Raw genomic sequence first — 288,358 nt, forward strand, 5'->3', positions numbered from 1 at the left:
TAATCCATAAGCATTTCACTACAAAAATTTAATAAAATAGAAAACAAGGTAGTAATAGTGGAAATGAAAGACCAAAAAAAGTGTAAGACATGCAGAAGACTACTGCAAACCAGTATAAATAAGTTTTTCCTTATTAGTAATTATTGTGATGTAGATTAATTTAATACTACAAACAAAAGACAGAGACTGTCATAATGAATCAAAAATGATCCAAATATATACTATTTTTGAGAGACTCGCACTAGATCCAATCACACATATAGTTTGAAAGTGACAGGTAAAGGATATCCTATGCAAATAGTAAGTAAAGACAACTGGCATGGCTATCTTAATATCATACAAAATAAATTTAAAGTTAAAATATATTATAAACTGATAAAGGGCTTAGTTTGTGAAGAAGAGTACCAATTATAAATATATATATCCAGGAAAAGAGCCCTAAGATGGATGATGCAAGCTTTGACCAACTTAAAGGGAGAAATGAACACTTTTAATTATTAGTGACTTCAATATCTCCCCTTGATAATAGGCAGGAAAACAAAAGAGTACAAACAGATTAAATATCAATAAGATCAACATTGTAAAACAACTGGACCATATATACATAATATTATATATATGTTTATATATATATATATATATATTAAATGAGCCACCTAATAACAGCTGAATACACATTCTTGTCAACTGCACATAAAACTTCTTATAAAATAAACTATATATAAACCACAAAACGAGTCTCAACAAGAATAGTTATACAATCAAAATTTCTTCTCCAACAACGAGATAAAACTAGAAATCAATAATAGCATTAAAATGGATAAGCACACACATGAAAATTAAACAGCACTCTCTTAAGAGTCAAAGAAGAAATTACAGGTGTAATAGAAAATATTTGGTTCAAAATAAAGAAATCAAAGTGTAAAACTTTTTGAAAATAGCATAGGTAATTTTGGGTGTGGCAAAAATGATCTATGAGGGGGAAAAAAAGAGTTGGACTTCCCTGAACTATAACCTTTTGCTCTATCAAAGTCACAAACAGAAGGAAAATACCAGCCTTGGACTAGGGAAAACATTTGCAAAATACATATCTGATAAACAACTAGTATTCAAAATATGAAAATACTCTTTTTTGTTGTTTATTCTTAATTTAAATCCAATTAAATGACATATAATCTATTATTAGCTTCATAAGTAGAGGTCAGTGATTCATCAGTTTTATTAATTAATTAATACCAAGTGCTCATTACACCACATCTCTCCTTCATGTCCATCACCCAGTTGTCCTATCAACCACTCCTCCATTCCAGCAACTGTTTCTTTCCTATGATTAAGAGTCTCTTATGGATTGCCTCCCTTTCTGATTTCATCTTGTTTTATTTTTCCCTCCCTTCTTCTGTGATACTCTGTTTTGTTTCTAAAACTACACATATGTGGGATAATATGAAATCTCATGTGAGATCTCAAATGTGAGATCATATGATAATTGCCTTTCTCTGATTGACTTACTTCACTTTGTGTAATTCCCTCTAGTTCCAACCAGATTGTTGCAAATGACAAGATATAATTTTTTTGATGGCTGAGTATTATTCCATTGTGTATATAAACCACATCTTTTTTAACCATTCATCTATTGGTGGGCATCTGGGATCTTTCTATAGTTTCGCTATTATGGATATTACTTCTATAAATATTGGGGTGCAGGTTCCCCTTTGGATCACTACCTTTGTATCTCTGGGGTAAACCCTTAGTTATGCAATTGGTGGGTCATAAGGTAGCTCTATTTTCAACTTTATGAGGAACCTCCCTACCCAAAACATGCAAATCCTGTTAAAACTCAACAATAAGAAAACAAATAGCCCAAATAACAAATGGGCAAAAGAACTGAACAGACATTACACCAAAGAAGATGTAAAGATGGTAAATAAACATATGAAAAAATACTCAACATCATAAGAAATTAAGGAATTACAAATTAAAGCAACAATGAGATATTATTATACACCTATTAGATTGTTTAAAACCTAGACAATGATGCAGAGCAACAGGAGCTCATTCATTTTAGTGGGGATGGAAATGATAGTCACTTTGATAGACAGTTTACTGGTTTGGTGCAAAACTAAATATAGTCTTAAACATATGACCTTGAAATTAACCTTCTAGCTATTTAGCCAATTGAGTTGAATTAAATTATTCAGTATAATATTGTAATGCTGGATAGATGACATAATAAATTTGCCAATACAAAAAGAACAGTACTATACAACGAAGAAAAATTATTTTAATTAATAATGATGTATCAGTAACTGTTCATTAATTGTAAAAATATGTTAATAGTAAAACTCTTTATGTGTGGTGTGTGATGTGGTGTGTGTGTGTGTGTGTGTGTAGGGTACATGATAATCTTTGTATTTCTTGGTTTATTTTTATGTAAATCTAAAATTTTCTAGAATATAAAGTCTACTAATTCTTTAAAAAGACTAAAACAAAAAAGAAGTGTTCTGTATATCAACTTCTTTCTATAAACTCTTGATCAAATTTTTTTTCAAACTTCACATATTTTGTCAGTATGAATAAAGGAGAATAACATGTCTGATATATATGAATGGTCCAGTTGTACTAATAAATCCTAAAAAATACAACTCTGATCCAGATAATGAAACAAATTTAAAGTGTATTTTTAGCATTTTTCTTCATGACAAAGAATATTTTAAACAAAATGATCATTTATGAAATTAATCAAGTTTGATAAGAAAATTGGGACATGTAAGAGTCACCAGATCAGAAAGAAAGAAAATTTACACTAATTAAAAAACAAAACTAAGCAAAAAATCTGTTAGCTGGAACAAAGTGAAGGAGAGTGAGTGACATGAGACAGTTGGGAATATAAATAAGGATCAATTAATACAAGACATAACAAAACATGTGTTAAAGCCTGAGTTGTGTACCCTTAAAATCTATCTATTTGTAGAAGACTTAAGCCTTAATACCTCAGGATATAATTGTATTTGAAGAAAAGGACTTTAAAAAGGTCAGTACATTAAAATGAGGCTATTGTGTCAGGTTCTAATTCAATATGACTGGTGTCCTTATAAGATAAGAAAGAGACACACCAAGGGCACCTGCACATTGAGGGGCAATTGTGTCAAGAGGCAGCAAGGGGGGAAGCCATCTGCAAGTCAAAGAAAGAGGCTTCAGAGGAAACTAAGTCAGCTGGCATCTTGATCTTGGACCAAATAGATTTCTGCTGTTTAAGTCACTGAGTCTATGGAATTTTGTTACGGCAGACCTAGCAAACTAACACAATGGGCTAGGAAGTAGTGTGAGTATTTGTTTATTTCAAAGTGAGATGGAAAAGTTTTTATGTAGGAGTATGAGATGATATAATTCACTTAAAAGATTTATTGGGTATCCAAGTGTAGAGATTAGAGAATGGTATTATAAGAATATAGAAATCAATAAGAAACTAATGAAATTGGTAAATTAAGCAATGAAGAAGTCTGAATTTGGAATTTATCAGGAACATGGATTCAAAATATATTTTAATAATAGATCCTCAGAAGTATCTATCTACATATCACAGAGAAAGTGGAAGAAATGCAAATAGATATAAGTTTATATTGGTAATGGACATACTATACTCCAGGTATTGATTAAAAATATACCAGTTCTAAATGTATTTTTTATTTTCAAAATAGTTCTAAAAAACTTCAAAAGTCAGTTAAATTTATATACCTACATTTTGAATAGCAAAAAAGTAATATGGGTATTTGATTTTGTTTTTTATTTGCTTTATTTTGTTACTGTTTTGTGTTAGGTTTGTGAAGGCCACATTTTTTTTTTTCTCTATATGAAATTCAGAATCACTAACTGAAGGAAAAATAAGAAAGATTCCTTCAAAGTTAGAGATATTTTTTATTCTTCAGAAAGAATGTCTCAACCAGCCACCTACACTTCCATCCTAGGTATTTGATTATTAAAGCTGGGGAAAGTTATTTATCAGTGCTAATGATATATATCAACTAATGACATATATCCCAATTTATGAAATTTATGAAAGATTTATTTAATTGTTTTTGACAGAGGAAGTGTTAGCCATGGTACTTGTACCTAAATTCAAAATCCACAGATGAGAGGAGAGTAGGGTTGTATAAAGAGATCAATAATTAAGAGTTGGAATCATGGTAGGTATTTAGAGCATATCAAAAATACAAAACTATTAGGCTAGAATCAAGATATATGCATCTATGTATATATACACACATACATATTTAAAATCAAGAATTTCCTCTTCTTTATACCATTTCTACATTTTTGTGTATTATTATTTTATAATGTTGGATGTTTATAAATTCATGTAATGGAATACTTCAAAGAATAATGGAATATGTTGAAGTGTACAGAATAACGAAGTCAATAATTACTTTATTTTAGAATAGATATATATGGCCTCAGCAATCAAACAACAAAAAGAAAAAGTTTATGAATCACCAATGATTAAGATAAACTCTCACTCTTCATAGATGACATGATACCCTATGTGGCAAACCCAAAAGATTCCACCCTAAAATTGCTAGAACTCATATAGGAAGTCAGCAAAGTGAAGGATATAAAATCAATGCACAGAAACCAGTTGCATTTCTATACACTAAAAAGGAGACAGAAGAAAGAAAAATTAAGGAGTCAATCCCATTTACAATTACATCCAAAACTATAGGTTTAGGTGCTCGCTTCGGCAGCATATATACAAAACCAAAGGTTTAGGAATAAACCTAACCAAAGAGGCAAAGAATCTGTACTAATAAAACTGTAGAACACTCATGAAAGAAATTAGGAAGACACAAAGAAATGGAAAAACATTCATTCCATGCACATGGATTGGAAGAACAAATATTATTAAAACGTCTATGTTACCTAGAGCAATCTATACATTCAATACAATTCTTATCAAAATACCACCAACTTTTTTCACAGAGCTGGAAGAAATAATCCTAAAATTTGTATGGAACCAGAAAAGATCCTGAATTGCCAGAAGAATGTTGAAAAAGAAAACCAAGGCTGGTGGCATCACAATGCAGTTCTTCAAGTTCTATTACAAAGCTATAATCATCAAGAGACAGAATGGTACTGTCACAAAAATAGACACATTAAAAAAAAGGGGGGGGGGGAGTTGGGGGTGACTCAGTCCATTAAGCATCTGCCTTTGGCTCAGGTTATGATCTCAGGGTCCTGGGATTGAGCCCCATGTTGGCCTCCCTGCTCAGTGGGGAGTCTGCTTCTCCCTCTCCCTCTGCCTCCTCCCCCCTGCTCATGGTCTTCCTTTCTCTCTCTCAAATAAATAAATAAAATTTAAAAAAAAAAAGGCAGACTCATAAGACTCATAGGTCAATGGAACAGAATAGAGAACCCAGAAATGCACCCTCAAACCTTATGTCAATTAATCTTTAACAAAATAGGAAAGAAAAAAAGGCTCTTCAACAAATGGTGTTGAGAAAATTGGACAGTCACATATAGAAAAAATGAAACTTGATTATTTCCTTACATCATACACAAAAAAAGACTCATAATGAATGAAATACCTCAATGTGAGACAGAAATCCATCAAAATCCTAAAGGAGAACAACACAGGCAGCAACATCTGTGACCTTGGCCATAACAACATCTTGCTAGACACATCTCCAAAGGCAAGAGAAACAAAGGCAGACATGAACTATTGGGACTTCATCAAGATAAAAAGCTTTTGTACAGCACAGGAACAGTCAACAAAACTAAAAGAAGTCTGACAGAATATGAGAAAATATATGCAAATATCTTATCAGATAAAGGGCTAGTATCCAAAATCTATAAAGAACTTAGCAAACTCAACACCCAAAGAACAAATAATCTAATGAAGAAATGGGCAGAGTGGGACACCTGGGTGGCTCAGTGGGTTAAAGCCTCTGCCTTCAGCCGAAGGGCTCAGGTCATGATCTCAGGGTCTTGGGATCAAGCCCCGCATCAGGCTTTCTGCTGGGCGGGGAGCCTGCTTCCTCCTCTCTCTCTCCCTGCCTCTCTGACTACTTGTGATCTTTGTCTGTCAAATAAATAAATTTAAAAAAGAAAGAAAGAAAGAAAGAAAGAAAGAAAGAAAGAAAGAAAGAAAGAAAGAAAGAAAGAAAGAAAGAAAGAAATGGGCAGAGTTCTCCAAAAACATAAAATGGCCAATAGACCATGAAAAATGCTCAACTTCACTCAGCATTAAGGCAATATAGATCAAAACCATAATGAGATACCAACTCACACCAGTCAGAATGACTAAAATTAACAAGTCAGGAAATGACAGATTTTGCTGAAGATGTGGAGAAAGGGAAACCTTCCTATACTGTTGGTGGGAATGCAAGCTGGTGTAGCCACTCTGGAAAACAGCATGGAAGTTCCTAAAAAAGTTGAAACTAGAGCCACTGTACCACCCAGCAATTGCCCTATGAGAGATTTACCACAAAGATACAAATGTAGTGATCCAAAAGGACACCTACACCCCCATATTTATAGCAGCAATGTCCACAATACCCAAACTATGGAAAGAGCCCAGATGCCCATCAACAGATGAATGGATAAAGAAGATACAGTTTATATACACAACGGAATATTCCTCAGCCACCAAAACAAGTGAAATCTTGCCATTTGCAATGACGTGGATGAACTAGAGGGTATTATGCTAAGGAAAATAAGTCAATCAGAGAAAGATAATTATCATATGATCTCACTCATATGTGGAATTTAAGAAACAAAATAGTATCATAGAGGAAGGGAGGGAAAAATAAATCAAAATGAAATCAGAAAGGGAGATTAAACTGTAAGAGCCTCTTAGTCATAGGAAACAAACCGAGGGTTGTGGGGATTCAAAGTGCTTGGCTAGTGAAGATTCAATAAGCACATGCCTCCCTGGATGAAACCAGTTGAAAAGGAAAGAAGGAGTGTCCAGAAAACTGGGCCTCCTTTAGAGCTTCTGGGCTGAAAACAGCCGGATCCTTATTGTGGCTCAATGCACTCATTGAGAGACTAAATGCTTGACTTAGGAGGAACATTTATCTTTGGAGGTCATGGTCTCCATGCGCTGTCTGTCTGCATGCTTCTCAGAAGCACACTTGTTCTATTCACACGATACTCCCTATGACACTGTCTTGATTATTACAGCTTCACGCTCCTTCTTGCTTTTCTTAGTCCCTAGTGGTATTGATAACATTCACAATAAAGGTGGAGGGAGAATCTGCCTCTAGAGCCTCTGGTCCCCAAGCCTTTCCTTTCTCTTTCTATTGTGTCTGGAGTAATCATCTCATTCACTGCCTCAGGGTTTGCTGGCCAAAACTGACAGAGGGTTGCTGGAGGGTAGGGCGTTGAGGGATGGAATAACGGGGTGATGGACATTAAGGAGGGTACATGACGTAATAAGCACTGGATAATATGTAAGACCGATGAATCACTGAATTCCACTTTGAAACTAATAATACACTATCTGTTAATTAACTGAATTTTATTTTTTTAAAGGTAAACCAATAAAAGTTAAGAAAAAGAATAGATTTATATACATGGCACTAAAGATGTTCAGAGAATCATGTCAACAAATATAAAATGTAAAATATGTGAGAGCATTAATAATAAGAAAAGAAATAATTACCTAAATAATCATAAGAATGGTAATAGGTAAAACACAATAAAGATCCATTTTGCTAAAAATAACAGTGGTTTGTCTTTTTGATCCTTATGCTTTCTCTTCTTTCCTTAGATTTGCTCACAGTAGATGTGGTGGAAACTGGATGTAAAACCGAAGATGAGGGGTGCCAGAGTGACACATTCGTTAAGCCTCTGCCTTCGTCTCAGGTCATGATCCCAGGGTCCTGGGATAGGACCCTGAAATGAGCTCCCTGCTCAGTGGGGAGCCCACTCTCCCTGCCTGTGTTCCCCCTTTTGCTGCGTCTCTCTCTATCAAGTAAATAAATAAAATCTTAAAAAACAACAACAACAACAACAACAGAAGATGAGTAGAGGGTAAAGGACACATTGCTTGGGAGGATCAATCGTAGTAAGATGCTGATATTTTCTGGAGTATGGATACCTAATTTCACTTTTATTCTTGTGGGTACTTTTTGTCTTTTAGCAGTCCTTGATTATAAATATCTGACATCACCTTCTCCAACACTGAAAATTGACTCTTCAGTTCATTGCTTATGAAGTCCTCATCAAATTTGGTTTCTTTGGATGCAATTCAAAAGATTCTTTCTTTTAGTGTCATTTTCTATGTTAAAAGCCTTAGCAAGGATATCCAGACATCAGCTCTGCCCCACAGGATACATCTGATACTTCTACTCTTTATAAGCAGAAGAACAGGATGCCCCTGCCTCTTCCTCCGGCCAGCTATCTGATACTGAATTTTCCTAAATCAGTGCCAGGCACTTGTCCCTACCTTACAATCTCCAGAAAACTATGACATATTATTGTAAAATACCCTGTCAACTTTTTTTTTTTTGTTTTTCACCTGATATAGGAATGGAGCAAAGGAAAAACCAAACACTAACACTAACCTATGCTCATTATACTGTCTCCACAAACATGTTCATCTCAGAAAAATTTAATATATATAGGTGAAAGATCATGATGCCAAGGGATGTAGTTTCTTGATATTTAAGCCAACCTCATAGCATTTCCAAAGCACTCATTTTAAAAGTGTAGAGTACATGATACGTACTACTGTCACTATCAACTTTGAGGCATCAAAATTCCCATTTTAATCATATATCAATACTCTCCTGACCTCAAAGACTAAAGTGCTCATCACAGAAAGAGAAGATACAGAGAGAGTGAAGGATTTATTTATATGAGCAATATGATGACACTTGGACTTCAAGCATTATTATTTATGACTCTTGATAATTCATGGAAAGAAAAAGATGAAGAAAGGCCATTAACATCAGTTTGCTACTTCTTAACCTCCAACACAAAGAAAGCCAACATAGTAGAATACAGAACCAAAGAATGGAGAGAAACTGGTGGAGCTCTAAATTCAACCATGCCTGAATGGCACCTTTCACCTCTGGAACTCATACCATATATAAGTTCATAAACTTCCTTTTTTATTTAAGCCATCATAGATATGTGTCTTGTAGACACATAGAATAAAAAGCTCCTATGGTCCAGATAATGTACTAAAATTCAGAGCAGTTAGAAGACCTTTCTTATGAAAAGAGAAAAAATCTCACACAAGAATGTGAGACTTAAAGGGATGAAATTGACTTCCTTCCAGCCCTGTCACTTCCAAAAGCAGTATTTTATTGTCAGTGACACAATATGCTTCTATATGTACAAGGGGTAATGTTACATTTATATCCTAAATACCTAATGATACTGGTTCTAAAGAGTACTGTCTAATTACTGTAAAGACATCTCAAATCAGAAATCTAAAAAGTAAATAAAACTGTCAGATGGCAATTATCTGTTCTAGGTCTTGTTTGGGCTTGAGAACTGGTAAAATTGAACCGAAAGGACAAAAAAATAAAAAATAAAAACTATATTTACAATGAACATTTAGAAAGATTTAATATTTTTGTATTTTAATAAAAAACAGAAAAATAATTTTAATGGAAATTTTGAAAAGAAAATCTTTTAGACTCTAAATGAAAATCTATCAAAATTAATATACATACAAGAGGGGATGATGAGAATGATTGTACCACCTGGCTAATAATTCTAATAGTCAAAAAAAGTGAAAAAGCTGCAAAAACTTTCCCCAAAGAATGCAAAATAGAGTAAGTTTATGGGTATTAAGATAAAGAAACAATATTTATATTTATTTAATGACAGAGTTTGGTAGTTTAACAATTGAATTATATTTGTCAGTTATGTGGGACCATTAAAATATTGTAATTTTAAATATTTGATATTCAAAATTACTTAAACAACTTTGTCTTTCATCACAATTGTGTATTTTCTTGCTCTAGAACTTATTAAATAAAGGAAAAGGAATATAGCAAAACTTTTTATATACTTTTAAGGAAATCTTAGACTCACAAATGTTATGCATTGCTCTTTTAGAAATTTCTAATGACTAAACATCTTCCTCCCAAACACCACTAAGGATAGACCCTGTCACTCAGCAGTAATTAAACAATCATTTCGTGCCAATGCTCATAAATTTACATAAAATTTTATTAGAAAATAGCTATGCGTAGGAGAGTTCTATGTGGTTTTGTTGTTGTTGTTTTGCAAGTGTTTTTTTTTTAAATATTTCTTACTTATTTACTTATTTGACACAGAGAGAGAGAGAGAGAGAGAGACAGATCACAAACAGGGAAAGAGGGGGCAGCAGAGAGAGAGAGAGAGAAAGGAAGAGCAGTCTCCCCGCTGAACAGGAACCCCAACATGTAACTCCATCTCAGAACCCCCAGTTCATGACCTGAACTGAAGGCAAGTGTTTAACTGACTGAGCCACCCAGGCACCCTGTGTTGGGGTATTATAAGGAAAATTTTATTGCCTTATACGTAGGCTTTGAGAAAATCATTCTATTGGATAATAATAGCTTTCCTTTAGTTTTCTAAATGGAAATGTACTTTTTCTCAGTAAATTCAAGTGTAGTTTCTTGAAAATAATCAAAATAGTATAGGGAGGAAGAGAGAGACAGAGAGACAAAGAGAGAGACACAGAGAGAGAAGCCAAATGGAGTCAAACACACATTTCTTACACCAAATCTTTCTTTTGTTTCATCCCACACTTATTAGTATTTCTAAACACCTTGTCTCAACATATCATTGGTGTATATTCAAAGGATGAATTATTTGTAATATTTCTGCTCTATAATTTTTCAGAGTGTTGGTCAGATAAATCACACATGCATGAATCAATTAAGAAACAATGAAAGTCACTATATGAATAAATTCCAAACTGAAGTCTTCTTTTGAAGGCAATTAGATAATTTATCATTATATTCACACAGGGACTCAGTAATGCCTATTATATAACTGAGTCCATAGACTTAATGAATGTTTTTTTATATGAGGTCTTTAATGTAAAATATTGTATAACTGAAAATTGGGCTGCTTAATGTCATTTTAATTACAAATAGATACAAATTGCTACTATATGAGAAAATGTAGAAAAAAATCTAACAAAAATGTCTTGTTTGCTCCATTGCCTGGCATTAAAAGGAAATACCTATATAAAGCACACAGCATGAGTATTAGACATTCTATTATATCATCTGTGTCATTAAAAGTATTTTTTATTTTCTTAACTAAATTACTTTTGTCCCCTTATGATCGCCACTTTAATACTAATGCTGTTCTGCTATTCCCCACAGAAAATTTAATTCATTTGTCATGTATGTATCATTTTAATTTAGCATTTATCATTCTATCATAGTGTTTAAAGGTCTATGCTTTCAATAATAAATATGTTGAGGGTACTTCTGTCCTATAAACCCACCCTAATTGTATCTACTTGTGAAGTAATTTTTTCTGGAAAGTGGTTATCCAAAGAAAATCAACTTTTAATAAGTAAAATAAGTATGAAAGTAAAACACAGTGACAAGGCTGTTAAATTATCATTTTTAATGTTTAAGTAAAATTTCTTTTTATTTATTTATTTATTGCTACATGTTCCCAAGTCAGAACTTGATTCATTTTTTAAAGTATTTGCCCGCCTCAGCCTTAATCGCTTTCTATGTTATATAGACCTTCCATGTTTGGCCTCCTGCCTATTTCTTCACTTCAGACAAAATTGTTTTCTTTGTTTCTTTCTACCCTAAAGACTTGTTATACACAGGTCCCATTTATTCAAGTTCTGCTCATTGCATCTCACAGCCTAAGTAAACTTCCTCATGAAAACTCTGCCTGGCAGGCCTTCTGGACCACCACTCCCTGATGCCACAGTTACCATAAAAGCAAGTGCATGATGGCTCTGCTCATGGTTCTGTCACTGTGACCTCGAATGTTCCAGGTACTCACATGTGTGCGGACTTATCTGAGAGGACAGTCATGGTTGGTTGTAGCTCAGGCCATAAGCTGTTTCTTTTCTTTCTTTTTTTTTTTTAAAGATTTTATTTATTTGTCAGAGAGAGAGCGAGTACAGGCGGACAGAATGGCAGGCAGAGGCAGAGGGAGAAGCAGGCTCCGTGCCGAGCAAGGAGCCGGATGCGGGACTCGATCCCAGGACGCTGGGATCATGACCTGAGCCGAAGGCAGCTGCGTAACCAACTGAGCCACCCAGGCGTCCCCATAAGCTGTTTCTAATCTCCCAAGAGGCACCTGCTTAGAGCACCTCCACTACACCTCTCTCTCTAAAATTTCCCCAGTCTCTGCAAATATTGTCAACATCCATCCTGATAATGAGGTCAAAGTTTTGGGAATTACATTTGGCTCCTCACATTTTTTCACTCTTCTTTCCTGTCTAGTTTTTTAGCAAATAGTATCAATTTAATGATTATTTAGATACAAAGTGTATCTAAAATCCAAATCATCATCATCTCTTATAAGTTCAAGAGATTTCTAAATGGTCTCTGAACTTCCTATAGATTATTCACCCTAAAAGATATGGTTATTTTCTTTTATTCTTTTCAAAATAGTGTTTGATTAGGTAGTTATACCTACTTGGATTAAAAATGTTTCATAATTAAATTAGGCAAAAATTGTCCCAGGACTAATCTGTTTCCTCACCACCTTGGGAGACTACCAGTAGCAGCAAACACCAGCAGTTTTCTTTGTGATTGAGATATTTTGAACATATGCGAGCAAAAAATACATATATATTGCCATAGTATATGTAATGTTTAGCACCATTTTTAAAAATTTAATGTTACATAGCAAAGAAAGTTTCATGTCAGAATTAATAAACTGTTTAATATGTTCTATTTCAGCAGAACATCCCATTAAGTGGATATAAAATAATTTATTAAATGAGGTCCTGATGAATGAGAATTTAAATTCTTTCAATCTATGTTATTACAAGTCATGTTTCAGTCTTGTATATATCAATTTCTACAGGTGATGATATTTAGAGAAGGGACCCTAAAAGTCTGATGCAGAACTGGAAGATATATATTTTTTAATTTCAGTAGATGTTGCTAAATCCAGAAAGTTGTGGCAATTTATAATTTCATTAGCAAAGTACGTTTGGTTGCATCTTTGACTTCTAAGTACAGGAAGAATAGTATAAAGGCTTGTAGGTAAAGGACATTTGTCCATAGGCATGTTTATGCTACCTTCTACGTTTATTTAACACTATAGTGGTCTTTTTCAAGCCAGCAGTTTCAGAATCACCCAGGGATGATGCCTTCCCCAAAGAATTGAAAATCGATGAGTTGCCCATTAATTATATGTCTCTTGGCTCAAAAACATAACTTGCCAAGTCTAGTCATTTCTCACTGGTTTTAACTAAGAAGTCCTGAGACTACGAAGTAGAGAGTGTTGGAAGCAGCACTTAAAAGGTTTTGCTATGGAATGAGACAGGAAAGACTGTGATAGGATACATGCAAGATGAAATTGTGATGGAAGAGAACATTATAAGAAGAAGGAGGTGTAGAGAGAAAAGTAAAACTGAGCATATACACAGAAAGAAGTTGTGCTATGATGTAGGCCTCGCATGCTGGATCACAGTCAGTCTCGGATCAGAGCAGCTTTGGAAATCCAGACCCTGTGTGTATATTTCTTTTTGTTTTTGTTGTTGTTGTTTGTTTTTTCTTAATACCTGTTTTAGAATTAAAATAATTTCATAATATATCTGTCCATTACCTTATTTAACTGACAAAATTAAAAAAAAATAAAATCTAGACTTTAGTGGCTTGTCAAGATATAGCTATTCTATTTGCAGTCAGCTATATACCAACATGAATTTTTAAATTATTATTATTTAATAAATTGTCACATTGTGATCATGTTTGCTTTTTTATCTATTCCTTTCTATTTTATTTTTTCTTATAAAATTGTGTGATGTTTTAATTCTGGTCTCTATTTCCTTAGCAGTTTTTTTCCTGAGATCTATAACCATGAACTCTCAACTTAATTTCCTATGCAACTCTGTCCATCAACCTTCTGCTTTTGTAGTTTGGAACTTCATTAGTTTTATTTGTTAAAGGGTTTGAGTTTTTAGTATTTCCTCCCCTTTGTTTTCACTGATCTCTGGGAAGAAAAGCAGGATGCGTTCCTCCATCACTATTTTCAACACCACCTTATTCTCACCTTAGGTCCTATGATTTTGGTTTTTCCTATTCCTAAAGCACACATCTCCCAGCTACTTCTCAAACATGCAGATCCATCAAATGCCACTTCTCTGGGAGATGATTTCCTGATAACACTTTTCCTTGTCTCAGAATGCCTGCTTACTCTCTAAACCATCATGTCTACTCATTTCTTTCCTAGTACTTTTCAGTTCAATGTATTTCCTTGTTTCTAGATTTTGTAGTAATAGAAGAATAGAATGGAATCTCCATTCAACCAAAAATTAAAAACATCAATGTGTATATTAACTTGATAATAATGTTTGATATTGGGATTCAAGGAAGATTCCACTTCATCTTTTGGAGACCCCAACTTCAGGCATAGACAAAAAGCATGTGGTGGAATAAATGGGAGGTTATGTGTGTGTGTCTGTACGTGTGTATGTATAAAATTTTTACCTTAGGGCTTATTAACATGAATTAATGCTGCTGCCCCTCCGAACAATTTGTTACTTAAACTGTAACCCCTGGAGGATTTTACTAGTTGCCAAGCACATTTAGACATGGCCTTAAGAAATACATATACTGACAACAGGTCTTTGGGGAGAAAGACAATGTAAGACCCTGAAGCCAGGCAGCCCGAACGCCCGGTCAGCTCAGGGTGGAACAAAAACCGCCTGCTTTTCTTTTTCCTGATGGCTCCTCTCTCTTCCCAGAAGCACCTGTTGTTAGTTAGATGAGCCCTTTGAATGTTCTTGTTTAACTATAAACTTTATCCTCCTCCTTGCTTGTCTGCAAGACGGGATTAAGTTTGACCTTCATCAGTCCTTCTGTTGGCTATTGTTTCTATCCAATAAAAGTGAGACTGTGGAGTTGCTTGTGGCAGCAGTCTTTTTCGAATGTTGTCCCCTGCTCCCAGTGTTTTGCAGCTGACTTGTCTGTGCCTAATTCTTCTCTCGTCGACGACTGGAAGCGGTAAATTAATATCAATTATATCTTTGGAAATGAAGTAGAGAATCTAGTAAATGCAAGATACCAGCAACAGAATAATAGGTTGGGAAGAAAAAGAGTGGAAGAAAATAATATTTCTCTGACTACATTAGTGGATACTGTTAAGGGTTGAATTGTGTCCTCTCAAAATGATATACTGAAATTCTAGCCTCCAGGCCTTAGAATCTGACCTTATTTGGAAATAGAGTCTTCGCAGATGTAGTCAAATTAAGATGAGGTCATTAGATTGGCCCTAATTCAGTATGGCTGGAGTCCTTATAAACATGAGAAATTTGGGGGCGCTTGGGTGGCTCAGTGGATTAAGCCTCTGTCTTTGGCTCAAGTCATGATTCCAGGGTCTGGGATCGAGCCCCACATCGGTCTCTGCTCAGCAGGGAGCCTGCTTCCTCCTCTCTCTCTGCCTGCCTCTCTGCCTACTTGTGATCTCTCTCTGTCAAATAAATAAATAAAATCTTTAAAAAATAAAAATAAAAAATAAACATGAGAAATTTGGACACAGTCTATAACATCCACAGAGGGAAGATTATGTGAAGAGACTTCAAGATACTGTCATGCAAAGACTGGATTTATGCTGCCACAAACCAAAGAAGTCTGAGACTACCAGAAACTAAGCAGAGGTGAGGAATGATTCCCCTATGGGTTTCCAAGGGAGAAAGGGTCTGACTTCTAGCCAAGCTGTAAGATAATAAATTTCTAAGCCACCTAATTTGTATTGCTTTGTTATGCTGGCTCTAAGAAATGAATACTAATGCCAAGAAAAATTGAATAAAAAATTAATTCATCTAACTCCAAATACACATCACCAGATCATACCAAATATTAAGTAACTACTTGGAACTTTCAAAAAAAAAAAAAATCACCAGCAATCAGAGCCAAATTGCTTTCTCAGAAACAGATACACTCTGAAACAGAATTACCTTCATTAATATGTAGTGATACATATTTCATAATTCTTTTATGTAATTAGAAGATATATACAACTGTATATATAATTAATTATATATATAATTGTATATATATAATATATACAACTGTATATATATAAATATATAGTACTGTATGTATTTTTTTAATACTGTATGTATTTTAATTTAATTTTTTATTTTTTATAAACATATATTTTTATCCCCAGGGGTACAGGTCTGTGAATCGCCAGGTTTACACACTTCACACACTCACCAATGGACATACCCTCCCCAATGTCCATAATCCCACCCCCCTTCTCCCAAACCCCCTCCCCCTAGCAACCCTCAGTTTGTTTTGTGAGATTAAGTGTCACTTATGGTTTGTCTCCCTCCCAATCCCATCTTGTTTCATTGATTCTTCTCCTACCCACTTAAGCCCCCATGTTGCATCACCACTTCCTCATATCAGGGAGATCATATGATAGTTGTCTTTCTCTGCTTGACTTATTTCACTAAGCATGATACGCTCTAGTTCCATCCATGTTGTCGCAAATGGCAAGATTTCATTTCTTTTGATGGCTGCATAGTATTCCATTGTGTATATATACCACATCTTCTTGATCCATTCATCTGTTGATGGACATCTAGGTTCTTTCCATAGTTTGGCTATTGTGGACATTGCTGCTATAAACATTCGGGTGCACGTGCCCCTTTGGATCACTACGTTTGTATCTTTAGGGTAAATACCCAGTAGTGCAATTGCTGGGTCATAGGGCAGTTCTATCTTCAACATTTTGAGGAACCTCCATGCTGTTTTCCAGAGTGGCTGCACCAGCTTGCATTCCCACCAACAGTGTAGGAGGGTTCCCCTTTCTCCGCATCCTCGCCAGCATCTGTCATTTCCTGACTTATTGATTTTAGCCATTCTGACTGGTGTGAGGTTGTCTCTCATTGTGGTTTTGATTTGTATTTCCCTGATGCCGAGTGATATGGAGCACTTTTTCATGTGTCTGTTGGCCATCTGGATGTCTTCTTTGCAGAAATGTCTGTTCATGTCCTCTGCCCATTTCTTGATTGGATTATGTGTTCTTTGGGTGTTGAGTTTGCTAAGTTCTTTATAGATTTTGGACATTAGTCCTTTATCTGATATGTCGTTTGCAAATATCTTCTCCCATTCTGTCAGTTGTCTTTTGATTTTGTTAACTGTTTACTTTGCTGTGCAAAAGCTTTTGATCTTGATGAAATCCCAATAGTTCATTTTTTCCCTTTCTTCCCTTGCCTTTGGCGATGTTCCTAGGAAGATGTTGCTGTGGCTGAGGTCGAAGACGTTGCTGCCTGTGTTCTCCTCAAGGATTTTGATGGATTCCTTTCTCACATTGAGGTCCTTCATCCATTTTGAGTCTATTTTTGTGTGTGGTGTAAGGAAATGGTCCAATTTCATTTTTCTGCATGTGGCTATCCAATTTTCCCAACACCATTTATTGAAGAGGCTGTCTTTTTTCCACTGGACATTCTTTTCTGCTTTGTCAAAGATTAGTTGACCATAGAGTTGAGGGTCTATTTATGGGCTCTCCATTCTGTTCCATGATCTATGTGTCTGTTTTTGTGTCAGTACCATGCTGTCTTGATGATGACAGCTTTGTAATAGTTCTTGAAGTCTGGAATTATGATGCCACCAACTTTGGCTTTCCTTTTCAATATCCCTTTGGCTATTCGAGGTCTTTTCTGGTTCCATATAAATTTTAGAATTATTTGTTCCATTTCTTTGAAAAAGATGGATGGTACTTTGATAGGAATTGCATTAAATGTGTAGATTGCTTTAGGTAGCATAGACATTTTCACAATATTTATTCTTCCAATCCAGGAGCATGGAACATTTTTCCATTTCTTTGTGTCTTCCTCAATTTCTTTCATGAGTACTTTATAGTTTTCTGAGTATAGATTTTGTGCCTCTTTGGTTAGGCTTATTCCTAGGCATCTTATGGTTTGGGGTGCAATTGTAATTGGGATTGACTCCTTAATTTCTCTTTCTTCTGTCTTGTTGTTGGCGTAGATAAATGCAACTGATTTCTGTGCATTGATTTTATATCCTGACACTTTACTGAATTCCTGTACAAGTTCTAGCAGTTTTGGAGTGGAGTCTTTTGGGTTTTCCACATATAGTATTATATCATCTGCAAAGAGTGATAATTTGATTTTTTCTTTGCCGATTTGGATACCTTTAATTTCCTTTTGTTGTCTGATTGCTGAGGCTAGGACTTCTAGTACTATGTTGAATAGCAGTGGTGATAATGGACATCCCTGCCGTGTTCCTGACCTTGGCGGAAAAGCTTTCAGTTTTTCTCCATTGAGAATGATATTTGCAGTGGGTTTCTCATAGATGGCTTTGATGATATTGAGGTATGTGCCCTCTATCCCTACACTTTGAAGAGTTTTGATCAGGAAGGGATGCTGGACTTTGTCAAATGCTTTTTCAGCATCTATTGAGGGTATCATGTGGTTCTTATTCTTTCTTTTATTGATGTGTTGTATCACATTGATTGATTTGCGGATGTTGAACCAACCTTGCAGCCCTGGAATAAATCCCACTTGGTCATGGTGAATAATCCTTTTAATGTACTGTTGAATCCTATTGGCTAGTATTTTGGTGAGAATTTTCGCATCTGTGTTCATCAAGTATATTGGTCTATAGCTCTCTTTTTTGATGGGATCCTTGTCTGGTTTTGGGATCAAAGTGATACTGGCCTCATAAAATGAGTTTGGAAGTTTTCCTTCCATTTTTATTTTTTGGAACAGTTTCAGGAGAATAGGAATTAGTTCTTCTTTAAATGTTTGGTAGAATTCCCCTGGAAAGCCATTTGGCCCTGGGCTTTTGTTTGTTTGGAGACTTAATGACTGTTTCAATCTCCTTACTGGTTATGGGTCTGTTCAGGCTTTCTATTTCTTCCTGGTTCAGTTGTGGTAGTTTATATGTTTCTAGGAATGCATCCATTTCTTCCAGATTGTGAAATTTGTTGGCGTAGAGTTGCTCATAGTATGTTCTTATAATAGTTTGTATTTCTTTGGTGTTAGTTGTGATCTCTGCTCTTTCATTCATGATTTTATTTATTTGGGTCCTTTCTCTTTTCTTTTTGATAAGTCTGGCCAGGGGTTTATCAATTTTATTAATTCTTTCAAAGAACCAGCTCCTAGTTTCGTTGATTTGCTCTATTGTTTTTTTGGTTTCTATTTCATTGATTTCTGCTCTGATCTTTATGATTTCTCTTCTCCTGCTGGGCTTAGGGTTTCTTTCTTGTTCTTTCTCCAGCTCCTTTAGGTGGAGGGTTAGGTTGTGTACCTGAGACCTTTCTTGTTTCTTCAAAAGGCTTGTACCACTATATATTTTCCTTTCAGGACTGCCTTTGTTGTGTCCCACAGATTTTGAACCGTTGTATTTTCATTATCATTTGTTTCCATGATTTTTTTCAATTCTTCTTTAATTTCCCGGTTGACCCATTCATTCTTTAGAAGGATGCTGTTTAGTCTCCATGTATTTGGGTTCTTTCCAAACTTCCTCTTGTGGTTGAGTTCTAGCTTCAGAGCACTGTGGTCTGAAAATATGCAGGGAATGATCCCAATCTTTTGATACTGGTTGAGTCCTGATTTAGGACCGAGGATGTGATCTATTCTGGAGAATGTTCCAAGTGCACTAGAGAAGAATATGTATTCTGTTGCTTTGGGATGAAATGTTCTGAATATATCTGTGATGTCCATCTGGTCCAGTGTGTTGTCTAAGGTCTTTATTTACTTGTTGATCTTTTGCTTGGATGATCTGTCCATTTCAGTGAGGGGAGTGTTAAAGTCCCCTACTATTATTGTATTATTGTTGATGTGTTTCTTTGATTTTGTTATTAATTGGTGTATATAGTTGGCTGCTCCCACGTTGGGGGCATAGATATTTAATGTATTAGATCTTCTTGTTGGACAGACCCTTTGAGAATGATATAGTGTTCTTCCTCATCTCTTATTATAGTCTTTGGCTTAAAATCTAATTGATCTGATATAAGGATTGCCACTTCTGCTTTCTTCTGATGTCCATTTGCATGGTAAATACTTTTCCACCCCTCACTTTAAATCTGGAGGTGTCTTCAGGCTTAAAATGAGTTTCTTGGAAGCAACATATAGATGGGTTTTGTTTCTTTATTCATTCTGATACCCTGTGTCTTTTGATTGGAGCATTTAGCCCATTAACATTCAGGGTAACTATTGAAAGATATGAATTTAGTGCCATTGTATTGCCTGTAAGGTGACTGTTACTCTATATTGTTTCTGTTCCTTACTGATCTACCACTTGTAGGCTCTCTCTTTGCTCAGAGGACTCCTTTCAATATTTCCTGTAGAGCGGGTTTGGTGTTTGCAAATTCTTTCAGTTTTGTTTGTCCTGGAAGCTTTTTATCTCTCCTTCTATTTTTAATGATAGACTAGCTGGATATAGTATTCTTGGCTGCATGTTTTTCTCGTTTAGTGCTTTGAAAATATCATGCCAGTTCTTTCTGGCCTGCCAGGTCTCTATGGATAAGTCAGCTGCCAATCTAATATTTTTACCATTGTATGTTACAGATCTCTTTTCCCGGGCTGCTTTCAGGATTTTCTCTTTGTCACTTAGACTTGAGTGTTTTACTATTAGGTGACGGGGTGTGGGCCTATTCTTATTGATTTTGAGGGGCGTTCTCTGAACCTCCTGAATTCTGATGCTCGTTCCCTTTGCCATATTGGGGAAATTCTCCTCAATAATTCTCTCCATTATACCTTCTGCTCCCCTCTCTCTTTCTTCTTCTTCTGGAATCCCAATTATTCTAATGTTGTTTCGTCTTATGGTGTCACTTATCTCTCGAATTCTCCCCTCATGGTCCAGTAGCTGTTTGTCCCTCTTTTGCTCAGCTTCTTTATTCTCTGTCATTTGGTCTTCTATATCACTAATTCTTTCTTCTGCCTCATTTATCCTAACAATGAGAGCCTCCATTTTTGATTACACCTCTTTAATAGCTTTTTTGATTTCAACTTGGTTAGATTTTAGTTCTTTTATTTCTCCAGAAAGGGTTTTATATCTCCCGAGAGGGTTTCTCTAATATCTTCCATGCCTTTTTCTAGCCCAGCTAGAACCTTGAGAATTGTCATTCTGAACTCTAGATCTGACATATTACCAATGTCTGTATTGATTAGGTCCCTAGCCTTCGGTACTGCCTCTTGTTCTTTTTTTTTGTGGTGAATTTTCCTGCCTTGTCATTTTGTCCAGATAAGAGTATATGAAGGAGCAAATAAAATACTAAAAGGGTGGCAAAAACCCCAGGAAAATATGCTTTAATCAAATCAGAAGAGATCCTAAATCGTGAGGGGGGAGAAAGGGGATAAAAAGAGGTTCAAGTGATGCCTGGGTGTCTCAGTTGGTTGGACGACTGCCTTCGGCTCAGGTCACGATCCTGGAGTCCCGGGATCCAGTCCCGCATTGGGCTCTCGGCTCCATGGTGATTCTGCTTCTCTCTCTGACCTTCCCCTCGCTCATGCTCTGTCTCACTTTCTCTCTCTCAAATAAATAAATAAGTATTAAAAAAAAAAGAGGTTCAAAAAGAAAGAAAAAAAAGAAAATAATTAAAAAAAGAAAACGAATAAAGAAAAATATTATAAAGAAAAAAAATATATATTAGATAAGCTAGTTAAAAAACGTTAAAAAAGAAATGGGTAAAAGTTAAAAAAAATTTTAGCAGAAGAAGAGAAAAAAAAATGAAAAAAAAAAGTTAAATTAACTGCAAGACTAAAAAAATTACAGGGAGAAAGTCATGAGTTCTGTGCTTTGCTTTCTCCTCCTCTGGAATTCTGCTCTCCTTGGTATTGAAACCGCACTCCTTGGTAGGTGAACTTGGTCTTGGCTGGATTTCTTGTTGATCTTCTGGGGGAGGGGCCTGGTGTAGTGATTCTCAAGTGTCTTTGCCCCAGGCGGAATTGCACCGCCCTTACCAGGCGCCAGGCTGAGTAGTCCGCTCGGGTTTGCTTTCAGGAGCTTTTGTTCCCTGAGCGCTTTCTGTAGAGTTCCGGAGGACGGGAATACAAATGGCGGCCTCCTGGTCTCCAGCCCGGAGGAGCCAAGAGCCCGGGGCCCCACTCCTCAGTGCGCCCTCAGAGAACAGCACCCAGTTACTCCCGTCTGCCTGACCTCCGGCCGCGCTCTGAGCTCACAGAGCCTGCGACCAGTTCAAGGTAACCCCCGAGCTGGGAGCTTACTGTCGCCTGTCTCTGTAGCCGGCTTTCCCGTTCCAATACCCGCAATCTCTGCGACACTCAGACACCCCCGATCCTTCTGTGTTTCTGCGGGACCTGAGGTCATGCTGACCCCGTGTGGGCTCGCCACAGTTTAGCCTCTGGAGCAATGTCCCTCAGCGGAACAGACTTTTAAAAGTCCCGATTTTGTGCTCCATTGCTCCGCCGCTTGCCAGGAGCCGGCCCTTCCCCCCGGGGTCTATCTTCCCGTCGCTTTGGATTCACTTCTCCGCCAGTCCTACCTTTCAGAAAGTGGTTGTTTTCTGTTTCCAGAATTACTGTTCTTATTCTCTTCGATCTGCCGATGGATTTGCAGTTGTTTGCAATCTTTAGATAAGCTATCTAGCTGATCTCCTGCTAGCTGAAGTAGACTCAGCCTGCTACTTCTCCACCATCTTGACTCCTACCCCCTACTGTATGTATTTATCCCCACCCCCACTTCCATCTGATGCTCAGAATTACCAAAAGACTTAAGAAATGCTGTGTTTTTTTTTTTTTTTTTACATTTCACCCTGGTTTTGTTACCATCAAGATTATTTATGTTTCTGATTTCAGAATGACTATGCATCTAGAGCATTACATTTCATGAAGTAAAACTAAATATTCACATTTGCTATTTTATTTCAAGAATTTTAACAATAACAATATATCAACCACAAAATAAAAAAGAATTTTGGAAGAATAAAATAAGCACTTAATTTTGTCAATTTGATAATCATTAGAAATAAGTGAGGATAGTTTACAGTAACTGCCAATCTGGTTGTTAAATATAGAATATCCTATGTAAAACTAATGAAAAACATTTCTAAATATCATTGTTCTTTAAATTTAATCTAAAAAGTGGAGCTTCTCTGATTAAGTACTTGGCAATAGAATAGGAGAATAACTCTTTCAACTTCACCTCTTATCAAAACATCTCCAAAAGGAAATCAGTATTTTGATAGTAATATTAGGTATTTATAAGCAATAATGTTGAATCTTTAAATAAAATCTTCTTTGTAAGTTGCTGATAGCATTATTGATTCATAGGAAAGTCAAAATTATACACAGCAATTAAGTAGTTTAAAAACAAAACAAATATTTCTTAAAAATCATAAGCTTTTCTTACACCATACACAAAGACAAAAGTAAATGGATAAAAGACCTCAATGTGAGGCAGGAATCTATCAAAATACTAGAGAAGGACATAGGCAGTAACCTCTTCAACATTGGCCACAGCAACTTCTTGTCTCCAAAGGCAAAGGAAACAAAAGTGAAAATGAACTTTTGGGACTTCATCAAGACCAAAAGCTTCTGCACAGCAAAGGAAACAGTCAACAAAACAAACAGGCAACCCACAGAATGGGGGGAGATATTTGCAAATGACACTAAAGACAAAGGGCTGATATCCAAGATCTATAAAGAACTCAAACTCAACACACATAAAGCAGATAATCATGTCAAAAAATGGGCAGAAGACATGAATATATACTTCTCCAAAGAAGACATACAAACGGCTAATAGACACATGAAAAAATGTTCATCATCATTAGCCATCAGGGAGATTCAAATCAAAACCACACTGAGATACCACCTTACACCAGTTAGAATGGCCAAAATCAACAAGACAGCAAACAAGTGTTGGAGAGGATGTGGAAAAAGGGGAACCCTCTTACACTGTTGGTGGGAATGCAAGTTGGTGCAGCCACTTTGGAAAACAATGTGGAATTCCTTAAGAAATTAAAAATAGAGATACTCTATGACCCTTGCAATTGCACTACTGGTATTTACCCCAAAGATACTGATGTAGTGGAAAGAAGGGCCATCTGTACTCCATGTTCATAGCAGCAATGGCCACAGTTGCCAAACTGTGGAAAGAACTAAGATGCCCTTCAATGGATGAATGGATAAAGAAGATATGGTCCATATATACAATGGAGTATTATGCCTCCATCGGAAAGGATGAATACCCAACTTTGTAACGACATGGATGGGACTCGAGGAGATAATGTTGAGTGAAATAAACCTTGCAGAGAGAGTCAATTATCATATGGATTCACTTACTTTTGGAGCATAAGGAATAACACGGAAGACATTGGAAGATGGGGAGGAGAAGTGAGTTGGGGGAAATTGGAGGGGAAGACAAACCATGAGAGACTGTGGATTCTGAGAAACAAACTGAAAGTTTTGGAGGGGAGGGAGGTTGGAGGGGGGGTTGGGTGAGTCCAGTGGTGGGTATTAAGGAGGGCATGTATTGCATGGAGCACTGAGTGTGGGTCATGCACAATAAATTTTGGATCACTGAAAAAAATTTAATTTAATTTAATTTAAAAATTATAAGCTTCTTATTTAGATTTATTAGCTTTATAAAATAATCATATTCCAAGTTTTCCTTTTTAAAAGTTTCCATGAGGGGCACCTGGGTGGCTCACTGTGTTAAGCCTCTACCTTTGGATCAGATCATGTTCTCAGGGTCCTGGGATCAAGTCCCACATCGGGCTTTCTGCTCAGTGGGGAGCCTGCTTCCCTCTCTCTCTCTCTGCCTGCCTCTCTGCCTACTTGTGATCTCTGTCTGTCAAATAAATAAATAAAATCTTTAAAAAATAAATTAATTCTGGGGCGCCTGGGTGGCTCAGTAGGTTAAAGCCTCTGCCTTCGGCTCGGGTCATGATCCCGGGGTCCTGGGATCAAGTCCCGCATCGGGCTCTCTGCTCAGCGGGGAGCCTGCTTCCTCCTCTCTCTCTGCCTGCCTCTCTGCCTACTTGTGATCTCTGTCTGTCAAATAAATAAATAAAATCTTAAAAAAAAATAAAAAAATAAAAATAAATTAATTCTAAAAAAACAAAAGTTTCCATGAAAATGTTCATCACAGTGATTCAATCTATCAGTCCAAACATTCCTAGAACAATAGGAATAAGTTTATGCTCTAAGAAAAAACAAAATTTGTATATTTCATCTAAGTCTTAATACTGGGTGAGAATTAAAGATCTCAATGGAGATGCCAATGCATTTTGATACCAAACCCAATTAGATTGAATTTTACTTTAATTTAAAATATACCTCCTTTCTTTTCCATTATTCACTCTTCCTTTATTTACCACCTTACACACCTATGGCACAAATTTCAGTCCTTAAATATTACTGTGACAACTTTGGTTTTTAGGAAAGCAAACATGGAGATTGACCATGAAAGCCTGAATTACATGACATACGGTTGTTCTTGATTTACTAAACGTCTTGGAACATGGTTGTGAAAAAATAAACAGGAGTTTGTTTGTTTGTTTGTTTGTTTTCAAGAAGTCTATGTTTAAACAAAACAGATGAACATAGGGTGCAAAAACAGAGGCAAATCAGTAAACAGACTCTTAACTACAGAGAACAAACTGAGGGTTACTGGAGGGGAGGTGAGCAGGGGAGTGGGTTAAATGGGTGATGGGTATTAAGGAGGACGGTTGTTGCCGTGAGCACTGGGTGCTATATGTAAGTGTTGAATCACTAAATTCTACACCTGAAATGAATGATGCACCTATGTTAATGAACTGGGATTTATTAGATTTTTTTTTTTTTTTTTTTTTTTGACAGAGAGAGATCACAAGTAGGCAGAGAGAGGCAGGCAGAGAGAGGAAGGGAAGCAGGCTCCCTGCTGAGCAGAGAGCCTGATTCGGGACTCAATCCCAGGACCCTGAGATCATGAACTGAGCCAAAGGCAGTGGCTTAGCCCACTGAGCCACCCAGGTGCCCAAAGAACTGGGATTTAAATAAAAAGTTGAGAAAGATAAAAAAACAAACAATGAAACAAAAAAATCTTATGTTTTATTGCAATAAAGACAAAATACAAAAGTAGGAAAAAAATAAATCTATTCAACTTCATTGATAATAGCAAAAATACAAGACTTTGCTTTGGTAATTGATGTCACTACAATAATCTTTTGTTATTTATCAAATGTGTTTGCCAGTCTATTTGTCTATCCATTCATCAACCCATCTATCTACTCCTGTCTATATTCATATAGAATATTATTATGATTTTGAAAGAGTATTAGTTTAGCATAGATGGTCTTTGTTTAACACTGACTTTCAATCAAAAGTCAATTAGTTTCTCTTCTTGGGTCCAATGGCATAATCTCACTCTTAAAATTCAAATACATGGATATGGCAAATTTAGTTTAAAATTAACTGTATACAGGGGCGCCTGGGTGGCTCAGTGGGTTAAAGCCTCTGCCTTCGGCTGAGGTCATGATCACAGGGTCCTGGGATCGAGCCCTGCATCGGGCTCTCTGCTCAGCAGGGAGCCTGCTTCCTCCTCTCTCTCTGCTTGCCTCTCTGCCTACCTGTGATCTCTGTCTGTCAAATAAAAATATAAAATCTTTAAAAAAAATAAATAAAATAAAATAAAATTAAATTAACTGTATACAGATCTTAATATGTGAGATCATTTTATTTTTACTGTAAATATTACTATATTTACTAATTTTGTTCTAAATTTCATAGACAAAATGATCTGAATTTGACAGATATTTTCATAATAAATTTCTGTTAATTCTTCTGCATTTTCCTTATTACTCAGTAACTTTTCCTCACAAATGTTTATATTTTCTTAAAAAGTGGGTTTCCTCCCATCCAGACTCCTAATAGTGACTATTTATTCAAGAATTGGAAATGGTTATCATGATCTATATTAATAAGTATATGCCATATAGATGGATAAGACAATTTTGCTGATATTATTACATGATTATTAGTCAACAAATGTGAGTTGATAAAGAAATTAATGCTGTGATAGAAAAGTTTTTTGGAAAAAAATATGAAAAATTGCAATTAAAAAAGAGCAGTGGAAAAATTCAGACACAAGCAACAGAAAGAGACAAATGATGCATTAAAGTGTATCTGTAACTTCTAATTTTTTGAAATATGTATTTTATGTCTTATTCATATATTAATGTATCAGTTTCTAAATAAATTCTATACATTTAGAAAAATGACATGGTCAGACATGAATACACTTTTTAACTCATGATAGACTTAATTCTTATTTCTATGTCAAATAAAGTAGCAAAGTTAAGTGCAATTTTGAATTCCTTAAAGTGTAAATAATTGCACACAGGATATATAAAAATTGAGTGGTATAAATACATTAACAAAGATTATATTCACTATTTGCTGGTGGTAAGTTAATAAAATGTAATGAACATCAACAAAATAATGAAATGCAATGATTGGAGTAAAGCAAGTAAAGCAAATGCCATGGCATTCTGTTACATTAATAGAAAAACATGGCCAGTACTCCAGTAGCTATTCAAATATGGTGATGCGACATGGGGGCTTAAGTGGGTAGGAGAAGAATAAATGAAACAAGATGGGATTGGGAGGGAGACAAACCATAAGTGACTCTTAATCTCACAAAACAAACTGAGGGCTGCTGGGGGGAGGGGGGTTGGGAGAAGGGGGTGGGATTATGGACATTGGGGAGGGTATGTGCTTTGGTGAGTGCTGTGAAGTGTGTAAACCTGGTGATTCACAGACCTGTACCCCTGGGGATAAAAATATATGTTTATATTTGCAAAAAATAAATAAATAAATAAATAAATAAATAAATAAATAAATATCTTCATTGTCAAAAAAAAAAAAAGAAAGAAAGAACACTAATTAGTGTCCTTTCATCTCAGCTTTAAAAACTCTTAACCATTTTTTGTAAAGCAGGTCTACAGGTGATGAGTCCTTTAGCTTTTTGTTTTTATCTGGGAATATCTTCATCTCACTTTCTGAAAAACAACCCAGATGAATAAATATTCTTAGAGGTTTTTTTGTTTTTGTTTTGTTTTTGTTTTCTTTCTGTACTTTTAATATATTGTCCCATTCTCTGCAAGCATGTAAGATTTCTGCTGAGAAATATGCTGATAGCCTTGGGCAGGGGCTGTAGGGAGGGGGCTCTTGTGAGTGATAAGCTTCTTTTTTTCTTGCTGCTTTTCAGATTCTCTCTGCATTTGATTTTTGACAGTTTTGTTATAATGTGCTTGGAGGAAATCTTTTTACATAGAATTTATTTGGAGGCCTATGAGCTTTATAAATTTGGATGGGCAAATCTCTCCTAAGATTTGGGGAGTTCTCAGCCATTATTCTTTAAATAAGCTTTCTTTCCCACCTCATCCTGTTTTCCTTCTGGGATGCCAATAATATGTAGATTGTTTCTCTTGATAGTACTCCATAGTTCATGTAGGCTTTCTGCATTATTTTCATTCTTTTTCCTTTGCTATTCTCTGGATAATTTCAAAGCTGTCTTTTCTCATGGATCCTTTTACCTGCTTGATCCATCTGATCCTGATGCTTTCTACTGCATTTTTTTCTCCCCACTCATATTCTTCAGCTTCATAATTTCTTTTGGGTTCTTTTTATATGATTTCTATATCTTTGTTAAGCATCTCATTTTGTTTTTGTATTGTTTTCTTGATTTTGTTGCATTGTCTTTGTGTTTTCTTATAGCTCATTGAGCTTCCTCAAAACAACTATTTTGAATTCTTTATCAGGTAAAGTGAAAATCAGCATGTCTTTAGGGGTCAGTTAATAGAGGATATTATAATCTTTTGGTGGCATCATTTTTCTTTGATTTTTCGTGTTCCCTGAAGACCTGGGTAGTCGTCTTCCCCTTTGAAGTAGGAGTTGCCTCCTCCAGTCTACTGACTGACTTTGGAAACAGAGAATTCCCTTCCATCAGCTTTGCTAGAGATTCTGAGGTTTTCTCAGACCTTCTATGGCTATACTTGTTCCATTCTTCTTGCTAGCTCTCTCCTGTGGCAGAATTCTTAAGATTGTGTTTTTCCTCTTGATCCTTCTAAGTTATCAGTCCTAGGGCTTTCTCTCTCTTTGACGTTTCTAAGGATAGTGCTAAGTGATCAATTTTGCAGTCTGTCCTTGGTCAGTAGATTTCGTCTAGTTTCCTAGTTTCCTGTGTGTTCTCATTAGCCATCTGGCGAAGCTCTCTCTCACTGCCACTGGAATGCACACAGTGCACAGGGTAATGGCAGATGCATAGGTGTGACAAGCAGAATGCTGCTGGTATCTATGGGCCAATCAGGGGTATCCACAGGTGAGAAATTCCGGCAGTGGGCTGGCCTACTGATGAGTTTGATTCAGTTAGAATTGGTTAGAATTAGCATTCTTTTGATAACTTCCAAGCCCTGGCTGCTCTTCTCTCAGCGGCTAACTGCCCCCCAGTCCAGTAGCTCATGACTGGGTACTCTGGAAGGGGCTAGAGAAAGAGACCTCGGGCTACCTCTCCCACAGCTTGAGAAACTGGGCACTCACTCATGTGCTTTCATTTTTCTCCATGCAAGACATCAAGACCAAAAAGGGCTTTCTTGGCACTGAGCTGTGCCATTGTGAAACATGGGTAATGGGAGTTTTCCTATTACATTCTCTAAGGTTAGATTTTTTTGCTCCAAAGAGGTGCTGGACCTTTTCTGACAAAATCCTGAACTTCCACGAAAGCTTTTTCATCTATGGGTGATTTCCTAAATCAGTGTTTTTCAGGGGATCCTAGACAATGGTTGAGAGGGGCTGGAGCCAGTTCACAGTCCACGTCATGTTCTGCAGCTGGGACCACAATCTTTATGCTTATTATCTGATGCACAAGTGGATAACACTCCTCCTGGATCCCTTACAGTTTGTTGCAGGATCCCAGTTTCCATAGAGGCAATTTTTTTCCATGGTGAGATGGTAAACTGTGTTCAGTACTGAGGTAGGGATGCCTTATTTGGGTATCTCGCTACTGTCACTGCCGATTGAAACTTTTTTGAAAGTTATATTGCTATTTCTTATATGTGTATTTTAGTTGAAAATGCCTAATTCATATAGAAAAGCAAATATGAATATATTAAACATCTAAGGATCTTCCCAGAAAAATAAGCATACTGATCTGTTTTTATTTCATGACTTGTATAAAGACAATGTAAATTTTACAAGATTATTCACTTTCTCTCCCTTTAATATCAACTATTTGATTTAGACTACTTCTAATGCTTTATTTCCTCTTTCTTACCCAATAGAAGCCATTAGTCTATAAAAATTTATTTTGAAATGATTTTCTAGTCTATATAACAAACACATAATTTTATATGAGGACACAAAATGACAATATCTGATTTTCTATTTTTAATCAAGTGCTTAGGAAGAAAATAAGGAATATTTTAAGTAAACTAAAATGGAATTTGTTTTTTACCATGTCTCATAAATGCCAAACAATGAAATGATTTAGTTTTAAAAGTTATTATGTCCCAATTGATCTTCCAGACAATGGACTTATTATCTAATTATGAAGATAAGCACATTTATCAAAAGTTAGAACCATCTGTCTCAATTCTGTTTAATTTCATTATATATTCATCATTTAGACAGTTAGCTTATGACATAAGCCTCTACCAACGAGTAATTTTATACTGATTATCACTTGAGAATGTGCACAGGCAGACATCAGTCAAATCTTGTTAGTCTACTTTGAAATTAAAATTCTACAAGTAATAGGCTGCTGACTAGCCAGTCATCACTAATAAATGTGTGGAAATCTCTGGCATTCCCCAAAAGAAACCTAAATCTATCAGTGTGTTTCTGTCAGCAAGTCATATAAACTTAGAATTCATAAATTCGTCTTGAATTGAGACTCATGTACATAATATATTCAAATATATTTAGGCCTATGTATATATATTCAAAATTCTTATTTGTAGATAGGGAGAAATCAAGAAAGAATAATTATAATTTAAAGAATCTTTGACTAAAATATTTGTAACATTCATAAGAGTTCATATTTATGGAGAATTTAACAACAATTTTCATTAGTGACTTGGATCAGAATATCAGGTTAGATACTGAATACAATTTCCTTTCCTTATATGTGTAATGTTTATTAACATGAATGAGTAAAAATATGGGAAATTATTTACTTAAAATATTTTTAAAGTATGTAAGTACCTCTTGTGTATCTGGAGAGAAGATGAAAAATACCTGATGTTCTATTACAGGAATACTAAAAGTCATTAGAAAAATATCTTAAGTTATCTCATAAATAAGATGTCACCAAGATGACAAATAGGTTGTTCCTGACATGGCTCCCCCTCACAGGAAAAACAACTAACAATTATTTAAGAATGACACTTCCCCTTCTCACACACACCTCAGAAACCAAGACAGATGCACTGCAAAGGTGCTACTACAGCACTGCAGAGCTGCCAGGCCACATTGGCCACATTGCTCTCTCCCAGGCCAGGACAGTACCAGTGGAGAAGTCTACCTTGAGCCTCAAGATCTTCTAGTGGGAAAAGAAAACCTTGGGAGACATTCAGTCTTCCCTAGCATTGGGGCCACATTGTGGGCAGCCCTTATTCTAATCTTATGCTATGGGGATTGCAGGGGAATCTATAGGGCTCAACCACTAGAAATTAAACTGTGATTGAAAAGCGGTGGGGGGCTTGAAACAACAAGAACACAGGTCTTGTCGGACCAAGTTCATACCTGTGGAACCAACTAGTAATTCCAACCAAAGATTTTGCTTAATCTGTAGGACCAAATCAGGGACACACTCTGGCCAGGGAACCCAGTGGGGTATAGATCTGCATGATGCAGATTATCAAATAAGAAGTTGTTCCCACTGTGAAACCCAGTTTGCCTGTGCTAAGGCAACAAGCTGAATCACAACACCACCCACTGTGGAATGATTTTCAGACCCATCTGGTCAGAAGAACTGAAGACAACTTCTGGAAACTGGCATACAGCCGCACATGACCTGAAACACAGGTGAACTCAGCTGATCACTCACAGAGCAAAGTCCTTATAGAGAGTGGATCATTCCCACGCTACACACAGGCAGGGGGATTAATTCATAGCCCATACAGAGGAAAGCTCCCCACCAGTGCCTCTAGGAGATCCTACTTAGGAAAATGATAGTAGCCTGGAATGGTTGCTCCTCTTCCACAAAGCTAAAAAGCTACAACATACCGTTCTACTATAGAGAGTGCTTCTAACCTTAGACCGGAAGGGCTGGCAAAAACTCCTGGAAGCCGCAGGCTCAGGAGCACTGAAGCCAAGAGGCCCGCAAGCAGAAGTGATGGTTGGTGGGGAGCTGCCTTCCCCCTTTGCTTCTGCCTCTCTTCCCACTTGTGCTCTCTCCTTCTCTCTCTCTCTCAAGTAAATACATGATTTTTTTAAACTAAATTGTGTCAATCTCATGATACAATTTAAACAGATAAGGAGTTGCTTCTTATAGATGAGCAGAGAAAGTGTTTTCTTGAGATAGAATCTATTCTTGGTGAAGATGCTGTGAAGAATGTTGAAATGACAACAAGGAATTTAGAATATTATGTAAACTTAGTAGATAAAGCAGCAGCAGAGTTCATGAGAATTGACTTTAATTTTGAAAGAAGTTCTACTATGAGGAAAATGTTACCAAACAGCAGCATGGAATGTTACAGAGAAGTTGTTTGTGAAGACAAGAATTGATGTAACAAATTTTATTGTCTTATTTTAAGTAATTGCTACAGCATACAAACCTTCATCAACCACCACCCTGATCAGTCAGTAGCTATCAGCACTGAAACAAGACCCTCCACCAGCAAAATGATTGTAACTTGGTAAAAGTTCAGAGGATGTTAATATATTTTTTAGCAATAAAGAATTTTTAATTTTTTAAAGATTTATTTATTTATTTTGGAGCAAGCAATGTGAGTGGGAGTAGAGATGGGTGGGGGAGAGAATCCTCAAGTAGATTCCCCACAGAACATGGAGCCCAACATGGAGCTTGATCCCAGGACCCCAAGATCATGACATGACCAAAATTAAGAGCTGCTGACTTAACCAACTTTATTGTCTCAGAAACAAAATACTTTTTAAGAGATTTTATTTATTTATTTGAGAGAATGAGAGAGAACATGAGCAGAAGCAGGGGCAGAGTGAAAGGGAGAAGCAAATTGTCTACCAACCAGAGAGCCTGATGTGGGGCTCTATCCCAAGACCCCAGGATCATGACCTGAGCTGAAAGCAGACAGTTAACTTACTGAGCCATCCATGTGCTTCAGCAATAAAGTGTTTTTAATTAAGGTATGTATACTGTTTTTTCAGGTATAATGCTGTGTTACACTTAATAGACCACAATACTGTATAAACATAACTTTTATATCCCCTAAGAAACCAAAAACCCATTTGACTAACTTTATTGTGATACTTGATTTTAGTCTGGAACTGAATCTGCAGTATATCCAAGATATGCCTGTAGCCAAAGGGAACAGAAACACTAACTTGGAAAGATATCTGTACACGGTGTGTATAGCAGCATTATTTATAATAGCCAAAACATGGAAGCAAAACAACTTAAGGGTCCATCAGTGGGTTGATGAATACAGATGATGTGGTGTGTGTGTTTGTGTGTGTGTGTGTGCGTGTGCATGTCTGTGTGTATATTATTCAGTGTGGAATATTATTCAGCCAAAGAAGTGAGGAAATTCTGTCATTTGTGACAACAATGAAGGACTTATGCTAAATGAAATCAGTAAGAAAGAGAAGGACAAATACTGTATGATTTCACTTATATGTGAAATCTTAAAACACATACACATACACAAACTTATAGCAAAAGAAATCAGACTTGTGGTTACCAGAGGCAGAGGGTGGGGGGAAGGTAAATTGGAGGAAGGTGTTAAAGATACAAACTCCTAGTTACAAGATAAATAAGTACTAGAATGTAATAATCAATATAATGGCTATAGCTAACGCTCCTGTGTGTTATACAGGAAAGTTGTTATAGAGGAAATACTCTATATTTATAAATACTATATATATTTTACAGGAAAGATATGCAGGGAAGTTTTTAAGTGAATAAACCCTAAGATCTTCCATCACAAGGAAAATTTATTTCCTTTTTTTTTTCTTTTTATTGTATCTATATTGATAAATGGATGTTTGTTGAAACTACTGTGGTAACTATTTCACAATATATGTAAATCAAACCAAACTGCTGTATGCTTTGAACTTATATAATAATACATGTCAATTATTTCTCAGTAAAATTGGAAAAAAAGGAAAGATATCTAAACAACTAAACATAAATCTAAGAAAAAAAATGTATCTTCTGTCTGGCACAACTTTTTGCCTATCATTATGACCACAAATAACAAAAATAATAGGCTCAAAAATTGTCAAAAGGAAAAATTATTCCCTCCAATCAAATGAAATGTAATGGTTATATTTAGTTATATTCATATATTATACAATATTTATAAATGAGAAGTGAAATGTGATAAAAATATTTTTACAAGGGCACCTGGGTGGCTCAGTGGGTTAGGCCGCTGCCTTCAGCTCAGGTCATGATCTCAGGGTCCTGGGATTGAGTCCCGCATCGGGCTCTCTGCTCAGCAGGGAGCCTGCTTCCTCCTCTCTCTCTGCCTGCCTGCCTGCCTACTTGTGATCTCTGTCAGATAAATAAATAAATAATCTAAAATTTTTTTTTACATACAACCTATTTTAATTCAATGGCAACATATATTAAATGGCTAAGAGAAATTGTGACTCTAATCAAAGGTAAGTTTTACATACTATATGGGAATCTAATTTTCTCAACTTACATCTCTCTGAGAAGTTTACTGTCAAAATAATTGCAATCTCATCCAAGAGGTTTGGTAGGAAGCCAAAGCCAGTGACAGTGGGGGAAATTTGGACCAGGCAGCCAGGGACCTAAAATAACTAGAGTTAACCCATTGAATATGTAGCAAGCAGTGTGTTATTTGGAATCCAAAGGGGTGTGATATACTTAGAATTGATATTAGCCAATTTCAGTATTAAAAAAGAAACAGTGTATTAGCTGGGACAGCATTATAAGCAAAAGTAAACTGTGAATAAAGTCAAATATAACAGTCACTCCTCTCAATCCTTCTTTTTAGAATAGGTTTTCAGCCAGCAGCTGATTTATTATTAGATACAAGGTTAAATTTCTCCAATAGAAAAATATAGGTGAAGATACTCTTATTGGAATTCTGACTACATAGACGGTAGTTTCAAAACCATAATGATACTATAAGCCTTACTAAGATAACAAAAAATATAAATTGTACTTTGAAAATTGTTAATCATTTCACATGGTATATACATAAGCAAGGCTAACTTCAAACACTATTAAATCACCATTTAAGTATAAGAGCAATTAGAAACTACGTTCACATGACATGGTGGCTCAAGACTGATTCTCAAGACTGATAAGAAGATCTGGGCTGCTGTTTCATGTTAAAGTCTTTGGAATAGAATGGGGAAATGTGTTATCTGAGACCAAAGGTTCTACATTTTTAGTATGTATCAGAATATTTGGAAAGTTGTAATAAATGCATACTTCTGCATCTTTTCCAAAAGAATTTAAGCAAACATTCTGAAATAGGCAGTAAGTGGTTCACACTCTGAGATTTACTGTTGTAGGTAAAGATCAAAATGACTGTTTAAAGGTACTTCCTCACAGAATTTTGACTTCCTAGTCAGATTACAAGCAAAATTACAAAGGTGGCAACATGATTTAGAGAGGTACTAAAGGCAGCAATGAGCATGCTTAGTCTTAAGGTTTTACATCCTGAATTAAACAGACACAGGGAAAAAGTTTTCTACTTTTTCTGTTGTTTAAACAACCTGAGTCATTAAATCAGAAGAGCTAATTACCCTAACTCATAGATATACTAGGCTATCCAAAGAATCAAAATAACTTCAGGAAGAAAGGAAGACACAATTAAATCAAAGTTCAGAAAAACATACACAGACATACAAACCAGTAAGTAATCTGCCCTCAGAAATGCTTAATTATTTGAAAATTGTGCATTCTTTATTTATCCTTAACTGTTGAAGGCAAGAAAATGTGTATACATTCCAGAATAATATTACCCACCGTACAGCCCTAATGTGATTAATTAAGAAGTTGAAGCTTTAGAAATTGTTGAATGAATGATCTTTTCCAGATTCTTGGGTATGTGAGATCTCTCCCACATCTTATTGAATCTATAAATCTCCTTAACAGAGAGGCTATAACACCACTGATTGTAGAAAATTTGAATTGCCATTTCAAAGGAAAAAAAAATTCTTAATTTTGAGGCGTTTTAGTGATATGAAAGATTATGTATTGTCTTTAAAGGTGCTTTAAACAATCTAAATTATAAGGTCGTAGATGCTGGAACAGCAACTTCCTAGCTTTTCCTACGAGATCAAATCAGTCTGTTTGGAGCCTCTCTCAGCACTACATCTCCATCAGCAATTAGGTAAGCTACAAAGAGCTTTTACTAATTTAAAGCTACAAAGAGCTTTTACTAATTTAATATCCGTGCACATAAAGAGATTTTATATTTAATTGTTTCACAATTTATCTTAAACTATATACATTTAATGTATAATTTTACTCCATCTTAAGGAGAAATTACACTCCTTTACACTGCTTTAATACTGATCCAAATTATTCAGTGTTACTTTAGATACTCTCCTACCATCTCAAATGAAATTTAAAGTGGACAATAGTAAACATTCTAAGGATAACCTCAAATTCTCACTTAAAAAATAAAAATGACAATTTTCAGCATACTTACTTTTTTAAAAAATTTGAATCCATAATAAAGATTTTAATTCTTTTTCTGCTTTTGCAAACAAGAGAACTACAACATATGCGAAGAGAAAGATTTTCAGTTGTTAAACTGAAAGTGTTATCTCTAGGAATTGAATACATCAACCCATTGTCTTTCTCTGTGTTTTGCAGAAGTCGCAGTCAGTTTTACTGTTTCTCTTTTGAAAAATAATGTCTCTCTTTTCTCCTCAAACTGTTGCAAGATGTTTTATTTTAGTCTTTGGTTTTCAGTAGTTTTTCTATTATCAGCACATGGTATATACTGCTCTGGGAATTGCAAGTCTTCTTAAAGATGTAGATTAATTTATTTTTCAATATTGAAAAATTCTCAGCCATTATTTATTCAAATAATACTTCTGTCTTATTTAAGCCCATCTTCTGAGACTTAAAATGTACATATGTAAACCTTTGCCATAGACATACTTCACCACCATGCTTCTGCCTGTTTTTTATAATTTCTTTTTTCTGTGTTTTATTCTTATTTCTTTTTCTGATTTCTTTTCTCTAGTTGATTCTTCTCTCTTTAGGTGTTTGAAATTAATGCTAAACATAGCCATTGAGCTATTTTTGTGTTTTTTTTCAGCATTCCTAAAATTTTTCATGAGTTCTTTATTATTGTTTCCTGTTTTCCATTAAAACTCTCATTAGCTTCTCTAATAAAATTATCAATCTTTTTAATGATTTATTTATTTATTTATTTATTTATTTATTTGACAGAGAGACATCACAAGTAGGCAGAGAGGCAGGCAGAGAGAGAGAGAGGAGGAAGCAGGCTCCCCGCTGAGCAGAGAGCCCGATGCGGGACTCCATCCCAGGACCCTGAGATCTCAGGGTCTGATCTCATGACCTGAGCTGAAGGCAGCGGCCCACTGAGCCACCCAGGTGCCCCCAAAATTATCAATCTTTTATTTCAATTCCTTATCATAATATACATAGTCATTTGAAAGTATATGGCTGATGAATCTAGTTAGTTTGTTCACTGTATTTTTTTCTCCCTATTTTCTGTACTTTCTACTTAATATTGGTTATATTGTTCTGTCTTTTTTTATGTCTAGCTGATTTTGACAGGTTCCTATGAACTCCAAGTTAAAAATTACAGTTAAACTTCTAGTTTTGCTTTAATATGTAAAGAACTTGGAACTCATTACTTTCATCATTACCAAAAGAATATGTGAGCAAAATAAAAATTAACAATTTTTCTTGTTCCTTATCTCAGAAAACTGAAATTGCAGGACAAGCCACCTGTATGAAATCTGGATAGGTAGGCAAATTGAAATACTTATTGCCAAGGTCCTACCTAGAACAGAAAGTCTACCAACTAAAGTAATAAATTAGTGGGGATACTTCACTGGTCATTCTGACTAACTGCTAAGGCTGATTGTGGACTACATTGAGTGAGAAACTACTGAGACCTGCCATCTTCGAGGGACTCTCATTTTCATGGATTTAATCTTCAAAAACTCCACAAATTTCTCACTGTAAATAGCCAGAAATGATATCTCAGTGACTCTGGCAAAGGATGGGTAAAAGTGCCCAGAGAGTTTTCATTAAAATAGCTTATATTCCAAGGTGAAATACTTAGCCAGAGCCTTGTCACTTGTAAGCTAAGAACATTTCACTGAGTCCAGCATTCTCTAGCCTTCCTTTCTCATCTGAGTGGGTAGAAGAGTATGTGTGAAGATAATAGCCCAGAGGCAAGCCTGAAATACTGAGATTAAATTATAAGATATAGAACATTTCTCTTCCCACACATCTTACACCTGTTGGTGTGGTTATCAACAAGGCACCACTGTAAATAACTGTGGGTTATTACTGAAAAAGCAGGAAGAAACAATATTTGAGAAAAAAAGGTTCTTATGGAATCCCAAAGACAACAGAAGGGATGAAAATCAAGGACACTGGAGGGTTTGAAGTTTCTGACACAAACAGTTACAATAATCAATAAACACTGCCAACTCCTAGAAAGATTTACATAAAATACCATTTTAAGATCTTTAACCTCACTTCTTATTACCTGATACATTATCTATGGCCTTCAAAGTTATAAAACAAAATTATGAAAAAAAGAAAAAAATTACAGAGGATGTTATATCAGAAAAAGTATTCTGAAAAGACAAAGCAAGCATCAAAATCATACTCCTAATAAGACACAGATCATCAGACAGGAAATATAAAGTATCTATGATTAGTATGTTGAAAGTTCTCAGTTAAAAAAGAAGAGCATGTAAGAACAGACAGAAATTGCAAGTAGAAGGATAGAAACTCTGAAGTAGAAGGATGGAAATTCTAAGATAAAAATCAAAAGAAAAAAAATTCAAAAATGTCTTTGATGGGGGCACCTGGGTAGCTCAGTTGGTTAAGAGTCTGCCTTCAGCACAGGTCATGATCCTGATCTAAAAAGGATCACCTGAAGAAAACAGAGAAAAAAGAATATTATAAGGATAAAGCAAACAGAAGAAAATAAAGAGAAATTAAAATAGAAGTCAAAGAAATTGAATACAGGAAAACAATAATGTCAAAAAATGAAAAGTGGATTATTCAGAAAGGTCAAAAAAATGATAAACCTCTAGCCAGGTTAACCAATTAGAATAGAAGACAGAAATCACTAACATCAGCAATGAAAGAGGAGTCATCATTCCTAAGCCCGTGAACATTAAAAGGATAATAAAGGAATACTGTGAAAAGCTCTATGCCCATAAATTTGATAATAGATGAAACAGTCTCATATCTTCAAAGGCATAAACTACAAAATTGAATCCAAGGAGAAATAAATTATCTGAAAAAGCCTGTATCTGTTAAAGAATTTGAATTTATAATTAACCACCTTTCAAAAAAGATTTTAAAAGGTCCAAGTGGTCTCACTAGTGAATTCTACCAAAATTATTGAATGAAGAAATGTTATTGTTTTCCACAATCTCTTCCAGAAAATAAAGGATAAGGAAACAGTTTTAAACTCATTCTTTAAGGCAAGCATTACCCTAATACTAATAATATACAAAGATAATATAAGTAAGGAAACCTATAGATGAATATTTCTCATAATCAGTGGTGGAAAAATGTCAACAAAACATTAACAAATTGAACAAACAATGTATAAAAATAGCTATTCACGATAAAAAAGGGGAGTTTATTGCAGGTGAACAAGACTGATATAACATTGTAAAATCAATCACACTGCATAAGCATCGCAAAGTAGAAAAATAATATGATCATCTCAATTGATGCAGAAAATAATTTGGTAAAATACAACATGCATTCACGACAAAAATTCAGAAACTAAAAATAGTTTGGAATATCCTCAACTTGTTAAAGGACATCTACAAAAAAATATGATGAAAAAACTAGATGATTTCTCTTCCAGACTAGGTAAAATGTTGACTCAGAACTCCAAACCAACATTAAGAAAAGTAAATATATATTATTTTGATTGGAAAGGAGGAATAAAATTGTCACTGTTTGAAGATGATATTATTATATTTGTAGAAAACCCTAAAGGGTCAACAATAGAACTCCCTGAATTATTAGATGAGTATAGCTAGGTCTCAGGGTATAAATGTAAATTGTTATATATATAATTATATGTAATAGTTATTTACACTATATACATATAAATTATACATATGTAAATTGTTTGCCTATACACCATCAATAAACAACAGTAATTTAAAAATAAAAGATAAAAAAATATTACGTACAGGGGCACCTTGGTGGCTCAGTGGGTTAAAGCCTCTGCCTTCAGCTCAGGTCATAATCCTGGGATCCTGGGATCCAGTCCCACATTGGGCTTTCTGCTCAGTGGGGAGCCTGCTTCCTCCTCTCTCTCTGCCTGCCTCTCTGCCTACTTGTGATCTCTGTCTGTCAAATAAATAAATAAAATCTTTAAAAAAATCGTATACATTAGCATCAAAAATAAAATTTGTAAATAATATTCTAGCAAAATATGTATAGGATCTATATGAGGAAAACTACAAAATCCTGAGGAGATAAATTACAGAAAATATAAGTGAATGGAGAGCTATTTTGTGGTCATGGACAAAAAAGATGTCAATTCTTTCCAATTTGTTCAATAGATCCAATGCATATAAAATAACAGACATGAAGATCAATGGAAAACAATAGAGAGCCTAGACAGAGACCTAAACAAATATACTCACCTGATCTTTGAAAAATGAGGACAGATAACTCCATTGAGGAGGAATAGACTTTTTAAGAAAGAGTGGTGGAAAATGTGGGTGTCAATATTCATACACAAAAGAGAAATAAAATCAAACCCTAGAGACAGACCTTACACCATACACAAAAAAATAATTCAAAATGGATCATGGACCAATGTAAAACCCTAAATTATAAATTTTCTAGAGGAAAGCTTACAAAAATCTAGTTCACCTCTGGTTTTGTCTTGAGTTATTACATACAACATCAAAAGCATCATTGATAAAAGAAAGAAAAAATGAAATGGGGCTTGATTTAAATTAAAAACTTTTGTTACACAAAAATACTGTTGGAAAGTGAAAACCCAATTCACAGACTGGGAGGAAATATTTACAAAACACATATCTAATTCAAAATATACAGAAGACACTTAAAGCTTAACAACGGGAAAACACACAGCCTAATTAAAAAAATTGGCAAAAGATCTGAACAGATGTCTCACAAAAGAGGATATAGAGATGGGAATAAACATGAAATGATGTCCCACATAATCTATCATTAAAGGATTGCAAATTAAAATAACAATGAATATCACTATACATGTTGTAGAATAGCTAGAACTAAAAAAAAAAAAAAATCTGACAGTAACAACTTTTGGCAAAGATGCACAGCATCAGAAACAATCATTCATTTTTTATTAGAATGCAAAATGGTATAGCCATTTTGGAACAGTACTAGTTTCTAGTAAAGGTAAACATAGTTATAGCTTATGATCTAGCAATCATGATCTAAAATACTGATTTCACTGATTTGAAAACCCATATCCACACAAAAACCTGCATGTGAATTTTTATAACATATATATTCATATGGCCCCAAAATAGATGCAGCCAAAAATGTCCTCCAACTGTTGAATGAATGAATAAGTTGTGATATATACATACAATGTAATAGTATTTAACAATACAACAAAATGAGTCATCCAGCAACAAAAAGTCATGAAAGACACAAATGTATATGCTTAGTGAAAGAACCCAGTCTGAAAAGGCAGCATTCTCTATGAATCAGCTATATGACATTCAAGAAAAGTTGAAACTATAGTGATGATAAAAAGATTAGTTGCTTGAAGTTTGGAGGAGTTGGGGGGAAGGTTTACTGGTTGAAGCACAGGGAATTTGGGGGAGTAGCAAAACAATTCTGTATGATAGTATACTTATGGATACATGATAATATTTCTTTGTCAAAACCCATGAACGAAGAAAAACATGCATATGTATTAAACTGTTGTGTACACACATCCATAAGTACTTCTGTATATAGCTGCACATGCACACACACACATTAAGCTAAACACGAGATCACACTGATGTCTCAAACTCTATTACCAGATAGATCATTCCAGAATCCTCCCCTTGCTTATCTGTAATTCTACATCCCAACATTGAGAAACCTAACTCTAATCATCTGCCACTCATTAACTTCAATGTTCATATATATATATATATATATATATATATATATATATATATGCAGCAGTATCAGAATCCTAGCATTATTACACCCATGGGAAACAACTTTATAAACTAAGGAATGTGCTCATCCAGTTTCTTTTGCCTTAGTCTTACATTACTAACATAGGAATTTCAATGTTACAACTTCCCCTCTCAACTTCTTCATGGAGATTGTTTCATACACATATAATATAATTCAATTGTTTTGTCATGAACTACGTTTGTACACATGAAGATTCTCTTCTCTGTAAAATAAATAAGTCTTTATGAAAATGAAGATATTGGTTGCATAAGGGAATTCTTACCTTCTGTTGTCACCTTCGAATATCAGTTTTAATCATTTAAAATATATAAGTGTAATGAAAGTTTCTGGAAAGATACCCTAGTAGAATTCCTTTGTAGGTCATTGGTTTTATAATAAATGCATAATTTGAGCCTGATGTAAAAATGCAAATTAATTTATTTTTATTAAAAACAGTGATGGTAATATCTTAGGTTCACTTGACAACACAATTTTTAAACAAATTTAGTGATCTAATGTTATAAATAAAAACAAATCAAATTTTATTCTGTAATTAAAACTTACTCCAGTGAAGATGTAATTCTTCATAAAAATGAGAAAACTATCTCATTTCCCCAATTTTTCTGAGAGCAACATTTAAAACATTTTAAAACAGAATCATCTTCAGAATAAGCTTCCACAATTTCATAAATTATAAGCTTAAAGAATATACTTCTATAAGAAAGTCAGTAATTTCATGTAAATTAATGAAACTTAAATTTTCATTTAAAGTATCAATTCCAAGGCATTTGATTTAAACACATTGTTCACAGTTTTTTTCCTACAAATTAAAGATTCTAAAGTGAATGCATTAATGGACTAAAACTCATATTACTTAAACATTTTTACATCAGAATCTAATGATTTGAAGAGATGATATTTTAACGATGCTCAATTATTTTTCCTTCATGTTGAGCCTCATGACATATAATCAATTTTTTCTGTGTACCCTAAAAAATTAATAATATTCTCTAGTTCCCTCAATAATTCTGTTAATCTCTAAGAGGAAAACACAGAATCAGATATTTAATATATATATTAAAATATATATTTAATGTATATAATATATATTATATATTTACATATATGTGCAGTTACTAAAATTTCTGACACACTAAGATCCTTATTCAGATGTTCCTTGTCATAGCTTTTCATGGATGCTAAAAATACATTATTTCTGGAATTTATTAAGTTTATGATTTAATTTTTCTAAAAAAAACCTCTACCTTTCTTAAATAAGGAGTGGACGGAAGGGGTGAGGAAGGAAGGAAGAAAGAGATGAAGGCAGGAGGGAAGGAATGAGGGAAGGAAGGAAGGAAGGAAAGAAGGAGAAAGGGAAGGAGGGAAGGTAGGAAGAAGAGAAGGAGAGAGGGAGGCAAGGGAGGGAGAAGGAAGTCCCATCACCATGGCTTGTCCTTTGGGATGTTCTCATTTACCATTTACTCCTTAGATATAACTGAAGCAGAACTGTATGGTATAAATTACTAGGAGGCATATATAACTTTTGCATACTGTTTCCTGTTAATAAAAATTTGGTAATCTAACAGTTATTTTTGGCTTTTTCTACAGAAACTCATGTTTTCTTAGGAAACAGATTTTTCTCTGCAACTCTGTAGGCTTGTAGAAACTTTGCTTCCAGTCTGTTCCATGTATCAGTGACCGCTCTCCATGTTCTTTTATATGAATCATTTTTGCATTTACCTATGTCTTTTCCCACTACTTCGGACACCTTTGTGTGGTCCTCCCACACGGACCCTGATCCTGACCATGTGACATTCTTTGGCCAATGAGGAATTAGCAAGTGTATTACAGAGGCTTGGCAAACGCATACATACACATTGGACTTGATTTTTTGGCATGTATGTTTTTAGAATACAGTTTTGATGAAGAAAGGAGACTCGGACTAGACTTTTCAATGATGAGAGGCCATATGGATAAAGATCCTGGGGTGGGTGCGGAGGAAGAGGACTTTTTGGATATTCTAGTTTCAGCCAGCTTTATGCAGCAATATGAGTGATTTCTCTTTCCCTTGAAGAAAAATAGCTCAGATAATCCCAGACAACCAATAGAATCATGAGTAATAATAAATCATTGTTATTTTCTAAGTTAGTTTCTTAGGTTTGGAGTGGCTTGTAACACAGGAAATAAATGCTGTACTTCTCTTCCTTTGTCATATTAAAGACCTTAGCTTGAGGACCTCTGAAATAATGTGGTTGGAAAAAGGTGAGTGAGAGACATCATCCTAATCTCCCATTTTTTGGATCCTGGTGAGTTGGACTTTCCAAATCTTTGAGTCCTTTGATCTCTAGATTCTATCCTCTTTCGTCTCTCTTTGCAAATTGCTGCATTATGGATTTTGCTTGTGTGCAAAAGTTTACTAAATACCATCCTTGGTTGTGTCTTGCGTCTCCCTCGGAGCTCGAGTGGTTGAATTATCTTTCTAGTTCTTGTAAGTAAGTTTTTCCACTTGCAATTTCTGCTTCTTTTTTTTTTTTTTTCCCTGCTCTTAAATAACTATGCCAGTAGAACATATTTTATATTATTGATGGGCAGTTTCCATTCCAACATGTTCATCTGCTCTAACTAAAAGACCCAAAATACACTAACTCAATAAAATGGAATTTTACTTTTCTGATAATAGAATGTGTCTGTTCCGTGTTAGCATTCAGAAAGATAGTTTCCCCTTGTTTTCTCGTTTCTGATGGTTCGTTTTATTTGTTCATTGTTTTATGGTCAGCTCATAAAGCAATATCATTATCTGCATTATTGAAGCTAGTTCACATTCACAATTGTACCACAGCTTAAGGACAGAAGGAGGCCTCGCAGAAGTCATGGCTTATCCCTAAGTATCTGCTCTTGGAAGTTCTACATACCACTTTTGTTTGTCTTCCACTGGAGATAACATGGCCACTTGGCTTTATGAAAAACTCTCTCCTTAATCAAACTTTAGTAAGGTTACTTGAATCTCTTTCTCAGTCTAAGCCTTGCTCTTGGCCTCTGTCTAGTCTTCAAGCGAGTCTTCGCAAAAATCTTGCTAAGTCAGTTTAGTGAGGAAACACGGCCCCCATATTTAAACACCTTTGATATCCAAAATCAGGTTTTTCATCCCCTACTTTTTTTTTTTTAATCCCCCACTTTTGATATCAAAGTCCTTGGCCTGTCTTTACCAAGAATCCTGTTAGGTCAGTTTAGCAATAATCTTCCTTCCTTTGATGTCTTCTCAGTAACTTTCCCTCTACTGACCCCCTCATCCTGTCTCTTGGTTATAAATCCCCACTTGTCCTCATATTTGGAGTTGAGTTTGATCTTTCTTCCCTACTGTAATGTTCTTACTGCAGTAGCCTTGAATAATGTCCTCCTTATCTATTTCAATAAATTTCGGAATAATTTTTCTTTAACAGTTTCACATAACTGAAGGGGAGATTCTAAAATATAATAACCATGTGACTGGTACTTCTAGTTATATGAGTGATGGGGAGAAATAATTTTGGTGGAGAGATGGATGTCTCTGCTACATGAGGAATGGATGCAATAAAAATTCGTACTGGCCCAAATGTCACAATATTAGCATAAGTGTCGAAATGAAATAGGAATATTTCTACCCTACTGCAAGTATTTACTTCTCATTTTGGAGAAATTATAAGCAAATCACTTTGTTTAAAGTAGTTTACTAGAATTCCATGGAATCTATTTACAAGTTTTGCTTTACAAAATAATTATTATATAAAACTTATACTAAGTTATATACAATGTAAAAAAGACATGGGGAAAATAAAGTGATACCCTTTTGAAGTACAAATATGTATTAAATAAGTTATTAAGTTGGTCACAGATCTATTGGTTTTCCACAATTATATATATATATATATATATATATATATATATATATATATATGTATATATATAGAGAGAGTTTATATATATACATAGCGAGAGACAGAGAAAGAGTTTATATATAAATAGAGTTTATCTATATATAAAGAGAAATTATATATATTTATATAGAGTTTATAGATATATATAGAGAGAGTTTATATATATATATATATATATATATATATACACACACACACATATAAAGAGAGAGATTATATATAGAGAGAGGGAGAGAGAAGGAAAGAGAAAGAGGTAAACATTTTAAAATTGGTAAATATTTAAGTAACTTTAAAGGATAAATGGAGATGAGAACTTTAATATGAAGAAAACTGCATATGGCTGTTAAAGCAATATTACAAGTTTAATTCATATTCAAATATTTTATCTTTAATAACTCCAAAACTAAGAGAAACTGACTTGAACAGATGTTATCTTAGTATGATTCCATTTTTTAAAGAACACCATGTTGAGCTACCACCAGCTTAAAACTGAAGGAGAAGAATAATGAGTGAGGTTTATTAAGTCCCAGAAGATGCTCAAAGCTGATTTATCATGTGGCTTGCCTTGGCACTTCAAATAAGATGGTTAAAATAAATGTTTCATGCTAGTGGAAAACACCAAAAAGCAAACAATATAGTATTCCTTTGCCTGAATACAAAGGAGTCTCTTTCTGAATTCAGTTCTAGGTCAAAATAGGGGAAACCGATATACATTATAAAATAAAACTAAAAACTTTCATTCACAATTTCTGTGACAATTATGACGTTGTGTGTTATATTAATTAAAAATGTAGGGGCACCTGGGTGACTCAGGGGGTTAAAGCCTCTGCCTTTGACTCAGGTCATGATCCCAGGGTCCTGGGATCGAGGCCTGCATCAGGCTCTCTGCTCAGCTGGAAGCCTGCTTCCCTTCCTCTCTCTCTGCCTGCCTCTCTGCCTACTTGTGATCTCTGTCTGTCAAATAAATAAATAAATAAATCTTTTTTAAAAAAATGTATTTTATACTTTTAAGAATTTTTTTTTTTTTTTAACCTGCAGTCATTCAGAGTCCTTGCCTTGCTACGGACTCCCCTCCTGAAATCCCTATAATGGTAATACAACCACTGAAAATAAATGCATTTTACATTGGCTGAAAGCACAGGTCTTGAAGTAGGATCACCTTGTTTGCATTTCAGCTCTCTCATTTTTAGGTGTGTGACCTTGGACAAGGTACTTAATCTTGCTCTTCCTTAGTTTCTTCATCTGTAAGTGGGGATCATAGCATTTACATCATAGATTGTTGTCATAAAGATATACGTTTGAAATCTATTATCTGTCTACCTATCTATTTATCATCTATCTATCATTTATGTAGAACAGTGTCTGGTATGTAGTAATACCTGTTAGCTAGTTTTATTTATTTAGCACATATATTTTGCAATTCTCTTCTTTGTCAGGGCATTAGGATGGGTGGTGAGTGTACCACAGTGTACAAACATAAAGCCCCTTCACTCATGGAGCTTTGGGGCTAGTGGAGAAGCTTAACACCAAACAAGTAATTGAAAGGATGTTGCTGTGGAATGCTATGGTCCTATATTGTTGGGGGTGGAGGTGGACATAGGGTGGGGAAGGTGAATAAGCTCGTCTTGTGTTAAGTCCAGAGAAAGCCTCTTTGATAAAGGACTTCATAATTTGAAAGCTAATCGAGTGGCCAAGTGAAATGGAAAAGAAAATTATTCTCTTAGGAGTAAAATATAAGTAAAGAGAGATCACATTTTATAAAGAGCAAAAGAATATGCTCCTTAACAGCTGAAACAAAAAAGTAAGCATGTATGAGCTCAGAATGACGCTGGGAGAGAAGCATGCCAGCTGTTTAGCCAACAAAAAACATCATATTTCATGTTGTCATTCTCATTGCATCATTTTGTCGGAGGGCAGATCAAATTCGTAGATCTGTGGCACCATGGGGGAGCATGTTTTAAGAGTGTCCCAATTTGTAACGAATCTGTGATGTGACCTCGGGTAAACCATCAACTTCTTTAAATATTTGCATTTAGAGCACACAAATGAGAAAGTTAGTTAAAAACGCCTTTTAGGTTAACCCCAAAGAAACAGATAACAGTAGTTACCTCTGACTGGGTAGGAAAAGAGAAGTTTAATAATCTTTTCTCCCCATCTGCCTTTCAGAAACTTTTGATATTTGTAACATGTACATGTATTACCTACTCAAGATAAATAGGCATATAATTTTAAAACATTCACAAACTAATTTCTACTATGTGTAAAACTTGAACCACTTTTACCTATCCCTAAGAAACAGCCATTTTTTTAACAAGCAAATTTTATTGCTTTTGGGAAAATACTCAATTTCCCTTCAAGCAGCCTTTCTCATTTCTCTTCGTCCCTTTCTCCCTTTTTCTAATATCAACATTCTTCCAGGTCTAGATAACATCCGAGTTGTAGAAATACTACTATATTGATAAACAATTTTATAACTTTATATCTTTTTATTTTCATGGTTTATAAGTATTTCCTTGTCAAGATTTGTGAATATTTTTGTGTATGCTTATGTGTTTGTTTATCTAGGAGCATCATTAACATTTCTTTCTTTTTTTTTTAATTAAGAAATATTTTAATGTGATTGAAAAAGTACTGTTCTTTTTAAAAAAATTCTGCTAGTATATGATGGCTTGTGTGATTTTATAGTAATATACTCTATTCTTATTTTAAAAAATCTCCTATCTGTCATGGCTCATCTTTTTATTTTATTTTATTTTATTTTATTTATTTTTTTAAATTTTTTATTTTTTATAAACATATATTTTTATCCCCAGGGGTACAGGTCTGTGAATCACCAGGTTTACATACTTCACAGCACTCACCAAAGCACACACCCTCCCAAATGTCCATAATCCCACCCTCTTCTCCCAAACCCCCTCCCCCCAGCAACCCTCAGTTTGTTTTGTGAGATTAAGAGTCACTTATGGTTTGTCTCCCTCCCAATCCCATCTTGTTTCATTGATTCTTCTTCTACCCACTTAAGCCCCCATGTTGCATCACCACTTCCTCATATCAGGGAGATCATATGATAGTTGTCTTTCTCTGCTTATTTCGCTAAGCATGATACGCTCTAGTTCCATCCATGTTGCAAATGGCAAGATTTCATTTATTTTGATGGCTGCATAGTATTCCATTGTGTATATACACCACATCTTCTTGATCTATTCATCTGTTGATGGACATCTAGGTTCTTTCCATAGTTTGGCTATTGTGGACATTGCTGCTATAAACATTCGGGTGCACATGCTCCTTTGGATCGCTACGTTTGTATCTTTAGGGTAAATACCCAGTAGTGCAATTGCTGGGTGCATCGTTAACATTTCTAAAGGAACTAGAAAAACAGATTTAAGATTTACTGTTTTATCCGATAATGTCATAGGTAGTATTTTAGATTTCAGAGTAAATATATTACTGTCTCCTATCTGTTCTCAAATTCCTTAAACATTACAGGTGTTATATTTACCTCTTAACTCATTGTCATGTAGAAAAAAATTATATACCTTTAATTTTTTCTTGGGAATATCTCATTAAAAAGATTTTTTACATATTAATCTGAAAGTTAATAATTATCTTCATGAAACTTTATATTATCATTAAAATTTACATTAATAAAAAGGAGTATTACAAAATTTGATTTAATATCTTTAATAATATGAAATAATATATTCATTGTAGAGTTAAGGTAAGCATTAATCTTAAACATTTATCACACATTGTTAATATCAAAATAGATTTATGAATACTAAGTGACATTTACTACTGAAAGTGAGATTAAAATCACCTATTCAAAATCAAAACCCTATTTTTAATGAATCCAGTTGCCAGACCATATTGTTAAGTTTGAAGTATGTTATTAATTCATCTCTTTAATACATCGGCAGATATAGAAACTTTCTGAAATTTAATTTCCAATTATAAATCATGAATATACCTACTGAAAAACAAGAACCCAAATAAGAAATAACTTGTATTTGAATAGACGTCCTGTGTTAGTTGGACCTCTCTTCATCACTGATGTGATTCAGGACACCAGCAATAGTGCTGGCCGAATGGAATCAGCTTCATCCCAAGGTGAGAAGAAGGAACAAGAAACTCTACTGCTATTGGCTTTCAGAGTTGGAACCATAATGATTGCTGCTTTCTCTACAGCATTACTGTACAGACACTAAAGAAATTAAGTTGAGGGGTACCTGGGTGCTCAGGTCATGATCCTAGGGTCTTGGGGATAGAGCCCCACATTGAGCTCCCTGAGGGAGAGGGAAAAGAGCTTGCTTCTCCCTCTCCCTCTGGCTGCATCTCTTCCTGCTTGTCCCCTCTATCTCTCTGCGTCAAATAAATAAATAAAATCTTAAAAAAAAAAAGAAATTTAGTTGAAATAGTTTTATCAATATCCTAATAAATTGATATATATAAAACAAAATTATGCACACTGAGCTTTCTGTCTTCAATTTGGAGTTGTGACTTGAGACAAATTCAACTTATCCCTTTTGGTCCAGTCCCTCCTCTGCAAAATGAATGCAATAACCACAAACCCAAGGAGTTATTCGATGAAGTGGAGGTGAAAGAGCTTTGTACACTCCACAGTAATTACAAAAATGCATGTTACCATCCCAAACCAAAATGCTCTCTGCAGGTAGTCCGAGTTTGGTGTCAGATCTCTTTTGTATTTATCCTTCTCTAAACAAAATCTATTTTTTAAAAAAATGGTCCTTCCGTGTAGCTGAACTTAATCTTGGATTTTCACTTCTGTTCTTCCCTACTCAGTACTGCCAATCATTAACACTTTCTCGGCCCTCGGCCCTGGTACACCTGGGCCTGTACAGTGGTATCAGGGCAGGAGGGCCTCCAAGGCAGGAGGAGGGGCAACAAAGGGAATCCCAAGAGCGTGTTGGTTCACAAGGGACAAAGGGAGTTTACCTTGCCACAGTCCTGTTAAAAACAAAACAAACAAAAAAACCAAAACAAAACAAACAGAGATACAGACAGAGATAGATAAAGACAGAGAGGGAGACAGAGAGAGAGAGAATAAAATCATGCTCTGAGGCTTCTTCAGGAAAAAGTCTTAAGGAACACCAGGCACTGATAGTCTCCTGAGATGAATTTGAGACACTTCATAGCTGCCTGGAGGAACAGCCCTGAAGACAATGGAACTGTGGCTTCTGGCTGCTGCAGCCTTGGGCTTTGGCAAAAATTGGTCTTGGGGTTCTGCTCCAGAATCTCCTTCCTGTCCCCAGCCTTTGGTTGCCTGAAAGGTTAGAGATTTGCAGCGTATACATGCACAATTCACTTTTTAGGCTAGCCTTTGGCATTCCTGCCCTGCACAAACTTTGGGCCAGAGCCTGTTTCCCACACCTGGCTAGAACCTGGGGAGGGGCACTGCTGTCATGGTGACCTTGAGTGTGATAGAGGGGATTCATCAGGATGGGGATTTGTTTGCTAAGTGACGTGAGGCAGACTTCTTACAGTGGAGTCTGAGACAAGGACCCTAGGGAACAAGGGCTTGTAGATGTTTCTTCCCCCAGAACATCCTGCTGGTGGTAGAACATCTGAGATCCTGAGATATCAGGCTTCCTCCCCGGGGGAGAGAGAAAGGGGGTGGAATCCAGATTAAGTCTTATCATGGATTGAATTGTGTTCCTCACAAAAATTTATGTTGAAGTTGTACCCTAACTCCTAGTACCTTTGGAAACAAGGTCATTGCAGATGTAATCAGCTAAGATGCAATCATGCTAGAGTAGGGTGGTCTACAAATCCACTATGACTTGTGTTCTTTGAAGAGAACATAATGTGAAGAGACAGAGATACAGGGAGAAGACAGTCACTTTTGTGAAGATGTCTGCCACAAGACAAGGAAATCTTGCAAAGAAGTGTCCAGAGGCTTCCGAGGAAGCATGGCTGTGCCAACAACTGATTTCATAGTCCTAGCCTGTGGAACTATAACAGAAAAATGTCTGTCATTTTGAGTGACCCAGTTTGTGATACTTTATACAGGTACTCCTTTCTATTTCACATTACAGTGTTTTTCCCCCTCTTAGCACTGATCATGTATAATTATATTCTTTTCATCTTTTTTCCAGTCTTTCACATTAATCTGTGACATTTCTCAGGGGAAGTTCCATGCTTATTTTGGGAGTATTTTAACTCCTTTCTACCATAGTACCTCACATTTTATTAAGTAAATTTTTAAAATTTTTTGTGTAATTTTTTTCAACTAAATGAATACATTTGAAATTTAAGTAACTTATATATGAAGTTTGTATCTCATGAAAGGTAATTTTTGAAATATAATTAGAAAAAATTAATACATGATGCCCTGCTTTATATTACTATTTTTTAAAATAAGCATTTACAAAAATCTACTATTTATTATTTAACTGAAAAAAAGTTTCTTATATTTTATAAAAGATTAGACTATTTTAATCACAAATCAATTTTTCCTCATCCTGTTGAAATACAATATACATACCATAAAATTAGCTCGTTTTGCATGTACAACTTCGTTTTTTTTTTTTTTTTTTTTATACTCTCAGAGCTTTGGAACTATCTTCACTGTCTAATTTTAGAACATTTACACCATTTCCAAAAGATATCTCACACCTGTTAGCAGTCATTTTCCATTTCCTATATCTCAGTTCCTGGTTACCACTTCTGTACTTTAAAAAAATTTATCTATTCTGTATATTTCATACAAATAAAATTTTGTGTGTCCTTTTTTATCTGGTTTCTTTCACTTAGCATAAGGTTTTCAACGTTTATACATATTGTAGCATATATTGGTACTTTATTCCTTTTTATTGATAATATTACATTGAATGCATATCCACTGTCTGTTGACCTATGCACTTATTAATAGATATATGAATTATAGCTACTTTTAGCTTTATTAATAATGCTACTCTGGACATCCATGCATAAGGAGATATATATTTTTTTTCCCCCAATTTTCTTGAGTACATTCCTAGAAAAGAATTTGATGGTTATTAGGTAACTTATGTTTAACCTTTTGAGGAACTGTCAAACTATTTTCCAAAGCAGCTATACCATTTTACTTTTCTACCAGTAATGTATGGGAGTTCAAAATTCTCTACATCCTAGTGAGCACTTGTTATTGTACACTTGACTGTATCTAACTCATAAAGTGTTCTATCATTGTGGTTTTAATTTGAATTTCCTTAACGACTAATGATGTTGAACATTTTTCTTCTGCTTATTGACCACTTTTATATCTCTTTTAGAAACAATATTCAAATTCTTTTTCATTGTTTTAATGGAATCATACATTTACATTGTTTAGTTGAAAGAGTTCTTTATATACTTTGAATATATTCTGATGGCCCCTTATCAGATACGAAGTTTGCAAATTTTTTTCTCATATTGTTGTTGCATCTTCATTTGATTGATAGTGTCTGTTATGAACTGAATATTTGTGTTCTCCTAAAATTCATATGTTGAATTCAATCCCAACATGATGGTATTGGGAAGTGGGGCCTTTGGGAAGTAATTAGGTCGAGAGTAGAGCCTTCATGAATAAGATCAATGCCTTTCTAAGAAAAATTCAAAGCAATATCTTATTCTCTTTCTATCATGTGAGTCATAAGAAGTTCCTCTGTAAACTATGAGGAGAGCATTCACCAAGAATTAATCCTTGCCAGCACCCTGATTTCAGAATTCTAGCCTTCAGAAACCACCCAGTCTATGGAAATTTGTTATAGTAGATCAAATTGACTAACATAGTGTCAGCTGATTCATATTTAATTTTGATGATGATTAGTTTATCTTTTTTTCTCTTTTGATGCTGCTTCTTTTGCATTTATATGCAAGAAACCATTGCCTCATTCAAGTTCAGAAAGATTTATAACTATGTTTTCTTCAAATAGTTTTAAGCCTTTAACTTCTACATTTAGATTTTTCTGAGTTGATTTTTGAATATGGTGTGAGGAAGGAGTCAAATTTTTTTTCCATATCAATATTCATTTTTTCCAATAGTCAGTCTTGCAATCCAATTTACAGTTTTTGAGAACTGAATATCTAATGAAAAAAAAACTGTATTTGCATTTATGCTTCTTTCACTGGAAACAATCTTAAATATGCATAAACATGTTATATATATACAAATCATAAATTTATGTTATATTCTTTTCCTATAATTGAATTTAGAGAACGAGCATCCATAGTAAAATTCTAAGCAAAACAAAAAGGATTCTGGAAACAAAACTCCATGGAGATCAATCTTATACAATTTAAAATCTGAATGCAAATTTTTCTGAGGTTCTTTCTAATGAAATATGTACCAATTGTTTTTAAGAAATAGAGGAGAGGCAAAACAAGGATGTAATGTTGATGTTGTGATTAAAAATTACTTTGTAAAAATTATATAAAACACTGATCTACTAAGAACAACATCAGTTAAAGGCTTTTAAGAATTGGAAGTACATAATATAATTATTTTTCTGACTTATTTTGTTTTCATAATTTCAATGCCTTTGAAACATAAGTGTATCATTATTTTCATTAAATTCACATATGTAGAAGGCATACAACTAAAAAAAAAAGTATTTCAACAACACTTCTCAAATGATTACACTGGGGGAACACCTGGGTGGCTCAGTGGGTTAAGCTGTAGTCTTCAGCTCAGGTCATGATCCTAGGGTCCTGGGGTGGAATCCCACATCAGGCTTCTTGCTCAGCTGGGGAGTCTGCTTCTCCCTCTGACTGCTGCTCCTCCTCATTTTGCATTCTCTCTCTGGCAAATAAATAAAATCTAAAAAAATTTTTTTAAAAATTACACTGGGATAGAAACAATATCTGATTTACAAATTTGGAATTGAAGTTGAAACAAATAAATCAAAGCATATCAACAACACATTCCAGAGTGAAGAATAAAAGAGAGTGTTGTAAGTATAGTTTTTAGGGTGGATAAGCATAACTTGGTTGCTGAACTACTTAATGATTTGATTGTTTACCAAACCTTAAATATTCCATAGACTATCTCTGGGCTTTTCCAGGCATCTTAAAGAAAAAAAAAGATTCCAAATATACCTGGTGCTGTATGTGATGCTTTCTAGATTTTCCCTTAATCAACTTGGCATTTAACATCTGTATGCTTTAAAAGAGAAACTGAGAACTAAATTTTTATAAGAATTAACATAATACAATTGAATGAATACTAGCTAGTTCTTAGATAATTTAAATCTTCAAAACTGCTGTGCTTTAGAAAATAGTGTATTATAAATAATAGCAATATGAAACAACACCTTTAGGAATGTTTATGTGCATGAAATGCATTTAAATTGCTACTCACTTTCCTCCTCTTAACTTCTTATTGTCCTCCAAATATACCAAATATATGATAAACATTATCTCCAGAATATCAATTATACTAAAAAAAAAAATCTCTAGGTTGAATGGTTATTTAGTTAATCTTTCAATTCATTATCAACTTTGGTAATATCTAGGTTATGTTATTTCAATCTCTTGTTCAATGAAAAATGATAGAGTCTGGCTAACAATAATTATTTTGATAGGGATTGAAGATGTATTTGTCGAAGTAAAATACATCCTCGCAAAAGCTCATTTTTGATAAGGGGCTGTGATATAAGCTTTATTCAACAAAAGCCCCAATTTGACTATGTGAGGCATTCCCTAGTGGAAGAGCAGATTAATCCCATTAAATCTTTTAGGAAACTAAAATGATTTTAAGCTATTTCATAGAGTAATTTGTCCTTACTTAAGATACATGCTTTTTATACACATTAAAATTCTTAATCTCTAGTATTATTAAAAAATATGTCATTCTTCACTTGTGCTTCTGTTGCAAAATTTCTTTTCTTCAAAGCCTGCAGTTCTTGGTCACTCTGCTTTGAAGAATAAAGAGGTAGACCAGAGGAAGATTGGTGGGCAGCAAAGCAAAGTTTATTAAGCAATAGTGAAGTTTATTGAGATATAGTACACAGCTAACAAAAAGGGAAGGGATCCGAAAGAGTTGCCATGGGTGTTACTAAGTCTAGAAATCTTTATGGGCTTGTTGGCAGGCTGTTTTCATCTGATTAACCTTCATGTTCATCTACCTATCAGGTAGTTGTTCACATGGCAAACAGTGAAGGGCTCCTTCCATCGTGGTATAGAATTGTTTTCTTTTTAAGGGTAGTTTCCTCTTAGAATGAGGGTCCCTTGCCCCTGCCTGCCTTTCTTCCAACCATCTTCCATTACTGTGTTATCCCCTCCTCATACAATTGTGAATTAAAATTATATAATATAAATGGAAAGTAATAGTAATGTTAACAGTATCTATCTCTGTGCTACATAATTTACATTTACTGATACAAAATTCAGAATTTTGAAATCTAAATTTAAAGAAAATTATACCTTAAAAGCATTTCAAGAAAATATAGGAAAGTATTTGGTGAATCATCATTTAGTCTTAATAAAATAAGAAAATATACTAATTATATGTTATAAACAATAAAACCACAATAAACTGAAATATTTGTGGGTTTTTTTTTTTAAGATTTTATTTATTTGAGAGGGAGAGAGAGAAAGAGTGAGTATGAGCAGGGGGGAGAGGCAGAGGGAGAAGGAGAAACAGACTTCCTGCTGAGCAGGGAACCTTATGAGGGACTCAATCCCAGGACCCTGAGATCCTGATCTGAGCAGAAGGCAGACACTTAACTGATTGAGCCACCCAAGCTCCCCTTTAGGCTGAAATATTTGTATCAAATGGAATATGTAGAACAGGCTCTATTGTAATCAATTCCAAAGTCCTACTAAAATCTTTATACAAATATAACACAGAAAATTAAAAAAAAAATCTAATACAACTGACAGTCTAAGACTGATAAAGACAATGAATCTATGGATAATTTTCACAAGCTATAAAATTCAAAGACAAGGACTAAAACAGAGACTCTGGCTACCAATGTTAACATTCACTGAACAAGCATGAAGTGGTATGGCACAGTAACAGAATAAAATATTCGGTCAGTCATAAGAGTGTACACCAAACAGAATAAAGAATAAAGAAGCCATCTTTCTCCAACATGGGTTCTATATTTTTATTTGAAAAGTGTAGTACTTTTTAAGTTAATATGATTATTGTTATAGTTGGCTTTAGGCTTACCATTTTGTTTGTTTTCCATTTTTTCTGTTATTTTGTTCCTAGGTTATTCTTTCCTTTTTTCTTCTAGTTTAATTTTTTTAGGTAGTACTGCACTTTTATTCTATTGAATTTTAAGCTATACCTATTTGCTTATTTTTAGTGCTTGATCTAAGTATTATAATTGCATCATTAATCTATCAAGTTTGTTTTGAGTTAATATTTTATTACCTCACATAAAATGTAAGAACCGGTTAATGGTACGATTCAGTTTACTGCCCCATCTTTTGTGTAGTTGTCACATATATTATATTCACATATATATAATAAATATAACACCATAAAGATATTTTACATTTCCCATGTCCATTATCACTCTTCATTTCACCCAGAAGAGCTAAGTTTCCCATGGGATTATCTTCCTTCAGCCTGAAACTCTCCCTTTGGCTTATATTACAATATACAGATGAATTTTTACAGTTAAGAGTTATATGAAAATGTTTTACTTTGTCCTTATTTTTGAAATACGATTTCTCAGGATATAAAACACAGGGTTGCTCTGTCATTCTTTCAGTTTAGCACTTTGAATATTTCGGTTTATTGACTTCTAGTTCCCATTATTCTGATTAAAATTCAGTATCATTAATACAGTTATTTCTGTGTAGGTAAATGACTTTTTTTAATTTTTCATTCTCTGCTTTCTGGTACTATGAGGGATTTTAATTCTTTCTCATTCATTCATTTTACTTTGTTTTGTCTTCGACAGTTTGGCGATAAGCTTAGGTATGCTTTTTGTATGTTTAACTCAGCTTGAAATGGAAATTTAAACTTCTCTATCTACAGTTCCTTTCTTAAGTTTTCAACTTCACCTTTCAGCTGCTCTGGCAACCCCAAATTTCAATATCTTGTTACCACTGCAAGAAACCCAGGGCGTTTTGTTTGAGTTTCCACCTTACTTCTCTGACATCTGTGGTACAGAGAGTGCTCTCAAGTAAGAATTATTAAATATTCAACCTCAGTTCTCTTCTTTCATGGTACACTTCTCTAGTTTATGAGTTTTTCTGTTGTTGTTTTTGTTTTTTTGTTTTTTTAATTTTTAATTAATTTTTTATTTTTTATAAACATATATTTTTATCCCCAGGGGTACAGGTCTGTGAATCACCAGGTTGACACACTTCACAGCACTCACCAAAGCACATACCCTCCCCAATGTCCATAACCCCACCCCCCTTCTCCCAACCCCCTCCCCCCAGCAACCCTCAGTTTGTTTTGTGAGATTAAGAGTCATTTATGGTTTGTCTCCCTCCCAATCCCATCTTGTTTCATTGATTCTTCTTCTACCCACTTAAGCCCCCATGTTGCATCACCACTTCCTCATATCAGGGAGATCATATGATAGTTGTCTTTCTCTGCTTGACTTATTTCTTATAAATGTCAACAATGGTTGCTTTCTAAAATGTCTCCTATTGTTTACAAGTGTTTTATAGAGCGTGGTCTGATACAATCTACCTATATATTATCAGAGACAGAGATAATGATTTATTTTGAAATGGCCAGATAATATTCCTTCCTCTTACATATTTTTTTTAAATCAAATTAAATTGTAAATTATTAAGAAGCAATCTCATAAGATAAAGTACATGGACTTAAAGTATCTTTTTTTTTTCAAGTATGTCAGTCACTTAGGAGCAATTTATTTTGGAATGGCAGCTCTTTGGCTTTTTGTTGTTGTTGTTTGTTTGTTTAATTAAATCAGCATATCAAATACCCAATAATACAATGTTGCAGAATGCTTATTAATCTATGTAAATTGAAGTGTAAGCTATGAATAGCAGCTCACCTACTAATGAAAAATCTGAGGAAAGAATGCACCCAGTATAAGAGAGTAACACTCTTTTTGCCTGAGTGACCTCACCCATGACCAGTAACCAAAGTCAGGTACTAGAGACTTAAAATCAGGCTCACATTTTGTTTTTTCCTTTGGAATTTATACCAGTTTAGCACAATTTATTTTTAGCTCAGTAAATACAAATCTAGGCATTTGAAAACCATCATATCTAAAACTTAATTCATCATCTTTTCCCCCAAATTTCTTACTCTTATATTTATATATATATTTGTTCTGTGTACTGTAGTACTCATATAATACACTATCATCTTTTATGTCTTCCCTGGCTTCTACAAATAGCTTCCTTCTTGGTTTCTCTGCTTCCAGATTTGATTCTTTCTAAACTTTGATCTGCATAATGTTCAGAACTTATTTTTAAATCATAATTTTAATATATTATCTTACTTAAACAAACAACAACAAAAACAACAAAGATATACCACGCAGAGATATGCTTTACTTTGTAAAAAGGAAAAAAAACAAGTTTCTCTATAGTATTTTTAATTATTACTATAATTTATTATTATTTACCCTTATATTTAAATTCACTATGAAAATATGTGAATTTTATATGAAAATTGATAAAAATTAAACAAATCAGCTTCACTGACAAGGAGTTAGAAAAATAAAAAATAAGAACAACAACAAATATGTTCAAAACCAAGTATTTTGCTGAAATAACACATAGGCACTTCACTAAAATTGAATAGTTAAGTTCTATTTGAATGAGTGTTCATTTTGAATACAATATTGCATAGACCATTTTAATCATGTGCCATATGTTATGTAATTACATAAATGTTGGTATATGCTGTGAATATGCTGCAAATTAGCAACATTTCTTGTTTCTGGAGAGAAAATGAGAAATTAATTTGACAAATGTCAAGTTCAGTTCATGTCAAGATGCTTTTTGTGTCATGATCCATCATGAGAGATTAAACAGATATATCCTACTAAATAGATCAATTTTGGGGCAGCAGCTGTGGCTCACTTTCGTTCATTTGGCAGATTCATTCCACCTGACTTCAGAGAAATTTCCGAAATGATGTATTCACTGTCTGAAAATGTTTTTATTTCTTTTGCCCGATTCAGTTAGAGGTGGTAAAGGAAAAGGATATTACATTGTTTCATGTATCATCAGTTGAAAACAGCTACTATAGTAGCTTTGTTCATACACCAATAATTAGAAAATAAATATAAATTAAAATGGCATATATCTGAAGTTTATGTTAACATAAAGTGTAATATCCATAAGTGTCATTAATTGTTCTGAATTAAATATAACTTTATAAGATTTTAAAAACTCACAGTCAGTATGGATATCGACAGTGTGCATTGTTTTCCATAGTATTCTAAACTACACTTATTAACATTGATTTCAAGGGGGGAGGCGCAGGAAACAGATTGTCATACTTCATAGTCAAGAGGCATTTAAAGTGTCTTTTTTTTTTATTATGTTATGTTAGTCACCATATAGAACGCCATTAGCTCTTGATGTAGTGTTCCAAGATTCATGTTTCCATATAACACCCAGTATTCCGTGCAATACGTGCCCTCCTTAATACCCATCACCAAGCCAACCCATCCCCCCACCTCCCTCCCCTCTAAAACCCTCAACTTGTTTCTCAGAGTCCACAGTTTCTCATGCTTTGTCTTCCCCTCTGATTTCTACCCCACTTCATTTTTTCCTTTCTTCTAAAGTCCTCCATGCTATGAGGCATTAAGTGTCTTGTTTTTCCTTGTTGAAAAAAAAAAATGTGTAACCAATTTTATCATAATTTTACACTTTCTCTCCATAGCTGTGTATTTGTCACAGTTCTCTGTTATAAAATTATTTCTTATGGAAAACATAGTTTAATACATTTTGGCCCAAAGCATACTTTTGAATAGTAAGTTTAATTTATGTCTTGGAAAAATATAGATATGGACTTAAATAAGTGCTTTTCCTTTCTTACTTAAACATTTGCATATTTTTGTTAGTATAATGTTCATCAAAGCTTTTAAGAACTTAGTTGTCTGGTCTGTGAGATAATGTGCAACAGCCTGAGAAACAAACCGTAAACTGGCTTCAATATCTGCATGTGTGGCAAGCATTGTATTAGTCATTTTACATAGATTATCATCCCTAATATTCATAATAGACTCTTTAATCCTCATATGCACATCAAAAATATATATCATAAGACATTAAATGATCAAATGATCCAGTTACATATTCAGCAAGCAGCAGTTGGAGCTCAGTGCAAGGCCTCTATTCAATAATTAGTGTTCTTAATCTCTGTGAGAAAATTGAGCTAATAGGAATCACCTCAGATTTTCTACTTGTGACCAGAGTGAGGGTTATATGTAATGATCTTCTAATATCCAGAACAACAAAATCTTCTCTTTGTTCCAAATGGAGATAATTTTTCATCCTTTTGTTATATACCATTGAAACATTTAACTGACATATGAACTTCAGACATCTAAAATCACATGTATAATTGTCTTTAATTGTTTATTTGAGGGCTATAATGTGGAAGTTTTACCCAAAGTTAATCTTTAAATAAAAATTAAGGTACTATTATTATTACTGCGAATCAGCATAAATTCAGGTCATATTTATACTAAATCCTTTATTCCAAATCATTTCAAAAACTCTAAAGACCAAATAATCCTCGCAGGGGATTAGCCTACATTTTAAAGCTCCAGTGATCCAGATAATCTCTTTGGAGAATTCATCCCACTCTTTGGTGCTCCAAAGACAACATAACATTTTCCTTAAAGAATAACATTATTACAGAAAAATAAAAAAAAAATAGAGAAACATCATATCCATTTATAAACATATATTTTAAGGTGGTACTTTAATAATTTCAGAAATAGAGGAGGGGAAATATGGCAGAGAAGTAGGAGACCCTGTTTCAACCAGTCCCTTAAAGTGAGCTAATTATCTACCAGAACACTCTGAACACCCATGAAACCAGCCTGAGTTGTAGGATTATACACTTCTGGATCTCTAGAGGACCAGAAGATGCCAGTGGACACGTAAAATGTACTGGGAACAATTGTACTGATATCAGAGGATAAACAGAAGAAGGAGGGAGCCACCAGAAACAAACCATTGGAGAGTAATACCTCAATATGAAAGTGCTCTGGGATTGGGGACCAGCATTGCCTTGGAGTCCAGTTAAAAGCACTGAAAAAGAGCAAAAGATCTTAAAAGGCAACTGGTGGAATCAGGCAGTCATGGGTATGGGCCTAAGCCTACAGACCAAGGATGGCCACCCTCGGTGACCACCCATGCCAGAGAGAGTGCAGCAGTAGAGCCTCTAGTTCCTTGTCCCAGACCCACAGGGTTATATGGCTTATATCACTGCTGGGACCAGGGCTCATTCCTCCTGGCACACGTGAAGGAGTCTCATGGGTGCTCCCTAGAACCACAGCCTTTTGCACTCTGTGCTCACTGGGCAACTGGTGCCTGAACCATGCTCCTCACCCATGCCTGAGAGTGTTCCTTGCTAGCCAGTGGTCTCTAGGAACTGCAGAGAGTCTGAACACTCCCAGCCTGAACTTGAAGGAACTACCCCAGAGAGCAGTCCAGACAAAGGCAGCCACTGGAAGTGGGCTCCCTGGACCAAGATTGCTCATGGTTTTGGCATGGGGTGGGGGTGGGGGGGCAGTGTGCAGGGACAGGCGGGCACTTTGGGCAACCCCTGAGACAATGGCTGGGGATGTGCACTGCCTATGGGAGTTTGCGCAGCTCAGAGGAGTTTGCAGAGGGAGAGTCTGTGTGTTCTGGACAACCCAGAGGGGAGCAGACAGAGGCTTCTCTCTGAGATGGAGGTCTGGGTGCAGTTTGCTTTCCACTAAACCTCCAAAACTGCAAAAAGATGTCAAACAACAAAAATATTCAGAGAAGAAAAGCCTGAAAAACCAGTTTCAACAGACCCCAGCCCCCTGATGGGGGCAAGAGGATTCAACCCAAGGAAGACTGCCTGAAAAACAACATGGCAGGCCTCTCCCCAAGAAAGCCAGCCAAAAGAATGAGAGGACAACCACCACAGGGTCCCCATAAAACTGTAGAACCTCAGTATCAGGGAAAACAATATATTAAGCTCCTGGTATTGCCCTAAAACCTGTATATTTCATAAATACAACTTTATTTTTAATTTTCTTTTTCTCACTATTCTTGTTCTTTCTAATTTTTTAACCTACTTACCATTACAACTAGAGGTTTAATATAACATATTCCATAATAACCTTTTAACTTGAACTTTTTTCATACATACCTGTGTTTTTCTTTTGCTTTTCTAATTTTTTAATATATATATAGATATAAACTTCAAGGTAATCCTCTCCCTAATCAATACTACCCCTATATATAAACCAGTTTTAAGATCCTTTTTTCTCTGGAAAGTTAAGTCCTTTAATAAAGATATCAAGAAACACCCAGGAAGAATCAAAATAGTCTTCATCACCCACATTCAGGATTTATAACCACCATCCCATCTTTTTCTTCTGTCAGTGTTTCTGTGTATTTGTTTTTGTTCTGGTATTATATATAAAGCTTAGACTTGGGGTTCATTTGGCTGGGTTCTTTTTTTTTTTTTTTTTCTTTTCCCCTTGTCATTTACTTTTTTCAGTTTTTTGTTTGTCCATTTTTGTTTGTATACCTTATAAATCTTAACTTTGGGGCCCATTCTGGCTGGGGCTTCTCTCTCTCTCTCTCTTTCTCTTTTTTTTTTTTCTGTCTTTGTTTTTCACTTTTTTTTTTTTTTTAAAGATTTTACTTATTTATTTGACAGAGAGAGATTACAAGTAGGCAGAGAGAGAGAGGAGGAAGCAGGCTCCCCGCTGAGCAGAGACCCCCGATGTGGGACTCGATCCCAGGACCCTGAGATCATGACCTGAGCCGAAGGCAGCGGCTTAACCCACTGAGCCACCCAGGTGCCCCTGTTTTTCTCTTTCTCTCTCTCTCTCTCTCTCTCTCTTTTTTTTCCCCTTTCTTTTGGTGGTGATTTCTAATTGCTCAGAAGCATTTCAGGGTGCACCTTGCCTGGATCACAGTTGACATATTCAGCTACATATCCCCTCAACTACCTCCCACCAAAATGACTAGGAGGAGGAACACCCAACAGAAGAAAAATTCAAGAGACTTTGTCCTCTCCATCAGAGCTATTGGATATGGACATAAACAGTATGTCGGAAAGGGAATTCAGGGTAATGATTATCAAGGCAAATGGCTAGGGTGGAGCAAACCATTAGTGGCAACATGGAATCAATTAGAGCAAAAAGTGAAAGCCATCCAGGAAGAAATTTAAAATGCTGTCAATGAGATCCAATCTAATCTAAATACTTTAACAGGTAGGGTAACCAAGGCAGAAGATAGAACTAGTGATCCAGAGGACAAACTGATAGAGAAGGAGGATCAGGAAAATGCCTGGAACAAACAGTTCAGAAGCCATAAAAATATAATTAGGGAAATAAATGACATCATGAAACATTCCAATGTCAGAATTTTTGGGATCCCTGAGGGGCAGGAGAGAGAAAGAAGACTAGAAGATATAGTTGAACAAATTCTCCATTAAAATTTTCCCAATGTGGGGACTGGAACCAGCGCTTGTGTTCTAGAGGCAGAAAGATCACCCCCCAAGATCAACAAATCTATACGACCTCAAGACACTTGGTTGTGAGACTGATGAATCATACTTTTAGACAAGAGTTTTTGAGAGCAGCTGGAAGAAGAGATTCCTTAGGTACAGAGGAAGGTCTTTCAGAATAACATCAGACCTGTCCACAGAAACCTGGCAAGCCAGAAAGGGCTAGCAAGACATATTTAGGGTACTAAATGAGAAGACCATGCAGCCAAGAATACTTTATCCAACAAGGCTGACATTCAAAATGTATGGAGAGATAAAGACCTTCCAAGACTTGCAAGGTTTAAAAGGGCATGTGACCACCAAGCCGGCACTACAAGAAATATTAAGGGGGGGAGGGTTCTATAAAAGAAGAAAGAACCCAAGAGTGTCATAGAACAGAAATTTACAGAAACAATATATAGAAACTAAGACTTCACAGGCAAGATGATGCTAGTAAAAACAAACATATCTTTCAATAATCACTCTAAACATGAATGGTCTCAATGTTCCCATGAAGTGGCACAGGGTTGCAAACTAAATAAAACGACAGGACTTGTCCATATGTTGTCTACAGAAGACCAATTTGAAACCTAAGAATACATCCAGATTGAAAGTGAAGGGATGTGATCACCAAAACAGCATGGTAGTGGCACAAAAACAGACACATAGACCAGTGGAACACAGTAGATAGCCCAGATATGAAGCTTCACTTTATGGTCTAATAATCTTTCACAAAGCAGGAAAAAATACACTTTGGAGAAAAGACAGTCTCTTCAATAAAGGGTGCTAGGGAAATTGGACAGCTAAGTGTAGAAGAATGAAACTCGACCATTCTCTTACACCATATACAAAGATAAACTCAAAAGTGAGAAAATAACTCACTGTGAAGCAGGAATAAATCAAAATCCTAGAAGAGAACATAGGCAGTAACGTCTTTGACATCAGCCACAGCAACTTCTTTCAAGACATGTCTCCAAAGGCAAAGGAAACAAAAGCAAAAATGAACTTTTGGGACTTCATCAAGATCAAAAGCTTCTGCACAGCAAAGGAACCAGTCAATAGAACAAAGAGGCAACCAACAGAATGGGAGAAGATATTTGCAAATGACATTACAGACAAAGGGCTGATATCCAAGATCTGTAAAGAGCTCCTCAAACTCAACTCACATAAAACAGATAAGTCAAAAAATGGGCAGAAGACATGAACAGACACTTCTCCAAAGAAGATATGCAAATGGCTAACAGACACATGAAAAAATGTTCATCAGCATTAGCCATCTGGGAGATTCAAATCAAAACCACATTGAGAGACCATCTTATACCACTTAGAATGGCCAAAATCAACAAGATAGTAAACAGCAAGTGTGGGACAGGATGTGGAGAAAGGGGAGCCCTCTTAGACTGTTGGTGGGAATGTAAGTTGGAAGCCACTTTGGAAAACAGTGTGGAGGTTCCTTAATAAATTAAAAATAGAGATACCCTATGACCCTGCAATTGCACTACTAGGTATTTAGTCCAAAGATACAGATGTAGTAAAAGAAGAGCCACCTGTATCCCAATGTTTATAGCAGCAATGGTCACAGTAATCAAAGTGTGGAAAGAACCAAAATACCCTTCAACGGATGAATGGATAAAGAAGATATGGTCCATATATACAATGGAGTACTAAACCTCCATCAGAAAGGATGAATACCCAGCTTTTATATCAACATGGTTGGGACTGGAGGAGATTATACTGAGTGAAATAAGTCAAGCAGAGAGAGTCAAATATCGTATGGTTTCACTTACTTGTGGAGCATAAGGAATAACACAGAGGACATTCGGAGATGAAGAGAAGTGAGTTGGGGGAAATTGGAAGGGGAGACAAACCATGAGAGACTGTGGATTCTGAGAAACAAACTGAGGGTTTTGGAGAGGGGGTGGGGTGAGCTTGCTGGTGGGTATTATGGAGGGCACATGTTGCATGGAGCACTGGATATGGTGCATAAACAATGAATTTTGAAACACTGAGAAAAAAAAATTAAATTTAAAAAAACTTTAAAAAATAAATAATTTGAGAAATAAACTGACTTTGTTGCAAATATGTTTACTGTTTTGATTTGTACATTTATACAAAAGCCAATGTATTCACCACTTTAATGCAAGTATGGCAATCCTGGAAGTCATTGTATACTACTCACTGTAAAATAATCACAGGAGACTGTCCAATAAAATCATGAAAATAAAAATCTTCAGATTGACAGTGATTTTTGTTTTTCCTAGAAAATAAGCCACAGAGTGGAGGCATACATAATGGTATGCCAAAAAGAACATCTGATTTTATTTTTCTTCCTTCTCCCATACAAGGCTAGAGAATCTATCTCTTTGAATATTTTAAAGTCTTAATAATATAGCTAAAAATAAGTCATTACCCTCAGAGTTCTTCCCAGTTTCTAAAAACTGGATGTTGTACAATATATGGATAGTTTAGAGATAGGGTTACAGAGAGTATGGCCCAACATCAGAATATTCCCTATATATTTACCCACCAGTAAGTGAAGTAAAAATATTTAAAATGCTGGGACATCTGGCTGGCTCAGTTGGTTAAGTGTCTGCCTTCGGCTCAGGTCATGATCCTAGTGTCCTGGAACTAAGCCCTGCATTGGGCTCTTTTCTCAGTGAGGATCTTGCTTCTCCCTCTGCCTGCTGTCCCTCCTGCTTGTACTCTCTCTCTCTCTCTCTCTCTGACAAATAAATAAATAAAATTGTAAAAAAAAAAAAGATTTAAATGCTGATAATATGGTGGTATGGAAAATATAGTATGAATAACATCTACAAATTATTTGCTTTCTATTAAAAAAAACTTTAGCATTATTAAAATTATGTTAAAAATGTAGATTACTAGATGGTTGTTTCTACATGGGTTAGCTTAAATAAATAATAATGCTGTTCTGTCAAAAAGCATTAAGTAAAATGTGAAATTTAACTTGTTATGTTGGATCTCCTGGGAAGCAAGGAGATAAAGATGTATAAATGTACTGGCAAATACACATTTGAGAGTGTAAAAGATATTAAACTGAGCATAATGAAAGGTTGAGCTTTGATGCAAACACCATCTCATGGACCATTCTGGACCTAAAATAACTTTCAGAGTTGTCCCACCTTAAGGCAAGGGATCTGGGCCTCTGTACCACATATGTACCTGTCATTGTATGCAAGCAGCATCATGAAGGGAAAAACATGATCTTGGCAAGGCAAATCTTTTCAACCAAGAACAATTCTCATGGAAGTTTTGTTTATAGCACAAAACCAACAACACTAACCTCAGATGAAAGAATAAGCATTTCAGTATAAAAAAGGATCTGGTTTGGGCATGAACATATCCACTATGACCTTTCCTTGGAGTAGTCAAACTCATTTTATTGAGTTGAGGGAACTGTTTCCAGGATACTGGTGAGGCTCTTTCTGGGAAAACTGCAAAAAGATACATAGGAGAAACTATCACAGCTAATCTCAAAATGGCAATTAATACCTGTCACCTTTCAGCTTCATTCATTGGAAGTTCCTCTAATCTGGGCTAGCACCTCTGTGGGTATTAGTTAGCTAGAGCTATGGTAACAAATTGCTATAAACTGGTGACTTAAAATAACAGAAATTTATCATCTCATAGTTGTAGAGGCTGCAAGTCTGAAATGAAGGTGTGGGCAGGGCCAGGCTGCCTATAAATGTTCTAGGCAAAAATTCTCCCTTGTTTCTTCCAGATTCTGGTGGTTCCTGGAATTCTGGAGTAAACCCTAAGCAAGCTCTCAGAAAGTGGTGCTAGCTAAGACCCTGTAGGCAGAAAAATAAATCCATATGCTGAATAGCCTCATTCACAGTCAAGATAAATCATTACCCATTCCGTGTGGAAAGAATCAATATAAGCACTTTATCACAAAGTGTCTCCTAGAACATTTTGAGAGATGGTGTCATATTGAAGTCTCAGCATTTGTATTGGCCCATGTTGAGGGAAAGTAGTACACAATGGAGTCTCAGTAATTAGATTACCCTTGAGTAAGAGTCCATGTTCTTGGGCTCAAAAATATTCTCCATCCTTGTCACCATGGCTACTCTGTTTATGAGCACACTGCTATTTGTATTGGGGGACTATCTGATACCAGCTTTTGACAAGACATTGTGCCTACTTGCATCTCTTCTATGTTGGATGCTATATGGTGGATGTGTGATACAAGTTCATGCTTTCTGTAATTTTTTATATGTCCTGTATGTCTTCCCTGTGGACCTTCAAGCCACCATTCAATCTTTCTCTTTTAGGCCATTGATTAACGTGCTAAGCTATTTACCAATGGCTCTGAATCAGATTATAGTCTTACTTTAGGTCACTTCTCTTTCTATATATTCACTGGTTGGAGCTAGGCTGACCTGGAAGATATTTTTTTTTTCTCCTCACAGGTCTTTCAGACATACAAATGAATTTTGAGATTTTATAATAGCAGCCCATTTTTTTAAAAAGTCTATATAATAAATTAACTGATATATGAATCAAAACTATTCTTTTTCTTCATCTGTCAACTGGTCAGAAAGAACTGCCACATGTGGTTTAACTGTGAGCTGAGAGAGGACCCTTGGCAAAACTGTGGTAGATGACATGGGGTACTGGACCACTTGCTAACTGAAGATACAATATTCCATGGATTTTTAATGCTTCTACATCTTTTCCTGAGAATGACCAGAATACAAGATCATGACCACTCTTGACTTGGGCCATTTCTCAAGATTGTGTTTACAATGAAGAACCTTGAAGGTTGAAGTAATATTTCTCCCAGAACAAAGGTGAAGCTTGCTTTCAAAAGACTGTTTAAAAAGAGCATTTTTAAGAGTGTTAACTTCAGTGTTTTTCAGCTGTGATGGTGCACAGTGTGTGCAATAATCCCCTCCTTTCTCCATCATTCTTCCTGGACTTGGGGGATAAGAGGAGTCAATGGTAACAAGAATCTCATGCTTCTTACTATTCCATGAAGGAAAAACTCCTTTCCTACATGTCAGGAGTTTTGTTCTTCTGTCTATATCAATGAAACAGTAACAAGTTAACATATTAGATTGCAAGTAGTATAAAATCCTAGCCCCTGTCATTTGTTCATCGCATTTGCCCTCTTTCTCTGCTTATGATAAATCCTGAATGTACTGCTTTTATCCCATGTTAGATAGTCGGTGGGTGCAACTAAGCATACCATTTTTGGTCTACATTATGACTCTTTCAGTAGACATTCTGTCTACATGGTTACTTCATTTCCCACAGTGAGGTGTTCTGTCTTGGTCTGGAGGCAGTTGCATACTAGGTCATGATAATCAAATAGCATTTGTATCTTTGGCATAAGTAATTCAGACTTGTCCCAAACTTAAATGAGTAATGAAGTAATGGGTATATGGTGTGTGTGTTGTGGGTTGGGGGAGAAGACGGGGAGGGTTGGGTATCAGTCTGTGTCTGCACAAATGCACTGTTGAATCTTCATTTAGAAAAAAAATTGCTTATGAAAGGCACACCTTGAAGAATTTGAAACTACAAAGTCTTAAGAGTTGTGTTGATTAGCATTCCCAAAAGCTCCCAAGGCTATCCTGATTCATGAGGCTAAATACAAACTAGCGAGTTGTGGAATCAATGAATCTTAAAAGAAGAAATTTCAATAGATACTCTCCAGGGGTTCTCTGATTAATATCTATATCTTACTTCAAACACTTGAAAAGTAGAAACCTGTCTGAATTCATGTTATAATAAATAAAAATTTCCTCAACACAAACTCTTGTGATTTCATCAAGTAAAGAAGTTTGCTAACTATCTCTACAGTGTTGATTTCTGGAAGTTATATTTCTTTTCTTTTTTCGTAGTCATGTATCTACATTTACTTAAAATTTGTACTTTCAGTAGGAAGTGCTACACTTTTTGTTTCTAACTAATTTTCTATTTATAATTTTAAGTATAGATGACAAATAGTAAAGTTTAGACTAGTACTCCTGGAAGAAGGGAATTACAACACTAACAAGACAGTAAGAAAGACATAAAGTGAAAAATAAACAGAGAGTACATGATGCATGCTTCCAATTAAATAAAATTCTAGAAAATGTGAATATATATATATATATAGCAAGAGAAGGCAGATTAATGGTGGCTTGAAAATGCAGAAGGGAGTTGGGAAAAATTAAAGGAGGGAGGGAATTTTGGGGAGATGATAGATACACTTCATGTTTTGATCATATGGATGATTTCAGAGCTATCCACATCTACATCTATATTTGCATATTACTATTCAATATGTGCAGTTTATTTTTCACAATTTACCTCATTACTGATGTTTAAAAACACACCAAAAAAGCAGAGGTTTTTTGCAAAAAAAAAAAAAAAAAAATTGTAGACTTTTTTTTGCAAAAAAAAAAAAAAAAAATGCAGCCTTAAAAGTTCTTTTCTACCTAAAGACCATTTTTTTTTTCTTTCCCTCCATAAATCAAGTGATGACAAGATAGTCAAAGATAAATGATTTCTTAACATTGAAGTTGAAGAAGTACCAATCACTGTGCAGGTAAGTCCAGCTTCATTTCAGATGCCTAACAGAAGAATTAATGGTACTACAACTCAGGACGGTGTACAGATACAGAACAGTGGAAACACTGACAAGTAAAACTAAAAAAATTAGCAATGTAAAACCTGAAGTTCAATAAAAAAACAATTAATCAGTCATATTAAACTGATCCATCTAAAGTGAGTTTTGAATAAGGTTTTACATGTAAGTTAGATTTGCAAAATGATAAAGTACATATACAGAAAAGATTGATTTTTTTTCCCTCAAAATGTGTTGTTCATTGCATGTCAGGCAGTCTTTTAGGCATTGGAGATAGCAAGGAAAAAAATCAAAAACAAAAACAAAACTTTATGACTATAGAATTTAAATACTAACACCATTTTGGTTATAGTTCATCTAACAGAGATATATTTCATTAATAAGTGCACTTGATAGCTCTTAAATATTTTCCTTTTTGCTTCCATATGTAATTTTTAAATTAGAAATGAATATGAGTACTTAAGGTATAATTCATCACTATTAGGTCATTCTTAATATCGCTTTTGTTATGGAGTGACTCAGTTCATAAAGAAAATAGGTTGTGATATCACTGTGTGTTATTTGAGGGAGATCTCACTTAGAGTCCTACAGTTCTCTAGATCACCAAAAGGACTGATTTTGTAATTATTTGTATGTTCACATGTGCCTAACCTTTCATACCAATGTAGTGTTTTTTATATTACAATGAAAAGTAATTTTGGATTATCTGATTGCTTTGTCCTCCATAATGCTTGCATTCTAAAATGTTAATTATGTCTTAACAATATAATTAAACAATACAATTAAAACATAGTCAGAGGACCTGAATAGACACCTTTCCAAAGAAGATATACAGATGGTTAATAGACACAGGAAAAATGCTCAACATCACTCATCATTAGGGAAATACAAATCAAAACTACCTTGAGATATCATCTCATGCCAGATGGAATGACTAATATCAAAAAAAACAAAAAATAGCAAGTGTTAGGGAGGATATGGAGAAAAGGGAAAATTTATGCACTATGGGTGAAATGTAAATTGGTACAGCCAGTAGTATGGAGGTTTCTAAAAAATTTTAAAAAATATATAATGGCCAACAGACACATGAAAAAGTGCTCCATATCACTTGGCATCAGGGAAATACAAATCAAAACCACAATGAGATATCACCTCACACCAGTCAAAATGGCTAAAATCAACAAGTCAGGAAATGACAGATGCTGGCGAAGATGCGGAGAAAGGGGAACCCTCCTACACTGTTGGTGGGAATGCAAACTGGTGCAGCCACTCTGGAAAACAGCATGGAGGTTCCTCAAAATGTTGAAAATAGAACTGCCCTATGACCCAGCAATTACACTACTGGGTATTTACCCTAAAGATACAAACGTAGTGATCCAAAGGGGCATGTGCACCCGAATGTTTATAGCAGCAATGTCCACAATAGCCAAACTATGGAAAGAACCTAGATGTCCATCAACAGATGAATGGATCAAGAAGATGTTGTATATATACACAATGGAATACTATGCAGCCATCAAAAGAAAGGAAATCTTGCCATTTGCGACAACATGGATGGAACTAGAGCGTATCATGCTTAGCGAAATAAGTCAAGCAGAGAAAGACAACTATCATATGATCTCCCTGATATGAGGAAGTGGTGATGCAACATGGGGGCTTAAGTGGGTACGAGAAGAATCAATGAAACAAGATGGGATTAGGAGGGAGACAAACCATAAGTGACTCTTAATCTCACAAAACAAACTGAGGGTTGCTGGGGGGAGGGGGTTTGGGAGAAGGGGGTGGGATTATGGACATTGGGGAGGGTGTGTGCTTTGGTGAGTGCTGTGAAGTGTGTCAACCTGGTGATTCACAGACCTGTACCCCTGGGGATAAAAATATATGTTTATAAAAAATAAAAAATTTAAATATATATGTATAATCATACAGTCCAGGAGGCACTTGAGTACTGGAATCAGTTAAGCAACCAACTGTTGGTTTCCACTCAGCTCATAATCTCAGGGTTTTGAGATCAAGCCCCATACTGGGCTCTGTCCTCAGAGTGGAGTCTGCTTAAGATTCTTTTCCCCTGGGTGCCTGGGTGGCTCAGTTGGTTACGTGTCTGCCTTAGCTCAGGTCATGATCCTGGTGCCCCACGATTGAGCCCCACATTAGGGCTCCCTGCTCAGTACGGAGTCTGCTTCTCCCTCTGCCCTTCACCTAGCTCTTGCTGTCTCACCCAGCTCATGCCCACTGGCTCTTGCTCTCTCAAATAAATAGTTGGAATCTTAAAAAAAAATAATAATAATAATTCTCTTTCCCTCTCCCTCTGCCTTTCCCTCTTGCTCACTCTCTCCAATAAATAAATCTAAAAAAGAAAGACAGAAAGAGAAGAAAGGAAAGGAAAGGAAAAGATAGGAAAAGAAATAAAAAGAAAAAGAAAGAAACAAGAAACCAAAAAAAAAAAAAAAGAAGAAGAAGAAGAAAAGAAAAGAAATACCATACAATCCAGTAACTTCTCATCTGGATATTTACACAAATAAAACAAAAAGACTAGTTTGAAGACATACATGCACCCCACTGTTTAATGCAGCATTATTTCTGATTGCCAAGTATGGAAGCAACTAAGTGTTTATCCGTAGATGAATGGATTAAAGAGATGTGGTGTTATACCTACATCTATATCTAACTTGCCATTCATGAAAACATGGATGGGCCTCAGGGTATTATATAAAGTGAAATTAGTCAGACAAACAAGAGAAAATATCATATAATTCCATTTACATGATGAAATAAATATATATCTTAATCATTGGATGATCTTTCCTTAGGTTTATATTTTATATAATCTTTAGCAAAAAGTTTAAAACAAAAAGATAAAGCAAAATTAACAACATCCTAACATGAACATATTGACTTTTATAGATATATTGCTTTTATACCTGTATGATATATTGTATTTTCTACAACTAAGTGACAAGTGTGTATATTATTTTGATCTCTATTTCCACGGATACATGTCTACCTAATAGTTTCCTTTCCTCATCATTTTCATATATATTTCCCAAGAAACACTGTAACAGAGCACACAATATTTTATTTCTATATACCATTTTAACAAATACTTTAAAAAATAAAGTAGCACTTATAACTAAGGAGGAAACTTTTTACCTGCTATCCTATAACTTACTAGCATTTCAGATCTCACTTTTCTCTTGTGTTATGCTTGAAACAGAGTAAAGGAATGCCTCTTGCAGTCGTTTACTCCATCTATATTGAAAAGGTAAAGAGAAACTGTCTCTGTGATCAATTTTCAGATTTTCTGAATAAGCATTTCCTTATGATTTTATTCTACAAAAATGAATTTAATTTTCACTGCAATACACTTTGGGAATTAAATATTAAGTTTGCCTAAAAATACTTATAAGGATGGTGGTTCTAAATATTAGTTTATTGTCTTTTATCCTAGATTAGCCACTTATAATAGACTGTGGGTTATAATTGTGAATACTATTAATATCCCCACATTATACAGAGTTCTATATGAAAAATCTTAACAGGTTTGGCTTGGTTACCAGCAAATAAGTGCAAGAAAATTTTACTTCTCTTTTTAAGACTAGTTGATAACAATGTCTGTTTTCTTATAAAATACCCAGTTGTTTTAAATGGAAAAATAACCACCAAATTTTTGTATTCTACTTTTGCAATATGACTTTGCAACATCTTATACAAAGTAGTGAAGTCTACTGTTCGACCCTGTGAATTTAGTCTTGATCATGTAATTGCTTTAGTCAATGGGACAATAAGGAAATATTATGGGACAGTAAAATGTATACACATAGTAAGTGTTGGCTTATCCATTGGAGTTTATACACTTGCTGCTCCTTAAACTCTCCCACCATTATGTAAACTAGGCCCGATACGTTGCTGGAAGATGTGAAATTAGGTGTCTCCAGTTGAGGTACCAAACAATAGTTGAGTTAAGCTCAAACCAGAAGAATGCAGTCAACCTGAAACAAAATTAAACACCTACAAATTCATAGGCTACAAAGTGATTATTCTAAGATATTATATTTTGGAATGTTTTCTTAGGCATTAAATGCTAACTGAATCAATCATTTAAGTGGAATAATTTTAAAACTGCACCCAGGAGCATCTGTGTGGCTCAGTTCATTACGTGTCTGCCTTGGACTCAGGTCCTGATCCGAGGGTCTTGGGATCAAGCCCTGCATGGGTCTCCCTGCTCAGTAGGAAGTCTGCTTGTCCCACTCCTCCTCTCCTGCCCCCTACTCATGCTTGTTATCTCTCTGTGTTTGAAATGAATTTTAAAAATATTTTTTAAATAATAAATAAATAAATAAATAAACAAACAAATACATCTGCACTCAAATTCTGCAATCACCTTTTAAATAGTGAATTTACCCAGATTTCTTCCTTACTATCTATTATAACAAGATGTGACTATAATCAGACAAAAATACAAAATATACAGAAACATTACAAGATTGGGAAATCAAGGAAAACCAAAAATTTTAAGTTAGAAAGACAGCATTGATTTCCATTCAAAGTGGGGAACTGAACCTATCTTCAGTATGTTTGCTTTTTCATTTACCTAAGTTCACTTAAAATTGAGTAGAGAAATAAAATGCATAACCTAAATGACAAATAGAAAGGAAAGTTTATAAGACTCTTGACTCATAGTCTATAGAGAAGTTAGCAAAACTAAGGAATAAATACAAAGTATCTATAGAGGGAATGCCAATAAGATTATGCCAACCTGTCACAGAACCAAGGACAGGTGCAGATACAGAAAGCATCATGAAATGTGAATGGTTGAAGGAAAGCATCATAAAGAAAATAGAAGAACTGGTCAAAATTATCTAAAGATTTATGTCCCCAAATGTCTTTCCTTGTCCAGTTTACTGTTGTAAATAAACTCCAATCTTGCAGGTAACAGTTTTATTCTATGTAGAATTTGAAGTAAAATTGGTACATACCCTGAAATAAAAGCACAGAAGAAGACAAGGGAAAAACATATCTTCTAGAGATATGAGGAATTAATGAAAGTTTTCTTAGTTAAGAGGTTCTTATGTTATCGAAAGGGGAAGACCCAAAATTTGTTGATGAATTATTGTTACAAATAACATACTCATGATCGTAGAGTTTCCAGTGACTGGTTTTAATGCTTCTTAAAGAAATACTTAAAAGGAATGCCAAATATTTAATGAAAGTATAGAGTACAAACCTAAAACAAAGTAAAAAAAATATGTAGAACAAAAAGTAAAAGAAAAAGAAGTAAAACAAAACAAAAGGGGCATCTGGGTGGCTCAGTCAGTTAGGCATCTGCCTTCCGATCAGGTCATGATCTCAGGGTCCTGGGATTGAGCCCAGAATCTGGCTCCCTGCTCAGTGGGGAGTCTGCTTCTCTCTCCCTTTGTGCCCCTTCCCACTGCTCATCTGCTCTACGCACTCTTATCTCTCTCCGTCTCTCTCTCAAATTAATAAGATCTTAAAAAATAAAACAAACACAGGAAATTGAAGAGAGATAAAACTTTAGTGATAGCTGTAATATTCTCATTACATATATGGTATTGAATCCATTTTAAAAAGACGTAATTTGTGGTGCCTGGGGGCTCAGTGGGTTAAACCTGATCATGGCTTGGGCCATGATCTCAGGGTTCTGGGATCTAGTCCTGCTTTAGGCTCTCTGCTCAGCAAAGAGCCTGCTTCCCCCACTCTCTCGCTCTTTCTCTCTGCCTGCCTCTCTACCTACATGTGATCTGTCTGCCAAATAAATAAATAAAATTCTAAAAAAATAAAAAAGATATAATGTAACAATCACAGAGTTGAGAGTGCTATTTGTAAACCTCAAAAGCACAATGATTTAGAAAAAAAATTGCTAAGGTTATGTCCCAGAGTAAAAAGCCTAAAACAATAAAAACAGTAAAAAATTTGATGTTCAAAGTGTTTCAACATATGATTAATTGATATTTCAAAAAATAAAATCTATAAAATTTGTGGTTAAGAAATTTTCAAAGAAAAAAATACAAAAAAGCAATTCCCCAAAATAAAATATATCCCTTTTTTAAAAAGTTGGAAACAAAGCCCATCAGAATAATGTCAGACCTGTCCACAGAGACCTGGCAAGCCAGAAAAGGCTGGCAAGATATATTCAGGGCACTAAATGAGAAGAACATACAGCCAAGAATACTTTATCCAGAAAGACTGATATTCAAAATGGATGGAGAGATAACGAGTTTCCAATACTGGCAAGGCTTAAAAGACTATGCAACCACCAAGCAGACACTGCAGGAAATATTAAGGGGGGTTTTATAAAAGAGGAAAAATCCTAAGAATAGCATTGAACAGAAATATAGAGACAGTCTACAGAAAGAAAGACTTCCAAGGTAACTCGATGTCAATAAAAACGTATCTATCAATAATCACTCTTAATGTGAATGGCCTAAATGCGCCCATAAAATGGCACAGGGTTGCAGATTGGATAAAACGAGAGGACCAATCCATATGTTGTGTACAAGAGACCCATTTTGAACCTAAAGATACACCCAGACTGAAAGTGAAGGGATGGAGAAGCATCTTTCATGCCAATGGGCCTCGAAAGAAGGCTGGGGTAGCGATTCTCATATCAGATAAATTAGATTTTAAACTAAAGAATATAGTCAGAGATACAGAAGGACACTACATAATCCTTAAAGGGACTATCCACCAATATGATCTAGCAATTGTAAATATCTATGCCCCCAATATGGGAGCAGCCAATTACTTAAGAAAACTGTTAAACAAGATAAAGAGTCATATTGATATGAATACACTAATCGTAGGAGATCTTAACATGCCTCTCTCAGAAATAGATCATCGAAGCAGAAATTCAATAAAGAAACAAGAGCATTGAATGACACATTGGACCAGATGGACCTCATGGATATATACAGAACATTCCACCCTAAAACAACAGAATACTCATTCTTCTCAAGTGCACATGGAACCTTCTCCAGAATAGACCACATACTGGGTCACAAATCAGGACTCAACCGATACCAAAAGACTGAGATTATTCCCTGTATATTCTCAGATCACAATGCTTTGAAACTGGAGCTCAATCACAAGGAAAAGTTCAGAAGGAACTCAAACACCTGGAAGCTAAAGGCCACCTTGCTTAAGAATGCTTGGATCAACCAGGAGATCAAAGAAGAACTGAAACAACTCATGGAAACCAATGAGAATGAAGACACTTTGGTCCAAAACCCATGGGATACAGCAAAAGCGGTCCTAAGGGGGAAATACATAGCCATCCAAGCCTCCCTCAAAAAAATTGAAAAATCCAGAATACACCAGCTGTCTCTACACCTTAAAGAACTGGAGAATCAACAACAAATCAAACCAACTCCACACATAAGAAGGGAAATCATCAAGGTTAGAGCTGAGATCAATGAGATAGAAACCAGAGATACAGTAGAACATATCAATGAAACTAGAAGCTGGTTTTTTGAAAGAATCAATAAGATCAAAATCAAAAGTTTCTGCACAGCAAAGGAAATGGTCAACAAAACAAAGAGGCAACCCACGGAATGGGAGAAGATATTTGCAAATGACAGTACAGACAAAAGGTTGATATCCCGGACCTATAATGAACTCCTCAAACTCAACACACTTGAGACAAACATATCAAAAAAATGGGCAGAAGATATGAACAGACACTTCTCCAATCAAGACATACAAATGGCTATCAGACACATGAAAAAATGGTCATCGTCACTAGCCCTCAGGGAGTTTCAAATTAAAACCACAGAATACTAACTTACACCAGTTAGAATGGCCAAATTTAACAAAACAGGAAACAACATGTGTTGAAAAGGATGTGGAGAAAGGGGAACCCTCTTGCACTGTTGGTGGGAATGCAAGTTGGTGCAGCCTCTTTGGAGAACAGTGTGGATATTCCTCAAATTAAAAATAGAACTCCCTATGACCCTGCAATTGCACTCCTGGGTACTTACCCCAAAGATACAGATGTCATGAAAAGAAGGGCCATCTGTACCCCAATGTTTATAGCAGCAATGGCCACGGTCGCCAAACTATGAAAAGAACCAAGATGCCCTTCAATGGACGAATGGATAAGGAAGATGTGTTCCATATACACTATGGAGTATTATGCCTCCATCAGAAAGGACGGATACCCAACTTTTGTAGCAACATGGATGGGACTGGAAGAGATTATGCTGAGTGAAATAAGTCAAGCAGAGAGAGTCAATTATCATATGGTTTCACTTATTTGTGGAGCACAACAAGTATCATGGAGGACATGAGGAGTTAGAGAGGAGAAGGGAGTTGGGGTAAATTGGAAGGGGAGGTGAATCATGAGAGACAATGGACTCTGAAAAACAATCTGAGGGGTTTGAAGTGGCGGGGGGGTGGGAGGCTGGGGTACAAGGTGGTGGGTATTATAGAGGGCACGGATTGCATGGAGCACTGGGTGTGGTGAAAAAATAATGAATACTGTTTTTCTGAAAATAAATAAATTAATCTAAAAAAAAGTTGGAAACATCAAAATTCTGCATAAAAAATTGAGATGGGTGGGGCACCTGGGTGGCTCAGTGGGTTAAACCTCTGCCTTCAGCTCAGGTCAAGGTCTCAGGGTCCTGGGAAGGAGCCCCACATCCTGCTCTCTGCTCAGCAGGGAACCTGCTTCCTCATCTCTCTCTGTCTGCCTCTCTGACTATTTTTAATCTCTATCTATCAAATAAATAAATAAAATCTTTAAAAAAAATTGAGATGGGGAAATCCCATGCCAAGTCAGTTCTTAATATATTATTAGAATCTTATTGTCAGATAAAAAATTCAAAACCTACAAAAGCAAAGATTATAGATAACATGCAAAACATACAAGGTTTTAAGGTACATATCATGACATATCAGACTTCTCTATATAGTAAACAACAATGAAATATTGTCTTCAAACTTTTGTATAAAAAATCATTTCCAAATCAAAATTTTGTAATTAGATAAACAGTCTCTCAAATATTATATTTATGACACTTTAGACATGAAAGAATAAAAGAAATAGATCTTTCTTTGCTTAAAGTTCTCATCCTTTATAGAAAGTTTCAAAATATTTTAATACCAAAATAATTACTAATTAAATAGTAAGCTGTCCATATTCTTTCAAAATAATATTTTGTGACAGTTATTGAGGGATTTGGATAAAATCGATTGATCATATGTTAATAATAGCTGAAGCTGAGCATGGTTTTCAATACACCAATATATTCCAGATACTAGTTAATATGCCATAAATATACATATATCCAGTTTTATAAATATTCAGATTTTCCACAATAAAAAAGACTTTCTTTTTTTTCTTTCTTCCCATCTATCTAATCTATCCATCTCTCTTTGTATCTAATTGTGTATAACATAAAATATATAGTAGTGAATAAAGTTAAAATATAAACTTTTAGAGAAGCATAAAACAGAAAATATAATTTCACTGACAATGACAAGGTTTAGAAGTGGTGGCATGTAAGTTAGATTTGAAGGTTAAATTGAAAGTGCAAAGAAAAGCACAACAAGACATGACAGTAGAATTAGAATTTAGAGAAATGGTTAAAACCAAAATTATTTGAGTGGGACAGAAGACGTAAGATTCAGTAATTAACACTCCTTCCCTCAATCAAATTATGAAATAATTAAGAAATAAGACAAAGAAGATGTCAGGAGCCAACATATCTCCTTTAACACATATCAGGTGAGATCCATATAGTGCTTTTGTGAAATTTGCTTCTGTATCTTCCGTCTCTAGAAGTGTTGCACATAGTAGATGCTCAATGAATATTTAATGTGTGAAAATGACAATATTAATAAAATGAAGGATGAAGAACAGCTGGATTTGAAGCTACAACTTCTGGTATTCCTAATATTAAAACTCAGGATTATATAGACTTACTGATCAAAATAGAGACCACAGTGAACTGCAGTTAAATTTTAAGATGTGTGGGAGCAAAAGAGAAAACACATGTGTATAACCTAATCCCCACAGAAGAAAGAAACTGTTGGGCTATATACAGTGAGTTTCTCATCCAAATGTATCAGGATAATTCATTACTTCACCCCGAGGATATGTCTGAGGAGTATAGATAACAGGCAGGAGATATAAATTATTCATTATCTCTCCACATGGAAGAAAATATCAGGTTAACACTACATACTTCTGCTTTAGTTGATAAAAGTAAAATACTATGGCTACATATGTAGGTTCTTGCATGGTGGAGGAAGTTTGGCAATACTGGATTGGATCCATTTCCAGAGGACATTAAGGTTGATGCTATAATTTTATGCTTTGTTTATAATTTTATGCTTTGTTTAGGTAGGAAATAAGATGTTTCTCATAAATTTCTGAAAAATGCCAACTCGTGATCATTTTTATGACATTAATTCTATTTACAGTAACCTTTCAATTTCCAAACCTAAAGGCCTCTTACAGTTTTGTTTACATTTTTATTATTTACATTTTTTCTAAAGCAATGAAATTTAGGGACTTTTTGTTGCCATTATTATTATTGTCATTATCATTTTGCTTACATTTTTTTTCTAAAGCAGTGAAATTCAGTGACTTTTTGTTGTTTTGGGGTTTTTTCGCTTACATTTTTTCTAAAGTAGTGAAGTTCAGTGACTTTTTTTGGCCCCATTCCTTCACAACATCACAATTTGGAGACCATGTGCTATTGATTCTGCATATGAAATATATTCCCATGTTGTTCTTTGTCTTTCCACACTGAAGACTGCAATCTCTAGTCAGCCCACCATTCATGCTTTCTTGTACTAATAAAATGGTCTCTTTGCCTACATTTACTTTATTTTAGACTCTCCTCCTGTGACTTCTCTGCCTTGTTTTCATTTATATTTTTAAAACTCAATTCTAATCATGTAACTTTTCTGACTTAAACTTGTAAATAGTCCCCATTGACTTCCAAATTATGTCCTAATTTCCTGTCATTAAATTATGTGCATGTTATTAAACTTATATTTTCAGATTCACTTTCTGCTACTATTCCCTCTACATACTAAAATATGAGTTGTATTTGTCCTATAACTGTACAAATTGTGTATTTTTGTTCTCTCCTCTTTCTGATTAAAAAATAAAACTTTGTTTAAACAAGTACTACTATATTTTGCTAGGTAAAGGTAAAAGAAATACTGAGCTTGAGAAACAGTTCTGTGGCTGAGAGATTATGCCATTTCATGTTATCACCTGAGACCAGATTGCTTTAACCATTCTTAATCAAAAATACTTTGAAACCATATATTTTGAAATAATCTTTGCAAAGAATTCTCCTTTCATTTGATCAGAACTATAATAATGCATTTACAATAAAGCTTCTTTCCTATTTCTTGTTAGAGACAATTACCCTGTGAAAGACAGTTTCCAAAAAGCAATCATTAAATAAATCACCCAGATGATACTGATTGGTATAAAAAAATCGAATGAACAGATAATAAAAGCAGAAGAATGATGAATGAAAAAGTAGATAAAGATGAGGTTATCTCATTAAAAAACAAAACAAAAACAAAACAAAAAATCCAGATGAAAGATCAATGAAGAAACATGTTGCATGAGATGCTGTACCATTTCAGCCAGGGCCTAAAATTCATCTGGGGAAATATTGAGAAGAAATAAAATATGTTTAATAACTACACAGTCTATTCAGCTTAAGAGTATTTGGAAGGCCATGTAAAAACCTGCAAAAGAAATTATGAGAGTTATGAATTATAAGAAAAGATAATTTTGTGTGACCTTTTGCTATGTGGAAAATACCAAAAATTATATACAACTTTTAAGAAACATGTTTTACTTTTTCCATTTATGCAAGTAATTTAAAAATAGCAATATAGAATATAAATAAATAAATCTGAAATTGGATAATAGGGAAAAAATGTGCTTAATTTCTCATTTTATTAATTATGTATTCTTGGCTATTTAAGAAGTTTCCCTGTCAGCAGCACCTGGGTGGCTCCGTGGTTTAAGTGTCTGCCTTTGGCTCAGGTCACAGTCCTGGGGTGCTGGGATCAAGACCTGTGTCGGGCTCCTTGCTTGGCGGTTGGCAGGGAGCCTGCTTCTCCCTTTCCTTCTGCTTGCTACTCCCCCTGCTTTTGTTCTCTTTCTTTCTCTCTGTCAAATAAATAAATAAAATCTTTAAAAATAATAAAAAAAAGAAGTTTCCCTTCTTTTTTTCCCACAAAAAATTGTCCGCCTATGATTAAAAAAAAATAATAATAAAAAGTTTATGTCGGCTCGGAACAAGATATCTTGTTAAAAAACAAGAATTTCAAGTAATTTTTGAAGTGATAAGAATGTAAGGGGATTAACTGAAAGAATCCCTCGACTTCTATAGATTTTGATTATTTTCTATTTCTCAATTATACTTTTTGATTTTATATGAGCCATTACCACTATTCAGTATTAGACTTCATTCGAAGGCCTCGAAACAGAATGATTGGAAAAATGCAAAAAATAAACAAACCAACCAACCTCAAATTCCCCCCAAAACAAATGTTATGGTTGACCTACTAGTACATAATAGCACCAAACAAAATAAATAAATAAAATTGATTTCACATAATAGTTTGAGTAAGCATCAGGTTATATTTAATGAAGTAGGGCTCATCAGACCTTCTGTTTCTTAAGCCCTATGTCTCTATTGCATTTTACACATTCCTTAGGTTACTAGACAAGCTTAAGTATGTAATAAGTTTCAAATATCACAGACCTGTACCATCCACTGTGGTAGCCACAAGTCCCACTTGGTTAATGATCACTTGGAAGATGGCTACTTTGAATTAGCTGTATTGTAAGTCTTAAATACACACAGGATTTTAATGAATTAGTATCAAAAAATGAACATACACTGGAATTAAATTTAAAAATAAATGCAAAATAACTCATTAATATTTTATATTTGTTACTTTTTTAAAAAATTAGTATTCTCCAGAGAAACAGGGGTAATGGTGTGTGTGTGTGTATGGGTGGGGGGTGTGTACATATACTTAGAGAAAAAAGAGAGAGGATGATTTATTTTAAGGAATTAGATAACACAATAATGGGGGTTGGGTAGTACAAAATCTTCAAGCTTGGCAATCAGGTTGGAGATTCAGGGAAGAGTTTATATTACAATTAAAGTCCACAGGCCATCTGCTGGCAGAATCCCAGAGATTAGTCTAGTTCTATTCAGACCTTAAAGTGACTGGACGAGAATCACATCATACAGAAAAATATGTTTATTCCAAGTCTACTGGTTTAAATTCCATTCCCATCTTCAGGCGCCTGGGTGGCTCAGTGGGTTAAAGCCTCTGCCTTCGCTCAGGTCATGATGTCAGGGTCCTCGGATTGAGCCCCACATCGGGCTCTCTCCTCAGCAGGGAGCCTGCTTCCCCACCCCCCGTCTGCCTCTCTGCCTACTTGTGATCTCAAATTAAAAAAAAAAAAAAAAAGGTTTAAAATAAATAAATAAATAAATTCTATTCCCATCTAATATGTGTTTCTCGCAGAAACACACGTTTCTCACAGAAACATCCAGAATAATGTTTAAGAAAATATCTGGGCACTGTGGTACCAAGTTGACATAAAATTAACCACCCATGTGTTCTATATTTTGTACATATTAGGTATAACAAAAGAGCTTATTGTAATTTATTTCACTGTCTCCTTGTACATCATTTAGTGTATCAGAAAATTAAAAATTACATAAGTGGCATGCACTATTTTCTACTGGATAATGTTACTATAGACAGGATTAGATATAGAATTATCATCAGGAATACAAGAAATTATGTAAGCAATTGATAATAATACTTGCCGGCAGCATTTAAAATTTTATTCTATAAAATCTTCTGTTTGCTAACAGATACTACTACTAAAATGAAAAAAATGCCCTTACTATTCTATGTAATTTAAATAATTACATTTTGATAATTTTTGCAAATTGACAGGAAAATAGTTCTTAGGACTGAATTTTTTGATTCAGTAGTGAGTGAAAATTCAGCTGAGTAAATAAATTTTATTATAAAATCTAAGAAAATTTTCCTAGGTCTTGCACACTAAATAATGAGTTTCAAACACTACATACTGATGATTGCTAAAAATATTATTATTTTTTAGGTTGTGCCAAATGATTGTAACACTTGATTCTAAAAATCAACCAATGTGTTTTAAAATTGTGAAAATATATGTGTGTATATGTGTATGTATATCTATATCTATCTATCTCACATTACAAAAAGAAAGACACATAGTGTGAATATTATTTTTTTCATTTTGGCATTCATTTTCCATGTGGGGTTGCATATTTTCCAAGCATTTTATTCGTTTCTTATCCCTAACATTATGATGGTGGGGCCAGAATGCTGTTGATGATATGGTATTTTGTATGCAAGATTTCACTTTAGAGTAAAATGAATTTTAAATGCATAACAAAGACTTCATCCTATAATGATTGAATATAACAGTCTGAGAATAAAGAAAAACTGGGCTAATTAAATCAATTTGCAAGACTCAATTAAAAATAATACCTTTGAGAAGGAGAAATGAAACATGTACATTGAGTTAGACTTTACCTTTGTGAAAACAAATTAAGTTTTCAGTAATAAATACATCAGTTCCTTGAAAGTTTTATGTCTTCTATATTAATTACTCTTTAAAATGCAGTAAAAATTAAGTAGACACAACATCAAAGCTAGAAGTAAGGAGAGATTCATTTAAATAATGGAGTATTAAATGGTTTACTATTGTGCTTTATGAGGAACAGCATAAATAGAATGTTTTACTATAGAGTCTTATTGTGGAACTTAAGAGATGTTCTCTTTTTCATACATTTCAGACAATTTTCATAATACTTTAACTGCTATTTTCAAGTTTTATTAATATATAACATATCTTAATTATAATATCAATCATAAAATGTATTGATTAAAATGTAAACATATATAATGTATATAGAAATCATTTTTATTTTCAATCTGAGACAACTATGGTCATTATCAATGCTCCATCATAATGCTAAAGGAAGAAATTTGAAGTTTTTAAAACTTCATGATCATCATCATCACATAGGTCTCTAACTGGTCGGACCGATTTTCCTTTTTGAAGCATTTTGAAGAATAAAATTTACAGGTTTTCAAAAATAACAAATTTATAAAATTATTAAGGCTAGTCTTTTTATAGAACTTGGGGTTTTAGACCTGTGGTGGACAGACCCTAGAGTAGTCTTCCTTCTGCTTTCTCTTTCTTTGTTTTTTTCTTTCTTTCTTTCTTTCTTTCTTTCTTTCTTTCTTTCTTTCTTTCTTTCTTCCTTCCTTTCTTCCTTTCTTCCTTTCTTCTTTCTTTCTTCTTCCTTCCTTCCTTCCTTCCATCTTTCTTTTCTCTTTTTAGAGTGATTTCTCTTGATCCTGCCTGCCACTAGTGTTCATATTCACGTATAATGATACCCTTCCCTTGAGTGTGTGCAGGACCTGTAACTTGTTTCCAGCCAACACAGAATATGACAGAAATGATGGGAAGTAGGATGTAATTTTATTACATTATGTAAGATTCCATATTCTTAGCAGACTCTAGAGGTTCTCTCTCCTTAGCTGGTATTGAATAGGCAAGCAGTTTGGATGATCCATTTGGCAAGGATCTTAGGACAATCTCCTGGAGCTGAGATAGACTTTTAGCTAACACTGAGCAGAAAGCTAGCCCCTCAAGTCCTAAAGACATAAATAATTCAGCTAATAACTTCAGGAAGTGCATTGTTGTCCATGTGAATTTCCAAATGAGAAGATATCCCAGATGACACCCTGGTTATAGCCTTGTGACTTCTCACCCAGAGAATCCAGATAAGTAGAACTCAGATCTGACACCTACAAACTGTGAGATAAAAATGGTCATTGTTTCAAAGCACTATGTTCTTTGGAATTTGCTAAGAAGCAACATATAACCAATACAGATTTTGGTACCTGGAAGTGGGATGCTGCTGTAACAGATACCTAAAAATGTGAGAGTGACTTTAGAAGGAGGTACTGGGTAGAGGCTAGAGAAATTTTGAGGAACATAATAGAGAAATCCTAAATTGCTTTGAATAGAATATCACTATAGATCTGGACTTTAAGTATGTCGACAGTGACAGTGCAAGACATGTGAGGTAAATTATTGGGAACTGGAAAAGAAGAATCCTTGTTATGTAGTGACAGAAAGTTTAACAAAGCTAAGAGATAAATGAAAAACAGAAATTTAACTGATAATCTTAGACATACAATGAAGGAATTTCCAAGTATTGAATTCTTACTGTTTTTTTCTTACTGGTTATTGTTAAAGTGCTAGAGAAGAGAGGTGAATCCAAGGAGACATTTTAAATAAGAAGGAAACAAGAGTTTATATCTTTGAAAATTCTCAACATTCCCAGGTAGCAAAGGATGCTAACATTGAGACAGGTCTTCCAAATACTGTTTAAAAAGTGTGTTCTAGAGAAAGAAAAAAAAAAAAAAAAAAAAACAAGGAGTGACTGTACAAACTTTTAATAAAACTTTGAGAAAATCAAAGGAACAAGGATTCAGCCATGCAAAGCATCCTTTGAAAAGACTAATGTTGTGCTTCATACACTTTCTAAACAAATCTAGAGTTTAAAGGTATTGTCCTTCAGGCATTCCAGTAGTATCTTCTGGTAGTAAGGAGCTTATTTTGAAAAGATCTGTATCTGTGGCTGGTAGAAGAACCCTAGAGAAATCCACTCAAAGTCTACAGAGTTTTTGGAGGAATTTATTTCTTGCCAATTTGGACTGAAAGAAGCAAGAAGATCAAAAGAAAGGAGACTGCCAGAGTCCCAAAAGTCTGCAAACAAGAAGCCGGCTTTGGCAACACATGCTACCTCACATGGAAAAGGGAGAATGACTCAGGAGACAGAAACAAGTACCCAGGGAGGGAACTAAGGGTCATGGAAAATTCTTCCCAGGCATTGAAACCTAATGAAGGACGTAGCCAACATTTGTCCAGCTGTATTTTAAAACTGCTAAAGTACTGACTCCTTTGTACCTTCCATTTAGGGATAGGGATATTTATAGCTGTTTTCCTATGCCTGCTTCACTACTGTATGTTGTCTGAATGGGGCAGAGAGAGACAACTAGTTACTTCAGTTTTACAGATCAATGAATCATGAGAAATACACCTAAAGGAACTCATCCAAAGATAGACTTAATTTAGATCCTGTATTTTGATTTGAGCAGATGCTGTAATCAAATTATGAGTTTTGATGATTTGGGATGTGGGATAGTTAAGTGTATTTTTCATTTGGAATGGACAAGAATCCGTGGGATCTCAAGGGTAGACTGTGACAGACTCCTGTGGTCGCCCGTAATTTCTGCCTGCTAGTGTTTACACAGTTTTATAACCCCACCACCACTGCTACCAGTCCTTGGGCATGGGTGTGACCTGTGACTTGCTTCTAATAAATAAAATATGGCAAAGCTGGTGAAATAGTACTCCTGTGATTATGTTACATTATATAATACCCTATATTTCTAGCCTACTGACTCTAGAGGTCTTTACTTAGCTGCCCTGGAAGAAGTAAGCAGCCATGCTGTATGACCCACCTGACAAGCATCTAATGACTGTTTTCTCTCAATAGTCAACAAGAAACTAGAGCCCCCAGTCCTATAGATGCAAGGAAATAAATTCTACCAACCCAATCAACTTTTCCTTAGTCAGGTTTCCAGATAAGAACAAATTCCGGTAGATACTTTGATTGCAGACATGTAAGATTCTGAGCAGAATATTTAGCTAAATTCTGCCACTGCTGACCCACAAACATAGTGAGATAATAAATGTGTGTTGTTTTAAGCCACTTAGTTTGTGCAATTTGTTATACACAAATAGATAACCAAAACAGGTCCAAAAAGGAATTTGATGAAAATCAGTTCCCACCATTTTACCAAACTCTGGCTTTGTCCGTTTTTTGTTTTTTTTTTTTTTTTTTTTTTTTTTTCCTATTTATCCATTTCCCTATAAAGAAAATCAGTGTATTTCATGTATCTCATGTTGTTGTTGTTGTTGTTGTTTTGGGGGTTAAGGCATTTTAAGTGCTTACCATAACTCACATAACTTTTCAGTTTCAAAAATAGAGTAGTGAGAGTAATGGTAATAGTAGTTGTATTCCTGCAAAGCACTGCTGTGCTAGATGGGTTCAAGTCTGAGTTTTGTGTTACAGGATTATCTCCATTTAAAAAAAAAAATATATCTATATAGAGCTCCTGAAACTCAACACCCCAAAAAATAAATAACCCAGGTAAGAAATTGGCAGAAGATACGAATAGATACTTTTTCAAAGAAAATAATTAGATAGCAGAGACACACAAAAAAGTACTCACCATCACTCATCGTCAGGGAAATACAAATCAAAACTACAAGGAGATGCTACCTCACACCTCTCAGAATGGCTGAAATTAATGAGTCAGGAAATGACAGATGTTGGTGAGGATGTGGAGAAAAGGGGACCCTCTTCACTGTTAGTGGGAATGCAAACTGGTTAAGCCACTCTGGAAGTCAGTATGGAAGTTCCTCAAAAAGTTAAAAATAAAACTACCCTTTGACCTAGTAAATTGCACTATTAGGTATTTACCCAAAGATACAAAAATACTGATTTGAAGCAGCACTGGCACCCTGATGTTTACAGCAGCATTATCAATGTTATACAAACTAGGGAAAGACCCCAGATGTCCATCCAGTGATGAATGGATAAAGAAAATGTGGTGTATATATCAATGGAATATTACTCAGCCATCAAAAAGAATTAATTCTTGGCATTTGCAATAATGTGAATGGAGATAGAGGGTATTATGTTAAGTGAAATAAGTTAGTATATAGAGGATAAATACCATATAACTTCACTCATATGTGGAATTTTAGAAACAAAACAGATGAGCATAGGGGGAAAAGAGAGAGAGAGAAGCAAACCATAAAAGAGACTCTTGACTATAAAGAACAAACTGAGGGCTGCTGGAGAGGAGATGTGTGGGGAAATAGGCTAAATGGGTAATGAATATTAAGGTGGGAACTTGTAATGAGCACTGAGTATTATATGTAAGTGATAAATCACTGAATTCTAATCCTGAAACTAAGAATACACTATTTGTTAGCCAACTAGAATTTAAATAAATACTTGAAACATTAAAAAAAAAAAAAACTTTGCTTAAAAATGTTTTAGAAGAAAAGAATGCATCAGTGGAAAAAGTCTGTGGAATTATGATTTATACATTAGAAACCATTAGTGAAAAGATTAATAAAGCTGACAATATATTAAACATCACATGAAATAAAATATTTGAGGCGAACAACAAAACTATCAAATGTTGGGGGCACACTGTTGGATATGGTACATCTGTGGTACTGATGTTCTTGTTAACAACTGCCAGTGCATTCTCTAGTCACACACTGATCTATATTTAAATCAATTTATGGTCTATAAGTCAATTTCTATATTTGGTTCCATTTAGCTTTCCTTATTCTCAGTAACTGGAGTCATGCTGATTCTGACCTCAGATATAACATCATCCAATCTTTAGAACACTCAATCTAATAAACTTTATTTGTATGAGCACAGGGTTGGAACTTATTTTCTGGCTTTGGGTGCTGTGTGTGCATGTGTACCTCCAAAACAAAGTCACTTTATTCTAATTTAGAGAGATAACAGACGTTCATGTATGAATATAAAAATTAAATCTATATCCATCTAAGTGAGATAATTAGGGAAAAGCCCAATTTTCAACTATATGCTATTTGTCCTTTATTTTGTTTGTAGGCAACAAACACAGTGGAGATAGAAAAACAATCTAAAATGTCTCCTACTGATATTGGGTCAGAATTGATGCATTTCTACATGAAATAGCATTTAGGTAGTAAGGTGTTAAAATATAGTAAATATATTCAGACAAATTTCCTTTGCTTGGCAAAATAATGAATTAGTATAAGAAATGATAAACAAAAATAGAGAAATAAGGTGAAAAGCAAGTTACTAGAGAAAATATACAGATATCGATTTCAAATTATTTCAAAATAAATTATTGAAATGCTTAGACATTTTATCTACATCAGATTATGAATTTGAGATAAACACTGGGGATCAAACTGGAGTTTATTATATTGCAAAATGTTCAAGTCCTACTTCCTCAGTTTCATTCATCCTGTGTGTGTGTGTTTGTGTGTGTGTGTGTGTGTGTGTTTGTGTATGTGTGTGTGTGGATAAAGTTTCATGACCAAGCTTCATTAATCATCACAGTATTTAGTTTACATTTTCTTCATTGTAATTTCAAAGATAAGACTTTTAACTCCATTTTTTAAAAGGCAAATTTTGTGGAAATAAAAGTAGAGGGGAAGTAATAGATAATGCCTATATTTATAGATATGCATTTCTAATTTATGAGAATTTTAACTGTCTCATTCCACCAATTATGGCAATTTACTTAATGACAGTGATGACCTTCCCTTGTCAGAATATTAATTCCTTCATCTGCATTACAACTAAAAAGGTAAAATGAATTCATTGTCCATTTATTTGCTTCAATAAAGCTTTCTCAGTTTTAAAAATAATTTTCTACCTTTTTTCTTTAATTGCCATCTAACAAAATTGATAAAAATGTTCATTTGCATCAACTTTAATAACATTATTCTAACATAATTGTGTGTGTATGTTTATGTGTACATATCTATGTTGGATATTTGAAGAATACTCGTTTAGAAAAAATAATTGATTTGCCTTTTCCTTCACCTAAGTTTTTATATTCAAAGAATGGTAAAATATGAAATTTATGTAAATTATGAAAATTGTGATCATATTCTATGAATTTCAATGATAATTGAGAAATGTTTTTAATACTTAACACTGAACAACAATTAAGGAAATCTATTAAATATATCTGAATTTCACTTGTAGACTGAATTTATTTTCTGATAAGTTATCATAAAAAAGAAACTTACATTGGGGAGGGTATGTGCTATGGTGAGTGCTATGAAGTGTGTAAACCTGGCAATTCACAGACCTGTACCCCTGGGGCTAATAATACATTATATGTTTATAAAAAAAATAAATTAAAAAATACTTACCAAATAAAAACATATGATTATTAGTTACTTTTAAAACTGTCTAATAATCATTTGAAATAAGACTTAGGCTCACTTTACTAATTAGAGCTTCTAAGAATTTAATATTGAATATTAAGTACCTTAACAATAACCTACAACCTTTGGACCAAATTAAAATAATTTATTAATTGACCAAAGAGGTAGTATCTTTGAAAATAAAATTTATCATTTAAAGAGAAGTAAGTTTGTATACCCTCAAGTTTTATTTGTTGATGTTATAGGTAACATTAATAACTTGTATTGCCTATGAACACCAACCATAGTCACATAGAAATGTGGTGGGATTATGGACATTGGGGAGGGTATGTGCTTTGGTGAGTGCTGTGAAATGTGTAAACCTGGTGATTCACAGACCTGTACCCCTGGGGATAAAAATATATGTTTATAAAAAATTAAAAATTAAAAAAAAATAAAATAAAAATTAAAAAAAAAAAAAGAAATGTAGAACTGAAAGGAAAAACACATATTAGACTCAACCACATGAAGTTGCTAACATTATTATTTTAATGTCTAAGAAAGGTCACTCCATACTGTTTAACTTATTGTACTAATCAAACAATAAATTAGAAATACTAAATTTCAAGTACTGGTAGACCCAGATTAATGAAAGAACAACAAAAGTTGTTTTTTTCTTTTTCTTCCAAAATAAGCTTAAGAGAGAAGGATGCTCAGTATTGAGCCTTTAATTCAATATGTCTCAAGTGGGTTAGTAAATAGGTATCAGAGTAAATTCTAAAAACTCTTTGTAGTTTTTCTCTTGGACTCCATCCTAACAGCATCTCCTGTCAGAAACCATCTTCTATCGAGCCAACAATTCTTTTATATCTTGCAAGTCTACAAGCCAATAACATCATAATATTTAGTATATAAAAAACACTAAGAGTTGTCTCTTATAGTTGCCAAAGAGTTGTCTCGCAAATTTAAAAAAATCCTGTGATTAAGTTATATGTGTATTTCTGTTGTACTTTTGATTTTCATAGATACTAAACAAATATTTTCCCTAAGGCTATGTCATTAAATAATAACATATTTCCATTAAAAACTCACACTGATGCTGTCCTTTTCATTTTTATTCAGAATAATGTTGAGTTAAGCACATGTGAGACTTAGGTTTACTCTTTAGTTACTTGTACAGTTTTTATCCTATTTTACATAATTATTTTAGTTTAATAGTAACTGCCTTTTGAAAATTTGACATGATGGAAATTATGTCATTAAATATTTAATCTGTTTGAAACAGATGATGAAAATTAACTTAGTAATTATTCATTGGCTGACATATTCCATAGAGACAAAACTTTCTCACCTCTAATAAGAAAAAGAGCACTATAATCAAGTTCACTCAAATCCATGATTGGGTTTTTTTTTTTTAAGATTTTATTTATTTATCTGACAGACAGAGATCACAAGTAGGCAGAGAGGCAAGCAGAGAGAGAGGGGGGAAGCAGGCTCCCCACTGATCAGGAAACCAATGTGGGGCTCAATCCCAGGACCCTGAGATCATGACCTGAGCCGAAGGCAGAGGCTTTAACCCACTGAGCCACCCAGGCGCCTCTCAAATTCATGTTTTATTGCAGTTAACCAAATACTAAGGTGAGGTCCTTGTCAATCTGAAAGTAAAACGTAGAACGTAAGGAACTTTATAAGGAAAGAAAGATGGAGAGAGCTATGTCAAAATGTTTCAAGACTCACTAAAATAAAACAATAATAAAGTACATTGTATAAAAAGACTCTTGATAGATTATGTATTTTCAGTTCGTCACAAAGCTATGATTATACTTTACACTTGATCCTAAGCTTGCTATCTATATGGTGGCTATATTAGAGATACCAGTGGTAATAGGAAAATAAGCAAAAGATAAAAACTCTCAAATTTCCTCTTTCTCTAACTTCATGTAGCCATAAAAAAAAAGGAACTAATTCATGATTTCCTTTTATCTTTCTTTGCTCATGATATTATTAGAACTATAACAATTGAGGCTGCCTTAAGATAATTCAAGGAGAACTCTACATGAGGCTTAATAATGCTTATAAGATTGTAACAAACAATTTAAAATTATTTGAATACATATTTTTACAATCTGTGAGTTGATTTTCTCAAAATTATCCTTTTAAGTGTTGTCTTTACTAATTTATTTCTTTGGAAGACTTAGGTCTCCTTTGACATGCTTTATACGTTTCTAGTTTACTCTTTCTTTGGCTCAAAAAATATATTAGAAGGTAGTTTTTCAATCTCTTTAATTTAAACAGCATTAACTAGATTGTTCTGGATCTTTTTTTGTGAATGGCCACATGAAAAATTGGGACCAGTGAGATATGAGAAGAGCCTATGGTCTTCTACAAAAGATACTCTTTTCAGATGAAAAGTGCAAAAACCTTTACTCTTAGGCTTTCCCCTTTCTCCTGCCTGGAATACACATGCAGGTGGATAAAAATCAATTTCTAAAAAAATGGTCTGATTCATTGATTGGCTTTTACAGATCTATATTGTCTATCACCAAAATCCTTGCTAGTAAGGAAATAAACTCTTTACTGGTCTAGACTCCTCTAGATGCACTTCCTATTTAATTTAATTCAATTCAATAAAATGTTGACAGTAAAATGGTGCTATAATATTTTATTTTTTATTTTTAAAGATTTATTTATTTGAGAGTGAGAGAGTGCAGGGGGAGGGACAGAGGATGAAAATTTCCGGCAGACTCCCCAATGAGCATGGAGGCCAAGGCGTGGCTCAATCCCAGGATCCTGAGATCATGACCTGAACAGAAATCAAGATTCTTATGCTTAACCAACTGAACCACCAGACATCCCTTTATTTTTTTATTTTTTTTAAGTTTTTATTTAAATTCCAGTGTAATATTAGTTTCAAAGATACGATGTAGTGATTCTACACTTACATACAATACCTGGTGTTTACTACAAGCACACTCTTTAATCTCCCTCCTCTATTTAACCCATCCCCCCATCCTCCTGCCCTCTGGTAACAAACAGTTTGTTCTTTTAAAAAGTGTTTGACATCTTTTAGTATATTTGTTACATCTCAGTGTTATCTGCATGTTCCCTTTTTTCCCCAATAGTGAACATTTCTACAAATAGTACATCTAGTCTTCTCATAGATAAGTCCTCTTCTTCTAGTAAACTGCTTCAATAACCCTTCTTCAGAGAGGCATTATGAAAAAGGCACTTTAAAAAAAAAATTACCTTTTATTTTGTATAGTCTTTATTGATATATTCTCTATAGTATTTTTTGTTAACTTTCAGTTAAAATATAATAATTTTAATTTTTTTGCTTGCTTACTGTATGTCTCCATTAGAAAGTATGTCTCCATTAGTTTCTCTATTAGGATATGGCAGACAAACATCCTCTTGTTCCTTTTGATTCCTTACTGCTTAGAACAGTTTATAGTACATAGCAGGTATTTAATAAATGTATAATAAATAAGTGGATAAAATCCATTTGGAGGTTAAGAATGATTTTGACCTAATAATAGAATTCAGTGATTCTTGATTTAATAAAGAATATTTGGCACATTTTGCAATTCATGATGAAGGAAAGCTAGCAAAACCACATCAGCCAATCCCATGTTCCACTGAAATAGTGTTGGAAGAAGAACAAAAGAGGCAAAGAACACTGTAACTCTTCATATTGATCAACATTCTGTTAGATACCTGAAGGAAGTTTTACTAATCATAATTTAGGAAGAGCTATAAATCAAAATATTGAGACCCCTTTAGTGTATAGTTTTTATGTTTTAATATATTTATTTATTTATTTATTTATTTATTTTTATTATGTTATGTTAGTCACCATACAGTGTATAGCTTTAAAAACAACAAACAAAAAAAACCAAACATGCTAGCCAGAAGGAAAAACCACCTTTCTATTGCATTAGAGATTTTTAACTCATGAATAATTCTATTTCATAACTAGATTATCCAATAAACTGCCCATTTCTGTCCTTCTTATAACAACTATTTATGATTGGGTACAGAAGTGATTGATGGATAAAACCTTACCTTGATGGTGTGATTCTGGTGGTTAAAAGAAAGTAATCTTGGAAATGATGTGCGAGTGAAGATTGTGTTGAAGGGAAAAACTGGCTTATATAACGTTGTTACACAAAAACTTCTTAAATCAGATGACTGGACAGCAGGTAGAGATTCAGTGTGACTCAAAAGATCTGTTATAAATAAAGCACAAAAGAAAAGAAAGCTGGAGAAGAATCTCTACACAATAACCAACACATTACCTCTGTATCTGAAATTGTACCCTGTGGACAGTAAGGGCCAACAGGGAGAATAAATCTGTGTATATCTTTTTTAATTCGGTTGGTAGTTGAGATTTCCTTGATATTTAAAAGTATTCTCAAGTTACAAAGAATTATGTACATTAAAAACACCATAAATAATTAGAAAAAAGTTAGCAATGCAAAAGAGAAACAGTGCAGAAAATATAATTTGAAAACATATTTTGTTCACTTTGGAAAGCTGTAGAAATCATTTGTATTACTATGTTATTAAAGTTGGAAAATTCTGTATGCTGTAAAAGAAATAATCAAACAGGAAATGTAAAGTGGCCTTAGACTAAAGAAGAGCAAATCAGGGCATCATGAAAATATAACAAAGTAAGATTTCCTGTCCATACTATGCCCATGATTGGAAGATGTTTCTTTGTCTGTGATCTCCCTGACTAATCTCTCCAATCTATCTTGAAAGCACCCCCTATGGTGGACCTTAAGCCTGGTGTCAGTTTATGCAGTGAATATCTGCTAGAAGATTGCATTCTCCTACTAGTACCCTTTCATCTCCTTTGTCTTCCTATCAGTTCAATTATTTTTGTTTAATTGTGCTGCTAATTAAAAGTATTATTTTTGTGACATCAAAATTATATTAAGTTATAAACAAAAATTGTAAGCAAGAAATGCAGTGGTGTTGGATTAAGTGTGTTTTCCAATCCAGTTTATCCCTGCAAATACCATATGCTATATGCCAAAATAATAAACTATTTATAATTATTATAAAGAGAAAAATTCATCAGAGACTTGAAATTCTGCCACTAACTTGCTCTGTAACTTGTAAGTCTGAAAATACTTCTGGTCATCACTTATCCTAGTTATAAAATACCGACATACTAGATTATCTTAATGTTCCATGCCAGTAGTATCATTTTGTATAATGATAGTTTCTGTTCCTGAAAATTCTTTTTTTCCTATTTGAACTTTTTTGAATGTATTAGATTACTGAAAAATCAGTAGTTATAGATTTTTAGCAAAGAGAGCTCAGCGAAATGCTGGTGATTAATACCATAAACAACTCAATTTCTAGTAAATACATAGTATATTGCAGATGTACAAATTCATTTTTAGATAACCTTTTAAAATACAGAAATTTAAGTCAGTTATAATCACTATTCATTAAGCCTTTAAACTGCAAATTTAAGGACAATTATTATTTTTCCCCCATTACTGGTGAAAGCCCACATCTGGATTTTAAATACTCTTTTTTTTTCTCTAAAAGCCCAAGGCTATAATTTATAATATTGCACTTGTGAATAACCTACATGAATTACAAAAGCATATCATCCTTAATTCTTTATCATTTCACAGTTAATCACTGATGCCTTGATCTTATGTGATAGAGGATGAAATTGAAATGGATATAAACTTTGGGATAAAAAAACACACAGACTAGTATTCTACAAACATATAATAATATCCACTTAATCCATCCAATGTATTATGTGGTGGGCATATAAAAGTAAACTAATGTCACTAACTTCAAGTTCATATTATAGTCAGTCAGAGACACAAGCAAACTAACTCTGGTCTCTTTTCTTTCTTTTTTTTTTTTTTGTTATAGTTTTTTGAGTGTATATAAAAATGACTTCAGTATATCGTATTTATCATATTTTACTATTAATATGTTTTTGAATAAAATTTACAAAAAGATTCAAAGGTTTCATTACAAATGGTATATGATAGCAACTTCTATTTATTTAATATTTATGATAGCAAATAAATGTGTGTGCTTGTTTCATATATGACTTAATTCTTATAACTATTTGACTTCTTTATTAATAGGTGAGGAAACAGGATAAAAAAGAATATTCAACTTACCCAAAAATACAGTATAAGTAAGTTATATTCAGAATTTGAATTCCAATGTTTTCTGCCTTCAATATTATTGACATTATACTATACCACTTCTCCATATAGTCTTTGTTTAACTAACAGAAAATAGAAAATTGTATGTGATACAAGATCTTAATATAATTTGTCTGCACATTTCCATGTTTGCTTTAATCTTGAAACACATATAAAATGCAGAGTATGAGTAGAATTATTGTCAACATACTGTGAAAAAATTGTCTTAAGGTCATGAATTGTCTCAAGGTTATGAATTCCACACATGAATATTTGCAAATAAATGCTCATTAATTATAGCATTTTGTAAAGAGTTAAAAAGAACATGCTTTTTTGTGTTTAACACAAACTTGAATTTGGGGCCAATATTAGGAAAACAGAAACATTTTTAGAAAAGTTATATATAAACAAATGACCAAATATTCCTAAATGGATAGTGGGAATGCAAGTTGATGCAGCCTCTTTAGAAAACAGTGTGGAGATTCCTCAAGAAATTAAACATAGAACTTCCTTATAACCCTGCCATTGCACTCCTGAGTATTTACCCCAAAGATACAGATGTCGTGAAAAGAAGGGCCATCTGTACCCCAATGTTCATAGCAACAATGACCACGGTCGCCAAACTGTGGAAAGAACCAAGATGCCCTTCAATGAACGAATGGATAATGAAGATGTGGTCCATATACACTGTGGAGTAATATGCCTCCATCATAAAGGATGAATACCCAACTTTTGTAGCAACATGCACAGGACTGGAACAGATTATGCTGAGTGAAATAAGTCAAGCAGAGAGAGTGAATTATCATATGGTTTCACTTATTTGTGGAGCATAACAAATAATATGGAGGACATGGGGAGTTGGAGAGGAGAAGGGAGTTGAGGGAAATTGGAAGGGGAGATAAACCATGAGAGACTATGGACTCTGAAAAACAACCTGAGAGTTTTGAAGGGGTTGGGGGGTGGGAGGTGGGGGGAGCCAGGTGGTGGGTATTAAGGAGGGCATGTATTGCATGGAGCACTGGGTATGGTGCAAAAACAATGAATACTGTTATGCTGAAAAGAAATTTAAAAAATGAATTTTTGAAATCAGGTTAGTAAATAACCATAAAAAATAAGTTAAAAACAAAACACCAATAGGTACCAAAAGGAATGCCACCTATTAAAAACAGATTCTGAAATAATCAAATACAGATAGAGCAAAAGGTTTCTAATAATGTTGAGGAAAAAATATGCATATGTAAGTCCATTAGAATTGAGTAAAATGCAAAGAATAAATGAGAGAAAGAGCTTACAAGTGGGGGACTGGAAGACAGAGGAAGAAGCAGCTCCCTGCTGACCAAGGAGCCCAATGTGGGTTTTAATGCCAGGATCCTGGGATCATGACCTGTGCTGAAGGCAGTTGTTTAACCAACTGAACTACCCAGGTGTCCTTTGTAATTGATGTTTAGTTTAAACAACTGCATTCAGGATGTAAAGAACATTAAGTAATTTTAGTAAGCATTGAACACCATCACTCTCTACTTGAGACTTGGGAAAAAATTTCAGACTACTTTGAAAAATAAAATGTCTTAAGGGAAATAGAGGACAAGCAGGTAAATATTTAAGGTATATGACATTTTAACAAATGTAGTTATTCAGTTTTCTAAAATTCACTTTATTTATAAATACTGAAGAGAGAGAAGAGAGAAACTGAGGGGGGAAATGCCATTTTTAATAGAGATTACCACAATACAACATTTAAGTTATGGTATATACCTGCCTAATACCTTAAAACATGAGCTAGACTAAGAGTGCTGATATACAACTGCTTAGATATGTAAGAAAGTTCACATAAGTGTTTATTGGCAGTACCCTCAGCAATAGTAACATTGTCAAATTAAGATAGAGAATAAATTCAGGATATGAAAAACTTGACTAAAAGAATGAGTGTAATAAATACAATGATGCTGACCTGAATTAGTATAGTGGCCGTGCAAATCAGAGATGGTGGGATTTAGAAGCAATTTAGGAATCAAATAGCACCATAATTTATAGATGTGAAGAATGAAGAAAACGATGGGATTAAGGATAATATACAATTTTCTAGCATAGCAAAATTAGATTAGAAGTAATAACATTCTTTGGACAGGCTACTTTAGATTAACAGTTGATTGTTGACATTGTATAGAGGTAGAAGTGGTAAGTTTTTTGTTTGTTTTTTGGGGGGAAAATATGGAGTTTGAGGCATATATGGAATATTCAAGTAAATATTCAAATAGTATCATTGTTTGTTATCAGAATAATGAATCAGAATTGTTTTCCAAAATATATCTTAGAATTTTTAAAGAAAAAAGAATGTGAAGTGACAAAGAAATGTAGCTACAAGGAGCAAAAAATGCAAAAAAGTACATTATTGTGTTGATTCTTTAAATTATAAAAGACTCAAGTGTTTAAAACATATAGATTTCTCAAAATGTTTTATAATGATTAAAGATAAATTAATATCAACATTTTATTGCTCTATAAAATTGCAGCCTATAGAGAAAGTAATTTAATCAGTTAGTGCACAGGGGTTTTTGCAGTGAATCAGTTGTTCAACTGTATATCACAATAGTATTTCTTTATTTGTGATAATATTTTGTAACAAATACAAAGTTTAATGATGTGAAATATTTCATCTAAAAAATGTTTGACTGATAAAAGCATATTTCTTAATCTGAATAGCCTACATCACAAAGTACCAATGGTTTATAAAATTGATCTGAATTAGAATTTTTGTTCAAATGGAGACTTGGTAAAAGTAGATTTCATCAATAATTTTGTTTACAACCTCTCTCTTTCAAGAAAATGAGTTTTGCCCCAATTTATCAGGTTTTATATAATTACTTTGAATTCAATTATATAATATTTTTCAAATTTTCTCAGAAATTAGAAACTAATTTTAAAATCACTGTCAAAGACAGTATTTTAAAAATTCAGTCCTTTGTTTCAGGCAAGATCTTAAATCAGAAATGTAAAAAAATCAAAGAAATGTTTATTTTCTTATTAACTTTAAAAAGTAATCAAAGTTATTAAAAGTTAACAAATGACATGAGAAAGGGAAAAAAAAGTTTTATCTGGAAATTTCAGGTTTTGAGATATCTTTATTCTGGCTCTCTTATATGTTAACTTCAGAGTTTAATCAGTATTTATGACAATATTAGATCAGATGAAATATGTAAAAAGCTTTCAACTTAATAATTAGAATAATATCCAACAAAAATATACATGATTAATATAGAGTTCACAAACTAGTAGTAATATTGGAAAGTAAACATATAGGATATATTTAATTAATTAATAATAAACCTAATGCATCAAAAGTTCATATATATTTTAAATGATCTTTGTCAAATGTGCCTGGAATAAGGCCATTGCATAAATTACTGGCAAGTGTATAAATTGATGTGAATACTATGAGGAAAAATACAACTGTATATATTTCCACAGAAATAGGAGTCAAAATATAACACCAATGAACAAGTGGGACTTGAAATTAACAACACCTTATCATTTATATTAGCATACAAAAAATGAACCACTTAATGTATTAATCTAACAAAATATGAACATAATCTATCTGAGAAAAACTACAAAACTGTGATGAATGAAATCAAAGAACTAAATAGAGAGAAAGTCTACATTCATTGATAATAAGACTCAGTATTGTCAAGATGTTAGTTCTTCCCAACATGATTTATAAATTCAAAGCAGTCTCAGTCAAAATCTCAAATATTATTTTGTGGATAACAACAAACAAATTCTAAAGTTTATATGAAGAGACAAAATATCCAGAATAGACCACAAAAGACCTGGGGAAGATAAATGAAGTTGGAGAACTGGCACTCTCTGACAAGTAGATTCACAGAAGAGACTAGAGAGCCCAGGAATAAACCACATAAATGCAGTCAACTAATACCTGACAAAAGAACAAAGGCAATACAATGGCACATAGACTTTTCAACAAATGTTATTGGAACAACTGAACATCCACATGCACAAAAGTGAATTTTGACACAGATCTCACATACTTTATACATACCTTATAAAAATTAACTCAAAAGGATCCCAGACCTAAATATTAAATGCAAAAATTATAAAACTCCTAAAAAATAAAATGGGAAAAAATGTAGATGACCTTGGTGATAGCGATAACTCTTTAAAGTCTCTTTTAACAAAATAAATTAAAGATATTACCAGAAAGTTTACAGAAAAGTAAATACAGGAAATTCTTAACAAATGAAAAGACTCACCGCCTCAGATATAAAACAAAAAAAAGAAATGAAAATCAAATTACACGGAAATATGTTTTTTCTCCTATTGGATTGGCATCAACAAATGTGTGAAGAATCTCTTTTGCATTGTTTGTGGGACTACAGATTGGTAAAACCTCTCACGAGAGAGATTTGCCAATTTATCTATAAAGATTATGAATTGGTCTAACTCTGTATTTCTAATAGTTTTTTTCTACAGATATACGTGCATAACTGTAAACATCCAGTAATAAATCATGATCCTACTATAAAAGAATAAGAAATCTTTTTATATATTTATAGATCTATATATTATGCTATCCTATGGCACAATTGCCAGGGTCTAATATTAAATAGTAAAAGAAGGATCCAGAGTATCTGTTCTAGAGACATACATTATCTCTGGGAATGTACTCAAATAGCTGATAACATTGTTTTCTTCTAGATTAGAGTTTTGGGTAATTTCTTTTGTTGGGAAGGGATTCTTATTTAATCCTCTCTTTCGTTTATTTTGATTTTCAAATTATGCAAATTTTTTCAAAATAATTGAAGAGAATAAAAATTGAAAAAAAATAATTTCCAGCATTTACTTCCCTATAATATAAAATGCCGCTATTGAGGTCATTCTCATATAAAACAAAATTTTGTACAAGGGAGAACTTTTTTATTATTCAAGATTAGTATACAAAACATTTGTGGGGTAAAGAAGACTTGAAATTATGCAACTATGCTTCAGTTATAGTTGCTTGTTTTCAGAAATTTATGTCTTTTATGAGTCATATGAATTATTTTTAAAATAAAGGATAAATTATAGAGCAATGGCTAAATGCATAGGTTTTAAAATCAGAGAGCTTAGTTATTGAATTCATTTTGTAGCTTCTGGGTATTATTTTTTTCTCACTGTTAAAATGCAGGTAAAAATTTATCAATAAATCACAAAAATTAGAAGATACAGTTTATATAAAAGTATTCGGTATGACACTGTACATAATTATACAGTCAGTCAGCTTAAGTCAATTTATACTGTGATAACAAATGATCCACAGACTTGTTAACTTACAACTAAACTCATGTCCATCATGGGTTTTCTTTTAATTTTCAAAACAATCTTGTAGGAACAGCTCCTATCTGGGATATTCAGGCCTCAAAGCAGAGCAAAAGGACAAATATGAAAACCACACAATGGCTTCTATAGTGTTTTCATGAAAGTTTATACTCACACTTTATTGGCCAAAGCAAATCACATGGTATTCCTTCTAGGGAAAGTTTGGTAGGAGACAGAACATGAGAGAAAGCTGTAGGGAATATTTTGACAGCAGTAAAGCTTACCACATATAAGCAAAAAAATAATTATTTTGACTCTTTGGTATATTTTTGACCATTATATGTAGTCTAAATTAATAATCTATATATACTTAATTTTAAGTATTTTAGTTCTCTATCTCAACTCTTTCTAGAAGAAATAGGAAATATAAAATAAAAACAAATATAATCGTAAAAATTTTGAAAGTAAAAAACCTTATGCTTACTCAAACTTTGTAAATGCCCCTGTTGCATAATTTGCAGCCTTATTAAAACTCCTACACATAAAAAAAAACTTACCTGTCAAAATCATGAATTTTAAGAGAATATAAATTATAAGTTATGCCTCTAGTGTTAGCAAAACATTTACGATTTAATATGCAGGAAATAATGAAAAGAAGAGGTAGTCAACTGGCACAGCTATGCAACATGTAGGTAGAATTCTGGCCACTGAGAATTATAATTTTTTTTTAATGAATTGAGACTAATAGAATATTGAATGGGTTAAGGAAATAAATAAAGATCCAGAAATTAACTTTCTTTTTTGTTTAAGCCTTAATTAAAGTTGTACAGTGCCAACTTTTTGTGCTCTAAGGACCCTTGGAATACTCTTCTGGTTCTTCCCTTACTATATAAGTCTTTATAATGATACCCTAAGACACCCCAAATAGAGAAAATATGTTTTGATTCTGTTTATGGAGAAAGATAAATTGCTTCTGGTACTATTTTCATCTGTTTATGTTTATTTCCCATCCTGACTTATTAAGACCTCTCTCAGGGTTTCTAATTTTATTTCTTTCAATTAGGCCAAATAGTATATCAAACATACCTTATGTATAATCTCTAACACCCCAACAGATCTGATTTATTTTTCATGAACTAATGCATTTGTTTATGTTGTATTATGCAATTTTAAAATGAATGCATATGATACCATTCATTAAAAAGCATATCATAGCAGGACAAAAAACCTATCGTACATTACCTTTTTTTTTTTTTTTTTTTTAACTTATTTGACAGAGAGAGAGAGAGAGAGAGATCACAAGTTGACAGAGAGGCAGGGGGAGGCAGGCTCTCTGCTGAGCAGAAAGCCCGATGTAGGGCTCGATCCCAGGACCCTGAGATCATGACCTGAGCCGAAAGTAGAGGCTTAACCCACTGAGCCACCCAGGCTCCCCTGTGCATTACTTTTAAATACGATTTGTGTTTTGTTTAGATTTTCCTCATTTGTTTTGCATAAGCTGGGATACACACAACCTCAAATAATATATAACCTAACTTAAAATGCCCCCAAAATGTACTGGATCATGACATGGTAAGATAGCTCCAGAAATTTTGCTCTTTACTTCCATGGGTAACATGGTTCTGTTCCTCAATCTTAACTGGAAGCACAAATGTTTGCCAATTTTTCTTGGCAGACCACTGCTTTGGACTCATTGGTTAAGGTAACATGATCATTATAAACGAATGATTGCCTAGATGAATGGAATTAGTTGTACACCAATCAGAGCCACCCCAAGAGCTGAATGCATACTTATCTTTAACTAAATGCGTGGGCAGAGTAAGCACAAAGTTCACAAGTATTAGGTTTCTTTAGAAAATGAGGAACGGAGAAGACTGCAGAGCCCCCATCTTATAATAATGAGTCTAACATGTTTTAAAATATTTATCTTATTTACTTAAAACTTTTAGTCTGATTTTTGTTTTAAATGTTTATGTGGTAAGAGTGAGTTGTATTATAAGAAATATATTAATCCAAGGTACATTTTAATTGGCCTATATTTTGTTGTTCAAATTCCTGGTGAAAATAATATTCTAAAAGAGGATTCCCTCCACCTCTCAGTCTGTACCAGAAGAATGCTCATCTTGACTGTGTTAATCTCACAAAACAAACTGAGGGTTGCTGGGGGGAGGGGGTTTGGGAGAAAGGGGTGGGATTATGGACATTGGGGAGGGTATGTGCTTGGGTGAGTGCTGTGAAGTGTGTAAACCTTGTGATTCACAGACCTGTACCCCTGGGGATAAAAATATATGTTTATAAAAAATAAAAAATTAATTTTAAAAAAAGATTATTAAGAAAAAAAAAAGAAGAATGCTCATCTTTGGAAATAGTGTCAGAGTTAGTCTTCAATAAAAGAACAGTATAAACATGTATATAGCACTAAGATTAGACAAGTTGCAATTTCTGCCATGACAGTGATACAGACTCTGTAGAACTATTTTCATTTGTGTTTCATTAAAAAAACAAACAAACAAAAAACAAACAAACAAACAAACAAAAAAACCACTGACAACTGTCTAGAGCAGTTATACCACTTCTCACATCACATAGATTGTATAATGTAAAAATAAGTCAAAATAATATACTTTGCTTTTTTTTCAGTACTAGACATACTTGGGCTATTTTTACATTACTAATTACCAAGGAAATGCTATCAAAATGACAATGAGATATTACTTTATGCCTGTCAAAATGGCTAGTATCAAAAGACAAGAAATAACAAGTGTTGGTGAGGATATGAAGAAAAACATATACTTGTGCACTATTGATAGGAATGTAAATTGATGCAGCTACAGTCGAAAACCATTTGGAGTTTCCTTAAAAATAAAAATAAAAATAGAAATACCACATGATCCAGTAATTCCACTACTGGGATTTTACTCAAATAAAGTGAAAACACAAATTTAAAAAAAGATATACGCACCCTTATGTTTGTTGCAGCAATACTTACAATAGCCAAGATATGGAAGCAACCTGAGTGTCCATTGAAAGGTAAATGGATGGAGAAAACATACGCACACACAAATGGGGTACTAACCATAAAAAATAAAGAAACCTTGCCATTTGTGTCAACATGGACATTCCTAGAGGGGTTTGTGTGAAGGGAAATAGGGCAGACAGAATAAAAACAAATACCATATCATTTATGGGGAATCTAAATAACAAAACAAAACAGAAATAGACCCATAAATACAGGAAATAAACAATTGGTTGTTAAAGAGAGGGAGATAGAAGGTTGGGTAAAATGGATGAAGAGGAGTTGAAGGCACAGGCTTCTAGTTATTGAATGAACAAGTTATGGGAATAACAGGTACAACATCAGGAATATAATCAATGGTATCATAATGACATTGTATGGTGATAGACAACAACTACACTTATGGTGAGCATAGCATAATGTATAGACTTTGTGAAATCATTATGCCATAAACCTGAAGTTAATGCAACACTGTGTGTCAATATACTTCAATTAAAAAAAAAATGCCCAAATGGTCATTAGGTCAATAATTTTTCTTCTTTACATCAGCCCTCTTCTTGATTATTGATACAGCAAATATTCATTAAAAATGTTTAGAAAAATAGAATAAAGACATGGAAAGGAAAGTATAATCAAACAGAATCACTAAACCTTGACAAAATCACCTATTGTATTTTGGTGTGTTTTTTCCTGTTATCCAAATATATGCAATGTATTTGAATTGTTTCCTTTAACCTGGTATAGCAACAGAAATGTAACTAGGCATTCCTTTTGTCTTTGGAATTTGTTTAATTAATTACATCCATATGTATGAAATAAGATATTTAAGATATTTTAGTCTTAAGTTGACACTTTTTGTATAATAATTGTTTTTACATAACATTGCTAGCTATGTCTCTGATTATCTCTGTAAAGTAAATTATTAAATATAGAATTATTTATCATATATGTGACTCATTTTTTAATTAAAACTTCATCTTTTAGAATATTTTAGGTTCACAGTGAAATTAAGAGGAAGATAGGGAGATTTCCCATATACCTTCTACTCCACACATACACAGCCTCTGTCACTATCAATATCCCCCACCACAGTGTTACATCTGATATTTCTGTAATCTTGAATAAATATTTTTTGGAAATCTCAATCATTCAAACTTTGAGAAAGAGAGAGAGCATGTGTGTGTGTGTAAGGTGATATGATTATTACCCTGAAATAAAATAATTAGAATTTTAACATATGTTAGGATATGTAGAATAATTGAAGCACATCAAAATAAATCTCATGTTTCAGGGACAATTTAAGATTTCTCTTTTTAGGGCTTCTTTCACATGATGATGAGTCATTGTTTGTTTAGGGTGGGAGTTGGCATGGCAGGAAATAGTAAAAACACATAAAAAAAATAGAGCTTGACCAGTTTAGAATGTGTATTTTAAAAACATCTTTTATTTCTTTTTAGAATGTAATCTGTAGTACCTACTAATGTTGCAGCCAGCGCGACGAATTGACCAGGGTAACTGTGAGGGCTAAGAGAATGATGAAAAAAGGTTAAGAGACAAAGAGATGGGGGCAGGAGGGACACTGAAGATGATGTCCAACAGTGCCAATTTTATTCCATGTCTTACAAGCATTTATAAGGCAGACCAGAATAGGAGGAGCATTACATCAGTACATAGTCAGATGACCGCAAGTTCCTGTAACAAGTTTACATTCACTACAAGCAAACCTTGTGATACCAGGCAGTTTCAGCTAAAGCCATTAGCAATACAATCAACCAGGGAGTGGGTTATGGGAGGTACAGAACAACAAGGACTAACTAAGAATTCATGATCCTGGCCACATTGTTCCCTACTGTAGGGATAGTGTGTGGGAAGTCACGTAGGCGAGCGCATGACACATAGCACAGACCCTTTTCTCAGTGCACTCAACTTTCCCATCCTTAACCTTGTCAAAGTGTCCAGACTTTGAAGGAGACACAAGTCAGGGCCTGGTTTGGTCTTTGACTCCAACCATGCCGTGGCCTCCAACATTCTAAAGCTTACATTTTAGATAGTTTTAATTTGAAATATCATTGAGATAAAAATCTTATCAGTTACAAATGTGTATCATCATGTTTCAATATGTTTATAGATATGAAATGATCCACATAAGTCCAATTACCATTTTTTCAACATAAGAAGTTATTATATTATTGACTATATTCTTTATGCTAGACATTATATCCCTATGACTTATTTATTCTATGGGTAGAAGTTTGTACTTCTTAATGCCCATTTCTTGATATTTATCAGAAGACCAGGGAAACACCAGTTTGAAAAGATATATATATATATATATATATATATATATATATACCGTGTTCATTGCAACATTAACTATGATAGTAGAATTTAATGTTAATATTCATAGTATCTCAACATTTTCAAAAGGTCACTGAATATACTCCTAGAGATACTGTGGAAATCATGACAACTCACCTCACCATTAACCAACCTCACAATTGTGAATATTAACCAGTTAACTACAAAAAGAAATATTATTGACAAGTTTTACTCTGATCAATGTTTTGTCTACAAATTGGTGAGACTGTTTTAAGAGTTTACTGCAGTTATGTTCCTTTTTTTTTCTTTTTTAAATATTGTGCTATTTTTTAAAAGATTTTATTTATGTATTTGACAGACAGAGATCACAAGTAGGCAGAGAGGCAGGCAGAGAGAGAGGTGGAAGCGGACTCCCCACAGAGCAGAGAGCCCAATATGAGGCACGATCCCAGGACCCTGGGATCATGACCTGAGACAAAGGCAGAGGCTTTACCCCACTGAGTCACCCAGGCACCCTGATGTTCAAGTTCATGTAACAGTAATCTATTTTGTGACATGATCAATTGTCAATTTAGAGAATGTGAAGAGACCCAGCAAGACTTCAAACATTATTTTCATGAGAGTTGCATTGCTTTATTTCATTGGCCCATATACTTCTATTTAGCAAGTCCATCAAAATTATGTTGGAAACAGACACAAAAGTAATGTATATTTAAAAACATTTATGGCAACACATAATGAAAGTGTCCCAGGCCTGGTGGCCACTGTGTATACACACAGTAAAAAAGAGAACATGGGTAAAGATATAGCAAGAGAGTTGACATATTGTCAGCTCATTACAGTTTTAACCATAATGACACTCATTCAAATTTTATCCATAATCATAAACATAGTTATTTTCTCCTCCTTTAGAAGAAAATTGTGTTAGGAAAAAAAAAAAGTAATAGTAAAAGGAAAGGATAAGCAAATGAATCTCTTATGAAAGGCATCAAAGAACACTGGAAAACAAGAACACCCTTATTTTCTCTATGTTTCACTTTTATGGTTTATTTAAAGTTGTATAACCTAGGAATTGTTTCCAAAAGGAAATGCAGTAGAATCATTTTCTCAGATGAAAAATAAGATAAAAAAAGTCACAAGTAAGTAGCCTTGTATCTGAGTGAGTTATCCCCCCACCCCCGCCAAGATTAATGCAATAAGAAAGGGTAAGGGCATTTTGAAGTGATGTTAATTTTATGTGTCAGTTTGGCTAGGCCACAGTACCCATGTATTTATTCAAACATTGGGCCAGATGAAGTTGTGAAGGTATTTTTTAGGTAAGATTAATATTTAAATCAGTATACTGATTACCTCCATAATGTGGATGGCCCTCACCCTATCAGTTGAAGGCTTGGTAGAAAAAAGAACACTCCTGTGGTCCCTGATGTCAGAGGAGTAGGACACCTTAGTTTTGTCTGATGCCAGTAATTCAGCTATATAGCTATCAAATCATTCTCAACACCTGCAAACTCAACTGGAAATCTAAGAAAAGAAATGCTTCAATTCTACAAATAGTAAAGTGACCACTTTCTGCAAGGTAGGAGATATAGAGAAGTGAATCTGAGGTGATATATAGGAAAACAAAGGGGGGGAGCTCTGTAAGCTAGCTACTAGAAATAATACAGCAGTGGAGTACAAAATGAGAACTTTCAGAAGTCTGCTCCATTGAGGGATGTCCCTGACTGAAAGATGCTCAGGTGGTGAAGTGGGGTGGAATCCTAGGTAGGACAGTATGGTCTCAGAATCTCCAGTGTCACAGAAAGAATGGAGGGGCTTGAGTACAGAATTCCCAGGCACTGAAATGGGAAAGCTGGCTGCAATCAATGAGCCCAGGAGTGGGCTTCCAGCTCCATGTTGCCATAAACCATGAACCAGGGCATGACCAAGTGACTCCTCTCTGAGCAGGGACCCAGCAAGCAGCAGAATCATGGCAAGACTCACATCCTTCCCCCAAGAGGAGCAGCACGGGTTTGTATCACGGGAATCTGAAGGTCTGGAGACTTAAAGCATGATCATGTGCCTGATACAGAAATATTCAGAGTGGGTTCCCCAGCTTTTGGCTCTGGGGTTAGAGATTAGGAGGCCACCCTTTTTTATTCTCATCTTTGAAAGCAACACAGATAGCCTTCAGGGAACAACAACAACAACAAAAAGCAACACATAGAGCAATCAGAGCAGATTATGTAGCCTGGGTCCCTGGCAAGGGTGGTGCAATTCCACTTGGGCAAAGACAGCTGAGAATCAGAGCAACAGGCCCTCTCTGAGAAGATCAGCAAGAACATCTGGCTGAGACCATGTTTACTGATCACACAGCTCTGTAAAACTCCACCGCTAGGACAAAATAGTATGTAGAATTAGTGTTTGTTTTTGTTTGTTTGTTTTCTCATGGTTTTTAAGGCTTTCAATTTTAATTTTTATTTTTATTTTTCCTTTTCAACCAATTTCTTATTTTATCAACCTTTTTTTAAGTCATTTTTTTAAAAAACTTCCTTTTAAAAGTTACATTCTTTGTTAAAAGTTACATCCTTTCTTTGTATTTTCTTTTATTTTTGTATATATATGTTTTTCTTTCTTTACGATTTTGGGATGCAGTTTCTTCTAACAGAGGAAAATACACCCAGAACCTAGTGTATTGCTCTGTTCTGTTCACCTAATTATATTCTCTTTTTTAAGTCTATTTAATTTTCAAGTTTATAGTTTCATTCTATCCTTTCAATGTATTTAATTTTATTTTTGAACATATATGTTTTTTTCTTTCTTTATAATTTTGGGAAATAGCTTCTTCTAAAAAATGCACTCAGACCAAAATGCACCCAGGAATTAATGTATTGCTCTGTTCTGTTCATCTGTCTGATTTTATTCTCCTTCTTTTTTTTTTTTTTTCATTTTTTTTCCAGTTTCATGTTTCTTCTGATTTGTTTAGTGTATATTTCTTAGTGTAATTTTAGAATTCTGTTTTCTTGTCCATCTATCCTTCTCTTGAGAGAATGATAAGATGGAAAAGATTCACCTTGAAGAAAAAGAGAACAAGAGACAATACTGACTGCCAGGGACCTAATAAGTAGGGATTATGGATTATAAGTAGATGTCAGAACTAAAGTTTCAGAATGATAATTATAAAGATACTAGCTGAGCGTGGGGGAAAAAATAACAAACATAGAAGACACTAGAGAATCCCTACCTGGAGAAGTAGAAGAAATCAAATCAAATCAAGTTAAAATAAGAAAGGCTGTTACTAACTGCTAGCATCAATGAGGCAGAGGAGAGAATTAGTGATAGAGAAGACAAAGCTATGGAGAATAAAGAAACTAAGAAAAAGGGATAAATAGTAGATCATAGTAGAAGAATTCAAGAGATAAGTGAGACCATAAAGTAAAACAATTTTAGAATAACTGGGGTCTCAGAGGAAGAAGAAAGATATATTGGAGCAAATTATAGCTGAGTACTTCCCTAATCTGGGGAAAGAAACAGGCATTCAAGTCCAAGAAACACAAAGAAACCCCCTCAAAATCAACACAAATAAATCAACTCCCTGACATATAATAGTGAAGCTTGCTAATATCAGAGACAAAGAGAAAATCCTGAAAGCAGCTCAGGACAAGAGGTCATTAACCTACAAGAGTAGAAATGTTAGATTCACAGCAGACCTATCCACAGAGACCTGGCAGGCCAGAAAGAATTGTCAGGATGCTAAATGAAAAAAAAAAAAAAAAAAAAACCAAATGCAACCAAGAATATTTTATTTAGCAAGGCTGTCATTCAAAATAGAAGGAGAGACAAAAACTTCCAAGACAAACAGAAACTGAAGGAATTTGTGGTCACTAAAGTAGCCCTGAAAGAAATATTAAAGAAGATTCTTTAAGTGACAAGAGAGCCCAGAAGTAATATAGACCAGAAAGGAACAAAGACAATATACAGAAACAGTGACTTTATAGGTAATACAATGGGACTAAATTCATATATCTCAATAGTACTCTGGATGTAAATGGACTAAATGTTTCAGTGAAAAGACACAGGGTATCAGATTGGATAAAAAAGCAAGACCCATCAATATCTTGTTTGCAAAAGATCCATTTTAGAACCAAAGACACATCCATATTGGAAATGAGGACGTGGAAAACAATTTGTCATGATAATGGATATCAAAAGAAAGCTGGAGTAGCAATGCTTATATTACACAAATTATATTTTAAACCAAAGACTATAACAAGACAGTATTTGATAATTAAAGGGTCTATACAACAAAACTATCTAACAACTATCAATATTTATGCTCCTAACATGGGAGCAGCAAATTATATAAACCAATTAGCAACAACAGTAAAGAAACACATTAGTCATAATACACTAATAGTAGGGGACTTTAACACCCCACTCACTGCAATGATAGATTATCTAAGCAGAAGATCAACACAGAAACAAGGGCTATGAATGACACACTGGACCAAATGGACCTCTCAGATATATTCAGAACATTCCCTCCTAAAGCAACAGAATACACACTCTTCTCAAGTACACATGGAACATTCTCCAGAATAGATCATATACTGGGTCACTAATCAGGTCTCAATTGTAACCAAAAGATGGGATCATTCCCTGCAAATTTTCAGACCACAATCCTTTGAAACTTGAACTCAATCACAAGAGATATTGAAATATGGAAACAACTCAAATGCATGGAGGTTAAAGAGCATCTTACTAAAGAATGAATGGGTCAAGAAAGAAATTAAAAAAGAATTTAAAAAATTCATGGAAACAAATGAAAATGAAAATGACTGTTCAAAACCTTTGGGATGCAGCAAAGATGGTCTTAAAGAGAGAACTAAATAGCAATACTTGCCTTTCACAAGACACAAGAAAGGTCTCAAATACATAAGCTAACTCTACACCTAAAAGACCTGGAGAATAAACAGCAGATAAAACCTTAACCCAGGAGGAGAAGAGAATTAATAAGGATAGAGCATAAATCAATGAAATAGAAATCAAAAGAACAGTAGAACAGGTCAGCAAAATTGGAAAGAATTAATAAGATTGATAATGCCAGAATTATCAAAAGAGAGAGAGGAAAGTACCTAAATAAATAAAATCATGAATGGAAGAGGAGAGATCACAATCAACACTGAAGAAATACAGTTATAAGAAGATACTATGATCAACCATATGCCAACAAATTGGGCAATCTGGAAGAAATGGATGCATACTTAGAGACATTTAAACTACCAAAACTGAAACAGGAATAAATAAAAAACCTGAACAGAACCATAACTAGGAAGGAAATTGTAGCAGTAATCAAAAATCTCCCAAACAATAAGAATCCAGTGCTGGATGGCTTCTCAGGAGAATTCTACCAAACATCTAAAGTAGAATTAATACTCATTCTTCTGAAGCTGTTCCAAAATATAGAAATTGAAGGAAATCTTTCCAACTTTTAAAATTAGGCCAACATTACCTTGATTCCAAAACCAAAGACCCAAATAAAATGGAGGATAACAGACCAATATCCCTGATGAACATGGTTTCAAAAATGCTCACCAAGATACCACTCAGCAGGATTCAACAGTGCATTAAAAGGATTATTCACCATGACCAAGTGGGATTTATTCGTGGGATGCAAGGGTGGTTCAACATCTGCAAATCAATCACTGCAATACAAAATATTAATAAATGAAAGGTCAAGGGTACCTGGGTGGCTCAATTGGTTAAGCAAGTGCCTTTGGTTCAGGTCATGATCTCAGAGTCTTGGGATTGAGACCCAAATCAGGCTCCCTGTTCCACAGGGGGTCATTTCTCCCTCTGACCTTCTCCCCTCTCCTGCTCCCCCTCCCTCTTTCTCTCTCTCAAATACATAAATAAATAAATATCTTTAAAAAAATAAATAAAAGAAAGAACAAGAACCATATAGTCCTCTCAGTAGATGCAGAGAAAGCATTTGACAAAGTATAGCATCCTTTCTTGATTAAAACTCTTCACAGTATAGGTATAGAGAGAACAAACCTTAATCTCATTAAAGCCATCTGCAAAAAGCATAAATCAAATATCATTCTGAGCAGGGAAAAACTGAGCTTTTCCCCTAAGGTCAGGAACACAACAAGGATGTCCACTCTAGCAACTATTTTTCAAAACAGTACTAGAATTACTAGCCTCAGCAATCAGACAAAAATAAATAAATGAATAAATAAATAAATAAATAAAAGGCATCCAAATTAGCAAAGAAGTCAAACTCTCACTCTTCTCAGATGATATGATACTTTATGTGGAAAACCCATCAAAATCTAACCCAAATTTGTCAGAACTCATACAGAAATTCAGAAAAGTGGCAGGATATAAAATCGATACACAGAAATCAGTTGCATTTCTATTCACTAACAGTGAGACAGAAGAAAAAGAAATTAAGGAGTCAACCCCATTTACAATTACATCTAAAATCACAAGATATTTAGGAATAAACCTAAGCAAAGAGGCAAAGGATTTTTACTCAGAAAACTATAAAACACTCATGAAAGAAAGGAAAGACAAGGAAATGGAAAAATGGTCCATGCCCATGGATTAGAAGAGCAGATATTGTTAAAGTGTGTATACTACCTACAGCGGTCTATAATTCAATGTAATCCCCATCAAAATACTATCAACTTTTTTTTTTAACAGAAATGAAACAAATAATCCTAAAATTTATATGGAACCAGAAAAGACCCGAAGTTGTCATAGGAAGGTTGAAAAAGAAAACCAAAGCTGGTGTCATCACAATTCCCAACTGTAAGCTCCATTACAAAGCTGTAATCATCAAGATAGTATGGTACTGGAACAAAAATAAGCACATAGGTCAATGGAATACTAAAGAACCCAGGAAGGGACCCTTAACTCTATGGTCAATTAATACTTAACAAAACAGGAAAGAGAGTCTAATGGAAAAAATACAGTCTCTTCAACAAATTGGGAAAATTGGACAGTCACATGCAGAAGAAGGAAAATGAACCATTTCCTTATATCACACACAAAAACAGAATCCACATGGATCAAGGACTTCAATGTGAGACAGGAATCCATCAAAATCCGTGAGGAGAACACAGGCAGCAACCTCTTTGACCTCAGCCACAGTTTCTTCCCAGAAACATCATCAGAGGCAAGGGAAACACAGGGGAAAATGAACTATTGGGACTTCATCAAGATCAAAAGCTTTTGCACAGCAAAGGAAACAGTCAACAAAACCAAAAGACAACTGACAGAATGGGAGAAGATATTGGCAAAAGACATATCAGATATAAGGCTAGCATCCAAAAATCTATAAAGAACATATCAAACTCAACAGCCAAAGAACAAAAAATCCAATTATGAAATGGGCAGAAGACAGGAAAAGAGATTTCTGGAATGAAGACATCCAAGTGGCCAACAGACACATGAAAAAGTGCTCAACATCCCTCAACATCAGGGATGTACAAATCAAAACCACAATGGGATACCACCTCACACCAGCCAGAAAGGCTAAAATTAACAAGTCAGAAAATAACAGATTTTGGCTAGGATGCATAGAAAGGGAACCCTTCATACAGTGTTGGTGGGAATGCAAGGTGGTGCAGTCATTCTGGAAAACAGCATGGATTTTCCTCAAAAAGTTGAAAACAGAGCTACCCTATGACCCAGAAATCACACTACGGGGTATTTACCCTGAAGATACAAATGCAGTTATCTGAAGGGGCATGTACACCTGAATGTTTATAGCAGCAATGTCTACAATAGCCAAATGATGGAAAGAACCTTGATGTCCATCAACAGATGAATGGATAAAGAAGATGTGGTATAAATATACAATAGAATACTATGCAGCCATCAAAAGAAATGAAATCTTGACATTTGCAATGATGTGGAATGAGAGGATATTATGCTGAGTGAAGTAAGTCAATCAGAGAAAGACAATTATCATATGATCTCTGACACGAGGAACTTGAGAGGCAGGGTGGGGAGTTGTGGGGGTTAGGGAAGGAAAAAATGAAACAAGATGGTATTGGGAGGGAGACAATTCATTAGAGACTCTTAATCTCACAATACAAACAGGGTTTCTGGGGGGTGGGGGCTAGGGATAGGGTGGTTGGGTTATGGACATGAGGAAGGGTATGGGCTATAGTGAGTACTGTGAAATATGTAAGCCTGATGATTCACAGACCTGTACCCCTTGGGCAAATAATACATTATATGTTAATAAAAATAATTTTTAAAAAATCCTAGAGGAGAACATAGGCAGCAACCTCTGTGACCTTGGCCACAGCAATTTCTGGCTAGACACGTATCCAAAAGCAAGGGAAAGAAAGCCAAAAATGAACTATTGGGACTTCATCAAGATAAAAAGCTTTTGCACAACAAAGGAAATAGTTGACAAAACCAAAAACAATCAAGAGAATGGGAAAAGATATCTGCAAACATCTTATCAAATAAATGGCTATATACAAAATTTATAAAGAACTTCTCAAACTTGACACCCAAAGAACAAATATTCTAATCAAGAGATTATGCTGAGTGAAATAAGTCAAGCAGAGAGAGTCAATTATCATATGGTTTCACTTATTTGTGGAGCATAACAAAGAGCATGGAGGACAAGGGGAGTTAGAGAGGAGAAGGGAGTTGAGGGAAATTGGAAGGGGAGGTGAATTACGAGAGACTATGGACTCTGAAAAACAATCTGATGGTTTTGAAGGGGCGGGGGGTGGGAGGATGGGGGAACCAGGTGGTGGGTATTATAGAGGGCACGGACTGCATGGAGCACTGGGTGTGGTGCAAAAACAATGAATACTGTTATGTTGAAAACAAATTTAAAAATTTTTTTTAAATTTTAAAAATATACTTCAAATATGAAAAACAGAAAAACACTAAAAACAAAACAAAACAAAACAAAAGAAAACAAAGAAATGGGCAGAAGACATGCCCAGACTTTTTTCTCCAAAGAAGACATACAAATGGCTGACTCACATGTGAAAAAATGTTTCACATCATGTGGCATCAGGGAAATACAAATCAAAACCACAATAAGATAACTCTTCACACCAGTCAGAATGGTTAAAATAAACAAGTTGGGAAACAACAGATGATGGTGAGTATGTGGAGAAAGGTGAACCCTCTAACATTGTTGGTGGGAATGCAAGCTGGTGAAACCATTCTAGAAAACAGTGTGGAGGTTCCTCAAAAAACTGATAATAGAGCTATCATTTGACCTGACATTGCACTACTATTTACCCCAAAGATAAAAATGTAGTGATCCAAAGGGACACCTGCACCCCAATGTTTATAGCAGTAGTATCTATAATAGCCAAACTATGGAAAGAGCCCAGATGCCCATCAGCAGATGAAATGGATAAAGAAGAAGTGGTGTATATATACACATTGCAATACTACTCAGCCATCAGAAAAATGAAATCTTGTCAATTGTAATGATGTGGATGGAACTAGAGGGTATTATACTAAGCAAAATAAGTCAATCAGAGAAAGATAATTATCGTATGATCTTACCCATAAGTGGAATTTAAGAAAAAAAATAGATAATCATAGATGAAGGGAGGGAAAAATAAAACAGGAGTAAATCAGAGAGGGACAAATCTTAAGAGACTCTTAATCATAGGAAAGAGACCAAGGTTTACTGGAGGGGAGGGGACTCAAGGAATGGGGTAACTGGATAATGGACATTAAGGAGGGCACATGATGTAAGGAACACTGGGTATTATAAAAGACTGATGAATCACTGACCTCTATCACTGAATCTAATAATACTCTATATGTTCATTAATTGAATTTAAATTAAAAAAATAGTTTTTAAAAAGTTCCTTAAGGAAAGACATAAAAAAACCCTATAAACCAAATGGAAAAACAAGAACAAAACATCAATCTAGTAAGTAAAATGTTTCTCTGAGCTCTTAGAGGTCTTCTAGAAAATTAATTGAATCCAAGGAGTGAGACTTGGGAACCTCTTATTTAGTTGGTCAGTCAGAAGTACAGATAACAGTGTGGCTTTGCCACTACCATCTATAGTGGAGAGGGTCGTCCTGTAGGAAGAAACCCTAAACTTTTGGCACCTGATGCTATCTGGCCAGATGTTGTAAAAATTGAGAAAGTTGAGTTGAATCCTTGGACCAACTGTTGAGGTCCATGAATTGTTTTTGGTGTTGGAGTGACCACCCTTCATTGAATCAAAAAGTCACTCAGACATAGCAACTTAATAAATTATATTATTAGTGATTATAATAAATAGGTATGTTAAAAATAGATGTTTTCTCTGGGGGAAAAAAAAATGACCTCCCCAAAAATAAATAGTACTAGCAGACTGCCTTTGGATGTGAGCTAAAATATCAATTCTTCCCTAAGTCTCTAGCCGACCAAATTATCCTGCAGATATTAGGCTGATCAGCCTCCAGAGTCACCTGAGTCAATTTCTTAACCTCTCTTTCCTTTTCTCTCTACAGAAACATATACACACATATCCTATCTGTTCTCTTTCTCTGGGGAACCCTGAGTAATATAACAAGGATGCTAGGAAAGTAATCATTTATTCTTAAAACAATCCAAATTACATATTTTAAATGGTAGTTCTGCAGGTACTTGAGAGTTTAATAAGCAAGTGTCATGGAGTCCCAGGCTGACTCATACTGACAGATTGTCATTCTTCCCTCAACATCCTTGTATCATGGGTAAATCCTTTTGAATAGTTAATTGAGGTGGGTCACATTAATCCTGGATATAGATAGCCCTAATTTCCAAGCTGGTACTATTTTTAAATGAATAGCTGTGGGGTTATTCATTCACAGTAAGTGGTTGTCATGTGTGTGGAGAAGGAAATCCAGTGGACAGAATTTCATGTTTTATATCTCTTGGTTTTTGGTTTACTGTATTTCTTTAACTACTAGAGTATAATTGTTGTAATTATGGTACACTCATCTCTCTAGTTCAAGACTAACCTTAAGGCCTAGATCGGTTGCTGGGAAAAATTAAATACTTGGCAAGTATATGTGAAATGAATAAAAGAGTAAAATGATATGAGATTTTTTTAATGTATCATCTGGCAAGATTCATATAGAAATACTATTCCAAGCTACTGTTAGTATAATTTTAAACAATAAAAAATTGAGTAAGAGCAAATGTAATTTAAAAATTAAATTTGAAAACTGTTCTAGCCCATCAAAATCTAACAATGTCTTTCATAATTTTTACTCCAAACTACCTTTTATTTGACTTTACAAATATTATAATGTGGTATTCATTACATTTATAATTAAGTTTATTTCAGTGATCAATTGATCATTTTACTCAGCTAGAATAGGATTTCCGAAATTCTAGAACCTTTAAAGTTTTTTTTTTTTTTAAAGATTTTATTTATTTGACAGAGATCACAAGTAGGCAGAGAGTCAGGCAGAGAGAGGGGGGGGGGAGCAGGCTCCCTGCTGAGCAGAGAGCCTGATTCGGGGCTCGATCCCAGGACCCTGGGATCATGAGCTGAGCCAAAGGCAGCTGCTTAACCAACTGAGCCACCCAGGTGCCCCGAACCTTTAAATATATTCCTAGTGTGTAGCAGAGAGTCTGACACATAATAGATAACTTTAAGTGACTGAATTCAGATAACTTTAAGTAACTGAATAAATAAAATAAGGCTTTTTATATATTTTAATAGGTACTTCTCAAAATGGTTGAAATTATTGTATATATGGATGTTTAGTTACTATGTTAGTTATTAATTTATTTAATTTTAAGTATTTATATATACCTTAAATTTTAAGAAAAAGTGAACACTACTTCTAAGATATCTGTTGTGTGTTAAACAGCATACTGTGAATTACACATACACATATACTATAATCATTTTAATATTCCAGTTTTACAGCTATAGAAAATAAATTTAAATTTATCTAGAATATATACAGAAGATAGCTTTGTGGTATTATACATTTCTGCAGTCAAATGCTCTACTGAGCTATACCCCCTGTAATATTACACATTTCTGTATGCAGGAGAGAAACAATGTTTATTGGGTCAACTTTGAACAAGAAGGATATCATTACAATTATCCTGACACAGTCTGAAGATATATTCAAATCATTTTTTTTCATTTTTTTTTAGAATTATAAAAATAATCTGAAATGTCAGGCTAATATTCTGACAGTTCCTAATAGCATTTATAGCTTACATTAAAAGTCATATTTTGAGATACATGTTAGGGGAAAATCAGGTAATTTTAAAATATTCCCCAAAATGTTATATTAACATTTTTATTGTATTTTTTATTATCTCCAAAAACATATGTTTCCAAGATTGCCCATTCAATTTTAGGATTATCATTTAAAATACCTTTTCATATGTTAAGTCATATACCAACCATTACTGATAGTTTTACTTCTGTTTTACAAAGTTACACAGAAAACAAATCCAAACATTTGTACTGAAAAAACATAATATATTTGAAAATAAATATCTTCTCCATGTTAAATAGATCATTATCAATATTAGTTATCCAGCACTTTGACAAACTCATCTAAAGCTAGCGATATTAAAATAATGCATAATTTAAAAATACTTACATTTGTAATTATTGTATAATATTTAATTGAGGGTTTCATATTACAAAATTTAAAAATTACTGAATAATTAACATAAAAAATCAAAAAGCAGGAACACTGAAACTGATACAAAAATAAAAAGAAAATGTCCTAATCTTTTAGTAGAAATTTAGATATGGTAGAAGTAGATCTGATTCTCTAACTCATGAATAAAGGAATAGCAAATCCAAAATTTGGATATATGACTCCTATGAACTGAATCTGGCCTCCAAATTAATATGTTGAAACTCTAGGCATTGTTGTTTAAATATGGTGCTTTGAGGAGTAATTAGCTCATGAGTATTGAGCTTAATGATGGCATTAGTGCTTTTATAAAGAAAGACATAAGAAAGCTTTCTTCCTCTCTTAATCTGTCTTCACCATGAAGGGATACAATAAGGAGATGGTGGTCTGCAAACAAGGAGACCTCTCACTACACTGAATCTTCTGGCACCCTGACCTTGGACTTCTCAGTATCTGGAACTCTCATAAATAAATTTCTGCTGTTTCAGTCACTTGGGCTACGTAACTTGTTTTAATAGCCTAAACTAAGAGAAATTGGTACCAAGAAGTGGAGTGTTGCTATAACAAGTAAGTAAAATTGTGGAAGTGGCTTTGGAACTGAGCGATGGGTAGAAGCTGGAAAAGTTTTAATGTGCTTGCTAGAAAACGCTAAGATTGTCATCAAGGGACTTTTAATGGAGATACTGGTGAACTCTCAGAAAGAAAAGAGGAGAGGTGTAGAGTAAATTTCCATCCTCTCTGAGAACCCTTAAATAAACCTATACAGAATATTGGTAGAAGGACAGAATTTAAGGGCAATTTGGATAATGTCTCAGAATGAAATGAGGAACAGGTTACTGAACTATGGAGAAAAGCCAGTCCTCGCTATAAAATGGCAAAGAACTTGCCTGTATTTATGTTCATGTTTGAGTGTCTCGTAGAAGGTAGAATTTGTGAGTGATAAAATTGAATATTTAGCTAAGGATGTTTCTAAATAAAGTTTTGAAGGAGCAGGTTGGCTCTTCCTGAGTACTTATAGTAAAATGAGAGAAGAGAGAAATAAATTGAAGAAGGAATTTTTAAGTAAAGAGAAACCAGGACCTAAAGATTTGGAAAGCTCTCAGTTTATCTATATTGCAAGAAATGAGAGAGCATGTTCTGAAAAGACCACTAAAGGTGTGGTCAAGCAAAGAGTTGATAAGGAGATTAGTATGGACTTAATTTTTTAATAAGCAACATAAAACGGAAAATTGTCAGTTTGAATGGAAAGAGAAGGCAAGATGGAATTAGAAAGGCTATTGGATAAATACCCAGTAGTGCAATTGCTGGGTCATAGGGCAGTTCTATTTTCAACATTTTGAGGAACCTCCATGCTGTTTTCCAGAGTGGTTGCACCAGCTTGCATTCCCACCAACAGTGTAGGAGGGTTCCCCTTTCTCCGCATCCTCGCCAGCATCTGTCATTTCCTGACTTGTTGATTTTAGCTATTGTGACTGGTGTGAGGTGATATCTCATTGTGGTTTTGATTTGTATTTCCCTGATGCCGAGTGATATGAAGCACTTTTTCATGTGTCTGTTGGCCATCTGGATGTCTTCTTTGCAGAAATGTCTGTTCATGTCCTCTGCCCATTTCTTGATTGGATTATTTGCTCTTTGGGTGTTGAGTTTGCTAAGTTCTTTATAGATTCTGGACACTAGTCCTTTATCTGATATGTCGTTTGCAAATATCTTCTCCCATTCTGTCAGTTGTCTTTTGATTTTGTTAACTGTTTCCTTTGCTAAACGTAGTGATCCAAAGGGGCACGTGCACCCAAATGTTTATAGCAGCAATGTCCACAATAGCCAAACTATGGAAAGAACCTAGATGTCCATCAGCAGATGAATGGATCAAGAAGATGTGGTATATATACACAATGGAATACTATGCAGCCATCAAAAGAAATGAAATCTTGCCATTTGCGACAACATGGATGAAACTAGAGTGTACAATGCTTAGCGAAATAAGTCAAGCAGAGAAAAACAACTATCATATGATCTCCCTGAATGAGGAAGTGGTGATGCAACATGGGGGCTTAAGTGGGTAGGAGAAGAATAAATGAAACAAGATGGGATTGGGAGAGAGACAAACCATAAGTGACTCTTGATCTCACAAAACAAACTGAGGGTTGCTGGGGGGAGGGGGTTTTGGAGAAGGGGGTGGGATTATGGACATTGGGGAGGGTATGTGCTTTGGTGAGTGCTGTGAAGTGTGTAAACCTGGTGATTCACAGACCTGTACCCCTGGGGATAAAAATATATGTTTATAAAAAATAAAAAATTTAAAAAAATTAAAATTTAAAAAATAAATAAAATAAAAAAAAGAAAGGCTATTAGACTTCTTTAATTCTCTAGGAAAGAATGATAAATCTATTTGTCTGTGAACTTATATTATTCTTTAAGAAAAGGGAAGAATGGACCACAGAGTGATTCGGAAGTTATTAGGGACACTGCCTGGATTTCAACAGAGCAGATGGTCTCCAACAGAAGCCAGTGGGGTTGGGCTGTCTGGAGTCCTGGGGGTGTGATCCTCTGCCAGGCATCGGCAAGAACATCTCAATAGGTTTGGCAGGCAGAGCATAGACTAAAGAGATTTATTATTGAACCCTAACGATCATGAAGTTTGCCTTGCTACGTTTTGAACTTGTTTAGGACTCACCATCAGTTTCTTCCTTTGGATTTCTCTCTTTTGGAATGGGAATTCTATGTCTATTCCACCATTTTATTTTGGAGCCACATAACTTTTTTGGTTTCATGGGTTCACAGCCAAAGAGGAACTCTGTCTTCGGATGAATCTTATATCCATCCTCACCCATATCTGATTTAGATGACATTTAGATGAAACTTTAGATTTTAGACTTTAGAACTGATGCTGTAATGAATTAAGACTTTTGGATATGTTAAGATGAAATAATTATATTTGGAATTTGAGAAGGATGTGAATTTGGGTTGGGAGGATGGGCTAGAACATAATGGGCTAAATTTTCATGTCCCTCCAAAATGTATATGTTGAAACCCTAATCACTAATGCAATGATATTTGGAAGTGGGGCCTTTGGAAGGTAATTAGAAGAAGTGGAGCCCATGTGATGAGATTAAGTACCATTATAACAAAACAGAGTAGAGCTTGCTTCTTCTTACTCTCTCTCTATCATGTAGGATATAAGCAAGAAAAACATTCTTATGGAATCAGCCAGCACCTTGAGCTTAGACTCCGCAGGCTCCAAAACTGAGAGAAATAAATGTACATTTTTAATCTATCCAGTCTATAGTATCTTTTTTTTAAAAAAAATATTTTATTTATTTATTTAACAGAATGAGAGAGAGATCACAAGTAGGCAGAGAGGTAGACAGAGACAGAGATGAAGCAGGCCCCCCGCAGAGCAGAGAGCCTGATGCGGGGCTCAATCCCAGGACTCTGAGATCACAACCTGAGCTGAAGGCAGAAGCTTTAACCCACTGAGCCACCCAGGCACCCCAGTGTATAGTATCTTCTTATAGCATCCTGAGCTGACTCAGACAATGAGGGAAAATGTGGCAATTGTTAAATATCATCATTCATTAATGCATAAAATACCAAAAATAGTATAAAAATGTTAATGACAAGAGCTTCTATTTTATGCATTACCACAAATTAGAAGAGATAAGATTTATTAGAAACCATGCATTACATGAACACACATGTCTAGGCATAGCTCTGTAAGATACTTTAAAAATGGAGGCAATAAATGATTTCATAGGAGAAACAAGAGAAAGCAGAAGTAAACTTTTTTTAATGAAATATTTGAAATATAACTTTGGAATTATTTCATAAACACGAAATATTTTCATGAAACTATGTTTCAGATTACAGCTAATTACTAGATTTTTTATGTGCATTATTTTGTTGTTGTTATGGACATTATTAAGAGAACATTAAAAATAGGAAATCTCTATTAAACTTCATTTTTGATGGGTTTATTTCAGTAGCACACCGAGAATGGAAAGAAGTGATGAAGTTGTTATCCCTGTCACAAATCAAATAAAAATTTGCCTCAAAATGTAAAAATATTTGTCTTAAAAGAAAAATAATTGTTTTTAATTTAAGAAAGGTTTTAAGAAGGGCATGTGATGTGATGAGCACAACTGATGAATCATTGAACACTACATATGAAATTAATGAAGTATATGTTGGCTAGTTGAATTTAAATTAAAAAAATGAAATAAGTTAAAAGAAGAAAGGCTTGAAGAATTTCTTTTTTTCTCAACAGGAAAGATTCATAAGTTATTTCCATTACAAAGGAAAGAGATGCATAGTCTTATATATAATGTAAGCATACATTCTTTTAGCAACCACTGTAAAGTCTGTAGCAACTTTGAATCCTACAAATCTTTAGTGAGTATCATTTCAAGTGTAAGCCATACTTAAGTATGTTCATAAATTAAAACAGTGCAATTCCAACTAAAATTTTAAGTAACAAAATTCTGACTAAAATTTTAAACTAGTTTCTAATGAAATGATATTCTTGCTCCAATAAAAACATAAATCTGAATAAAAAGTATTGAAAGAAATAGCACCTTTTGTTATAAAACAACAGATATCTTGATGTCTGGTAAATTAGCTTTTTGGGGATCATGCACAAATATTAATATGTTAGAATGAAAATGTAAAACAAACTTACAACTGTTAGGCATCTTTATATTTGTTTTCCTTTTTAAAGTTAAAAAGTAACTAATTTAATTCTGATACTTTGGGGCACATATACATTTAACATATACAAATGAACATGCAAGTTTCTGAGATTTTTCTCCAAAGTTTTCAAAAACATTAAAATATAAATTATTTCACTTCTTATTAGGTAATCAAATAAAATGTTTGAGTCTTATCTGTGTAATAGGCCACCACATTAATTTACAGGCCTGAAACCAAGTGGAATATTTAAGCATAAAAACTGTAATGTTATCAATTGTTCAGTTTGGTGGACTAATATAGCGCTCTCTCTGTTTTATCATTTATTCATTTGCCTCGTCTATGTACTTCCCTGCCTTGTCCTCTGTAATTTGTCAATCTCTTGCTCTCTATCTGATCACTGTCACTGACTCAAAAACATGTGTTACTATTGGCAATCTTAAAAATTAATGAAAATCAAATAAAATACAAATAAAACTGCTTTGAACCTATCTTCCTCCATTTTTTTCTGTTCTCCTTAGCAACTACAGTTATCTTTTGTGTTGTTTATTCTGGGTGACTATTTCAGCACACTTTACCTATTCTTCAAACAATCAAATCTTTCTTTTGTCTTTCTGAGATCACCAATACTCTTGCTTGATGTGAAATTCCACCATCAAATTGATATATCCATTTGATGGTAATCAGAAATGTAAAGCCCTCTGATATGACAATCTGGGTCAACTGACCAGAAATACCAATGGAAAACCAAGCTGATGGGGTATCTGTGTGTCTCAGATGGTTAAGCATCTGCCTTTGGTTCAGGTCATGGTCCCAGCATCCTGGGATTAAGTCCTACATTGGGCTCCTTGCTCTGTGGGGAGTCTGCTTTTCCCTCTCCTTCTACTGTTCCCTCTGCTTGTGCTCTCTCACTCTCTCTGTCAACAAAATAAATGCAATCTTAAGAAAAAAGAAAAAAAAAGGAAATGCAAGTTGAGATTGAAAGTTATCAAGAAAGGGTGCTGGAAATAATTAAAAAGTGGTGAATATTAGCCAAGGCTTTAGGAACAACTAACTACAGTAGTGGGGGCTACTGTTTGTCTAACTTGCCCTCTTCTTGTTGGTTTCCTCCAAATTGTGGTCAAAATCAATTTATAAACCTGGGGAAACTTTGCCTCAGTTGTGTAATTTAGTATAAGAAACAAGTGTATCTTTGTGGTACATAGCATGGGCTTTAGGGGGTACTGGTGATGCCCACTCCAGTCATTTTTACCAACTTATACATCTATATGCCATCCACTGTTATGTGTTAGCTGATGATAACTCAGAACTGTCTTTTCTGGAGAATGGCCATTTACCAAATGGGAGGCACCATTATCACCAGACTATACCCCCCATACACATACCAGGGCATCTCTCAGTTGATGAATGACTATCATGGGGTACATAAGACCAGTCATGTGTTCTAAAGGTAGGCCTAATTCCTTGGTGTAATTTGTAATCCTGATTAGTCCCATGGAATCAGTTTGAATGAACATCTCTAGCTGAGACCACATTTTTGCTTTGTTTCTTATCTTACCCTTCTGTGCTTTTTTTTCATTGGTATTTTTAGCTCTCAACACCCAATGTGGGGCTTGTACTCACAACCCTCAGATAAAGTGGCATCTCCTCTGACTGAGCCAGCCCAAGCACTCTGTGTTTTCTTTATTCAATTTCCCCTAATGGTACTCCTCCAACATGTTCCATAAGTAAGAATCCTGGTCTCAGCCTCTCCTTTAGAGAACCATACCTGAGACATTGTTAATAATGATGTGAGCCTGTAAACACTAAAGTCTTGTTTGCAGCATATTACAAGGAAAATTTGTAGTTGATTTTATTACTGTGAATAATGAGGTCTATTTTGAATAATGCTTGTTAAAGTATTGTCTCTCCCCAAGATTAGTGTTTTTATAATCTCACTTTATTACCATAGAAAAGCTGTCAGTTTGTGAAAAAATTAACCATAAAAAAATTGAGGTTAAATAAAGGCAAATAGCTTACTATGGATGTTAATGAATACTGCTGATTAAATATTGATAGGAATATCTTAAATTGTGATGGCATTTGTAAATGAAAAGAGGAAACACCACCAAAATACATTTCACTCATCATCCATCATAGGACCTGCCGGGTCCTGACAGAGTTTTGTAAGCTTGGCTGAAAATTAATTAGAAATAGAAAAGAAAACATAATAAAATAAAATTATTTGACATTTTATTTAGATGAAACATTAAATAGAAAAAGAAAACTTAACACTTAGGGTGAGAAAGCTTGAGATGTTCTAACTGCCAAAGTACACCTGCAACTTGACCCCAATTAGGTAATTTAGCCTATTCTGACCTACGCCATCACATCTACAAAATATCAAAGTGACTTTCCACTGTACTACTTTGGGACCAATTCTGTGAAATTTATTATTTGTATTCTACTTTAAAAATTGATTTTTACCCCTGGGGATAAAAATATATGTTTATAAAAAATAAAAATTATATTAAAAAACAACAAAAAAAATTGATTTTATACTATGTGAGACAAAATGGAAAACTGAATTAAACTTTTATAATTGGACTATTCTTGATAGGCACAATAAAAAAATCATATGAACACATAAGAAATATGGGGTAAAATATTATACCTGACACTATTTAGTTAGGTGTTAATTTTCAGAAAGATACCCAAGTACCATTCAATTCTTCCAGGAACTGGAAGAAATAATAAAATGAATCATAATAAATTTTATCTCTCTTTTTTTACACCCAAGACTCACAGTTCTCCAAGAAATCTTAATTAATATATTTGTTGAGATATTCTTTTCTTATGAATGTAATGATGACTGTCAATGTATAAAATGTGACAACCATAGTCATAGCAAATAATCAGAAGACAAGAAAATTCAATTTGGGAAAAAAATTAGTTATTTTAGTCACTCTCCACTTGTCACAACCGGCAATACTTTACCAGAAAAAATATTAGTATACTGCACAGATATAATTAATACTAATGAAAATTCAAAGAAGCCAGACAATATGAATGGATTTTGTACACAAAGAAAGCAAGCAAGCTTGTAAAAATTCCAAAGAAGAAAAAAGTCAAGGCTTGTGGATTTTATAGCAATAATTATTTTACTGAGCTTTTTAAATGTCTGTGTCAACGGTTCAGACATGTGCTTTGTAATTTTAAATGGAGTTGGCTCTTAAACGTAAGATCTGCCATTTAGGTGTAAAACAATAATATTGGGATATCAGAGTAAGTAATTATCTGCTCAAAAGCTTTAGAAAAGTCTTCCAGTTATTCTGTCAGCTTGTGGTAACAACAGAAAGCCACTAGGGAGAAGGCTAAATTCTAAACCCTGTCCTTTTACTGTCTAGGAGGTACTATTGTCAAGGTCTTATTTTTGCTGATTTCTTTTTTTTAACCAGTAAGTTTGAGATAACTTTTCCCCTAAGATCTGTGTAGATGAAATGTCATCACTGTCTTTTCCCCAAGCCCGTCTTTCAAAACAGCATTACCCTGGCAGTCGTAAGAACATGATCAGACAGGGGTGCCTGGGTGGCTCAGTGGGTTAAAGCCTCTGCTTTCAGTTCAGGTCCTGATCCCAGAGTCCTGGGATCAAGCCCCACATTGGGCTCTCTGCTTGGCAGGGAGCCTGTTTCCTTCTCTCTGCCTGCCTCTCTGCCTACTTGTCATCTCTGTCTGTCAAATAAATAAATACACAAAATCTTAAAAAAAAAAAAAAAAAAAGAACATGATCAGACAAACTGATTGGCACAAGGGTTCCCTCTTACTTATTTTAAGGAGAGAAAAAAAAAAAGAAAAAGTCTACCTGAGGTCAAGGTGATGGAGAACATCAGTGGAAATAACAATCGTATGTAAATCAGGAAGTATATTTGCTAAAAATCAATAAAAAAATAAGCACTCTCACATTTCATGGATTATGAAATTATGCCTGGCATTCTAATACTCTATAAAGAAGGAGAGATGGTGAAGACTCAGTTAACACAGTAACAATTTAAGTGTATTACAAGATGCCTTGTTCAATGTATCAGATTTGATCTCAAGGCCCCTTTTCAGACAGAATTTGAAATCCTTTCATGCGGTGTGTAACGTGTGGAGTTCATTTTAGTTGGTAAGTGGAAAAGCCAAAATCTTCCCCTCACCAGTGTGTGGTGTTGGTTCTACCTCCATTCCTCCAAATCTTAGTCTCCTCACCAGCAAACTGAAACTTTTAATACTATCCTATTTCCTAGTGGTTTTTGTAAGGTAAAAATAAAGGCCTATTAATGTAAAAGTATGTAACTCTGTAATGTAAAATATGTTTGATGAACATCACTCAGCGATGTAAACTATAAGGATATCTTATAACATGAACCAGTTTATTCCCACAGTTTAATGACTTTTGCGGGCTTATGTTTGCATCATTTTGCTCCCTGCAGTTTTCATTAATCTATTTTATTGGATTTCTTTCCGTGTGAGTCCACAAAGTTTTTTTTTAAATTATTTTTAACTGTTGAAGAATATGGCAAAAATACACTATACTTAGAAAACTCTCATACTATTGCAATGTTGAAATGAGCATCCCATTACTAAATGAATCACTTTGAATTTAATAAATTATCTTTACTGAATGATGGGAGCACTGGGTGGCTCAACTGGTTAAGGGTCTGATTTTGGCTCAGGTCATAATCTTAGAGTCCTGGGATAGAGCATGTGTCTGCTCTGCATTCAGCAGGGAGTCTGCTTGTCCCTCTCCCTCTCCCTCTGCCTTTCATCCTGCTCATGCTCTCTCAAATAGACAAATAAAATCTTAAATAAATAAACAAATAAATAAAAAATAAAATTACCAAATAATATGGCCATACCAATTTAGAGACCCTTCAACAGCACATGCACATCTATTTTCCACATTTTTTGCCAAAAATTTAGACAATCAAAATTTCAAATGTTTTATAATTTGATATGTGAAAATGGTCCAATTAAAAATTATATATAAATTACCTGCAGAATACTGTATATATCATAAGAATTTAATGAATTATTACAAAGTAAACAAACGTCAGTATGGAGATAAAATGTTGTCACAACACAGTAGGTTCCCAAGAATGGTTTCTTCCAAATGCCAGTGTTTCCTTGTCCCACAAATTAAATTTTATACTGACATTTTACACCACGTATTAGTCTCCAGCAAGTTTGAATACATCACCTAATAATTCTAAATATTAAACTATAAGTTATTTGGTATTACCCCATCAAATAAACTTGACATCTTTGTTGAAAATCATTTGAGCATATAAATGTGAGTATTCTATACTCTATTTTATTTGATTAAATACATGTCTGTCCTTATACCAGTACCAAATTGTCTTGATTATTCTAGAGTTATACTAAATCTTACAATCATACAGTATATATCCATTAACAATGTCCTCTGCTTTAAGATCATTTGGGCTACCCTAAGTCCTTTGTCTTTCCAAGTAAACTTTGAAATAAAATTGTCGATTTCCTCAGAACGGTTGATAGGATTTCTAAAACAACTTTCTATGAATTGTCAAGGAATGTGATAAGATTTGCACTGACTCTCTCAATCAATTTTGAGGGACTCGCCTTCTACAAAACATTGCCTCTCCCAATCCATAAGAATGATACTATCTATGCAGCTAAGACCTTAAATTTCCATTTGCAATATTTTATAGTTTTTCAAGTTATGTATTGAACAATTTTCAATATCTACATAGAATGATAATTTCTACCACTAAAATATAATATATATATTTTTCCAAAGACTGATAAAAGAAATTTTGAATATTCGTATATTAGGGCCTATATAAGGAAAGTCCAATGAATTCCATAATGTAGAAATCATTTAGACCATGACTTAATTTAAGAGCTTCTGTTCATGTTATGAGAGGAAAGGGATTATTCACCAAGGGATTGCAAAAGGCTATTAGTATACACCAGCAGAAATTAGCAGAACCTGGGACTGAATTTTGAAAAGGATATAACAGGTAGAGTGTCACAGTATACAACTGTTTTTGAGAGTTTATTTGTTTAAGGACACTCTAAGAATTCAGGATTTAATAACCTGGTAATGTTATCTTGTTTCAACTCTAATTTGTTACTGGAATAGTTATTTGAAACTTGGGGGAAAGATACAAATAAAATGGAGATTCTGGAAATTCCTTTATAGATAAAAAGAAGCGTTTGAAAATGCCCAGGAAGGTGGACATGTTAAGTTGTAAAGCCAGAAAATCCACAAAGTAACTATGTTTTCAGAAAGAGGAAAAATGATTCTCTTTTTACTAGAGTAATAAGGAATTTGCTAATGAAAGAAGGAACAATGTTATTGAAAATTGTGTTGGTGGCAGTCCTCTGTGGGTCAGGATTGATTATAGAGGATGCTGCCATGAACTTGACTCCCAAGTACTAAAGATACAGAGTCCTGTTAGTCTCACTTGACACAAGGATTTGTATCAGTGATTAATAGATCATAGTCTCTAGGGATGAGATGGATAGGAAGCCATTAAGTACGTTGATTAACTTTTATAACCAACATACAAAGAGTGGGTAAGTAGGGGCTGATGCCCATTATAGCAATGAAAAAGTATCTGTAACTTATTTTCCAGGCACAATCAAATTCTCAAATATAAAAACAAAAAAGAAGTCCCCTTACTTCCAGGAAAGACTGACAAGTCATTATAGTCAGTGATATTAGGAGTGTTTTTCAAACTACTTAATCAATTAATGACAAGCATATAGTCAGAGTAAAAAGTAACAAGTAAACACCAGGATGGATTATAAGCCAGTATAATCAATCAATGACAACTTTCTTCAGTAACCATCGCAGTCAACTGATACAGCCTCACATTTTGCACATCAGCCAGTGTGGTAGACACTCCAGTGAATGCAATTCTAAGACTGAATATCAACATCCACCCGTTTTAAACCAACACTAAACACATATTCTGTAGACAACATAAATTATCATTTTTAGACTGATATTAGCTATCCCTGTGTTTTTTAAAATAATGTAATCCCAAACAAACTCTTTCCCCAACACTTATACAGGATCATGAGTATGCTTTGCTCAATAAGTTCACATCTGACCAGCTCTCTTTTATTTAAGTAAGCTATAAATCCAACCTCATCATTTTACCTATTGAGATATGTTCTTATCCTTTGACAGTTCTGGTTGTTCCCTCAATATCATATTGGACAAGACCATTGTTTGGAATCATTCCATGGTACCCACACATAAACAGAAACTAGACACATTGTCCTACCCCTGTATTCAAATTCTTTTTATTCTTTCAGTTTGCTGCCACCTGATTTGGTCTCAAAGGTAATCTAAGCTCTGGATATTTTCACTGAGTTTTTAGTTTTGAATCAGGTTTTTTTTTTAAAAATTGTTTTATGTTAGACATTGTCACTAACAGATTTTAAAATTTGATTTGTGTTAAAGTGATTTTTTTGTTGTTGTTGGGAGGTGCACCATGTATAAATGATTACACCTGGGTCTTGGTGTGAAATTTTGTTTTTGTACATGTAGCATTTGGTAAAATTTTTGCTATTAGCCTGCTTAGTCTAATATTGTTTGCATTGGTTTTGCTTTCGTGTCTGTGCGTGTGAGATTATTTGTACAAAAACATACATTCTGTGCTTTAGTTTTATCTTGATTTTTTCCTGAATATTTTTTTTATCTTTTTTTCTTTATTTTTTTATTTTTATTTTTTATTTTATTTATTTATTTGACAGAGAGAGATCACAAGTAGGCAGAGAGGCAGGCAGAGAGAGAGGAGGAAGCAGGCTCCCCGCTGAGCAGAGAGCCGGATGCGGGACTCGATTCCAGGACCCGGAGATCATGACCTGAGCCGAAGGCAGCAGCTCAACCCACTGAGCCACCCAGGCGCCCCGATTTTTTCCTGAATATTTTGATTTTTTTCTTTCTTGAATGCTTACACTCCACAGAGAACAGATAAAATTAAATTATTAAATCTGCAATCCAATCTGTCTCTGAAGACTAACAGCTGAAAGTAGACTAGATCAACTAATAATTCATGCAAAGGTAATTGGTCAAGTTTGGCTTTGAGTCTCTAAAATACTATCATGAAACATTTCTGTTTGACAAATTTTGCAAGGAAATGGTTTTATTTAGTTCAGATTTCAGAATCAGTATTTGCTAGGTCAATGATCATACTTTCCCTTTAAAGCCTCTTTGGTGAGCAGTTCCAAAAGAACATACATAAACATCAATTTTTAGCAGATTCTTTGACCTCTTTCCTTTTTGTTATGGATTTATCTATTTGAAATCTCTAACCTACTCTGGTGGAAATCTTTCTTTCTAGATGCATTTTTAATATAATGAAAACTCTTAACACTTATCTTAGAAAATGGCAAAGTTATATTTTTATCTGAATAACAATGGTCATTTTGGGGAAATGCTGATATGTCAAAATTAATGCTTTTAAGAATTGTAAAAATCATATCCCAAATTTGGTAGTATCTAAAAATTCTAATACTCTAGTGAATACGAGTAGTGAAAATGTACATCATTGCCGTGTTCCTGATTCCATGAGGAAAACATTGAATCTTTCATTATTCAATAGAAAATTAGCTTTTTCTTAAGGAAATGGTATATTTATGTTTTTAATGAATTTATAAGGACTAAATAAATAACAATTTCTGATTATAAAACTGATGAGTATGATCTAAAGTATTAGGCCCATATATAGTTGCTTTATGAAAATTATAAATTGAAACTAATACCAGGACACCACAAGAGAACATCTGGTTACAAATAAAGCCATTTTCTAAATATTTGATAAGCATGATTATCCTCAAACTATCTTATCCTTAAATAAGTGTATAAATAATATATTTGTTCCAGGGGAACTTTATAGTTCAAGAAGATGTCATTACTACAATTTCAGGAAGGTTTATTGAAATGGTGTTTTTCTTAAGCCTAATAAAAATGAGTTTCTTAGTATATCAACGTATATAAAAATGTTAAGTATTTTGGAAATGCACTATTTCTTTTTACTATCTCCAAATTTCCTTTATATATTTTTAATACCTTACCACTCTTTATATATTTGGTTTCATTAAGGCAGTTCAAAACCCAGTACAGTTTTCCTTTGCAGGCTGACCATATATATCTACCCATGTGGGTAACATATTTTATTCTGTTATAAACTATGATGCAATCAGATTGTATATACTCAGAAATGTACAACCTTAAGCTTCATAGACCATGTAAATAATATTGTGAGAGGAAAAGAAATGAATTCACAAGATTTTTTTTAATTTAATTTTTTCAGTGTTCCAATATTTATTGTTTATGCACCACGCCCAGCACTCCTCATTTTTCCCATGATTTATTCAAAGATGAATATGTCAAAACAGCTTTTTAAAAATATGTATATAATGAAATAATCCGTCAAAAATAGAGCCACATGTTTTGTATCTTTGCCTGGTTCATGGTGTTAGGGAGTAAACATTGACTCTTTCATTATTAATTATGGAGTTCGTGGTAGGGTATTATCATAGGTGCTCTTTTTCAAATTAAGTAAGTTTTCCTCCATTTCTAGTTCACTGAGAATGTTTATCATGAGCAGTTATGGCATTTTGACATTTTTTCTTATCATTTTATTTTTTTTTCTTTAGCCTCTTCATATGTCGAATTACATTAAAAAAAATTTTTTTTTTAAATTAGGCTCCATGCCCAGTAGATCTCACAACACTGAGAACAAGACCTAAGCTGATATCAAGAGTCAGACACTTAACCAACTAAGCCACCCAGGCACCCTTGTATTAATTAACTTTAGATGTTTAACCAGCTTCACATATCTCACATGTGATAATAGTGTACCACTGTTTTTTTATACATTGTTGGAATTAGTATGTTAATATTTGGTTGAGAACTTTTGTATACAAGCTCAGGAGAAATACTAACCTGTAGTCAGTCTGTATTTCTTTCTTTCTCTTCCCTTTCCTTCCTTTTTATTTTTTTTTTTTTGTATTATCTTTTATTTCTTATCAGGGTAATATTAGTCTGATAAAACAGGTTGAGAATCTATTTTTGGAAAAGAATATGCAATATTCTTCTTTAAATGGTAGAATTCTTCAGTGAGAGCTTTTTAGTTATTTATTCAATTTTCTTAATGGTTATAAGTCTGTTCAGATTTTCCATTTCATTTTTATTTAGTTTTGGTAGTTTCCTATTGTTGTTTCCTATTATTATTCCTATTATTTCCTATTATTGTTATAGTTACTATAACAAAGTATCACAAACTTAATTTACTTAAAAAAAAAACAAAAAACAAAAAACACAATTTGCTATCCTACAGTCTTAGAGGCCAGATGAGATGACCTAAAATCAAGATATTATCAGGATTGCATTCTTGCTGGATACTCTACAAGAGTGAATCATTTTTCTTATTTTTTTCAGCTTCTAGAGGTATCCTCTATTTCTTGGCTAATGGACTCTTCCTCTTTCTTTAATGGCACCAATATGGTGTCTTCAAATCTCTCTACCACCTGTTTCTATTGTTACGTTGTCTTTTCTGAATTTGACACTACTGTCTCCCTCTTTTTTTTTCTTTTTTCTTTTTTTAAGATCTTATTCATTCATTTGAAGGAAACCTGGATGACTCAGTTGCTTAAGCATCTGCGTTCCACTCAGATCATGATCCCATGGTCATAGGATCCAGTCCCATACCGGGCTCCTTGCTCAGCGGAACAAGGAACCTGCTTCTCCCTCTGCCTGCTGTTCCCCCTACTTGCACTCTCTCTTTCTCTCTGACAAATGAATCAAGATTTTATATTTGTCAGAGAGAGAGAGAGAGAGAGCACAATGAGAAGGAGGCACAGAAGAGGGAGAGGGAGAAGCAGACTTCCTGCTGAGCAGGGAGCCTGACGAGGAGATTATCCCAGGACCTGGAGATCATGACCTCATCTGAAGTCAGATGCTGAACCAACTGAGCCACGCAGGAGCCTCATCCCCCCAACCTCTTATAAGGGCTCTTTGATTCACTGTGCTAAATAGGATGTTTCGGGATAACCTGCCCGTCTCAAGATGCTTAAATTAACATCTTCAAAAGTTTCCTTTTTGCCATGTAAAATTAGGCATTTACAAACATAAGGGATCAGAAGGTACGTGCATTAGTAGAGGGGATTATTCTGTCCATCACAGGTAGTTTGCGATTTTCAAGGAATTTATCCATTATTTCTCAATTGTTGATTTTATAAACATAAAGTTGTTCATAATATCTCCTTATTACATTTTTAATGCCTTCAGTATCTAAAGTGAAATTACTGTTTTGTTTTTTTTTCCCTGATACTGGTGATTTGTGTCTTGTCTTTTTATTTTTGCCAGTCTAGCTGAAAATTTATTAATTTTAATATTTCTTTCAAAGAACCAGCTTTTTTGTGTCCCTGATTTGTTCTGCTCTTTATGATTTGTTTCCTCTTAATTGCTTTGAGTTTAGTTTTTGGTTTTGGGGTGTGTGTGTGTGTGTGTGTGTGTGTGTATTTTGAAGTGGAGCTTTACATATTGATTTGAATCTTTTCCTCTTTTTGACTGTAAACATTTAGTGCTATAAATTTTCCTTTCACCATTACTTTTATTGTTTCCCACATATTTTGATATGTTGTATTTTTATTTTTATTTATTTGTGCTCTTTATGAGACAATTTCTTGAGTTATTTATAAGTGGGTTGCTTAATTTCTATATATTTGGAGTATCTTATTATATTTCTTTTATTAATTTCTAATGTGATTCCATTATTGTCATAGAAATTATACACTGTAGGATTTTATTCAACTGTTAAAGTTTGTTTTATAACTCAGGATATAAACTGTTTTGTTAGAAGGTAAACCTAAAAAGACTCTAAAGCCTGCAAGATTGGTGGTGATAATGGTCCAGTAGTCCAGATCATTTTAAGACATCCTTTCCAAGAATTAAAAAAAAAAAAGTTTATTAGAGCTTGCATTTTTAACTTTAGGTAAGTGGCACAGAATTTGGATGACATAAACAGATCTTGGGTACAGTACATATCACACACTTGGAAATTCCATTCTGGCTCATTTACCAGGCAACTCAGAAGGCTGTCAATTTTGGGCTAACCTTGTATCTGATGATTCTTCAAAGGATTCAAGCTATAACATAAATAGTCCTACTCGGATTTCTTAATGGTGTTATAGATTTTCTCTGTGGATAAGAATACCACTATGGAGAATAGTAATAGGAGAGCTTAAGTCTAGACTTAAAGTATTTTGGAACAAGGTCATACTTTGTACAGTAGGCAAATATTCACCTCAAAAAACAGATCCTGGAATGTCACTACACTATAGTAGGAAATAAGCATTAGACCATGAACTATGATGGAATTATGTGACCAGAACTGCAATCTTAATGTGAGTCTTATGAAACCCACATACAATTATTTGAAACAGAAATCCATTGTACAACAGAATCTGGTCCCAGTACATACCAAAGGAACTATAGACATAAATTCCTAGGTAGTGGTGAATAACTTGGATGGTTGGCCAAAGTTCTATAAGGGACAAGATAGGTGTGAAGACTGAGAGTTTCAAAATAGAAATGAGCTGGAGACATGAAAATGGAGCCAAACTCTGCATATCTTTGTATCTTATGCCAATAGTCATGAGACAGTATTCACTAATGAGGAGACATCCATAACCAAATAGAAAAATCAACAAACTCTGTCCTTGCAGACACCAGGACCTGCACAATGATTTGATATAAATAATGGTCATGAGGCCATTAGCATAGATGTTATTGTACCAGTGCTGATTTATCTACTGCTGTGGCTTAATTTCTGACCTGTTAGCAAACAGACTATGCTAAGCCACAGCCAAGATTATGCTATCGTGATAGTGCCATATCTTCACCCATGATCATGTCAAGTGAACTGTCAGTACTATTGTACTAATATGGCTTAAATGCCTAGCCCAAGGATCCCAATCACTCTCCCAAACAGGTCTGGCCTTTCTAGGCTGTAGTGTGTTTGTACAGTGTAATTGTGATGTTTAACTGAAAGTGACGTGCATATCTGCTGCTGATCTTGTTTTCAAGAATTTTGCCCATAAACAAAACTTTGGTACACGGGGTGTATTTGCTAATTTTCTTTTCTTTTCTTTTTTTTTTTTTTTTTTTTTTTTTGCACAACACTTGCGAATGCCATTATAAGGTAGCTTTCCTTTACTTTCAGTTATATAAAGTCTTAGCTGATACAGATGGCTTATTATAATTTTAAGTCATAATGATAACCCCTATCTTATACAACAGCAATATCTAATTAATAAGTGTAATTAATATATCCTAGCTCACAATAACAATTTCAAATGAAAATAGTTGCAAAGAATAAAATGGATAAAATGCCAGTATCTACTTGAATTATGGTCTATAAAATTTTATCAGACTTTAATGTATGTGTGCATATATGTGTCTGTGTTTGTATTTGCACATTTACAGGCTTTAATTCTATCCAAACTAACCTGTAATCTCCATGATCTTTGTCAAGTAACATATTTTATGTAACTTGGTAGATTATCTTCACATTTGGGAAAGACTATTTGAAGAAAAGACATTTTTTTTAAAGAGTTACATTACCAATTAACAAAATTAATATTTAATCAGAATTAGCATAATGATAGGAAATAGTAGGTCTATATAACTTTATAGTTTAAAAGAAATAGATCCTCTATCAATGTCAAAATTTACTATTCCTACACTGTATTATTCCCTATAACAATGACATTTAATCAATGGAAAATATGATTTGTTCATTGTTTTCTGACAGTTGTCTTTCAATGTGAAGAATAATAAAATCTACATTCTTACTTCATACCATTGGGAAAAAAATGTGTAATAGCTGGATTTGAGAACTTGGTATTATTAAAAACAAAACAAACTATGCAATTGCAGTCAGATGTGCAATGAAAATATTTTATCAGCTGAGTTAGGCCTTCATGAGAAAGACAGAAAATGAAGATATCATTAAAGATAGATGACGGTTGGATGGACAAATAGATGGATGCACAGACATATTTATGGGTATATGTTTATAGACATAGAGAGATATAGTGGCACTTTTGATACCGTATATTATGTGTGTTCCTAAAAAATTCTGAGCTCCAAAAATCATACATTAAAATTATAGAGTTTAAGAGAAACAATATGTACAACTCAAATGCTATGCAGTTTTGTATCGAAAGTACAGTTGTTCCCTCTTATCCATAAGAGATATATTCTAAGACCTCCACTAGATGCCTGAAACACAGATAGTACTATACGTTACATATATACTATAGTTTTTCTTAGACATACCTACCTGTGATAAAGTTTAATTTCTAAATTTGGCACAGTAAGAGATTGACAATAATGACTAATAATAAAATAGAACAGTTATAGCAATGTATTGTAATAGGAGGTGAATGTGGTCTCTCTCAAAATATTTTACTATACTGTACCCACCCTTCTTGTAATGTGAGACAGTAAAATGCCTATGTGAGAGATGAAGTGAGGTAAATGATGCAGGCATTATGACAGTACAATTAGGCTACCATTGACCTTCTGAAGATTCTTCAAAAGGAAGATCATCTGCTTGTGGACCAGAGTGGCACAAAACTCATCAGTGGAAAGTGAAACCACAGATGAGAGGGGACGACTCTACCAACGAGACACTAATACTTCCATAACGAAGGAAGTACTCAGCATTGAGAAGATAATTTGGACCATCCCCATGGCTGAAAACTGCCTCAACAGATATTGAGAATAAACAAAACAATACAACGGAAATTCTGGCAGTCCTTTAACTCAAACAGGGCAGATTCCTGGACAAGGCAGATGGAGCTAGCCTCTGGACAGTTGGGGCCATCATTAAGATGGGCAAGGTTGGGTGTAATTTCACATGTATCTAAAGCTTTCTAAGCTTTATTTAAACATCTCTGAAGAAGGATTTCTGGATGTGGTCCTGTGACTGCAATTTTCTTAAAATATAGCCCAAATAATCCTCACTGCTAGTGCAGAAGTCAAGATGTTTTGTTGTTTTTGGTGGTGTTGTTATTTCTTTCCTGAAGAAGAATATAATATGATTACTGTTACTATTCAGAAAACATTACCCATGAAAAAACCACATATGAAAAAAAACATGTGCTTTGCTTATAATCACATACTTTCCATAATTTCTAGTCACCTACAAGTTAATCTACATTACAGAAATACTATATTAGAAAAGACTGGGAAAAACAGACAAAGACAGAATATACATACATACATACATATATATATGTATATATTTGTTACTTTACCTGATATATACTTGTATATATATGTAATATATATAAAATATATACTTGTATCACTAGATAGATAGAGGATAGACAGATATAGATAGATAGAGATATAAGAGTCCCTGTAAGGAACAGATGGAACAACAAAATTGGACAATTGAGGATAACATAATTAAAAGACTATTTTTAAATGTGTAGGAAATTTTGGGGAAAGAATAAGGGAGGGGACAGCAGGACAGCTACTAAGAGCTCTTACCCCCAGAACCCTGAATGAGAACAATATGCAAAGAAGGCAATCTGATGGAATGGTGGAATTTTGACAGTGGGAGTATATGGGAGTATACCAAGCCTGTTACTTGCCAGAGAGGACATAGTGAAATATATAACTCACCTCACTCTTCCCACCTTGTGATCAACAGCCTGTAGCACACCAGTGACTGACTGAAGTGGTCCATTTGCCTTACCCGCATGGGTTGGGGAGCCAAGTGTTGAAAGATGGAGAAGGCATCATACCTATGGAGAAAATATCTCTGGTGTGTGTGTGCGTGTGTGTGTGTGTGTGTGTGTGTTATAAGCTTCTTTAAGGGTTCAAGTCAAAATTGTAATAGTGATTACTACTGAGTCTGAGAAAGAGGGCACACTTGTAAAAGAAGTCTTTCAAATGTTGCCTTCCAAACTATGGTGTTACACAATTTAAATTTCTATGAGAAATTAAATTTTTACAAACTTTTAGTATGTATATTCTTCTTAAAAACAATCATAGTGCTACTGAATAGTTTTACATATTCTCAGTGTTGAAGCTTAGAGTCCTCTAATTCATAAAATTAAAGAACAAGGCATGCTTATTCTCGAGTGTTCAGTAAAATGCCTTTAAATAGGATATGGCAAAGTTTTATACACACGATCTAAACTGTGTTTTCCAATATTGTTCCACTCTTTTTAAGAGGAGCTTACTGTTTTTGTATGGTTTTAAAACTCTTCGCTTGAGTGAAAAGGAAATCTATGATTTTACTACTTATATTTTCAGGAGCATATGTACATTGAGGAAACTCTTTCAGTAGAAATGGAAGCTATAAAAATCTGTGCTACATCAAAGAATTACATTACTGACATCTGCCAGACCCTGACTTTCCCAGCTTTCTGAAACAATTATTGTTCAAAGCACATTATTTCCAGTAGTGACATCAACAAAGAAAAAAAATGCATCTTTTTGATAGAATCTTTGTGTTTCATTACTTTTCCCAAAGCAAAAACAGTAATGCTACCCCACTATTATTCTGCAAACTTCTTTTTATCACATTATGACAAGTCCATTTGTTCCAAAGATGTTTACCCAGTAACACAAAGGGACTTTTTTTTTCTCACCACATTATCAAATCATGCCAACTTTTAAACTATTTAATTTAAGGCTACTGCAGGAGACAGACATTTATATCCTGAAGAATGGAAATTGTGTTTGTATATAGCTTATTCAACCTAAACCACAGGGGAAAAAGTAACTTCCATGAAAATACATTTTTACGGAACTATGTTACTTAATATACATCAGCAATTTTCAGCTTTATAAAACTCCTCAAGATGGTAATAGCGAGTACACTGTAGTTCTTACTTTTATTGTACTCCCAAAGTACATCTAGGAGTAGGTAAAAAATAAATATGCATTTAATAGTCACATATCATCTGCATGCAATAAACATGTAGTTAATTAGAACCTGAGACCATAATACACCCATCAATTTACACCACATTTTTCAAGAAAAATATAACGGACATCTTACTGTATCCAAAAAAATTCAGACTAGGACAAAATAAAATGTTAATTTCTAAACCAATATATTGTCTTGGTAAATTTTAAAATATTCATTAAATCTATTATAAATGAAGGTTTTCAGAAAGAAGTCCCTTAATACATTTTTGGTGAGTACATTAACAGTTAAATATGAAATTATTTTATTATACTTTAAATTTGATTTGACCAGTATTTGAAAAAAAAATCAAATAATGGTAATGAAGACAAAACTGTTATTGTACTGCAATATAATAGAATAAAGTGGGATTTTAAGCATTTTCTCATTATGAATAGTATTGAATATGTAATGCTGTATGCATGTATACATACCTATGATACACACATACATGCACATTGTTTATCTGAGGTGTTACCAGATGTGCTATACACTAATACCTTTTATCAAAAACAGACTGTGTATTTAACAAATAATTCCAATTATTTGTTGAAACAAGGTTATTTTTCCTCAGTTTGACAATTAAAGCTAGAAATTATGATTTATATACCTGTTTATTAAATTGGCTATATGATTTTCACAGTAACACTAAAAATATTATCAATTATATTGATATATATATAAATAAGGCAGTTTTTAGCTACATTATTTATACTTGGTCAACAGTAAACTATTTTCATAAAATATTAGATTTACTCTGCCAACTTTTTCCTTTTTTTTAGTACTTGAGAAGTTATATTCAAAAGTGAGAAGGGCCTTTTGACTTGTTGAAAACATTGTGATATCAAATATAAAAATAAAAATGTATAATCTGTGATATGGAAATGGTAAATAACATAGGTGTTGTGTACATTGATAGTTCAAAAGCACTCTGAACTAGATTATTTTTTTCCCAAGAGTCTTGTTTAATAGAGTTTGCTATTTTGTGTAAGGCTATAAGTCTGTATCTTTGTCTTATTTGGAACTAAATTTTAGTAATTTATATTTCCCAAGAAAACCATCCCTTTTACCCAGGAATTAAAATGCATTAATATGAAATTGGGCAGCAATAAATATAATTAGTTACACAACATATTTGTGGCTATTTGATTTTTGTTATTGTTGTTATATTGTTGTTTATTTTGTTTGGATCTTTTGCTATACTTAAATGTTTGCTTTTATTGGGGGCTTTGAGTTATTCTTTTCTCTATTTCTTTATCCAGTTGTTTATTGCTTTTTATCTCACTGACTTATTTTTTTTGTTTTTTTTTAGGAAACTTATCAGTATTATTTTTTCAACATTTAAGGATATTTTTCTTTTAATATTTATTTCTTCATTCCATTTCTTGTCTTTTGGATCATCTGTTATCCATCTCCTGTCATCTTACATAGAATATTAATTTACTTTATTTTCTCAACTGGCAATTAATGTTTATAACTGTGAACTTTTCTTTAAGTGCAGGCTTAGTTTCCTCTTATGCCCCCAATTTTAACACATAGTATTCTCATTTCCATTCATCCCAAACTTCTTGTCAAGGAAGACTTGAGGGTTTTTATTGTTTGTTTATTTCGTTTTGTTTGACTCATGGGTTTCTGAGAGGTTTTATTTAATTTTTAATTGTGTTTCTTTTGTTTTGAAGTCATTTTCTGATATCAATTTCTAATTGTACTTGTGGTTTTTAATTTTAAGTGATGCCTAGACTGAAAGAAAAATATTGAATGTATCAACAAGAAGTTGGTGACTTTGGAGACAATACTAAGCAGGCTAACATATGTGCATTTGAAGTTCCAAAATAAGTGCAACGTAATAATAACTTTGTATGATGACAGATAATAACTGTACCTTTCATGGTGAACACTGCCTAATGTACAGAATTATAGAATTACTGTGTTGCACACCTGAAGAAAATAAAACATTGTATGTCAACAATATTTCAATAAAATCATACCAATAACGAATGATAATAATAATAATAAAAGGATATATGATTCCTACCCTCATAGGACTTGGGGACAGAGCGTTAGTTCTCAATTCTAATAATATCTGGTACATGCTAAGGCAGAGAAAAAGTAATGTTGTACAGCAGCTCCTTACAGTTGCATCTAATTAGAACATGAGGAGTTTGAGAAAACTTTCTAGAAGGGATATCTAAATTGAGAGCTGAAGAAGGAGTAGGCATTTTCTAGGTAAACAAGTGATGGGAGGGAAAGTGTCCAAGGTGGAAACTTAGGCTTGTTGACTGAGAGACAAAACACAGCATAATGTATTTGGAATTTGTCTGAATTTGTCTAGATGGAATTTGTCTGAAGAGCATGGAGGGGAGGAGAGGTTCTAAAACTGTGGTAAACATTCTTGAAAACATTGTGAAGGTAACTGGAAGTAATTAAAATATATTTTTTTAAGATTTTATTTATTTATTTGACAGAGAGAGATCACAAGTAGGCAGAGAGGCAGGCAGAGAGAGAGGAAGGGAAACGGGCTCTCTGCTCAGCAAGGACTTGATGCGGGACTCGATCCTAGGACCCTGAGATCATGACCTGAGCCGAAGGCAGCGGCTTAACCCACTGAGCCACCCAGGCGCCCCTAATTAAAATATTTTTAATAGGAGAATTTAACAATGAGATTTTCGTTTCATAATGGGGAATCTAACTGCCTGTCGGTAAGAGACTAAGAGTGGGGATAGGGTGCAAAGTGAAAGTGTTCTTTTAATATCTTAGGCAGAGGTGTTCTGGATTAAGGTAGGGCCACTGGCACTGGAGTGAAGGGGATGAATTCAGCATCTATTTAGGACTCACTGTATTTCTGGATATAAGTTGGGTAAAATAATGAAAGAGATAGTTATGAGTAAAACTGTATTTCCATGCCAAAGTTCATATGTTGACATCCTAATCTCGCATGTCAGAGTGTGATATTATCTGAATATATGGTTGTTGCAGATACAATTATTTAAAATGACGTCATTAGGGTGGTCTTTAATCAAATATGACTGGAGTGCTTATAAAAAGTGGAAATTTGGATACTCAAACATGCACATGGGAGAACACTAAGTGGCAGGGAAGGCAGTGATCAGAAGTAAGGATTTATAAGCCAAGTAATTACAAGGATTGCCGGTAAAGCACCAGAAGCTAGAACTGTGAAACAGATGTTTACTCACGGCTCCTTACAGAACCAACCCTGCTGACAGTTTGACCTCAGACCTCTAGAATCAAGACGATAGATACTGTTATTTATGCCACCAGTTTGTGATATTTTGTTATGGCAGTTTTAGCAAACGAACCCAGACATAGAGAGCTCAAACATGACAACTATTTTTTTGGCTTGAGTCACTCTATCAGTAATGGTGCCTTTCACTTAGAAGGAGTATTAAAAGAAGAGAAAATTTTGAAGGAGGATGTTAGTATGTTTCATGTTGAGTTTCATATGTCTGTAGACAAATCAGTTGCATGTAACATTGTACTGTAATATGTATTAGAGAACTATGAACATAGAAATGTATATTGAGTTCCTGCACGTGGCAAAAGAGAATGTGTGGAATTAGAAGAGAATAACATCCAGAACATGTTCCTAACTAACAATGTAAGAGGTATTAGGGATGTAAGATAAAGGGAAACATTTTGTGCATTCTCGACTGCAGGCAGCCACAAATCCAGCTAAAGGCGAGGGATCAGGCCAGGCCCTGACTCGTGCCTCCTGAATATTAGTTGAGTGCGCTTGAACAAAAGCCTGAACTGACTCAGGCCTCCTGAATATCAGTTGAGCTGCACTTGAGAAAGAGCCTGACCTTTGGACCCTAAGACTTGCTGACGTGACTGCCTGCATGTATTAAGAGGCAAAACTGGGTTGTACATTTAATTGTTACAAGATTACCCTGTACTTGCACGGATTATACATTGCACCATTGTAAACTCGAGAATTGCTAGTTAAAGATGAGCTAAGTAGACAAAAGTTACTGGCATCACAAGATCCGCTACCAGCGCTTGGGAAATGGGTTTCGTAAAAGCTTAAAGGGCTTCATGTGAATGTTACCTGCGTATGAGCAATCAACCGAGAATAGATACTTCCTTATAATTGCTTCTGTTAACTATATAATGCCTCACAGCCTTGAATAAAATTGACACTGCTTGGACATGTCATCCACTGTGTCCCTCCTGTCCTCATTTCTTTACAAGTCTTATTCTTTCTCCATTCTCTTCCCCTCTGGACCCTGCTCGTGTCGTCGCACCGGCCGCGACACTCGACAAAGATGGGGATGATACAGACAAAGGTATTAGACAATTAAACATTTAGAAAAATGCTATAGTTGAAGAAAAGTTGAAAAAAACCTGAAGCTTAATACATAGTTTCAATAACTGCAAGGTAAACATGCTTTTATTTATCTTTTTCTTTGTGAAATAGATGGATGCTTGAAATATTATGGATTTATAGATTTATAGATTTACCAGTCTACGTGATTATATGTCTAAGATTTAAGCATTTGTTAGATAGCTCAATAGGCAAAATAACAGTACAACAGGACAAATAAATTAAGTACATTGACCAGAGACCCATAAAGTTATGAAACATGGAATCTACATAGGCCAATATCAGTAAGAAAATAGATCATAATAGGAAGAAATTATCAAGAGATTTAGTAACCTGAGATTTTTTTTTAAGTGGATGAAACCTAGTAACATGGAAAAAAGAAAAATACACGCACCTGAAAATCAAAGAAACAGCAATTAGAGAATAGAATGATTGGATTAATCATTTCCAGGTTGAAGAGAATCGAAAGATGTTATTGCTAAGGGAATGGGGGAAAGTTTAAATTGAAGTGGATATAATTTATATTAAAAGGAGGCCAAGGAACGGACACAGCTGAATATTGAATTTACCAATATTTATAGAACCACTTAGGATGATGGACAGGCTTGAGGTAGAGAGGAAGATTACAGTTTAAATAGTAAGATGGTAAGAAATTCAAGTCAAGTAGTAGCTAACAATAAAATGAGGGAAGTGTTATAGATGAACTGCCTAAGACATGAGACTTGTATTTTTTTTTGTTTCACTCAAGGTGGAAGCGTAATGACTAAACATAGAACAGACGTAGATTTCAAAAGAGATCAGAAAGTGAAAGCAGTATCAGGAAGCAATTGAGGTTTTTAAATTTGACATTAATAACAATGAAAGAAAGTTTCCAGATGGTAGGATGAAAAGCTTTGTGCATGGAATTAATGTGTACTTGAATTAGAGATGTGAAAGAGGTGAATACAGGAGATAAGTAAGATACTAAGGCTGAGAGCTATGGCAGTTAATAGCATCATCATTAATGGGACTATGAAGCCTGATTAATTTAGGTGGCTTCAAGATAATTAGTCACAACAGTCTTCTAGATAGATACTACATGGGAGAAGGATCAAACAAGCAAGTTTCTAAAATGGAATTCTGAGACACACAAATACCATGTAGTTTAAACTAGACTTCATTATTCTAATCATTTCCAGCACTGGATGTGTGTTGTAATTATTTCAGTATTCAGATAAACAGGGTTTCTTTCTTTCTGGTGTCAGATCGTATCTCTTTGATCTATCATTGCAGATTCTGATGTTACCAGTGAGTATGTACCCTATTGCTTTTTTCTTTTCTTTTCTTCCAGTTGTTAGTATATATCTTCTCTTAAAAGGCCTGGAGACTTACTGTTAAGTGCCATTACTTCCTTTCACATTTGATATTTTAATTTTGTTTTATATAAGAACATTTTCTAAATCCAAATATATGGGATGCTTACATGGATATTATATTTAATTTGAAAAGAGTGAATAAAGCATTTAAGAACATTATATTCTTGTAAAATCTCACACCATCCACATATTGATGTAATTCATTGAAATGCAAAAATGCTAAATAATTATGTCCTTGATTGAAACTAAGAATTGTCTGATTGCCATTGCCATTTCAAAAAAAAAAAAAAAAAATCTTTGAGAGCTGAGCTACTCAGTTCCTTTAGTTAAAAAACAAAACAAACAAACAAAACCACTGTGGAAATGCAAGACATCTGGAAGTAAATGACATTTTTCTTTAAGTAGAATATAATGGGTTTATATAACTCAGTGCTCCTTCAGATAAATTATTCTTCTATATATTAATAATTATATAAAATGTTATAAAAGTAAAGATCTAATTATGATATTTTTTTCAATAATAGTTGTTCTTGGTCACTAATAGCTATTCATTCAACTACTGGCCTGATGATGTTCTGTAAAGAAAATTTAAGTCACCTTGATTTCTAAATCTTTCTCTCACATATATACACTTTTGAATAATATTTTAGAGTTTTGAAAACTCTAAAATATTATAAACAGAAATAATCTATAAACCTAAATTCATGAAAAAGCCAAAGTTATATTTTGGTATAATTTCAGAGAATTCATTCTGTTATTATACATCAATAATAATTCATAGCTCTGTTTTATAATTTGCAAACTTCTCCCTCTTATTATGTTAACTGAAAATTAACATTTTTAGCTGTGTAGTAGTCCATTATTTGGATATGAAGAAATACATGTAATCTTTCTGCTATTAGAATAAAAAGCGTGTGCATCCTTTCAAATTTGTAGAAAATAAAACTGTGATAAGTATACTTTATTCCTATTAAAATACAGTGCTTGTTCTTAAAGCAAAATGTGAATAAGGGTTTCAAAGCCAACCCATTCTATAAGTCCTATGATACAGACACAGCATTCCAGTTCTCCTTTTTTCTCCCTCTGTAGCACTCTGTACAATTCAACACTTCCAGACCTGTTAATTATGTTTCTGGATTTTCTTTGGATTTTAACTGGAAATTTAAACAATATAATACTGTTTTTTCTGAGCTTTAATTTTAAATATCTAAGTATTTCTCCTAGCATTCAGAGAGTAACTGTTGTAATAAACTATCCCCAAATCTTAATAGCTTAATCTCTTTTCACTACATTGTCCAAAGGATTTTCCAAAAACGATTCTTGGAGTTTACTCTTGGTTGGCTAGGCCAAGAGCCAGCTGGGTCTTGGACCCCTACTTTTTTTTCTTGTGGCAGAAACTGCACTCGAATTTAACTTTTCACACTTTGACACTTGCTGATGATGTCTTGACCCAGACAACTCAGATCTATCCAGTCTTTTTGTACCCCCATACGGCCTACTTAGTTAAGAAGGGAAAGCAAGGTGGGGAAGTCAGAGAATAGGCAAAAACCCTTCAGTGGCCAAAAAAATGTCGGAACTGCCAAATAATTCCATTTCCAAAGACCTCTTGGGCTGCAGCATATCTCTGTGTAAAACTCTAGGTGTCGGGCCATTCACATGTCTCCATGGGGAGACACATGTCTTTATGGGGCCTTAGTTGGTAAATCACCACTATCACCACAAGATCTATTTTCTTTTTTAAGATTTTATTTATTTATTTGACAGAAAAAGAGGAAACAAGCAGGGAGAACAGCAGGCACTCCCACTGAGAAGAGAGCCCAATGCTGGATTCAAGCTCAGGAGCTTGGGATCAGGACCTGAGCTGAAGGCAGATGCTTAACCAACTTAACCTCACAGGCAACCTCTATTTTTTTTTTTTTTTAAATCCTTAGCATCCTAAGTCTTATGCATATCACCTATGGGTGATGAATAATCATACTCATGCTTTATCTAAATCATGGAGTCCTAGTTAAATTAGATCTCCTGGCTGGTTCTCCAAGGTATGATTTCAAGTAAGAATTCAAAATCTTTTGCTGGATTGTTTACAAAGCTGGCTGATGAAGGAAGGGAGGGAGAGAAAGGGTTGTAAAGCTTGAAGTGTTTTCAGGGGGTGGTCAGGAAATGTAGTATGTATTTCAGGCCATGTTCCAATACACAGAAATAGTCAAATGACTCTAGCTATGAAAGGACTACAAAACTGCCTGTTAGCTGTTTATCAGAAAAACATAGGTGTTTTTATTTATTTGAGAGACACAGAGAGAACACAACCAAGGGGAGGAACAGAGGGGGCTGGGGGAGGAAAGGGAAAGAATCGCAAGCAGATGCTGGTGAACAAGGAGTCTGACATGGAGCTTGATCTCATAACCCTGAGACTGTGACCTGAGCTGAAACCTAGAGTTTATTACTTAACCAACTGAGCCACCCAGGCGCCCTAAAAAATGTATGTGTTTAATAAAGATCTAGCCAGCCTCTTTAGTAATGTCGCACTGATACATTTCAATAATTCCTTTCACTATAACTGAGGGAATTCACTATGTATCACACATCCTTTGATTCATTTCTACTTTCCCTAATAATGTTATTTTGTAAAAATGTGTGTGGAAGCAATTATTTTAGGGACACCAAGGTGACTCAGTTGGTTAACATCAGTCTTCAGCTCAAGTCATGACCTCACAGTCCTAGGATGGAGCCCATCATCAGGCTCCCTACTCAGAGGGAGTCTGCTTATTCCTCTATCTCTGCCTCCTCACCCCCATTCATGCTCTCTCTCCCTCACTCTGCTTGCTCTCTCTCTCTCAAATAAATAAAACATATATATTTTTTAAATAAAGCTTGCATTTCTTTAAATGATTTTGTCTTACATTTGATTGATACTTAGATTAATAGGGACTTCTAGGATGAAATAATTTTCATTTAGATGATTGAAAGCTTTGATACTAATATAGTAACTTTCAGTATTGCTATTGAAATTTCTGTGATTCTATTTCCTCATTTTTTCTACATGATTTTATTTTTTTTTCCTGGAAGCTTAAAACAGACAAAAATCTGGCATTATAATTGGATTCTAAATTAAATCACCGAATATAAATGATCATCCATTTCTCTAATTACTTACATAGGCTAAATTCCCACTTGTGGAATAGCTTGCCAGAAATCTCATTAGCAATCTTGATACCTTATTGCTACATCACTTCTGAATGAATATAACAATTTATTATCCAAAGCTGGGGATATGAGGACCTTTATTCACCACCACCAATATAATATAGAGTAATGTCTCTGTTTAAATATTCTCTCATTTAATATGTTTAAGATGACATGATTCTCTTTTGCTTTCTTATCAACATCTTTGAATAGCATTAATACTGAACATTCTTTCATATTTTTATTATGCAGTTGTGTTTCTATTCTGATCATAGGCTATTAATGTATCTTTTAATCTAGTAAGTTTGTATTAAACCTATTAATTTGTATTTTCTTTTTTATCTCAGATATTTGTAACTTCTGTGACATGGGTCTCCAATTTATCATCTGCTTTTTAATTCTTGTACGCTATTACATACAAAGATATCGTGTTTTATTTTTTTTCAGATTTATTTATTTACTTTAGAGAGAAAGAGAAAGCATGTGAGCAGTGGGAGGGGTAGAAGAAGCCAGGAGGGGTGGGGGGAGAGAGAGAGAGAATCTCAAGCAGACTCCCTCATGAATGTGGAATCTAACTAGGGTCTTCTTGGTCTCAAAACTCTGAGATTATGACCTGAGCCAAAATCAAGAGACAGACACTTAACCAACTGAGCCACCTCAGTGTCCTATATTTTATTTTGTTTTCTTCCAGGAATGGTGAGCACTCCTTGTACCAATGGATGAAAGATTACTCTGAACTTTGTTGTTAAAGAGAGGAGAAGGCAAGGGAGTCAACACTCAGAGATAAAGACCCTTTGCTCTTCTTTGCTCTCACTTTCATTGGTCCTTCTGAATAACCACAAATCCGTATCACTGCTTCTCAAGCACCTGATGTGTGACAAGGGGTCTTACTGAAACTGGGAGGATCTGTTTATGGGAAAGATCTGATATGCTAATCCGCTTGTTCTACTAAACACAGTGTAGGGGACAATGCCTACATCTCTTAGACCACAGCGTGGCTGTTGGGGCTGAGAAAGCTTTGGGGAAGGCAACTCCTATGGCAGAGTGGTCAGGCAGGCCACAGGATTCCAAAGGCTCACACACTTTTCTGAAACATTCCATTGCCCCAGTGGCCTCTGTGTTACATTTTAGCAAGCCAGGTACTATGGCTGAGCTCATGTTCTACGTTTTCTAATGAAGTTCCCTATTTCTGCATTATCTTCTATATTAGATTTGGTGTTTCACTCACCTTCTGTTTTGTGTTCTGCTTTTCATCGTCCCTCAGGGCTGACTTATCTCTGAGTACTTGCTCCTACATGATCCATTATGTGGATTATTAGTTATGTGTGTTAACACATTAGTTATGTGTTAACTAAGCTTCTGATTTAACTGATTTCTCTACTCTCCTCTGTTCCATTACTAACATACAAATGTTTTGATTATGGCTATTCATGTGGCCTCTTTTAAGATACTGAAAGAAAAAAAAAGTTAAAGAATTTTTTTTTTAATAAACAATACTTTTTGTTACTCACACTTTGTTTTATGGGTGCCTATGTTGACTTTACTTGTTGAATGAACCAGGGTTTGATATGATCCACTTTGTCTTTTGTCAATAGTTAAAATTCTCCTCAATTATTAGTGGTAATTCATGCAAGGCAATTTGCATCATACCTGGTACATAATGACACTCAATAAATTATTGTTGCTATTATTACTTTCAACTAAATTAAATGGTCACTTTTCATAATATCTCACTATGTATATGATTTCAGGGCTGGTAAAGCATCATGGGTAGAATGATATTGAATCCTGGGTCTTCAAGAAGTCCTAGTTTTCCAGTGGTAGCTTTGTCACCTAATATATGTAAAATTGAGTGAAAACTTGGGCCTTCTTTCCCTTGTGTTTATAGGGCAGATAGTAATGAATATCTCATAGTATTATTATTTAATTTATTCATTCATTCATTCACCCATTAATTCACAGATATTGATTAAGGGTCTACCATGTAGGTATAGAAGATAAAAGAGTAATCAGGATAAATAAGCCAGACCCTGCACTGTTAAAAGACAACTTTGAGCTCCAAATATTTACTGAAAGAACAAGAATGGTTTGTTGTGGAAAACAAATAAAATAAGGGATATACTTTGCTCCTAGTAAGGGTGAAATAACTTTTATGTATTATTTTTGTTTACTCTAATCCAAATAGCCCCTTAATATGAACACATATAATCCCCCTTCAAGGATCCCCTTGTAGTGATATAATTGAAATGAAAGGAATTAAATACTTTGTCCTGTAAATATTCCTGTATTCTGATCTTTTACTCTCTGTCTTATTCATCAGTACTTATGATTCCTTATTTATTTATTTTTTATTTTTTTAAAGATTTTATTTATTTATTTATTTGACAGACAGAAAGATCACATGTAGGCAGAGAGAAAGGGGGAAGCAGGCTCCCTGCCGAGCAGAGAGCCCGATGCAGGGCTTGATCCCAGCATCCTGAGATCATGACCTGAGCCGAAGGCACAGGCTTAACCCACTGAGCCACCCAGGCGCCCCTCCTTATTTATTTAAGATTAGCATCTTTTCTTGATAAAATATGACTACCACTATCCCTGCCTCTAAAGCACAGATATATGCTCTCCGAATATCCATTACAATGCTAAGGCTGTTTTTCATGTTTGTAGTGATTAATTATACTATAATGAAGGTATACAGAAAAGTAAAATAAATAAGATATAAAGAAATAGAAGTAAATGTGGCATTTTAAATGTACATAACTTATCACTTAGAGAACTATAGTAAAATTGTTGATAAGCTTGCTTCCTCTGCCTTCTTTTGCCATCTACTGATTACAGGTTCATGTGATCAGGAAAGATGATATATTTTATTTGTATTCTTAGCACATAACAGATAGTTAATCAATAAATATTTAACTGAATTGAAGATCAACCTAAATAGGACCTGAAGTGTTTCTATGTGATTAATCAGATCCTCTTAACAACCTATGAGTCTCTCCTCAGACCTTCATAGTCATGCTCATGAGACATGACACAATGTCCTCTACCATATCTCTTCCAGCCCAGAACATTCCCTGTATTCTCTGCTACAAGCAATTGGCTTTTTATCCCTCAATTATTATTTATCCCTCATTATTTTATTCCCCTACCTTTTTTTTTTTTTTTTTGCACTTAGAAAGTAAAGGACCAAAGAGTTCAGTATAAATAGAGCTTTTTGTACTGTGGTGCTTCCCTTAAATATGATTCATTTCTTCACAGGAAAACTGTAGTATATAAGGAATATAAATGTTTTAATATTTATCATTCATATCTGTTGAAAATCCAAGAGCAAATATTATCTGCCTAGAACAATTATCAGGTTTCAAGAAAGACAAAACTTTGGAAAAAAAAAAAAGCAACTGATATGTTGCTTTTAGTACATATTTGGAATGTGTGTGTGTGTGTGTGTGTGTAATATTGACAAATCGTTTATCTCAATTATTTTTAGATAGATGAAATCATCAGGCTAAAATCTTTAAAACAATTCTTGAATCCCCTTTCTTTCACACTGCATATTCAATCCATTAGAGAATTCTGTTGCACCTAACTTTAAAATACATCCTAAATTTGATACTTTCTCAGCATTTGTCCTGCTGCCAACATCATATCTCACCTTGACTATTGCAGTTACCCTTCTGCTTCACTAGCTATCATACAAAGCCTGTTATCCCACAGAGAAGCCAGGATGATCCTTTTAAACAGAAATCCAATTATTTACAACTCTCCCATCATTAACAGTCTTAGCATGTGTTTTAGATCCATATAATGTTATAAAATATGTATTATTGATTATTATTAAAATGAAGGATGTAGAAAGCCTTCAGATAAGCCTTATAGTTGTCAATGGTAAACTCTGCTCAAGATTGAAAAATACTATAATAAAGGTAGAGATTTTCTTTCTTCATTTAACCATAATGAAGGAAACTGGAGAGGATAAAATAGGCATAAGAGCTTTTAATTGATATTCTTTGCATACTGATAAGAAAGGAAAATAAAGCTAGCAAAAGAACTGGTGTTACAAATCTAGTTAGAAGAGGAAAGGAGGCAAAAGAGATGTACTCATCAATAAGATAACTAACTTGACAATAATCAATTTCTTGCCTCTCAGCTGTGCTATTTCTCCTTTGCCAGCTAAATTAATGTTAAGTTTTACCAATAAAGCTCTTTTCCAGTAGAGATGTCGGAAGAGGAAAGAGCTTTGTCTTCCTGCTTCTGACATGTCCCTCTTAGCTTTTAGCTTCTGTAGCTCCTGGCTCTGAAGTTCAAGGCAGCCAGCAGTGCTCAGTTTTCTGTGGCATCTTTTTGGTTTGGTACAATCTGCTTTTTGCTCCTTTTCTTGCTTCTATTCTTGCTAGAACCTGTACCCCCTCTTCACACATGCCTCATAATGCAAATAGTGCATGTCCTCCTTGTAAGAGACAAACAGTGAAATGATTTTTTTAAAATAGAAGACATCTAAGGTAAGAATGATCCGATGAAACCATCATCTGTGTATTCCAGACCACCAGTGCTACACATCTTGATGCCAGGAGTCCTGGCTCTAAGGAATAATACTTGGGACTCCATCTTTGTTCTAGCTGGTTCCTGGATGCCTAAGGGGACATGTATTCCAGACCATAATCCTCACTAAAAATCCCAGACTCCAAGGAAAGATAAGACTCTCCTTTCCGTTCCAAGTCTCCAGACACTCTGTGCCTGCACTCTCTCCATACCTTCAATAAACTCCGCTTTCACTTCCTGCTGATTCATGTTTGATTTCTATCCTGTGTCCAGCCAGGGTCCCTCTTGACTTGTCCTGTCAAACCTCTGTGGGTCCCTGGGTCCAGCCTGCTAACATCAGCTCTTTCATATGGATGGCTTTATCAGAAGACAGTTTCCTAGCAAGTTCCAGATGGATGATTTCCAGAAAGTTCCTCCACCACAGCACCAGCACAACTTCTGTGCCATTCTATGAGTCTTGGCCATGTCTTCTCCCAGGAGGTCTGGATCTCAATCCTGGGCTGTGAGTGAGGGCAAGTTAAGGAAGGAACACTACGCTGAGTGCTCTCTCTCTTCCACTGGGGATAGTGGTTGTCCCAGTTCAAGACTGCTACAACAAAATAACAGATTGTGTACCTTAAAAAAACAGAAGTGTATTTCTCACAATTCTGATGTTTGGAAGACAGAAATCAACATAGTGATGGATGTCTTCTTGGTTTTAGACTACGAACTCTTCCTTGTATCCTCACATGACTGAGCAGAGAGGTGATGCAAGGTCTTTCCATGACTCTTTTAAGGGCACTAAACCCATTCATGAGGGTTTTACTCTCATGACCTCAATGCAATCCTAATTACCTCCCAAAGGCCACTACCTCATTTCAGGGTAGGACTTCAACTTATGAATTTTGAGGGGGACACACCCATCCATAACAAAGACTGAAGTATGAAGTCATCTTCATAAGTTGTAATAATGTATGGAACTTGTTTTAGAAGAACAATGAATAGCATGTTTTCAAACATGTATATATGGTACTACTGTTAGAACATTCATTATTTCTTAATTTCTAATTCTATATAGTTTGCCTTTGATGCTGCACTTTCTGTTTCACACAGCACGCACTCTGGGGGTTCATCTTGGGTTCAGTGTTTTGCCTCAATAGGCTGAGGTGATAGAAAGACATTCAACTTTTCTCTCCTCTGATAAGCTGCATATCCCCTACACACTGTGATCATCAGTCATCAATGAACAGTCAGATCTGAAGCACCACAGGATTCATTGCTGTGGTGTTGGAGCTGAGGAAGCATTATTTCCATACAAAGGACCATTTTACTAAGGAGTGCTGCAGGGAAAGAAAAGCATGCCCCAAACTACTGAGAAACAGGGCTGCTGAGTAAACCACCTAGTGAAAATTCTTCTTTAATCTGAGAAAATTTGTTTTTACTCAAAATTATATTCTTTAAAAAATTGAGACCTTAAATTTATTGACTAAGTGCTTAATGTAAGCATTGTTCCATATGTTATACACTTTGGCCTTACATTACTTAAAAACTCTAATAATTTTTAAATATTTCTGATATTTTGGTTTTATGTAAGAATTTTCAAAAACTGATACAAATTGATTTTATATTTGAAATATTATGCACACTTTTTGATATAAAATAGATACTTTTGCTTATGTATATTGGATATCTTGCTATAACTGTATTACTAAAAACTAGGAAAAACAAATAGATTACATGGTGATTTATTTATTCATTTGTTCACCAGCAATTGGCTAAAGGTTTAAAATATAATAGGTACTATGTTAGTGTAAAAAAAATGAAAAGCAAAAAAGACAAGACTGAAAATGATCAGTCCTCTGAGGAAGTTTGCAAGGTATTGTAAACACATTAATAGGCATCCTGACATTCGTAGACATTAACCTGACATTAATAGACAACCACCACTATGAAAAACTTCCCTAAAAGCAGAAATGTTGCTTTTACATATGAAGGCTAAATAGAAATAATTAGGTCAAGAGGGATCTGGGGTTAATGGACACAGTGGCTTTCAGGTACTGGGAAGAACACTTGGAAAACTCATGATGTTGTTAATAAGTACAGACATTTGAATCTCAAATATTATTATTAGAATGTAGAGAAAGATATGGAGTCAATCAGAATGGGTCTGGAAAGACAGACCCGGTCTAGATTGTATAATAGTCTGTCACTTGGTATAACTGTATTGAAAGCTCTTGTTAAGTATTTTGTTTTTGTTTTGTTATGTTTTGTTTTTCTTAAGGCAGTGAGAAGGCAGTAAAAGGTTTATAGTATAAGAATAACATGATGGGTCTGAAATTTTAAACAGATCTTTCCGGTTCTAATGTAAAAAAAAAAAAATTGTTTCAAAGGGAAATTTTGAATACTGCAAGGGTATTTTAGGGAGAGCATTATTTGCAGCAGTGTAATCAGTAACTTCATTCATTTTTATGTAATTATAAAAATTAAAAATAAAGAGATGTGGAATTTGCATTCATGCATCTTTTTTTTTTTTTTTTAAGATTTTATTTATTTATTTGACAGACAGAGAACACAAGTAGACAGAGGCAGGCAGATAGAGAGGAAGGGATGCAAGCCCCCTGCTGAGCAGAGAGCCCGATGTGGGACTCGATCCCAGGACCCTGAGATCATGACCCGAGCCAAAGGCAGCGGCTTAACCCACTGAGCCACCCAGGCGCCCGCATTCATGCATCTTGATTTCTGAAGAATGTTGGATGTAGGAGGGAAGATACTGCCATACTGACCAAAACAGCAAAAACAATGAACAAACGATCAGACTTTGAGAGCTTTTAGTGAGAAATAGATGAGATATGTTTTTGAGAGTAAATTATAGATACAAATTTATAAATCTCTTATATTTTTTATTAATAAAATACAAAGCTCTAATGATTTAATAAGGATATTGCATTTATAAATCAACTTTAGGTTACTAAATTATGACTGGCATATACAGCCATAAGATAATAAATGTTTCTAATCTATGAGTAAAGAACAGACAGGAAAACTGATTGATTAATACTTTTACTTAAAAAAAAAGGCTCATTTATCTTTAAATAAATATTTTTGTTGAGTAACCCTTATGGTGAAAAATTAATCAAATGTGGAAATAATTAAAAGTGTTTTAATCAGAAAAAAAACTGATTTATATATAGGTTTTAAGAGTAGTTTTCAAAAATGGTATGCATATTAAAGTAAATAGAGTGACAAACTGTATTTTGGAAGGATTAAGTGTTTTAATTATATAACAACATTCTGCTGTTTAATAAAGTATATCTACATATATCTTTACCTACCAGCAGAAAAAAACTACTTGGAAAACTTCAGTAGTTCATATTATGTTCATTCTAAAAAAATAGAGATGAGAAAATGGGAAAAACTAATTTTTTTAAGTGCATTAGAACTTATCAACGTTATAAAAACAAACTTATAGGAAATATTCTACTAACTTGTTCTAAACAAAAAAAAATACATCTTTTAATCATAAAATATTTAAATAGCGATAGGCAAAAATCATGATTCTCCACAACCCATTCCTAAAATAAATCTATCACACAGCAAGATCAGTGAGGCAGGCTGTCTGCAGCTAACACATAACTACATGAATTCAGATTTCGCACCACATGTTCAAAGAATTTAAAGGTAAGTTGGTGGTTTCTAATGAGGTTTTTTTGTGAAAAAAATTTTTAGCCAGCTGTGCAGTGTGTTTGATAATTTATCACAAAAGATATAAGCATACTAAGCACATAACTAGGCAAACAGAAAACTTAATTACATTGTAAATGTAAATTAAGTACCAGAATATATTTGAATTTATGTGTTATAAAACTTGAAATTAGGAGTTGTTTTATGAGTTTCTCATCCTTTTTTCCATTTCCTATAAGTGTTGTCTGGGAAATAGCTAACAAAAATGTAGGGATCTTGGGCGCCTGGGTGGCTCAGTGGGTTAATCTGTCTTCAGCTCAGGTCATGATCACAGGGTCCTGGGAACGAGCCCTGTATAGGGCTCCCTACTCGGCAGGGGGCCTGCTTCCTCCTCTCTGCCTGTGTCTCTGCCTACTTGTGATGTCTGTCAAATAAATGAATAAAATTTAAAAAAAAAAAGTAGGGATCTTCTATATAATTTTTACTCTTCTGTGTTTTTTTGTCTTTTTTCTCTACCCCCTCCTCAACCTTCTTGCATTGAGCAAGCATTTCTTTTTCCCCATCTTCCTATCCCATGCCATCCTCCTGCTCCCAAATTCCTGACAGTTCCATCTCAAAAGTGTTTTCTGGATCTTCCTACTTTGTTCCATTTCTACTGAGTCTTCATTCAGTAGAAGCCACCACACACTCTCACCTAGATTGTGACTAGAGTTTCTCAATTTGCTCATCTATAATCCATTCTCCATTCAGCGTCCAGAATGTTTTTTTTGGTTTTTTTTTGTTTTTTTGTTTTTTTTGTTTTAAATAAAGCTCTATTGAGATATAATACACCATGGTGCACAAAACTTTTATAAGTGTTCTGTAGTTTCTAGAGTAAAGATCCTTTACTTCTTTGCTTAGGTTTATTCCAAGGTATCTTGTGGTTTTGGTACTATTATAAATAGAATCAATTCCCTAATTTCTCTTTCTACAGCTACACTGTTAGTGTATAGAAAAGCAACTGACTTCTGTGTATTGATTTGGTATCCTGCCATATTACTGAATTGTTGTATATGTTCTAGCAATTTGGGGACAGAGTCTTGTGGGTTTTCCACATAAAGTATCGTATCATCTGTGAAGAGAGAGAGTTTGACTTCTTTTTTGCCAATTTGAATACATTTCCTTTCTTTTTCTTATCTGATTGTTGAGGCTAGGTCTTCTAGTACTATGTTGAACAACAGTGGTGAGAGGCAGAATCCTTGTCGTTTTCCTGATCTTTTTTTTTTTTTTTTTTTTTTTTTTTTTTTTTAGATTTTATATATTTATTTGACAGAGAGAGATCACAGTAGGAGAGAGGAAGGGAAGAGATCACAGAGAGAGGAAGGGAAGCAGGCCCTCTGCTGAGCAGAGAGCCTGATGTGGGACTCGATCCCAGGACCCTGAGATCATGACCTGAGCTGAAGGCAGCGGCTTAACCACCTGAGCCACCCAGGCGCCCCGTTTTCCTGATCTTAAGGGAAAATCTCTCAGCTTAAAAAGAGCTCCCTTAAAAACTGAGAGCTTTTCCCCACTGAAGATGAAGTTTTCTGTGGGTTTTTCTTAGATAGTTTTTATGAATCTGAGGAATGTTTCCTCTATCCATGAACAGACACTTCTCCAAAGAAGACATAAAAATGGCTAACAGACACATGGAAAAAAAAAGTTCAACATCACTAGCCATCAGGAAAATTCAAATCAAAGCCCCTCTGAGATGCCACCTTACACCAGTTAGAATGGCAAAAATTAAGATGTCTAGAAACAACAAGTTTTAGAGAGGATGTGGAGGAAGGGGAACCCTCATATACTGCTGGTGGGACCGCAAATTGCTACAGCCACACTGGAAAACAGTATGGAGATGCCTCAAAAAGTTAAAAATAGAACTACCCTATGACCCACCAATTGCACTAGTGGATATTTTCCCCAAAGATACAGATGTCGTGAAAAGAAGGGCCATCTGTACCCCAATGTCCATAGCAGCAATTCCACAATAGCTGAAGTGTGGAAGGAGTCAAGATGCCCCTCAACAGATGAATGGATAAAGGAGATGTGGTCCATATATACAATGAAATATTACTCAGCCTTCAGAAAAGATGGATACCCCTCCTTTGCATCAACATGAAGGGGATTATGCTAAGTGAAATAAGTCAACCAGAGAAAGACAATTATATGGTTTCACTTATATGTGGAACATAAGGAACAGCATGAGGACATCAGGAGAAGGAAGGGAAAAATAAAGGGTGGGATAAATCAGAGGCGGAGAGGAACCATGAGAGACCATGGACAACAGGAAGCAGACTGAAGGTTTCAGAGGGGAGAAAGGTGGGGGATGGGTTGGCCCAGTGATGGATATTAAGGAGGGCATGTATTACAATGAGCACTGGGTGTTATATGCAAACAATAAATCATGAACACTAACAACAAAAAACTTGTGAAGTACTGTATGTTGACTAACATAATGAAAACAATCTGGGAATATTAGATACCTTTTAAAACTCTATTGAATACACTTATTAAATTTAATCATTGTTGAATTTTAATATATTGTAGTGAGACTGAGTAAATATTGATAAATTATGCTAACTTCAAAATATATTATGGTAATTATGTATGTGAGTAATTGAAAATTATTAAACTTTCCTGAAGATCTCTTGATTAATTGCAGTTTGTACCATGAGAACTGCCACACTCTATTAGACTACTCTAAAAAGTCACACACAACACATGAGGGAGACATGCAGTTGATTTTATTTAACATTGCATAGTCAGTGAATATCTCAACTTAACTGCGAATCTGTCAAAATTTTAAGTTGACAGCATTTTCTTTTTAGAAGTAAGACTACTTTATTTTTACAGACATACATATTTTAACTACCATTGGATTCCTGTATTATTTTTTAATTTTGCTTTTCTTCTTTAATCAACTGATATTTGTCTATTTCATAGGAATTTGCCTGACATTTAAGAAAAGCTCTTTTCCAGCATGTTACAGGCATGCATTGGTTGGAAACTAATATTTTGATTATGAAAATTTAATACTAATTTATATATTAACCTTAAAACTATTATATATATCTTATAATAACTGCCAAAAATATAGTTAAAAAAGGTAACTAAGTCCCAGTTTGCCTTCCAGGAGTCCACAGGAATTAAGGAGAAATAGAACTCACACTGCTCTCTCAGAAGGAAGTAGCAACAAAAAGAAGGAATTGTGGCATAGCCATCTTTATTTCTAGAAACTCAAATATAATAAACGCTCATTAAATTTTTAGTAAATGAATTTCTAAAGGTTAAATGTAATAACATTTAGGTATAATGCTAAAAATGCATTTGGTATAGTTGGTATACAGGATCAATTTGTGTTAATGATTATTAAACTTCTTAGCCATTGTTATTACTGTTTCAGTATAAGGTTACATGTAAGGTGACACTGAGCTGTCTTGACAAGTTAGTGTTTGGTCACAAAATATTATCTAGAACAACACTATCCAAGAGAAATATGCAAGTTACATACTATATAATTTAAAACTTTATAGTAAACAAATTATAAAAGAGTGAGCAAGTAAAATCCAAGACTGGATTTTTAAAAGTAGAAACAAAAATCAAAAGCAAATTAAAGTGAACATGTAAACAGGTATATCCTGACCAATAAATAAATAAATAAAATTCCTCAAGATCATTCAATGAGTATATAAAGTTAAGGAACTGTTTTTTGCTCTCATCATTTTAAGTTCTGTCTCACAAATGTACCTTAATTAATCCGATCGTACGGAGGTCAGTTCTCAGGCTTTCACGTGTGTACATACACACATACACACACACCAAAAACAAACAAAACAGTGAAACTGTCAAAAGAATTCTTTAAAATGTGAACAGTAGGCAAAATAATACAACTTTTCTTCCTAGAGGAGATAATTAGTAATAGAAAAGAAGCCCATATAAAGATACTCAGCATGGCATTGTTCATAACAGAAAATAAATTTAAAATCCTAAGATCAAAGAATACTATTTAAGTAATTATGACTCCCAAAGTGAGATTTTATAAAAATTTTAACAATTACTTTATATGGTTTTCATAAACATAGGGAATGAGGTTAAATTTTAAATGAAAAGTAAGTAGAAAGTGATATTTACTGTGAAGATACATTAAATCTCCCCAGTTATCATAAAACAGTAATACTCATCTCTAGATGAAAAAAATAAATTAAAAAATAATATGTTAAAAACTTGGAAAATTCAAAGTGATGGTGACAATATAGCAAAATGGAAACGGCATGCACTGTTGGTAAGAGGGTAAACTGGTGCAGCCATTTTAAAAATCAGAAACAGCAGCTAATAAAATCAAATGTGTAAAAATTCTGTATATTGCTATGTTATAATCTCACTTGTGATTATATCTCAGTGTAATTCTCCTAGAGGCAAAGAATGAAACATGTATGAAGATTTTCTTCCCAAATTATGTTATCAAGAAGTTTGTGGTAATCTAGGTGCTTAATAGTGGATATAAAAAATTAGCAATAGTTATGTAAGTTGATGTTACAAGGAATAAAAGTAATAAATAGAATTGTCTCTATAGAACAATATTTATTTGAGAGAGAGAGAGCACAAGACGGGAGAGGGTAAGAGGGAGAAGCCGACCCCATGCTGAGCAGGGAGAGGATGCCGAATTTGATCCTGGGACTCCAGGATCATGACCTGAGCAGAAGGCAGTTGCTTAACCAACTGAGCCACCCAGAGGCCCAGCATTTCATATTTTCAAATATAACGAATGCTGAATGACAGATTAATATACATAGTTCTTAAAATATAAAGATCTCTACCTTTTTATTATAAATGTTATTTTTTGTAAAAATAAATTATACCATCTGAAGAATATCAGATGCAAAAGATCAGCATACATTTTAGTTATAAGCCCCTGTCTTGTGGTACACTTGAAGTTCATATACAATCCATCTTCATCTACTATTTATCTATGCATGCAGCTCTATGCATCTTTTACTAATACTTAATTTATACTTTAACATTCTGAGTTGAATTTATGTTGCCTTAGTCTTGGTATCACACATTTAATTCAGTTTGTAAATGTTGGGATTCTTGCCAATGCTAAGAACAATTAGGTTACTTAAACTAAGTGATAATTTTCTAATTAATTCAATTAAATACTCATTTAAGTGTAGTTGGCTTGAGGGAGTATAATGTTAAAAATCTATAGCTGGACTTGTAATCTGGCTGTGTGCCTAGAAACACTGAACTGTGATATTTAGTAGTCACATGAGTAACTGGGAACAAATGGAAAGAAATATTAAGCCATTGTGTCTAAAAGCAAAAAGCTTACACATTGAATAGGAAGCTATAATTTGTCTTTGATTCACAGTTTAAAAGCTTAAAAAATCTGTGAAGTCTAAAACACAAAGATTGAGATTTGGAGCTTTTCTTGCAGAATAGAATTTGTTGTAGATGAGTATCAGTGGGAGTCTGATCTGGAGTCAGAGATTTGCAGGCAGGGTGCTTAATGGGCTATCCTGGGTGTGGACACCAGTGAGGGAGTGTTAGAAAGTAGCAAAGGGGTTCTGGAGTTGCCTTGACCCTACAGAGTTGGCCTGCACTGAGCCCAGGAGGCTAGACATTCATAACCAATCATTGGTGAAGACTGTTAACCCCAGGGCATTTCCTGAAGAGGGACTCCCCTGGGTTCTGGTAGCAGTCAAAATTTCCAGTAGCTGAGGGAATGATTGCTGGAAATCTAGGAGCTCTAGTCTCTGAATACAAGTATTCAAATCCTGTAAGACATTTTGAAACATAATAATAACTACTAACAGGACTTGTGTTTAAATTAAAAATTTTTCAAATTTAAATCCTAGTTTTTCTCAAGACAAACATTTTTACCTTTTCTTTAACTTTCCTTTTCTTTAACTTTCTTTAATTTTTAAAGTTAACTTTAACTTTAACTAACTTTTCTTTAACTAGTAAAATAAAAGTAAACCCATTCAAATTCTCTTTCATTAAGCAATATACCTCAACATCTTTATCAAAAATAGCCTAAGAGTGAGTCTATTTCTGAATTCTCTAATCTACTTATTTGATCTATAAATCTATTCTCCCAACAATACCGTGACTTGATTATAATAGCCTTTCTTTAAGTGCCAAAAGCAAGGGTATAATTTCTCCAAACTTATTTCCCTTTTGTTTGGGCTATTCTAGATATTTTGTCTTTATATACAATTTAAAATTAGCTTTTCATCCTAAAAAGAATCTATGACCATTTTGAATGGAATTATATTGAATTTATTGATCAACTGGGACAACTGTCATCTTAACAATATTGAGACTTCCAATAAGTAGCCTTACTTACCTTTTCATTTAATTTGTATCCTTTAATTTTTCTTCATGAGATTTTGTAGCAGTTAGTTTATAAGTGCAATACTTAAATATATATAATGGTCACATATATGTCATCAAAACTATGAACATTGAATATTGGTACCAAGAGCAGATAAAATTATTGATTTTAATGTGTGCTTCTATATCAACCTCTCAAAGGTCAATTATTTTTATCATTTGCTATTGCATTAAAATTATGTAATATAAGTAGCCTCATTTACGTATCTTGTTCCTCAGCTTAAGTATGTAGAGTGGATAAAATGGCTGACATTCTTCCCTAAGTGGTCTTCACGTGGGATTACAACCTCAAGGAAGATAGACCAGATTTGCTCAAAAGATGGCAGTATTCTAAGAGACTTATCAAGGTTATTTGCATTATGTTTTCTGATTTCTTATTGGTCAAAGTCGCATAGCCAAGCCCTTAGTAATCTGCAAGGGAACTGCACAAGTGCATGGATACCAGAAGACATGGTGTCATAACAAATTATGCCCAATTCTCAGTTGTTTACAAAAAAAAGTTCTCTTCCTTACTCACATTATATACCCATTATGATATGACTGTAGTTCTACTCCATGATAAACATCACTCTGGGAGTCTAATGGACAGAATAGTCCCAATCTCCAATTTCATTCCTATTTCATAGGCCAAAGTAAGTTATTTGACCATTCATACTTTAACATGGAACATTATTCTGCCTTGCAAGAGGGATACTTCACACCAAATATGTGTGTTGTAACATGGTATAATGTGGTTCATACACCTCCTTAATACTTGATAAGATCTAATTTATTAATGTTTGGCTATCTAGATGCAATAAAATGGTATCACACTATGGTAGTACTTTTTATTCATCTGATTGGTGATTTGTCTTAGAACATTTTTATAGATTGACTTGTCATTTATGTTTTCTTTACCGTTAAATGCTGATTTATGTTTTTGCCCATTTTTATTGGGTTTCTATCTTCTGCTTATAAATTCTTTATTATTTTTCATTATATATTTAAAATATATATGAGGTATAGTTGATACACAATATTATATTAGCCTCAGGTGTACGATAGAGTGATTCTCAGTGCTCACCAGGATTAAGTGTAGTTGCCATCCATTGCCATACACTATTACAATATTGTTGACCATATTCCCTATGCTATACTTGTCCCCCATGACTTATATGACTTATAACTGGACATGTATAGCTCTTAATCTCTTCACCTATTTCACTCATCCCCCATTCACCTCCCCCTGACAACTATCAGTTTGTTCTCTTTATTTAAGTGTGTCTTGTTATTTAGATTCCACATTTAAGTGAAATCACATGATATTTACGTTTCGTTGTCTGATTTATTTCCCTTAGCATAATATCCGCAAGATCCATTCATACTGTTGCAAATGACAAGATTTCTTCTTTTTTTTATGTCTGAATAATATTCTATTATATATATATATATATAAATAAAATATTCTATGATATAATTATATATATATATATATATATCACTCCTTTATCCATTCATCTATCAAGGGACACTTGTGTTACTTTCATATCTTGGCTATTGTAAATAATGCTGCAATAAACACAGGGATGCATGTATCTTTTTCAATTAGTGGTTTCATATTCTTTGAGTAAATACCCTATAGTGGAATTACTAGATTTTTTTTTTTTTTTGAAACTCCATACTGTTTACCATAGCAGTTGTGACAATTCACATTCCCACCAATGGTGAGTGATGGCTTCCTGTTCTCATCCTTGTCAACACATGCTTTTTTGGTCTTTTCTGATACTAGCAATTCTCACTTGTGTGAGGTGATATCTCATTGTGGTTTTGATTTGTATTCCCTTGATGATTAGTGATGTTGAGCAAACTGTATAATTTGATATCAATTTTTTTAGAAATATGGATTTATAAATGTCTATCATATTTACAATGTATTTTATTAATAAGTTATTCATTTGGATTAATTTTATTATTATTTTTCATGGTTTGCACATTTGTGATGTTATAGTATCTTTTTCTAACTTGAATTTAGACTGTGGTGGATTGTTCAGAAAAGGAAAAAAAAAAGATTGCAATTATTCCTCTCCCTGAATCATGCATTTGCAATATGACTTTGTAATTGCACCTAACAAAGGTTGACTATCCCCACTTCTTACATCTGTGCTGCCTTAAATTGTTTTGTTTCTTCAAAAGTGATACTCTAAAGGGATACTCTATGAGTTCCATATCAAGGCATTAAGAGGCTTTGAGTTCTCCCAGTTATTTTCTTGGAATCCTGCCTTTTTACTGTATGAACAGTCATGGGCTAATGCTACATGTTGAGAGACAAGTAGTTTAGCCACCCCAGTTTCCCCAGTTAATATCTCTAGCCAATCTCCAAAAGCAGATCCACTTAACTGACCAGTAGCTGACTTCAGATGCACTGAGTTTAACTAAAATAAGAAGAACCAATCTTTAGTGCCCAGCCCAAATATCTGACCAAGAAAATCATAAACCAAATGCATGACTCTTGCTTGAAACCAGTTGGTTTTGCTTTGGTTTGTTATATAGTAAAAGCTGACACCATGTTCTAAAGACATTCTTCTGTCTTCACATTAAAGTTTTATAGATTGTCATTTTTCACTTAAGTTTTTAATGGTTGGACACAAAATGTAGTGGACAGGGTTGTGTAGAGATCTAGTTTTCTTCCTATTTTCTCTACCACCTGTCATTTAATCATCACGTGCATTATACTGCAATGCTACATTGGTAATATAAGGAGTGCATGAAGTTGAGTCTACTTCTGGAAGCTCCCCATTTGTATGTGTGTGTGTGTATCAGTTAGTCTATCTTGAATCCTTCTACATAGTCTTAATGAACATGATTATAAAATACTTGAAATCTGGTTGAAGAGTCACCTTAACTTTGTCTTTATTCTTCTTCAAGGCTACCTTGGTGATTATTATATATTGAATTATGTCAAATCCACTCCATGGTTATTTATTTGTTTTAATTTCATCAGGCTTCTGAATTAATATAGGGAGAATTGTTATTTTTATGATACTTAATGGAGAACAAACAACTTTAAATATGGTCTTCTGACTATCAACAAACATGATATATCGTTCTCAATAGTTAAGGTTCTTAAATTGTTTCTTTAAAACAATGTTTAAATTTCTCTATAGAAGTCCTACAAGTATATTACTATATTTATCCTTCGAAATTTTTTATTGTCTTTTTAAAGTGTATTTTCTTATAAATTTATTTTCTGTACAATAGGAATATAATAATTAATGGTTTATACTTATGTAACAAAGTTGTTGATCTACCTTTTTAATTATAATAATTTATTTCTACATTCCTTTGAATTTGTTATGGACACAATCATATTATTTGCAAATAACGAGACTTTTATTTTATTACAGTGACTATAATTTATAAAATAATTTTGTCTTTCCAAAATGACAATGATTGTTGATGTGATAGTAGCAATATTGATTTTATTTACAAAGTAAGGGGAAGGTTTTCAATGTTTCACTATTAAATACAGTATTTGCTGTAATTATTTACGTATTCATTTGCCAGGTTAAAGAGGTTCTGTTACATTCTTAATTTTAAAGGTTTTCATGTGTAAGTCTTCAAATCAGTGTTAATGTATAACGTGTTGGATGACAGACTTTAAAATAATCATAAATGTAACTTTCTATTTTCAAATTTCCTTTAGATTCTGTCCATTTGAAAATTAAGTTTTGACATTTGATATCACAAATTTTGGGGGCACCTAGGTGACTCAGTTAGTTAAACATCCAACTTTTAATTTTGGTTCAGGTCATGATCTCGGGGTCCTAGGATAGAGCCCCATGTCCAGCTCTGTGCTTATTGTGGCGTCTGCTTGTCCCTCTCCTTCTTCTCCTCCCCCCAGTTTGTGAGCTCTATTTTTTTGAAATAAATAATTAAAATCTTAAAAAAAATAAAATCACAAATTTGAAATCGTAAGTAGAAAAAAATTAGAACCTATACAATATTTGTTTATATACTCAGAAACACACCAAAAAAGGTATAATGTTTCGCCATGACAATTGCAATAAAAGTCCAAATGATAATATATATTTTCTTAAGTAGGTTGTAAAATCCAGTTTAGCTCTTGTAACACCAATAGCAATAGTCAAGCAGGATAAAAGGTACCATTAACTACGAATAGACAAAGCACATCAGAAAAGAGAAATTTTTCTTTCCCTATTTTCTGACATGTCTTAGGATACCTGGGTGGCTCAGTCTGTTAAGCACCTGCCTTTGGTTCAGGTCATGATTCCAAGGTGATGGACTCTAGTTCAGCATCAGGATCCCCGCTCAGCAGGGAGCTTGCTTTTACTTCTACCTGCCACTCTCCCTGTTTGTACTTGCTCTCTACTCTCTCTGATAAATAAATAAAATCTAAAAAACAAAAACAAAAACAAAACAAGCAAAAGCACCTTATTTTCTGATACATCGTTAAATCAATATTAGTTGGTAAAAGTGGCAAAAGTCTTATTCTGCTTTTTATACTAATTTGAGAATACAAAGAAATATAACAATCTCTAAAAGACAGTTTTTCTAAGACAGTCACAGTCCAGTCAGTATATATGTATAGTTAGTAGTCCGTATACTTCTACATAGAAACAAAATGAATCAAGGAGACTGTGACTTGGTCAAGGTCACAAATATATTACTATATTTAATATTTCTATGAAATGTGTTTATCACATTTAAGATGTTTAGGAAATATTCTGTGTTGATTAATGAAAAGAATGCTCTTCCCTGGTAATCTTCTACAGTGAAAGGAGAATAAAGTAGACGTCTCAGAATTACCAATGTATGAATAACACTGAACAGTCGGAAATCGAACTTATGCAATGGAGATGCTGAGTCACAGCTAAAAAGTGATATATGAAACTCTTAATGGCCCTCAGCAAGACTATCTCTTTTTTCTTGTGCCAATAACCCAAAAGATGAAATGTAACTCACTGTGAAGGACAAAAATAAAGGTGTCAGATATGATATGTTAGTCCTGAAAATGAGGAAAAAGGGCACTTTTTTGAATATCATATTAATAAAAATGATTAATTCCTCTCATCCCTTCTCCACCATATCTAGAACAGTAATTTCAATGCATACAAATCCAGTGGTTTTGGGCGGTGTCAGTCATTTTTCTTCACAAAATGGATTCATTGTAACTGAGTTATTCAGTCTTGGAGGCACTAATGACTCACTGAATTGTGTTTTGTTTACAAAATGGTATTTCTATCACTGAAATAAACAATGACAACCTAAATTCTTGTTCATCACAGCTACTACATATGACCAACTGACAAAGAAAAATGAACTCATTGTGTGACCTTGGATAAAGCATTCTTCCCTCTATAAAATATTTCTAGTTTCCATTTTAAAGGGAATATATAAAGTTATATAAAAATTGATCAAAGTTTTAGGCAGTGTTCCATAAATGTACTTACAGCATACATTAATAGCAGTAGATTAATAGGTTAGAGTTACCACATAAGAATTCTAATTCACATAATCAATCCTAAGGCATTTTTCCCCTTAACAACAACAAAATAGCTTAAAACACAATATAGCAGATTCTAAGAGGACTCTGACCTGAAATTGTCTCCTTTACTTTACAGTAAGCACACACTCTTCTGAGTCAAATGACAATTTGAATTCACAGGCATATGAAGTCTTGAGTTCTAGGTAAAAAAGGAGCTATTAAGTTGTTTTCATCCCCATTTTTTTTGAGTAATTGCCTGGAAAACAGTTTATAGAGATTTGTCTCTTGTTTATCCCCAATTGAAATTTTAATAATATTTAACAGTAATATTGGGTAGTTTCACTAACGCAAAAATAAATTGAGTGCTGTGGCTGAATCCTCTCCTTTGGAGAAAACATGGAACACAGAGAGATGGGAATATTCCTTTATGTACACCACTGGGGGTACATTCTATCTTACTCTTTTGGTGGTTGGGTTTCTACCACTGCAAGACCATCACAACTTTAAAATTAAGCCTCAACACATAGCAAAGAATAGTAACAGCAATTGAAAAAGAGACCAAACAACATAAATGAGAGAGTAATACTAATCTACATAAATATTAATAACTAATGTTTGGCAGTGGAAACCACAGCTATATGTAGATAATAAACATTGTATTTTTATACACTGAAAAAACAAAGACAGGAACAGAACATAATTGTCAAGTGACATGCACAGAAAATTCACTTAAAAAATTCAAATATTTAAACATAGTAGTATTCAGAAAAATGGAAATAAAGGTAATAAATGTTGACTCATTATTTTTTTAAATATTTTACATGTATCAAATTGTTATATTTTATATGTGTCAAACTTAAAAATTAAAAAAATACAGGTGTTCCTGTTTCTGGAGATTAGTAGAAAATGATGCTCATATATTACCTGTAAAAGTGGGAATTGTTTTTAAGAGAAGCAAATAAACAGCCAAAATAAAATTTATTTATTTAAATTAAGAAAAATAAATATTAAATTAAAATTTTTTTTCTGTTAAGCACACATTCTATACCATGATATCTACTCCATAGAAATAAAACACCATTGTATGTTGACATATGATTCAAAACATTAATTTCAAGCATTTGTAATGCATGGAAAAAGTGGAAATAAAGTAAATACTATTATAGGAAGGATGACTGAGTAAATTGAGGTATATCTTCACTTCGAACTATTACTCTGTCATTAAAAATAATTAATTCCACATAGACCAGTAGACCTAGAAGTATTTCTATAAAATATTATACAATGAGAATAGAAAGAAGATTGTGAAAATATTTCTACATAAAGGACATTAGATAATTAAAAACCCTATGTATCATCTATATAATTAAAAATATATTTATGAAGGCTCCTTACTAAATACTTTATATGAGTTACTTGGTGGAGTACTGGTTGAATAAATGGGTAGGAGTTAACAAAGAGAAGAAAGAAAAGGGGAAAAAAGTACCATACAAAAAATTAGCAAGTTTGGTTTTTAAATTTATGTTAAATATGTATATTAAAAAAATATGCAGAGCAGATGGCTTTGAGTTCATTTCTAAATATTTGCTGATACTCATTTAATTAAGCAAATGTGGAGATGTGGCCTTTAAAATTCACAATACACTTGAAGAATAAGTCAAAAAGTTGTTTTTGATACCAAAAGGCCAGTGAAGGTACAAAATGAAACTCCAATTTGACTACTTAAGTGAAACTGACCAATGGTGAAATGTGTTCTCATAAAATTTACATATTAATACACTTCCCCCTCCCCGAATCATGGGGAATCATTTATGTGAGCCCTAGTCTAATTACAAAGTTATAGACTATTGAGATCCAAGTCATCATGAGGCCAGGAATCCATACCTTAGGCAGAATAAATAACTAAGAGAAAGACACAGTATGATAGAGAAAGAAAAGGAAAACATGGAAATTTATTGAGGTCTCCTCTGGAACCTGCATTTTTAAGAGACTGAACTACTTTGCAAAAAAGGAATCCCCTAGTTATAGTAACTCAAGCTACAATGTAAGGACCGGCGATATGATAAAGATGGTTTTGTTTTGGAGAAAAATCTTAGATTTGATATATAATTGGAAAGATGACTTGGCATCTGGGTGGCTCAGATGGTTAAATGTTTGCCTTCAGCTCAGGTCATGATCTCAGTCTCCTGCAATGGAGCCCCAGTGTCAGGCTCCCAGCTCAGCCAGGAGTCTGCTTCTCTCTCTGTGCTCTCTATTTCCCTCTCAAATAAATAAATAAAATATATATATATTTTTTTAAGTGAAAGAAAGATGAGAGAGGGAGAGAGGAAAGGGAAAAAAGGAGGAAGAGGAGAAGAAGGAGAGAAAAATTAAAAGAAAGATTTTTTTTTTTTTTTTAAGAAAGAAATTCTTATTGTGGCAAAATTCTGGAAAATCAGAATGTAAAACTGGACTCTTAATCTCCGGACACCATGGCCCCTTGGCACCAGTTTCTTTGTTAAATCAAAAGCTAACAACAGAGTCTAAATTATGATTTTTTGAGTCAAGAACAAACAAATAACAAGGTATACAATTGGGATCAGGGACTAATATAACCTTCCTGCTAAGCTTAGCCATATGCAGCTAAGCAAAATATGCCTAATGTTTTTCCTGGATTTGAAAAAGTTTTAATAATATATGTGAATGTGTTTGGGGTGTCCAAGCATTGAACTTCCAGTTGGATTGAAAGTAGAGAAGGAAGCCAAATGTACTAAAGACTTCAATGTTCTTTTAATACCAATTTATATAACTTACACTAAAAGTAAATGCTAAAATATATTTAGTGCCTATGTGCAAGGCATCATTTTAAGCCACTTATTTATATTAATTCATTTAACTTTCCACCTCCCTAAGATGTAGGTACTATAATCACCCATATTTTATAGACAAGAAAACCAAGGCACAATTAAATGACTTGGACCCAGGTCATATATCTAATACTTGGTGGAGTTAAAATTCAAACCTAGGCAAACTGGTTCAAAATCATGTGTTCTCCATCATTACAGTGAATGCCATCCAAGGTGGCACAAAAACTGGATGGAAAAATATAGTGTATTTAGAGAAGCCCTTGGATACAATATAAGAGAAGGACAGGGAAAACCTCCTCTTTTTGTCCAGGATGTTTTATGAGAACAGAACAGTGTTAGGGATAGGAATCAAATCAGTGTATCCTAGCTTCCTCACTTGGGACTCCAAAAAGGTATGCAAGAAGGTCAAGACATTGGAAAGGGGAAGGGGAGCTCTAAGTGCACAGCTCCTTGCATGTATGTACACCTTGTGGATATGCCAACTTTTTAGAGGCCAAACAGGAAAACCACTAGCCTGAAGCAGTGACAGTTGTGTCACAACGGTATTGGAAGATGAAGACAAGTAAGTGAGCCTGACTTGCCACAGAACTGGACTGATGAAACAAGAATGAGATTCCAGAAATCACTGAAGCATTGCTGAGGGTATAATGAGGTACAGTCACTCAGGATCCAGTAAAAGCTTTAAGTCACAATGCACAATGAATATGTCACTCAAGATGCAGACGATCATCAAGGCCAGAGATTCCAACAATGAGGGTTAATATAACAATCCAAAATATAAGAGGAGTCATGATTCAGAGTAACAGGTGCAGTCTTGCTGTATGTATCTGAGCAAGGTTATATTTTAAAGTAAACATTTAGTTACAGAAATAATTGGGGACTGATATGCTTAGCAACTTACAACCATTTTTCCCTCATTCCTTCAAAAGGTCTAATCTAAACAATATTACCCTAAAACTTTAAATTTTACCATTTCAAGCTCTATTCTAGGAAATTAATGAAAATGATTGCTTGAATGTATCTTCATACAGTATTATCAGCAACAATAAGAAATGGTGATGACATGACGTCATGGTTTTACAGTCTGAAAAGTGCTTATCTCTATTCCATGCATAATTAGGAAATAAGTGTATTTCTCGTATTTAGCCAAAGCAGGTACAAAACACATCTGGGACTTCATTTGTAAATGTATGCTCATTTCGACATACTACAAGTGGAAAAAGTATATAAATAAAGCATAACACATAAACAGGGCATGTAAACTTGGATCTATCCTTTCTGTATATATGTATAGAACAGGCACCTCTGAAATGGGAAGGCAAACACCACTTCATTATTAAGGGCAGGCATGGAGTAAGCTTTACATAATTAATAGTGGCACTGAGGTAAGATGAGGCATGTTGTCAGGTGAGGCTCCCATAGAGAAACATTCATGAATCAGAAAGATCTGGACTCACTATAGGTTTTATTACAAAAGAAGAATTTTGTTTTATGTTTCTACCTACTTAAAAAAGAGACATAATTGAAGTAAATTGGGAGTTACATATTTGCATGGTTTACCTGGAGACCTTTTGGGAATTGGAGAATATATGCAGCCCCTCACTCTTAAGGCAGAAGGAGTTATCCATCCCCATAAGAGAGAGAAGTCAGCACCATTCCAACAGGAATCCCCTCTCTACAAGTGCTGTCCCTTTGCCAGAGCATTATGATAACCCTGTGTTTTTCATCCTATGTACAGGGAAAGAAAAAAAAAAAAAAAGCCTGCATTGCAACAATTATTAGAAGTGGGATTGGTGAATTCCATTCAGACACCCAGATAATGGAAAAGGTCGCCATATTAGTTTTCCTAAACAAAACAAAACCTACCTCAAATTGCACTGTAATTGAGTATCGAGAATCTATATTCCTGGAAACTTTTCTTGAGGGAAAAACTTTGATTTCTACATTATATTCATAAGCTTTAAAATCAGACAGACCCAGGAACAAATATTTTCACTTAGTAATTATTAGCTATGTTTGTTTAAGCATCATTTTGATTATGTAAAAATTGAGATCTATAATGCACATTCAGTATTATTTTGTGAAATCCAAGAGGTAAATTATGGAGTACTGACACTGGAGAACATTACTGAGGCATTCAATGCCTATCTTTTTCTTCCTATATATCTGAAGTATTTTCTCCCTGTGGTTTTTGAGAAATTTTGAATTCACAATCACACATTTTCTTGGATTTGACAAAGAATTTACTTTGAGATCAACTGTATTCGAATGCTGTTTCATTCACAGTGTATCTGAAAGCAATATAAAAATATTCATCTCATCCCTTGATTTTTGTACCTTGATAACTACCTACCCCTTCCCAGATTCACTTAACTACAAGAGGAAAACAACTAATTTTTACACTATGAAAAAATAATTTGAGGATGTTTTACTTATTGGTGCATGTTTGTTTATTCAGTCAATGATTACTTATTAATCATTCTGTGCCAAAAAGAGTGAGTGCTACTTTCCACAATAAGAGATTAAAATAGAATAATCTCTTCAATGTCACTAAAATTTGGGGTACAAAAAAGACATTAAAACAAGTTAAACAGTTACAGTAAAAAAAAATCACTATTTTTATATGGGAATTACCATTTTATGCTATAGGAATAGTAGTAAGTTCGATCTAAATTCCTCAAAAAAAAAAAAAAAAGATGGTCAAGGTGTGACCTGAAGTATGAATGTATGACTAAAAGTTAACTATATAAATGGAGAATGGGAATGGAAAGGGTTTCCCTAGCATACAGAGGAAGTATCTGGGAATAACACTGGGCTAGGAATAACACTGGTATTCACTGTTATTTCAGAGACCTATCTTTATGTCAGATCCCTTTAAATCTTTCATACTACTCTTACTACAAATTGAAATGCCTTAAAAACTCTTAAAATTCTGCCTATAGGTGAAAACCCAGAAGACTCCACTCCAAAACTGCTAGAACTTGTACAGGAATTCAGTAAAGTGTCAGGATATAAAATCAATGCACAGAAATCAGTTGCATTTCTCTATACCAACAACAAGACAGAAGAAAGAGAAATTAAGGAGTCCATCCATTTACAATTGCACTCAAAACTATAAGATACCTAGAAATAAACCTAACCAAAGAGGCTAAGAATCTATACTCAGAAAACTATAAAGAACTCATGAAAGAAATTGAGGAGGATACAAAGAAATGGAAAAATGTTCCATGCTCCTGGATAGGAAGAATAAATATTGATATATATAATATATTTATATATATTATATTTATAATAATATAAATACATATTTATAAATGAAAATGTCTATGCTACATAAAGCAATCTACACATTTAATGCAATTCCTGTCAAAATACCATCCATTTTTTTTCAAAGAAATGGAACAAATAATCCTAAAATTTATATGGAAACAGCAAAGACCTCAAATAGCCAAAGGAATATTGAAAAAGAAAGCCAAAGTTGGTGGCATCACAATTCCAGACTTCAAGCTCTATCACAAAGCTGTCATCATCAAGACAGCATGGTACAGGCACAAAACAGGCACATAGATCTATGGAACAGAATAGAGAGCCCATAAATAGACCCTCAACTAATCTTCGACTAATCTTCGACAAAGCAGGAAGGAATGTCCAATGGAAAAAAGACAGTCTGTTCAACAAATGGTGTTGGGAAAACTGGACAGGCACATGCAAAAAAATGAAATTGGACCATTTCCTTACACCACACACAAAAATAGACTCAAAATGGTTGAAGGATCTCAATGTGAGAAAGGAATCCATCAAAATCCTTGAGGAGAACACAGGCAGCAACCTCTTCGATCTCAGCCGCAGCAATATCTTCCTAGGAACATCACCAAAGGCAAGGGAAGCAAGGGCAAAAATGAACTATTGGGTTTTCATCAAGATCAAAAGCTTTTGCACAGCGAAACAGTTAACAAAATCAAAAGACAACTAACAGAATGGGAGAAGATATTTGCAATCAACATATCAGATAAAGGACTAGTGTCCAAAATCTATAAAGAACTTAGCAAACTCAACACCCAAAGAGCAAATAATCCAATCAAGAAATGGGCAGAGGACATGAACAGACATTTCTGCAAAAGAAGACATCCAGATGGCCAACAGACACATGAAAAAGTGCTCCATATCACTTGGCATCAGGGAAATACAAATCAAAACCACAATGAGATATCACCTCACACCAGTCAGAATGGCTAAAATCAACAAGCAGGAAATGACAGATGCTGGCGAGGATGCGGAGAAGGGGGAACCCTCCTACACTGTTGGTGGGAATGCAAGCTGGTGCAACCACTCTGGAAAACAGCATCAAAGTTCCTCAAAATGTTGAAAATAGAACTACCCTATGACCCAGGAGTTGCACTACTGGGTATTTACCCTAAAGATACAAGCGTAGTGATCTTAAGGGGAACGTGCACCCAAATGTTTATAGTAGCAATATCTACAATAGCCAAACTATGGAAAGAACCTAGATGTCCATCAACAGATGAATAGATAAAGAAGATGTGGTATATATACAGAATGGAATACTATGCAGCCATCAAAAGAAATGAAATCTTGCCATTTGTGACGATGTGGATGGAACTAGAGGGTATCATGCTTAGTGAAATAAGTCAAGCAGAGAAACACAACTATCATATGATCTCCCTGATATGAGGAAGTGGAGATGCAACATGGGGGTTAAGGGGGTAGGAGAAGAATCAATGAAACAAGATGGGATTGGGAGGGAGACAAAACAAACTGAGGGTTGCGGGGGGAGGGGAGTTTGGGAGAAGGGGGATGGGGTTATGGACATTGGGGAGAGTATGTGCTATGGTGAGTGCTGTGAAGTGTATAAACCTGGTGACTCACAGACCTGTTCCCCTGGGGATAAAAATATATGATTATAAAAAATTTTAAAAAATTAAAAAAATATTCTGCCTATAGGTAACACCACCACCTCTTCACTTCTGTTTTATGGATGCGGCAACCCTTCTTGATCTCTGAAATAACAATGAATACCAGTGTTATTCCTAGCCCAGTGTTTGTCCCCAAATGGAATGTCAACAGATGTCACAAAAATGCAATGATCAATTATGGTCGATACTATAATAAAATTTTCCATGGGAAAATAAATTCCATGAAAACTGTAGGTTGAGTTGTGTTCCTTTCTAACTAAGGTATTCTATTAATTCCTACTATATTATAAAAAGGTTTCTTGCAAAAATTGTTTACACCGAGGGCTTGTATCCATACCTTTAATAGTAGATTAAGTGTTTAAAATTCAAAAACACCTCATCTCCTACTACTTTTGGTTAGAGAATAAAACATATCGATGTTTAAAAAAGTGCAACTTCATTAGTATCTTCATAATTTTAGTTCCTATTTACATTTCTGTCACCAATTGTTTTTCCCCATTTATTTCAGATTACAGCTGGGAAGCATTCCTGTGCAGCGAATGCATACAGAGATTAGTTAGTATTAGTTAGATATCTTCCTTCAGTTCTACCTGTGCCATGTTGGGCAAGTTATGTGAACTGCCTGAGTCTCAAGGTTCACATCTGTAAAATGAAAGTCTTATTTCTAACTTTGGTATAGCTAGAAAGGTTAAGCCTTTTTTTTTTATATAAAACTGGGTTCTCAAAATGTTTAATGAATCTTGGCACAGAGGGAAAGATAAAAAAAACTAGGCACAGGGTTTCATCCAGTGGTCAGAGAAGCCAGTAGAACATTTGGGAATCTCACAGAGCTTAACAAAAAAAAAAAAGGAAAAATAGAATTTGAGACTGCCAAAGTAACCAGAACTTGCCTGGTCAAAATGTCAGGGAGAAGGAAAACTCAAGAAATGAGTCCAATGCACTGTTGAATCCTTAAGTTGTGCAGATAAAAAAAAAAAAAAAAAAAAAAAAAAAGCAAAACAAAACAAAAAACAGAAAGTGAATGACAATTAGAGTAAACTGTTTAGTGGAATCATGATCCTGAGGGGTTTCAGGCTGTGTAAGGAGGAGAAGCAGTAGTAAGTGTCCTCAGACTCTCAATTGGAAAATTACATCCCACTCTGGGAAGACCAAATGTAGGCTAAGACTTAAAAAAAATTAAAACAAAGGGCAAGGTCAGCCAGAGAATTGATTAGATTAATGTAAATTAATCCAGTATGGCTGCCTAAAGTGTATAAGGTGAAATTATCTGGAGTAAAATAAAATTTATCCATAATCTGCATAACTTTTCATTAATAATATTAAGCATTCAAACCCAAACTACCAGACACACTATTAAGCAAAACCCAGGATATAGACATAATATAAATTGACTCACTGATGATCTAATGATTGTGGTTATCAAGCCTTAGGTTAACAAACTTTAAAATGAATTTCTTTATAAGTAAATATATTTACAAAAAATCATTCATTAGCTTGTTGTTAGTGCAATGACAAATCACCAAACACTCTAAAACATCACAAATTCATTATCTTACAATTCTGAGATCAGAAGTTGGGTATCAGTTTAGTGGGGTTAAAATCAACATGTTAGTTATTTTCCTTGTAGGGGCTTCAAAGGCTTCTAAAGATTCCTTCTAGAAGCTTCAGGAAAGAATCACTCCCTGACTTCTTTCAGCCTCTAAAGACTAGGGGCATTTCCTTTGTTTATGGCCACAAAACTCCAGTCTCAGTTGTGTCTTCTCATTGGCTTCTCCTTCCTGACCTCCCATAGCCTTGTGCTTTCTTGGCACACACCCAGGAAACAGAGAATAACCTACCTTTGTCAAGAATTTTAATCACATCTACAAAGCTCCTTTGACCATGTCAAATTGTATATTCACAAATTCTGGGATTAAGGGATGAATATCTTTGGAGAGCCATTTATTTAGCCTACCACAGATGCTAAAAGGTATATGTATATATATATATATATATTTTTTTTTTTTCCTGAGAATAAGAACTTATAAATAAAAAAATCCAGTGGAAATCTAAACTTAAAAAAATATATTTACTGCAATTTTAAAATAAAAAATTAAAATTAAAAGTAATAGTAACAGCTAACTGAAAATAAGAGAAGATTAGTAAATTAAAAGGTCAGTAGAAAATGTCCAGGCAGGAGCATACATAGAACTGTAAATGGACAGGAAATAAACACAACAAAAATGCCCTATGTATGTGTAATTAAAGTCTGGAAACTATGAAAAGCATAAGAGAAAATGGAAGAGAAATATACTTTAAGAGATACAGATTTTTCAAAGAAATAATAAGCACAGACTAAGAGAAATCTATGAAATATACAAACATGAAATAGAAATTAAAATATGAAATTGAAAACAATCACTTCCAAGTATATGATTTTAAAAACTAGTAAAAAAAAAAAAAAAAAAAAAAAAACTAGTAAAAATCAAATACAAAGAGAAACAGTGAGTGAAAATAAAAGCATATTCCCTTCAAATGGGCTAAGTAAGACTCTTAGTGAATTTCTCAAAAGAAGTTATGGATGTCAGAAAGGAAAAAAAATGAAATGTTCTCAAAGTCCTTAAAGACTAATCTAGAAGTCTATGCTTACTGGGAATATCCTTTCAATGTTGAAGAAAAAAATAAATTTCCAGACAACATTCAACATACTAACAAAAATTATTATTTGTCATCATATTTCCAGCATAACTTTAATTTTGATGCTAACATGATAAAGATGCTCTATATTTAACACATATTATGTAACACACACTATGTAAATATATACATATATGTGATATATTTACTATTATCTGTGAAGAAGTGAACGAACATTTGGAAAGATATTTTATTTCACTTTTCTTCCTCTGCCACCATATCTAACACATTTTCTACACTTACACATGCTATTTTAACTGAATAAAAGTAATAGCTATGAAAATAGCAATAACAGTAATAATAATAATTATCATTGGAATACTTTTTATATAATATATACTGCACTGGACTTTGTATTTTACATTATTTATTCTATAAAATATCCTCTTGATAGAGAAACTATTTTCATATTTTATGTAAAGGAACCAAAAGGAACCAAGAAGAACCAAAACTGCAGTTTTGAGATTTTAAATCATATAGTAAAAGTCTCAAGCTGGTAAGTGGCAGAATCAGAAATCAAAGCAAAAACAAAACAAAACAAAACAAAACTACCAAGCTCAATCTTTTAAATATCTATTTTTAGCAATTATATTTCTGGGAAAACACATGGGATCTTCTTGTCTTGGTACCTCTGACCTCTCTACTATATTTTCTGCCTTCACAATTAGGGCAACATTTCTTCTCACAAATGACCAAGTCACCAGCTCCTCTGAAGGATAGGTTCTTCAAGTCTGCTGCCTGAACTCAAATCCTGATTCCTTCTACTTACTGAACTTGAGATGGTATAATTTACTGAAATTGAGAATGCTAAGTTATAACAGTATCCTTGTTATAATGACTGAATAGCTTCAAAGCATTTATCATAAAGGTTTTGTGATAAATGGATCTGACAAACAAAAGCTCAAATAGCTTTTTGTTTTGTTGTGTTTTAACATTATTTTCGCCTTCATGGATTTTTTAAAATAAACTACTCAAAAATTAACAGATCTCCCATTGCACATCATTAATAAAGCAATGGAGAGAGTTCAACTGTTCCTTTTTCAAACTATTATCATATTAGGCTACTTTGAAAAGATGAACTTATTAATAGAAGACATGGCTATGTAAATGATGTAAACCAGTAAGTCAAATGTGCAAATTTTATAAACCTGAAAAAATAAGTGACTATTTCATAAAAGTTCAATTGAACAGGTAGCAGGTAGTAACAGCAAACACTGTCATAACACGATACCATAAAGAATTTTCTAAGTGTTTCACATGTGTTAACAAATTGATCCTCAGCATAACCTGGGAGGTCCATACTATAAATACGTTCATTTCACAGGCAAGACAACCAAGGTACCCAGTTGTTACATAACTTGACCACAGTAATTCAGCTGAAAAATGGTAGATAGAGCTAGAATTCTTGTCCAGGCACTCTGACTTCTTAACCACTATGCTAATATTAACTATGCTTAATAATAATATATTTTACAGGGGCGCCTGGGTGGCTCAGTGGGTTAAAGCCTCTACCTTCGGCTCAGGTCATGATCTCAGGTCCTAGGATCGAGCCCCGCATCAGGCTCTCTGTTCGGCAGGGAGCCTGCTTCCTCCTCTCTCTCTCTGCCTGCCTCTCTGCCTACTTGTGATCTGTCTCTGCCAAGGAAATAAATAAAATCTTTAATCTTTAATATATATATTATTATATTATATACTATATATTATATTTTATATATATATAATCTTTTATATATATATATATTTTACATGCTGAACATATGAAAAGAACTTTTGTAAAAGGTTTTCTATGTATCCCAGGGATTATAAACACCAGTTACTGTCTTAAACTTCAACCCAAGACTGTATCACTGTAGCTAAATTTAATGGAGTCAGTCAGTGCTGGAATACTATCTGCTATTGGACACGGTGTTTGTCACTTTCTCTGAGACATGTGGCAACGTGTCACTGACAACAATGTGAGTCAAATATACCATATTTTAAGATCACGGGATTAAAAAAAAAATCCTTGGGTAGCTCTAGGGAGCAGGTACGGCTGTGGAAGAGAGGGAACATGGCTGCGGAAGTGTCCCTGTGTGACTTGTAAGATAAAGGAAACAAAAACAAAAACTTGAGGTAGCACACTTAACCTCTTCATGAGAGTGCCTAGATATTATGATAAGCGAGCTGACTTTTTCCCTCTCCAGGACAAAGCTTCATATCTCCTTTAATCGAGCTTTCACGTCATGCGAAATAGATCTCAAACTTGAGCAATCCTAAGAAGGTCTTATTCCAAACGTATCACAATGAGATAAAGGAGAAGTGAAGGGGGGGGGGGGAGGGATATCTGAATCATATATTTAGAACTAAGAGTTTTTTTTTTTAATATTTGAATAAAAAATGATCACATACACAGATAATTCTAAATTCTTCATATGTTGTGCAAAATTATTATATCTAGTACTTCAGTCATGTCACCTTTAGTTTTGATCCTTACAATGTTCCAAATCCTTGAGGACTAAGAGCAAACTTTGGAAGAATTTCTTCTCCAGAACCTCTCCCCCAACCCCTTTAATTTATTCCTTCACAATAGTCTGTTTGCTGAGTTCAGGGATTTGTCTTTGGTTTTGTTTTTGATTTTTTTTAAGATTTTATTTACTTATTTGACAGAGATTGCAAGTAGGCAGAGAGAGAGGAAGAAGCAGGCTCCCTGCTGAGCAGAGAGCCCCATGATGCAGGGCTCATCCCAGGACCCTGGGATCACGACCTGAGCTGAAGGCAGAGGCTTTAACCCACTGAGCCACCCAGGCGCACCAGGGATTAGTTTTATATCTTATTTCTGTCTTTTGTCATCATTTTGGAAAACATTTTTATCGATATGTGTGCCTTCAAATAGTTTTAATTTGTTGCTTCTAATCTGCCATATTTGGGGACAGATGGGGAACAAACAATTGAGGTATTTAACTACAACTGGAGGAAGTACGGGCTTTTATGGGTAGCTGCAAATTTTCTCATGTCTGTGTTCTGTAGAGATAAGGTTATCTCCTAGGTAACTACCAGATAACTGATGTTTCTCTAACATTTTTAAACATTTCTAAATGTTCTACTTTTTTAAAGATTTTATTTATTTTACAGTCAGAGAGAGCATAAGCAAGGGGAGCGGGTAGCAGCGGGAGGGAGAAGCAGGAACCCCAAAGAGTGGGGCGCTCGATGTGGGGCTCAATCTCAGGACCCTGGATTCATGACCTGAGCTGAAGGCAGAGGCTTAACCTGCTGAATCACCCAGGCATCTCTAAAATGTTCCGTTTTTAATAGCGCCTAATCAGAAGAAAATTCTCTGATAAATCTTATATGCTATTTGCTTTTGAGCTTCCAACCCCTGTGATTTACTAAACTTCTAAAGATTTAAGATTTCTACTATTTTCATTATTTAGTTTCTTATGTTTGTATTGTAATCATATATATACACACATATATAATCCAAAGTAAAGTGACCTTAATATATTTGCTTGCTTACTTGCAGTTTAAGAGAGACACTGGGAATTATTCAAATTCATGAAGCCACTTTTCAAAATTCATTTTATAAGATGTCCCAGGATGAATACAAAGTAAATTTTATTTTATTTTATAATTTATTTCATTTTATATTTTATTTATTATTTTGCTATTTGAATGCCTGAAGAGAATTTTAAAGAAAATAACATGGTGACAGTTCTTCAGGAAAATCAAACAAGTACAACTTGACATAGCTTATATTTGTTTCTTAAAAAACTTCTTGAAGATTTACTTTATTACTAATAATACAGTTCTAGTTAACCTTAGTTTTAAGCTGGTAAAAAACAAATTATTCCTTTGAACTGAGGTATTTGATGAGGAAAATACTCAAGATTCACAGCTATTTGAAAATTACAATCAATATTCTATCTTTTTTCATTAATTATTCTAGCATTCCCTAAAATATCACAGAAGTAGTAATTATAGACATTGATTCGTTTTTGAACTGAATTTTAATGTTGAGGGAGTGTCCTCCATACCCAGAAGCAATGATTAGACCCCAGCTGGGAGTCTTACAATTCAGCTCAATTCTGACTCTGTCCAGATTCCACCGCTCAAGAATCAGCCCTCTAAGTCTGTACTAGCACAGTGCACATTTCAGACACCAGTTGCAAGAGTCATCTGTGACCAACCAGCTATAGGATAGCAGTTCCAATGACCCCCAACCCTCCTCCTCCTTGGACTTCAGACACGAGTCACAAATTCAGGTTGTTACCTGTACTTTTAACCAACTGGCTATAAATCAGTTTCTTAGGACCCTCACCTTGGGTTTGATTAATTTGCTAGAGTGGCTCACAGTGCTCAGAGAAACATTTTATGGAAGAGATACATAGGGCACAGCATGGGGAAAGGGTGTAGAGCTTCCATCCTCTTCATCCAAGTGTCACTCTCCCCAAATTTCCACGTTTCATTACATTGGCCTATGGTATAGCCCCCGCCCTTTATCTTCAGGGAGTACATTCCAAGGTCCCCAGTTGCTGTCTGAAACCTGAAACCAAGGACAGTACTAAATCCTATATATACTATCCTTTTTCCAAAACATACACACCCATGAAAAGTTTGTTACAAATTAGGCACAGAAAGAGATAGCCAATAGTAACTAATAATAAAACAGAACTATAATAGTGTACTTTAACAAAAGTTATGTGAATATGGTCTTGCTCTCTCTCAAAACATCTTATTGTACTGTACTCACCCTTCTTCTGATGATGCTGGGAGATGATAAAATGCCTACATGGGGAAAGAAATGAGGTGAATGACATAGGCACTTTGGCCTTCTGCAGGAAGAGTATCTGCTCCAGAACCAAAGTTGACCCCAGATGACCAAAATCTTGGAAAGCGAAACTGTGGAAAGTAAACACTGGATAAAGGAGACCACTACAATTGATTAAATCATCAGCCATTGGTAATGATACTCAATCTCTAAGCCTGCTACCTTCACTGGGCAGGGGTTGGGGTAAATTTCAACCTTTTAATCACAGGGTTGGCATCACTGGCAACCAGCCCCCACCCTTAGGTTAAGGAAAGGCTCTTTAAAAGTCACTTTATTAACATAACAAAAAACACCTTTATTGCTTTTATGATAGGGAATTCGAAGAGTTTTAGGAGCTGTGATCCTGGAACCACAAAGACCAAATTTGTATAGGAAATATATTTTAGGTATCAGAATGACCAAATATATACTATATATTTCTTATAAATGACAATAACTCAGATATATAGAAAGTTCCATCAGATATGTAAAATTAGTATAAAAGCTGTTTCCATGAGGGAACTTTTTTTCCCATAAATCAAATATAAATCTGTACTCAATAACCTAAAACTCATATTTTTGAAATTTTTTATGGTATTATATTCTGGCATATATGTTATCCATATTCATTCAGAGCAAAATTTAACTTCTCGAGTTACTTACAGTTGATGTGCAGAGTTGAGTTTTTGTGTTTAGTCTTATCCTCTCTGAGCTTTTCCTATTCAGTTTGGCATAAGGATTATAGCTGTAGGTAATTTTACATATCTTCAGTAATAAACCCTTGTGTGTGTGGGTGTGTGAGTGTGTGTGTCTATTCTCAAAGTTTTATTAATTTTTTACCTAATCTGAAGTAAGTGAATGATTTTAATTTGTTTCAAATGCCTGCTCCAAATTAAATGGAAATGTAGATGCCAACTATATGTCAATGGGGAAAAAAAATATAAAAGAACAAATAATATGAAAGAGACATAAGAATCCCAAAACACCCAAGCAAAAATAATTCATCCATCTCTCAATGAAAATATGACTTCACTGTAAAGGTATATATCACAATAATTTTTATACATTTTGTGATACTACCAATTAGTAACAACCTCTCTAGAGGAAAATCTGCATAATATTTCAAAATTTTGAAATGCTGATAAACTTTGATCCATTTGTTCTATTTATAGGGGATTTATGAAAAAGAATAATTAAACAAGTGTAAAAAGTTGTATTCATTATTGTCCAACCTGTCATTTTTTTCTTGGTAATAGCTAAAGATTGGAAAAGTCTAAAAAGCAGTTCAAAAGGGATGGGTTGAATACTGGAGACTCCGATGTTAAAAATGAAGCAGTAGATCCCAAACAGTTATTCTAGAAAGATACCTAAGGATTATGAATGAAAAAGTCAAGTTAAAGATGGTCAGTGTGTTTATATTTCATTGCAATGAGTTGTACATCTTCTCAGAGTGATAGTGGGAGATTACTGAATCTCACTGGTCTTAGGGCAACCTGAGACTCCTGCTGTTGATGTCAAAACCAGGATGTCTTGTGCAGTGGTCAGTTTTCTCAGCATTGTTAAGCTCAAGTAACTTACACTCGCTGATTCAGAAGAGTCTTAGTTTTGACCGGTGCTAGATGCTGAATCTCCATTGCTTCTTCCATCTCATTATTTGCCCATGCAGTCCATGCTGCAATCTGTCTTGGAATCACAGTCTTTTCTTTTTCCCTTCCCCTTCTTTCCTTCCTTCCTTCCCTCCTTCACCCTTTTTTTTTTTCTTTCTTTCTTTCTTTCTTTCTTTCTTTCTTTCTTTCTTTCTTTCTTTCTTTCCTTCCTTGATCATTTGCCAAGCCCAATGGGTTAAACTAAATTATATTTGCCTCCTTCAGTGGAGATACTCTCTAATACCTGGATCTTTTCTCCAACACAGAGGAGTCAAAAAAGACACAGAGGCTCTTTTTTGACTTAAGACATCAATGTGTCATTCCTAATCAAGGATGGCACAACCTTCTTGGCTCAGGAACATATACTGCTCTAAAAATAATAATAATAAAGTCTGAATTTAAAACTCTCACAAAAGGGGCACCTGGGTGGCTCAGTGGGTTAAACCCTCTGCCTTCGGCTCAGGTCATGATCCCAGGGTCCTGGGATCGAGCCCCACATCGGGCTATCTGGTCAGCAGGGAGCCTGTTTCTTCCTCTCTCTCTGCCTACCTCTCTGCCTACTTGTGATCTCTCTCTCTCTGTCAAATAAATAAATAGATTTAAAAACAAATCTCACAAAAGATTTATCATTAAAACATAAGTTTTTCCCTTTTCTATTGTTGGGAGTCATAAAGATCACATTATATACATTTTTTTAAAGATTTTATTTATTTATGTGACAGACAGAGATCACAGTAGACAGAGAGGGAGGTAGAGGGAGAGCGGGAAGCAGGCTCCCTGCTGAGCACACAGCTCAAATCAGGGCTTGAACCCAAGACCCTGAAATCATGATCTGAGCCAAAGGCAGAGCCTCAACCCACTGAGCCACCCAGACACCTCATGAGATCACATTACATATTATCTCTACTTAAATTAGGCTCATGAAAGTATGTCCTGTTCGTTTCTTTCTTTCTTTTTTTCTTTCTTCTTTTAAGAGTTTATTCATTTGACAGACAGAGATCACAAGTAGGCAGAGAGGACTTGGGGGAGGGGAGAATGGGGAAGTAGGCTCCCTGCCCGGCTGAGCAGAGAGCTCAATGCAGGACTCAATCCCAGGACCCTGAGATCATGACTTGAGCTGAAGGCAGAGGCTTAACCCACTGAGCCACCCAGGGGCTCCTGTTCTGTTTTATTTTTAATTCTATTTGTTTATTTTCCAGCTGTGAATTAATTATATTTTGTATGTAAAAGAGAATTTATTATATTTCATATGTATTTTTATGAAAATACATCTACACGTGTAATTTTAAGAAATTTCAATTTTTGCGAGATGATTTAAAGTATTTCTTTTTATTCCTTTAAATTGCTGGCCTCCATTGGCAAAAGCATTTGATAATCTGACACAATCTGTGAATTCTTTTCCAGAGGCAGCCTTGTTTCATACTTAACTGGTATGCATAAGGAAAGTGTAATTGGGCTTCTTTGCATAGAAGAATCATTAAAGAGGAGATTAAATATCCAATAATAAAATATTTAAAGTCAAGTTAAAATGTATTGTTTTCAATCACTCTCTGCTTAAAAAAATCCTTTCTTGCTTCTATAAAGTCAATTGACAATCATTTAAATATTTATATTTACTGCAATTTAAAATGCAGATGATAGAAATAAAGTCATTATGTTATTTAAATACACAAAGTAAATTTTGTTGATGTGATGCCACTTATATATGCAAAGTAAATTTAACTCAACAAATATAAATGGATGTTTCTGCTATGACACAATGCATGTATATTGGGAAACCTCTCATCCTGCAGCATTTCATTCTAAAAATGATAAAAGAAGAGTGGTGTTAAAACATACCTCTCAAGGGGCGCCTGGGTGGCTCAGTGGGTTAAAGCCTCTGCTTTTGGCTCAGGTCATGATCCCAGCATCCTGGGATCGAGCCCCACACCGGGCTCTCTGCTCCGTGAGAGCCTGCTTTCTCCTCTCTCTCCCTGCCTGCTTCTCTTGCCTGCTTGTAATCTCTGTTTCTAAAATAAATAAATAAAATCTTAAAAAAAAAAAAAAAACTCTCAAAATATCTGCAACTAATTACAAAAGTCTTGATTTCAACAAAATAAGCTGCAGATGTTTGAAAATATGTATGTTAAAACCTAATAAATTAATTCTACCAATTATAAGTGTATCTCTTTAAAAATGTAAAAGCAGATGTATACAATGGAATGTAAGGAACACTCCCATATGCTGAGACAGACAGGAGGGGAGGAATTATAAGGAACCATAGGGTAAACACTTCCATGACAGCATGCAACCAAACTGAGAAAGGAGTAGGTAAGGTATGTGATATTCATACACTATACTGCAATCCTTCCTAGCACTCACTTGTATTCATGTAATTTGTTTCAGTTACCATTCCCTAGTAATGCAAATATTAACTAAGTGTAAACCAAATGTGACTTTCATATTATAATGACATCATGTCCGTGTTTACTTAATATATATGAGTTTGTTTTTTTATTTTTTGTTTTTTTTTTTTAATTTCAGAAACTCATACTAGAACAAACTATAAAGTCTAATCTAGGTTTAAAACACTTTAATAGGGCCTAATGATGAAAAAAGAAACTAATAGGATCCAATGGAATTTTGTCTAGTGAGGAAATACATAGAAATTACATCCATACATTTTATCTATACCTATAAACTTATGTACTAATAGCTCTCCCTACTTACATTTATTTTATTTTGTTATATCTATGTGTGTATATATAAAAGCATATATCTTTTAATAACTATATGTCTATAAAATTACTTAAGTGACATAAAAGCAGTGTGTACAAAGTTATTTATGTTTAAAAATAAATTATTTGTCCATATTAGCCTAATCCTGACTTAGCAAACTGAGTAAGAATATAAATGTTCTGACACTTTTCCTGTAAGCCTGTCATTCCTGTAGGATGCCTGTCACCCCTCCTCTTGAATATGAGTGGACTCTGGCTTCTTTGAACACTAGAACACAGTGGAAGTGTTGTTTTAACAACATCCAGTTGAGTATTAATGAACTCTTTTTCTTCCATTCTTCCATTCTTCCATTCCTCTTTTTCTTCCACTGCGTTATTTCTGAGACTTTTAGAAATCTATCACACTAAAGGGTCTACATAGAAAGATCCTGAGACAAAAGGAAAGGGAGTGCTTCATCAAGGTACCAAGCATTGTAGGTTGACACCATGTTGGACCTTCTAGCTGCCCGGTGAATAACACCGCATGATCGCAGTCACAGCTGTGCAATCGCAGTCATGCATGATCGCAGTCACAGCTGTGCAATCCCTGGCTGAAGTCCTCATTGAAATATCATGAGGTATAACGAAATGGCTTTTGTTAAGCTACTAAATTTTGTAATAATTAGTTCTGCAACAATAAGTAATTAGAAAACATTAGTTTAGAAAATATGAAGGAATGACAGAGCTACCTTGAATGGAGTGATATATTAGCATGTTATGACTATTAAAATGAGTTATAGTAAACTTTAATATTTTGTGTATAGAACTGACTATATAACTTTCAGTTTAGAAAATGGAAATGTGGGTACTCTTATTTGAAGACGAATACAAACTTTAAGATGACAATGGAAGGGCATTAAACCAAGTGCAGTGTCCTACAGAATGTGGAGCCCTATACACAAAGTCTGCTTGTATTTAAGCTTTAAAGTATGTAGAATTAGTTATCTAGTAATGTAATCATACTCCCTGTGATACATTAAAAGACGTTTAATTATATTCAATTAATTTTAAAATCACCTTTTAACACCCAGATAATATATCAAAGTTTTAACTATTATGACCATCTCCTTTGTGTTTCAGTATAAGCCTTAAATTGCAGAAGCATGGGAAGAGCCTTCTGTTACAGCTAAGAAAAAAGGAATGAAATTAGAATATAAATCAAAACATGACAAGGGTCATATTAACCAAACATACATTCATTGGAAATGTAAATTGTATTTTCTAGGAGAAAAATATATAGTTCAAATGAGTAGCTGAAAACATTGCCTTTGAATAGCTCTATCCAATTGACTTTGAACTATAACTTATCAAATTTAAATTATGTGCAGTCATGAACATATTTAAAGTTTCTTTGTCCTTTAAATATTATACTTTCTTATTTGTTATGCAGTATTTCATGATGTCAGAGTGGTGTATTGTGGAACTAAAGGTCTTAAACCTTATTTGCCCATACAAAATCCCTTTCTGATTCCATATACTTGTATTTACTTGCTGTGCTGACTTTATGCTCAGCACCAGCTTTGTCATCAATCCCTTATATTACTCTGCCAGACTACTCTACCTCTGACATTAGATTCTGCATGAATTTTCAAAGCAAAGAAATGAAACAAAAAACTTATTATTTTATAGTTACTTGTTGCCTCAGAAGTCTAAATAAGCTTTTAGAATTCTATGAAAGCCTGATAGATATAAGTGAGCAAAATATTAGTTTAAAGTGGATCTTTTTTGTTTGGACACTTGGAAAAAAATCTAAAACTTCCACTGAAAAAAATATACACAACCAGTCAAGTAATGAGAACATTCTAGCAGAGAGGATCTCCCATTAATATGTTTCCTGTTAATTTGTTTTTAAAATAAGCACATAAGAAGAAACCTCTATGAGTGATTTTATCCCTTTTTTTTTTTGCCTCCCAGTTGCAGAATTTTTATTTAACTATCTTCTCTTAGTTTAAAGATTTTTTTTCCTTAAAAAAGAATAAAAATCAATGTATAAAATCCACATACATTGTGAAAATATTGGAAAATCGAAACAAGTAAAATAAGGAGAAACACTCATTATTTCATTAACCACATTTCAACAATTACCTGATATATAACTGATCCAGAATAAATTTGATGCATATAGGAGTAAATAAATATACTGCTTGGAAATATGTTTCAATCTTACAATAACTTGCATCTATCCTTAAAAATAAGTGTTCATCTAGCAAGTAATTTAATGTCTACATATATAAGTACTCCTTGTTTAACATATGCTAAATTATTCAATATTTATATTATTTTATATTATGATTATTTTATATTATGAATATTTTATATTATTGCATCTAATCCTTTGTTAAGAAATGCAAATATATCTTCAGAGTATCTTTTTTAAAGTATAAAATTCTGAAGCAAAAGTATATATATTTTTTCAGCTTTTCAAACATATCAAGAATTAATCTCTACTTGGGTTTCAAATTTTTCTTCTTTCAAAATATAATAGGGGTGCCTGGGTGACTCAGTCGTTTAAGCGGCTGCCTTCAGCTCAGATAATGATCCCATGGTCCTGGGATTGAGCCCTGTATTGGGTTCCCTGCTCAGTGGCAGAGAACCTGATCTCCCTCTCTCTCTGTCTGCTGCTCTGCCTTGCCTTGTGCATTCTTTCTATCTCTCTGTCAAATAAATAAATAAAATCTTTAAATAAATAAATATATATGTATATATAATTATAAAGCCAATAAAACTAAATATTTACATGCAACTTATATTAATATTGTATATTGTAATAATGTCATATAAATTCCCTTATTAAACACGTAAAATACCTTATAAGATAGGTATTATTCTAATTTCCACTTTTAAAAAAGGCTATGGCATAGATTGAACAATTTGCTCATGGGTATGTTGCACTGTTACTGGAAAGGGAGGGATCTGTGATTTAAATCTATGCAAGCTTAATCCAGAATTAGAATTCTAATTCTAAAATTAGAAATTTTATATACTTAGGCATATTTTAATACATATTTTTTATATATTAAGATCATAAAAACTTTTTAAAAGATACAAACACGATTATGTAAAAATACCAGAAATCATTGCACATTACTCTTAGTGACTACTGTTCTTACTTCTATGATAATTCGACTTTTCTGCAAGAAATTAAATATGTTGCTACTAGCTAGCCATTATACTAAGTATTTAAATGTCTCTCAGAGCTTCTGTGATCTAAAGCTTAGGAAAATGTGCTTTGATGAAAAGTAGAAGGTGGAACATTATTTCTAATATGAATAGAATGTTTTCTCTACTAAGGTCAAGTTTAAGTGACCATTTCTTTCCTCTTGCATGACATTTATCTCAATAGATTTTTATTATATTATTATCTGTGTACAGGTATTCACAACAGCGAAAGTTACTTAACAGAACAATTTGTCCTGATCTCTAGATACCCAGGACTTTGCAGGTCACTTGTTACATATTCATGTTTTCATTTATTGATTCAATAAAAATTTATTTAGTGCATATTATTGACTACAATGTGTTCGGCACTGGGAATTAAGCAGAGTACAAGACAGGCAATCTCTGTGTACTTGCTGGCCTTGTACTTTAGTGGAAATAACAAATCAACTAACTAATAAATAATTGAGCTACCCAACTGTATTCTTAACGTGTGCTAAGCTGCTTCACCAAATAAGTGTGCATCAACAAAACATTTGAATTTCCTGGGTGTGGTGAAAGATTGGAGACCAGATGTCAAGAGTTGACCTGATAAACATATTGTGGCCATGTGCTGGGAGACGGAGGTTGGGTGGTGAAGGGGCCTCTTTTAGACAGTACAGTCAAAGAAATCTTCCCTGAAGTATAGCTTTGTCAGAGTAGCTCACAGGAGAAAACACAGGTAAGAACATGCTGTTCCAGGGAACAGAAAGCACAAAATCCGGAGGCAGGAGAGAGTCTGATGCAAAAACAAAACAAAACTAAGCTAAACTAAACTAAACTAATAGAAGACAATAAAGACTGGGAAGTAGTAAACATTAAAGCCAGATGGGCAGGTTCATAAGATGAGAAACTGGAAATGAAAGCAGAAGCAAGTTCATTTAGGTATTTGGGGCTAAGGAATTTGGATTCTAACAAGAGTTTAAAAAAATGAAAAGTCTTAAGCAGAGATAAAAAGCCTTGTGATCTAATTTCAGTTTTAAAGATATCACTCTGAACTCATCATTTGAATGGATTGGAGCAAATGGTGTTTCTTGAAACTCTGAAGACCTTTTGAGAAGCTGTTGCTCTAAACTAGGCTGATGCAGTGACAGAACTAGGATGAAGACAGTGCAAGTGGCATAAGCATAAAAAAGTCTATCTGAAATACATTTTAGAGATAAAAATGGTAGAATTTTGTGAAGCTTAAATGGTTATTTTGTTCTACATACAAATTGAGCTCCTTGAAAGAATCGACCCTTTTTTTTTTTTTAAGATTTTATTTATTTATTTGACAGACAGAGATCACAAGTAGGCAGAGAGGCAGGCAGAGAGAGAGAGGGGAGGAAGCAGGCTCCCTGCTGAGCAGAGATCCAATGTGGGATTCGATCCCAGGACCCTGACATCATGACCTGAGTTGAAGGCAGACACTTAACAACTGATCCACACAGCACCCCAAGAATGGACTATTTTTAAACTATCTTGTAATGTATCATGTCTACAATATAAGCTGAAAAGTGTTCAAATATTATTGTTTTAAAAAATGAATGCTTTCTTATCGATGATAAACATCAAAACTTACCTGCAACAAAAGCTTCTCCTTGACCCTTATGTATAAATCTCAACTTGCCTTCCCAGTCAGCAAGTGGCATTCTCTCTCTCTCTCTTTTTCCCCCCTCTCCATTTTTGATAACAAGCTTACTTTTAATCCCAACAGAAAAATGTTGGGAAATTCTTATTTCAGACATGATATTCTATGTTGGCACTCAAAGGCAAATAAACCATATAGCCCTTTTCTCAAGGAGTTTATAATCTGCAAACTTGTACAATTTAATGCACATAATTTCCTTTCTTTCAATATTAGACTTGGCTTGTTTCAAAGCAACATTCTTTGAGAAATTAAACATTATATATTTGAAGGTACTGGACTGCTGCTAAAATAGAATTTGCTGAGTAAAGTTCTGGAGAGAAGATGATCTCAGAGAGAGCCCAATATTCACTGCTAGTTTTCTCCCTTGAGTTGCTGGCCTGTTAAGAAGCCACGAGAACCTTAGCAGAAAGAAGTAGCTTAGCAGAAAGTAGTAGCCACTGAGATGCTGAGAACCAGAGAAGCCAAGTTTTTGATACTTTCATGCATCTAGGGGGACAAAAATTGGATTTCAATGTTTGCCAACACAGACAATTACTGGTAAACATTCCCATACTTTCAGTTGTGATCAGGAAGGAATAACCATCAGAGTCAAAGTCAATCAGAAATTGACCAGTATCAATTAGCCTGAGACATGCAACAAATCCCCCAAATATTGGTAGCTTCAAACAACAACCATTCTGAAGTTTGGCAAGTCGGTCCATTCTTGCCTTGGCTCACCACAGTCAGTGGACAGTTTGGCAGGGGGTCCATGACTTTAAGATGTCCTCATTCATATGTCTGATTGTTGGTAGGTTGTCAGCCAGGCTGCCTGGGTTATTTTACACAGGTTATTCACACTGTGAAGGTTGGGTTTCCTTCCTCGAAGAAAGTCATGGCCAATGTGCAAGTACATTCCCAGATCTCCTTGTATCCCATTTGCTATGCTAACATTGGCCAAAATCAAGTCATTTTGTCAAATTCAGGTTTAAAAATTAAACAAATAATCTGCACATGAGCTGCATAGAGTTTAAAGCCTGCCTGCCTCCCTGCCTTCCTTCCTTCTTTCTTCTTTTCATTTTTCTACCACAGTCACAGGTTTAGGTCCAGATTCAAGTCAGATTAATTGTGATTTGAGTAAGTGAATCTCCCCTGGTTGCAAGTAAAGGGGAATTTCTCTATAAGTAAAGAAAGATAACATTATCCAGAAGATAAAATTATCTCTACTGTTTTTCATATGTGGTATCTGGTACTCAAAAATAACATGACATCGAAAAGAGAGTAGTTAAGTGAAAGGCAAAAGAATCTTGCCCACAGTAGATCCAAATATTAGTGTTATTACTCACAGAATCTTAAATAACTAAATATTCAAAAAAGTTAAAGTAAATCAAATATCATCTTTTTAAAATATTGAGAATATAAGACTCTTGTCAATATTATATATCCTAGGCAAAATCTGATAACAGTGAATAGATAGTCCTTGTTTTCTGCACTCAGAGAGATAAATTATTAGGGGCAGTAAAAAATAATATTTAGAGAACTATTAGAGAACTAGAATTAATTTATAAACAACAAGTCCTTACAAAGTCTCCAGTATCTGTATTCTTAGTCCAAATATTTTATGTTTCAAGTTTTGTTAATCATATAACAAAGACGTGCTAATAATTAATTTTCTAAATTAATTAAAATAGTAACCAGCATTTCTTGTATACTTCTGTGAATAAAATCAGTCAAAAGAGAAAAGTATCAAAGTAATGAAAAAAAACTCACAGAACTGTTGAATTATATTTGATTAAATCTGTGCCTTGAGGAAGAGAAGTAAACCATAGAAGGAATGAACAGTGAAAACTGTCATCTTGTCTTCATCTCGCCTGTCTTTCATCATGACTAACATGTTATATGTTAAAAAAATCATATACAAAACATATTATACCAGACTAATGTCCAAAAAGATCTTAAATTCCTCAAGTCTTGCCTATTAGAGATGGCATGAAAAACAGAAGATGTTAATATCTTTGCCATCTTGAGTAAAACTAAGTAAGAATGTCTTGTGTTTAGTTTTATCAAATCTAGCTTAAATTTCATATAATCAGAATCTATAATTTTCAAGTAACAAAATGAACTTGAGGTTTTGCTTGTTAATTCTGCCTGAATATTTTTATTCAAAGAAGCAGTTTTATAATAATATCTCTTGTTAGGACTCAACTAAAAAAAAAAAAAAAGTTTTAAAATTTTATCTATTTATTTTGAGAGAGAAAGAGAATATGTGAAAGAGAGAGCATGAGCAGAGGGGAGGGGTAGAGGGAGAAGGAGAAGCAGACTCCCCACTGAGCAGGGGACCCTACACAGTACTCCATACCAGGACCCCGGGATCATGATCTGAGCCGAAGGCAGATGCTTAACCCACTGAGCCACCCAGGCACTCTCACCTAAAAATTTAAGTCAGTACTCAAATTTGTCTTTGACACACATTACTAATTAATATTCAGAAAAGCACACACAAATACAGATGCTCCTTCCAAAATCCAATAAGGCCTACCAAGACTATGCTTCTCTTAGAGGTAGTGGATGCAAGATGCATTTATTCACCTTTCACTAAAATGATATTCTAATACATCTCAGACTTTAAAAACTTCACTGAAGTACAGGCCCTTGAAATTTAGTTGGTTTTCTCTGAAACCTCTGATATTTCATATATTCTTAAGGTAACTATGATACCTGTTTTTCAAGTTCACCATATTCTATCAGAAGAATGTCATCAATATAATAGACCAGTATGTGGCCTTGGTCTTGAGAGATGATCACCTCCCTGTGAACTCAGTTGGGACAGCGGAGGAGGGGATGTAGACAGAAAGAAGAGTGACATTTTACTGCTACCCATGCTAAGTGAAAACAAACTTGGCCAGGGAGTCAGGATAGGAGAGTATTGTCAGATTACTGACTTTTTACCAGTTGTTATCAGGAACTATTTTAATTTTCTTCATTGAACAGCATTCAGTTTAAAGTCAGTGTCTGATTAGGTCTGTAGTCTCATGTCATTCGTTCCACAACACTGTCTTTTGCTCAGGAAAAACGAATAAATTAAAAGGGGAGAGAAAGGGGTGGCTGATGTTGTATTTTAGTCTTTGATTGTGGCACCAATCGCTGCAATGTGACATGAATCTCTGTAATTCACAATATTGCTTTTCATTCACTGTTCTGGTAAGGAGGGCTAATGCTGCTGTTCTTCCCAGAGTAGCTGTTACACCATTTGTCAGATATGGTTTGCCGCTAATATCTGTTCCAACTGCTTTTTCAAGACCTAGAAACATAACTACAATAGAGGACCCAAAGGACACGGGTTTAAATGTTTTTTTGGGAAAACCCCACTTATTTGATACCTGAACTCCAATCTGAAGCATTCTGTGTCTCCAGTGGAAGACAGCCTCCCATACACCCTGAAGGTTCTTGTGCCATTTTCTCATGTGTAAAGAGAATTTGGATTATTGGAAATTTTTATTTTATGCTCAAGTAAAGAATTTAAGGATTATATATAATAATACCACCGAATGTATAAAATAAAAGACATGTGAAATGCTGGAGAAAATATATACTCTAAAAATTTATTAAAAAATGTATATGGAATTTTATAAAATACTAAATGTAAAAAAAATTAAAGCTGTCAATAGTATAAAAAAGGAGACGCATAAGTTGATAACTGACATATGAAAACAAATATTCAATGAAAACAAATGTTCAACTTCAGTAATTATCAATGAAAGGGGAATTAAAAGAAAATGATAAAAAAAATTAATTTTCTTCTTCTAAGCCTATAAATGTCCATACCATAATGACCATAATCAGTTGGCTCAGGGTTGAAACCTCATCCAAGTTGAGATAATAAATATCCGCTTAAAAATTTCGGTCTTGGTCTTGGGACTAAGACACCTAATATGCTTTTTCATAGATTTTTAAATCTTTAAGATGTAAAATTTAAAACTTTTGGCAGTCACAATGCACCCATGTGGAGAAAGGTGATTATATTATTTAAACAAAAAGTGGTTATTAACATGCAGAAAGAAACTGAGATAAGAATTGAGAAGGAGCTCTAAAAATATTTGATTTCTTGGTTTGCAACTTTTCAGAGTCTATAATAAAACTTGGTTGTTAAACTCTGTTTTGGATTCTACAACACAGAGCCTTCTCCTTTTGATTGAACAATGAAGGGGAACAGAGTATGCCTCCCTAAACTGGGTCACTTTGTCATGTGGATTAATTTGAACCAAAGGCAATCAAGGGCTAGCAGACTGGGGCGGGGTGGGTGGGGTGGGGGGTGGGGGGGGAGGGGGGGTGGGGACTTTTACCTCTTGGTTAACTGCCTAAGAGAATTTAGATAGGGGACCTATCCCAGAAAGAGAGCTATTAACAGAGATAACTTTTTATCTGAAAACTTTACCGGTCTAGCAAGGAAAATATCTGATTAACAAACTCCTCTTATCTTCCTGTTAATTGCCCTCCTCCTCTTGAAGCCCCAGGCTACTTTCCCATCCCTTATCTCAGGATGGCATATAAACCTCAATTGTGCGACTGCCTTTGGTCCTCATATTTTTATGGGGATTCTATAGGAACAAAATTAAATTTGCTTTCTCTTGTTGATCTGTCTGATGTCAGTTTAATTACTAGATCATCCAAAGAACCTAAAATGAAAAAAAAGGAATTTTTTTCTTCTTCTACAGTCACTTTAATTGAATTTCTATTTTTTTTGCAACAAAAAGAATTCAAATAATCAATTCTTAAAGGCAATTTTCAAATAATTATGGAGAAATATGATAGCATAAAATAATATCCACAACAGGGGCACCTGGGTGGCTCAGTCATTTAAGTCCTGGCCTCTTGATTTTGCTCAGGTCATGATCTCCCAGTTGTGAGGTGGAACTCCACCTTGGGCTCATTGCTTGGGCTCATTGTCTCGAGATTCTCTCTCTCCCTCTTCCCCTCTGCCAGCCTCCCCCACCTGTATGCTTGTGCACATTATCTCTCTCTCTCTCTCTCTCTAAAAATAAATAAATCTTGGTCCCCTGGGTTGCTCAGTTGGGTAAGTGTCTGCCTTTGACTCAGGGTCCTGGGATCAAGCCCTACATTGGGCTCTCTGCTCAGCAGGGAGCCGCTTCTCCCCCCATTCTCCCTTTGTGCTCTCTCTCTCAAATAAATAAATAAAATCTTAAAAAAATAATAAATAATAAAAATAATCTTTTATAAAATATCCACAGTATTAGACATTTTTTTTTTAAAAAGGATGTTAAAAATTTGGCAGAATTTGATAAAAATTTATTTTAAAACATTTGCATATTAAAGTTTGCATATTAAAGTTTACATGAATTAATAATGATATTTTATTGATGACTGTCTCTAGGTATGGAATAAAGTATAATTTTATCCATTACATATTTTATATGTTACCTTTGTTAATTATTATTTACATAAAATATTGACATATAAGGGTGTAAGTTATTAATTTAAATATAGTCATCTCAGGAGTACTACTTGATTCAACACAAAATTCAGACTGCCTGGAACAGTGAAAAGTGAGAATGTTCTTCCAATATGATCATAATTTTTTTCCAAAAGTTGATGTAAGGAAAGTTGACAACTGTGTCTCTGAGAAATTCAGAACCTCTTCTCTTCTAAATCACTGATGGAAAGCAAATTTCTTTGAGACCAGAGACAAAGATATGTTATTGTGAACCTAATGTCTCATTTATTAAATGAAAGGTTCACTTGGCACCAGAATTTCAAGGGTAATATTAGGAAGAATAATAATTTTTCTTAAGGTACTTCTGAATGCTTTGCTCATTTAATTACCACATATTTTACCCTGGAGACTATGAACAGAGATGAATGTAGCTAAAAAGTTTTCTAAGTGATTATTATCAGCCATCTTCCGTAACTAGGAAAACCTGAATAATGTTCAGAGCAAAGGATTAATTTTGAGTGACCAGTTTAGGTAATTTTTAGAAACCAAAATTTGTACAATACACTGCAATTAACTAACAATAAATAAATAAATAAATAAATAAATAAACCCAAAGACTATTAGAATTCTCATTTGAGTTTTTCATTGTTAAATTTATATTTTTAAAGCTCTTATCACAAATTGATACTCTATATATGAATATATGTGTATAGGCATTTATATACATATATATCATATATATATTATGCATATATAAGTATATGTACATTTATACATACATATGTGCATAAAATATGTGTATAGTATGTGTACACATTATACATATATATTGTATATATGTCATATATATACACACACATATGATTCATTACTTTCATTATTCTTACCTTTATGAGATTATGAATTCCATGATAACAAAGATTGTTATGCATGTTGCTTACCACACTTCCCTATCGCCTCTCACGTTTCACAGAAATTTGTCTTATTGAATATTTGTTGATTAACTGAAATTATATTCCTACTTCTGTATTTTAATATTCCTTGAGCATATCTTATTCAACCATTCTTACACCATTCTCATTCAACATATTCTTTAACTTTTGCCTTTCTAATTTCTAAAATTCTCTTTTGTAATTATTTCTCTATTTACCAAAAGAATCTAAACCTCTATGCTCATTAGTGTTTAATAGTCTCTTCAGTTCCACTTCATTATCTCAAAGTTAATTCTGGTAATAAATGAATATATGTTGTTCTGACAAACACATACTATCTTTATAAAGCTTTGCAATCTTTTATTCTTATATCTTTAGGATTTATTATGTAAAAAAAGTTGTCTAGCTAGTATTTTCTTGCACCAAAGGATTCATTAGAATATCATTATAGTACACATATATATTGTCTGTTATTTTGTTTTTGTGATGCATACTGAGTGTCAAGCTGTTTTTCTTAGTCTGATATCTGGAATGTTCCTTAGAGTTTTAATAACACCACTGTCAATAGAAAAATCAGGTAGAACAGCTGAGTGCTGCTGGGTTTGGTGTACTGCCAACTGGACAAGTTACCAGCATGTTTACCTCTGTGCTCTGTTGCCAGGCTCAGTGGTGCCCTTTTCAGTAAATAGAAGATGATTATCAAATTCCTTTACTAAAAATGCACACTTTTCCTTTGGAATAGGTAATGCACTTGGGTTCCTTACTATTTTGTATGTTTTACAAAAAATTTTAAAAATTATTTATAAAAGTAGCAACACTGGATTATGAATTCTTGTGTTTAATGCTATTTCAAGATACCTTGTGTATAGAAAACTGGTGCTTTTAGTCAAATGAAATCTGTAAAATGTGTAGACCTTTCTCATTTTGTTTTGTTTTTATTTTAGTGCTGGTATTGTTTTACTTTGTTTTGTTTTACCGCCAACAAAATTGAGAAACTGTTAAAAAGAACTATTCATTAAAGCCACATTAGCAGAAATTAGTGAATGACTAGTTTATTTTTGAGTCACTTGATACTTTCTTTTAGAATAGAAATCTATTTTCAAATAATCAATTGGCATGCAATCTTCGCTGTGCTTAATTTCATACATAATAAAGTCATCTAATAAAAATAGAGATAATTTTACTCTTTAGGAAAATAAATGCATATCTATGGAAATTATGGATACGGTATCAAGATACAAATTCAGCCTGATGAGATAGAAACTCAAATAAAAAAGGACTGAACAAAATATAATTGTTCTCCTTTTCTCACTAAAAAACTAAGATAATATGGCTTTACATATTTCCTGTGGCCTATTGTTCTTCTCTTTTTACAAATCCATCCCTAGAATTCTGCCTTAATCTGCATAATGTAAAGTACTTGGTCATCATGTCCATATTCTAGCTAGAAGCAAAAGTTAAAGTCTTTAGGAGGATTGAAAATCTCAGAATCTGATCTCGGAAGTTGTTTTATTACAATATATGTTAAGTTCACAATCTATTTAGGTCATTACGTGAAAGGGGGAGCATGTATAGAAAATCCCAAGAAATGGAGAAGGGACTTTTTTTTATGTTTTTGTCAGTAATGTGAATTCTAAATACCACTGACTCTTCCTTGGAAGGAGAAAAAACAACTTCTCTATTCTGAATAAAGTATATATACTTCACAAAGTATGATTTTCAAGTGGACTGAATTAACTGATATAGCACATTGGACAGTGAACCTGGATTTCATGTGCTGGTTAATTCAGCAAAAGGTAGGTCTTACTATTTAGTCAGCTAGTTGATTGAATTTGCATTTAGCTGCCGCCTATGTGAGTTTAAGCTACAATGCGAAATAGTCTTTAATAAATGTAAAGATTACCAAGTGTTAAGAAGATAGAAAAAATGAAGCAGAACTAAAGTGCTCTACCCAGTCATCAAATATGTGTCTGACAGGCCTCAGACAATATGTACGGTCACTGAGTATGCATTGGTGAGAGGAGTGTCAGTCTTTCTGCAGTGTACCACAGGGTTTGTCCTCCAAAAGGCAGAATTAAGACAGGAGATGCCACTATGGAGATGTACTGTCTAATTTGAATGAAGATGGCAGAATTCCAGAATGTCAGAGAGAAAGCAGTAGCAATTAATTTCCGGTATCAAGAAGAAGGTGATGACCATAATCAGTATCTAGGTAAGAATAGCATTCAGGATGGTTAACAAACAGGGATCCTTGGTATGGTTAAAGAATTTGTAGGGCCCACATCTAAAGATGTCTGTTAGCTACCCTATGACTCAGCAATTGCACAACTGGGTATTTACCCTGAAGATACAAATGTAGTGATCTGAAGGGGCACGTGTACCTGAATGTTTATAGGCAATGTCCAAAATAGCCAAACTATGGAAAGAACATAGATGTCCATCAACAGATGAATGAATAAAGAAGATGTGGTATATATATACAGTGGAATACTATGCAGCCATCAAAAGAAATGAAATCTTGCCATTTGCAATGACATGGATGGAACTAAGGGTATTATGCTTAGCAAAATAAGTCATTCAGAGAAAGACAACTATCATATGATTTCCCTGATATGAGGAAGTTGAGAAGCAATGTGGGGGGTTTGGGGGGTAGGAAAAGAATAAATGAAACAAGATGGGATCAGGAGGGAGACAAATCATAAGAGACTCTTAATCTCACAAAACAAACTGAAGGTTGCAGAGGGACGGGGGTAGGAGAGGGTGGTGGGGTTATGGACATTGAGGAGGGTATGCTTTATGGTGAGTGCTCTGAAGTGTGTAAACCTGGTGATTCACAGGCCTGTACCTCTGGGGCTAATAGTACATTATATGTTAATAAAAAAAATAATAAAATAAAGTCAAAGGAAAAAAATAATGAAAGAAATAAAGATGTCTGTCTTAATTTGGATTCCCTAAAGCCTAAGACTGAGAAAATCTTACGTACCAATTCTTTATCAGAGGATGCAATCTCAGGGAAACAAAAATGACGGAAAAAACACAAAGTAAAAATGCCCATTTTACCACTTCTAATCAGTATTCAAGGATTTTGCTAGACATCCTGACAAGTGCAATACTAAAGACAGAGAAATACTGTAACAATCATAAAAGAGTTAATAAATCTGGCATTATTTACAGAAGAAAATATGTATAATAGAAGAGATCCAAGGCCTGAGAACCAAGATATACAAATGTTTAAAGCTTGAGGTATTTTGGAGAAACAGAAGAGGAACTGGAGAAGAAATAGACAATAAGTAGGAGGGAAAGCGGGACCATATTCTTATGGAATTTTTTTCTCTGTTGGTGCCCATAGTTCTTGGTCATGCTGCTTCAAAAAATGAAGAGTTGGACCAGACAGAGTGGTGGGCAGCAAAGTAAGGTTTATTGAGTGATAGCAAAGTGACAGTACAAAGCTCTCGAGGAGGGAGGGGACCCGAGAGGGTTGCCACCAGAGTTTCTAAGTCTAGGGGTTTTTATGGGCTTGTTGGGGAGCCTGCTTTAATCTGATGAACCCTGCCTACACTTGTCATCCAATCAATTTTTTGTCACGTGAGAAAGGATTAAGGTCTCCTTCCAGAATGGCATAAAATCCTTTTAAGGGTGGTTTCCTCTTAGGGTGGGGGTCCACTGGTCTCTTAGGATGGGGGGCCCCTTGTCCCTGCCTGCCTGCCTTCCAACTTTCCTTCATCAGTATGAGATTTACTAATATAACTGAAGCATAGGTTTCAAAGAGAAAGCAAGATCAACACAAATGCTGTTTATATTTCAATGATATTGAGGGTTTTATGAAGATGGAGGTATGAAATATATAAAAAAATTTTTTTCTGGAGTAGTGGGCAAAAGTCTGAATGGCAGGGGTTGAAGAAAGAATGGGAGCAATGAAAGCAGTGAGAATCAAGGTCAGTATGCAATTTATTGCTTAATACAGGCAACTTTCATCCTGGAAAAAACCTGTATCAGATGATCAGCACATCTAAGCTGTGACTTAGATAACAGATGTGTGATTTGGCTCCAGTACAGTACAAAATTCTTTCGATGAGTTTTACTGGGAAAAAAAAAAACAATAGTGGGGAAGGTATGTGCTATGGTGAGTGCTATGAAGTATGTAAACCTGGCAATTCATGGACCTGTACCCCTGGGGCTAGTAATACATTATATGTTTATTAAAAAATAAATAAAAATAAATAAAAATTTAAAAATTATACAAAAAAAGACTTATAGACTTTTGATACAGGAAAGAAATCTCAACTCATTCGATCACAAGAGTAATAGTGAAAAATATATTATGCAGTTACATTTTTGTAAGACTTTTTGTTTTGTTTTGCTTATAAGAACTTTTCCATTAAATTGATTGTCTACCCTTAAGAAAAAAAAAAAAAAGGAAAGAAAAAGAAACACGGTGGCAACAGAAGCGAGTGGTGGGATCCAGACACATTTGTTTTGGTTTGTTATTTGTTTTCAAATGGATGAAATGGATTTTCATCTCTCAAATGGAAAAGTACATGTTTGTTTGCTGATGGAGATGCACCTGAAAGGGAGAAGAGTTATAGATCTATGGCAATAGGTAGAATTGCTAAGGCATTTTCAGGAGACGTAAAGAAAGGTCAGATCTTAGTGGACAAAACGATATTCAATGGATAAGGTGTAAACATTAATAATCTACCTATAATAATAGGAGAAAATGTGGAATGTTGGGCATAGGTAATAGGTAGAAAGATGTGGTGGTGGAGACCTAAAGAAGTTCTCAATTAAACGTGAATTAAAGTCATCATCCAAAAATAAAAATGGTAGATAAAATAAAGCTCTTTATCACTATGAAATAGATAGGCTTAATGAAGTCAGTAAAGTTTTAATTAAGAAGATCAGAAATGTAATCAACCATAAAACATTAAAACCTGGTGCACATTATAAAACAAATCACATTTTCTATCATTTGAAGGAAAAAATGAAAATATAATAACAACAGAAATAATAATGTAAGTTAGCATACTTTTATGGCAAATAATATATTGATAGCTTTCCTAAAGAGAATTCTTTTGAAAGCTATAAGGAAGTGGTGCCTGGGCGGCTCAGTTGGTTAAACATCTGCCTTCAGCTCAAGTCATTTTCTTGATGTCCTGGGATGGAGCCCCTCCCCCCACACCCTACACCACTGTGGGGCTCCCCGCTCCATAGGGTGTTTGTTTCTCCCTCTTCCTCAGCTGATCCCCCTACCACCTCTCCCGACTCATGTGCACTCTCTCTCTCAAATAAATAAATTAAATATTTTTAAAACTATAAGGAAAATGAAAATATTGCTATAAATACATGTATATTACATGAATGATGTTATTGATATAATTTCAAAGGGCTACTAAGTATATTACACAATCAGTAGTAAAGAAAACACTTTAAAATTAAACAGGCTATTTGCCTATTTAATCAACAATAATCTTCTAATAAATTACTTTGGTCAGATTATGTAAACATACACACACACACACAACTCACAAGTTGCTGGTAGGCAATTAAACTTGAGAAAAAAGTTCTGAAAATTTAGCAATAGCATTCATAATTTTTTTTTAATTTTTTATTTTTTATAACATATATTTTTATCCCCAGGGGTACAGGTCTGTGAATCACCAGGTTTACACACTTCACAGCACTCACCAAAGCACATACCCTCCCCAATGTCCATAATCCCACCCCCTTCTCCCAAACCCCCTCCCTCCGGCGACCCTCAGTTTGTTTTGTGAGATTAAGAGTCACTTATGGTTTGTCTCCCTCCCAATCCCGTCTTGTTTCATTTATTCTTCTCCTACCCACTTAAGCCCCCATGTTGCATCACCACTTCCTCATATCAGGGAGATCATATGATAGTTGTCTTTCTCTGCTTGACTTATTTCGCTAAGCATGATACGTTCTAGTTCCATCCATGTTGTCGCAAATGGCAAGATTTCATTTCTTTTGATGGCTGCATAGTATTCCATTGTGTATATATACCACATCTTCTTGATCCATTCATCTGTGGATGGACATCTAGGTTCTTTCCATAGTTTGGCTATTGTGGACATTGCTGCTATAAACATTCGGGTGCATGTGCCCCTTTGGATCACTACATTTGTATCTTTAGGGTAAATACCCAATAGTGCAATTGCTGGGTCATAGGGCAGTTCTATTTTCAACATTTTGAGGAACCTCCATGCTGCTTTCCAGAGTGGCTGCACCAGCTTGCATTCCCACCAACAGTGTAGGAGGGTTCCCCTTTCTCCGCATCCTCGCCAGCATCTGTCATTTCCTGACTTGTTCATTTTAGCCATTCTGACTGGTGTGAGGTGATATCTCATTGTGGTTTTGATTTGTATTTCCCTGATGCCGAGTGATATGGAGCACTTTTTCATGTGTCTGTTGGCCATCTGGATGTCTTCTTCGCAGAAATGTCTGTTCATGTCGTCTGCCCATTTCTTGATTGGATTATTTGTTCTTTGGGTGTTGAGTTTGCTAAGTTCTTTATAGATTCTGGACACTAGTCCTTTATCTGATATGTCGTTTGCAAATATCTTCTCCCATTCTGTCAGTTGTCTTTTGATTTTGTTAACTGTTTCCTTTGCTGTGCAAAAGCTTTTGATCTTGATGAAATCCCAATAGTTCATTTTTTCCCTTGCTTCCCTTGCCTTTTGCGTTGTTCCTAGGAAGATGTTGCTGCGGCAGAGGTCGAAGAGGTTGCTGCCCGTGTTCTCCTCAAGGATTTTGATGGATTCCTTTTGCACATTGAGGTCCTTCATCCATTTTGAGTCTATTTTTGTGTGTGGTGTAAGGAAATGGTCCAATTTCATTTTTCTGCATGTGGCTGTCCAATTTTCCCAGCACCATTTATTGAAGAGGCTGTCTTTTTTCCATTGGAAATTCTTTCCTGCTTTGTCGAAGATTAGTTGACCATAGATTTAAGGGTCTATTTCTGGGCTCTCTATTCTGTTCCATTGATCTATGTGTCTGTTTTTGTGCCAGTACCATGCTGTCTTGATGATGACAGCTTTGTAATAGAGCTCGAAGTCCGGAATTGTGATGCCACCAACGTTGGCTTTCTTTTTCAATATCCCTTTGGCTATTCGAGGTCTTTTCTGGTTCCATATAAATTTTAGCATTATTTGTTCCATTTCTTTGAAAAAGATGGATGGTACTTTGATAGGAATTGCATTAAATGTGTAGATTGCTTTAGGTAGCATAGACATTTTCACAATATTTATTCTTCCAATCCAGGAGCATGGAACATTTTTCCATTTCTTTGTGTCTTCCTCAATTTCTTTCATGAGTACTTTATAGTTTTCTGAGTATAGGTTCTGTGTCTCTTTGGTTAGGTTTATTCCTAGGTATCTTATGGTTTTGGATGCAATTGTAAATGGAATTGACTCCTTAATATCTCTTTCTTCTGTCTTGCTGTTGGTGTAGAGAAATGCAACTGATTTCTGTGCATTGATTTTATATCCTGACACTTTACTGAATTCCTGTATAAGTTCTAGCAGTTTTGGAGTGGAGTCTTTTGGGTTTTCCACATATAGTATCATATCATCTGCGAAGAGTGATAATTTGACTTCTTCTTTGCTGATTTGGATGCCTTTAATTTCCTTTTGTTGTCTGATTGCTGAGGCTAGGACCTCTAGTACTATGTTGAATAGCAGTGGTGATAATGGACATCCCTGCCGTGTTCCTGACCGTAGCGGAAAAGCTTTCAGTTTTTCTCCATTGAGAATGATATTTGTGGTGGGTTTTTCATAGATGGCTTTGATGATATTGAGGTATGTGCCCTCTATCCCTACACTTTGAGGAGTTTTGATCAGGAAGGGATGCTGTACTTTGTCAAATGCTTTTTCAGCATCTATTGAGAGTATCATATGGTTCTTGTTCTTTCTTTTATTGATGTGTTGTATCAAATTGACTGATTTGCGGATGTTGAACCAACCTTGCAGCCCTGGAATAAATCCCACTTGGTCGTGGTGAATAATCTTTTTAATGTACTGTTGAATCCTATTGGCTAGTAGTTTGTTGAGTATTTTCGCATCTGTGTTCATCAAGGATATTGGTCTATAGCTCTCTTTTTTGGTGAGATCCTTGTCTGGTTTTGGGATCAAGGTGATGCTGGCCTCATAAAATGAGTTTGGAAGTTTTCCTTCCATTTCTATTTTTTGGAACAGTTTGAGGAGAATAGGAATTAGTTCTTCTTTAAATGTTTGGTAGAATTCCCCCGGGAAGCCGTCTGGCCCTGGGCTTTTGTTTGTTTGGAGATTTTTAATGACGGTTTCAATCTCCTTACTGGTTATGGGTCTGTTCAGGCTTTCTATTTCTTCCTGGTTCAGTTGTGGTAGTTTATATGTTTCTAGGAATGCATCCATTTCTTCCAGATTGTCAAATTTATTGCCGTAGAGTTGCTCATAGTATGTTCTTATAATAGTTTGTATTTCTTTGGTGTTAGTTGTGATCTCTCCTCTTTCATTCATGATTTTATTTATTTGGGTCCTTTCTCTTTTCTTTTTTATAAGTCGGGCCAGGGGTTTATCAATCTTATTAATTCTTTCAAAGAACCAGCTCCTAGTTTCGTTGATTTGTTCTATTGTTTTTTTGGTTTCTATTTCATTGATTTCTGCTCTGATCTTTATGATTTCTCTTCTCCTGCTGGGCTTAGGGTTTCTTTCTTGTTCTTTCTCCAGCTCCTTTAGGTGTAGGGTTAGGTTGTGTACCTGAGACCTTTCTTGTTTCTTGAGAAAGGCTTGTACTGCTATATATTTTCCTCTCAGGACTGCCTTTGTTGTGTCCCACAGATTTTGAACCGTTGTATTTTCATTATCATTTGTTTCCATGATTTTTTTCAATTCTTCTTTAATTTCCCGGTTGACCCATTCATTCTTTAGAAGGATACTGTTTAGTCTCCATGTATTTGGGTTCTTTCCAAACTTCCTTTTGTGCTTGAGTTCTAGCTTTAGAGCATTGTGGTCTGAAAATATGCAGGGAATGATCCCAATCTTTTGATACTGGTTGAGTCCTGATTTAGGACCGAGGATGTGATCTCTTCTGGAGAATGTTCCATGTGCACTAGAGAAGAATGTGTATTCTGTTGCTTTGGGATGAAATGTCCTGAATATATCTGTGATGTCCATCTGGTCCAGTGTGTCGTTTAAGGCCTTTATTTCCTTGCTGATCTTTTGCTTGGATGACCTGTCCATTTCAGTGAGGGGAGTGTTAAAGTCCCCTACTATTATTGCATTATTGTTGATGTGTTTCTTTGATTTTGTTATTAATTGGTTTATATAGTTGGCTGCTCCCACGTTGGGGGCATAGATATTTAAAATTGTTAAATCTTCTTGTTGGTAAGACCCTTTGAGTATGATATAATGGACATCAGAAGAAAGCAGGAGTGGCAATCCTTATATCAGATCAATTAGATTTTAAGCCAAAGACTATAATAAGAGATGAGGAAGGACACTAAAGTGCATTCATAATTTTTGATCCAATAATTTTTCTTTAGGATTTTGAACCTAAGTAAGTAATCTGAGATGCACACAACTATTTATCTTTAAGGAAATTATATATAACACTTTCTACAATTATGAAAAATTAGAAAAATAAATGTTTAACAGTAGAAGATAAGTTAAACAACTGTATATCAATATTTCAGATTATTCTGCAGTTTTGAAATACTTAATGACATGGAAAAAGGCTTATAAAATGTAATGGACTGATTCATGTCTCCATAGGACATATATGTTGAAGTCCTAACTGCTGCATACTTCAGGATGTGACTATATTTGGAGAGGGCCTTTAAAGAGGTAATTAAGGTTAAATGAGATAATATGGGTGGCTCTAATCTGATATTACTAGTGTCATAAAAACTTAGGGAGGGATGCCAGGGAGATATACAGACAGAGAAAGAGCCATGTGAGGACACAAAGAGAAGGTGACCATCTGCACATCAAGGAGAGAGGGCTCAGAAGAAATCAAATCTGCCAACACTTTCATCTTAACTCTCTAGCCTCCAGACTATGAGAAAATAAATTTCGACTGATTGAGCCACCTAGTCCGGTATATTTTGTTATGGGGGCCTGAGCAAACTAACAGATATGTCCATTTTTAAACTTTAAAAAAAAATGTTAACTATACCAATAGTATAATTACACCTTTAAAAATAGATTACTTATTCTATTTATCTGATGTCTAGATCATTGAAACAAAGGAAAGAAGGAAAGGAAAAAATGTACACAGATTTACAAAATATATATCAAGATAGGAATTAGAGATGGGTTATAAGTTGTTGTTTCATCTTTATCCTAAAACATTACATGAGTAAAATATTGATGTTTATATTAATATATACAACCACTTTTAAGACAAGATATACCTTTCCTTATAACACAATTCCTTTTAAGTTACAGTAATGCCAACCTCCTCTATACATCACTGATTTGGGAGGGAGGTTTGTTTTGTTTTGCTTTCAGTGTCACACATTTAAGGACAGATCACCATAATAGTAAAAGACACCAAAACAGTGTTTCAGTTAAAGCAGTAGAGATGATATCCTGAAAACATGAAAATATTTACTATTCTGTGATGTGTAGTAGATGAGAAAGCTATCAAAATGTGAGTTCTAAATAGTTCTTCTTCTGTTTTAGTTGAGGGGAAATACTCTAATCAAGAACATTCATATTCCATTTCGAATGCTTCACTCAACTCAGATTTCTTATAACGTCAGTTAGCTCTGAATATTTACCTAATAATGTCTTTGTGTGTTTAAAAAAAAAAAGATAAAGAAAAGAAAAGTCTTTATTTGCAGTGTATTAGTATGCTTTTCATATTTTGGTCACCAGTACAAGTGAGCAGTCTCTATATACACTTGGTTACTGAATATATTGGTGTGATTTCACATAAACACACAGTGAAAATGAAAAAAATGACAAAGCATTTCTAGGTTGTGTATCTTTAGCAATCTCCATTCTTTCATTTATATTTGTGTTCAAACAGCTTTGACATATAATAACAGGCACATATAACCGTGCTGAAACTGCCACTAAACATCAAAGAGAGATTGACATTGAAAGTAAAATTAGGGGGCACCTGGGTGGCTCAGTGGGTTAAGCTGCTGCCTTCGGCTCAGGTCATGATCTCAGGGTCCTGGGATCGAGCCCCGCATCAGGCTCTCTGCTCAGCAGGGAGCCTGCTTCCCTCTCTCTCTCTCTGCCTGCCTCTCCGACTACTTGTGATTTCTCTCTGTCAAATAAATAAATAAAATCTTTAAAAAAAAAAAAAAAAAAAAAAAAAAAGAAAGTAAAATTAGGTTTGGGGATGGTCCAAGATGGCTTCAAGGGAAAGGTCAAGGCAAAATTCAAGTAATCCAAGGAAAGATCACCAGGTTATCAGATCTATGCATGAGTCTTAGGAGGTTAAAAATGAATCAACATCATTGTCTTCTAGGAGGGCAGTCCAGCTGTTTTATCAGGTCTAAGACACTGGCCAGAGACAGGTCATGATTACAGGATTAGGAATAAAGAGAAGAATTAGTACCCCTATAAAAATGCCTGGAATAATCTTCTAAGAAAATGATACTACGATTTTCACAAGTGTGTGAAAATGCTTTCAGGTATAGATGCATGATTGATGACCATGTTTTTCAGTGTGAGAATATAATTAGAACACTCTTCAGCATTCCCTGAGATTTGCTTCATATTCAAAAATATAAAAAGTGAAAGAGAAACACCTTGATATTTTATTATATTTTGAGGAACTTCTGTTATTAACTTGAAATTGCTCTTCCTATTTTACATCCTAAATTAATTTGAAAAAAAAAAGGTAAAAATAAATAGGGAAAGCAAATAATCCAAATAGTCAAATTGCATTTAGTTAAAGATTGAACAAGCATTTCTCCTATTTATAATAAAGTAAGCTCCGTAGCTTAGTCTAGAATTCTTTTTGAAGATGTGGCACCTGACAGTCCCATCACTCTAAAGCACTGTTTTATGAGGTGTCTATATTTAATAATAGTTCTTTGGACACTCATAATCCTTTTTGTGATTTACTGTGGTTATCCCTCACACCACCTGTGCATGATATTAATTAAGAACTGGGGAGACAGTGTTATAAAAATGAAAAATTTCCTTTGTCATCAGGAAAAAAAAAAAAGCACTAGGTGAGCTCTTTGTTCATCAGAGTTTCGTGATGCTTCGACTACTTGTCCCAAGGCTAGCATTTTATATCTCCACAACTTGAAGCAGTACAGCAGCTGAAAGGTAAAACTTGCAAGTTCAATAGTCAGCTCAAATATGGAATCATATGTTTCTGTCCATTTGAATTAAATGTACCTAGAGACATCACTGTGGTTTGTGAATCCTTTCCAGCCCAAGATCAAAATACATAGCATAGACCTAGCAAGACACAGTGCTAGCTGTTAATCTACGAAATAGTCCATTAGTATCTGTCACTTTGGATTAACTGACCGCTTTTATGTTCATCATGTTTTTAAGCACACCAAATTACAGATGGATTTATAGATGGATGAAATGCTTTTTTAATTTTCAGAAAGCATCCATTTAGACAATTTTATATATTAAAAATATTTTCTCCATATTAAAAAAAATATTTCTCTCCATATTAAGCTCCATAAAATGGCCTTTTGCATGACAAATATTACCTAAAATGAAATAACAGGTTTAAAGTCTCTAGTTTCTTACTATTTAAGAAATTTAAAAAAAACCTGAAATAGGAAATCATTTGAAATAAATTTTATCAATTAACTTTGATTATTTATTAATACTGCTTTTTAAATACATGCTTCTGAGCATTTTACTCCCCCAAACTGCAACAGGGGTCACTGTGTTCTGTGTTGCCTTCAAATTCAAAGTAAAATAGATTTTTGTTTTCAAGTTAAACTGAAGTATGTAGAAAGATAATTAATCTCTTCTTTACTCCCCTTTAATTCCCTACCCCTACGATAATTAGTGTCAACACTCTGATGCATAATTTCTACTTTTTCTATGTATATGCAAAAGTAAAACATACCTATAACACATGTATTGGGCTTTTTAAATTTGCATTTTTTAACAAAGAGGATTTTTTTAAATTTTAAATTCAATTAGCCAACATATAGTACATCATTAGTTTCTGATGTTCAGCAATTCATCAGTTGCGTAAAATACCCAGCACTCAACACATCACATGCCCTCCTTAATTCCCATCACCCACGTACCCCATATCCCCTTCCGTAACACACAGTTTGTTTCCCAGAGTCAAGAGTCTCTCATGGTTTGTTTCCCTCTCTAATTTCTTCCCATTCATTTTTCTCTTCTTTCCCCTATGATCCTTTGCACTATTTCTTATATTCCACATATGAGTGAAACTACATGATAACTGTCTTTCTCTGATTGACTTATTTTATTTAGCATAATATCCTCCAATTCCATCCACATTGATGTAAATGGTAGATATTCATCCTTTCTGATGGATGAGTAATAGTCCATTGTAAATATGAACCACACCTTCTTTATCCATTCATCTGTTGAAGGACATCTCAGATCTTTCCATAGTTTGGCTATTGTGGCTATTGCTGTCATGAACTTTGGGATGCAGGGACCCCTTCTTTTCACTACATCTGTATCTTAGGGGTAAACACTCAGTAGTGCAATTGTTGGGTCATATGGTAGCTCTATTTTTAAATTCTTGAGGAGCCTCCATACTGTTTTCCAGAGTGACTGTACCAGCTTGCATTCCCACCAACAGTGTAAGAGGGTTCCCCTTTCTCCACATCCACACTAAAATTTGTTGTTTCCTCACATGTTAATTTTAGCCATTCTGGCTGTATAAGGTGGTATCTAATTGAGGTTTTTTGATTTTTATTTCCTTGATGACGTGCTGTTCAGCATTTTTTTTCATGTATCTGTTGGCCGTTTGTATGCATTCTTTGAAGAAATGTCTGTTCATACCTTCCACCAATTTTTTGACTGGATTATTTGCATTTTAACAAGAATAGGATCAAACTATATATAATGTCATGAAAAACTTTTACAGTTAATATATTCAAAGGATTCATTTTTATAGCTGCATAATATTCTATCTTATTATGGAATAATAATGCATTTCCTATTGATTTGTAATCAATTTGTAACAATGCTGCAAAATAAACCATGTATGTGTGCATGTGAGTGTGTGTATTCATATCTTTACTTATTTATGTAGATTATATTAATTAGGTAGCAATAGCTTGGTTGAAAGTACATACATTATAATAGATTCAACAAATAATTTCCATAATTACTGAGGTAATTTACATTTCTACCAAAATAGTATGAAAAACTTCACTTATATTCATATATACTAAAGTCAAAGAAATATTTTTTTTAAAAATTCCATGCTGTTTAAAAAGTGAGAATTGGTATGGTAGCATGGAATTTATTCTTATTATAAGTTGAGAGAATTTAATAAATAAGTACTAGTTTCAGATAAATTTTACACCTTAGATAAAATTTTATTTTACAATTTAAATTTTATCCAAATGTGAAAATTCTGCACTATAATAACATGTTTAAAAGTTAAGAAGGCAAAAGTAATTTTATTCCTTTCCTAGTATGAGTTCTGAAGAAAGGAATGGGAAACATTTTTGGACACGATTCATCTGAACTGAAAAATTGAGACCAAAAACATTGATCTGTATATTCTCACAATTTGATGATAAATAAATCATAACAAGGAGAAATGACATTTAAAACAGGTAAATACAAAATTATGTACAATTAGAATAAAAACCTGAATAAAATAATACTAGCAGCAGCTTTGTTGATGTCAATTACTTTATTGGAACGATATTTCCTGTGGAGCAGCTTTCAAAATTCTTCTTTAAAGTGCTAATAGAGGGTTTCTCAATTATAATAGAGCAGTTTGATTATAATTATAGAACTTTGGACAGGAAAATTCAGACAGAGGTCATCAAATTTATAATTGGAAGATAATTGTATTTGACATTGCATTGAATTCAATAAGGATAATTATTGTCATTAAAATGACATTAAAACCATTAAACCTTGTAATTTTAAAGGCATAATATTCAAATTGGAATATTTTGAGCATTTTTCGTGCATGTGAATTTTTTTTTCTTTTTAAATTAATATATACAAGATTATAGAAACACATTTACTTATTTCAGCATATTAAAATTATGCCAACAATTTTATGAAATTTGAGGTTAATAAAAACTGAGTAGTCACTGCGATCCAAACATTCATTCTTTTACTACAACTTAAATGAAATTTAATAGACTCTTGTCTTGCTTATGCTTTTCATGCTATATTATGTCTGTTTTTGAATAGTAAAAGTAAATATGATATTTAAAAAAGTAAATATGATATTTAAACATAGTTAAATCTTTCTCTTGCCTACATTTGCTATCAGTATGAGACTCTACTTGTTCTCAGAATTAGCGCATCTTTAAAATAACAATTAAAAATGTAATAAAATGGTGTTAATAGGTATGACTATAATACTTCTGGATATGATAGGTGAGCAGAGATACCCATCCAGCTCCAAAGTGAAATAATGAACGTGCTATAAAAACACAAGGGAGAGTAGGAAAGTCTGTGTTGTTGTTTAGAAAATTTAGATAGATATGATTCAGAGACCATCAACTTCAGAGTAATTTCTGCTAAAAATGGAGACGGAGCCACAATGAAAGAAGCACTGAAAACTGAATCATTCTTTTTCATTCTAAAAAAGTGATTCAACATGAGAAGATATAAATTAGATTTGCATACAAACTCTATAAGTAATTTAGAAGGACCAAGAGTAGGTCAGAGTATAAACTCTCTGAAAGCCTCTGAACGTATCACTTAGAAAAATTTTCAACCGGGCTACCTGGGTGGCTGAGTTGGGTAAGCATCTGCCTTTGGCTCAGGTCATGATCCTGGAATCCCAGGTTGGAGCCCCACACTGGGGTCCCTGCTCAGTGAGGAGTCTGCTTCTCCCCCGCCCTCTGTCCTTCTCCCTACTCCTTCTCTCTCTCTTTCTCTCTCACACATACACACACTCCCTCTTAAATAAATAAATGAATAAAATCTTTAAAAATGCCAGAAAAAGAGAATAATTTCCAAAAATGTATAGCAAATGTATTTGAGAAGATTTATCCTAAAAGCTGCAAAAGCCAAGCAAAGATTATCTACACACAGTGCTAATTTGGTACGGTTGTTCCTAGCTGTGTCAAATCTTTTAAATATGGGAAGCAGAATTGTCCAGCAAGCCAGATAAACTTGTTATAACTTGCACACTTAAAATACGGTAAACTGATTACTAGAGTATGTGTTGTTCCTGCAGAAACTATTGCTATTACCTCTTCATTATTGAGGGCTTAGGGTCAGCTTCATAAAACACCATTTTAAACTTGACAAAATTTTATGATTCCTTTGTTTAAAGTCTAGGTAAGCAATAGACACACATCAAGGTTCTAGATTACTTATATCTTATGAATTTTCTATCTTCAACATGTGGCATCCAGTTCCTCATCCATAATAAATGTTTCAGCTGCCACCATCAATTCCAGAAGCAGAAAGGAGCAAGCAAATCAAGACAAGGGCGAACTCCCTCTCTTGAAAGGTAAGACCCAGAAATAGCACTATTTTATTTTATTGTGGTAAGAACACTTAACATGAGGTCTACCCTTTTAAATTTTTAAGTGTGCAATACATTATGTTGTCTATCAGTACAATGTTGTACGGCAGATTTTTAGAGCTCATTCATCTTCCTTAACTGAAACTTCCTGACAGGATACTTTGAGAAACTTAAAAAAAAAAAAAAAATTCGCCCAAATCAACAGGTATTACAGACATGCCTGATGGCAAATACATTCCTTAACTTCTGGCCCAGAGAGGCTACTAAAAGTTCAACCTACAAATTCTTTACAAAAAGTTCCAGCAAAGCAGATTCTAAAGGATCTATATGTTCACACTCATTGTTCTTGCTGAACTTATGTAAATAATTAGGCCAAGTTTGTTAAAACTGGACATATAGGAATTTATTAAGAATCTCCATACGCAGAGGCTTCTTACCAAGGATACTACCCTACAAAGTCAGTACAAAGAGCTGAGTTAAAAACTGTTCATTTAGCCCTGCAGATGTATTCTGGACCATGTAACCTATATACAGACAGCCATTATGTGGCACAAGCAGTCCCCTCTCTGCCACAGGCTTCTGTGCTTATCAATGATGAGGAATTATATCACTTGTTTTCTAGCATTCAGCAACTTCTGAGATCTAGACAAGCTCCGATCTGTATTTCCCATATATGAGCCCAACTAAATTACCAGGCCCTTTATCTAAAGGCAATGATATCACGGATATGATTACTCATGCATATGTAATTGATGTCACTAATAAACAAATGGCTTTACAAAGTCATGCTAAATTTCATCAAAATGCATCAGCCCTACGCCAACAGTTTCAAATAACTAGAGAAAAAACTCGTCAAATAGTCAAAAACTGTCCTGCCTGTCCAATTTATAATCCATTACCTACATATTCGGTAAAACCTAGAGGATTGATGCCTAATCACTTATAACAAATGGATGTAACACTGTTTCCTACTTTTGGCCATTTAATATATATACATGTCTCTATTAACACCTTTTCAGGAATTGTGCACACTACTGTGCACTCAGGAGAAGCTTTTGTAAATGTACAAAATCACCTCTTTTCTGCCTTCTCCCAAATGGGGACTCTAAAAGCCTTCAAAACAGCTCTGCATTCAATTCAAAAGCCTTTCAAAAATTTTGCCAAACCTTTCAGTTGAAACATTCAATGGGCATCCCCTATAATTCTCAAGGACAAGCCATTGTCAAAAGGACTAATGGAATCCTTAAATCATATCTCAAAAATTAAAAGAGGGGGAGATACTACAGGGGAAGTGAAATATTCTCCTCATATGCATTTAACTTTAACTTTTTATGTTTTAAATTTTTTGAACGTTGACGATATAAGTCATACAGCAGATGAGCGATTTTGGCATCCAGATTTCTCTCCTCTCCCTTATGCTAGGTAGAAAGACCCCCAACGGGCACTTGGAAGGTTCCTGATCCTGTCCTCCACAGAGGACGTGGTTTTGTTTGTGTTTTTCCTCAGGATGAAGATACCCCGCACTGGCTTCCAGAAAGGTGGTGCTAAATCCTCGCCTCTCCACCAGAGCATGGCTCGCCTCACGCTGAACGGCTAAGGCAGACAAAGAAGGAGAAGATGTCTCCCCCGCTACAACCAGGGCCTGATAAGGGATCTCCTGAACCAGGCCCTGGAAATAGCAAATCAGACCCAACCCAATGAAGCATTGGTCACTATATTATTAACATTATTAGCTATGGTTGGCCTCCCTCGTAGTGAGGCCACAGCTTATTGGGCATACTTACCTGATCCACCCACAATAAGGCCTGTCACTTGGGATGATCCCACTTCTCGGGTGCGTACTAATGGCACTAGTTATTTTGGGGGAAGTAGTGCTGATGGCATAGAATCCGCAGAGCATTTTATTAACTGAACAGGCTTAGCGGCTCAAGTACCCATATGCTTCCAGCTGCTCTCTTCTGACTATAACCTCATCAAGGAATGTGTGATAGTGCAGTCTAGGTCCCATATAGTTACTTATCTTTTAAGAGATATAGTAGGTGGGGTTAATCGGTCTAATCCTGTGATAGGGGTGGAAAAATGGACTGGTTATGGAGTCGTGGGAAGTAAGACTCCTAATGTCCCTCAGAAAGGTATGCACCCTCCTGGTTACCCCTATTGCCCTCAGCGGTTAAATTATCCCTACCCAGGCCCTATGTGGACGATTGGTCTCCAAGAGAGGCCTATGATCATTTCTCCTCATGGCATTCCTGATTTCTCTATTACAGATTGGTCAAGGAAGACTAGAGAAGAACCTATGCGAGATAACGCCTTTCCACCTAATCGGCCAATGCATAATGTAACCATCCCAGGTGGGATCTTCTCTACGGCTGGAAGAATGTTCCATTCAGAACTGTGGAAGTTAGCTGCTGCTATGGGACCTCTTGGAGTGCAAGAGGCTAGGAGTGGCTACAACCCCACTATGGACATCAATTTAACCTTATGGGCGTGCATCCCAAGGCCTTTCTTGTTAGTAGTAGGTTCAGGAACCATAAATTCTATCTCCTTTTCAGGGGAACACTTGTTATATAACATCGGACGTAACAATTGTGTATTGACTAACTGTTTGCCTGTAACATTGCTTTTACCGAGTACTGGTCCCACAATAATGTTTGTAACTATGCAACCCCCATATATGCTATTGCCTGTAGAAGTAGAAGGACCATGGTATGCTAACTATGGTTATCAATTTGCTCTCAAAATGCAGCTACAACTTAGATAGATCAAGAGCTTTTTAGGCTTATTGATAGCTAGAATTGCTGTGTTAGTAGCCCTTATAGCTATGGTTACAGTAGCCTCAGTAACTCTGTCCCAAAGTGTTCATACTGCCAAACATGTAAACAATTTTGCAAAAAATGTCTCCTATGCCTTAGCTACAAGAACATATTGATAAGAAAATTCTTAGCCGCTTAGACAGATTAGAAGAAACAATAGAATATTTAGGAACCCAATTGTCTATCGTCAAAACTCAAATGTCCTTGGTCTGTCATGGAGGATTTCAACATATCTGTGTAATTCCGTTAAAGGCAAATAATATTACATGGGACCGAGTAAAAAGATATCTGCAGGGGATATGTTATCATAACAATGTTAGCCTTGATTTAGCAGACCTGCAAAAGGATATTTCAAGCATCAGCCAGTCTCATTTGGACTTAGTTAGTCCTGCTAAAGTGGTATCATATATTTTAAGTAGCCTGCATGGGTTTAATCTCAGGAATTTAGTGAAATATTCATTCTGGCTGTTCATTGGACTTTTTATTGTTTTGTTTACTTTCATTTTGATTTGGTGCATTGTACAAATCCGTGCAAGACAACATAGGTTTCATATGAAGGCTCAAATGTATTTCCTAGATCTAAAAACAAAGAAAGGGGGAGATGTAGGCAGCCACAGACCCAGCTAGAGGCGAGGGATCAAACCAGGCCCTGACTCGTGCCTCCTAAATATCAGTTGAGTTGCGCTTGAGAAAGATCCTGAGCTATGGACCCCAAGACTCGCTGAGGTGACTGCCTGCACGTATTAGAGGCAAAACTGGGTTGTGCATTTAACTGTTATAAGATTATCCTGTACTTGCACGGATTATAAATTGCACCATTGTAAGCTCGTGGATTGCTAGTTAAAGATTAGCTAATTAGATAAAAGTTACTGGCGTCAGAAGATCCGCTACCAGCGCTTAGGAACTGGGTTTCATAAAAGCTTGAGGGGTTTCATGTGAATGTTAGCTGTGTATGAGCAATCAACAGAAAACAGATACTTCCTTATAATTGTTTCTGTTAACTATATAATGCCTCACGCCTTGAATAAAATTGGCACTGTTGCACAACCTCTTCAGTGCTCCTCCTGCCCCCATCTCTTTGTCTCTTAATTTCTTTTCACCATCCTCTTACCCTCACGTTCCTGGTCGATTTGTCGTCCTGGCTGCGACACAGAAATCATAGACAACTTCCCATACTTACGAAGGTATAGTGATTCAGAAGCTAACAACCCACATGCATATATGTAATCACACACACACACACACACACACACACACACACATATACACTCTTTCACACACACAGATGTGCACCTGCACACACAAGCATTTGCCTTTCTTCTGATTGAGTCTTAGGAAAAACCAGTCAATGACATAATAGCCTTATTATTTAGAACTACATTTGTCTCCAGTAAACAAACCATAAGCATAGAGGGAAAGAGTACAATAAGAAGATCAAGTTTTGGATGTGTGGTGCATCTTTTGGCTGCTTAGATCCCACTTTGAAAACTAAGTTTGTGCCCCATCATACTCTAATAGAAAAATAAACAAATGAACAACAACAAAAAAACAAGGGGCCAAATGCTATCATAGGGAGAAGTTACTAATCATATCCATGGCTTGTCATATCAGCCTGAAGAGAATGTCTGGACCACAGATGTATTCTACATTGGGTGGAGGAGATGAATATTAGATGAATGTTAAATTGGCTTGTGTTATATCTTTATTTAATCAATATTTATTTAAGACCCTGTAATTCTCTCTTTATTTTTTTTTTAATTTATTTATTTGTCAGATAGAGAGAAAGAGATAGAGCACAAGCAGGCAGAGTGGCAGGCAGAGGCAGAAAGAGAAACAGGCTCCCCACTGAACAAATATTTCTTCCAAGTCTTTATATAAGAGGTTAAAAGGTTAAAAGGTTCCAATTATTAAAACCAAAGAGACAAACTAAACAATTTAGTAAACAAAGTAGTATGAAATTGTTCAAAGTTGACAAGTTCTTATTCCAAAACAAAAATATTAAATTGATAAAAGAATTTCAGTGTTTGCAATTCTTTTAAAGACTTTATTCACTTTTTTGAGAGAAAGAGAGAATGAGTGGGAGGGAGAGAAAATCTGAAAGTAGACTCTGCACCCAGCACAGAGCCTGGGAAGTGAGGCTCGATCCCATGACCCTGAGATCATGACCTGAACCGAATCAAGAGTCAGGCAATCAACCAACTGAGCCACCCAGGCACCCCTGAAATTATTTTAACAAACACATAGTACTCTCTATGTACCAAATGTTCTTCCAAATGTCTTATAAATATAACTTATTTCATAATCATAGGACCAGGTCATATCATCAGATCCATTTTACATATGATGAAATGAAGGCCCAGAGGCATTAAATAAGTTGTCTGGAATCTTCCAACTGGTCTTCTCTATAACTATCATTTGATTCCTTTCTTCCTTGTTCAAGTGCACACTTATGAACCGTGTGTTTTTGCTTTTGAGTCTCTTATGAGGGCACTAATGCCATTCTTGAGGGCTTCATCCTCTTGACCTAATCACCACCCTTAAAACCCACTTAATGTCATCACATTGGGCATTAGCATTTTAACATATGAATTTGGGGAAAATATAAACATTCACATAGTGCCTCTCCTTTCTGTCCTCTCCCTTCTCTCATCTCTGTCTCTGTCCCCGTCTCTGTCTGTCTCTGTCTCTGTCTCTGTCTTCATTACCACTTATCTCTCTAATGCTCAGGTCCTCTCTTTGTAACCAAACTCCATGAAACATCTGTCTGTACTCACTGTCTTCATTTTCCTTGTGTGGCTTGTAATTTTGGATTACACAGTCTTGTTAACCAGAGTTTAATTTTAGACAAACTGACGGGCTTAGTTTGAGATCATATATTTCCAGAGTGGATTTTTTTTTTTTCCTTTCCTTAGTTAGCTATTAATCTAAGACCCTGTAATTCTCTCTTTATTTTTTTTTAAATTTATTTATTTGTCAGATAGAGAGAAAGAGATAGAGCACAAGCAGGCAGAGTGGCAGGCAGAGGCAGAAAGAGAAACAGGCTCCCCACTGAACAAAAACCCTATGTGGGACTCAATCCCAGGATCCTGGGATCATGACCTGAGCCGAAGGCAGTGGCTTAATCAACTGAGCCACCCAGGTGTCCCAAGACCCTGTAATTCTTAATTTTATTCCACAGATGTGTCCTGACTACACATCTAGAATACATTAGACCCTATATATATTCGCATAATATCTATGATGAAAATTCCTTAGGATAGTATCTTTTCTTCCTTTTTGATTTAGAGTAAAATGTATAGATACTTTACATAGATCAATATCCAATTAAAATTATATCATGGTATTTTATGAAAATATATGAAATGTATGTGAAAGGGACAAGTAAAGTCTTTGAGTGTGTGCATATGATAAAAAGAAAGTCTTAAAGCATTTCATATAAACTAAGGAGAAAAGTCGATTCTAGAGAAGCTAAGATGCAATATTCATGAAGCATTGGTACCTTTTCTGATGTCAAGTGCTCCTTTGTGTCACAATTTTCCAAGGTAGAAGCTTTATCACTTAAAAATGATCATTTAGTGCCTGTGTTAAACTATTATCAGTGAAAAATACCTTGTTCTTTTTGAACTAAAAGCTTTAGAATAATAGAGTTTTTATGAGTTTTTGTGAGAACAATAGTTCTGTGAGTATATTCTAACAGGATTTGAGGATAAAGTTTCACTTTTTTTATATTCTTTGAGAACTTTTTTTAAAAAATGATTTATTTATTTGAGATAAAGAGAGTGTGTGTGCAAGCACAAGTGGGGAGAGGGGCAAAGGAAGAGTGAGAGGGAGAAAGAATCTCCTGCAAACTCCCCACTGAGCTCAGATTCCAACACGAGGCTCCATCCCATCACCCTCAGACCACAACTGAGCTGAAACTGAGAGTCAGATGCTCAACCAACAGCCACCCAGGCACCCCATTCTTTGAAAACTTCTAATTCTAAGAAAAATAAATATCTGAACCAGATTTCTCTAGACCTTATCAGTCTAAGCTACAAACAAGGTCACAATGATATTAATACACATGTGACAGTGTAGTAATTCAGTTCTATCAACATAAACAATGAAAAAATGAAGTCTTGTAGCTACAGATCTTAGAAAACACATGTCAGGCACATTTCACTAAATAAGAGGTATGACCAGAAAATCAAAACAGGAGATAACAGTATCAATAAGGCAAGATGGTATTAGGTTGAAGTGAATTGAAGATTTCACAGAAATGTCTATTGACTTCAGCTGATATTATAGATAAAGCTTAGTGAATGTGAAACAAGACATTGGAGACCAGTCAAGATGGGTACAACCAGATCACCAGAAAGTATCCTGGGCGTCCTTCCATGCTGGACATAATTGCTTCATTTGCTTTTTTAAAGGAAGATGACGGTATAATAGGACTTGGAAGACCAAAGAGGTGAAGTTACGAAGCTACTGGAGAAGCTGAAGGCATGGACTATTTTCAAACCAGTGTGGTGGGAGATATTCCAGTATTTTAATCCATCATGTAGGCTTTCCTAGGTTTATCAGTTAAATACATGTGATTGTAAAAGCTTAATTACCTCTGGAAGGATATGTAAGAAACAGGGAAATGATTGCTTCTAGGGAGAAGGAGGTGACTGGCAAACGGTATCATTTTTGTACCGTGGAGATTTTCATGGATGTTCATTTATTACCTACAGAAATAAATTGTTTTAAATTAAAATAAAGCAAAGTATGTGACCTTTTACAAATTAACATAGAATAAGGTTTCCCAGATTTTGCAAACAGATATTTTCTTAAAATCAAAATATTTACCATCTTCCCAAATTGATAATAGCTCTCTTTTTTTCTATGTTCATTGGTACTAAAGGATGTTATGAATTTAGAATCTTTTGAAATGATTTAAAAACCAACATATACCTAACAAATATTATTATATAGTGCATTAATAATTTGATCTTTTAAGATCCTTCGCCTTCCACACTCTCAAAATAGATGCCATAGCAAGGGTAAAACAAAATTACTGCTTAACTTTGACTTGATTTCACTATGTACTCTCACATTAATTTATATTCTATAAACTTTATTTTTTTTAACACCTATATTTCACTTTGAGACAAAAATGAGAAAAGCTTAAAACATAAATAAAAATCCTTATTATAAAAGATGATGCTAAACATTTTATTTATTTTTAATAATGTTTCTCTTGACACATTATTTAATCTCTTACAGTTTAGTTGTCTTATCTGTAAAAGAGAATTGATAGATTTGATTGCTCACTTTTTACTTATAATGGCCAAAAAAAATCTAAATACAAGCATAAATATACTTCTGTTCAGAGTCTACTTTAGAATGCAATGTAAATGCTACAGGATATGAGACACAGAAAAAAGGTCATCCTCCCAACAATGGCATCACCAATGAAAACTCTGATAATCATATAGAATTATAGCTATAATTAGCTTTTTAAATATAGCTGAAATGGAAAATATTCAGTTATTGTTGTCACTTGAAAACCTAGTAGCTGAGGGAAAAATAAGATAGAACCAGAAGACAAAGACAGACGCTTGCCATGAAATGGATTATATAGGACTTCCATGCCCTCACTCATCAATAAAAAATTTACATTTGTCTAAAATCTAATACCACACAAAAATGCCTCATTATAATATATTTTCCCCAAAATTCAAACATCACACAAACCTAAATTAAGGGATCTTTTTAAAAACTACCTTTAACTTTTATAGGTTTGCATGATAGAACCCTCCCCCAAAAAAAGCAGGAGAGAAGTCCTACATTAAAGAAAACCAAAGGCACGTAATGATTAAATGTGCTACATGATCCTTAATAGGATGTTATATCAGGGAAAATTAGGTGAAGCAAAGCTATAAAGGATATTCAAGAACAATTGGAGGATATTTAATATGGGTTATATATTTAGAAACAATATTAAATAATGCTCAATTTCAAATGGGTGATTATTATAATTATGTATTTATAAGATTATGTATATTGTATAGATTAGATAGATGATAGATAGACAAAGAATTCAATTACAAAAGAAAACCCTTACCTCTTATGAGATAGATGTTGAAGTATTGAGAGGTGAAGTATCATAATGATTACAAATTCATGACTCAAATCAAGCACAAGAAGAAATGTGTGTGTGAGTGTGTGTGTGTGTGTGTGTGTGTGTGTGTAGTGAGAAGTGGACAATTAAGAGAACATGATAAAGCATTGTCAAGTGTGAATTTAGGTATAGGGAATACCTGCGTTCTTTGTGCTGTTCGTTCTACTATTCCATGGCTTTGAAATCTTCAAAATAAAAAACTAAGGAAAAGATTTTCTTTAAAAAGTGTGTGGTTTTAGGATAAAACAAATTGGAAAAGAAAATCTAAGATAAGAAAGAAGGCAAGCATTATACAAAGATTTCTGCTTCTGTGTATTTCTATTTCACCTTATATGTGTATTATAAAAATCAGTACCATTTTTTTCAACACACACAAGATATATAGGAATTTGTACCAGTGGTTGACCATTTCTAAAACAAATATTAAATAATGTAAAGTGGCTTTGTAATGTAATTTGTGAAGATGTGATAATTTGTACTAAATATTTCTATATATGGCTCTTTCTCTCTCTCATATGTTTCTATTTTGGGTAAGCCACAAGGGTCGCAAGGTCAGATTGCTTAAGATTATAAAAGTGGAAGGGAAGGGGTGCCTGAGTGGCTCAGCTGATTAAGCATCCGACTTTGGCTCAAGTCAAGATCCTGGGGTTCTGGCATTAAGCCCCCTTGTCAGGCTGCCCACTATGCTTGTCTCCCTCTCTGCCCTTCCCCCTGCTTGTGTGTTCTCTGTTTTACATAAGTAATTTTTTTTAAATGCCTCACGGCTATTTTCTAATGCACACATGTGGTTGCTGATGTCTTGGGTGTGAAACAGAATTTGGGCCTACCACTACTTTGCTACACTTGATTCCCTTTTGGCTTCTCTGATTCCTAGGTCCATTGTGTGTGTTTAGCTCTTTGGCTTCTGCAGGGTATCTTTATCACCAAGGTCAGAAGCTACAAGAATGTATCAAGGTTCCGGTCCATTCTGGTAGAGTTCAAGCACCTGTTGCTGAGCTGCCCCCTACAGATATTCCCTTCCTGATTACCCATCCTGAGAGCTTTAAGCTCCAGAATCAGACAAGGAGACAAGTCTTTCAGAGGCAGGTTCACTGCTTCTACAGTTGACTAAATCACTTCCCTTTATCAAATCCCTTGAGATGGATAAATGATAACTGATAGATAGATGATAGATACATAGATATAGATAGATAAAGATATAGATAGATGATACAGATACAGATATAGATATAGATATAGATATAGATATAGATATAGATATAGACACAGATATAGATAAAGATATATATCTCCTGTTAGTTCTGCTTCTTTGGTTGAGCGCTGACAGATAAAAAGACATTCTAAATAAAACAACACAATAAGCTTGTCTATATGTTTAACTTATATTTTATAACTTTCACTAAAATGTATATTTTGAATGAAATGATAGAGAAAAGATTATAGTGCCAGAATATCTATAGCAAATCCCAAGCCAATAAAACAAAGATGTTGAAAAGCGAATTTGAGAGTCTAAAATTTAAAATAACTTTTCAAACCCGTTAATTAAATGGGGTGTGTGTGTATGAGTGCACATATGCATGTGTGTTCATCACTTGCAATCATCTCAGCACAAATTTGGCAGGTATTTGCATTCTCTACTTTGTACAAAATTCCAAACAGCTTAGTAAATAAAATAATCAAAGGTGTTTTCCTTTCATGTTAGCTCTGCTCTCTTTTAATTTGCATAACTAGTCTAAGAGCCTAGACTGCAGTTGGCAGCAGAAGTTGGTTGGAAAGATGTATGCCATCAAACTTAAGCAGTATTTAATGAGACCTAAAATCTTCTCTATGATCTTCTCAATAGCTAATAAAAGAACAGTCAGATGAAATTCAAATGATATGCTCTATCATACTTACCTCAGAGTAAGTCAAACATAATCTCTTATTTGGTTATTTTATCTTTTACATATTTGGAGTAAACAGAGATATTAAGACTTAGAGATAAGAACAGAAGATAATGTCATCTTATTCACATTGTTTTGAAAATCAAAGTGATCCAATGAGCTGGAATGTTTGCAAGTGACTTAAAAGAGTGTGCATGCAAATGAAAGCTATTGTTTCTAAAAGACATAGATATATAATTTACTTTCTTTAGAAATTTCTTGGGAGGATAGTGCTCATATTTAAAGTTACTTCATTCTCCCAAACAAAGCAATCAGTTCACTAAATAAAGAATGCAATGTAAAATCAATAATCTAAGATTTCTTTTTATTTTTCAAGATTATTTACTTAGGGGCACGTGGGAGCCTCAGTTGGTTAAGCATCTACCTTCAGCTCAGGTCATGATCTCAGGATCCTGGATGGAGCCCCATGTCTGGCTCCCTGCTCTACAGGGCGTCTCCTCTCCCTCTCTCTCTGCCCTCCCCCTGCCATTCATGCTCACTCTCTCTCAAATAGATAAATAATTTTTTAATTAAAACTTTAAAAAATATTTATTTACTTATTTTAGAAAGGGAAGAAAGGGACAGAAGTAGAGAAGCTTAAGCTTCTCTAGTGCTGAGCTAGATCTCACAACCTTGAGATCACTACCTGAGCTCAGAGAAAGAGAGTTGGGGGCTTAACCCACTGCACTACCCAGGCCTCTCTAATCTTTCATTTTGAAAACTGAAACTGAACAAACCAAATCCAAAGTGACCAGAAAAAAAGACAGTAGTAAAAATTACAGTAGCAATCAATGCGACTGAAAACAGGAAATCAACAGGGAAAATAAAAAAATCTGAAAACCAATTCTTTAAAAAGATCAATAAAATCAATAAACCTCTAACCAGGAAAAGATCAATAAAATCAATAAACCTCTAACCAGTCTAAGAAAAAAAAAGGGAAAAGACCCAAATTACTAATACCAGACATGAAAGAGGGGACATCACCATAGAACTCATGGATACTGAAAGGAAAATAAAGGAATACTATGAACAACTTTATGCCCATGTATTTGTAACCTAGATGAAAAAGAGCAATTCCTTAAAAACCCAATCTGCCAAAATTCACATAAAAAGAAATAAACACTTTGAGTAGGCCACACCTATTAAGTAAATGAAATAAGTGATTAATAATTTCCAAAAGAAAAATCATCAGGCCCATAGGTTCACTGGTGAATTCTACCAAACATTTAAGGAAGAAGTTTACCACTTCTACAATCTCTTCTGGAAGGTAGACACAGAGTTAATACTTCTCAATTTATTCCATGAGGCCATCATAACCTAATATTAAAACCAGGGAAAGACATTACAAGAAAACTATACAATAGTACAATTATAAAAATCCTCAAGAAAATATTAGCAAAACAAATTTAATGTGTATAATAAGTATTATACACGACAACAAAGTGGGATTTTTCCAGGTACTGGAAATCCTGTTGAACATTTGAAAATCTGGTAATGCACTCTGTCACATCAAAAGCCAAAGAAGAAAAATCACATGATCTTATCAATAGATGTAGAAAAGCATTTGAGAAAATCCAAGTAAAATATCTCAGGAAGCTAGGATTCCTCAATTTGATAAAGAACATCTACAGAAAACCTACAGCTAACATCATACCAAATGGTGAGAAAGCTTTCTTACTTAGATCAGAAACTAAGCCTATTATTACCACTCCTTTTCAAGATTTTATTGGAAACTCAGACTAATATAATAAGAAAAGAAAAAGAAATAAAATGAGTACAAATCAGGGAGGAGCAAATAAAACAATCTTGATTCATAGATGACAAAATTATCCATGTCATTCATAGATGACAAAAAATCTGAAATAAAATTAAATTTAAATTAAATAATTTTTCAAATTAAAATTAATTTTTAAAAAAGGCCTAAAACTACAGCACTAATGAATGACTAAAATTTGAAATTAAAAATTAAATGCCATTTGTATTAGCACACCAAAAATAAAATATTTTAATGTAAATCTAACAAAATATGTACAAGATCTATATGAGACCTAAAATCTTTTCTATGATCTTCTCAATAGCTTCTCAAAAGATTTAGGTCTCATCTATATGAGACCTAAATCTTCTCTATGATCTTCTCAATAGCTAATAAAAGAACAGTCAGATAAAAAACACTGATGAACAAAATCATAGAACTAAACAATGGAGAGATAGTCCATGTTCACAGATCAGATAACTCAACATTGTCAGGATGTCAGGATGTCAGTTCTTCCCACCATAAACTATACATTCAATGAAATCCCAATCAAAATCCTAGAAAGTTATTTTGTAAATATCAACAACTGATACTGCAGTTTGTAGGGAGAGGAAAAAGACCTGGAAGAAGCAGTTCAATATTTAAGGACAAGAACAAAGTCAGAAAACAGACACTACCTCACTTCAAGACTTTAAAGCTACAGCAATCAGGACAATATGGCATTGACAGAAGTATAGAAAAATCAATTAACAGAATAGAGAGCCCCAAAATAGACTCATATAAATAAACGTAACCAATCTCTGACAAAGAGCAAAGGCAAACTGTGGAACAAAGATAGTTTTTTCAACAAACGGTGCTAGAACAACAGGACACCTATACAAAATAATGAATCTAGACATGGACTTTACTCTTTACGATGATTGACTCAGAATGGACTATAGACCTAAATGTAAATCAGAAAACTCCTAGACGATAATGCAGGAGAAAACCTAGAAGATATTGGGCATATGATGACTTTTTAGATCACACAATTCATGACAGGAACAGCTGAGAAGCTGGACTTCAGTGAAATTAAAAACTCACGTTCTTCAAAAGATAATGTCAACTGAATGACAGAGCAAGCTAGGGACTAGAAGATGATATTTGTAAGAGACACATCTAATGAAGAACTGTTACCCAAAATACACAAAGAACTCTTAAAATTCAACAATAACAAAATGAACAATTTGATTTAAAAAAAAGAGAAGTTTTTAATGATATCCCACTGACAAAGATATACAGATGTCAAGTAAGCACACGAAAACACATTTTAGCGTCATATGTCATTAGTGCATTGCAAGTTAAAACAACAGTGAGATATCATTCCATATCTATTAGAATGGTCAAAATCCAAAACACTGACAACACCAAAAGCTGACAAAGGTGTGAAGCAACAAGAAGTCTCATTCATTGCTAGTGGGACTGCAAAATGGTACAGCTACAGTTACTTTGGAAGAGAGTTTGGTGGTTTCTTAAAAAAACTATATTCTCATGACACAACCTAGCAATCATCACACTCTTTGGTATTTACTCAAAACAGAACACTTAGATCCGCACAAAACCTGCACGTGGATGTTTAGAGGAGTTTTATTCATAGTTGCCCACAGTTGGAAGTAACTATAATGTACTTCACAGAAAGATGGATAAATACACTGTGATATATTCAGACGATGGAACATAATTTAGAACTAAAAAGAAATGAGTTTCCAAGTCATGAAAAGACAAGGAGGAAAATTAAGTGCATATAACTAAGTTAAATATGACGATCTGAAAAGGCTACTTCCTGTATGATTCCAACAATTTAACATTCTGGAAAAGACAAAATTGTGGAGACAGTAGAAAGATCAGATGCTAAGAGTTAGCAGCGAGAGAGGAGTACAGATAATTTTTAGGGCAGTGGAACTCTTCTGTTACTGTAATGCTGATTACATAGTATTCGTTTATCTAGATCCTTGGATATACGACACCAAAACTATGGGCTTTGAGTGATAATGGTGTATCAGTGTAGGTTCATGGATTGTAATGAATGCACCACTGTAGTGAGAGATGGCCCTAGTGGGGGAATTATGCTCGTATGTGGACAGGGCATATATGGGAACTCTGTACTTTCCACTCCATTTTCCTGTGAATTCAATTATGTTTTTAAAATAAAGCTTATTAATTAAATACGTTTTACTTAATGGATTTTGTCTGAATTAACCTGGCCTCTGATTCTTTCCCACCATCCCTCAATGATTTGTTTGATGAGGAAACCAACTTCTAAAATAGAAGACAAACCTTACCTTTTAACTCCAAGGACTTTCGTGAAGTGAATATTTACTTTCCCACAAGACTAGCATTCTACCACTGATATCTGCTGTGTATAGACCAAAAATGGAAATCTAACTAAAACACCATGAAATGAACTGATAGAAAGAAATATTAAAACTAACAAACATGGGGCACCTGGGTGGCTCAGTCGTTAAGCATCTGCCTTCGGCTCAGGTCATGATCCCAGGGTCCTGGAATCGAGTCCCGCATCGGTCTCCCTGCTCGGTGGGGAGCCTGTTTCTCCACCTCCTACTCCCCCTGCTTGTGTGCTCTCTCTCTCTGTGTCAAATAAATAAATAAAATCTTAAAACAACAACAACAACAACAAAAACTAACAACTATTTATCTTAATTTTAGAGGTTTTATACTATCTCACCTCACCCCCTTCTTATTGCTAAGCTTTGGCATAAAGAATCATTGATTTTTTATTCATGAAATTGTTCGATAGTCACCAACTGTGTTCCTACTTTATGTAAAACAGAGACATTGAGAATGCAGTAGTAAGTAAGCAGAAATGAGTCTGCTTAGAATGAGGGCAGTCTCTTCCCAATTGGGAGGAGTTTGCCCAGAGAATAACACAATTTTACTGGGATAGAAGAAAGTATTAGAACTTTGGTGTGCATACATTTTTTTATTATCCTTTTGTAAGCCTATTTTTGTTTATGCTTCAGAAGGTAAATATATATATACACACTCTAGAATTCTGGTGCCTGCACAAATATATAAATGCATATGTAAATATACAAATCCTCACAGATAGTAGATCCATTTTTTTCTCTGTATGATTAAATAAGTTTGACCCTATGTAATGAGATATACCTGTAAGCAAATACATAGTACGCATAATTACAAATTGTAACACATTCCATGAATGCAAAGAACAGCACTCCTAGAGCAAATGTAAAGACTGTAGGGGAAGAAAATGTTCCAAGCAGATGGAACAACATGTATAAAACCTCCAAGGCAGGAAGAAGATCTGCATATTGATGTCACCTAGAGCCTTTCCAGATGCCCAGTGTAGACATAGCCCAGTTACCAAGGAAAGCATACACGAAGGTCTGATGAGGCTGGTGAGCCAGGAAGAGGCTAGGTCACAGTAGGGCTTCTAGGATGGGGTAATGAATGTGAATTTGGTATTAAGGGCAGAGATATGCTGAGAAACATATATATTTTGTTGTTGTTGTTGTTGTTTAAAAACACTGGTGTTATGGGTTTATTTGTATCCATGATAACCCTAACTACTCTTTATGTTATTTGGAGGGAAAAACTTATTTAAAAAAAAAAAATTGTCCAGGAGTCTGGCAGACACAATAAATTTTGGTCAAAATCTTGTTAAGAAAAAAAAAAGTTCTCAACAACCCTGTTGGGACCCCTCTCACTCTTGAGAACTTTTCTCAACTTTTCTTAATGAACTACTATCATCTTACGCACCAAAAAGACAAACAAACAAAAACACACCTCAAAATATAACATAAAATTAGATGATATAAAACTGTGACATGAGAAAAAAAATTCTGAATTTGCTTGCTTCTAAGATGTTTTGGTCTCTGAGACCTCTCATTTACAGGGTAAGTGGCACTGATGACTAGGATTTTGAACATGTCTAAAGTAACCAAGTTGCATTCAAACACAGATTCAGAATTTATGTCTTTTTTCCCCAGAAAATTAAAAAAAAAAAAAAAGGGAAAAAAAAAAAAACCCAAAAGGCAGGAGATACAAAGAAAAGAGAAAAGGAAGAGGAGAGGAAAATAACAAGCTAAAATTGGTGAAATTCACCTCAAAATTTTGTGTCAACATTCAAAATTTGTTACCTCATTTATTCTGATATAAATGGTCTGTAACATCAGATTTTATTAGGTATTTGAGTTTATCTGATAAACAGGTCTCTAGACATGATAAAGAGCCTTGAATTATGCCTGCATAAATAAAACCCTGCTTTGGGTCTTGGAACCAAAACCCAAATTTGGAAAATCTTTTCTTTGGAAAATCTCTTTCCATTATTTAACCAACATGTTTCATTAAAGCCAGACATTGTACCTATAAGCATTTTATTGAATGATCTGGATACAGTGAGATGATACCACGGCATAGCTTTATTTTTCCTGGAACAGTAGTTATTTCATTTTTCCTCTCCTTAATGCCATCTCTACTAAATCAAGTAACATTTATTTTCACTTTATGGAATTGACAAAGTCTCTTTTTCAGTCATGAAACCATTTAGGATAATCTAAAACAAGTTCCAACCTCTTTTTAGCTTTAAATATTCACTCTTCACCCTTAACTAGGCTTAGAAGCCTGGGTTGAACAAGATGGGGCTAGTCTGTTTTTCCCTCTTCTTTCTATACTTTTTCTCCTGTGCTCTCCAGTCAGAGACTTTAGGGCAAGGAGAAGAGATAAGGCAGATTAAAAAAAAAAAAAATCTTATTTAAAGTTTGAAGTTATAATCAGGATGGTAAGGGTTTGGAAGGCTCTTATATTGTTCTCTATTTAACACACACACACACACGCACACACACACACACACACACAGAGTCAGAAACACACAAAACACACACACACCCCAGTCTCCGACTTATTTCCAAAATAATAAACATGAATGCTGACCACCTCAATCCGCTCCATCTAGCATGGGAACCTTGGTTATATGTTTGATTTAATGCCTTGGCAAAGGCCTCACTTCATGTTATGTTTCTTACACTTTCCTGGTGTTTGATGTTTATTTACAAAAGAAAACACCTTCTCTAAGTTGTTGTCATCCTGTCTTTGTATCCTGCTTTTGCTTGTAATTAGATCCAACATATTTAAACTCCCAAATAGAAAGGACCAGTCCTGGCAGGTCTTTTTCAATTTGAAGACTCAGCAAGCTTGATCCTTGATTATTTTCTAGCTTTAATTATTTGGACTAAGCCATGATATTAATCCTCTCATCCTCGGAGCACTCTTAAAATATCAGTGAGTTAGATAACAAAATTTTATCTTCATCAGTTTTTTATTCTTTTGCTGATGCAACTTAAGGTGCTAGAGTTTTTGTTTCTCCTAGAAACATTGTGAATACAAACTGAATCCAAAAAAATACAGGGTCATTTGTTTGTTTGATTTGCTTTGAAAGCATAAGAGAGGAAATCTCCTCCTCGAAGATATAACGGGTAAATGACTTTAGAAAAGAAAAGCTGGAAAAAGCAGAAAAACTTCACAATTTCTTTTAATTTTACCTAGGATTAGCTCTGGAGTGGAACAAAATCTAATCTCTTTCCAGTAATTTTATAACTTCATTATTTAGAGGAAATTATATATTTCAAGTCTCAGTTTCTATATTGTGAAGAACGTACATTTTAGAACTCATAGGAAGATTGGATGCAGAAATGTATTGTACTGTAAACTGCTACAGCACACATCGGTTGCTGTACCTCTGTCATTTACTTGTTCCTCCTCCTTCCATTGAAGCCCAGTGTTGTATAGACATCCGTACTCCTCTACAATGAAATGTGCTTTGAGGGAGTGAATCCTTATTCCAGAATTAAGGGTCATTTCTAATTGATACACTCCAACCACGGTATCCTCATTTTGCTTGCCAGTGACTAGTATAGCCCTAACTAAGCATCTGACCCAATCTAGGCGGCAAATATGAAGGTCAATATGCAGAGGAGTTATGAGAAAGTTTCTTCTGCCTAAAAGTGAGTCTCTATAAACTGTATTTCCAGATATGTTTAAATTTCTGGAAATAATGCCTGCGGATACTCCGGCCAATTTGTTCTATGAGCCTACATATAAATTCAAACTAAAAATGACAGAGAAAGGTTGAAACTCCTTCAGTTATTATCGATCACTTAATTAACCATTGCTCGAACCACGTATGTCTAAACATTTTGTTATGGAGGTAGTAATTTTTTCTTCAGCTTAAATAGAATCAAGATTTGCTCATATTCACAAACAGAGCCATCTTAACCAATAAAGATGACAACAGAATGTGGCATGTGATCAGCATTTGATAGATATTATTTTCCTTACTTCACCACATTTATCCCAAGAATGATTACATGAAGTATACCTGAAATTATTCTACTTGATACTAACCAAAATGCTGTATAGAAAAACAAAAACAAAAACAAAAAAACCTCCTTTGATTAACAGTGTAACCTGTTGAATCCATTGGGGGAATTTATAAACTGTGAATTATGTGCTAAATATATCCTTATTTAGAAATAAAATTAGCATAATTTGGCTAGATATCTCAAAATGTAGAAATGAGATGAGAAACCACTTCATTTTGTTCTTTAAAACATAAGTCTATGTTTTTAAAAGTTATTAATAGTTCAAACTAAAAATTAAATATTTCATTACTCCATATTAAAATAATAGACTATTGATATAATAAAGAACATACTGAGCATCTAGCATGCTATGGAATCTTGAAATGCATATTTCATTCTTTTCGTAAAAAGTAAAGAGTTGAAAGAAATATTTAAAAGCTAATGAGGGCGGGTGGGTGGCCCAGTGGGTTAAAGCCTCTGCCTTCAGCTCAGGTCATGATCTCAGGGTCCTGGGGCCTGCTGCCTCCTCTCTCTCTGCCTGCCTCTCTGCCTACTTGTGATCTCTGTCTGTCAAATAAATAAAATCTTAAAAAAAAAAAGCTAATGAGGGCAAGAGTTCATCAATTATCTTCATTTCTCATCTAGAAACACAAAGAACTAATTCGGTTTATATAAAATGAACTGTATAATTAAAATCTGAATTGTTTCCATGAGGGGAGAAAAAAATCAAGAAGAGAAATGTAACTATAGATGGCAATTCAAAGATTTCCTTTGATTAAATTGGGAACATGCAAGAGGGGGAATGAAAAAAAAAAAAAAACATTTCTTTTTCTAAAGGGAAGAAGCCTTTGACAGATGAGAAAATTCATTTACATAGAATTTTGACATCCAGCTGCCCTGAATAAGTCCTGGGAAGAAGTCATTTTTTTTTAACTTTTTTAAGAAAAATAGGATGAGTTGCAAAAGAGCGTCCTAATTAAGGGCTGAGAATAAAATAACAGATTTGGATAAATTGATGACAGTTAAGGGCCTTATTCTCATTTGAATTCTTTTAACAATTACTGTCGGAACCATATTTATGGCATTTATTTTTAACTGGCCTTCCTTTGCATTCTTAGCGTGTGTACCTCTTTTTTCAATCCTAGTGCATTGTAATTTTAAATGCTAAGATATAGTTTCTACCCTTGCCTTTCCTATTTTTTTTTTCTTGGCACAAAAGAAAGGTTCATAAATAGTAGGCTTTTGATAAATTTCTTAGATGAATGAAGGATAAAATGGAACTATAATTTATAATTTGGTTACTTTTAAGACAATCTCTTTATAAATTGTTCTTTTTCTGCTTGCACTGACATGTTTGGTATGTAAGAAAAAAATATTACAACTAGAAATCATGCTAATAGCCTATAAGTACCACTTTATACTGTAAAAATACATTCAAAGTACAGGTTATTAAAAAGTCACTACCTGAAAGTACTGCACCCTATTTGCTAGTAAAGTTTTTAGGAGAAATAACTTCTAATTTACTGTATGAGAAGGCTACAACAGTGGGCAGTTTATTGGACCTTTATTTTGTTCCAACAGCACGCTGTTGTCCATTCTTAGAGCTTGTAGGAATCTCTAAGAGAACAAGGAAATGCTAAATAGCTAACACACATACACACACATACGCACACATTGCACTGAGTCACAACTTTCAGTTGACATCAAGTCTCTAAGCATAATCTAGAAATAGAAAGAAATTTGAGTGATCACTCCAAGAGCAAAAATTAGGCAGCACTCATTTCTGTTTCCTCCAAAATGTGTCCCACACATAGTCTGTCTCTTTCTTTCCTTTTCTTTCTTTCTTTCTTTCTTTCTTTCTTTCTTTCTTTCTTTCTTTCTTTCTTTCTTTCTTTCTTTCTTTCTTTTTCTTTGTGTGTGTGTGTGAATGAATGAATGGATAATTGCTGGAACACTTCTCAGTCAACAATTGTTTCTTAAAAACAATTAAAAAAAAAAAAAAGTAGAAGCCATGCCGACTTATAGATACAATCCTGGTTTCAAAACATTCAAATCACTTTGAAAGAATCCTTCACCAACCTGTCACTAAGTCAAGAGTCAATCATATTCTCACCCATCCAGTGTGTTACCCCACTCCATAATAATAGAATGTAAAGCCCATCCAGAAAAGCTGAGATAACCTGGAAAAAGTTTTTCAGATCTATTGAAAAATTTCCATAAGCATCAGTCAGAATCAGGAAGAGCAAATTCTAGGTAAATCAACCACCAAGGAAAGTAGATGGTAACTTCCTTAGAAGTTGCCTGAGGAAGGCAACTTCTGGCCTCTAAACAAATTACAGTCTATAGGTCAAAAAACAAAAAACCAAACTTCAGTGGTGACACTAACAAAAAGGTTCAACCTTAATTCAAAGAATGAAGTCTTCAGGGTGCCTGGGTGGCTCAGTTAATTAGGCGACTGACTCTTGATCAAAGCTTGGGTTTTAATCTCAGGGTCCTGAGTTCAAGTCCTGCTCTGGGCACCATGCTAGGCATGGAACATACTTAAAAGAAAGAAAAAATAAATAAATAAAATAAAAATGTTATATACAGGAAGTTATTTCCCTGGTCTGTTCTAAATGTTCTTCTGGGGTGGATAGTACTAAGATCATAAATGTAGATTTCTAGCAAATTAATTCTGTTACTTTTTTTTTTTTTTTTAAAGATTTTAAAATTCTGGGAAGATGGTGGAACAGAAAGTACAAAGAATCTGTTGCCCCAACAATTGTGCTACAGAACAATAGCACTAGCAGAAACTATCTGATGTAATTAATTGGAAATCTGGAATCTATTAAAGGTTTGAACCTCCAGGGGAAGGCTTAGGAGGTAAACTGAGGTTAATTTTAGTCAATTGTGACTCTTAGTTTACCAATGGCTATCCATTCCCCACACCTCACCCCTGCAGCAGATAACTATGCCCTTGTTCCTGAGTAGCTTATACAAAGATTGCATTGTGGGAGCTCCGTGAGCAAAAAGGACCTGACCTCAGATATTGGGGATCTGTGTTCTGATTGCTGATGCTGCTTTTCATCTCAGACATAGACTAAGGGTTTTGGCAGCCATTGTTGTTGCACTTCCTCTACTGTTGCAAGCCCCTTCCCCCACCAAAGTGACATCCAGAGGTTTGAAAGAGGAGTGACCTTTTTCTCCCCCTTCATTTCTCTCTTCCCTACCCCCTACTTTTGGAAGTCAGACATTAATGATTAGGACATCCAAAGCAACTTCACATACGGGAGAGATTTGAAAGTCACCATGCATGCCCAGGAAAAGGTGTGATGTGGGATCATCGAGTACAATGGTCAAGAAAGAATTCCTGAGGGGCACCTGGGTGGCTCAGTGGGTTAAGCCTCTGCCTTCAGCTCAGGTCATGATCTCAGGGTCCCGGGATCAAGCCCCACATTGGGCTCTCTGCTCAGCGGGGAGCCTGCTCCCCCCTCTCTCTGCCTGCCTCTCTGCCTACTTGTTATCTCTGTCAAATAAATAAATAAAATCTTAAAAAAAAAAACAGAAAGAAAGAATTCTTGAGATGTTTTATGGTGCATAAAGCTGTTTTTATTAAAACACAGGGACAGGACCTGTGGGCGTGTGCATTGTAATTGTAAGGAGTAATTGATTTTATCCTGTGGAAGTGAAGGTGATGTTAGGTGTATTAGAAATTGAGCTTATAGGTTCCTGGAGTCCAGACTGTTATTGTGTTTTTCTTGTATAGCATTAAGATGGTTACACCCTGTAGTGGATTTTCACATCCTGCGTGACTGTGATCTTTATTAGTTGACCATTTGTCTTTGTTGTTAGGCAGTCCTGAGTGCCTGAGGAATGTTATACATAACCCAGCTGGGGGCAGAGGTTTGTGGGGTGTCAGCTTGTCTTTTGCCCTCAGCTTGCCTTTTGCTCTCTTATCAGGTGCAGGCTCAGAAAATAGCTGAGAAGATCTTAAGTTTACAACTCAGGCTGATCACTGGCTCAGAGATAGCCCACAATTAACAACAACAACAGCTACAACAACAAAACAATGAACAAAAACTAGGAAACCTAGCAACCTGAGAAACAAGGAGAAATTAACCTCAATAATTACCATGCTAATAAATGCAAATGTATTGCTTTCCTACTATAACGTAGGTAAGTTAGAAATCAATAACTGAAAGAAATTTGGGAAATTCACAAATAATGTAGAAATTATCACATTTTTAAAGGACCCCAGGAACAATGAAGAAACACAAAGGAAATGAGATTTGACTTGAAATGAATACGATGAAAATGCAACATGTGAGGTACTACAGCTTATGGAGGCTCTCAAGGAAAATCCATCTCCCTTTTTCCAGATTGTACAAGCTGCCTGTACTCTTTGGCTCAGTTCCTTATCCTTCATTTTAAAGCTAGCTGTATAACATCTTCCAATCTTTCCATAGGATTCCTGTTTCCACCATCATGTCTCTTTATCTGACTCTCTTGTCTCCTTTCCTTAATAAAGACCCTAATGATTACCATGGATATTTACTATCTGGATAATCCTGGGAAAATCTCCCCATATCAACATCTTCAACTCAATTAGATCTGTGAATCTCTTTTGCTAGATCCCAGGTTTTAGAGCATGAACATTTTTAGGGGACTAGTATCCCATTTACCAAAACTACTAACATTAACTTAAGAAAAACTATAAATCTGAAGATACCTATACCAGATAAAGAGATAGACTTAGTAATTAATTTCTCTCAAAAAAGCCAGGCTCAGATGGCTTTATAAATGGTTGGCAAATTATATTTAAAGAATTTAGGCCAGGGTGCCTGGGTGGCTCAGTTGGTTAAGCAAGTGCCTTCAGTGCAGGTCATGATCCTGGAGTCCCTGGATCAAGTCCCACATCAGGCTCCCAGCTCCATGGGGAGTCTGCTTCTCCCTCTGACCTTCTCGCCTCTCATGCTCTCTCTCAAATTAATAAATAAAATCTAAAAAAAAAAAAAAAAGAATTCAGGCCAATCCTTCTCAAACTCTTTCAAAATTAGAAGAGGAGAGATTTCCTAACTTATTTTATAAGACCAGTATTACCCTGATACCCAAATTAGAAAAGGACAGCATAAGAAAATAAAACTATAGAAAGATAACCATTATGAATACAGATGAAAAAATTCATAACAAAATGCTAGCGAACTGAAGCCAGTATCTTAAGAAAATGACATATTCCATGGCCAAGTAGGATTCATTCCAAAAATGCAAAGTTGTTTTCATATCCAAAAATCAATTAATGTAATTTTAATGCTATGTAATATACCTATTAGCATAATAAAAGACAAAAACTACATGATCATATAAACAGACATGATATTTGACAAAACGAAAAGTCCTTTCATGATAAAAATATTAAACAAACTAGTAATGGAAAGAAATTTCTTCATCTTCATGAAGGGAATCTATATTAAAGCCACAACTAACATTGTATTTAATAGTGAGACTCAATATTTTCTTCCTAAGATGAGGAATAAGACAAAGAAACACATTTTCATTATTTCTATTCAACACTGGAGTCTACTGAAGACACAAGGGTAATTAGGCAATAAAAACAAATTAAAGGTATTAATATTGGAAAGAAAGAAAAGTTTTATTTCAGAAGACATCATGTTGTATATAGAAAATTTTAAGAAATCCACTAAAAATTATTATAAAAGATTAAGAAGTTCAGCAGCATGGCAGAGTATAATATCAATATATAAAAATCTATATATTTTGATATACTAGCAGTGTACAATACAAAAATAAAATTAAGAAAACAAGTCCATTCATAATAATATTTAAAGAAAGAAGTGCAGCTTGTATACTAAAACTACAAAATGCTATTGAAAGCAATTAAAGAATAGCTAATAGGAAGTTAACTCATGTTCATGTATCATAAGACTCAATATCATCACTCCCCATATTGACCTACAGATTCAATGCTATCATGATCAAAATCCTTGCTCATTTTTTTTCCTTGATTAAATTGACAACTTGATCCTAAAATTTATAATAAAGTGCAGGGACTTTAGGGACTTAGAATAATCAAAATAATCTTGAAAAAAAAATGAATGAAGTTGAATTAAATTCAAAAATGACTACAAAACTACAGTAATCAAGGTAGTGTGTTACTGTTATGACAGACATCTAGATCAGTGGAATAGAATTGAGAATCCAGAAATTAACTCTTACGTATAGAGTCTTTCAAGTTTAGATACCAAGAAAATTCATGGACAAAGAGAGTGTAGTCAACAAATGGTGCAAGGACAACTAGATATCTACATGCAAAACAAAGAATTTAATTTCTACCTCATATCATACCAAGAAACAAAACAAAACAAAACAAAACAAAAACCTCCAAATGGATGATAGATGTAAAGATGTAAATTTCAAACAGAAGAAATTTAGAAGAAAACATAGGAATAAACCTTGATGAGCTTGGGTTATACCTTTTGTGATTCAATAGACACCATCAAGAAAATGAAAGAAGTGACCCACAAAAAAGAGGAAAATGTTTGCAAATTATATATTAGATAAGGGACTAGTATCCAGATGACATTAATAACTTCCAATTAGAAATGGAAGAAGCATTTGACAGACATTTCTCCAATGAAGATGTGCAACTTACAAATAAGCATATGAAGAAATGTCCGATATTATTGGTCATTAGGGGAATGGAAATCCCAATCACAATGTAATACACACTCTCTAGGATGGCTAAAATAAAGAAAACAATAACAAGTACTGACAAGAATATGGTAAAATTAGAACCCTATGACACTGCATACTTTCAATGTTTTAATTTTATGGTATGTGAATCTTACAGCTTCATTCACTTTATTTTTGTGTCAACAATAAGAAGATACATGTCTTGCACAAGCACAGAACATATAACAAATCTAAGAAATTAATCTTAATACAATATTTTTTAAAGAATTATTTATTTATTTGACAGAGAGATAGAGAGTACAAGTAGACAGAGATGGAGGGAGAGGAAGAGGGAGAAGCAGGCTCCCCAGTGAGCAGGGAGCCCGAAGCCCAGTACCCTAGGATCATGACCTGAGCCAAAGACAGCCACTTAACTGATTGATCCAGCCCGGCACCCCTTAATACAATATTATCAACTAAAGCATAGACCTAAGTCAGATTTTATGCATTTTCCACTAATTTCCTTTTTCTCTCTGTCTCAGGCTATAATCTAGGATCTTCCACTGAATTTAGATGTCCTCCAATCAATGACAGTCCTTCAGCCTTTCCTTATATTTCATCTTGGACAATTTTGCTGAGTAACTGGTGAGTTATTTTGTAGAATATCCTGATTTGGATTTCTCCAATGTCTTCTGATGACTACATCAGATGCATTATTGGGAAGAATACCACAGTGATTATGTGACCATCTCAAGGGGCTATACACTAACAATATGATTTATCACTGATTATATAACTTTTATATCTTGGCTAAGTTGTGCCTGAGGTGATCAGAATTTTCTAAAATTAGACTGTGGTAATGGTTGCACAACTTTTTGAATATCTTAAAGAGCCATTGATTTGTACAGTAAATGGAAACATTTTGTTACATAAATTATAATTAATAAAACTGTTAAAACAGTGAATTCATGCTCCACTATATTAATAGAGGTACATTTCTCAAGTTAAGTAATAATACTCCCAATTTATGTTCTACTATCAAACAATATCTAATGTACTGCTAACAGTTCTCACCATCATAGCTAAGAAATGAAAGACCTACCAAAAATCTATAATTAAAACTTTTTCTGGGGGCGCCTGGGTGGCTCAGTGGGTTAAAGCCTCTGCCTTTGGTTCAGGTCATGGTCTCAGGGTCTTGGGATCAAGCCCCGCATCTGGCTCTCTGCTCAGCAAGCAGCCTGCTTTCCTTCCTCTCTCTCAGCCTGCCTCTCTGCCTACTTGTGATCTCTCTCTGTCGAATAAAAAAAAAAAAAAAAACCTTTTTCGGAAGAGAACAATTAGGATAAGAACACCTCAACAAATTGCATGGTATAAGGCAAAGGTTCTTAAACATTTAGACATATGTTAGCTGACTATTCATTAATCTAGAAATTTTGAAAATAAAGATTCTTTTAGCCCACTTGTAGAGATGTTTATTCAGACGTAAAATTAAGCCCAGGAAGATCATCAAGAATGAGACCAGCTTACCTTAATCTCCCTATCAAAATGGCAGCTTCTTCTTCATGAATCTACATTTAGAGCCCTTTCATTCAGGATTTTCCTCCAACTCATTTTCTGTGATCTCCTAATGCTTTTTTCTTAAGATTTCTGAAAACTGTTCAGTCCATCCATTACCATTTAGGAAGCACATGTATTTCTATAACACAGAACACTTATCTCTATACAAAGTGAATACCCTAACATACTCACAGCTTTCTCCACTGGGAGGGAAAAAAATCCTTAACTCTTAGATATCAAGGCCACTCCTAAGTGGGTTTATAATGTGGCAGCCATTACATTTTCAGCCAGGACACCATAGGTTATTTGGGTCCATCTTTGAATGAAACCTGTGCTTTTTGTATTTTTTTTTTAATTAGTTGTAGTGGGTTCCTGCGGAGAAAACTGGTATAAATTAAATGGTATCAGTGCAACAAACATAGGTGACATAATCATCAATGCCCTCTGTACCAGTGATTTATTCATGCCATCTGAACCATCTGGACCTCAACCAAAAGTATGCCACTTCTATCATGTGGTAGATTTCTTTCCTACCTATCTAGTCTTGTTTTGTAGACTTGATAAAACCTAGTTAAGGATGGGAAGTTCCAGTCAAATCAACCTTTGTTTCATGATCAGATCCTCAATGTCATGTAGGTGTCAGTAGTACAGTAGAAATGTATTTTTAAAAATAGTTTGATAGAGAGAGCACAACCTTGATTTGTTCAGAAATCTCTGCTCAGAGCTACTCTTCAGTCTGGCTGCTTCTGAGTTACTCAGTAAATAAGTCTGAGCAGTATTACAGTTGGGTAAATGCTGCTTCCAAAGTTCTTAGAGGTCCAATAATTACTGTGAATCTAATTGAGACTGGGTGGTCGTTATAGTAACTTACCTTTTATTTCATAGAGGATAACCTCTCCTATCTCTGATTATTAGATTTCTACAACTTGTCCAGTGTGAAAAGGTATGCTCAACCAAGTGGCATGAATCGCAGAGCACATTGTACTAAAGTTTGTACATTTTAAATATTCTCTCTCTCTGTTTTTTTTTTCCCCCGCGCCCCCCCAACTCCATCAAAAAATGGTAGTCCTCTGAGTTACACACTGTGGCGGGCTTAATCATGGCAACCCAAAGATGTCCACATCCTGATCTCCAGAACCTGTGATTATGTTATTTAACTAAAAGGAAGCTTGCCAACCCTTCAAGTTAAGGATCCTGAGATTGAAAGATTATTCTGGAGTATTTAAAACCACAGAGTCTTATAAGAAGGAGGCAGAAGGATCAAAATCTATAGTGGAAGTTATGACAATGGACTCAGGATGTTGGAGTGATGCCAGGAATAAGTCAGGAGCCAAGGAATGCAGGTGGTCTTGGAAAGGTGAAAAAGGTAAGGAAGCACATACTCCTCTCAGAAGATACCAGCTCTGCTGTCACTTTGACTTTAACCTTGTGACCATAAGATAAATCTGTGTTTCTTTAAGTTACTGATTTTGTTGTTTTGGAACTGTATTTCTAAGTATAGTAGAAATTGGAATTCCAAACCCCGAGAGACCTAGCTTTCTTTTCTGGTGTTAGGAATGGTATTCATTCTTAACCTTGGAGACAGTATCTCAGAATGTCCAGATCTTTGGGCACCTAAAATTTTATCTAAACTATAGTATCTCAAGGAGGGGCAAGATGGCAGAGAAGTAGGAGACCCTATTTCAACTGGTCTCCTAAAGTGAATTAATTATCTACCAGAACACTCTGAACACCCATGAAATCAAGCTGAGATATAAGATTATACACTTCTGGATCTCTAAAGGGGCAGAAGACACCAGTTGAGAGGTAAAGCAAAGTGGGAACAATTGGACTGATATTGGAGGATAAAATACAGTAACTCTATACTTCCTGATATGTACTCCAGATTATACAAAGTCCTTGTTATTTTCTGATATCAATGTACGAGACCAGATTAATGTTCTTGGTAAACAAAATTAATGTTCTTGTCAACAAAATTAGGGTTCCTTTAAGCTATATTGTGACAGAAAGCAAGAGATATAAACTACTCCTTAGCAGAAGGTAATGGTACTGTAATTGTAAATTGTAATGGTAAAACAAAATGGTATATATGTTTACCACTATTAATCCCAGGTGAATAAGAACTGATTTGATCCTCTTTGCTGATGGAGGTTAAAAAGAACACATTCACTGGAGAAAGATCCATACATTCGACCTAGATGGTCTGTAATCTATTAAAATAAAGTTACCATCATCTCTACAACAACTGTGATTAGAGCTGTTCCTTGATCTGTTTTAATTGTTCATCATTATTCACGATGATTTGCCAGGAATTTGCAGTAGTAAGAACAGTGAATTAAAAGGTAATGTGGAATCCCATCACCCTTGTGTCTATTAAGTCTCTGAGGTGTCTACAAATACCTGGCATGCATTTAGGATATATCACTGGTTCTGACTTACTGTAGTGGCCATGTAGGGAGTATAGATTCAGCACTTCTACTTAGCCTCTCTTACCACAGTAGTTCTTTACTCTTCAGATCAAGGATTTACGGAGAGGTCTACCAGTTGCTAAGAATATCCATGCCAAATATGTACCCCTAATGAAGGCAAAAGAGCCCTATAAGACAAAATTGGTTTAAATTTAATTTATAACCCAGTCTCCAATCACTTCTATACTCACAGGAGGCTATAATTTTTTTTAATTGCCTGATATCAGTGTCAGTTCCAAATTTGATATCCATTCCCCTGTTTCTATCTAATCTAGATATTCCTCTTTTTTTTTCATTGTATACTAATGAAAAATATGCTACATATATTGTATACACTTGCATTGGTATTTCAGAGTCGTTCTTCTTGGGGGCTGACCTATCCTTTAAATTATTATCTCCAGAAGAACTGGCTCAGATCTGAAAATGGTTTGGAGTAACATGGTTTTTCATTATGGTATCCAATAACAAGTTCTCCTCATCACAGATAAGCAATTTATCCACGGTTATTTAACTATTAAATAGCCAGGCCAATATTTGCCCTCTAACCATCTAGTTTAGAGCTTCAGACCCAAAGCACTATACCATACTGTTTTTCCAGTGTGTGGGGGTGTGGGGAAAATAAAAACAGAATGTAGCATATTCACTAAGGTATTGGGAAATTACGGCATTATAATTATGAGACCATGAAAAACAATAATACAGTTTTAAATTTACTGATCTATAAAGATGTTCAAATAATTCAGTGAAGAGAATCATGGCAAAAAAATTAAGGATATTATAAGGCCATATTTATAAATATACATAATTATATGCTAGTTATATATAATTATATTCACATAATTATAAGTAAAATGTATGGAACCTATTAAAATTGGTGATGAATAACAACTATATATATATTTTTTTAAAGAAGTTTGTCTGTAAAAGAAAAAAGAAAGAGGATGAGACATCTTCTAGGTCAATAGAACATGCCATTAGGATAGAAAAAGTTAACATGATATTAAGGAGGGGCGAATGAGTCAATATAGAAGGAGCTATCAAAGATTCAATAACCAAGGATGCCTGGGTGGCTCAGTGGGTTAAGTTCTTGATTTTGGCTCAGGTCATGACCTCAGGGTTGTGAGGTCTGGCTCTGCACTCAGTGGGGAGTCTGGCTAAGATTCTCTCTCTCCCTCTTCCCCTACCCCACTGTCCTCTACCATGTGCTCTTTCTCTCTGTCAAATAAATAAATAAATCCTTTAAAAAGGAAAAAAAAAAAAAAAGAAAAGCAAAGTTTCAAATAGCCACAATGAAAGTAACAAAGAATTATTACATTATTATCTTACTGCTATTGCATTTTCCCCTCAATATTGTACATATAATAATTTATTTCATCCTCATAACAATCTCGTTTAAAAAAGCCTTTGTCTTTATTTATTGCTTAGAAACTTGCATCTCAAAATGAATAAATAAGTTAGTTTTTGATGAGCTCTTTTTTAAAGATTTATCTATATATTGGAAAAAAAGAAGATTTATCTATTTATTTCATAGAGAGAGAGAAAGCCCATACCTGCAATGTGGGGAGAGGACAGAGGGAGAGAGTGAGACAAATGGACTCTCCATTGAGCAGGGAGCCTGAAATGGGCTTGATCACAGGACCATGTGATCATGTCCTGAAACGGTGACCTTAGCTAAAACCAAGAGTCAGATGCTTAACAGACTGAGCCACTCAGGTGCTCCCATGAGCCCATGTTTTACTCAGTACTACAGCATACTGCTTCCTCTACCTGTAAGAGAGAGAAGAATAAAAAAAAAAGAAAAAAAGAACACTTGTGCTTACATACCTCAACAATGCCAATTCCCTACCCTCAAAATGCAAATCTGTTATCCATATCTGAAATTTTAGTACATCATTGCCAAATTTATTATAAGCTCCTTTCAGTATTTTGATTTTTGAAAGGCTATCAGTGAAATTATTTTGAATATCCAGTTAACTTGTACCATCAGATAGCATACCAAAGGACTTTAATAATTAAAAAATATCTTTACATACATATTAATTACAAATTGGTATTTATAAATGACTTAAGAAGAGCTTTAAATGAAATGCTTTAGATGGGTGATTTATATGTGAACCATCATTAGAAAGATCAAGCACATAGTATCACAGGAAGGAGTTCTAAAATTATACACTTTGGAAATCAATGCTGGATCTCACTTTGCTTCCTAGACTTAGGAACAGCAGTTTCTGTCTTTAGATTGCTGTAATTAGCACTAGCCTCAGATGCTCATTTACACCTTTGGCAGTCAAAGATGGGAAACTTGACTTTCACTGATGGTGTGTTATAATCACACCAGCTTGGAGCTTTTTCTTTCCTCTGATTTTTGTTGATAACATTCATAGCAACCTTTAAAAAATCAAAGTACCTTTCTCTGAGTTAAATGTTTAACTCAGAGAACCTGAGGAGTACATGGATATATATAATAAAATTTTAGATGACTGCTTTTTGTTGTTGGTCTCACTCAGACAAATACTAAGAAAAAGCAAAACAAAAGCAAAAGAATATATGATTGAAGAACAGTTTCTATATATGTATATAACCTAAGAATTTCCAAAAAGTGCAGATTATTAAATAAAAAGTATTAAGATTTGCTGCAAAAATCAAAGACATCTCACTATACTATGATGAATATAGAATTTTGGAGTATTTATAATAATATTGTGCCTTATACAAGGGAATTTAGTCATCAAACTCCACTTTCAACAATGACCCAAGCTTCATGGTATTCACATACTGAGAAATTGGGGATAAAATGGAATTTAACACAGAGTAAAATCTTACCTAGGACCATCCCTGAGAAATCTATGTTTATCATTAAGTTCCTATTTCATTCTTAACTATCATGATGATAATCACTTTTTAAGGTTTTTATAGGTTAATTCCTGTTGTATTTATAAATTGTGAAAGCCTTGTATAAATAGGTATATTTATCTAATTTATATCAAAGTAATACTATCTGTTAGTGAGCATGGTCATTAATCTTGTATTGGAATGCATTGTGTGTTCTCAAGGTGGCTTTGGCAGTAGCACATGGCTGGGGTTGCTGTTTCTCAAAAACACAATACTTATTACTTAGGAGAGCAGTAGATGATCAAGAGAATATAGATTAGAACACTAGAAGAATAGTAGTGATGTCTCTAATAGATAACATACTGCAGTCCTATTTACCAAGTGTAGGGAACAGATGAAGTGTTTCTGCCATAAAATCATAAAAGTTCTCAAACCTGAGATAGGAGAAAAGTGTAATAATGATTTCCACTATCTGTACACCTTTACTGCAACTCATTCACCAAAAGATAGTTCAAATGATAAGCTCTTTACTTTCTTTTTGATAACTGAGTCTCCTACAGGGGTGAAAGAGAAACTAGAACACTGCTGTTCACATTCTAATTCTAGCCATTTTTCTATTTTACCAATTGAAGAAATTATTCTCTTACATTGTGTTCCTTCTTATTCCTTCAAGGTTAAATTTCCTTTATTAAAGTGGATTGGGGTTGTTGTTATCACTTAGTCTGAATAAAATCAAATGTCAGAATAGAGATCTCATTTTGAGAGCCATACAGGGCTGAAGAAGAGAGGGCTGGTGTTCTTAAAAACTAACTAGTCCTTTCAATTCCCTAGAGTGAATTTTATTTCAGGAGGGTGAAGCTGGAAAATAATTAGATATGTGAATTCTAGACTTTGGAAAATAGTTTTAAAATAATAGAGAAGTGATGGGGGCAAGGGCAAGGCAGGAGACTGAAGTTCCTGAAGAGGAATGAGAAGCTCTTATAGTCCTGGCTATATTTATAAATAAGGCAGAGGAGAAGATCATGAAAGAAAAATATGGTGGTCATTAAAGTGATTTTTCATTGACAAATATATGAAAATTACATTAAAGTAAGAGGGCACATATCCAAGAATGAAAAAGTTACATCAACCTCTAAAAAATTTTAAGGAAATATAAATCTTAAAGTGATCTATGTTTTTGGTTCTGGTCTTCTTTTTAGCATTTATCATTGCTTTCTTATTAGTTTTTGTTTTTTAAGCTTTATATTCAGAGGAAGAAACTGACAGCACAAAAATGTCTATTGTTCCAGGCTGATCATTTAACCCTGAATGAATGCAAAGTAGAAAAAAAGGAATAGTTTCTATTTAACTTCTTTCTTTTTTATCATAGGGTTACCAATTCAGACTTAGAAAATGGGAAAACAAAAAAACAACACAAAACTTTGTTAAAGTGAACTCCCATACTAGTACTCATCAAGTGGATGAAGACTTTTTTTTGGCCTGTTTTATGTGTAAATCTCTTGTCTAGATCTATGCTAGCCATAGTCTACATATGGCTATATAAATTTAAATTTTGACTATTAAAAATAAACAAAATTTAAAAATAAGTCCCTTAGTTATACTACCCAAATCTCAGATTCTCAACAGCCATTCACGACTGCTACTTATCATGTTGGATAGCAGATATAGAACATTTCTGTCATCATAGAAAATTCTACTGCCAGAGCTAGTCTAAATTAACTATGATTCAGTTTACTAAGTAGTAAAATTTGGGGGATTTACATTATTTCTCTTAGTGAGTATTGGAGTAATATGTGTTCTATTATTTTATTTTCCAGAATTTTCTTTTTCAAGCTTAATCAAGGATCAAATTTATTTTACTAATTTATTTTGTAAGTCAAGTCACCAATCCTGGACAAGATTCTAGAATGCATAATTACAAGGGTAGTTCTTATGTACCTGAACAAGAAGCAGCATTTTTAACCCATGCTGTTTAAGATTAGATCAACAGATGAGGAAATACAATTAAAAATAATGTATTGAGACATCAGTAAAACACTAAATTATACTTGTGGACAAGATTTAGAAAAACAGAATGGAAGCCAGAAAAATTGGTGAGTTTGTTTTCTGGTTTAACAACTCTAGTCAAAGTAATGTTTATTGAACTACAGATTCTGGAATTTATTACTGAATATGGACTATCACCCTGACTTTGAAATGAGGAAATGCACACACAGGCAGTTAAAGTAACGTGCCCAAGGTCATGCATCTAGTAAGTTTTGAGAGTGTTTTCTAATTTATGTGATAGGACACAATGGCTGTGCTTTTCTGGGTAACTTATATCAATCATTAGTTTTCACTATTTATCAACCTAGTAACTTAAAATGAAGAATCTTATCATTTCATACCATAAAGCTGAAAGACCAAGTCCACTATGTCACATAAAATTAAGATTCCTAAAGACCTGGATAGGGAAAAACAATGGGTTACATAGATATAACAAGAGGAAATTAATAAAGAAAATTTAATGTGTTGTTATTCAGCTTTAGATAAAGAGACTTTTAAAAACAAAGTAAATCTGTAAGGTTTTTAATGTATATTAAGTTAAAATTAATCAAACATGACTTTAGTACTTAAATCATCTAAAAATTTATATTTAGGGTTAGTCTTCAGATTAAGAAGTCAGATTTCACTAACTTCCAAACTGATTAATTTTGCTAATGTAAGATGGGACATTACCATCATGTGGCCAAATGTAAGTAATTTTACTGGAACATATTCTATAGAGCATGGGTCCTTAATATTTGGAGTGTAACCAAGCGCAAATGTCAAATATAGGCTGGCTTAAAAACTAAGGATTTTTAAAATGGGAACACTAGAGAAACAAACATAATATTCTTGGTGGAAATTGGAAAGATTGTGAAAGAAAAAGTGAGTTTATTCAATATGAACCCAGGTATAGAAAAATTACTAAGTGAACATTTTCATGAGGACAGAATTTGTCTCAATACAGGCAAAATTTTTATCATGTAGTCCAATTAAGAAATAGGCAGATTTGGAAAGCTGTGACTTTCTTATCACTAAAGATGCATAAAAATATAATCTGTACATGCATATTCAGAAAATTGTGTTGAGTGACAATTGTGTTGAGTGAAGTGCAGTTGACCAGTTTCCATTAAAAATTGTGGGTTTTTTTTGTTTTGTTTTTGTTTGTTTGTTTTTTGGTGGGGGGAGCTTTCTAGAATAAGCATGTACATTGCATCAATTTATTACAGATAATTGTTTCTAGAAGTCTTTTATTTATATCAAAGATCTCCAAAGATGATAAAATTATGCATAATCTAGAAATAGTCCAAAGTTTATTGTATCTATGAACAAACCTCACTTTAAATCATAATGAACGCCTCATTTTCCCCATCTGGTATATAAGTAAAGGGTTTTTTGGTTTTTTTTTAAACAATTTGAAATATTCAAACAAATAAAAATATTCTTTTTTTCTACAGAAACATATGATTGGTACTATTGAAAATGCCCAAAAGTGGAGGAAGACATGTTGAAATAGGAAGGCCAAACACATTTTCACCTGGTGACAATAAAACAATAAAACGATTCCCTACAGATAACGTCCTCAAGATGATGCTAAAATGTACTCTAAATACATCCTTATGTACTATGTAAGATGACAGAATCAATTATCTTCTAAAATACATTCTTCTTTTTTTATGATTTTATTTATTTATTTGACAGAGACAGAGAGAGATCACAAGTCGCCAGAGGGGCAGACAGAAAGGCGGGGTGGGGGAGGAGCAGGCTCCCCGCTGAGCAGAGAGCCTAATGCAGACCTCCATCCCAGGATCCTGAGATCATGACCTGAGCCAAAGGCAGAGGCTTAAACCACTGAGCTGCCCAGGCACCCTGAAATACTTTCTTAAATTATGAGTGCAGAGAACCAAAACATAGTGTTTTATTTATTTTTATTTTTATTTTTATTTTTGCAGTGATGACATTCTTAAGTCAGTTCATTAGTTCTGTCCCTGTTTAAATTAATCCACTCTCTCCAATTATTTTTCGTGTGGTGAAGTGGAGAAAGTATAATGTTATTCAGAAAAATTCTGTCCCTCACAAATGAAATGGACAGTATTGATTATGACCATCTTAATCTTTTCCCTGGGGGCTGTGAGCCTCCAGACAACTATTTTATCTTAAAACTTTCTTTTGATAGTTTTTTGAGGAGGAGCAGGTTTTATCATCTAATATTACAGTCAATAAAACTTCTTTAGATCTCTGCCATAAAGTAGTTACACTGCCTTTATTTTTTGCTAATAGAAATAGTAAATTCCATTCAAAAATCATTATGTGGTAAATGAATATTCTTCCAATTACTTAATATGTGAACATATCAGGATAGATATTTTCCCTCTTTACTTTTCAACAAAGCTTGATAAATGGTTCTACAACACATTTTCTATGTTTCTTTGATTCTTTTAATTTTTCCTTGGACTACCTATCCTCATATTATTGTAAAATCAGCAAATTGTTAAGATAAAAAGTGAAGTCCATCTTTTTTGTCATATGATCTACTCTTTTTTTTTTTCATTTCTTTATGCTCAGACTTATTTAATTCCATTTTTATCTTCCTTCTTTTAAATGATTAGGAGAGATAACATTAAATAAATAATTATAATTCAAACTAAAAGTGAAAAATAAAAGACAAAAGCAAATAATGGTATGTTCTCAAAGTGCAAAAGAAGCCTTCTTAGAAATGAAAAATAAAGAAGACCTAGAATAACACTATCCTTCCACCAGTGTTTCTATTTAGTCTTTTAAAGTGGATCTCAAATGTTATCTCCTCCATGATGTTCTCCCATATCATCTAATCTTCTTCATTTTTAGCAGGAAAGTGATAGGCTCTTGGATTTAATTTTTTTCACTGTATTTTGGTAAATCAGAGAGCTGAGCATTAACCATTCTATTCTGTGAAGTGAAGGCTCACTGTTTGTGGTTAGTAAGTGGTGAAGTTAGGAATGCTCTTAAAGTATAGACTTTTATTAGGTCTAGCATGTCTTATGTTGACAATCATGTTTACACCATTTTATATGTCTGGTTCATATGTAACTGATCCCATTAGTACTAAAAGTGATTCAGACTTCAGCTACCAGGACAATCCAGCTCTCTACTGCAATGATTGAATCAGATGTGGTTATATGCTTTAATCAGGACAAGTCAGACTTTCCTCTGGTATTTCTACCAATGCTAAAGGAAAAAGAAAAATGCCTATTCTTTCTCTGTATTCATCAATTTTAAGGACCTGGAGCTCTAGGTAATAAGAAGAAGGGAAAATCTTTGGTGCAAAATCTAATAAGAATGAAATATAGCAGAAGTGAGAAGAACTAAGCCATAAATAAAAAGAGGAGAAGAAAGTTAGAGAACTATTTCTATGCCTCAGATCTAAGATATGAGCCATGATTGTAACAATTACAATTTTTGGAATTTCTAAATTAGTTAAGTAACTCATTTTTTAGGGTAGTTTCTGACAATTACTCAAAGGAGTCTAGAATTATAAAGCATGCTATTAGTTGACAGATTCAAATTACTGAATGTTGGGCAGAGTACCATGCACAGATTATCATTTCCAGATGAGGATTCCACACACTTTTGCCCATTACATCTTGTTATTAGTTTTGTCCAGGAAACCAATGAATGCAACACCACCTTACTTACTTACATCAAGAAGAGAAAGGGCAGGATCAACTCAGTAGTGAGCATCAGTTCTCCATGGTCCGTGAGCAACCCTGCAGTCATACAGGGGAATGGTCCTAAGCACCCCCATCTTGTGCCTTGTGGGGTTGGCCAGGTGCCATACAATGCTCACACTTAGAACAAAAGTACTAATTGAGCATTAACAGGGAAAGGTATTTACACAAAGTGATAAGTCCACAGGCTATGTACATTATTGCTTGGTAAGAAAAGTGATCCAGGCCCAGGGCTTATTCTTATGTAGTAGAGTATATGTGTGCTGGGTATCTAAAGATTGTGTGCATGAGAGTGTCATTCCCAGCTCTGAATAATATAATTTTAGCAATGGTATTGCCACTAAATCATTTTCTTAAAAAAATATGTCTAAGATTTTAATTTTCTCAACATTTTTGTCAAAAATTGCCCTTCCCCAAACCACAATTTTGAACCCATCATGTAAGTGTGTGATATGGAATTCTATATGGCTTTAACAAAATCTTACCAAAGAACATAAAGAGAAGGTCGACCCTATTTCTGAAAAATAATCATTACAGCTCAACATGTTGCAATATTCTTAAAGAAATACTGTATTTATACTTTTAAGATCATAGTGCTATATGAATATGTAGATGCATATCTTTCTAATAAACCATAAATTCTTTGAGGTTCATGACTGAAAATTATTTATTATTACATCTCAAGTAATTAGCATAGTATTTATACAAAGTTTGTAATATTTCTAATAGAAATAACAAAGATAGCATTCTATCAAGGGTGCTTTTTATTGAGCTTTGTTATCACTGCATATGAGATTCTTATTTTTTTGTTTGATATAAATTTTATTACTTAGTTTTAGTAATTTTGAACCTTATAAAGAACATCATGCTGGGGTCATCTGACAACTTGATATCACTAGTCATCACATTATCACATGTAGCTGTTATTTAGTCCTTTTCACCAGCAAAATATATTCTACAATACACCATGAGTCATTTGTTATCTGCTCTTGCTATTACAAAAATTGTTATTATGAATATTTTTATAATTTTCTTGTGGTACAAAAATGTACCAAATGCACCTTTGGTATATGACTGGAATTCCAAATCCCAAGAGACCTAGGTGAAACTTTCTTTTCTGGTTGTTAGGAATGGTATTTATTAACCTTGGAGAGAGTATCTCAGAATGTCCAGATCTTTGGGCACCTAAAATTTTACCTAAACTACAGTATCTCAAGGAGGGGCAAGATGGTAGAGAAGTAGGAGACCCTGTTTCAACTGGTCCCCTAAAGTGAATTAATTATCTACCAGAACACTCTGAACACCCATGAAATCAGGCTGAGATAAAAGATTATACACTTCTGGATCTCTACAGGGCCAGAATACCCCGTATGACTGGAAAATTTTTGGGTCATAGAATATGTGAATGCTCAATTTTAAAAGAATAGGCCAGATAATTCCCAAAGGAATTAACCAGTTTGCAGCAGCATTAGATATGAAATCCTGTTGAGCCATGAGATTTTTCTTAATTTTTATTTATTTTTTTAAATTTCTTTTCAGTGTTCCAGAATTCATTGTTTATGCACTACACCCAGTACTCCATGCAATATGTGCCCTCCATAATACCCACCACCACCAGTTTCACCCAACCTCTCACATCCTGCCCCTCCAAAACCCTCAGATTGTTTTTCAGAGTCCACCGTCTCTCATGGTTAATCTACCCCCAATTACCCCCATCTCCCTTCTCCTCTCCATTTCCCCATGTCCTCTGTGTTATTCCTTTTGGTCCACAAGTAAGTTGAACCATATGAAAATTGACTCTTTGCTTGACTTATTTCACTCATGAGATTCTTAATATCAATAGTCTAATAGGATTCACTTGTTTGGGAAACTCTAGGAAGATACCTGAAGGAACTTCTTAAGACAAAATATTTAGGTGAATACCCCCTCCAAAAATGACTTCTTGAAAATATCAGGTGTTTTTTTTTTTAATTTTTAAAGATTTTTATTTATTTATTTGACAGAGAGAGACACAGCGAGAGAGGGAACAAAAGCAGGGGAGTGGGAGAGGGAAAAGCAGCCTTCCCGCAGAGAAGGGTTCCTGATGTGGGGCTCAATCTTAGGACCCTATGACCATGACCTGAGCTGAAGGCAGATACTTAACAACTGAGCCACCCAGGTGCCCTGAAAATATCAGTTTTAGATGAGAAGCATAATATATATCGAGAGAGTTTAATCAATAAATAACTTTGTCTAATCTAAATGACATTATCTTAGAATAATTCCCAAATCAGATATGACTCTTCTCTCTCCTAAATCGACTGTGATTCCTTAATTTAAGTAATGATGGAGTTTCTACACACCAAAAAATACGATCAAAGTTTGTTGTTGTTTTTCCTCTGCTATCCTTCATTATATTTTACAGAAGGCAGCCTTAGTCAACATTCGAATTTTGTACATGGAATTTTTCCATGCCTTTCCAATGAGATTGTCCTTTTTGGAGAATAGCTCAGGTAGCATGCTCTGTTGATTTATGGATTGAAACAAAAGGCTTTACCCTGAACCTACACCTAAGCTCCCTAGGTATAAATGAATGCTTTGAAGGAAAGACGTGTTCTCTCTCATCTGATGCCTTTCTTGAGACAGAAATGATGTCTTTGTTAATATATACTCATAACTACATCACTTCATTTGAGACAGTTTCACTATATAAGCTATCTCTAAAAGATATATTAACTATCAAAAGAGTAATTCTATACAAAATGATCTTTCCCGCAACAATTACACAAAGATTATGTGTTCAATTTTTGTAATATCAACCTGTTGTATCTGAAAAAAAGGGACACAGCAAATCTTACTGTAGTTTATAATAGTCAGAGATGACAACCTGCTAATTCTATTTATTTCCATAAGAAAGAAAATATAAATGAGGCATTGTGTCCTGAGCATAAGGAAAGCACCAAAATCATAAGTAGAAATTGGGCAAATATATTTCTAAGTTCTAGATTTACAATAATTATGCTTCACTCTCCATTTACTTGCTGCTAGGTTTAAATACATTTCGTTGTCAAAGCTGGGCTTTCTTTGTGTTTATTTTTGTTTTTGTCACATGGCAATATTTTCTAATTACAAAGTCATTGTCTTTGAGTCTGAAAATGCTCAAATTCATTCAAGTAGGATCTTTCTCACTTTAATTATCCAGGAAAACCTTCCGCATATTCCTGGCTAACAACTTGATTTCTTAAACTGGTAATGACTTTTGACTCTAATGAACATTCTTTATCTGATATATGTTTCATCTGATATATGCAGATAAACATCTGATATATGCAGATGAACATTCTTCATCTGATATATGCTTGCTGCTATGTTATCCTTCTCCATGGCATTTTAATGATTAGATAAATTAATATTATTTCATTTAAAATTACTTTTTTTAATCAGAATCCCAGAAGAAAGCCACCTCTCTATTGGGTAACACAATTTTCTTTCTGTTTTATACCTTTAAACTTTCTTCCCATCAACTCATTATAGTTCAGGTGTGATATGATTAGTCATTTTATGCTCATAAATGTGAGAAGCACATAGGAATACAATACTACTTCAACAAATAATTAATGATGAATGAAACAAATTGAAAAATGAATAAGAATAATATTTTGTTAGCTTATATTCTCTAAAGTTCTAATTTAATTAATGAATAATTGTAAGAAATTGTATGAAATATAGTGCTGAAGTGAAATCATCACATCTCTAGTAAAAGTTACAGTGATCAATCTCAGAACTTAGAAATGAAAATACTGTTCCTAGCAATTCTGCTTCTGGGTATATCATTCAAGAGAACTGAAATCAGGCAGAATCTTAAAGATATATTTGCACTCCCATGTTCATAGAAGCACTATACATGAGAGTCAAGAGGTGAAATCAACACAAATGTCCACTGATGGATGAATGGATAAATGAAATATGGTACATGTTTGGCAAGGATGTGGAGAAAGGGGTAACTTCTTCACGGCTGATGGGAATGCAAGCTGGTGCAGCCACTTTGGAAAACAATATGGAGTTTCTTCAGAAAGTTAAAAATAGAACGATCCTATGGTCCAGCAATCACACTATTATATATTTACCCAAAGGATACAAAAACACTAATTTGAAGGGATACCTACCCCCTGATGTTTACAGAAAAATTATTGACAGTAACCAAATTATGGAAAGAGCTCAGAGTCCATTGGCTGATGAATGCAAAGAGAAGATGAGGTATGTATATCCAGTGGAACATTACTCAGCCATTTAAAAAAAAAAAAAAAGGAATCTTGCTATTTGCAACAATGGAGATGGAGTTAGAGAACATTATGCTAAGTGAAATAAGTCAGTCAGAAAAAGACAAATAACATGCGATTTCACTCATATGTGGAATGTAAGGGGAAAAAATGAACATAAGAGGGGAAAAAAAGAGAGGCAAGGCAAGAAACTGACTCTTAACTATAGAGAACAAACTGATGGTTACCAGTGGGGAGGTGGATAAGGAGTGGGTTAAATAGGTGATAGAGATTAAGGAATGCACTTGTGATGAACACCAGAGGTATGGTAGTGTTGAATCTCTTATACGGTACACCTGAAACTAATATTACACTGTATGTTAACTAACTGAGATTTAAGTAAAAACTTTAAAAATATGGTATACACATATAATGGAATATCATTAAGCCTTAAAATGAAAGGAAATTCTGATAAATGATACCACCTGAAACATGAAAACATAATAGTAATTCAGTCATATAAAGTGAAGCCAATCACACAAAACAAACACAACCAACCAAAACCACAGATATATTATATGATCCCACTTACATAAGTTATCCTGATTAGCCAAATTCATGGAAACAGAGAAGAGAATGATCATTGCCAGGGACAAAAGGAGGTCAAAATGGGGAATTTTTCTTTTAATGGAGATAGTTTCAGTTTCACAAAACGAAAGAATGTTGGAGGTTGATTACACAACTTTGTGAATACACTTTACACTATTGAACTGCACACCTAGAAATGGTTAAGATGCTAAATTTTATATTATGTGCTTTTTTACAATAATTTAAAATATGAACAATGTGAGAATGTATGGGTTGGAAAGGTTGGAAAATTTAATTGTGTAGTATAAGTTCACAACACTTCAGATGTATTTGTATTATGAAATATTACATATATATATATATATTTCTTTTTCAGAATTCTGCAGTGTCAACTTCTCATAATCAATTTTATGATCTAAGTTAGTTTTTGAGGTTTTCAAGGTCTCAATTCTTTTACATTTTTATTTATTTTCTCTGGTATGTATTAAACTTGAAAGACCCCTTAAACATTCCCTGCAGTAATATTCTAATATTTTATTGAGGGTAATTTTACATTTTCCACGATATTAAAAATAGAATATTGAAAGCACATTATTGTGATAAGAGGTAGTATTAAAATACAACAGAAGTGTGTTTAATTGGCACGTACATTTTAACTTTAAAAATGATTGCTATAACAATTTCTAAGCAAATTAAATAAAGGATATACTTCTTTTATAAGATCTGAGATTTATTTAATATCTAACTCTAGGGAATTAGTGAAATGTGTTGAGAGATATCTTTAAAAGCTAAAGGCTAAATTGCTGAAAGCAGTCATCTGGACAGCTCTTCCAATTATGGTTATATGTGAATAAATGTGTTGAATGAGAAATAATATGAACAATTGTTTAGTTATTTAAACTTGTTCCAAATTTTTCCATATTAATAGTTGTGATTAAATAGGTCATGTAACATTTATTCACCTGTCAATTAAATACATTTTATTTAATTATAACTTAGCTTTCATCAGAATTGAATAAAGTGTCATGCAATGCTTTCAGAATATTTTTCTTACACAGAAGAATCAAAACCCACATGAATAATACAACGTATACTAAATGAATAAGAAAATAATGAATAATATTTTAAACACTTGAAAACTAATTTGAATTCATTTTAAAAATGAATTTAGAAAGAGTTTTCTTTTGTAATTCCCATCTTCTTTTGAAAGACAACTGAAAATAATTGAGAAAATAATCAAGTGCCTTCAGTGTTTTAACAATGATAATTATGTTTTCCACAGTAATTGTTCCTATTAAAATATGGCCTTTATATAAGAGCCAATCATTAGAATGAAAGATAAAGTTTAGCAACAACTAATCACAAGCTTTATGCAATTATATCACAATACATTTGAATTATTACGAAAGTTTTACGAAAGCTTCATAGAAAAAAAATTGCTACATACACTTCCCATCTATTTCCTCCACAATTACCACCAAAGATAAATGATTTCATAAGTTTTATATCCACGAGTAAAGAGAACTGTTCACTTTGCTAAGCTAGAATATATGACTGAAGAGTCATAAAAATGCAAATATTCTGATTATATTTTATTTATTATAAGTAAGAAAGAGATAAACATTTCTGTTTCCTAAAATTTTTACTTTTGGATTTACATATGATAAACAACATCAACAACAAAAAACAATGTTTAACCCTATTACCTCACACAAACTTTTGCAATAATTTTGCATCTATTTGGCTAAAAGAATGTTTTTTCCCCCAAAACCTTGTAATTTTATTTTTTTTAGTAAGCAAACAAAAATGCCAAAACAAAACAAACTTTCAAAAGGAAACCTATTAGAACACTAAAACTGGAGTTAGCGCCTATAGAGCTAAATTAACAAGTGGATAGCACAGTACAATAGTAAATATCTGAAAACTCTTAAGATCACCACCAAACATTAGGGTGTAGTTGAAACTTTGTCTCAGTCTTTAATTACACAGATTTGAAGGGAGGGCTAAAGTACAATAATTTCATTAAACAATAGTAAATAAATGGAGAAAATAAATATTGGAACATACTTTTAATATTTTGGCACACATTCTGAGATTTTGGAAACTATAATGACAACACATTAATCTGCAACCACAACAAAAGAAATAATTATGGGGGAAAGGTGAAAAATTAATAAAACAGCTGATTATGCAAACTATAGGTAGTTATATGTTGCAGAATAGGCTTCTCCTTTAGAAAATGAGCAAATAAACTGTGCATGCAGCAAATTATAATTTCTTCCTGATGATTTATAAAATTTAAAAATCATATTTAATAATTGTTTGGCTTTTTGTCCTTTTCTATGTGTACTACTACTATCATGAAGGGACAAGGCAAATACACTTTATATCCCTAATGGTATTAACTTCTAGCTAGTCACCACTAAGACTTTCTTTTCTTTCAAATCAAATTGTAAATTGCAATCCTTTACCACATACTCATCTGGTAAAGATTAGGAACCAAGTCTGCTGTCTATTCATTGTTTTCCCCTCCTCAAGAGTTTTCTTCACTAGTGCCAGGGGTCTGGTATTGACTATACAGTATTAAATGTTTTCCTCCTCAAGGTCTTCAGAGCAACCTCTCCCATTCTGGAACTCCTTCCTCTTTTCCCTCTTCTCCCTAATCTGTAATCTGTCTCCTTTTGTGATTCAGGCTTTCCCTATGTTGTTTGTCCTTTGGCTTCCTGATTTCCTATTGGATACCACTACAAATCTGATTCCTTGGAGATTTATGAATTAAGGAGAAATAAGCAGTCCCAGTGACCAAGTCTCCCTGGAAAATATTTCTTCAATATTACTGAGTGTTCAGTGTAGGCCAAGCACTATTCTAATCACTTAACATGAAGTGACTCATTCAGTCTTCATAACTCTAGGATAGGTATCTTATCTTCAACCCCATTTTACAGATAAAAATATTAGAGTTCCAAGAAACTAATTAAATAGTCCAAAGTCACATAGCCAATGGCAGATCCAATATTTGAACCTGAGAATCCCGTCTCTGCTTTGCAAATTCTACACTATCTTATGTTAACTCTAATACTGACCTTTCTCCACAACATCTTTGTTAACAAACGTGTGAGTTTTGTGGTATCTAAATGGGGTATCTCTCCCAGTCAGATGAGGTCCCCCAAACATGAGGCAACTGATCTGATGGAAGACGGTGGCATAGGAGGTAAAAGAATTCACCTGACACGGAACACAGGAGATAGAAGTTATTGAATGCACATCAAAGGAGCAGCAGGCAGGAAGGCAGAAGAGAACCTGTCTGCCATGAGGCAATGGGTGGGCGCCATTTTTAAAGGGGGTAGAGGAGGAAGTATGGAGATGTGAGAAATTCCCATTTTTGGTGACTGTGCCTAGTAGTAAGTAGCCCATTGGTCAATTAGGGCCTACGGACATTTTGAGTTGGGTTGTTTAATGGACCTGTGTGTATTCAGCGAGACGGTCACTGTGGGCCCTTTCTATATTCCATTGTTTAGATCTGTTTACCTAAAAGCGGCCTTACAAGTTTTATAATGAACTTCTATTTTGAATTTTATAATGAAAAATTGATTCTCCACAGCTTTCACAATGGCTTGATGTGTGCAGGATTTCCAAGGGAAGAAAGGGGGCATAAAAGGAAAACATCTGTCATATAGGTATATGTCTAAATAAGATCTGTTTAGAAGTTGTCAACCAACTGCATTATTCAAAGGAAAATTCAACATTGGCTATCTCCAATGAAATGTCAGGTGTGATGACTTTCATGTATTAATTGAGTTCATCTCTTGGGAAGTAAATAAAATAAACTTTCACTTTCAGTTATTGGATTTCTCATTGCTTTTTGTTTTTATACAAAATGATGGTGTATACTTGAAATAATATTTTGTTCTTTAATCAAACAGCTGTACAGTATTCCCCCCATTGTTGTCAAATTATTCCATCCTAGCCACACTCCAAGGCCTACTAGAAGTCCTCCATTCTTTCTATTTCTTCATGGACATGTCATCACAGTCCTTAGTGCCATTTCCTTAATATTTGCTCATCTTTATTTTCATTAGCATTTTTAGTGTGCCTTTTGAATAAATCTCCTCCTCAACTAATATATACAATTGTTACATCATTTTCATTCATATATAAATACATATTACATTGTGTCCCCACAAGACTATGAGATGTTTGAAGTCATAAATACTGTCTTTTACATCAATAGTCCTTTATAATATCTATTTATATTAGACACAATACATTCTTATGGATAAAGTGATAATAAGTTATAACTCCCTCTAAATAAGGTAATAGAAGAACAGTATTTAGTTCACTACCATTGTATACATGGATAAATGGTATTCTTTAAATTAATTATTATTTGGGGATGCCTGGGTGGCTCAGTTGGTTGAACAGCTGCCTTCGGCTCAGGTCATGATCCCAGCGTCCTGGGATTGAGTCCCACATCGGGCTCATTGTTCGGCGGGGAGCCTGCTTCTCCCTCTGCCTCTGCCTGCCATTCTGTCTGCCTGTGCTCACTCTCTCTCCCCCTCTCTCTCTCTCTGACAAATAAATAAAATCTTTAAAAATAAATAAAAAAATAAATTAATTAATTATTATTTGGTATTTGTAATAATGTAATATGCAAGATTATCACAAATTTAAAATAACTTTATCTTATTTTTTAAAAATTTATTTATTTATTTGAGAAAGAGTGTGAGCAGCGGGAGGAACAGAGGGAGAGAGAGAATCCCAAGCAGACACCCCACTGAGCTTGGAGCCTGACCCAGAGCTCAATCTCAGGACCCTGAGATCATGACCTGGGGTGAAATCAAGAGTCAGATGCTTAACTGACTGAGTCACCCAGACATCCCTGTTTACCTCTTTTTTATATAAAACTCAGTTTTTAAAATTAGTTACTATGTCACATGTTGGAGTTACAAAACTGAAGAGGGAAAACCTAAAACTTTTGATTATGCAATCAAGTTGAGGATAAGCATTATCAATTTTTTTAAAAAATAAATGCAACATAGTAAGTCTAGTAAATTTCATAAAGAGGGGTATAAGTTTCTATAAAAAGGCATTAAGAGTAGAGTTCACATGAGAAATCAAGGAAGTCGGTCCTAACCAGCAAGTAATGAATAAGCTTAAAAAAAAAAAAATAGGCATTAACAATATAGGGAAAAGAAGGCCTACTATGCACAGATGACCTGTGTGGAGAGGTGTCACACCATATTGTGAAATCTGGAAAAAAAAATCTGTTGTGAGTGGAATGAGATGATAAAATAATGATAAGAATGGAAAAGTAGCTAAGACTGAATTTTGCAGACACTTTTGGATTATGTTTGGGATTTCAAACTTTTTTCAGAGTATTGTGAACACTTTGATATATCTAAGCAATGGGCTACTGAATGGAATTTACATTTTGTCGAAAAGCATGCTGGTGGTGGTACAGAAAATGAATGAGAAATAGAGGAAGGCCGTGGGCACCTGGCTCATATCCCTTTGGTCTTGACCATTTCAGTGCAGACCAGCCAGACTTCCATGTCAGGGAGTACTTGCTTTTTTTCCTTCTTGGCCTGAGGGCTTTCTCTTGTAGTTAAGAACTCCTTCTGATTGCAAGTTTAGCAGGCTGAATGTTCTAGAGAATTAATGACCAATAACTAATCCGAGTTTGTGTATTAATACCCCTGAGCCTTTGTTGTTTAGATGGAATAAACCAGAGCACTTTTTCCTACAGTTTCTCAGAATTCTGTTGTGGGATTAAGCAAGCCTCAGCAGGCCACAGTGGTAAGTAGCTTGATAAGTAATCCTTTTTGGGAGTTGTTGCCTTGCTTTTTTCTCCCCTGAAGGCATTTCTTGAGATTAGCTCCCCTCCAAAGGAAAAAAAAAAAAAAAAGAAAACTATTGGCTGAAATCTTTGTCTCCATTGCTTCTGAGACTATATTGAACAATGCATGTAAGGAATGGTAGGAGTGGATAACAGGGTGCAGGTTAATACAGGCATACCTCAGAGATAATGCGGGCTCTGTTCCAGACCACTGCAATAAAGTGAATACAGCAATAAGGTCAAATAATTTTTTTGGTTTCCAGTGCATATAAAATTGTTTACACTACCCTATAGTCTATTAAGTGTGCAATAGTATTATGTCTAAAAACTCAATGTGCATACCTTAATCAAAAAGTACTTTATTGCTGGAAGACCTGGGTGGTTCAGTCAGTTAAGCCTCTGATCTTGATTTTGGCTCAGGTCAAGATCTCAGGGTTATGGGATTGAGCCCCATGTTGGGCTCTGTGCTCAGTGCAGAGGTTGCTTGTCTTTCTCTCTCTGTTCCTCCCTGCCACTCTCTCTCTCTCTCTAAAATAAATAACATCTTTAAAAAAAAAAAAACTTTATTGCTAAAAAAAAATAACTATCTCTAAACTTTCAGTGAGTCCTAATCACTGATCACAGATTACCATAATATAATAATGAACAAGTTTGAAATATTGTGAGAATTAACCAAATGTGACAGAGAAACACAAAGTGAACAAGTGTTTTTGTAAAGATGACCCCAACAGATTTGTTTAATGCAGTGTTGCCGTATACCTTCACCTTGTAAAAAATGTAATATCTATGAAAAGCAAAAGAATGATGCACAAAAAAATGAAATATGCATATGTACTTTTGAAAGCAACCTTGAAAAGAGATAGAATGAAAAGAAAGCATGCATTTAAGTATGTACCTGTAAGCAAACCTGATATATAGCTTTCCTTTCTGTTAACATCCAGTCCTCTTTTCTTCAAAGATAAGAGGATGGTAAAGAGAGTAACACCATGTTCAGTAGAATATAGTACCTGGTGGTTTAGTCTTTCAATTACTTTGATCTTTAGATCATTTCCTGTCATATAATACCAACCAGGTTGTTCTTGGATCTAACATGTAGGAAGCAGGTTTGTTTGGTTTTTTTTTTTTTTTTTTTTTTTTGGTCCCTCTTTTTCTCGTCAACAATTTCTTGTTACCAAAGTGGCTTTCTTTTAACTTAAACTCTAGATTTGAGTGGGATGTATCAAAGCAGGATCATTTGAGGAAAGTTCAATCACAAAGAAATATGTTATAAATGTCTATCTGAGGTAACTGTGTAGATAGTGCACTACACCACAGCTAGAGATACCAGAAAAGAAAAAAAAGCTACCATATTTGTAAAGAAAGAAATTCCTATGGAACAATCTACCTTGCCAGGATCAGTGGCCTTCGATCTAGTGATTGAGTCCAGCTGGTAGTGTCACAAGCAGGACAACTGAGGAATAAATGTCCTGACCTCATTTTCTCTCCACTCTCTGAGCTCCTCCCCAGTACTCCAAGTTAACTGAACCCAACAAGAATCTAGAGAGCAGGGAATCCACTCATGAAGTCCAGATAGTCTTTCTCCAAGGGGAGAGATCTAGAAGGAGAAGGGTGGAGGAGGACTCTGGAGGGATAAGCCAAAGGTACCTACCCTATAAGAAACGTGTCAATGATGGATCTTTCTGCATCACAGAATTGATCACATCCCAAGTCAACCACACAAACTGCCATTAAAAGCACTGCCCAGATTCTTCCCAAAGAAGTTTGTTTAGTAACAAAAGCTTCATAAGGTAGGAATTCTTTGAATGAGGAGAATACACTATGCATTATCTTAGGTAATAAAACCAACTATCATTCTGACTTAACATGACTTAGGTAATAAAACCAACTATCATTCTGACTTAACATGACTTAGGTAATAAAACCAACTATCATTCTGACTTAACACAATGAACGAATAGAGCAAGGTGGGGAATGCCTGCTCGAGGTGACCCTCCAAGTAGAATGTCAAGGGATTGCTTTCTCAATAGTTTCATGATTTGTATTACTTATCTATCACCTCATAACAAATAACCCCAAACTTAATGATTTAGAACAACACATTTACTATTTCACAATTTTTGTGGGTCAAGTATCATGGCACAGAAACAGAAAAGCAGCACAAATGCACATGTAAATTCAAATCTTACTATATCAGTTAAGTAAATTCTAATTCACTAAATGATACAGTCATATGACAGAGTAAAATAAGTAATAAAGAGGGTAACCCTTCAATTTTCTGCTTATAATTGATCCACTTAAAAAGCCTTAGGTTAAAAAAAAGGGGGGGGCAGTTGGGGGATAACTACAATCTAACACTGCATTGATTACATATCCATGCAAAGATTCAAAAATATTATTTTCAGTAAAAAAATTATTTATGAATATGTACAGGATAATTACAATTTGTAAAGCCTAAGGACTTTTAAAAGTAAACAATAACATTTTTCAGAGATATCCAGAATCAGTAAAAGGAATCAGTAAATGAATAAAAACAATCAGGGTACTGCCTCAAACCTAGAATTTCACTAAATCAATCGTTTTTGAATTGGTCAATTGAAGAAATACAGTGCTAAATAATAAAAGACAGGAGTGTAAAAATATGTTCAAAAGAAATAAGAATCTTTATCAGTTTTTACTGAGCAAGGGAGTGGGATGCTATCTGACAACTACCAGCCACCCTAAAGACGTATGTCTCTATGGAGGATAGCTGGTTCACCAGTTTTGTCATATTAGAACACTCTAGTTTCTTGTTCTAAGCCTACAAAACAAAATTCTAACCTAACATTAAAAAGAAGCCATTTGAACGCTGTCACGTAACTACACTTGAACTGGTAATGACGTCATTTCGTTGTTTTGGTTGTTTGTATGTCTTTGCCCTTTTCTTTTCAACACCTTCACTCTCTTTCTTAAACTGATTTTTATACTCCACATATTTTTATCTGCTGCACATACTTTCATCTTCTATTTTTGATCAGGTTCTCACCTCATGTTGCCCCTTTACTGTCATTCTCTCCATATATCAAGATTAGAAGAGCTGTTTATGACCATCATGATGTCTGACTTCATCCCCTAACATATTTAGGTTGTGTCACCCTTTGTTATGATAATTCAGAAACACTTTCCCCTGCTAAGCAGTCCGAAACGTGTCACTTTCTTATATTTATTTATATTATGCTAATGTGAAGTTTAATATGTGATTTATTATTTCCCTTTTGCATTTTACACTGACATCATCCATAATCATAGCTAGCTATACTACTTGAACAACATTTACAAATGCATGGTAAGTATTCTTACATATATTACAATTTTAAAATACATAAAATGTTAAATCAACTCTAAAGTGGTCATAATGAAACTTTCTGAACTATTAAGAATTAAATTAAGATTACTTTCATACAATAGTAGCATTAAAGAAGTATCTTTAAAATGATTGTTTTGAAATGTCATCCTTAAAAACCATTTAGTTTTTATTACTTCTTGTCCTACATGAAAAAGCAGAGAACCACAGAACATTGAGTAAACTATAGTGTTAAAATGCTGCCAGACAATTTTCCCTTTGCTAAGGATGGCCAGTTTGGATTTAGTCCAACAAAATGCTGTCCCATTTGGACTTCATATATGTAAATAAAGAACTCCGTCGTCTCTCTCAACAGCATCACACACCAGTCTTTAATTACCTCTTCAACCAAGAATATGTCAAATCGTTGACTAGTGTGACAGAACAACATTTGCAGCAAATGAACCATTATTTTTTGAAGTTGGATTAGTCACTTCAGGTGTTGGTGTCCTCTTTTTATATAATGGCAAGTTAAAGTTACTATTAAAATTCTTCCTATCTTGTATTGCATGTACTTCTAGCACTCCAGGCCTATAGATTGTGTTAATCATGAGGGAGTAAAATAGAAGTAAGGAGAAAAAAAAAGTTATATGCTTAAGATTTATTCTTAAAAAAATAAAAATTCTCTAGCTTCTTTTGTTTTATTTACAGTAAGTTTAGAAGAAAAACTAAAATTTCCCTTTTTTTCCTTTCATAACTTCTACCGCTATGTGCTCATTAACAACTTTTCATTCAGTTCGTCTCACCTCTTGCCCTCATTACCTTTTTCATGTATCATTAGATGTGTGCTCTGCAGTGAAACATGATCAGGATACTGAGCAACTCTTTGCAGATAGGAAAGAAAAAAATGCAGTCTTTAGAAAGGGGGTACTTATAACCACACACATGTTCTTGAAAAAGCATCATCTGTTCTGGGAGTCACACAGAAACTATTTCTTTAAAAAAATAAGCATATTTTATTATCTGTTTTGAATAAATATGATGTAGCATGTAAGATAGCTTGAATAGTGTCCTGCAACAGAAATCATAGAAAAAGTTATCATATCAAAATCGAGCTACTTTCAGAATGAAGAAAGCAGAGCTTATTAGGGGCAAGAGAAAAAAGTTGTCATGCCTCTGTGGTTTTGCTCTAGACTGTCTTGTCCAAAGAATATTACCTTGTGAAGTAACATTTAAATGTTGGTTTAAATGCATTAGTATTTTTTATGCTGTATATCACTGTCTATTTTTCAATATAGCTATGTGCATAATCTCCTCCTGTCAGAGGAGAGTCTATGCTTGGAATCACTTGAAGCATTCAAGAAATGTTCTTTTAATAAAGAAAACAATGTACTTCTCAAATGTTGTTTATTAAATTTGGCTTGATTTCCTGTGTAAATAGCCAGTAAATATTTGTTGTTTTGAGGTTGAGTTTTGAATTCCTTCCCTTTCATTTACATACTTAGTCATGTTGCACCAGCCATTTCATCCTGCTGAGCCTTGGTGTCCCCAACCAAAAAGGTAAACTAATTTGTAATAATGTACAGTAATAGCTCTTCCCCGAAGAGAGATGGCAGATCAGCAAGTGATCAATAATAGACATAAATATAAAAAGATCCAAGTGTCAGAAGCAAAGGATAAATTAGCAGGTAAAAGTGAGTTCATGTGTGCTCATTTACTCTCTAAGACCTACTGGGTTATGCCCAGATCAAAATAAGAAATTATGAGATAGATTACAAAGAAAAAAAGATGAATGTTGGAATCTTCACCATGACCATGTCATAGATAATATAGTGACCTATAATAAGTTTGGAATTATGTGCTGTGACTAATTAGAAACTAGAACTCTATGTATCACCAACCATGATTACCCAATAAGAATGGAGGAATGGATTGGCCAAAGGCATAAATTTGAACTATAATGAGACCTTCTCTCCCACAGCAGAGCATTTAAGGGGTGAATGAGAGAGATAAACTTTCATTATCAACTCATAATGTGTGCTCAAAAAGCTGTTAGAAATGGAGATGAGAGGGCAAAGTATTATCAGTTTTTCCTGGAGTATGTTCAGATGGGGAGTAGCTCGGACAAAAATCCCGTATCAACACTATATATTACTTAGGGTTTTTATCTTCTTCTTCTTTTTTTTTTTTTTTTTCCTGGAATTGTATGTTAATTAATGGGCCAGGCTAATTTTACCCAAAAAATAAAACAAGTCTTCTTTCTCCCTTCTGAGTTCTTGGGAAGGAAAACATTTATTAAAAACAGCAAGACTCCATCTAGTTTATTATCTGTGAGTATACTACATCAGCATCTGTTCTCCTGTATCTCGTTAGTTACAGGAGTAAGTAAGGATGATGTTCTTAACTCTTCCCAGCGACTTTCCCGTTACTGTCATAATGATTGGTATTAAGAGTCAGAATTAACGTCCTCAACATCTACACATTTTGCCCTCCAGGCTCCAGCCTGGCAGTTCTTCTCACTATGACTTGGTGTCTAGCTATGTAACTAGCCATTTGGTCAATCAGTGTCAATAAATGTGACATAAGGAGAGGCTTGAAAGGTCCAGTTTTCTTACCTTTGTAATTCCGTCACTAGCTTGAAATCAAATCTCAACTGCTGGAGGAATGTGAAGAACACATGGAAGAGAATTGAAGCCATCCTAGATCAGCAAGCCCTCAGACAACCTGCCAGCAGGGGGCAGACACATGGGCAAGAACTGTTGAGATCAATCTAGCCCAGCTCATGTCTGCAGAACAACCCAGTCAACCTTTAGACTTACGGAAATGATTGTCTATTTTAGTCTCTGAGTTTGGGGTAGTTTATCTGGTACATTTTCTCAGCCAAAAAACAAACAAACAAACAAACAAACAAAACAGGAATACATACACATGAACACAAAAGCTTTGCATCATTCCACATGAAAGTGAAAATCCTGAGGAGACTTAATAACTGATTTCTCATCAGCCTCAATAACCTGGACAGAGTAATTAGGAAGGGTTTTTCTACAGCCAGAGGTTTAAGTGCACACACTCTGGGAGACCTGGTATCTTATAAGGTTTAAAAGGAAACATTCTTCCCATGGTAGATTAGTTACGGAATCTGAACTCTGAAAATAGTTTGCTACTTGTAGAGAGCACAGAAAGTAGGAAAATGCTGCTCCACAAGTGTTAAAATGATAATGGTGTTTATGATCTATGCTCCTCCCTGATCTTCTATATCTGCCCTCGTGCTGCTCAGTTTAACTTTACGGACTATCCTGAAAACTAATGATTCCTAAAGGTTAAGGTTTTTCAATGAATATAAAGTTGTGAATATCAGTTTTCTACTTGATAGGTTCATGGTCTCTAATGAATTTCAGCTTAAGCATTTTCCTTTACTTAATAGCAAAGAAGGTTAAAAGGATCTCTATTTCTTGTCAAGGCTTTCTCAATAAAATTAAAATAAAGAACAATCAAGACTTACTAAAGGTTAGAAGTAAGGTATTGCTGATTCAGTAAGGGCGCCCCCTCCTGAAGGTTTTTTTGAAAAGTAAGGAAAGTGCACTTCTAATTGATAATGTTTTATGGAATTATATAATTTAAATGTCCCATCATTCTTAATTGAAAGACCAAGATACCTAGCACAGGTTAAGCATCCGTGTTCAGTTAATTAAATTGTCTTCTCCGTTAAATCATTTGATTAAAAATTGCTAGTCTTATTAAGCTAGACTTTTAAACTCATATTCACAAAGAGAGTAATCATAGTAGATGTGTTTCCATTCATTACCTCTTTATACTTTTATAAAGTACTCTCTATTAAGAAGAAAGAAATTGTGCCTCAGAATGAATACTCGTAACAACTCTTTCCATGAAAAATTACTGTAAACTCAAGTGTTCTTTAGGAAAAAATTAAATTCTTGCTATGATTTGATTTAGAAACCTAAATTTGCAGTTGGTTTATATAGGCCAAAACTTAATTGATTAGCTTAACTACGTGTTTTAGAACTATATTCTGCAATGAAGACTTCTGGGAAACAGAGGAAAGTTTAATATCCCCAAATGGGCAATTATCCCCTAAATAAATAACAGTATTTTTTGTTTGTTTGTTTGAATTTGAAGGCACGCTATTCTAGTCATTAAAAGCCTTGATTTGGAATCTTAAAAATTGGAATTAAATCCTATCTGCTACTTACTGGCTTAGTGACCTAAAGCAAACTACTCAACTTCTCCAAGAATCAGGGTATTTTTATTTGTAAGTTGAGGATAATAATGATATTTATTTCATAAACTGCCATTAGGAATAGGTGCAAAGTACAGGTAAACTTACCGCTACACTGGCTGGTTCCTATTTAGCATTCCATAAATTACAGCTTTTACTGTATTTATTGTTACCATCTTGACTTTATTGCCCAGCAGAGTTCCAGTGTATTGTTTGCTGATAATTGAACTTACTAATTAAATCAATTAAACTTCAGTAGCCAAATTTCTTTCTCACAAGTGGGTTATTTCTACTTTCTCTCTCTCTCTCTCTCTCTCTCTCAAGACCCAGGAATTCGGTTCATACCACAAATCCTCATATAAAATAGAGTCTCTTTTGTTAGTAATCATACACCTATCAACCCTAAGGAAGCACATAACCTTAATTAAAAGTTGGCAATGGATAACAAGTGTTAACAGACCACAGTTGATCTTGGAGGTAACAAGGATTCAGCCCAGGGTATTTGAGAGTTGATATGGCTATTATGCCTGTTCTTGAATCTTCCTGCTAGGTATGTCTTCTTGAATCAATATATATTGTCTTTGTAACTCTTAGCTGGCTTTAATTCTGTCAACTTCCCAAAATAAAATAGCAAAGCTACTTTCTCTCCAGCTCCTCTCAAACCCCACACTAGTCTAAAGTTCTCCAGCACTGACCTTGAAAACTCCATAACCTTTCCTGGAGTCCTTAGTAATTGACCTCTGGAAATCTTGCCTTCCTTTATACTTACTGATCTCCCTCCTGTTTTGTTCTGAGAGATCCTTACTCTTTGTTAAGAAGTAGCAATAAAGACGTTCTACTTTCACTTTTGTTATCTAAGCTAGAATTTTCTAATATATTCCTACACCATGTTTGAAGAAAACACTCCACATAAAAAAAAAAAACAATAGAAAATCTTAGTTATCACAGTGCTCAATAAAGAACTGAAAGTTCTTGGGGCACCTGAGTGACTCAGTCAGTTAAGTGTTTTCCCTCATCCCAGGGTCTTGGGATGGAGGCTGCACTGAGTCTGTGTTTAGCAGGAAACTTGCTTCTCCATGTGCCTCTATCTGTTACTTTCCCTGCTTGTGCTATTATCTGTCAAGAAAGAAAGAAAGAAAGAAAGAAAGAAGTCTTAAAAAAAAAAAAAAAAAAAAAGAGAGAGAACTGAAATTCCGATGGGTCTTATGAGATAATTCATATGTTTTTATATTAGTTAATATATTAATTCACACATATGCATTATGTCAGAGGAATATATAAACACACATACACACACATATATATTTCTGTTTCAAATTTATTTGAACTCAGAATTTATTTCTTTTTTATGTCAAATGAATTATATCACAGAATGGCTTTTTATTTAAAAAATTACATTTTGCATTGTCCCTAATGTTCCCTTCAGCCATGGAGAACCAGCTCTTCCTCCCAGCTCATATGAACAGGTTTAGCTACACCATGGACAGGAAACAAATAGGACATATTCTGAATTTTCAGATCATTTAACAGATTTTCTGATTCATTTTTCTAGGCGGTGTTACCTAGTGGCTTTTGTTTTGTTTAGTTTTGTTTGTTTTGCCTTGGATCTCTTTGGCAGTCTTGTTGAGTCTATGGTCTCTTTCTCAAAGTTATATCTTAAAAAAATTACTCAAAAAAAATACTTAACATAAATGTTTTAAATAATATGTATTATTACAAAGGAACACAATTATAATGAAATGTAATGAGGATATTAGAATTGTACTAGAGTTAAGTATATGCATCATGATTAATATATTAAATAAAAATATTGGCAGATTAATAATTGTCATAATTTCAAAATAATGATGCTAATAAAAGATATTAGGAAATATTTGCAATTATATAATGGGACATGGAAAGATTTGTGAGTTTTCCTAGAAAAAAGAGATATTACTAGTATTAGCATAATTTATTGTCTGACATATATATTGGAGAACAAGTAAATTTAGTTGGAGGCTCATGGGGGTAAAATATATAATCTTCTTCATCTAAATTGATGGTCTCCCAGAATTCTCTCTTGTCTGTGATTACCAGGTTTAGTATCTCAACCTTACAGGGAAGTTTTTATTGTTGTTATTGTGTTTGCAGGAAGGTTTCAAAGAGGCAGTTTTGAGTTTTCGGATTTTGGGTTTTTTGTTTTGTTTTGTTTTGTTTCATGTAAATCATAGTTCTTTTGAGGTATGCCAATTTTTGGTTCAGCCCCAGTTTCTTTGAAATAATTTTTAATTAAAATATCCATGATTGTATTACCTGCAGCAGTTTTATTCCCTCCTCTTAATTTACTATGAACAACATTAAATATCCTCACATTGGAGTTTAATCCTAAACAGCAGGAGGTCAAAGTGAATCAGATGCTGTATCTGTACATTTTACAGATATAAAAGAGCATAGATTAATGCCTAATTATCATATTAATATCTCATAGGTATTCATTTCTTACTTTATGCAGGTTGATGGCAAATATGTAACTTTATAACCATCACAGAATTTTCTTTCTTTTTTCTAGCAGTAGAAAAAACAATGATGTACTAATTGTTCTCACTATTGTAAGATTTAGAATTTTGTTAGTGGACAGAAAAATGAAATATGAGTTGCTAGACTGAAGTTAATGCTTCAGAATGCAACATCAATAGCCTATATTTGAATTTTTCATAGAATCAATTTTTTTATGTTACTCATGTAATTAAAATATTAATCACATATTTTTAATACATGGCACCTAGTCATGTATTTTATGTCATAATCATATGTTTTAATACAAGGCACCTAATAAATCTAAAAACCTAAAAAAATTTTACCAGTAAAATATTACAAAACTTCCAAGAAATTTTGCCATATATGCTTGATCATTTGACTTCCATTGACTCCAGCCTCTTAGAATATACCTGGACATTAAATTTTTAAAGATCCAAATTAGAGAAAATGAATTTTCACAAAGTCAAAATAAAGCATGTAGAGCTATTCCATGTTCACAAACACTGTACTCATTGTTACCATTTTTATTCAAAGCTCTGTGTAAAATAAGATTATTACATTTTCTTCATACTACCCTTTATGACTCTCAGTTTCAGATGAGTAATAAATTGAAGAGAAAGGCATATTCAGCAGTGGCAAAACAATGATAAGTAAAAGAAATAACAGCAGAGATGATAAAATTGGGTATTATATATATACACACTGTATATGTCTAATTAATACATACAATATAATCCATACTGTGTATTTGGTAACAATTTCATAATGAGTTCCTGTTCATAAAATAATTTTATATAAATATATGTGAAAAAAGGCAAGGATTAAGGTCATCAGCATATTAGTTATTATATATCGACCTTATCGTGATCTTTTCAAACCAATTTTGACAAATGGTAGAGAAATTAACTTAGTACTGGGACCACATGATATGTAAACTCATTTCCTTCTCATGTAAATTCAAACTGTTTTGGACACTATTCATTGATGGGATTAAAAAAGAACATGCTAGAATATTAAATGCATTGCTAGAGCTTTTGGGCTATATTCATCTTTTCTAGTAAAGATAGCAGGAGAATAGTTATGTTTGGGGCTATATTTTGTTTAAGTGACACCTATTGTAATAATAGGGTAAGTATTCTGCCATTGTCTGCCATGACCCCTCTGTAAGATGCTGTGATGCACTACTTGGAAGTTCCTAAAAAAAGATTTCATTACACACCTACTGGGATTGTGGTTGCAGGTATCTTGTGGTTGTGACTCCACTTTGGGAATTGCCTCAGTCTAAGAGCACTGCCTCACAATTAGTCACAATCCCTTCCCAGGGCAGCCCACATCCAAAGACTTCTTCACATGACAGTAAAAATGTGTCTCTCTTGAATCAATTTGGGCAAATCTGAAGGGCAATTCATGCTCCAGGTTAGTCTGTAGGATTGTCTAAGCTTCCCTTTAGGACTGCAAAAGAGCTCAATCTCTCTTTGCTTAGGCTAGTCTTCTGCCTCTCATTTCCACAGGTGTAAATCCTAAAACTACTCCCTACTATACCTTTTGCATTATTATTTCATGCACAGTGAAGCACTGACATAGAAATAAGGGTTTCCATGAGAAAGGCATGAAACAGTCAAACATTTTTCAAAGGATGAATGTCTGCTTTTAAGGACTCGCTCTGCCCAAACTTGGGTAAATGTTTATCTCTTTGAGGAAACAAAAACATTAGTTTATCAGTGTTGATTAATTAATATTTTTGCCATAAAACTAAGACCCCCTTTTCAGAGACTATGATTAATAATTACTCATCCGATTTTGTTTTTCCAAATATGTTTATTTTTAAAGAGACTTTATTAATTAGAAGATTTGAAACAATAATTTCCTAAGCAATAATGGTTGTAATTATAATTAATTGAAACTGATAAATCACCTTCTAGTTATTTATAGTTTTCCTATGTGCTTGTTAAATTTTGATAAGAATTGTTACGTTTACAAACTTATTATGTCTTTACTATGTGCCATGAACAGTTCTAAGTACTTTATATATGTTATTTTAGTTATTCTTCACAAAAATTCTCATGAAAACAAAGAAGGTGGGGTTATCTCTATTTTGCAAATAAGGTTGACAAAGGTTCAGTGACTTCCCTAGGGACATGTAGCTAATAACCCTAACCAGATCTTAAACTCAGGTCCATAGAATGCCTAAATCTATATGAAGAACTAATCTTTCTTGATATAAATGCAACCTTATAAACTTCTCAATTCATGAAAACAAAAACAAACCAAAATTAAAACAAAAACAAGGGGCACCTGGGTGGCTCAGTGGATTAAAGCCTCTGCCTTCGGCTCAGGTCATGATCCCAGGGTCCTGGGATCGAGCCCCGAATCGGGCTCTCTTCTCAGCCGGGAGCCTGCTTCCTCCTCTCTGCCTGCCTCGCTGCCTGCTTGTGCTCTCTCTCTGTTAAATAAATAAATAAAATCTTTAAATAAAATAAAATAAAACAAAAACAAAATCAAAATGTTTATGGCAAAACTTTAAAAGGCACATATACTCAATTCTTATTTTTAGCTAGGATTAAGTTTATCTCCACATCAAAGATATCTCATATCATGAAATCTTCATGAACTAATACACTGTTAATACTAGTATTTCACTATAAGACACCCCAGTGTTTATAGGAGCAACGTCCACGATAGCCAAACTGGATGTTCATCAACAGATGAATGGATAAGGAAGATGTGGTATACACACAGAGACACCCAAACACACACACTGGAATACTACTCAGCCATCAAAAAGGAATACTTATTATTTACATCAGCATGGATAGAACTGGAGGGTATTATGTTGAGTGAAATAAATTAATCAGTGAAGACCAATATCATATGGTGTCACTCATATGTGGAATAAAAGAAACGACACAAAGGATCATAGAGGAAGGGAGGGAAAACTGAATGGGACGTCATCAGAGGGAGAACAACCATGAGAAACTCTTAACTATAGGAAGCCAACTGGGAGTTGCTAGAGGGGAGATAGGTGGGAGGGTGGGAAATTGGGTGATGGGCATTAAGGAGGGCACATGATGTGCTGAGCACTGGGTGTTATTGAACACTATGTCTGAAACTGATGATGTAATATATGTTGGCTAATTAATTTTTTTAAAATTTATTATTTGACAGACAGAGATAACAAGTAGCCAGAGAGGCAGGCAGAGAGAGAGAGGGGAAGGGAAGCAGTCTCCCCGCTGAGCAGAGAGCCCGATGCAGGGCTCGATTCCAGGACCTGGGATCACGACCTGAGCTGAAGGCAGAGGCTTTAACCCACTGAGCCACCCAGGCGCTCGCTAATTAAATTTAAATTAAAAAAAAAAACACATACACTTTACTTTGATATCATATGTGTCTCTATTGTTTTTTTCATAATCTCTAAAATCAAGTAAGAATAAAAACACTATTAGCCAACACTCATCATGTATGAGGCACTGGTGTTAACATTTTAAGAGGCTAACCGAATTAATAGTCACAACAAACTTACCAGACATACACAATTATTTTTTTTTATTTTTTATTTTTTATAAACATATATTTTTATCCCCAGGGGTACAGGTCTGTGAATCACCAGGTTTACATACTTCATAGCACTCACCAAAGCACATACCCTCCCCAATGTCCATAATCCCACCCCCTTCTCCCAAACCCCCTCCCCCCAGCAACCCTCAGTTTGTTTTGATTTCACAGATAACATAAGGGAGGCAAGGAGATGTTAACTAATTCACCAGTGGTGGCAAAGCTATTGAATGAAAAAGCCAGAAGAAGGGATTGGATCAGTTCAAAAATTAGAATATCCAACAGAGATAATTTGGAAAATGTGAGGATGGGAGACCTAAAAGGAGCATATTCTTCAGAAGCATTTCATTTCCAATTTCTCACACATGCATATCCTTGTTCTCATTGCTTTATCTCTCCAATAGTCTAATCACTCGATTTCAGGTGAACTCTATGTATCACTGAAATTCAAGACATCTATATTGTGATTTAAGCACTCTAGAAAGTCAGATACATTCAAGTTATTTTTCTACTGATTTAAAAGGGATACTTTTACCACTAGGATCACTTCTTTATGTTAAGGGATTATAGCTAGATAATATCTCTTAAAGCATATTATAAGCCAGCAGACCTGACTGATAGGGGGTACAACAGAATCCAAATCAGTGTGTGCTACATGTACCCCAAAGATTGATACATTATTATTACTTCCCTTATTTAAAGTTTATGGTCTTAGAGGAATGCTATTAAAAAAAAAATCTTAGAATTTTTAGAGTATATAAGCTCTTTAGGCATGCAAACGGGAAAATGCACATCTAGAGAGCATCTTCCATTTCCAAGCAAATATTGACCATTTCATGTGATAATTACTAAGATGAACCAAGCACAGTGTTCTAGGAAATTTCTTAGGAAAGACCCCTACCATAATCTGAGATAAACTAAATTTTAGGAAGGAGAAATTGCCTGGTAAAATCTCACAAGATAGGTAAATTGAACGTGAGTGGACTTTACAGAAAGATAAAAGATCATATAAGGAGTCACAAGGATACAAATATTTGGTGAATTCAATAACTTACAAGTGGATAAGTATTTTTAGGGTTTGGAGTTTACATGTGTTGCTATGTATATAATATTCATTCTGCCTGTAGAATAATAAACGATACGATATTGTATAGGCAACATACAGGGTAACATATACAATATTTTTCCTTCTCCTGTTTTTTATGTTTATTTTTTTTTCTAATGTGGATCTTATTTGTTCAGGCCATCAATGTGTAAAATCTCTTTCTCAGACTTCCTGGAAGCTGGAGGTGCCTGTGGAGCAAGTTCTGGATAAAGTAGAAGTAAAACTGTGATTTTCATGACACAAAGGTCCATGTTCATGCTGACATTCCATTTCTGTACTGGAAATTTAAAAGAAATTTCTGGAAATGCATTACCCTTACGTTGACCTTGAGGATAAAAGCCATGTAGTGCAGGGTCTAGAACAGAAAGATAGGAAGAACTTAGTCTGAGACCACAATGACTTCTTCATTGTGTTAGTGTTCTAAAGGGGCCCTATGGTTCATGAATAACTTGAGAGATCAAACAAAAGATAAAAGAAGGGGATGCCATTATCACCATTATTACTGATACATTGAGATGGATGATATTGACAAATGTGAGAGCCAAAGTGTTTGTTAACTAAATGTCAATTAGGCAAAATTACTCACCCAGTTACAAGAAATGCTGGACCAGGACAGGTCTCCAGATCAAAATCTAGAAGGCAATGGAATACACTGAGCTAGAGCCCAATAGTATCAGTGGCCTAAAAACCCAGTTTGGAGACATAAGCAGAACAGCTGTTGGTTGAAGTTATGAGAGTATGAGTTCATCACAGTATGTGTACAACACAGGACAGAAATAGCACTTAAGAGAGAAGTCAGTAAATGATAGTAGTCACCTACCAGTGAGATAGCTGGAGAATTCAGAAGAGGGTTGATGTCAAGGAAGTCAATAACATTGTTTAGGAGAATGTTTAGTCACAATATATAGCAGGATCACTAACAAGGAAATGACTGAATAAATGCTTTTCCTTTCCATCAGTTATGTCAGTTGTAACCACAGGGGTCAAAGTCACCTTAGTCATGATAGCCATGGGTGGGGCATAATGAAGGTAAAATGTTGAGGAGCAAATCAGAGATGAAAAAATTGACTCAGTGAATGCAGTTCACTCTCTCGAGAAGCACACACGTAGATATAAGGACATATTGTGGGTAAAGGGAGTTTAGAAAACGTACTTTTTTTGCTGTGGAAATTGTTAATACTATTTTATTTACTTCAAAATTGTGGAAATTAAACCTTTTTTAAGTAATGATGAGGTACAGAACAAAAGAGGTTTGTCAAACAAGCTCTAAGATATTTAATGGGTTGTGATTCCATAAGAATAAATGGGATCCAGATCAGAGAAATAGACTCTAAGAACATACACAAAAGGGAATCCTTGGCAAAATAACATTAGAATTTTGGATAGATGAGACTAAATAGTAAGTAAAACTACTTATTTCACAATTTTACCAGGATCTTCCTTTGAAAAAACAAACAAACAAACAAACAACAACAAAACAAAACAAAACAAAAACCTTACAAGTGGTAGCTAGATAGTAACTCAGGAGTCATATATAATGATTTAGGAGCAAGTTGAAAGTAAAAAATAACTTCCAATCTAAAATGATTTAATGCTTTCATGAAATTCCTAATCCCGTCTGTTAAAAGTAAGAGATCTTTTCCTTTGTTCACACTGGGGGTTCTGTATTCATGATATAATTGTTGTGTATCTACAACTTTCTCTTCACCTTACACATTGTTTTGGCATGATGAAAAATAGAATGACTGAATTGGAAACAAACAAACAAACAAACAAACAAACATGTGGAGCACTGTGGAAACTTGGTGAATGAGAGATAAACAATTATGACACTGATATTGAACAGCTGTGCTTGAATCATGAGCCAGAAGACTGGTGAGCACTTCAACCCATTTCTCCAATACTGTGACTGATGAAAAGTATGCCAGTTCAGCATAGGTTTCATTTTGTACAGTTTATAAAGGGCATCAGACCATGAATATCCAGTTTCAGGACATTAAGATATAAAATTAAATAATAATATGGAGACATGAGAGACTACCTTAAATAACTTCAAATTGAGATAGGAATGCAGGTAATAAATAATGCACAGCATACCCAACAGGCAAATGACAATTCCTGCCACATACTTGAGTAAAAAAGAGCAGTCTTCCTCCTGTGACTATAGTGAACTATGTAGGCAGCTTCAGATAGAAAGCATGTAGGGGTGAAAAAGTCATAACACAGTCTTGTCACCTATAAATCTCTGACAACCAGTAATGTGACACTTGTTGTAATATTAGACAATTTAGCTTGAGGGAAATTTATTGTGGTCCTTTATCAATTATACTAACAAATTCTTCTGACTCTTTCACACTTTTATTCCCTATGCACTTTAGGAAATGCACAATATATAGTAGGATCACTAACTTTCCATCAGTTCTAAAATCAAGCCACATAAATAAAATATACTATTTAGATACATGGTGTTTTGCTAGTGAAATATTAAACCACTTGCAACAAAATTATTTTACTATACTTGTTACTTTAAAATTAACCTTGTGCTAGCAAGGCTGTGTTTTAGATAAAGTAGGCCATGAGTTTGTGCAGCTTAAATAACTATTTACTTATCTTTTATTTCCCTTTATCAGTTCTTAACTTTTCCCTTATTCATGAATCAGACTTTTATATACTTTCCATTGAAGCTTTCAGAGCTTTGTAGTGGCTCTTCTTTGCAGGCCAGACATGGCACAAGAAAATTCTCATTTACCAGGATGGGTGTACCTGAAAGAGTGAGAAATAGCTAGATATTCAGGGAGTAGTGGACATGGTTCTGAAGTGACACCAATTCCTGGCACACGAATGCCACTATGGTGCATCAGTCAGATTAAAGACATATGAAGGTCAGATGATGAATGGATTTTAGTAAGAATCTGTCTTACAGAGGGTACACTCAGTCTTTGAAATGATCCTGTGGTTATTTTCTATTTCTGGAATGCACAGTTGTAACATAAAAAGCAATTGGCAATCCCTAAACTGATATCCTACCTCTGAACACTTATTATGGTAAGAAAGCCCAACTGTAAGCTTTGATTACTACCTTGATCTTCCAAAGCAGTAAACCAAAAACATATAATAGTCTTGAGAGCTTCCAGAAAATAGTGTCACCATCAATAACTTAAGAGATGCAGAAGTGGTGATTACTTCCATATTTCTATCCAATTTGCCCATTTGGAGTATACAGAAAACTGGCTAAGGAAGAGAATTATTATGATTTAATTATTACAATTTAATTTAATTATGACTTTAAATTCAACTTCTCTACCAGATGTGGTTTCTTTGCTGTTGCACATCAAAACATCCCCTGGTGTAAGCAGCTGTGGACTGGGAATTCATTTTTCCCTATACCTATTAACAAACACCATCAAAGTTATCCATTTATTTTCAGGGCCCTGTTCTCCAGCTCTACTTCATAATCTTGTCTAGCCTCCTCACTCCACAGGGCATACACGAGTCTATGACATTTAATATAACATGCTGAATAGACCTGTTAAGCAGAAAATATTAGTTTTTCTATTTATTTTTTAATTTTTATACCTTATTAAGGTATATTGAAAATTCAGGATCCTCATAACTCAGTGAAATTTCTAGCAGTCCAGTTATCTAATGCATGTCAAGATATCCTTTAAAGGTAAGGGACAATTCTGCATCTGGCCTCTCCTAGCCTACCAGTCAGGGAAAAAAAAAAGAAAAAAGAATAAAGAAAAACAAAGTATGAACACTAGTGGCCCTCTTTACAGTCTGCATGCAACATATACATAAGTTTTATTTGCTACTGTCACAAAGATTAAACAAAAGTTCCTTTTTTTTTTAAAGAAATGGAATATGACTCTTGCTCCTGGGCCTTAGAAGAGGCTGAGCACTTGACCATGAATCAGATGTTATCATGAAAACAGTTTCCCATTATGAACTGTGATGTTATCTGACATAACACCATAAGTGCTGGTGTACACGGAAGTATTCTATCATTAAATGGAAGTGGTATGTACAATATAAGGCTAGAACAAGTCCTAAAGATACAAGTAAGTTGAATGAATGATTAGCTCTTATTCAAATAATTCCTATTTTTCCTACATTTCTTCCTTTCTCAGTTTTCTTTATGGT

General features: G+C 34.3%; 1 protein-coding gene across 1 annotated transcript; it reads right to left on the reverse strand.

Annotated features, from left to right (window-relative positions):
* Positions 1-55,197: 55,197 nt before the first annotated feature.
* On the reverse strand, positions 55,198-226,884 carry LOC309863791 (uncharacterized protein). Its single transcript, XM_082728968.1, has 6 exons — positions 226,865-226,884; positions 188,262-188,396; positions 97,004-97,167; positions 83,827-83,992; positions 68,539-68,689; positions 55,198-55,397 (listed from the first exon to the last, which is right to left on the reverse strand). The coding sequence occupies exons 2-6, from the start codon at positions 188,326-188,328 to the stop codon at positions 55,307-55,309; spliced, it is 639 nt and encodes a 212-aa protein (XP_082585094.1). The 5' UTR covers positions 188,329-188,396; positions 226,865-226,884; the 3' UTR covers positions 55,198-55,306.
* Positions 226,885-288,358: the final 61,474 nt, after the last annotated feature.

This window comes from Mustela nivalis (genome assembly GCF_964662115.1).
Source record: "Mustela nivalis genome assembly, chromosome: 4".
Classification (NCBI taxonomy): domain Eukaryota; kingdom Metazoa; phylum Chordata; class Mammalia; order Carnivora; family Mustelidae; genus Mustela; species Mustela nivalis.

What these genes read in the sequence shown, in the direction of transcription:
- LOC309863791 (XM_082728968.1), bottom strand. Translation starts at nt 188,328, where the DNA reads ATGTCATTCACCTCATTTCTTTCCCCATGTAGGCATTTTATCATCTCC. An exon ending in TAAACCACGGAGCCACCCAG is followed by an intron (nt 68,690 to 83,826) that starts GTGCTGCTGACA and finishes ATCTTTTTGCAG; the next exon opens with TTTTCCCAGAAAGAGCCTCA. An exon ending in TGCTTATTCTTTCATCTGAG is followed by an intron (nt 55,398 to 68,538) that starts GTTAGTGTTGTT and finishes AAATTTTTTTAG; the next exon opens with ATTTTATTTATTTGCCAGAG.